Source organism: Diplotaxodon limnothrissa, linkage group LG11, assembly GCF_057381915.1.
Source record: "Diplotaxodon limnothrissa isolate DT_005_m linkage group LG11, D_limnothrissa_male_GT1.1, whole genome shotgun sequence".
In the NCBI taxonomy this organism is placed as follows: Eukaryota; Metazoa; Chordata; class Actinopteri; order Cichliformes; family Cichlidae; genus Diplotaxodon; species Diplotaxodon limnothrissa.
The window spans coordinates 28005274-28243709 of record NC_140606.1 but is presented as its reverse complement, the minus strand read 5'-3'; the positions used below and the strand labels follow the sequence as shown (position 1 = coordinate 28243709).

The following is a 238436-nucleotide window of genomic DNA, read 5'->3' as shown; positions in this document are numbered from 1 at the left end:
GGTGGAGCTCAAATCCTAATAAAAAGATGAAATCCAACCACCAAACTGAAACCTATTTGAAGACTTTCCCTTGGATCTGATTGGCTGTAAGAATCCTTAAGTCTAGTTGCCATAGTTTCTTGCAACAAATAGAACTGAAATGAACTGATTCATATAGATTTCAGCGGTACTGAACTGAAATTGCCTTTTTGTTGTTCTTGTTGTTGTTTATCTTGATACTGGGAGCTTTTCCCAGCACACAGAGGAAAAAAAAAATGGAGCCAGCTGATGAACTATGTTGGCCCCATGTAGTCAAAGTAGCCAGTAGTTCATACACAAATAGACCCTGGGACTCCAGACCACCAGTGTTTCAGTTGCCATTTCCACTATGCTGTGTCATTCTGTGTTCACCATCAGCGCTCAGAAGGCAAAAGGACAGAAAGGGGTCATGGGAAAATACAAAGCATTTAAATGTCGACTCACCATTTTGAGGAAAAGATAGAAGAGGGGGAAAGGAACCTGAATATGTGGCATTGACAGACAGTGCAAGGGTTTGTGGACGTTAGAAGTTGCTGTGCTACTTTTCTGTCTTTTCCTTGAAGTACTCAGTTCGTCCTCTGCCAGCTCCGAGGTTAATGAAGCACACGATGGCCATCGAGCAGCCATGGATACACTCAGCAATACTACGCTCCTCACAAGCGACTGCAAGCTGTTCAGAGGAGAGGAAGGGGAACCCGGAGGAGGGGACGAGAGAGGAGGAGCAGTCACTCACACGAGCATCAATAAATAGGTCCTGTCCAAGCCATGTTGGTTTAGCGGCCTGCTCTACCAACCCTGTTCTCTGTACGCCCATATGTCAGTTGCCACATTTTTGCGTTTCTGTTTGAGTGTGTTTTATGCGTGCCCGAGTGGGGAAAAAACAAAACCATCTCGAGTGTGCTGTTTGTCTGTGTTTGAGAGTGAGAGAGAGACTATTTTAAAAGGTACTAGCAGCCTAAAAAAATACATACATCCACATACTGTACATCTTATAAGTATGAAAACGCAAAAAAGAAAAAAAAAATCAAAACACGACTAAAGCAGCAAGTTATACATACAAACCAAGTGCTTTGGTGGGGAGGTACAGCAGTCCAAAACTCAAACAAATGTACCAGTTGGTTGCTTCAGAATAGCGTTTCCATAGCAACTAGCACCTTATTCACCATGGTTACCCTACCCTGCCAACAGATGGACTCTACTAGGGCATGGCTTACCATAGTAGCTGATAACAATGATGAAGGTGATGTTGATTATAATGATAATAAAGAGGATGATGACGATGGACTGTGAGCTGGCCGTTAGTCGATAAGGACTGACGCCACGCGGCTCGCCCACCGGTACGTGAGGCGTTCAAGTACTCGTGTAAATGTCACAACAGAACAGAATGGAATTCTAATGTATTGAAATCTGACAAGGTGAAATGTGATGTAAGCATTTTTACAAACTTGAAGCTCAGTTTTCTTTGCGGTTGTTTTCCTTTCCTTTCTTTTTTTAATTTTCAGTTTTCTTGAGTTTGCTGTGGTACATAACTGCTTATGTTGAGATGGGAAGACGGGTTTTAAAAGTTTGAAAATTGGGTTGGGTTAAGCTTTATGTAAACCTGGGCTGCACTCTGTGATTCTCTTCAACTCGTTCAACTTTAAGGTAAAGTCATGCTGCATACTATGTTTTTAACAACAACACTGGCGCGTCGCTTTATTTCCTTTAAAAGACGCTCCGGTGACTATATACATGAGTTAGGAGATAATTAGGAGCATTAGTGAACTCGTGAGAACGTTTTTAAATGTAATCTCTGGCTCTGGGGTATAGACTGTAAATAAAAGATGGGCACAGCAACAGTGACATCACATATTGGTTTGTGAAGTCCAGTTTTGAAGCCATTATTTTAGCCTTTTGCCAACACTGCAAGCACAGGAAAGAGGTACAGTTCAGTGGCTTAACAGACAACTACTGGCTACAGCTTCCTGGCAGTCCACATGCCTAATTATGATAACTTTAACCTTTAGAAAAGTTAAACGGATAAGTAAACTAAGCTGAACTTTAGCCTTGAAATTTTAAATAGATGTCTTGTTTAATCAGTAAGGGCCATGACATTTGAAAAATATAGGCTTGTACAAGACATGACTTCTGAGAGGAGTTACAGAGTTGCATCATGGGAATTGTAAGATCAAGTATTTTTGAGTTGAGGATTTTATAGTGTGGACAGAAAGTTGGTATTTGTTATCTGTTTTAGCTGTTCTCGTTTCCATTTTGGCCATGTGCTTTTATCTTAAAGAAATCCCAGATTTATAAAAGGGAAGTACTAAAGTGATAACCTTTTAAAATAAACTATGTCTGTTTGCTATTAATTGTATATAGATAGCATATGTTTCACTGAGGCAGAGATATATTTTGAACCTTTTTAAAGGTGTAATTTTTACCTATTTTGGCCTTTTTGGAGACCTAAATGGGTTAAAATGATCAACATGTCTAGTAAGAAAAACTGAAAAGAATGCAAGTAAGTCTAATGAAATGTCACCCTGACAAGAGATTGTGCCTGTGGAAATAAACAAACAATTAAAAGACCATGTGTGATCCAGCCCCAGGTGTACATATAGCTCATGGTGGGAGGGTGAAGGAGGAAAGGTTTGGGTTCGGGTGTCCAATGGGAGAATTGAAGAGTTTGAAAGGTTAAATCACTCTTCAAGAAGTTGCACTTAAGAACTCAGACACGCGGGCGAGAAAACATGTATGTGTGTTCATGGGTGCGTTCGTGTGTGCAAATTATTGAGAGAGAGCGAGTGAGTGAGCGAGCGACAGACTCTTTGTTTCTGATCTTTCCATGTGTGCGTATGAATGAGAAAATGTGACTGATTGTTGTCTGGCAAAACAATAAAAGCATTTACTAGTGTTGGAAACAACAATTACAATCATGTTTACCTTCGACTGGAATGACTTTAAATGAACTTGAAAATAAACTGTAAACTGAACGAACCATAACAGAGGTTATAACAATGATCATGATAACAAAATAATAAGCTTACAAATGTTACTTTTAACAAGACGTGTGTTCGCCTCTTTATTTGCTTCCCCCTGTTAATCTCCCTCACCCTCCCTGCTCTCTAAGTCTTTGAGGATCTAAAAAAAACAAAATAAGCATGGAGCTAATCCAAGACAACAGATGGAGGGATTGCAGAAAAAAGGTTTTACCTGGTATACTCAGTTCTCTGTAGATAATGTTGTTTGGGAGCTCACAGATGTGATTTTCCATATCAAAGTTGGTGTGGCAAGGCTCTCCCTCTGCAGTAATACCTTTACACACTCCGATTAGGAGAGATAAGCACTTCAATCACCAACCCAACATTTGAATGACAATGGGACAGGGCAGCAGTGTGTACCTGTACGTCTGGACCGGCTGATGGAGGGATAATGCTGCTCCTGATGTCAGAGTGCAGCCAAGCTTAAAGGCTGTGATGTTATGCAACAGGTTTCTGTCATATAGGTAGAGGTAACATATTCACCACTGAGTGACAGGACAGCACAAGGGTTGAGATAAACAGATAGAGTTGGGGTATAGAAGGAGATGGAGATGTGAAATGCAGAGTTAGACATTTAGAAAGATGAGATTATACAGAAAGTCAAAGTGTGGATATTTACAGTCATTTGAAAAGGACACTGCTCAAAGGACTATATGCAGTCCTAAAGCTAAGTATAATCAAATGCACTTAAGTGATGATTAGCAAGTTTTGGCAATTTGCAGGGCTGGAGCATTCAGGGGGTTCTTAACATAATGTCACAGATTAGTAGGCAGAGGACTCACTCGCAGGACTCTGAAGTTTAGAGAGAAGGTGAGGGTTTATTTGCAATGTGACACCAAGTGAGAATATATACATATATGGAACAGATAACACAGGGGCTCCAGGGGGTAGAGCGGGGTCCGAAGGGAAGGTCCAAGACGGGGGTACACACACGCTCTTCTTCCACTTGATCCGTAACTCAAAAATGTCCACACTAAGAAGCTAACGCTCACTCACACACATCCACAGAAATCCAGATGGCAGGGAAGACGGGCAGGGAGTCTAGAAGGCCTGTACACAGAGGAAAAAAAACAAAGTCAGGAGAAAACTCTAGGGGATCAAAGGAACACTTTCATAGGCTAGGCTACACTGACACTTGGTAGTGTGACGATCCAGCGAGGAAGCAGCCTCTCTTGCCATCTTAAGTAGTCTGCCAGGATCAGTGTGAATGAGCCACAGGTGTGTGTTCAGGGTGGGTTCAGAGGCGGGGAACAAAGGTCCAGTTCCGCCCTGGTGGGAGAGGTTAAGACAAAAAATACACACACCACGACCTCTCCAGATCTTGAGAACCATGACACATAATGCCACAATCTTCCCAACAGTGGATGTCCTCTCAAATTTACCACAAGATCAGACTGCAATGTTCAAGAGATGTTTTGTTTAAATTCAAGAGCTACATCTCAGACACAACAAGGCTCAGCCAGCATGTTACCTGATTAAGTTCATGACAGTACAGTTAGAAAAGAACTGAACAGGTGTGGCTTGTTTGGAAGTTTTGCTGTGAGAAAGCCTCTTCTTTCTAAAAGAACATGTCAACACGGCTTTGGTTTTGAAAGCTGTATCTGAACAAACCACAGGACTTCTAAGATGTTTCGCCATAATGACTAGTTTAGAGAAATCCACACACATATCAGCACAAACACATCATACTAACTGTTAAGCACGGGATTGGTGGTGGAGGGCTTGTCGTGCAGGCACAGGACCTGGGCATCTTACAGTCATTAAGTCGACCATGAACCGTACTGTATGCCAAAGTATTCTAGAGTCAAATGTGAGGCCATCTGTCTAACAGCTAAAGCTTGGCTGAAATTGTGTCATGCATTAGGACAATGACCCCAAGCACAGCAGCAAATTCACAACAGAATGGCTGAAAAAGAAAAGAATCAAGATGGTGCAATGGCCTAGTCAAAGTCCAGACTTCAACCCGATTGAAATGCTGTGGCAGGACTCAAAGAGAGGTGTGCATGCAAATTAACTGAAGCAACAATGTAAAGAAAAGACGGACAAAATTCCTACACCATGACATGAGAAACCGATAAACTCATAGAGAAAACAAGTCCTTCAAGTCATTGCTGCTAAAGGTGGTTCTACAAGCTATTGAATCATAGGGTGTTCTTAGTTTTCCACAGGACTTCAGAGACCTGTGGAACTTTTCTAATGACTTTGACATGACTGTACACCAATCCGGTATGACATTATAACCACTGACAGGTAAAGTAAATAACACTGATTATCTTTTCATCATGGCACGTGTTGGTGGGTGGGATGCATCATGGAGCAAGTGAAGATTTTGTCCTTAAAGTTGATGTGTTAGAAGCAGGAAAAATTGGCAAGTGTAAGAATTTAAGTAAGTTTGACAAAATTTAATGGCTGGACAACCGAGTCAGAGCATTTCCCAAACTGCAGCTCTTGTGGGCTGTCCCTCGCCTGCTATGGTCAGTATCTATCACAAGTGAACAATGGTGAAACAGCGTCATCGGCGTCCGACTCATTGATGCAAGGGGGTAAAGGCCGGCCTCTGAGGTCTTATCCAACAGGTGAGCTACTATAGTTAAAACTGCCAGAAACGTTCATGCTGGTTCTCATAGAAAGGTGTTACAATATACAGTGCATCACAGTGTGTTGCTTATGCAGAGCAGTGAGGGTAGCCATGCTAACCCCTGTGCACCACTGAAAGCGCCAACAATGGACATGTGAGCATCATGACTGGACCATGAGGCAATGGAAGAAGGTGGGCTGGTCTGATGAATCACATCTTTTACATGGGTGCGTGTGCATCGCTTACCTGGGGAACACCTGGCACCACAATGCAACATACAGAGAGTGCAGAATTATTAGGCAAGTTGTATTTTTGAGGAATAATTTTATTATTGAACAACAACCATGTTCTCAATGAACCCAAAAAACTCATTAATATCAAAGCTGAATGTTTTTGGAAGTAGTTTTTAGTTTGTATATAGTTTTAGCTATTTTAGGGGGATATCTGTGTGTGCAGGTGACTATTACTGTGCATAATTATTAGGCAACTTAACAAAAAACAAATATATACCCATTCCAATTATTTTTACCAGTGAAACCAATATAACATCTCCACATTCACAAATATACATTTCTGACATTCAAAAACAAAACAAAAACAAATCAGCGACCAATATAGCCACCTTTCTTTGCAAGGACACTCAAAAGCCTGCCATCCATGGATTCTGTCAGTGTTTTGATCTGTTCACCATCAACATTGCGTGCAGCAGCAACCACAGCCTCCCAGACACTGTTCAGAGAGGTGTACTGTTTTCCCTCCTTGTAAATCTCACATTTGATGATGGACCACAGGTTCTCAATGGGGTTCAGATCAGGTGAACAAGGTGGCCATGTCATTAGTTTTTCTTCTTTTATACCCTTTCTTGCCAGCCACGCTGTGGAGTACTTGGACGCGTGTGATGGAGCATTGTCCTGCATGAAAATCATGTTTTTCTTGAAGGATGCAGACTTCTTCCTGTACCACTGCTTGAAGAAGGTGTCTTCCAGAAACTGGCAGTAGGACTGGGAGTTGAGCTTGACTCCATCCTCAACCCGAAAAGGCCCCACAAGCTCATCTTTGATGATACCAGCCCAAACCAGTACTCCACCTCCACCTTGCTGGCGTCTGAGTCGGACTGGAGCTCTCTGCCCTTTACCAATCCAGCCACGGGCCCATCCATCTGGCTCATCAAGACTCACTCTCATTTCATCAGTCCATAAAACCTTAGAAAAACCAGTCTTGAGATATTTCTTGGCCCAGTCTTGACGTTTCAGCTTGTGTGTCTTGTTCAGTGGTGGTCGTCTTTCAGCCTTTCTTACCTTGGCCATGTCTCTGAGTATTGCACACCTTGTGCTTTTGGGCACTCCAGTGATGTTGCAGCTCTGAAATATGGCCAAACTGGTGGCAAGTGGCATCTTGGCAGCTGCACGCTTGACTTTTCTCAGTTCATGGGCAGTTATTTTGCGCCTTGGTTTTTCCACACGCTTCTTGCGACCCTGTTGACTATTTTGAATGAAACGCTTGATTGTTCGATGATCACGCTTCAGAAGCTTTGCAATCTTGAGACTGCTGCATCCCTCTGCAAGATATCTCACTATTTTTGACTTTTCTGAGCCTGTCAAGTCCTTCTTTTGACCCATTTTGCCAAAGGAAAGGACGTTGCCTAATAATTATGCACACCTGATATAGGGTGTTGATGTCATTAGACCACACCCCTTCTCATTACAGAGATGCACATCATCTAATATGCTTAATTGGTAGTAGGCTTTCGAGCCAATACAGCTTGGAGTAAGACAACATGCATGAAGAGGATGATGTGGACAAAATACTCATTTGCCTAATAATTCTGCACTCCCTGTAGGAAAAAGGCAAGACAGGGGAGGCAGTGTGATGCCTTGGCTAGTGATCTAAGAAACCTTGGTTTCTGCCATCCCTGTGGATGTTACTTTGACACACATCATCTACATTGTTGCAGACTACGTACACTCATTCATGGAAACGGTATTGCCTGATGCATGTGGCCTCTTTCAGCAGGATAATGTGCCCTGCCACAAAGCAAAAATAGTTCAGAAATGGTTTGAGGAGCACAACAACGAGTTTAAGGTGTTGACTTGGCCTCCAAATTCCCCATGGGGGTCCCACCTCACAACTTACAGGATTTAAAAGATCTGTTGTTAACATCTTGGTACCAGATACCTTTTAGCTTGGCTGCTATTGCTGGCCAAGATCCACTCTGCAACACAAAACAGAGAGTAGCAACTATGTCTACAAGAACAGGGTTTTATTTCAAATACTTCAGGTGCTGTGAAAACTCTACGGTTATATATAATCCAGTCTGCCTGCTTTCTCTCACATAATTCCAGTCAACAAAAAGCTAAAACAAAAAACCCAAAACAAACAAACAAACAAAAAAAATGAATCTTAAAAAGAAAAACAGGATAGTATGATGATGTAGAGTGTTGGATATTCCAGGCTACCACAGGCACTTTAGGCATTTAGGTAATATAGCTCACACACCACTCTAAGATTTCTGCACTTCCACTGCAAGGCCAGTAGGAGCTGCAGAAGGGCTCAACAATGTTTAGTATAAAAATAATTATCTGAAAGGAAATACAATCAGACACTCCTATGCTACCTGGGCAGATCTGTAACCAAGATAAGAAGAAGCGGTTTGATTGCTTTCTTTATTATCATTGAAATCACAAGAAAACGAGCAGCTGTTCATCCTCCTGATCTAATGTGCTCATCATTTCCATCTGGAAGCAGACACATCATCAGCCTTCTGGGAAAGGATGCAGTCAGTGATTCAGACTTCCAGTAGCATTTGAGAAGTAGGCTTGAGGGATGACTACTATGACTGACACCATTCAACAAATCATTTTCTGCCAGAATGAAGTCTGCTTTTTCAAGGAGCACACAGTTCAGAGTGTGTGATGGTCCTTTGACCCCAGTCTTTATTCACATCAGGCTCTTGTTCTTTGTCATGCTCACGGATGTCAAGTCTTTCTGTTCACATATCTTCATTTTAAAGATGACGCAGCCATATCTCAGTTTTGCACAAAAAAGCAAACGCTCCAAACTTCCAAGTATTAAAAACAGAAAAATATATTGAATTAAACAGCCACTCCTCACGCAAACACAACTGTGACTCTTCTCATACTTCATGCTTGTCATAACGAAGGGAGCGCTTACACATCCATGCTGCAGCACCGAGTTCTGACCACTTGATGATGCTGTTCAGTCGCAGCTTTGGCGAGCAGAAGCACTGCTCCCTAATGCCCCTGACTTGTAATCCTTTACCTCAATACATAAATCCATTACAACCACAATGGACATTGTGTAACTAGAGCTGCTGGATTAATCACACAAATTTATGTCACTGTTATGATATAACCGTTTAATTTTGCACACGTCACAATAGGTGAGTTCATGGGGAAGGCTTTGCTGTGGCTTTGTAAAGGTTAAAATCAATATGACTGCGTCTTAGTACTCGTACTATAACATATTGAGCAGTGAAAAATTATTCAAGGACTGCTCATCCAAGGATTCAGCAAATGACTGTGTAAACTCAAGGTCTTCCAGCCAAAGACTTGAAAGCAGCTTTTCTTTCTGCATTCATTTATCACAATGAGTCAGGCTGAAGAGAGCGAGAGAAAATAACCCCGACTTTCTCTGATTGTGTTTGTTTTATAGAGAAACCAACGTTATGCATGGCCAAGCTTGTAAATATGAAGCTGTTTACGACAGGCTAGTTCTACCCATGTTTTTTGCTCTGCAGTGAAAACCTCTGACACTACAATTAAGCTGAAAAGTCTGTGCTGCATGGCTAACCTCAGGTCTTGTCTTACACTAAAGCTGTTTTCAATTTTAATGCAAATACAAAACACCGGCTCCTGTTTTTAAAACTCTTATCCTTACCTTAGCTAATGTATTCTTAACAAGCACAACACCAAAAAGCTATGAGGGGGTAAAGCAACCACTACACACTCGCCTCATTAGGTAAACCTGTTCATCTGCTCATTAACACAAATATCTAATCAGCCAGTCTCGTGGCAGCAACTCGGTGCATTTAGGCATGTAGACAAGACCGAGAAGAGCTGCTGAAGTTCAGAATGAGAAAGAAAAGTGATTTAAGTGACTTTGAACGTGGTATGGTTGTTCGTGCCAGATGAGCTGGTCTGTGTTTCAGAAACTGCTGATCTACTGGGATTTTCCCACATAACCATATCACAACTATTTAGTTACTAAAATTAAAAAAAAATAAAGAGGAAATAATTAATTTTAGTATTTTTTAGTTTGCTAAAAATTTAGATGCTGCCATGACACTTTTAAAAAGCTCTGTGTTTTTATTTTAATGCTTTTTTAAATTATTGGATCCATCCTGCCCTATATCAACGGTTTGGGCAGATGCTGGTGGTCTAATGGTGTAATAGAGTGGGTGATACTGTTTAGCACCAACTGAGCATCATGTAAACACTGCAGCCTAACTGTGTATTGCTGCTGCTACTTAACATGCACATCCCTTTATGAAGAGAGTGTGTCCATCTTCTGAAGAATACTTCCAGAAGCATCTCAGACGTGTCTCTTGAACATAACAGTAAGCTCACTGAATTCAAATGATCTTCACAGTCACTAGAAGTCAGTCCCATAGAGCACCTTTAGATGCACTGGAACAACAAATTCATATCATGAATGTGCAGCTGACAAATCTGCAGCAACTGTGTCATGCTTTCATGTTAATATGGACCAAAATCTCAGAGCAATGTTTCCAGCACCTTGTTGAATCGGTGCCATTAAGACTTAAGAGAGTTCTGAAGGCAAGAATGGGTCCAACGTGGTACTAGCAAGGTGTACCTAATGAATTGACCAGGCAGTATTTCAAGCTAAAAATGGAAAAATGCCAATAGAGTATTAAAGCTACATAATTACACTGAGCAGTGCAGTGTTTGAACCAGTGTTGGAACAGGGCGCCGAGTAGTCAATCAGAAAATGCAAGGTCCATTCATGTTTACTCACTCAGTTTATTCTTTGTGGCTTTCTGAGCTTAAAAATAACTTTAGTCATTACACTGTTATCAGAACTGTTGGCCATGGTGCTGGAATGTGCTTTTACTTTAAGACGTGGTTTTAGCCAGACCTTCCTTCAACCCACAGAAATGACTAGAGCATATATGAAACAGACGATCCCCCTGTTGAGACACACCAACTTTCCATGTCCCCTAAGGCACGTCTGTGTGCTGATGAGTCCTGTGACTGATGCAGCCACAAGGGAAGCCCTCCTACTCTGCCTTATGGTTCCTGTTCGAATAACCTGACCCTCGCCTTTCTGCCTGCATGTTAATTCAGTATTTAATGTGTTTCAGTCAGGGCTCTGACTGAACATAAGGGTGATTGCGTCAAGATGTACTGGATTACATGTTGTTTGGTGCTGATGCATATGATGTGTCTGTGTATGTGTGTCTATGTGTGTGTGTCTATGTGTGTGTGTGTGTGTGTGTGTGTGTGTGTGTGTGCTTAATGATGCAGCATCTTTCCAGAACCAGCCCAGAAGGTGAAAGCTAGCTGAGTCACTGAATGCGGTGGAACCTGCAGCCAAATTCACAAAGCCGTCTCACCCACCTTTTTAATCATAACGCCTACATGGTGTTTAAACCTGGGTGTGGGTGATCAAGCGATGCACCTCAGGTAAATTCTCCTACATATTAACAAAAATTCAAAAAGTTTTTTCTCGGTTTTTCGTTGTTGTTTGTTTTAAATTTCAGGATAATGACATGTATTTAAGGTCTCAAACCTTCTTACACAGTTTCCATTCTGAATTTTATAGTTTTGATTCTAATGCTAAGCAACTCTTTGACCCATTTGAGAGATGCAGTTTTATCCCTGATTACTGATCATTTAACCTGTCTTATATGACTTGAATTAGTATGATTATTTATTCATTTATTTATTTATTGCAATTTCTGCTTTTCTCTCACACATTAAATCAGCACATTTGTTTGTGAAACACTGCATGTGATTTACATTTCATTTGACCTTTTAACATTGATGGCAGAGTCAGGCTGTCACAAAGCATGAGATCTGAACCCAAACGCAGATAAAAAAAAAAAAACAACTAAAGGAACAAAAGACGAGCCTTTATTTCAGATGATGAAAGGTCTAAGATATAAAGTCCACCGAAAGTATAAAAAAAAAAAATCAAAACTGAGTGAGACATGCAGAAGACATTAAAAGATGCTGAGACCAAGACTGAGACTGAGATAGCACCTTTTATACACATGAGGCCAGTTAGGAGAAGTGAACAGAGCAGGACACGCAAGTGACAATAATCACGGACAATGAGACAGGAGGGAGGAAGTAAAATTGGACACAAGGCACTAGAAACAAAACTATCAAAATAAAACAGGAAGTGAGAACCATGATTGAATGGGGAAACAGACGCATGAATGAACTTAACTGGGCAGCTGACACAAGAACTAAAGATTCCACTAAAGGCTTGTAAGACTGAAGATTTAAATATATCTATATACACAGACCAATAAATAAAACTATGAATCCCAAACAACCTAAGAAAAAAAAGAAGAAGCAGAAACCACAAACACACGTGGGAACATGACACTTGTTAACAGGTAGCCATGTGCTATTTACTTATTGGAGAAACAACAATGAATTCTTCTGAGTAAACAGAAGAAAACTCATATATTATAATGAGTGTAACCCCTGCTGTACAAACACTGGAAAGGACAGCTTGGAGCAGCTCATTAGCACCTCTGTAAACGGCTTATTTTTTGCCAACCTTATAGAAAAACTCTTTTCTTTTTTCTGTCTGTTGTGAAGATTTGGTGAACAGTATGTGTCTGTAAAAACTGTAAACCTTTTCATGTTAACTTTTGTGTCTCTTTGAATCTCTTGCGACAAAAGCTGCCCAATTCTCTGTTCTGCATTTAAAGCGCTAAGTTAATCATCTGATCTCACAAAGCATGATGCTAAAGGAATAACCAGAGGACATGATTTGTGGATTTTGCTTCTAAGTTCTGTTCTAAAATAGGGACATTTAGATGAATGCAACTTTAAGTTTTTCTTAGAAAACTCAGCAGCATACCCAGGATTTTAGCTCAGAGGTGAAAAGACAGCCTTACTTTGTTCATCACTGTGGACGTTTCCATGGATTTCTCATGAAGCAAAAATCTTTTTTTCTCTGAAATACCTAGCAGTTTTGATGTGAATCGTGGAGTAATCCAGTCTCTGGGGACAAACTCACATACACACATTCACTAAAAGCAATTTTGCTTTCATGCTCAAAGAGATTTGCTTTTTCTTGCTTCAACTGCTTAATCACCCTGACTAGGGTATGGATATATGTGTCCAACCATACTTAATGACTTAATGAGATAAGGAATTGTGCGAGTTCTCTTTATCATCCTGTCTTCCTTATCTGTACATTTTCCTTTCTCCCGGTTCCTCATCTCTCGTGTGGGCGCAACATGCGCGGCCCTCCCGTCACATCACACACATGCTCTGCTGTCTCTCTATTTAATCATCCTCCCTCCGAGCGGCTGATCTGATGCTGTCAGTCTCCCCCTGATTTATGCCTTTGGCATTAGTCACCGCCTAACTTGCCCCTTGTCCCCTCCTCACAAGTCCCCCTCTTCTCCAAGTTTAGCACTAATCTTCTGCTTCTAAGACAGCACCTGCACAGCCCCAACAGATGGGATGGTTATATTTACTCTGTCTCTCTGTCTGGCACACACATCAGTACACATGTACTTTAACACTGTGCAAACATTTAAATGCACACTTGAGATGAAAGACTCACCGAGACCGGAGAGTGAAAACATCCTGCTATGATTTGTCAGATCAAGATACTAGAAAAGCATATTGCATATATAAAGTATTTGAAATGTTTCCAAGGTCAGTGCACCATTATGAGAGATAGCAACGTTGCGACGTAGTGTTTGTACTTCTTAGAACAGATTTTACTGTGAGACCATGTCTCAGATAGACTTAATGGAGTTAGGTCTAATTGATTAATCAGAGAAATGGAGTTGTGCGATTTAATCGCCAAGTCCTCTTTTCTTATCCTGTAAGCACCAGATTATCTGAGCCAGGATTTCCGGAGTGATAGTCTTTAGTCTTTATTTTGGAGTGTGTGAAATGCTAATGATGACAACCAATTGTTCTACCTGTTTATATGACGTGTGCAGGCAGGAAGTCACATAATAGTGGCTTACTGTAAATGTGCTACCAGTGTTGGTCAAGTTACTTGAAAAAAGTAATCAGTAACTAATTATTGATTACTTCCCCAAAAAAGTAATCCCGTTACTTTGCTGATTACTTATTTTCAAAAGTAATTAATTACTTAGTTACTTAGTTACTTTTTAAAAACACAATTTACAACCTGAAGAGGTGATAAAGCGATAGATCTTTCAGCCCAATTCTACTTTTTCTACATAATCCATCATACAAAATGTAATCAAATGGAAAAATCTCTTTTTTTTAACTTGTTTTATCAGTTTTAATCTTTTAACTTTATGCATCAAGCAAAAATTATATATGCAACATTCTCTGAGTTGAATAAATTAGTTTAACATTTAAACCTATTTTCTGCACATTCCAGCACATAAAATAAAATATTTTTTGTGTTTACACTCACTCTTTCAAATAGATGCAAGTAAAACACAGCAGAAAATAAATAAAGTCAAAGACTCAGCGGTCCTGTTGCTCTATTTTCACCTATTAAGCAGCACTGCGGTAGGCGGAGGTTTACCCTGGTGCAGGTGTGCCGCGGTCAGTTGAAGAATCCGCGACTTTCTCTGTGAATTTCCCATTACGTCGTTGCGCACTCGGTGCTTGCTTGGAAGTTTAGGGGGTTTTTTTCGCTGTAAAAAGAAGTTTTCTCCCACAATCGATATGTGATCCATTGTTGATCTGCACACAGCTGTTGTCACTAACGGCGCACTCGCTTACGTCACTGTCGTGAGACATTCTCGCAAAAAAATCACGGTTTTAGTAACGCAGTAACGCAGTGTTCCTACGGGAAAGTAACGGTAATCTAATTACCGTTTTTGCAATAGTAATCCCTTACTTTACTCGTTACTCGAAAAAGTAATCAGATTACAGTAACTCGTTACTCTGCGTGCTACCTATGCGTTGTTTTTTTTTCAGTTTTTTAAAATTTTATTTTATTATTTTGAAGCCAGTGATCCAATGCAAGTACTGTAACTCCTTCACCAAATTTGTTTATACTCTAAGGACTTACCCTGGTAGATATACAGCATATATACAGCAACGTTTTTGATGAGAGAAAAAGGCACCAACTAAAAGGCCACACCAATAACAGTAACTGAGGTAGTAGAAGGTGAGTTATTTGACTCTTGGCTCCTTCAGTCCACGCGTCAAAGCATTCCTGGGCAAGATACCGAATCCCAAATTACTCCAGATACATTCATTGTCATGTGAGTGGGTGTGTGCTAATTAGAAAGCGCTTGTCCTCTACCAGAGGCCTTGGAGTTTGAGGGTCCTGCGAAGTATCTTCCTAGGACTGCGCTCTTCTCTGATGTCGTTCCTGGGAACTGCCCGATGCTGGATCCACTCGCCCAGTTTGGAGGTCGCTGTCCTATTTGCTCCATTTTATCACAGGAACCGCTGCTGCCTTTACCCTCCACATCTTCTATTTCCTCGTCAGTGTAGATACTGCGTGTTGAATATTCCATAGGTCCCACATCCTCTTCATGTATCTCCTTCCGCTGGGACTGCTTGTGTAGTAGTAACAGTTACCTTTTAACAGAAACACGGTACTATGGTTTCAAAAAGCATGTCACTCATGAACACACACCTCAAGCTTTTCAAAACAGAAGAAACACTACACAGAGTTCAACTATGAGACACTAACGATAATTTTTAACCTTACAACTGTTTACAACTTGCATAGTTCCCATTTCTGTATAGCTGTATATCTCAGATTTCTGTAAAGTTATTTATTTCATATTCTGTATAGTTTTTCATATTTATATCCTGTCCATATCCTGTACATAGCTTGTACTCACTACAGCCTGTACATACTTATAGTTATAGAATATTCACAACATACTTCATACCGTGTACATTATAACATACCATAATAGACCCATTTCTGTAATATACTCACATATCTATATTATTGCTAATATATATTGTAATATATCTATATCACTAAAGCACTTCTGGATGGATGCAAACTGCATTTCGTTGCCCTGTACCTGTGCATGTGCAATGACAATAAAGTTGAATTCTATTCTATTCTATTCTATTCTATTCTAACAATTAGAGATGGCACGATACCACTTTTTTATGTCCGATACCGATACCGATATCATAAATTTGGATATCTGCCGATACCGATATGAATCCGATATAGTGTTTTTTAATCAACAAAACTGTTTTTTAAAATATCTTGCTGCATTTTGCAAGTCTGCAAGTTCATACTCAAGTTTAAAACAACAACTACACTAAAGCTATTCTGTTATACCTGTATACAAAAAAAATATTTCATAGTTCAGCAATACTGATCAATCTAAAAAACTTAGACCTACACCATCCTCCCTATTCTGGTATTTTAAAGAGTACTTAGCGTAAATATTAAGCAACCTAACTAATAGGGTTCCAACTCCCAGCAACAACAAAAATAAATAAATAAAAAATAGGGAACCACCCCTCACGCGCCACCTCATGATGCTTAATCGACGTAATCAACCTTAATTTGATGCAGTGTGAAAAAAAATGCACAGAAATCAATTATTTTTCAAGAAATATTAAATAGATTCAACATCTTTCTTCAACAAAATTGCAGACTGCACAGATGGTACCTTCCCAAAGGAAAAAGTACTATAGCTTACTAGGGTATATATATTAGACTTAATAGTCACTATATACAGTAATTGACTTCTATTCATTTTACATCAAATTAAAACTTTGTGTGTCAGATAATTATTTATTAAAAGCTAGACATTTTAAATGAGAATAAGAAAGAAAAGTATGTCTTTGTGCCCCCTTTTCCCAGTTAATGCCCTATCGGCCCCCCTGGTTAAACTTTGCTAGATCCGCCCCTGCACAGTTACCAGCGTCAGCTACGTAGAAAAAGATCCTCGAGTAGAAAGTAATATTAAATAAATTCTAACAACAGCTTATCAAGCTTAAACGTGCTGCTGTTGTTCAGCCGCTGGTTTCCTCTTTCTGGTGCAAAGTGGGCCAAAAACAAAGACGGACTCGCGACAGAAAAGCCGATCAGCTGATCATTTAAGCAGTTTCACGATTGAAGTAGCAGCCGGAGAGCGAGAGGCAGTCGCTTGTTAAGCTTAACGCAGGAATGCTTTACAAACATTCAGAGATGGACTTACACACTTGCTTTACTTCTCTCGGGGATAACTTTGTCGGAGATGAAATGCCAGGTTGCTAGCGAAGCTCCAAATGCTATCCAGACCACCGACAGGTCCCGCATGCCACAGCCGCTCTATCACGTGATGCATACTGCTCTGACATGCTAACGTTCTGAGGTGAGTTACGGCGTGTTGCAAGTTTTGTGAGGTGCTTTCGTGATATTTAATGGATCGGATTACATTTTTTATTTTTCTCCGATATCCGATCCAGTCATTTAGGTCAGTATCGGACCGATACCGATACGTAATATCGGATCGGTCCATCTCTACTAACAATACACATGTATAACAAAGAACACGTGACATAGAGACGTGTGGTCTGTGACATATGTGGCAAGCCTGGGCGAATCATTGTCATTGTCTGATTCATGTCGAAATGTCACACATGAGTGAACATGAACAAACTGTTGTACCTGTGGTCAATATCTCTGAAATGATACATATCTTGTCTCTTTTCTGCCAGTTGATTGATTTTTAGCCAAAGTCTAGAGAGCATATGATGTACGGAGCACACTTTAACCTAATTCTGTACAACAACAACACAACACATAAACACAAACCTAAGGCTGCCATCACGGTGGACATATTGTGTTGTTTGTCATGTGAGGTCTTCAGACCAAAAGGATTTATCACACACGGTGACACACGTGCCATCACACCACCTGCAGAAGAGGGTACGGTTGCCGTTCCATTATTCATCCATTTATCCATGTCACATGAAAAGAGAAATATGTTTACTTCACAGCCCAAATGTCAGGTCGGGATGGTGAAAATGATTCTCTGATGCTCATCAGAATAGGAGTATAACAAACACGAAGCTGTTTGCTTAAATGTGGCAATTTCCATCTAGATTTTTCTTAAATTGCATTAAATTAAAAATATTTCTCAATTATACTTTCTCATCTCATGCAGTGTCACAGATTAAACGTGGCCATAAACCTTAAATGCACTTTTTAAATGCCACACCCTCTACTTCTGTAGACTCACAGATACATAGAAATGTGTTTTTTAAAAGGTTTTAATTTCCCCATTGGAAAAGAACGCCTGTGGTCAGCTTGGGGTCATTCGGGTTTAATGGAATACATTTAAGAGGATTCATATCTATTGTTTAGGTTCTGCATGTTCAGACTTTCTTAACTTATTCAGCCAGAAATGTAAAGCCACAAAATTATATGTAATCCAACATAAAGGCTCCATGTGTCTGTGACGCAGATAATTGTGGAGTTGATTGAATGTTATATGTAGTCTGATGGTTTAGTTTAAAAACCGACACTGTTGAACAAGAATAGTTCACAATTTAAAAATCAACCTAAACATACAAAATAAATTGAAACTTCACAAACAGAACCACCTTTAGCAGCAAGAACTTGAAGTAATGAGTTTCTGCGTAACTTTATCAGCCACACATTGTTGTGGAGGAATTTTGGACCGCTCTTCTTTACACCTTTGCTTCAGTTTGTTGCATTCATTCATGAAAAGCTCAAACAAGCACAAATCATCACACCTGCACCACCGTGCTCGGCACTGCTGTGAGGTGTTTGTGTTAATGGTTGTATAGGAGTTGTATTTGGTTTTGGACAGATAGGGTCTTGTGCATTATGGCCAGAAAGCTCCACTTTGGTCTCTACTGTTTGAAGGACCTTGTTTCAAAAGTCTGTTCAGATGCAACCTTGGAAACCGAAGTCGTTATTTTTAGAGAGGAGCGGCTTTCTCCCAACAACCCTTTCCAATAAACATACGTCAGTCTTTTAGTTCAGTCCTTTTCCTAATTGTACTGTTATGAATTTTAAATGTAAACACACATGAAATTTCTGATGATCAATTAACCAAGTATAATATAACGGCTCATTCTTACCCTCTTAAATTCCTTCGGAAGCAGTAAGGATTAAGTTGTTTTTTTTCACGTGACTGTAGTTATTTACTGTCAGTCTTCGTGCTAAGTTAAGCTAAGACCCACCTCTAGTGCATTTTCCACTATGTCTTTTTGACTGTGTGGGTTACTGTTTAATACTCAAACACTCAATTGGGAGTTAAATTATCTCTTTAATTTATGAATGAACAGAAAAAACGATTCTCTTGTGTGTAAGTAATTTATGTGGAAATGAGGAATAAAATGGAAAGCTCTGCTATTATTTGTTGGTTGACTAAGTTGGTCTTTGAAAATCCGTGGCATTCAGCTAGACTGAAGTGCTGCTTAATGGACCATGAGGCATATGGTGTGTCGTCTAGCTGCTGTTTTGTCCCTAGATTTCCACTTAATCTCTTGCCTCATTTTGACTCTAGCTGCTTTTTTTTGTTGTCCCGCATAAAAAGCAGACATCATTTTTTTCTTTACTCTAAGACTACCATCGCCACTGTTATCCACAAGTCCCTCAAATGCCCAACAACTTTGAAGCAAACAGCTGAGCCGTCATGGCACACACACACACACACACACACACACACACACACACAAGCTGATGAGCACGGCTGAAGCTGTGAGCATGCTGCAACTTGCAAAGTAATGCTTGGCCCAAATAGAGGAATTAATGGGGGAAAAAATAACAACTAGTGGGACACTGACAGTGTGCACATGCGTGTGCATGTGTGTATAGAACAATCAGATCTCAATGGTTGTGTAGCCTCGCTACATGCAGTGTATAAGAACTTTTTTGGTTTGTTTTTACTGCATTCAGCTTTCGATGTGAATTTTGGCTCTGATTTGCGGTGGCTGTAGCTCACGTGGCAGAGCAGGTCAGCCACTAATCAGAAGGTCGGTGGTTCGATCCCAGGCTGCCTCCTGGCTGGATGCCAAATATCCTTGGGCAAGATACTAACCCCATGTTTGCCTACTGGTGGTGGCCAGAGGGCCCGCTGGCGCCAGTGTCCGGCAGCCTCGCCTCTGTCAGTGCGCCCCAGGGCAGCTGTGGCTACAATGTAGCTTGCCATCGCCTGTGTGTGAATGGGTGAATGACTGAATGTAGTGTGAAGCGCTTTGGGGTCCTTAGGGACTAGAAAAGCGCTATACAAATGCAGGCCATTTACCATTTTGCTGGAACAAAGTGACATGGCAGAATACAAACCCAAGGCCAACAGTAGGTGTTGATTAAAAAGCCAGTGCAGAAGCTGTGCTCTGTTTTTACCTGCACACTGACGACACCATCACCACTTTCCACTCATTCTAATTCCAAACAGAGAGCACAATGGAGACGCTTACGTTTCATTTTTTCTTGAGGGAGACATCCTTGATATCAGCAAATATCCTAGCTGCATTAATACTCATAATAAAATAAATTCTAAACTGACTCTTCTAGCTGATGGCGAAAAAACAAACACACACTCACAGATGCTGATTAGTAAACATCTCCGAGGCTGTAACCTGCATCCTGGCAATGTAGGTTATGTTCATTTAGTTCCAAGCAGGAAATAAAGAGCGGGAATAAGGATCTTCCAGACTGTCATTACACATGAACACGTGCGCTTCTGCATCGGCGTTTAATTACACGTGCTTTGTTAGCACATGGAAGCACAAAAGAGAACGAGGCAAAGATCCAAAAAAGAAGAAAAAAAAAAAAAAAAAAATGATCCTCTCGTGGCCTTGATGCTCTGAGCAGGCAGTGCAGTGGCCTAAGCTTGTAAAATGAGTGTATCATCCCGTGGCCCCCTGGAACACAAATAACCTCTCTCGTTTAGTCAAGACATGCACTAAACCTCCACTCATCTTCTTATCTCATGTAATTACAAATCAACATTGGCTTAATGTTGCAGGAGCTTCATGTCGAGTTTCTGAAAGCTGTTCTTCTTGTGTCCCAGAATGCCCTTTCATTATATGGGGGTATGTTAGAGGCAGATGAACCCCTCTGATTCTAATTATAGAACATCCTTTTGATTGGGATTCATCTTGAACTGCATCACTCACACTCTGTGCCCTTTGTGCGATCGGGGTCGAGATTTTTGAGGATAAATGCCAGATGAAAAAGCAAGAATTTACAAAATGACGGTTTAATCTTTTTGATTGTTTTTAAAAGATTCACAGACATTGAAATACACTTTCCTTAATGATAAATTCTGACGATGTTTGTGTGAGTAGTTTTTCGTGATGGGATTTCACCAAAGCCTATGGCTCGTAATTTGCAGCGATTTCATAACTGTTGGCTTTTTTGCTGCGCTGTCCTGATCCCCTCTGACCTCTGACCTTTGCATAAATCAGATGCCAGAAATACACCAACTGTTTTGATAATGACTATGAGAATCGGGATATTATAATGACAATTGTATAACGCAGTTATTGTTATTACTGTGATAAATCTTATATGCAACTGACATAACGGGTGTGTTCAGGTCACTGCATTTCATAATATAGACTGAGCCACGTCCTATATTGTCAGCCTTATTTCAAATGTGTGCTCCTGCGGTGAAACGCATTAGAGACATTGTTTTGTACAAACATTATTAATAAACTTCATATGACATTCATGCATTAGCTAACGCATGGCTGTTATCTAATGTACTTCGCCTTTGCAGTCTTCTAACCTTAACCCCTATTTTGTTTTTTTGAATCTGAAAAAGGTCATCCCTTGATGCACAGCCATTTGTGTCTATTTCATTTCACCACAATGGTTTCCCATTAAATCCAACTACTCAGCCTCACTGTAATACTGTTTGCTTTTGCCAGTATTAAACACATACATTCAGCTTTCCATCTGTAACTGCAATTGTCATTTTTCCTGCTAGGATTAGAAAAAAAAGAGCGCAGTCCTGCTGTGATGGGTGCTGCAGATCAAACGATGCATTTCTGCTGATGCTATCTTTCTGTTGTAGGCTTCAGGGGTCTGTTTTCACATTGGCCACAAATTAAATGCTATTGGGGGTTTTGTTTGTTTCTTTTACAGCATCCAAGTGGGGGAATCTGTGAGGCAAAAGCCAATATTCTTCCTGCTTGCGCACACACCATAGAATCAGTGCTCACTGACTGCACTTTCACCATGACAAATCCTAAATAATGCCTATTCCTCTTCCTCAGGTTTGGTCCAGATACGCCACAGGGAAGGATGGCCGCTTAAAGTCTTTAACGCCTATGTCGAAGTCAAAGTGAACTTTATTGTCATCTCTGTATTAGTATAGAGAGGGATGAAACTGCGAAGCTCAGGGTCCACAGTGTACACAGCCTACAAATAAAAACAAGATGCCGTGCTTTAACATAGAGAACACTATGCATATAAAATACAATGTACATATATTATTCATCCATTTGAAGAGAGAACTTAGAATGATGGTTAAATGAACAACATGTCCTGAATGTATGGACGGCACAGTTGAGTTGAAAAAGAAAGTCCAATGCATCTTAACCTCTGCTCCCATAGAAATTCTTTCACCATCTGATGATGTGGACTGTACTAAGGCATGAGGTAATTCTTATCAATATTTACAACTGAGGACAAGATATCTGAGGAAAATCGCTTCCATATCTTTCCAGAAGGTAACAGCTGGAAGGCAGGTATTCACTTTTTATGTTACTTCTGATTTGTAATGTACAGTTATACTTGCCTCATACAGTGCAGCCTTGTAAACTGTACAAAATACACAAAAAGTTCCTGTTTTTATTCATCCCAGCCTTCTCTGGTTGCACAAAGTTTTTATTTCACGTTCAGAAAGTACAAGCTTTTGGATGGTAAGATCTTTGGTTGTCTAGAAGAAAAGTCCAGAAATGAGAAATCATTTAAATCTTAAACACTGTCGAGACCAAATTTAATAACAACAAAAGACCCAAACATAATTAATGTGATTGAGCCTCTGCAGATAGTGAATGTATACACAGAAAATTCACTGAAAGAAAGTTACTCTGCAGCATTGCTAATTTTGCTAATTTACCTGTTTTTGACCTTACCTTTAATTAGCAGTGATTACTCCGCACATTCATGTAAACACAAATGCATTAACTGAATGTATCAGGCTGAAACTAAAAGCCTGATTATTTTTGACATTACGCACCCAAAAATCTGGTAATATATGTTTCCGGCCCCCCTGGGATAGGATCTGAGTGAGGGTGTATATTTATTTATTTTGTTCTGTATCTACTGTTGTTCGTTTAGCCATTGCAGGACTACTTTATACAATCGAATGTAGCAGATCACGTGTTAATGAAGCATCTTTTGTTGATGTGGTGTCAGAGTGGTGTTGATTCAGCTCTATTGTTATTTTTAGCCATTCAAGCTGTGCAACTCCAGCAGGAGAAATGTTTCTCTGTTAATGTATACACCACTTTAGTCTGGAGTGTAATATTTCCCCTCCAATAGGATGGACTGTCTCACTTTTTTTTAATACAGTTGTACAGATTTTCATGCTCTCTTGACTTGCTCTAAAGCACTGCACTGAGACTGGTATTGTTTTTAGAAGCTACAGTGGCGTGTAAAAGTCTTGAGGCACAATTTCTTTGATCTTTTATTGCTTTTTCACTCATTTTCAATCCGTCCACTGACCTATGAATCATTAAAGCATAAAAAGACACTTAACTCACAAGGTGAGTCAATGTCGTTTCTGCACCTCAGATTTACAGTCAATATCTTTTGGACAGTACTTTAGATTGATATGAGATATGAAAATAGTAACCAAAAACGTCTTTACTATATACTATGTATACTTTATACTGTAAAGGATCCTGGAACATTACCGAGGTTTTACAAACATGTGACTTCTAACCATGGTATGTTAATTTTTCTGCCGTTTTGGGGGATGACAATGACATAAGGAGAGAGAAATGGTCTGTTTGACATGACGACCATCTGCAACCATCTAGCAAACACTGGTCTTGAGGGAAAAATACACATTCCCCAAAATGTTGTAAGTGGTTGCTGGAAGCTGATGACAGTCGCCAGGAAAATCTCTGCTAAAGCTCCATTCACACTAGCCCACAGGCCGGTCAGTGACCCCCCCTGGCAAAAACCTGTCACTAGGTAAAAAATGTGTATTGTCCAACCAGTTGTGAATGATCTGGTTACTAGTACATTGCTGCAATTGTAGTTTTAATGGAAGTGACAGATTTCTCTTCAAATACTCGCCTTCTGCTCTCTGAGCTGTAGCAACATGGTGAAAAGTGTGAGGCAAACAAGCAATTTAGTGAACAAGTAATTCAATTAGGAGAGATCACTGGAAGAAAATGAATAGGATTTAATGATGTACAAAATCAGCCATGCTATTTGACAATTTGAATGAAATTAACACAGAGATGGGAAATAGGACAGGACCTCTCAGAGTATAAATGTTGGTGATGACAAAGATGAGATTGAGGCTTGTATGGAGGGACTTGTGTGAGGTGGAGATGTGGAGGAGGTGGGTTGCATTAAGGAGTCTGGAAGGGAGGACGAAAGATGAGCAGTGCAATTTAAAGTGCAAGCATGTAGGCTGATTGACCTAAACAAGGTGGGCAGAAATATGTCTGGACTACAGCAATGATGTATTGAGTTTTAGAGCGTGGGAAAGTGGAAGTGATGCAAAAGAACAGACTGGCAGCCAAACATGAACCTTTTTATTGAACTTGCGAACTAAGCAATGTGCTAGCAACCACTAGTAATCACTAGAAGGTTTTTGGTGGAGCTACTGCCAGAAACTACCAGGAACCAGTGCTAACTGGAGAAATACTCCAGCATCCAGCGGTTGTATCATAATACTATAGTATATATCATAATACCTTTGCCCTTGTGTGTATCGATGTTGTGGACAAAAAAATTAAAAGTTGATTTGACACCTCTTAGGCAGTGTAAGTTCTCGGGTTTCTCTGGTATTTGCATTGGTCTCTACCTAATTTAACATGGATTATACATTGCTACTTGAGAAAGACTGCATTGCCTTTGAAGAGATACTAGTTTACATAAACTCAGAGGCATCAATTTCCTCTCTGGTCTGATTAAAAGTAGCATCACAAACTTTAGTCATTTATTTCAGCAAATGTAAAAAGTAAACTAACACAAGAAGAAGGGGCATTACGTTATCTCCTCATCCATTGGTTAATGAAAAATAGCAACTAAACTTTCATTTATATTACGTTTATTGTATTAAATAATTTCAGGCACAGTTAATCTATCAGTGCATATCCATGGCTCAAAATCGTCTGTATTTTACTGTATAAAATGTTTTTTGCTACAACCATTTAATTAATTTTTAAGGTGAGATATTTATGAATTGATGAAAAAAAAAATCTCCCTGTTTTGTTGTACATCAGGAAGGGTTATCTGGTATCTTCAAAAATAAAGATTTTAAAAACAGGGTCTAACCCTTCTCCTCACTTCAGCTTATTTTTTTGCGATCAAAATGTCATCCTACATGACGGTTTGATAACATCTATTTTGGACTATTACATAAAAAAAACAAGTTATTAATATAGAAAATCTTGCTCTGGTTTTACAAGTGGGGATTTGAGCCTGCACGCTTCCTGTTTTCGCCAAGGCTGAGCATGTTTGTGCAACTCCCATGAAGCTGGTAGACAGAAAAAAAAAAAAAGAAAAAGAAAAACACGCACACATATAGTATGCTACATTACAATCAATCCAAACACCTCATTAACACCAATTCTGCGGGCTGTCCTTGCTTCTTTCGGCATCATCAGCATATTAACACGTGTCTACTGAAGGGTCGTACCAGAGTTTGTGAGCTATAAATACACCCACGCCCTCTAAAGACGTGTTATACAAAACAAGTCCAAAAATACCTCCTGTAGCGGAGAAGAGATTAAATGGGGAAGAGTGATGGACAGAAAAATACATAATGAAGACACGGCCGTGGGAGGGGGGGGGGAGAGATAAGAGGTGGGATTACACGTATCAACAGCAGTAAGTCAGTGGGGCAGGACAGAAGGGGAAGGATGATAGATGATGATGAAAAATAATCTGGGAACATCTGGACATGCTGTCTCGGGGGTGGTTTCTTATACTGACAAATGCTCGCTCATATGCACAACATAGAGATAATAAATAATTTCTACTACATGACCCAAAGAACAGATCTGCTTTTGGTTGGCCTCCCTTCTCCGTCCATGACGACCGTCTCTTTGCCTGCTGCTTTATGTAGAATGTTTTTCCTTCTGTTGCCTCACAACCTGCCTCACTATTTAAGTGTTTTACTACATTTCCCAGAACCACTTTCACCAAACATGCCTGGACATATCCTGCCATTGTTTATATCCTGGAGCAGACCTCAGCAGTGATAGTTAAGGTGTTAGTGGTAGTCGCAGCAGGAGGTCCCCGGTGGGTGAAAGCCAGAGTTTTTGTGTCCATTACTCAAAACACGACATGCCTTTTGGCTGTGTTGCATCACGCTCTACTGAGGCCACTGTCAGTGAAGAATTTGATATTTTGCCTTTCCAGCTCTACAGAGGATTTCTCCCTTTTGGCAGTGTTGAAAGTGCAAGATGGTGAGTGGCCTTGATCTTCAGATCTGACATAAATGAGTAATAAAGCTGCCTTATGTTACTGTGTCTTGTTTTTTTCTATGCAAATCTGCATTGCAGCTTACGTATTATTATTAATATACTTGTAATTTTCCTCTCTCATTTTGGTGTTTTTGTTGGAATAACAAAGGTACTGACCTACGGATGCAGCTGTTAACTGTGGGATCTGTTTTGTTTCTCTTTTATCCTTTTTGCAGCTTTGTAAGAGAAGCACAGCTGTTAATGCAAAAACGATCAAATACAAAAACAACTTCTATTCAGTCTGTTCAGTGAGCCAGCATGCACAAATAGGAGCACCCTGAAAAGGACTCAATGAAACTGAGCCATCATTAATTTTATTTTCCTTTTTCTCTTGAAATAGATATAATGTGAAAAATCTCCTATTGAAATTGTTATTAGCAGTTGTGCTTTTAAACTCAAAGTATAACAAATGTCTAAACATGAAAAGGAATTTTGAACAACAAACATATCAAAGCACAAAAGTCCGTAAAACTTCAGGGACATCAATCTGTCCACTTTGCAAGTATAAACAAATGTGAATCAGTTTCATCCACTTTGGTCCAAATGAAAGTGACACCAGGTGCAGCGGAGAGGCAGCTACAAGACAACCTCCCAGAAAGCAATGGTTTGCAGGTGGTTGCCACAGATCATTGCCCTCTCCTTATCCCGCCTGGCTGATTTTTCTCCAGTTTTGCTTTTCTGAGGAAACTACAGCAAAACCAAACAGAGACTCAGCGATTGTTGGGAGCATACAATTACTGGAATAAAGGGAAGAGTATAGCCTCTGATCTCCCTTGGCCTAGAATACAAAGGTTCCTCATCAGTGCTGGTAGTATGAGATGGTACCTGCAGCTCATTCAGGTTGCACAGGGTATCCAGCTCCTGCAGAATATTAAATCCATACATGTCGTCACATGTATCATTACGCTATTTGGATATGTGCCTCCTGCACACTCTCAAAACTGTGAAAGACCAACTGAACACAGCAGCGGGAGTGGTATCTGAATCTTTGTGCAAGGAGGAACAAAAGGATCCCGGCTAGATCCCTACAGATGACCTCCAGCGATCATGTGCATGTTACTGACTAACGTATCAGACTCCATGGGTTTGGCATAAGGGTCTTTAGAGGAACCTATGCTCACAGCCCAGGACGATGTGATTGTTTTCAGGCAATTTACCAAGAACAACAGAACTGGCATGCCACCACTAGCGCCCAGTTCTCTTCGCACATTAGAGCTGGTTTGCGCTGAACATGTGACAGACGAGTCTGGAGACACGATAGCAAACACTGTGCTGTCTGCAGATGTAAGGAGAGAGGAATGGTCTGTCGGCACCGCTTGCAAAATTGTTGCCATATTGTTGGTGGTCTTGTTGGCTCTCCAGTGCACCTGTTGTCACTTTCATTTGCACCAAAGCAGGTGGATCTGATTCACAGTCATTCATGCTTCCTACAATGATGTGCAGATTGTGTCCCCTTCAGTAGATTGTTGGTGTTAGCAAGAAGACCTGTTGATGAGACAGGGTCAAAAATAGATAGAAACAAATGACTGATTGACTGGTTTTTGCAGCTGCTTCAAGTAGAGCCCATTTTTCATGGTTTTCCTAATGCAAGAGGACAGTATTATTAAAATGTGCCATCCATGCATTATTTAAAATATATGGCGCAGAAGCCGAACTACAAACTTTAGTTTTTCTTTATTGCTTTTTCTCAGCACTTAGGTTTCATCGTTAATGTCAAGCTGAATTGTGTTTCCCATATGGAAAAGAAATAGAAAACATATATATAAGTTTTAAAAGACTTGACGCATATTAGCTGTACTCATGAAAGTGCCCCCATTTGCATTTTCTTCATAACTCAGTCCTTTGTTTTATAATGATAAAGAGGACAATTTCTGTGCTAACAAAAGATCATTTTTCAAAGTAATGTTTAAATAATTCCACACCTAATTCTACTCTATCATTTTAGCACTTACAACCTATAAAAAAATTAGACCTATACTATACAATTTATGGTTTTCTTTTTTCCGTATGAATTAGAAATCACATGAAGCATAAGTGGCTGTTGTCAGAGTGTTGAAGTCTATTTAATAAGAATGTGTAATTTTTGCATGACAGACTTATTCATGTGTAACAATACGTACACATTCACAGACCACTTTATTAGGTATACCTGCCAATGCATGTGTCTTAATGTGTGGACAAAATATTTATTAGGAACATGTTTGAATTTGATGCAATGTGTTCCACCAGCAGCACCCACCGTAGCCTCAAAAACAAACATCTGAGAGATTTATCACATAAAAGTAGAATGAAAAATGTTCATCAGATGTCACAGCTTCACCCAGCAAAGTGGCTAGTTAGTGTACGTATCTTCAGTAAGATTAGGCCTCCCTGTACATGTGTTTGCTAACATCTACTGTGACTGCAGATTTAAATACAATGATTTGTAACCTGACCACGAATTGAGTTAAGGTCAAATAAAAAAAACCTATTTTGAAGCCTGCTCTCTTTCTCAAACCTCTGTTATCCTGCTTCTCTGTGTCTTGTTTGGTCCTGTCTCAGGCCTAACAAACGGCCAGTAAATGAGTTTGTTCAGTTACAGCCTTGAATGCCGGCTCTCCTCACTCTGTTACCCACACCCACATCCCCTGCACACACTAATCTAATTGTTTGTCTTCGGACAAAAAGCAGAATTCTGCTCAAATCCATCGCTTTTGAAACAAACACATTTTTGACAGCCACAGTGGGCTCTGTGATACGAGGAAACTACAGCAGCACCAAACAGAGACCCAGTTATTGTTGGGCGCATAAAACGATTGGAATAAAGGGAAGAGCATAGCCTTTGAGCTCCCTTGACCTAGAATGCAAAGCTGGGCTACACTAGGTCCTGCCATGGCAGACTTAAGCTGTTTCTACAAATCAAGTCCGGACACTGTCGGGAGAATCAGGTCAGGACACTGTCCCATGTAGCACACAGAAGGAGGCTGTCCACATAACATGTGTTCTCACTACTGGAAATACTACAGTGGTTTAGGCCAGGGTGGCGTCTGGGTAGAGAATTATACATTATAGGCCTGCTCTATTCCCACATGTGCTCAAATAGACATTACATGGACTGAAAATGGGAGCAGGACATGTCTGTAAGAAACAAATATTTTCATTTCTTCAATGGTTTAGATGATGACTTAATTGCTGGTTTTGACGTGCCAAGCACAGAACTGAGAACTACATGTGAAAATTACCAAACCTTGGCTTTCTCCATAAATCACAGTCATTATTTTTTATATGATAAAGAAGAGCATTTCTACAAAACACCACATCATTCACTTTGGCCTTGGGCATTATAAAAGAAAGGTACAATAAAATAAGGGAAATTCACACTTCGCTGCAGGACTCTCAGCAGCTGTTGCTTCATAGATTTACTGCACTCCACTGTTTATTCTGCTCAGTCTGCTGTCTCCTGAAACCACATCAAACCTCCATTTACAAAGGCTATGCAAACAGGAACACAAAAGCTACAATTATCAGGTATACTTGAGTGGGAATACTAAACTAGTAACATAGACTGTAACACTTAGCAGGAGGCTTCAAATTTCGATGCCTGGAATAATGCTGACCGCACCATGGCATCACAGAGGAGTGGACACTGTATCGCATTAATGGTTGACTCAGATGAGAAAGCACAGAGCATGTGGTGAGGTAAACAAGAGAAGTGTTTCTGGTGATGTAAATAGTATAGTATCAGTGGCCGGCCTTACCAGCAGGCATGATGTCACCTTTTATAAGGTTTGATAAGACAAAGGTCCAATGGGTGTTTCTTTCCTTCTTTTCTTTTCTTGCTTGTCATCATGCTCGTGCATGCCTCTTTTTTTATGTACTAATGGATGCCTCCACACACTGCTGCAAAAGTGCAACCCGATGCACAAACAGAGACAATGCTAGTCTGATGAAGGGACAATAGTGTCTGTGTAAACCTTGAGAGCATTGCCGTGCCTGTCTCTGTGGGAGTTTGCAGGCACACAACAAGAAAGCTTCCAGAGCTGCGATTACAGTTTACATTGTTCAGGCCAAAACAGTACAACTTTCAAAGTCAATTCTTGAGAAACACAGGTGAACTTTGCGCATACAGTTGTAAGATAAAAGTTTTACTGAGTCGTGATAACACTTGTACAGGTGCACAGGCCCGCTCTCTCTTGGTTTATATCTTCTTTATATGACTTTCTTATCTGCTCTTGAACAAGGTGCACGCACAACTGGATAATAGTACCCGTATAATATTAAGCTTGCTGTGACCCAAAGCACGTACGCTCCAAACATGTGACTCAGCAGGGCAAAGGTAGATATAGCAGGTTAATGTTAGCATCCAACGAGTGTTTCTTCACGTACATGCTCCTTTCTATTAATAACCCAGACTTGCGGGTTGTGTTGGCAGTTTGCATTGGCATATCCCATATACCCCATAATAAAACCCAGCTGTGTCTGCTGTTGCCAAGGTAACCTAGACTAATTGACCAGTAGGAAGCAGGGCCAAATTACAATCTGTGGCCCTTCACTTGCCCTCGTTTCTATTCCTTTGCCCGTCTATGTCCGATAAACTTCTCCAATCCTTTCATTTCTTCACAACTCAGCTTGACAAAAACAAGGAAATGTGTGAGACAGAGCTTACTGTCTGTCTCCCGCGATTCTGTCAATTAAATGTAGCCTGTCTGAATCTGTCTGATCCTCCTGATGCAGTCCGGTCACTGTAATGACTCGTCCTTAATTTGTGGAGACTCTAGCAGACTGGACAATGCATTAAGGACACAAGGATCAGGGCTGAATTTTATTTTATTTTTTAAACTGCCCTAAATACAGATTGTCCACTGACTGTCTTTCTGCTTAATTCTCCGACAGCTTGCAAATGCACAGCCGTCATTTTCTCCGACAGCTGTATTAACACGGTGCCGATGGCACCGGACCAGGATCCTTTAAGCTGCAGTAGGTGTCCGTAATGTTGTTCATAAGTAAGGCTTACCCTACTGTTTGCTGTCTGAAGCTATGGGCGATAAGATGTAGGTCAGGCCAAGCATTCTGCATGAGCACTGTGAAGTTGGAGACAAATTGCACGTGTATACACGTGCATGTGTTGTTTGTTTGTTTGTTTTTCCTCCGTCTGTTCCTAATTGAGTCAGACAGACAACCTGAGTGATGCTGGTCTTATTTAGACTGCTTTATGTCCACGCATTTAGTCATTCACCACAGAAAAGTCAACAGCCCCGACAGTGCCAACAAGCACACTGACGTGATCGAGAAACACCCTGTGGCTCAATCCCAAAACACTTGTGCTCCACCCAAACAGTTTGAAAAACACCACCCAGGCCTCAGAGACCAGTAACTCCAGTGAGGTTGCACTGGGTGTATCACAAGAAACTGTGATTTCACTGACGTTATGTACATTTCAAAGTGACATCATGAAGTTTCTTCTGTTTCTGTCATTTCTGATTAGCGCTTGTGCGATATATGTTCGCTCAGCCCACGTGCACTTTCATCGCTCTCACTGTCAACCCTGGGTCTGACACTGGTTTGTGCAGCTGAGACATAAATGCTGTGAAGTAATTGGCTTTATCTGGCCCCTTCAGACAGCTGAGAAAGCTTTTTAGTCCATTCTTTCAGTTCTCTCGCTTCTTTCTTTCGGGCTCTATTTACTGCTGAAATTGTCTGCACTTGTCATTGCCCATGTCTAATCTGTCATTTCTGTTTTGCTGTTTCTCTTGAGCCCAGTCGACATGTCTCTAACTTCGTAGCGTACTTGGTTATTCCTCTTCTTCCATGGTGTACAGATCTGCGTAGTGACACGGAGCTGTTTCTGTTGCCCTCCAAAATAAATTTGGCTTTATCAGGGCAGGGATCAGGTTACCTCCCTCGCCCTTTCCCACTTTCCTGCTCCGTGTTTTTTTTCCTCCTTCCTCGTCTCGCTTTGCGTGTCTCTTTTTAATATCCCAGTTTCCTTGTATCTCTGAAAACATTTCCTCTCCTACCTAGTTAAGCCGTTTTATTTCTTCTTTAAATGTCTCCCTCACGCTCATTTCCTGTGCTCTCTGGGTCCCTCGTTGAGTGGTGCATAGTAAAATTGATGGAATAATTAAAATCACACACTCTTAATTGGCTTTTTCCCAGCTCTAGTCATAATACCTCTATTTAAAATCACTCCCTTCACAGGGTGCAGGTGACTGTGTGTGTGTGTGTGTGTTTCACTGGAGGCAAAAGTGTGAAATTAAGCTTGCCAGAATGCTGTAAAAGCACAGTGAACTCTGGACACTGTGTATGTGTTTTGTGTGTTGCTGGCGTATGTGTGTGGAGAGCACTCATTAGCCCATGTCCTCTAATGAGAGCCATGGGTGGTTTAACACCTCGGCCCTATAGATGGGGCCTGGCTGTACCAGGCTGAATCCAGGCTGATTGTAATTATAGCAGTCAGTCTGAACATTAACAGCCCTCTCTCTGCTGTGTCCTGCTCTGTAATTAGAAGTGCCAGAGCTGGCCTATTGTATATCTTTCCCATTTCTCTGTCATGCCTCTGCTGAGGCATACAAGACAAACAGCTGGTGGGAATTGAACTGGCAACCCTGCTGGCAGCCATTTGTAGTCAGGGAATTATTTCCAGGGCATTCATGATGGAGTGGAGGCCAGCAAAAAGGTGGTGCAAAACTACAGGGATTGGTTGCATGACCGTGAGAGTTGCACGAGTACGTGAGTGCAGCCCTGAACCACACTGAGCAAACCACAAAGGAGGACTGCAATTAAATTCTTTTTACTGAGAACAGTGAGAAAACAGCAAAGTAAACAGTCAACAACATATAGCTTGTAAAAAAGCATCATTGTGTGATGAAACTACTCCAGTTCTCTGTTTTAAAATATAATTTAAAAAAAAGTCATTAAACATCAAAACATCTAAAATTCCAAAGGCCATTTGCCGTTTGCTTGCTTATCAGCTAACAGACACACCTTGCAGAAGATGACAACCCTGAGAGAAACTGACTTAAAAGCTTTTTTTTGAGCCAGAGGGGTTTGCTGATTAATTGGAAAATTATATCATTCAGCAAACTTATTTTATTAAAATGTAAAGTTTGCTACATTTGACTTCTGTCTGTTTTTAAGCCCCTATAATACAAGGTGCAGGGTTGAAGCCAGCAGCACAAATCGATTGAGAAAGTTGGCATTTCATTGAAATATCTGGCAGTATTGTGTTTCAGATCACATAGTGCTAAGAGTCAAGGAGGGTAACATTTAACAGTTTGCAGTGAACCGACAAAACATGTTACATACAAAGTTGTACTGGTATGAATTCGTTACTATTGTATGTACAAATCACAGATATGATTTACTTTTTATTTTATATGTAACTGACTGGGACACAAGTACTCAGATCTATCAGTATGAACTGCAATACTATTTGATCACATGAGAACATGGGAAAAGTTTGTGCATTCAAACTAATAATTTTACATTTGGTACACCTATTCACCTTTAAATCAGCCTTTCACATGGCATCAACTCAGTGCATTTAAGCATGTAGACATGGCTGAAACAACCTGCTGAACCTCAAACCGAGCAATAGAATGATGAAGAAAAACGACTTTGAACATGCCATGGTTGTTGGTGCCAGATGGACTACTCTGAGTATTTCAGAAACTGCTGATCTAGATCTCGTTTTCTCGCAAAGCCATCTGTAGGGTTTACAAAGACCGACATGATGTCATAGGTCAGAGGACGATGGCCAGACTACTTTGAGCCAATAGGAAGGCAAGAGTAACTCAAATAACCACTTGTTTACAACCAAGGTATGTAGAAGTGGATCTGTGAACACGTAGCATCTCGAATCTTGAAGCAGGTGGATTACAACAGCAGAAGACCACACCGGGTACAACTATTGTCAGTTCAGAACAGGAAACTGAGGATATGGTTCACGCTGGGCCACCAAAATTGAAAAATGTTGCCTCTCTATTTCTGCTGTGACATTCTGATGGTAGAGTCTGAATTTGGCATCAACACCATGAAAGCGTGGATCATCCTGCCTTCTGTCAGTGGCTCAGACTGCTGCTAATGGTGTGAGGGGAATTCTCTTTTGTCTTAGCACATTGGGTCCACTTGTACCAACTAGGCATTGTTTAAATGCCAGATCCTACCTAGGCATTGTTGCTGACCATCAGAGGATGGGTATCCTTTATGGCGGAGGTCTCCAACTCCAGTCCTCGAGAGCTACTGTCTTGCAGCTATTAGATGCATCCCTACTCCAACACAGCTAAATCAAACGGTTGGATTACCTCTTCAGCATGTCATCAAGTTTGGTAAAGACCTGGAAACAAGCCATTCATTTGATTCAGGTGTGTCAGAACAGGACAGTAGCTCTCAAAGACTGGACTTGGAGACCCCTCCTTTATGGGCTATGTGCTCAGAGTACTCATCTTCTCATGGCTGTTTCCAGCAGTGTAACGCACCTTCTCACAAAGCTTAAATAATCTCAAATGTGTTTCCTGACATTATAATGAGCACACCATACTCACATGCCCTCCAGGCATCAGATATCAATTCATTAGAGCAGCTTTGAGATGTGGTGGAACAAGAGAGTCACATCATGGATGTGGAGCTGATAAATCTGCAGTCACTCTTTCTTCCAGCTCTTTGTTGAATCTATGCCACGAAATAGATGATTCTGAAGGAAATACGAAGTCCAACCTGAAACTAGGAAGATTTACCTAAAGAAGCGACCACCGAGTGTATTTCCTTATGTAATGCAGACATAGAAAGTAACATAACTTTAACATACGTGAGTAAAACACCAGTCTTACTTTTTAGGTTCCATCTTTGCACAATAGCTAAAAGAATTAAAAACAGTAAATGAACCCGTAAATAGGAATAACCACTGTAATGAAATACACATGCAAATGATCTAAATGACAGCATACTAGCAGGCACAAGCCTCCAGACATCCACTCTGCTATGATGTTGATAAGTGATATGCTACATTTTTTCTCAACCATAATCATTTCCAAATCTGACATGTTTCTTTGACTGATTTAGGACGATGCACTGACATCCTCCACGATGTGTTCCTATGAAAACACACTGAAGAGTTAGCTGCAGTCACATTCATAATGCACAAATACACACACAGGCATACACACACTTATCCCTGTAATAGGCATAGCCACTGATGTTAACCCACTTACATATAATATCCAATAATGGGATTAGAGATTTATTCTAGTAAGGGAGAGCAGAGGAGCAGAGGAAGGTGGGGTCGCATTTGTACTCAGATGACCTTAAAATCAGTTTTCAGGAATCATCCTCCATTTTTCCATCAGTTCTGTCTCCAGTTGAAGTCAAACCCACAACATGTAAGGTTTTAGTGAGGCCCTACACAGTTTGCAGGCTAACGAATGTGCTTCTGAGTTCATAGCCTTTAATAACGCTTAAGCCTGTTATAACCAGACTTAGTGTGCCTCCTTAGTATACATTATCCTCCTTTCAGACGTGGGTGCAGTAATGTGATTGGTTTTAATCGTGTAAGAGTAACAATACAGTCTCACATACAAGTAATCCCATCCAGTACTGTTCTTTGACTGTCCTTTGGATAACCATCCCTCACCTGCCCTTTGAGTGCATCCCAGCTAATGTGACTTCTGGCTAATGAGTAATTGAAAAAGCCTCCACTGTTGATCATTAGTTAAGGAGGAGAAAGCAGATTTCAAGTGTTTCATTCTTTCAAAACCTAAACTTTTAAGATCTAAATATGAAAGGTGTCCATTCAAAGTGTCCCTCAATATCGTACATACGGGGCTAAATCTACACCCAGATGTAGGAGTCTCTGAGTCAAACGTGTTAAAATCTATTCCAGCATTTTGAAAGGTTTGGCAAGCCAGCTGATCCAGACGGCAGATATCAAAACCAGATAAGGTCACAATGTGTTCTTCTTGCTTTAACACAAAAATCAAAGTTTTGATTTTGTTTGCTGTTGAGTTTCAGCTTTGAAAATCTTTGTCAGAATCATATGAGAAAATGATATGTTTTCTGCAAACTTTATAGCTATGCTTCTCATTAATTTTTGAGGCTGTACTGACTGCGCACCATCCAGTGACTAAGATGTCTTGGTTCTGAGCTTATTCCTTCCCAGCAGTCCTCTAAAAGCCCACATCAGAGGAACATTTTAGTTGGTTGAGTAAAGTCCCTGTTGAAAAGAGTCCTCCAAAAGAACCTCCTTTTTGCTTAAAATGAATAATCTCAAAAACATTCCTAAGATCCCCATGAGCCTCTTCCCCTGCAGGATCAATGTGTCTGCGCGTGTGTCTAACTGCATCATGGTATTTTATTCTATTAGTTCATTTTGGTAGAGGAGACCATCTGTTAGCAGTTAGGAGCTTGGGAGGAGACCACCACCACTACTGATCCTTCCTTCTCTGTCTGTTTTCAACTCTGTCTGTAACCTCCAAGATATGACCCGATCTTCCCTCAGCCCATCACGTACTCTGATCAGAAAATTGGATGCACAACCTGTCCATGCTTATGTAGTTTGGATCATTTCAGTCCTTGCAAATCCATAAATCGCCAACGTGCCTATCTGTGTGTATGGATGACCCTGTACTGATCAGGTTTGGCAGCAGTATAGAAAATCCCTCAGGAACATGTTGTGCATGTATCCGTCTGCCAAGGATAAACCATCAAAACCTCCAAGCATATCTGTCTGTGTGTGTTTGCATGTGCTCTGGTTAAGTTCCTGCACAGTTGTGGGGACTGTTCACTGATCTAATGAGGGCGTTTTTCTTAATAAGGACAATTTGATGAATTCTTATTATAAAGGCTTATTCTGACACACAATCAGAGTAAGCCTTGTGCGAGGGTAACTGTCGACCCTGCTTCACCCTGTCACAATTCACCCCATCTAAAGTTAAGAGACGCTATACGAACTGTCCCCGTTTGATCACTTGTGGCCCTGCTGCAGCTGTAGGTTTGCAGCGGATTACTGCAGTAATACACTGGCAATACCAAGTCCTCACTAAAATAGTAAAGCCAGTGTGTATTCGTGTGACTTTTCTGCCACCCACTTGTGTCATTTAGAAGACCCTGGTTAAGGAGATCACCATGGTGACCACTCTTTGCCCACAGCTGCACACACAAATACACACACACACACAAAAAGGCACATCTCCTGTTTGACTGGAGAACATCAATTATTAATGAACTGTGCTCACTAAATTGATTTTCAGTCCCTCATTAGACAATCTCTTCAAGAATCACATCTGCGCTCTAATTCTGAGCGTTTCCTCTTTGAACTCTCTGTAATTATGTGTATTTGTAAAATATGATTGTGGGGATTTATAAGCTATACAATTACAGAAAGTGCACAAGAAAATGCATACAAAAAGAGAAGCGTAATAATTCTAGGTGTGTGGCTGAACGGAGTGTGGGTGGAAGTTGCTTTCTGTAATTGCATCCACAGGTGTCTTTGTAGTAGCACATTAGCTTTATGCCATGCTTCTTCTCAATAGGAACAAAAAAACCAAAAACAAAAGATGCAGAGATAATGGTTTAGGTAGCGACAGCAATCGATATTGTGCATCTGTGTGCACCAGAGTCTGTGTCGTGTGTGCTTACATTAAGAAGGGAAAATGGACCGGTCCCTGACATGGCAAGTGCTAGACGGCGTGTTCTCGATAGTTAAGCAACTGTGCAATTATGCAACGATCGTGACCATGCCAGTGATAGACAAAGAAAGAACAGAGAGACAGAACAGGAGGCAGAGGGAACAGCGTGACAGGGCTGAACAACTTACTGAGAAAAGGAAAGAAGCACCGCAGAGAGATAGAAAAAAAAATAGATGCGCCGCTCAGAAGTATTAAAAGATAAAGTTAAGTTGTTGGTTGGTACGTTTTGTTGTTTGGCTGAAGTTGGATGGCAGTGGGTGTTTATGGTGCATGCATACTGAGATTTATCCTACTAGTGCAATAAACTATATTTGGCGGGTGGGTCAGGCAAAGTGTGCGTATACATTTTAAGAATGCTAAGGCATCTGTGACACACATATACATGCACTCTGCCCTAGCATCTGTAACATTGTAACCTTAGCAGACTGTGTGCACACGTGTGTGCACAGTGTGTTTGTGTGTGTGTGCACCAGTTGGATCGCAACTTGAGCAGGGTTTTAACTTATTGCCTTCACTAACATGATGATCCTTTGGACCTATCCCTAGACGCATTTAACATAGCATGCATGTCTGTGCCCCCCACAGAATGATATATTGTTTAATCATTAAGCAGCTATATTACTTTATGAACAACTCGCATGGTCAAAAGCAGTGTTGATGCAGGAGCAAAGTAAAACGGGGTCTTTCGGAATTATAGACATCTAAAAGATTTTGGAAGCTTAGCTTGCAGAAATTTGCTCAGGTTATGCCACATGGACATTAGTGAAATCCTGCACTGGTGCTGATAAGGCCTGACTCACAGTCAGCATTCAATCCATCACACTGGTGTTGGCTGAGCTCAAGCTCAAGGCTCTGTGCAAACAGGTCAAGTTTTTATATACCAAATTTGTTAAAACACTTCTTGATGGACCTTGATCTTTCTCACTTTGCATTGTGCATAAGAACATTGACACGTGCAGTGCCTTCTGCAAAATACTCATAAATTCAAAAACTTTCTCATCTAAAATGTAATTGCATTCAACAGGATTTAGACTTTTGTTAATAGGAGCGACACTGGCTGACCTGAAACCATTTCAGGAATAGCTCAGTATTTTACTAGAGCTTGCAGTCTTTAGCTGTCCAGCTTCCAAGTACAAAGTCAGTGTGAAGTTTGATTGCGCAAATACTCTGGTGAATTTGCAGTGGGCGAATGAGTGTCCGGTGCCCCTCCTACAGCACACTCTGTCCAAGTAGCACCCCTGTCCAAACTAATATTTCCAGTAGTGAGAACATGTCTGAAGCTCGGTGTTACATACAAGAAAAAAGCAACTCTGGACAATATTCCAACCTCATTATTATTAGGTGTCTCTGATACCAGAAGCAGAATGAGAGTGCTGAAAGGAACTAGAAGGACAGAGCATGTTTCTCCAATGTTGGTTTCTCTTCATCAGCTCCCTGTTAAATCTAGAAAAATTTGAAACCCTTCTTCTCATATACAAAATCTTGAATAATCAGGCCTTATCTTAACTACTTCATAATACCTCATTATTATAACAGAGCTCCTTGCTTTCAGACTAGAGACCTACTTTTGGTACCTATAGTTTTCCAAAGTCTCTTCTGAGAAAGCAGTTCGCAGATCCCAGTGCATTTGGGAGACAGACACTCCTTCTACTTTTAAGATTGGGCTTGAAACTTTGATTTTTGATAATTGATTGACTGATTATAATTATGGCTTGATCGGGCAACCCTGAACCAACCCTCAGTTCTGCTGCAATAGGCTTAAGCTGCTGGGGGGCTTCCCATGATGCACTGAGTGTTTCTTCTTCACTCACCTGTTTTCACCGCTGTATTATTGACTTCCTTCTTTCCAATATTTTATGGTCTTTACCTTACAATGCAAAGTGCCTTTAGGCGACTTGTTGTGAATGGGACTGTATACAAAATCACAAAAATCTGTTGAACATGGGTTTTTGAAATCTCATGAAGAATTTGCAGACAAGCTAAAGGGGAAATCTAAGAAACAATAAGCTGCTGGATGTGTAGCTTTGTAGAAGCACTGGTAAAGTCTAGTTTTGTTTCCACAAATGTGAAACTTAAATGTGTGACTTTTATGCAGTGCCACTGACATCCATCAAAGCAATTTAGCATTCAGACTGTTTTTTTCGAGGCCTTTTCAAGTTTGTCCCAAAAATGTAAAAAAAAAAAGGACTTTAATACCTCGGTGAAGTCCAGAACTGTTACTATCCCCAACCGTTTGCACTCACTTGATACTGAAATGCAGAATAAATTCCCTGTGAACGCGCTTGGCTGTGGTGTGATCAGCTTCATTGTTTTCTTTCTAAAAGCAGGGCATGAAAGATGCTTATCATCAACAACAGAGCAATCTACCGCCAGAAGAAAAAAATCCTGATACGAGCACATGTGCCCACACAAGTGCCCACACATGCACACATGTACGTAGACACAGGCATGCACGTATGTACACACAATTATGCACATGTGTACCCAACAGCCGTACGTGCCCACACAAACATACACACACCGGCACACAACCACCCACATACACCCTGGAAGAAGCCATTCACACTTCGCCACCATAGAGTACATGTCAGTCCATCTGGGATCATTAACACTATGTTAATGAATACAGGGCTGGGGCCAGAAGCAAGTGAGGAGAGGAGAGAGGAAAAGAGACAGAAACAGACAGAAAGAGACACAGAGAGATAAAGAGGACAGAGGGTGGGAGTATGAATGAGGATAATAGATTTGCTCCAAACCAATGCACAGCTTAAGGTAGTTGAAATTGAAAAAAAAAAACCACACACACACACACACAATGAGATAGGAAAAGAAAATTATTCAAGGAGGCAACGAGCATGAAGAAAACTGGACAACATCAAGACAGGCGGGGAGAAAGAACTGTGAAAAAGGGAGAAAAGTGCATAAAAGATGGGAAGGGAAAAGGGCGATGTTTAAAAGCCACACAGTGTGAAAGACAAGAGAAAGGCAAAGTATCAAGCAGAGTTGCACTCGGTACGTTCTGGCCAGGGGCTGATGAGGGCTCCGTGGAAATAACTGAACAGATGAACAGAAGAAAGGAAAGGAAGGAAAGACAGCAGAGACAACAGATGAGCCGAGAGAACAGGCAGCGAGACAGACAAGGAGATACAGTATAACAAATGATGGCAGAGGCAATGTGAGCTGAGTAGCGTGGTTAAATATTTCACTGGGGCTTATTTGTGCTTTTGTGTGCTGCTGTGTTTGTGTGTGCGTGGGCATGTGTGTGAGAGTCCCTGGGAGACAGAAAGGAGGACAGAGAGGCAGTGAGAGAGCGAACGAGGGAAGTGTGCCTGTTGACTGGGCAAGTTAATGATTCCTGTGGTCTGAATAGTGAGACAGTGTTAGTCCAGGAGGGAGGGAGGAGGCTCATTTACCCCCTACTGACACACAGAAACACACATGTAACATTGTTTCAGTGTGTGTGTGTCCATGGCTTGTTTTGATACCCTGTCAGCTTATGTGCAGCACGTTTGAAACAGCTCAGCATCCATGGCTGTTTTCCAGAGTGGTCCGAGCAGAAACGTGTTGCAAATCCGAGTTGTTTCTGCTGCTAATGTCTCGGTGTGTGATACCACAAGAATTAGTATCCCCCCCTCCCTGCTCCGGGGCTAAATCTAGACACATGGAGATCTGCAAAGCAGAAGCGTGCTTCTCAGTGGGTGAATAGAGGACCACCTGTATGCAGATGAATGGGTTTGAATGAGCACCAGGAGACGTGCCTTTGTGGTGCCAGAGAAGGAGCAGCTTGTCGAAGTGTGCCGCTATGAGCCAGAGGGCCAAGGGTCCGCAGGAGGCCGGGGATAAAGGGACAGAGGGCAGCAGGGTGACGAGCTGTCCATGTGTAGATGAAACAATGGCAAGTGTTAACAAGCCTAAGCTAACGGTAATGATAGAGGTTGGGGGAACAAAAGGCAGCTCTTTGAAATACAATCTGTGATCAACTAGAGTCAATACACAAATTACACAGATTTAGCTCCTTTAAGCCCCTTTATACCCCTTTATTATAGCATAATGTTAATCTTCCATGTGACCTTTTTTCCATTGCTAGCTAAGGCTCTTTTTTGTGAGGAAGGTTAAGCAACATTAATGGTACACTAGCAGCAGAGGCTCGAGGGCAGACGAGCGATGGTGTGATAACATCGGGACAAAAAAGACGACGGACATGTGATCAAAAGGATAACATCTCGCTTCTGCTAATGCACCAACGAGAGAGATAAAACCAGGGATCAGAGAACTTCTACACATCTTTAAACTCCACAATAAAAACCTGTGCCATTGTGTTTGGACAGATGTGTTGATACTCTATTAAACAACAGCTGCTAAGATTGGTCTCCACCATCCCCGTTTTGGTTTTTGTTGCACTCCAGTGCGGCTCACGCCCAGTGTTTCCATGCCTCTTTTAAACTGTAACACCTCTTTGTTGTTCTTTCAAAGTTTCACTCCACCTCATTCCAATTTATCCTTGCCTCCCTGTTAAACACTCCTTCACATTTGTGTGTGTGTGTGTCTCTAAAGAAACCTCTTCAAATCTTTAAACACAGATCCCTGGCCAGCTCTGATCCCCACCTGGGGGCTGACAGGATGAGAGCAGAGAGGAAGGAGTAAAAGAAAGAAGCAAGACTGAAAATTTAATAGACTGATAGAAATCAGATTTTTTTTTCCTTTTTTAAAACATAGCTGCCTCCCACATATTCTTCACTCCTCCAATCAAAACATTTATTCTGTCTGGACCGAAACTTCTCTTGTAGCTCTGACACCATATGTTTTGGTTTTATAGATTTGTTCCTTTACACAGCACTCTGCTGTGTGTTTATCTTCCGTAAAAATGATGATCACATTTTTGATGTGGTTGAAAGAGAGCGAAACTGAAAAAACAGGCATTGCCAGGTACAGGTAGCGCCACTAGCTTCCTGTCTTAATTAAACAGGTTATGCAATTGTAGGATTTCCACAGCGTGCTGAACAACATGTGACAGATACTTTGAGGCCTGGAGATAAGTCCTTGGAATATAAACAAGATGGTTTATGCTCCCTGAAAGGCTTGTATGGCTGTCAGGTCTTCCCCAATTTCCTTTAATCCACTTTTAGAACTGTCAAATTTTCCATCTTCTGAAACACTTTTTCAGTGAGCTGCTTTTTTCTCTCCTTTTCAGACATCTTCTTATTCTCTGCCTTTCTGTCATTCACAGGATCCCCGGTATTCCCTTTCTGTATGTGTGTGTATGTGTGTGTCTGTGTGTGCGTGCGTGCGGGTGCACTATGGGAGGATTAAGTCTCACTCTGAGAATCATGTATTGTTTCTACCGGCAACAACGCTGTCAAACCGGCCGCAGAGAATGCTTACATCTTTGTGTGTGCTTGTACACATGTATATATGATGCACGTGCATGATGGGAGATCCCAGCCGTCTGACTGTTGGCTGCAGCAGCACAAAGGAGGTGCATGTGGGGGTTGTGAAATTCTGAATGTGGGTTTCTGTTTTATTGCAAGCTTGGTTGTGTGTTAGATGAACAGATCATCGGGAGACCCCGAGCATGAGTGCCGGAAGTGTGCTGGCAGTGACAAACAGTTCAACAGTCACTCCTGGTGCTGTGTATGAGAGAGAACTGGAGAGTCCTGTTGTTGGTAGTCTGAAAAGATCATAGACATATTTATCATCCCACAGAAGAAAAATATACACAAAAGACTGTGGAAATGTCTGGGTTTGCATTAGAACAAATTACCAAAAGGGTTGATTTTTGTTCAAACTGACCTCTTGTCCCAGTTTTCTTTTTCAATTCTTCATCGTCTTACTTTACTTTACCCTTATTTTGGGGGGAGGCATTATGGAAAAGCACCCTGAGCTATGATTAACCCCCACCGCCTGCAGGATATACAGTGTGTGTCTGTGTTTGTGATCCAGGACGTGTGTATGCCTGCCCAGCTAAGCCTAGGGACAGTCAGGCATATAAAACACACACACACGCACACACGCGCGCACACACACACACACACACACACACACACGCACTGCCTCCTGCCTTTTCCCTGAAGTCTTGGGCCTCTGAAGCAGCTAACCCAGGCTGCGCTCCATGCCTGCTCGAGGGAAGCCCTCTCCTGCTGAGGCCACAATCCCGTCGACACCCCACGATCTGGACTTTATCCATTCCATCTGTGAGTTTGTTTTCTAAAGTTACCTGTCTAGGACCACAGCTATAAGCAGACACCACAAGATTAGACTTACTGATAAGATTGTAGTAATTCTTTACTATCTGACAAAACATGCCTAGACAGCAATACCCTTAAAGACCCCGTGCATCTTTCTGCAGAACATTCTCAAGCGATCAAAGGACAAGTAGTAAAACAATCAGATCCAAAATGATGTTTAATACACAATATTTAGTTCTTTTGTGTTGAAGCAACCTATGTGCATCTGTATGCTTACAGCTCAGTGAACAAGCTGGTTTACAGTGCATAATAACAAACCAGCAACTACAGACGTCACAAAGAGAAGCAACACTGCCTAAGAGTGACACATAGCAGTGTTACAAAAGAACAACAACTTAAAAAAACAAAACAACAGTTGCTGAAATCTGTATGAATCTCCTTTAAGTCTTGGATTAATTTTTAGTTATAGGAAATAAAAAATTATAGTACTTGTGATCTAGTAGTACTTTAAATGATTATTTCTACAACTACTTGTAAGAAGGAAATTTTGTCTGCTTTTCCCACTAAAGTTTCTGTAGAGCTGGTTACTAGTTATTTCTCCGATTACTGTTTCATATACCGGACAAACGTCTAGTTTAAGCATGATCGCGCGTTAATCCAAATCCATGGTTTTTTTGAAAACAAAATACTTAAAACAAATTAAAACGAGTGCTAAGATAGTATTGCTTATATGATAAGGTAGAGGTAATTATGATCTGCCAACACTTGAAACACCGTACTGTAGCGTTTTCTACCATATTTTCTTAAACAAAGCAAAAACAATTTTTATATTTACTTTCGTTTCTATAAAGTTATCAGTTTACTACGAGTAGGGCCGGGCTGTTGTTTTCGTGAGCAGCTGGAGAGCGCGTCTCCAGTGGGGCGGGGACTTCACTGGTGACACCACGACGGGGCGGAGCTTCTGCAATACAAAATAGAGTTGCGCTTCTGTGATACAGTCAAGACCTACAACAGCGTGTGGTGAGAAGCGTTACTTTGCACTACTTACTACACAGCGCGTAAAATCCTCAGTTGGTTTCCGTGCGCGCATTAACATCTTCCATAAGTGAAGTCCTTTAAACGTCAGTTACCGCTTTAAAGGTGTTCATTGTTCCTTTCGGAGAAGAGAAGCTATGGATGTGGTGTGTCTGCTGTGTTTGGTGCTGACCATCGGTTCTTGGTTTGCCTCCGCGGAAAGACACAGCGTCTACTGGAACAGCTCGAACGCAAAGTAAGTGCTGATCTGTGCTTTGGTGTAGTGTTATAGGGGATGTTCAGTGCAGCATGGGAAGCCAAGTGAGTGGTGTACTGGGTCAATCATACTGTCTGGTGTTTCCCAGTTTGTCCAGAGGGGAATGACGGTAACATCCTACTTTCTTAAGTTTGACACATGTAAAGTCTTATCCTACATACTCGCATCCGCGGACTTGCCATGCTTTCTTCATATGTCAATTAAAGATCTCTGTGACTTTATAGCCGTGGCTTTAGAGTGCTACAGCACCCAGCAGCAGATGGATGTAAAAGCAGAAGACTGTGAGCAAGTGCCTGGACAGATTCGTCACTATATTTAACCGCAACGCATAGACACAGACATACTCTAATAGTAAAAAATAGACCGACGAGTATGAACTTGGCCAGTGCTGTCTGCAGGGTTTGCACCTGTGTGCACTGTGCGTGTCATGGAAAGATGACTCTATTAAGCAATAAAAACGAGTTAATTCCCTAATATATTTACAAAGATACGGCATCAGGCAATTTAAAGAGGTTTTTCATTGGAGAGGAGAGATGGTGAGTCACACAGAGAGGGGCGCATATTGCTGATTAGTTTGTTTTGAGGTCAGAAATGTAATGGTATCCGACCACTCAGCGGGATCGATCGGGCCTGACATATCGCAGCGCGATTTATTGAGCTTTTAGCGTGGAGCGGGTGATCCCGACGTTTGAAAGACGGTATTATTTTAAAACCGAGCTGAAACAGAAGGACGCTCTGCGAGGTTCTGCTGCCGAGATAGGTCGATTAAAATCCACCACAGAGAAGAAACAAGGGCAAAAGCCATTATGGCTTTTTAGTCAGATTAGCTTACATTTCTAATTGCCCTTTAACATTGTTAATAGACGCGGGGCTAAAAAGAGCCCTGCAGCATGGAAAACAATTGTCCCGATAATTGGATAAGAAGTCTAATGGAAAAGTCCTGTCGTCACGAGGACTGTTAGTGTCATAAGTTAGTCCGTGTGTGAGTCAACAGACCAGGTTTGACCCACCTGAGTTATACACCTGAGTCACTACAAACCAGGGAGGGAGTCATGTTCAGGTGGGACAGGAGGTAAAGGTAACTTCACAGAAGGAAACTTGTAACCAGAGTCTTCCAGTCAGTTCAACATAAAGGACAGAAACTGGATCTCGGAGGCTTACTTCAAATAAGAAAGGCTGGAGGGGGAAAGGAGGCAGAGAGAGAGAGAGAGCAAGAGAGATTAGGGTGGTCTAATACAAAGTCAGATCTTATGTCTGCTGTTTTTAATCCAACTCTGCACTATTTTTGCTCCAGAAAGGGAGTTGCATAACTAGAAGAAAAATCACAATATAACACTAATCCTTTCGCTTGCTTATTGTCTGTCTCTAAAACACATTTTCACAGGGAGTGGAACTAAACCCCCATTCCACTTATTTTTATTTTTCTCATATTTTACAGTCTGATTTCTATTAGCCCCTCAGTCCATCATCCCCTCGGCTCTACATCACCATCCCCCAATTCACTCTCACTCCTCCTCCTTCTTCTCTTCGCTCTTCCATCGTCTCGCAGTCCTGTGATTTCCTGCCCGACTAAAAGCCCACCTGCCTACTACTGTCCCCAGTGATCTATCAGTCACCTGTTCAGAGGATTAAGTAGACCCATCAGCGACCTTTGGTGGAAGTGGGCCGTGGATAATTGATGCTAATTGATTCTTGGTAGGATTGTGAGCAGCAGTGATCTGTCTTAGGTGGAGGACAGTGACCAGATGGCAGTAGCCTGCCCACTCATATAGAGATATGAAGAAACCGGTAACACCTTAGGTGTGCGTGTTTGCCTCTTAATACAATCTGTATGTGTACTCATGTGTAAGCGTGACTTAATGATTATTGCTTAATCCTTCACTTCAAGTCTTTTTAGGGACTTGATCCAGTGTTTTTGTTTGTGTATCGTTTTCTTACACGACAGGTGGCGAGGCATGTTTTTCACAGTCTGGTCTGGTCTTGTTTTTACGCTACTTGTCTCTACCTGTGTCAGCTTTATTAGAGTGTGTGTGTGTGTGTGTGTGTGTGTGTGTGTGTGTGTGTGTGTGTGTGTGTGTGTGTGTGTGTGTGTGTGTGTGTGTGTGTGTGTGAGAGAGAGAGAAAGAGGGAGAGATTTAACTTCCTGGCTTTTAACAGGAAGCAATTATGTTTTTGTTGTGAACTGACAGTTCACGGATTGTTTCTGGGTCTTCGGAGTTCACGTGTCTCGGCGTCAGAGCAAAACAGGGAGTGACCGGTTACCGTAAGCAGCCTCACCGAGACGTGATAAATGTGTGACTCGCACTTCCACACACTGGGGGGCATAAGGGGGACGACTTCGCTGTTAATATTAGCCACAGCCAGCATTCCACCCCGCTGTTACTATACTCAACTCTGTCAGCTGTGCATGAGTGTGTGTCTGTGTGTTTCTCTGCCTTGTACCTGTCTGTTCCTCTTCTCCATCTTTCCACTCCTACTCCTCTCTTTTAACAGTTGGGTCTTCTCCCAGACTGGCCGCTAGCCTCAAGCCCTCCTTTTCTCTCTACTTACTGATTCAAGCACATTCGAGATCGCCTCATTTTTAAATCCAAATATGGACGATAGCGACACACTACTCCGCTGCATCCTTTTAATCTTTCATATCTGAGTTGTTTGGCTGCCTTCATCCATCTCCAGTGGCATGGGTTTGTGTCCCATGCCTCTGCTATCTGTGCAAATATCTTTATCAGGAGTTTGGTGTAATGTTATATTCTGTTTATCTCAGCCTGTGTCTGGCTCAGCCTGCCTTCACTGTTATTGATGCAGCCAGGCCTGCCTGTACATGTACACGTTGCCTGCAGTTTTAGGTGAACGGGGTCAATGTACTCCCACCTCCTTTTAAATCCCAACTATTACACACTTCGCCCCCCTCCTCTCATCACCCTTCTCCCTCTCTTTCGCTCTCTGTCGTGTCTGGTTGTTGGGCTGTAATCTCACCAGAATGGGAACACACACATACGCACACACACTAACATCGGGTACAGACAGCTTGTAATCTGACCATCTGACCCAGAACACCCGACACAAAACCATCATCCTGGAATATTCATTCTATGTATATGCCCCTGGGATCCTGTGATGTAACGCTTCTCTGTTTTTGTGTGTGTGTGTGTGTGTGTGTGTGTGTGTGTGTGTGTGTGTGTGTGTGTGTGTGTGTGTGTGTGTGTGTGTGTGTGGATTAGTGGGTAATTGTTAGAATGTATGTAAATTACTTAAAAGCCCCATCGTTATCAGGAGGCTTTGTGCCTATTCCCTGCTGATATAACTGTCCTCTTACCTAATGTGCTTATAAATGTTCTCGCATATCTTCACACATGATAGCACCGAAGCACCTGGGGTGATTTAGTTACCATAGTTTACAACAACAGTATATATTGTTTCTTAGGTTTGTTTTCGGGCTTTTTTTTTGCATCACGTCTGCAGACTCATCTGTTTTACTCTCTGCTCTTCCTCTCTGCTCCTTATCTGTAGTCCAGATTTCCTTCCCCCCTCCCCTTTCTCTACCAGTCCCCCCTCATCCTCACAGACCTTCCTCTGTTTTTGCCCCAGTAGTTTTCCATCAGAGGAGAACGAAGCACCTATCAGCTCCCGTTCTGCTAACATTAGAGAGGCCTGTTTTCGCCCGGTGTTATCGTCCTAAGCATGGGCAAGCACGCGTATGTGTACACTGCTCATTCATAGAATTTCAGACATACCGTGACCAGTGCTGCCCACTTGAAGCTCACTAGCGCCCCCCCTAAGGCTGACTCACCAGCAGATATACTTCAGCTCATGTTCTTGCAGATGGTTTATTTTGCATCAGTTAAAACTTATTTCATTTTTTTTTTAATTAAAAAAAGTTAAATATTTGATGTAAATTCTTAGAAGTTAGTGAACTTGTGCCCTCTCTCCCTCAGCTAAACGGGCCAACAGATTAACTCTACATGACCTCCAGCATATTAAACCAAGCATGATACCATTTGGCCTCTTTCTATTCATCACAGACAGAATAGGAGGCTACCAAAAAGGAGGGGACCGGTGAAAAGAGAAAAAGGAGGCGGGAAAGAGGCCTGGGCGCAGGGTGAGAGAAGGGTGAAAGGGATTTGTGTTGAGAAATTAGCCTGGATGAAGAGCTCTGGTATATTATGTCAGCATTAAGAGACAGGACAAATAGAAGATGGAGGGTGGGGGTGGGGGCTAAATTTGCAAGAATAAAAGAGAGGCAGACGGAGGGAGGAGAGGCCGGACAGTGATGGATGAAGGGAGGGAAGAAGTTTAGAAGTGAATAAGTGAGAAAGGCCATTGTTGACAGTTTTAAAGGCTCTCATCCTGCAAAAGGATTGCTTCATATATGAACACACATTTCTTGAAACTGCTTAAAATGTAATCATTTTATCGACATCAGGTTGTATTTGCACATAGTGGGGAAAGAAATCCCCCGTGGTTTTTGTTTTTATTGTAATACAATGAGATATAGAAAGAAGGGAGTAGATTACACAGGAAGCTGCAGTAATATAGGAAGACTTTTCATTTTATATTAGATTGGCTCTAATGGAGCTGCCCACTAGTGAGCAGCTAAACCCATTAGAACCACTGACAGCTCCTCACGCCCGTGTGAAAGGAGGTGTGAATCTGTCATACCACAGCAAATTAATCGGATATTAAGTGTACACCTCAAAGTAAAAGTGTGTAAGAGTGGGGCTGGAAATTTGATGAGCGCGCCTTGTGAGAACACTGTAAACTATCCGAACTGCAGCCCCCACCCCCCCTCTGCTGTGACATTCCTGTGTGTGTGTGTACACTTACTACTGATTACCTGAGGAGCAAATGGAAGAAGAGGGGGGAGTGGTGCGTGTGTTTGATGTTTCAGACGTGCAGACTCTCTTCGTGACTCTGTTTTTGTGTGTGTGAAACATATATCTTCGGTGCTGACTCGGATGCTAGTGCGGGTGAGAAGTGGCGACCCTGAACTGTAACCTTTTGACCTGGCTGCCAGTTTGCGACTTTCCCCAGACGGACAGTGAAAGACAGACTCCTTGTGTCAGTAGTTTGAGCGAGCCCAGAGCGAGCTCAGGGGGACAAATGGTGGGAAGGGCTGTAGAAGGGAGACAGGAAGGGGGGGGGGGGGGGGGGGAGCCAACAGCAGAGCAAAGACAATTGCAAAACTTCAAAGCTTTAGTGACTAGAAGTGTTGCAAAAGTCACCTGCAGTAAGGAGCAGTAATAACTATTCTGTTTTGTACCTTCACGACACATGCACCGCAATCAGAGTAACTTTGTATTGAGGAATGACCTGCAGAAAAGGAAGACTAGAGCCACCTTCAACCTTTGCTGTTTACCCATACCTCAGTCTCATGCAGGAAAACGCACACACACACAAACACACACACGCACAAGAAGCTCCAACAGACCTTGATAAACAGATGTGCTCATAAGCCCGGGGCATGAGACGCCCTGGATAAGGGGTCTTCAGAGAATCCCTCTCCCTTGAAAACACAGACACACAAAGCAATAGGCGGGAAGAAGAAGATGCAATGTGGAAAGTAGGTTTGCGACAGCTCACACACCTGGCTCTCCGTCTCATAGAGGACATAGTTATCACATTAACGCGACTCTCACTCTCCCGAGAACTGCCAGTCAGAGGCTAGTGTAGACGCGGGGAGATGCTAGAGTGCAGAGCTTTGATGAATGAAGACGTAAAGAGGGTGGTGGAGTTGAAGACGGAGCGAATTCAGTGGGCACGAATAGGTGGAGATTTAAAGAAAAAAAAAAAAGCATTAATTGAAATTAAAATAATACAGAAGTGTGAGAAGGTTTTATTAAACCACCAAAATCAGCCACTGGGACACACATTAGACACGTAAACAGCAGCCAGGGTAGTGAAAGCTCCATAGGGGTTAAGGTAGAAGGGGTTGAAGGGGCCGTGTAGCCTTCAGGCATTCTGTCTTTGGGGAGGGAAAGGGTATAATTACATCCCATTCATTCCTCCTCCCCTCCTTTTCAGGAGAACACATTGGCCCCAGACCCCTAACAGCTTTTAATTAGCCAGACCAATGGTGGCGAGGAGGAGGGGAAGTGAGGAGGTGAAGAGAAGAATAAAAGGAGAGTTTTCTTAAAAGCATGAGCCGTGAATGAAATTAGCAACAAAATCTATCTGTTTTGTTGGCTTTTGTTTGGCCCGTTTTCACATGGAGGTCGGCCAGACCGCTAACAAGGACACACTGTGGGGAAAAAGGTGTATCCTATACAATTTAAAACTACTCGTTACTTCAGAGGGAACCACTAGAGACCTCCAAATGTCTTGTTTTACCCAACCCTGTTATTACTGGTTTGACTGAAGAAAACAGTAGAGAGGAGCAACATGAGAGGCACGGCTTATTTGGCTAATTAGGCTGCTACAGATGTGTCTTTTCATTTCAGTAAAGCACTTGCCCTTGTAGACCCAAGACACACACACAGTCGCAGATAAACACACAAACAAAGGCGTACACACCTGCACAGAAGTGTACACACTTACAAAGGGCCTTTTCAGAGAGAAAGCTCAGGGTAGTGATCAGCTTATTAGCCCTGGAAAACAAGTATAGAGCTGTGCTCAGCTAACAAAGCGTGTTTTGACAGGTAGGTCAGCACTAACCCATACACACACGCACACAATGCACACAAACAGTTACGCACACACAGAGGCAGGAAGAAGGGGTTAGAGGCCCTCATTTTGGAGCCAGGGTGTCTGTGACTTGGTCAGGGGTGTCCTGACGGGAGCCACAACAACGGGAGGGGAAGAAGGGGGAGGGTCTCAGAGGCACCGCGTCTCGCTTTGATGACAGGACACGCACATAAACAGGGGTTGTTTTCTTGTCACTCTCACTCCGCGCAACATGTGAGACGCAAGCGTCCACAAGCAGTTGCTCATAAGCACAGATTGAATTTGCGGATTAGAGCTTTTATCCCTGAGGATGTCATGGAAGTAATGTGCAAATATCAGTCTTTCTTCACCTCCTGGTTGATGGCGAGATTTGTGCACAGGCCAGCTGCACTTCGCACGCATGATGAAACTGAAAGGTTGGAGTTCATTAAAATCTCTTTCCCCTTTGCGCCGATAAATCTGGTCCTAATGGATTAGTAGCTTATTTTTTAACAAATAGTAAGAGTTTTACTACAGTGAAGCTTTTTTTTTTTTTTTTTTTCCCTATATCCTCGCTGAACATCGTCACCACTTAATGTGCAGTGAGACTTTACAGGAAATATACTTATTTTTCTACCGCCTCTCCATACTTCATTAGGACTCCCGGGGCGAAACAAGCATAGGAAGTGAGCACAAAAAGGAGCCGGGGAGGCTTAAAAGAAGCCACAAAACTAAATGAAGGGGTAAAGATGAAAAGGGAAAGAAAAAGAGTGAGATAGTCTGGCTCCCCACCTAGTCTCTCTGTGTCTTTGAGGAAATCAGAGAAAAAGAAGATAGAGATAGAGGCGGCAAATTAGCCAGAAAAGTCACGGCAGGAGCTCCGCCACAGATGGACAAACATTCAGGTGAAGAAATTAATGAGACAGAAACCAGAGAAGAGCTTAAAAACACTTGACAGAAAGACTCAGTGAGCTGTACCGAGAGGAAAGTGGACCGAAAGAGAAAGTGGGAAGAAAAAACTCCCCAAAAGATTGTTGGAGCTGAGCTGTCATGTGTAATTTAGTTTCAAGCAAGTGCATCTCACCCAAAGGGAAGAGAGAGAAAGAGAAGGTGTGCGAGTGTGTGGGATGGTGGGATGGGCTGTGTACGATTCTGGGTGTGTTTTCTCGCCCCAAAACAAATTGAACAAGTCCAGCCTGATCAGCCTCTTTCTAATTCTGTTGCTCAGACAGGTTTGCACAAGCACACAGAAAAACACATCCTCACACGGCATCACCCAGCTTTACCTGTCTGTTTATTTGTGTTATTCATGTCTCTAAGACTCTTTTCAGTTGCCGCACGTGTCTGTGTTTAACTAGTCCTCATCAATATCCAGAACACATCCAGCGTATTATCTGCTCTGCTGGGTGTGTGTCGAAAACAACAGATGAGATCCGCCTCTGTTACTCATTTTGGAAAACTGGGTGAGGACATTTGTCAGTAACCTCGTGTCTCTTTCTGTCTCCCCTGTAGCTTTCAGTGGAATGAGTATACGGTGGAAGTGCGCATCAATGACTATCTGGACATCATCTGCCCTCACTACACCCACGACGAGGTGCCGTCGCATGCAGCTGAGCGTTACGTGCTGTACATGGTGGAGAGAGAGGACTACGAGGTGTGCAAGCCTCACTCCTTCGATCAGCTCCGCTGGGAGTGCTCGCGGCCCTTCGCTCCTCATGCTCCCGAAAAATTCTCGGAGAAGTTTCAACGCTTCACCCCCTTCACCCTGGGAAAGGAGTTCCGTCAGGGAGAGAGCTATTATTATATCTGTAAGTATCTTTAATGATATTTCTGCTCAGTCTTCTGTGGTTAGAGGAAGATTCCTTGTGTTAAACTTTTCCCTCTGTCTCACTTTGTCAGCAAAGCCAATGCATCACCATGGGAAAGACTGTCTGCGGCTGAGAGTGGATGTAGTTGGACATAAAGGCTCTGGAAAGAATCACTATGACAAATCCAAAGCACGTGAAACAGAAAAAATCTTGGAAGGAGAAAAAGTGAATTTCCTTGCTACAGGAGGAGTTCACAACCCCTCTAACCGTCTCCCAGCAGGTGAGCATTCTTTAAAAAATAGATTCCAGACATAGAAAATAATCACAGCGGTGCTGTGACTAAGACCAGCTCAGCTGGGTGTGTTTACCATCCCTGAGTGATGAAATCCTGTCCTAACGGTCCTTCCCATCTCTTCTCTCAGATGACCCTGCTGCGATGGAGCCAAATGTCCAGAGGAGTGTCGGCAACTCTGCAGCACAGCTGATCTCTCGTTCACTTCTTTTTGCCCTGATCCCAGTCTTATTAGCCCTGATGCTACACTAAAGGCAGTGAAAGCTCCACAACAGAGACATTACTAACCCGATGCTGGTCACCGGGACGTGAACGATCAGAGATTCTTTTTATACAGACTTTTTTTATACGAGCATGGACAGTGTGTGTTGTTCAGCGTGCGCTTGATGTGGTTTTTGTGTGTGTGAATGTGGAGCGTGGATCGCTCCAAAATAAAAAAGAGGACCTCAGAGACTTTTTTTTTTTTTTTACTTTATTTTGAGGATTGAAATTCTCACTTATGACCATTTAAGCTGAACATTTTTGTTTTTTCATTATGAACGAAGTCGCAAACAGAACGATCCAAATGCTTTGTTATAAATCGACGGCAGCAAGATTACATTATCCTCACTGTCACGTGTCAACACATTTTCATAGCACTGGTACAGCTGTGCGTTTCATTAGTGAACTCTCTTTTTCTTCCTCTACATGTAGAGAAACTATTGATATTGTGTATTGTTGTCGGCAGCTGCCACAATATGTAGGATAATGTAGGATATTTGCCATGTTGTGTTGCACTCAACTCCTCGTTATAATGCTCCACATTTCTAAAGTTATCTGACATGTTATCAGTGGTAACGCAACCTGAGAAAACAGATGCTCTAACGGTGCAGCAGTGGTTCTCGCCCCGATTTCTGGCTTTTAGTGATGTCTATTGGTGCTCATGCTGATGAAATCTTTTCATGTAACCACGATTAAAAATGTATTCCAAGAACCTAAAGATATGCATATACTAAAAAAAAAAGATGCAGTGATATTTATGTTTTTGTTAAGTCCTCATCTGTCAATTACACGGTTTCATGTGATGTTGTGAACCAATGTTGAGAGCCACTGAACAAAACAAAGACAAACTCAGCATCTTCAGCACTTATTCACTCATTTCTATTGTTTCGACTGTATCATGGTACACTGGCTGATGTTTGCAGATGTTGCCCCACTCGCACTTCCTGAAACCTCAAACTGAAGGTATCTCCCAGAATACATTTTTTTTGTCTTTTTTTTTTTTTGCTTGTGTCATTTTGTAAATGTTTATATGTACATTTGTACATACAGAAAACTATATGAAACTGTTTTAAGATGTGAAAAATCTTTAGTGAAATAAAAATGTGATGTAATCCAAAAAGAAGAAAAAGATCTGTCTGTTTTTTATCATAACTTATTTTGGATCTTGATAACCCACTGAGATCATCGAGATTTGGATGGATGACACAATATTTTGGCAGAGCCATCTATCCTCTGTCCGTCTCCACATTTCCACCCCCATGTCTTTCCCAGCCTCTCGTCTCTGCCCTCTCCTGCTTTCATCTCCTCTGATACAACATACCCGGGCTTAGATTTCAGACTCAAAACCAAACATGGACTAAGAGGGGGACAAAAAAAACACCCAAGAACCCAGAGAGAGGGAGGCCCACAAGCGAACTGACAGCTGGGTGTGAAAGTGTCACTCTCACCTCCTTGCTCATACTCTTTCACTCTTTTTTTGCCCTGTTTTTGCCCTTTCTTTTTCTTCTCTGAACATCGCCTTTTGAGGAAAAGCTGAACATCCGTCCACACAGCTGTATGTTGGAATGAGGAGAAAACTGTCAAAACTCACCGTTCCTTGTAAAACCGCACAACATACACACTCAAAATCAGAACATTAGAACTGAGCTGTTTGCTTTTCCGTGATAACGTCATAGCTTAAATTCAATGCAGATGATCACAGAGTCTCAGGTATCTTGTGCAATGCTGCACCCACAAATGTGTACAGTAGGATAAAGCAGGACATCATTCAACTGTGCCTGATGGGATGGATTAAATATGGTAGTCTCCACCGCTTTGATGTCTCGGTTCAACATTATGTCAGGCATTATGTGAAAAAGTAAATGTATGCTTTATAATACAAAAAATTTTCCTTTAGCTGTGCAAATACCATAAACCAAAAGTGAGCTTTCAGATTAGTTCGAGGACAAGCTTTTACAAACATGGCATAAAACTGTAGAAACATCATTTTAAGGTTTTATTCCAGTGCAGTAAATCTGAGTATCGCAGTAAAGTCAATGAAAATTCTACTAAAATACAATACTTGAAGTTTAAAATTGTGATTTACTACATATGACAAGAAGTTTTTGAAATATAAATCATTTGGGCACTTAATTACATTTACATGTACAACTACTCATTAACACATTTAGGCAAGGTGACATGCTAAAGTTCAAACTGAGCATCAGGTCTGAGTATTTCACAAACTGCTGATCTACTGGGATTTTCCCACATAAGGTTCACAGACAAAGGTCCAAAAATTAAAAAAAAAACAAAAACCCATTGAACAGCAGCACAAGAGGTCAGAGAAGAATGGACAGACAGGAAGGCAACAGTAACACAAATAATCACTTGTTACACCCAATATGCAGAAGAGCATCTCTAATTGCACAACACATCAAGTCTTGAAGCAGATGGGCTACAGCAGCAGAAGACCGCACAGGGTGCCACTCCTGTCAGCTAAGAACAGGAAACTGAGGCTAAACTTTGCACATTCTCACCAGAATAGGATGACAAAAGACTGGAAAAATATTGCCGGGGCCGATGTGTCTCAATTTCTGCTACAACATTTGGGTAGTAGAGTCAGAATGTGGCATAAACAAGACGAAAGCATGGATTAATCCCACCTCGTATCACTGATTCAGGGTGCTGGTGGAGGTGTAATGATGTGAGGGGTATTTCTTGGCATATTTTGGGCTCCCTAGAGCTTTCCAGAGTATCACTGCTGATCACATCCATTCCTTTGGGACCACAGTGTGCCCATCTTCTGATGGCTGCTTCCAGCAGAACAATGCACCATGTTAGAAAGCTGAAATGATCTAACACTGGTTTCTTGACCATGACAGTGAGCTCACTGCATTCAAATGGCCTCCACAGTTAAGCCAATAAACGACCTCTGGGATGTGGTGGAACAGGGCATTCACATCATGGATGTGTTGCCAACAAATATGGAGCATTGTGGGATGCTATCATGCCAAAGTGGAGCAAATTTCCAGGATCTTGTTGAATCTATGCCATGAAGAATTTTGCAGCTCTGAATAGAAAAGAGGCAATTTTTTACCAAAGTGACCAGTGAGTGTATTTTACCATCTTTCTTGTCCAAAACTTTAGCTCTTATTTTATGCTTTATCTAATACAAAAGGTCATTAACTTTCACTTAATAAAGGCAGACACGTAAACAGCTTCACTGGCACAACACTCGAAGGAGTCTGAACAGCTCCGATAAAAAACACTGTCACAAAAAGAAAAGGGATTGCAATTTAATAACAAAAAGATCAACCATAAATCAGAAAAAGAAAATTCTTCTAAATCAATATAGCAATGACCTTCAAGTGAAGAAAAATGTGTGAAAAGACTAAATGTCAAACAGATGCAAAGCTAAAACTAAAAGCTAAAGACTAAAGAAGAAGGGTGAAAATTATACACCAGAGACTGCTGAGAAAGGTCAAGTTTTGAAATGTCTAGAGTGACAAAGCAGCTCGGCTCTGACAGCTGTACACAGGAGGGAGCAGTCAGGTGACGATGGGGGAGTGGGCGAGGCGGGGTGGTTGGGCAAGAAGGGTCAAAGAAAAGTTAATGAGCAAACTTTAGATGATTCGTATTAAATTTACCCCGAGAGACGAACAATAAGTGAAAGTTTTAATGCACAACTTTTAAATATGAATCTTAATTCTTGGATGTAATACCCATGAAATGACACCCAGCACGCTGACTAGTTGAAAAATGATGCATATGAGATAAAATTAATCAAATAACACTGGTGCACCCCAGTGGAGTGCATAATTAATTTTTCAGTTTAAACAGTGAAATCATCTCATTTTGAAAGTATAAAATCCAGCATATTTGCCTGGATCCACACACTGACTGTTCTGTGTGATATCAAGCTACAAGCATGTGATATGGGATTGGAACAATGATGTAATGATGAGACGCTTTTTTTCTCCTCCTTCTTCTTATCATAGGCTAATAGTTGGGTTTTCTTTTTTGACTGTGCTACTGGAATACAGGGTGAAAAACAAATGTGTGATTCACAGAAAGGAGAAACTGGAAAGAAAGACTGATGCATTATGTGAAGCAGTGGAAAAGCTTGCCTTATTTTCCTATTCTGTGCATCAGCCTAGTGTTATACTTCCACAAGGTGAGATATAACAAAAAATGAAAACATCAAATTGCTCCCAGTGTGATCTTTTCATTTGGAGAACCCGTATCTTCAGCGTCCCTTTAATAACTACTGTACGAATGCTTGATGATTTTTCTGGGATGTTGAAAGCTTGTAAAAGTGGGTGCACGATTTGTACTGTTCCAGTTATAATGTTCTGTTTATGGTGTGAAACCTGACATCTAATACAGCTTTTTAAAGAGTCTTGTCATGGTTTCCAGACCCAAAGAGGACAAACATCTAAGATTTCCTAATCTTGAGTTTAATACTGTCTGATAATAATCTTAGTGTCTGTAATAGGCTCAAATATCTTGGACATCTTATTACAGATCAAATGACGGGTATTGATATTGCACAAGAAAAACCCCCACTTATCAAATTTAAGACTTTAATAAACCACAATTATCAGCTGTCGAGACAATTTTCACATTTTAAAGACTTTTTATTTATTTCTTTTTTTGTGCTTATTTTACTTGATCTTTGTTTTTACTTTGTGACTTTGCGGGTCAACATGCTGGAAGCAGCCATCAGAAGATGGGTTCACTGTAGTCATGAAGGGATGGAGATGCTCAGCAATAATACTCACGTAGCTGCGGTGCTTAAACAAAGCTCAGATGTTAGTAAGGGTGTTCTGGCAAAGAAATGTCTCCACACCATTACACCAGCAGCAGCAGCATGAACCAATGATATAAGGCTGGCAGGATCCATGCTTGCAAGCTGTTGACGCCAGATTCTGACCCTATCCTCTGGAAATTGCAGCAGAAATCAAAACTCATCAGAGCAGACAACATTTTCCAATCGTCTGTTGCCCAATTTTGGTGAACCCATGTGAACTGTACTCTCTGTTGTCTGTTCTTAGGTGTGGCACCTGGTGTAGACTTCTGCTGCTGAAGCTTATACGCTTGAAAGTTTGACGTTTGTGTATTTAGAGATTTAGACCTGCTTTTCTGCTCTCCTATCAGCTTCTCCGTAAACCCTACTGATGGTTGTGTGGTCAAATTCTAGCAGATCAGACAAGTCACCTACAAAAGTTTTATGTTCAAAAACTTGAACATCACACTTAAATCATCCGCCCCTCCCATTCTGATGCTCACTTTGAACTTCCGCAGGTCTTGGCCGTGTCTACATGCATACATGCATTCATCCAAAGCCAATTACAGACCCACAGAAGACATCCATCCCATCCATTCGCTTCCGCTTGTCCTTTTCAGGGTCGCGGGGGGCGCTGGAGCCTATCCCAGCTGTCATAGGGCGAGAGGCGGGGTACACCCTGGACAGGTCGCCAGTCTGTCGCAGGGCTAACACACAGGGACAGACAATCATTCGCACTCACATTCATTCGCACATTCACACCTAGTGACAATTTGGATTATCCAATTAACCTATCCCCACAAGCTGCATGTCTTTGGACGGTGGGAGGAAGCCGGAGTACCCGGAGAGAACCCACGCAAACACGGGGAGAACATGCAAACTCCACACAGAAAGACCCCGGCCTGATGGTGGAATTGAACTCAGGACCTTCTTGCTGTGCGGCAACAGTGCTAACCACCGTGCTGCCCCCACAGAAGACATATAAAGTTAAATGCGTGTGTAAAATCGGAGCCTTCCGGGTCGGGAAATACTGAATGTTTTCATGCTCGCTGACTGCTGAAAAGCTTTGAATAAACTGTACGAGTGCCATGAGCTTTCCCACATCCGTGTCCCTCTGGCAGTCACTCGTAAAATTCTTGCAACGTAATTACGTCCAGCGCTACGTTCCTTATCGTTTCAGCACCCTATTGGACCAGCCCTTTGAGCCTATAGCCAATCAGAGGACAGGAACCAGGAGGGCACTGATTGCAAATACGGAAATACAGTGAGAGCATCCGCGTCGTTATATTTACCTTTCATCTCAGGCAGTTTAAGAGTTTGTGATTAAAAGGAGACTGTGCACAAAGCACGTATTTTTCCCCCGCTCTATGGATTTGTTGTCGCTTCTGTCATGGGCCTGCATCGTGTTCACAGTCGGGATGTTCTCGACTGGACTGTAAGTTTAAATGATCGTTAATTGCATGCATCTATGTTTTATCTTACTTCCTGCTCTAACTTTGTAAGGATGGGAGAAAGTACGAAGAAAGCAAGATCCCACTGAGACAGGATGGAGATTTTCTGAACTGCTTGCACTTGGTAGCATCACAACAACTTTATAGTGAAGGAATGCGAGAAAGTACTAACACTGAACATGGAGTTATTGGTTTAAATTGCTATTAGCATCTCCAGCCTATTCTTTTGTTTTTTATTCTTTCTGTGTGTGTGTATGTGCATGCGTGTGTGTGTGTGTTTCTAGGACCGACCTGAAAAAGATGCGAGAATCCAAAAGTACAGACAATATCCAGTTTCTCCCTTTCCTCACCACGTGCCTCAAGTGAGTTTCTCTTTCCGCTTTTGCATAATTCACTGTGATGCATCATCACTAATGTTCCTGTTGTTTCTATAGTAACCTTGGTTGGATGTATTATGGGATTCTGAAGAGAGATCAGACGATTATCCTGGTCAACATCATTGGTGCTCTTCTCCAGATACTTTACATCATCATGTACTTCCGCTACACGAAGCAGAGGGTCAGCATAGTCAGACCTGTCATAAAGCGCTCTCCTTACTTGCAGCTGGATCTTTAATTTATCTGTCTCTGTATTTGTTGGTTTCAGAGGTTAGTGTCCTCCCAGACCCTTACAGCAGGGATTGTACTGATCTGCGGTTGGCTCTACTTCACCATGTTTCTTACTGATGGAGACATTCGTCTCAGCCAGCTGGGACTCACCTGCAGCGTGGTCACCGTCAGCATGTACCTGTCACCGCTCACCGACCTGGTACAATTCACACCACAGACAAACACAACATACAGGCAGCGTGTAGAACGTCGCCTGTGTTTGTTTTCTCTCACTGAACTGAATAATATTTCAGAACATGATCTGGAAATCAGTTACATTTGGATGATAGTACCTAAAAACTCGCCTTAATGAGTTTTATATTGTAAAGGTAAAACTTTTAGTAGTAGAGAGAAAATCCTGCTAACAACAGCAAGGGTGTGGAGGAAGAACTGTCTTTTTAACAGGAAGACATCACACAGCAAGCGAGTCGATTTGCACAATACTGCGAATCGCTTCCTATGTTGATGCAGCTTAAGGGCTCCAGCCCTAATTATAATCTTTATCAAAAAGTGAAGTTTATTTTTATTTTTAGCACATTTAAAAACAACAAAAGTGCTTTACGAATAAAGTAATCAAATTGGATAAAACCGAGTTAATGACACAGTTAAAAAAAGGAAACCCGAATTTAAAAGAAACACATTTAAAAGTACTCAGAACTCATTTTGATTTAAAAGCCAAACAATTTCTTTTTTAAAAAAGGAAAGTTTAATCTTAAAGGTAAAGAGGGTGTCTGTCTCCTCAACCCAAACTGTGAGCTGATTCCACAGAAGAGCATCTTAAAAGCTGAGGAATCTGTCTCCCATTCTACTTTTAAATGCTCCAGGAACCCGGCTGGTTTAGCTCAGTGCATTGAGGCAAGGCGAGGCAAGTTTATTTGTATAGCACAATTCAACAACAAGGTGATCCAAAGTGCTTTACAGAGACATTAGAAACAAAAACAAATAAAAAGCATGATTTAAAATTGATTAAAACAAGCAAACAAACAAACTAACTAATTAACAAACAAACAAACAAACAAAACAGTATATAAAATCAAAAGAGATAAAATCAGAACAGTAGATAAAATCATTAGTTAAAATGTAAGTTTTGAAATTTAAGCTTAAGTGTGGATTTGGTGTTTTATTCAAATGCAGCTGAGAACAGGTAGAGCAGGCAACCCATACGGCTGAGAGCGGTCAGCCTGGGTTCAAGTCCGACCCGCGGCCGCATGTCTCTCCTCTTCTCGCTGTCCTTTCTTCACTGCACTGAAGAAGGCCAAAAAAAGTATTTAAAAAATGCCCCAGGAACCACAAGTAAGCTAGCAGTCTGTGAGGAAGATATGATGAGGCTTGATCATTTAGATGGCATTTTAATTAAACTTTGGATTCAACACGGAGCCGCTGAAAAACATATAACATTTTTCATTTTACTCATAGCAATATTGCAAAGACTAAAGAAAGCAATGTTATTTGTTTAACGTACATGGTATTTGTTTAATGTGCACGGTTGAAGGCAATGTCCTGGTAAGAAATGACTCTAAGATTCCTCACAGTGTTACTACAGGCCAAAGTAAAGCCATCCAGAGCTTAGTGTGAAACCTCAGCGTTTTTCAAATGAAGTAGAATCAGAAAATGACTTGCCAAAAATATTTATAAAAACTAGTGTGCATATGGGGATAATTAATAGCATACCAAACGGATACTATTTTTGTTCAGTTAATGAAGTCAGTTTGCAGTTTGCTGCTTCATTTCCAGTAAATGGTGATGGGCTTAGCTGGTAAATGTTTTTTGGTTTTGTTTTCACTTTTGTTTTGTTTTGGTTTTCCATCCTTTCCAGTTTAGCCTGTCCTATATGTTACTACATAATTCTCATATCCATTAATTAAATTTTTCAGGACATAATAAAAACACTAGATTGGGGGGAAATTAATTTTTGCTAAAAGCCATATGAGAAACTGGGACTGCTGTATAGGGCTGCACCAATAAGCTTATAAAGATATACAATTAGTATTGAGTTCAAATTTTGGACCCCTCAAAAACAGTCCCAGTTTCTGTTGGGAAAATTAATTCCCTTCCTCTGCACTATATAAAGTCAGCCACTGGGGGCAAAAGTCATTTTGTAAAGTAATTGCACGGCACCTGTGAGCTTTCTTAGAACTTACCCAAAGGAGATTCTTGTGATAATGCAAAACCCAGCAGAGTCTGATCAGGTGTTAAACAGTATTTAATCTGCCAGGATCAAAGTCCACGTAACATCTGTTTTCACTGATATGAGAGTCAGTGTCATGTGCTCTGCCTTCTGCACACTCTACCCAGGCAGTACCCTAAATCAAACTGAATATTTACAACAGTGAAGAAGTGTCTCTGTGGTGTCATTATTAACACATTTGGCTAACACGTGAAAGAGCTAAGCCATCAAAGCCTCAGTGGGGGCATCAGTAAGACTTGTATTATGATACAGCATAGCAGATTACGATGAACACCTATCTAAAAACTGGTGCCGTGTCTCCTGATGATACACCCAAGGGGCAGCATTTAAAGGCTAAAGAAGGTTAGTCCCAGGATCGAGCCATGTGGTGTGCCACAGCTATTATAATAATTCTCGTTCAGAGCAACAACAATATCTCTATCCAAACTACTGAAGAACATTTGCACATAAGTCCAGACGTTCCTGTGCTACATGAGAACATCTCAACAATTGGGTGTTACACTAAAAACAGTCATTTGACAGGTGGTTGGATTCAAAAGGACTTTCCTTCAACCAGAGGCATCAGAAAAGTAGATCTTTAATAGTATATATTGTGTGCGCTTTACTGCACACCTCCCCCCTCAACTAAAAGTTAGTAGATGAAAAGTGTCGTAATCAACGAAGTGTTTGATTGGTCGGTCGACCTCCACAGTGAACTCAGAATGATGACACTCGCTCGCACATGGACAGTGTCAGTTTCATGTCTTGTGCCTGCAGTTAATAGATTAGAAATGTCAGGCAGGAAATCTAAAGGGTTGAGAGGGTAAAGAACAGCCCCACGAAGCAAATACTCCTCTACTACGTGCCAACCTCAAACAATGCTAGTGTTAGCGGCGCTAACGGCTGCAGACAGGAAGATACTGCCAGCACCGGAAACGTGCTCGTCATCTCCGAGCATGAAGTAAAGAGAGCCTTCAAGAGAGTGAACACCAGGAAAGCAGCAGGACCAGACGGCATCCCAGGTCGTATCCTAAGAGACTGCGCATACCAGCTAGCTCCTGTGTTCACTGAGATATTAAACATCTCTTTATCTCAGTCGGTGATCCCCACATGCTTCAAAGAGTCCATCATTGTTCCTGTCCCGAAGAAACCCCACCCTGCTTCTCTCAATGACTATCGCCCTGTAGCCCTCACCTCAGTAGTGATGAAGTGCTTTGAACGCCTGGTCAGAGACTTCATCATTTCTTCACTACCAGACACACTGGACCCACTACAGTTCGCTTACCGTCCAAATCGTTCCACAGACGATGCCATCTCTCATCTCCTCCACACATCACTCACTCACTTGGACACTAGAAGGGGGAATTATGTTAAAATGCTCTTCATAGACTACAGCTCTGCATTTAACACCATAATTCCCTCCACACTCACCACCAAGCTGGAGCATCTGGGACTCAGCTCATCTATGTGTCAGTGGATCTCCAACTTCCTAACTGGCAGACCACAGGCAGTAAGGATGGGCGGACATGTCTCAGCCTCCACCACTCTCAGCACTGGAGCCCCCCAGGGGTGTGTTCTGAGCCCCCTGCTGTACTCTTTGTACACATATGACTGTGTGGCCACTACCAGCTCCACCACCATCATCAAGTTTGCTGACGACACCGTCGTGGTGGGCCTGATCTCTGATAACAATGAGACGGCCTACCTGAAGGAGATTAGGAATCTGGAGAACTGGTGCCAGAGGAACAACCTCCTTCTAAACGTCAGTAAGACAAAGGAGCTGATAGTGGACTTCAGCACTAAGCAGGAGAGGAACTACCAGACCCCCGTCATCAACGAGTGCCCAGTGGAGAGAGTGGACAGCTTCAAATACCTCGGAGTTCACATCACGCAGGACCTGTCATGGTCCTGTCACATCAACACCGTGGTGAAAAAGGCCCGACAGCGTCTCTACCACCTCAGACGCTTGAGAGACTTCCAACTGCCCTCCAAGGTGCTCAGGAACTTTTACTCGTGCACCATAGAGAGCATCCTGGCGGGAAACATCTTAACCTGGTTCGGGAACAGCACCATGCAGGACAGACGAGCTCTACAGAGGGTTGTGCGGTCAGCTGAGCGCACCATCCGCTCCGAGCTCCCTGACCTGCACTCAATCTACAGCAGGCGGTGCTGGACCAAGGCCAGGAAGATCGTGAAGGACCTCAGCCATCCCAACAACAGACTGTTCTCTCTGTTGAGGTCAGGAAAGCGATTCCGCTCCCTGAAGACCAACACAGAGAGACTGAGGAGGAGCTTCTTCCCGCAGGCGATACGGTCTCTCAATCACACCACCACACAGTACTGACCCACACATATGGTTCTTACACACACACTGGACTTTCTGGACTTTGGTTTTGCACAACACTGGTCACTATATTCTTCATTTCCGGTTAATACTTGTACAGCTGCTGTTATTGTGTATATATTTATTTATATTTAGATTTCTTCATACATTCTTATATAGTTCTATATTGTGTATTGTGTATTTTGTTGTACAGTTATTTTATTTTCAACTTTAATTTATATATTTATCTTTATCTTATTCTTCCCAGTTAAATTTACCCTTCATTCTAATTTGTGTTGTACAGTTATTTCATTTTTAACCTTAATTTATATTTTATTCCTTCCTAGTTAAATTTACCCTTTTTAATTTTTCATATTTATTTCCTATCTTATTCATAGCCTTTCCTTTTTTGTTTTCTTTAGGTCACGAGCAGTTGTCCAAGCATTTCACTACATATCGTACTGTGTATGACTGTGTACGTGACAAATAAAATTTGAATTTTTTGAATTTGAACAGCATAGTATACTATTTGAAACTTGAAACTCCACTAGTAGCGGACTCCTTGGTGGTTGTTGCTGCTCATTCAGAATCATTATTGCTTTTTCCATTAACAGGCAGCCCACACAGTGCTTGCCCTTGTACAATTCATATATTATAGGCTTGTTAGTGTGGTCATATTTTTCTGTAATGTAGCACAGCATTAATAGTGTTACATTGTTTCTTATTCTTTGAACTCAAATTATTTGTGAGTCACTTCAAACATTTATTTAAAAGATTCTATTGAACCTAACCTTGCAGCAGCGAGTTAAATAATCAGTTGAACTAATGGCTGCTACTAGGAAGATTTTTGTTTGGGTAAACCTTTTTGCAATATAGACTTACTGGACAATTTATTAGGTACCCCTTGCTACTTTTCCCTTTAGAACTGCCTTAATTCTTCATGGTATAGATTCAACAGGGTGCTGGAAATACTCCTCTGAGATCTTTCTCCATATTGACATGTTAGCATCACACAGTTGCTGCAGATTTGTTGGTTTCACATCTGTGATGTACTATTGGTTTGAGATCTGGTGACTGTGAGTACAGTGAACTCATTGTCATCTTTAAGAAAGCAATTTGAGATGATTTAAACTTTGTGGCATGGGGTGTTATACTGCTGGAAGCAGCCATGGGCACACTGTGATCATAAAGGTGGTCAGCAACAATACTCAGGCAGGCTGTGGCGATTAAATCCTTAATTGATTCCAAGGTGGCCAGAGGGTACAAGAAAGTCCCCTACACTGTTATACCCCCACCAGCTTGAACCTTTGACATAAGGTTCGACATGTTTTACATTTAAAGATATTCTTCTGCGTGCCTTGGTTGTAATGGGTGTTTCCTTCTTATCAGCCCAAATCAGTCTGTCCATTCTCCTGACATCAACAAGGCACTCAGAGAAAATATCCAGTCAGCAGGAATTTTCTTTCTCATACCATTCAAGCCTTAGAGATGGTTGTTTGGGAAAATCCAAGAAGATCAGCAGAGTCTGAAATATTCAGACCACCCTGTCTGGCACCAACAACCATGCCATATTCAAAGTCACTTAAATCACCTTTCTTCCCCACTGTGATGCTCAGTTTGAACTTCAGCAGTCATGTTGATAATGTCTGCGTGGGTAAATACACCGAGTTGCTACGATATGATTGGTTGGTTAGATGTTTGCGTTAATAAGCATTTATATAGATGTATCTAATATAGTGGCAGGTGATTGTGTACATGCATTACAGTTCATAGTACCCTCACTGTATTCATGATAACACTGATTGTGTTTAGTATCTACAATAGGAACCTCATATCTTCTCATTTCCTGAACGTGTTCCTCGTTGAACCCACTGCACCGGCAGCAGCTGCTCACTTTAATTCATCTGCTCACATCATCTCAGTCTGCATGTTCAGCTATGCAGTGAAGGGATAAATCCCCTGTTCTCACTCTTTCCTTTTGTCACTGTATTTGATCTTCTGGTTCCGTCTTCTATCCTGTTCGTCTCCTTCCCTCCATCTGCCTCACAGCACCGAATGACCCCCAGTCAGCTTCCTGCCTTTCTTTCCCTCATCTGTCTTCCTGTTATTCCCAGTTTCTGTCTTGTGTGTTCCCTGGCCCTTTGGTTCCATTATGTTTTCTGCTATATATGCATATATAAAATGATGTAGGCACTGCACAAATTACTTAAAATCCAAAGCTGCCTGCTTAAAGATCATTTTTGTTTTTTTAAATTACAGGTTGGGAATGTGGTGAAATTTCTAAGCCAAAATTGAATTAAAAAAAAAACTCCAACAAGCAGCCAGATAATGTATACTTTAAACTAACCCAGAGGACAACTAAATATGTTGTCAAAGTAAAACAAAGCTATAAATGTAAATTTACTGCCTAAGCTCTTAATTTAAAACACTCATAGGTTTCCTTTGCCCTGAGTTATCAACACTTTAGTTAAGTTCTCTTTCGGGTTTCGGTACCTTCAAATAAAATGGAGTACAGTGTGTCATCTGACCACTTTAGAAGTACCCAGTGTTTATATCACTTCCAAATGGCCCCTTTTAAAAGCAGCATGAAGAGTCTGCCAGTCATAAAGTGGCGCAAGACACAATAGTTAAAATGTGGGCAAAGCAGTGCACACTTACTCCTTCCGGCATTGGAAGTGTGTGACAATGTAGCTGTGGGAACGTCTATAGAGAGCACTTCTGAAGAGGCATGCTGGTGTGTTGATATTTGAATAGAGTAATTCTCTCTCTCAGGGGTCATCACTGAAGGCACCTTTCATGTAGCAGTTGGTAATTCGATCCCTTGTAAATATTAAAAACTGTAATAATCCAGCTTTGAAGTGTATGTTAATGGCATCCCTCCTCCTCTCTGCCTTTGCAGGTAGAGATCGTGCGTAGTGGTAACGTGCAGTGCTTGTCCTTCCCTCTGACTGTAGCCACCTTCTTCACTTCAACCTCCTGGGTCTTCTACGGCCTTCAGCTGAGCGACTACTATATTGTGGTAAGACATCATGAATACGCACTTGGATACCTGTAAGCTCAGCTGTCAGTGTTGTGTGAGGATTGAAGCGATAACATGTTTTTTTTTTTCTTCTTCTTCCTTGTTTTGCTTGTTTTCCAGGTTCCAAACACACCGGGTATTTTCACTAGCCTCATCAGATTTTATCTATTTTGGAAATTTGCGTCAGTCAATCAAGGTTCGCCTTCCTACAAACCCGTGCACATATGATGTTGACAGTTGAAAAATTCATCTTCACGGATGGACGGTTGGCAACAAAGCTTTAGAGTTACATGTTGGAACAAACTCAGCGAGTGACTCGACGTGTAAAGTGTTTTGTTTACTTTTTGGGGGGGAAGAATAATGTGGACTTTTACTCAGCTGAGAGTAAATTTCACGATGTCTTTAATATGATTCAACTGTTACTGTTCTGCGGATAGTTGTTAGACATGTTACTACGTGTCTCTCTCTGTGTCTCTCTCTGTGTCTCTAAGTGCCTTCTTTTAGGTAATGTTTGCCATTAAAGATTTATGTGAATTTTTAGAGGTTAAAAACGTATATATTGTACAGTGGTTAGCACTGTTGCCTCACAGCAGAGAGGTGCTGGTTTGGATGCACTGGCAAGCTGGGGCCTTTCTTGTGGAGTTGATCTTTGGGTGCTCTGGCCTGTTTCCTTCCACAGTCCAGAGATGCACTCATTTGTTTAACTGGGGATTCTAAATTGGCGATAGGTGTGAATGTTTAGTGGGATTTATACCTCTGATTTAAATCTACTCCATAACGTCATAATCACAAATTCTTCTTAAACCCTGCACCCTAACCAATGTGCACCTCCCTAGAAATGTAATGTAAAATGTGATGCCAATTATTGAACCAACTGGAAGAGAATGGATAAGCTCAAAACTAAAAGTTTACTGCCAACTAGTGTCTTGGAGGTGAAATTGCAGACTTCTGCGGGCACACTACACAGAAGTACGAATGCTAACAGCAGCGTTAGCCAATTGCTTAGGCTATGCTGTTTTATGTTTTAGACTCTGAAGTATAAATTAAGCTTTTTCCCTGCGATAGACTGGCGACCTCTTCAGGGTGTACCTCATCTCTCACATATGACAGTCTCCAGCTTCCCTGAAAGCCTGAATGGATATATAACAGCACATGCAGTTTGTTACAGTTATATTTAAAAAAAGGGAAAATATTGTAAAGGAAGAAATTTATGTCCATTTTCTGCTGGACAAACAATGTGTTTTATCATTAAATAATGAAAGGTGCCATATCAATAAAAATTTTTTTACCGTAACTGTCACTGTCTGCTGTTTTTTCTCCTTGCTGAGGCTGTACTTGACCCTTTGAAGTAGAGGAATTTGTGCTTTAGTTTGGAGGTTTTGTTTTGGGTTCAGTAACGAGCTTTCATGCATGTGACGAGGTAAGTGTGTATGATTGGAGTGGCAGTGCAGGAGAGACAAAAGCCTGTTTGATGGTGCAGCAGTGCGAATGAGCTTGTTTGTGTGAGCCTGTTGATTTAGTGAGGGCAGCGGTGGGAAAGGCTATGGCAGAGATTCTCATCCTCAGTGTGTGTGTATGTGTGTGTGTGCATGAATGCTACTTGGACCGCTCTTCCTGAGCTCAAAGAGCTTGCCCCTGACAGAGAACACACATGCACAACAACAAGACAGTATTGTGTTGGAAGCTGAGTGTTATGTAGAGGCAAAGAGAAGACTGGAGGTGGGAGATAAATGAGCTATACTTGAAAGAAACGTGGGGGAAATATAAGCAGCAGGTGAAAAAGCAACAAGAAAGGATGTATAAATGAGATGGAGGTAGTAAAGCGTGGGAAAAGAATAAAGGAATTTCACGGATAAATTTAGGTTTGGCTTCTAATAGGTTGTAATTATGTAGCACAGTTCTTTAAGTATTGTTTGCTAGTATTTCATGGAGAGACACAATAAGGACATGTGCATAGAGTGTCTTTACCCCTCCATCAGAGCTCTGATTTCCTTTTTTTAAGTCCAGTTTTGACCTTTATGAATCAATTTGGTCTTTGTATCGTATTGTCTGTCGGATCTCTATCTAGGAATTCAGTTTTTCTTGTTTTCGTTTCCCTAATGCAATCGATACACAACTAAAGATAACAGCACACATTCTCAGACAGTCTCTCCAAAACATTCATGGTGCTGTTATTGATTGTACATGCAAAAGGTGGCAGAATTAGTTTTGTAGAGAATAAGAAAACAGGTTGAAGGTGAAGTTAATAACCTCCCTATTTTCTCACATCTGTACATTTGGCTAAATGCTCAGTAATGTGACTGTTGCAGAAATGACCTGATACATAACGCCCCCTCACTGCTGTGGGACCACTCGCTAAGAAGCTCTTAAATAAATGCTTTATCACGATAAGTAATTTAACCTGTGGTCAGGAACAATTACGTAAATAAAGTAAATACAATTTTATTCAAGATAAAAATAATATTCCAGTGCTTTACAATGAAATGCTAAAATAAAGACAGAAAAAAAGTCTCCTTTCATCCTCAGCCTTGTATTTTGCACAGCCAGCAGGTCCTGATCACATGACCTCAGGGATCTGCTTTGAATGCATTGATGTAAAAGTTCACTGATGTAAACTGATGCTTGTCCATGCTTAGCTCTAGAAGTCAAAAGTGAATCTGGAACCAGGATCTCACAACAGTGTGATTCGAGTGTTCATTACTTTAGGCACAAATCTCTTTAGGAGACAAAAACATTTGACTTATTTGTTTTTATTTATATTAAAATAGCATAATAATCTATGCAAGATTTGTAACTTAGAAACATCTTAGGCCTTTAAAGAAACACATAACGTTCACGTAAACGAGAACGAACATCTTGTAGATTTGGTGGAACTATGCTTTTTTTTTTTTTTTCATTTCATTGCAGTCCACTAAACTTTAAAAAAGTCTTCTTCAATATGTAGCAATTCCATGAATGTCAATACATGTTAAAATATACAACTTTACAGTATTAAAAAAGTCCTTGTTAGATTTTCTCTCACTTTATAACAGCTCTGAGGTGGTGTAACCACATCAAGTGTGCTAGGCCCCACTATCACTAACTATATTTCTTCATCCTGTCTGTGCTGTTCTTGCCTTTAACAGTCTAAAAACAGTTTGAGCGTCAGGTATGCTGAGTAGAATTTTACATTAGCTGTACATTAAACCCGTAATGTTTTAATGACCAAGCTTAGTGGCATTTGTAGCAGCAGCCTAAACGCCAATAATGAGCCCCTAAAATATGAATGTGAATTAATAAATATACATCTACTGGTTGACGACACGTTGACTCTGTCTGTCTTCTGTGTAGGCAATCAAACAACGAACACTTAAAGCTCAACAAATCTTAAAGTCACTCAAATTCATCTTATGCTGTGAAACCTTTCAGATCTACAGTGGTTTCCAGTCCTGTCCAAGGTGGACAAAGAAAACCTTCAACATGCAGAAGGTATATAAAACAGTTTGTGTGTCCAAAACATGCCAAAGGATAAACCAAGTTCATTCACTGGCAATCTTGAGTGTATGATGATGTATAATTGATCTGTTTAAAGCAATCCATTCGTTGCCATCCCTAAAGTCAAGCTGTTAGAGCTTTTTACTTGTGTGGTAAATTATAAAAACATTATTTTAAAGGAAACCTGTGACAGGATACTGCAGACGAGTGACTCAGAGTTGAACAATAAGTCGGAGTTTTGTGAGTAGAAATTAGTCATGAAGGTTGAAAGGGAAAAAGGAGTATCTTGAGAAACAGTAAATGATGAGTCGTGGAGAAGACAAGGCAATACTGGAAGCTGGAATCATGCTTCTGTATAAAACAGATAGACATCAATAAGACGAAGAAAACAATGGTTGGAGTCAGACTGGCCAGACACACCCCTAATTAGAAACCGTGGCTGTGTTGTGAAGGGACAACGTGTTAAGTGCGAGGCAGGAAATCAAAACACAGACCTCACGCTGATGAGTACACGTCTTTGGTCGGCAGCCAAGTAGTAAAATGAGCTCTATCTTGTGTACATGAGCGCGTTTGTGTGTGTGGTGTAGTAGCGTTGATGAGGAGGGGGTGAGGAGCTGAACAATGAGTACGACTCACAAACAGGATCCCTCTGTTTCCTGTCACAGAGACTGTCTCCTTAAACAACACACACAAGCTGACTCTTGTACTTTTGCCCATGTCCTTTTAAACATAGGCGTATACGCATTGTATATACAGCAACTACAGCATGTTGTGTCTTACACAGACACTCCCACAGCCTCTCCTTCGCAAACACCATGTGTGCATTCAGATGTCTATTTTTGTCGTTACGGGCAAATTTTGATCCGTGGGTTTTGTTTCCCCCGTAATTACACACAACAAAGTCTTTGCTAACATGCAGTCAGCAACCAAACAGTGTGCACACTCAGCATATAAACACACACACACACAAGGCATACACACAGCACACTGGGAGGTAGTCAGCAGCTTGTGCACTTTCTGCCATCAGTAAAAGCACACCTGTCCCAGCTGCTGTTTTGAAGGGAAGAAGAGGGAAAAAGGAATGTGCTTCTCTCAGTTTTCCTGTGAGCCCCTCACCCTTCCCAACCATCTCTGTTATCCTCCTCCCTTTACTTGTTTATCCAATTATTCTCATGGTCAGCTGCTGTTCTTCCTTTTCTTCTCAATGCTGGCATCTTTTTTTTCTGTCCTCATCTTCATTGTGTGTTTTCCTCTGTCTTTTGCCTCATTGTTTTTCTTACTCACATCTTTGCATTCTTTTGCAGTTTCCCTCCTGCTTTGCATTACACGCCTCGAAATTGTCTCCGTGGCCCCGTGCTCAGATCATCTGCAGTGAAAGTCAGTTCCATGAATCTGACAGTCAAAGATTTATATAGGTTATATAAGCAGAGCAGAAAGGATAAGACTACAAAGAAAAAAAGATGCTGTTGCATTTTCATGCAACAGATCTCATTGACTGGCAGAAGACAACTATAAAATTCACCCGGTTACCAATTATACTGAAACTGTCAGTTACAGTGTTTTTATTGGTGTGCGTGTATATGCCTGCTTTTCCCTTTCTGTACAGTTGTTGGTATAGGTATTTATGATGAGCCATGTGCAGCAAGTGGTTTTCTGTTCCTAATTTTACCAGCGTCTCCACCTTGACTTTATAATCAGCGTTTTCTCCTCAGAGCCTGGAGGCTGCACAGCTGAAGAACCTAAAATGCCCACATTGTAGGTTGCACACAGAGACCACCTTCCTCCTTCTCTCTCTTTATCTCACACACACACACACACGCACACACGCACACACACACACACACACACACGCACACACATGCACACACAGACTAACATGCCAAATGTGACTCCTAAGCTCTTTCACTGTTTCCAGCAGCTGCTGAAAGACATTTGCTCTGTACCTTGAAGATTAACAGGGAGAACCTCCGATGTGTCTTAAGGGTTTGAGTGTAGTTCGGCGTGTTCTGTCTCCCAGATTGTTTTTCTTCCTCCTTCTTCCTCCTCCTCCTCCTCCTCTCCCTCTTGCTTCTGTCGCCCTTCAAAATTTGAGCCGGGAGTGAAGTGATATGTGACAGCTAGTCATTAAGCTGTCAGAGGAGAGCCCATGGACCAAAACCCTGTCAGCATGGATGAACATACACATTTCACCTTTGATATAAATCATTTGTCAGGTATCCTCTTGTTTTACTGCCAGAACATATCTGAGACTCCCCAGCTGTGCTTGACAGCAGTGGACCCAACAACAGAGGCATTAGATGTCTTAGGCACAACATTTAATTTAAGTCGTTCCTTTGGTGGTTTTATAACTTATTTGCGTGTTTTTATTTCTTTGTAAAACATGACTCATACTGTACACCGGATATGAAGAAACAGGTGAGATTTTCTGAAGAAAAACAAGCCGAGCAGGTGGTATAGAACATTTAATGACTTTTTAAAGAGGTAATGTTTTTTCCGGTCTAAAAATGACACACAGACGTAACTACTTGGAGAACCCGTGGGGCACTGGTCCTGTCTGAGCATGCCATCCCATTCTGGCATCCATCCAGAGTGCAGATGGATCACAGATTTGTGTGTCTGCGTGTGGTTTTGGTTCTGTTTTTGAATGGCAGCTGGAAAGTGGAATTGAATTTGATTACGTGCATGTGGAATTCTGTGCAGGGACACGCAAATGTGTCAAATCTACTGTGCCAGTTGTAATGTTGCCATATTTGGTTAAATTTTTCTGTTTTTTGAGGGGAAAAAAAGTTTCAACCAGTTGGAGCTTGCTGAGGTCCTCTGAGGGAGCTGAGGAAGAGTGTATATCTGCGTGGTTGCACGTACGATGTACGCGTCCACTGCGATGCGCAGAGATGCTGAAAAACGGGAGACACAGCTGTTCAGGGGATTTGGAGCCTGTGCTTTCATTAGCAAACATTTTTGTAGCTTCTTGCACTGTATGCACATTTGAAAGTTTTTCTGCATTTCATTGCATATGAAACTTATTCTGCATGGCAGCATTTTTAACAGTATTCCCAGTAAAACTGTAAACAGAAAATCTCAGGTGTGCATACCAGTTTAAGATTATTCCCTGTTATGAAACAACTATATTTACTTAGCTGATACTTTGTTTCATTATTTTTTTAGTTTGTGATATATCAAATATGTAAAGAAATCAAAATGCCTTTTAACCTGCAAGTGGCCAAGTCTGATCACTTTAAGGTGACCCCTGTCATACACATGTGTTGAGATATTTTTAAATCTAAGAATGTTTCCTACCATAAATTTACTTCTCGGAAAACTCTCCACAGGGCTTTGTTTTTTTTTAAATTTAGCAGGAACTGTAAAGGTGTGGCAAAGACAGCGGAAAGTTGTGTGGCTTCATTTATGACCCGGAAATATCTGAATTGTTTTTATTTTTATTGTGAACACTGTAGGCTTGGATTTCTTTGTAATTTACTGGTATTTTTTCCATAATTAGGCACTGATTTTGACGGTTATATTTTCAGATATTTCAGTGTTTAGACTGTTGTAGATTTACACGGAACATATTTGTCTATATTTTGTTCTGATCAGGATCACGAGATGGGCAAGTTAGGATGAAACCCTGCACAATTATAATGACAAAAAATATCATGGAGTCACTAGTTCATCTATATTTTTAATGTCAAAATGACACTACTTCACTGTAATATATAATTCACTCAAGCCTGCTGTGAGTTTCATCACATTTTGTCTATTATTGTCTATAGTTTTGCTGACACCAAATCTAAATACATATATATACAAAACACTTTTTGTCATTACAAAAATATGGAAACCTGTGATTAATTACATTGAAACATTTTAAAATGTCCTTTATAGATAAAGGAAACAGTCTAGCATAGTAATGTATACTTTATTGATCCCCGTGGTGGAATTGCTCTCTCTGCATTTGACCCATTCACTCAGGCAGCCACTAAGCAGGCGCACCGGGGAGCAGTGTGTAGGGATGGTACCTTGCTCAGGGGTACCTCAGAGTAGCCATTCGGTGGATTCGAAACCGACCTTCCGATCATGGGGTGACCACTCTACCTACTGAGCTATCCCTGCCCCTAGTATGATACACAAACAGGAATTTAATAAGAATTTTAGTCACTAACAATAGCTGGGCTAAGATGAGGGTTAGAATTCCTTGTTATCACTTAAGATTTCTTCTAAAAAGAAATCCAAGTTTTTAAGGTATAGGTGCATACTGCAGATGATTCATGATTACGTACTGATTCCACTGAAGTCACAAATCACAACAAATTTCTGTTGAGACACAGTTACGTGTTTACGTGCAGATACAGAGTTTTGTGATGCTGGGTTTTCTCTGGTAAACACGTTTACGCTAAACTCAGCCGTAGCTAAGAAATGGTGAAGCCACAGGGCAAACAGAGGCCTGCGGTGAGAAAAAACACCAGGAAACAAAAAGCAAGAACGTGTCTGTATAACGCTTCACTGGAAAACAGTGTGCTGTCAATGTGGATTTTTAGATTTGGGCCCTGTGGGAGGTTTTCTTTCTTTTTCTGTTGTGCCCAAAAAGAAGAAAAAGAAAGACGAGATAGATACGAGCAAGATTAATATTCTTCCAGGTCTAACACCATGAACACCACAAAGATTGGTTCAGATGAACCAAACAGAAGCTGAATGCTCCCATTACCTAACATTATCTGACATGTCATCACAGATTTGTGACCAGACATCTTGGCGTTGACACAGTGTGCACCTGTTGTGAACTTTTTTTTTTCCAAACAAAAAAGAGGACAATTGGACAATGCAATGTTGCCCCCTAATGCTGAATATTCCATACTGCAAGCTCCTGAAGTGGAAGAGCTTCAGCTCTGGTTTGATTGCAACAGCTCCCTGCTGATGTCAAAGGACAACGACAAATTCAGAGAAATTTTGAGATTGCGTAAGATGTATCTAAGTCATCTACCTTTCTGGAAAATATCTTTCTTTGATGACTACGCCGTTAAACAACAACCCACTCACCTTGTCCCGTCTAGTGTTAACATGCTATAATGCAAATGTTGAAATCTTTCTGCTGCTTTTAGTGTCAGATTTCCAAAGGTGTGTCTTGGCTGATTATATTTAAACCCTGTGGCACAAAACATCCACTTTATTCATTTAAGCAGCTCTGGCACACTTGCCCTTACACGCAATGGGGCATCACACGCTGAGAGGCGTTTTTTCCATGACATGCAAACAAATAGGGTTTGTTTTGGTAAGCCCTCTGAGACTACTGTTCTGCTGTCTGCAGTCAGTCAAAGTCTTTATTGTGTGCAGCAATTTAACCACTAGTTGTGTTTATGTTAATGTTGGGTATTGTATGAAAACATGTCAGTTGATGATGAAATGCTTTAATTTAAGGGAGTTCGTTTTGGGGGGATTCAAATTTAAAAGACAAAATGTTAAGAAGCACTAAAGAAATTGTCATGCATATCTACTTGTGATTTCTTCAGTACAGAGAAACCTTTGTGTTCACATGTTGTGGTGCTCAAGGGCAGGGAAAAGAGATAATTTACTGATACATATACATATGTAATACTGTGAAAAACTCTTGAGCCACCCTTGATTTCTTCATATTTTGTTGAAGAAATCAAGGGTGGTTTGGGGCAATAGCTCCTCAGGCTGTAGAAAAGTCTTTTAAAGATTTTCTTTGGACATTGGCTGCTTTTCCAATTATTTGCAGTCCAGCCTGTGTACCTGAACAATGTCAGATGATTTATTCTGTTTGTTTGTTTGATCATAAGTTATAGAACTTATGTCTACACACAGCAGACAATATAGAAAGTACCGATTTTAAATTAAGTCTTTGCTACGTAGCTAGTTGCAAAAACACTTCAGTTGTTCCCATTTCTTTAGCTGAATTTCTTTTAAGAAAAGAAAAAGGCAAAGACTCAGTTTTGGCAGGCATAAAATAGTATCTTTGTACCAACAGGGTTAAGTGCGAAGAGATGTTAGCTGAAAACCGTAAATATTTTGTATGCAGTGTGTTTTTTGGACAATTTGGATAAGTATAAGTAAGAAGTGGAAGGCCTAAAAACCATCTAGGTTAGATGAAAAGCATCTGAAAGTCATGTCCTGGGAGATGTATCTGGTCCTTTACTATTTATTGAAGTCTCATCAGAAATGGTTTCAGTGGAAGGGTGGCTGTTAAGAAGCAATTTACAAGGACGGGAAGGAAAGGCTGAGGTGTGCTGTATTACACAAGAACTGAAACAGGTCTGATGGAGTCATGAATCCAAATATGAAATCTTTGGTTCCAGTTGATGTCAGTATGCACGGATGAGGTCAGGGGAGCGGTGTATACGGTACTCGGTAAAACAAAGTGGAGGCTGTGTCATGGTTTTGGCTTCATTTCAGCCAGTGGCTGTTAGAATTACACAACGTCTGTTTTTACTGTATTCTTTCCATGTACATTTGCAGATGTTTCAATAGACTGTTGCACCCATTTCCCATTTTCCAAGAAAAATTAAAATAAACGAGGGATACCTGAAGACTTTTTCACAGTACTATATTTATTGTTTTCTCTTGACTTGATAGAAACATTCCGCCAGCAAGGCAAAGTCTAAATCAGGAGGACTCTGATTTCTGAGATGCTACAGTCTCGAGTCATTCAAGTGCTGTGCTGGAACATATGTACGGGGTATAGACGAGTTATTCAAGACAGGACAGGACAGGATACACACACATACATACCACAGAAAGGGTGAAAGTTACAGCCAGAGCTCCCACACCCACACATACCCACAAAAAAAATCATATCAAAATACAGTCAGAGCCTGTCATTTTGAAAATACTACAGTGTAAACTCTTTGCATTTAAATGATACATAACAGGAAATAAGTAACTTAGCTAATATTGTAGGTTTCAAAAGGTACAGGGAGGAAAAGTGAACTATAAAGTGTACTTCAGTTTGTCTCCTCAGTAATCCACTTCATTTACCTGATCATTAACACTTATGTGTAAATCACTCAAACACCATAAACACAAGACACAAACAAGCCATGAACATTTCCAACTTTTCAAAATGTGACACATTGAAATGTATTCACATGGTTATGTCAACCAGCATAACGAGAACAGTATTCCTTCAGAAGGTTTCTTTGATTTGTGTTATGATCACACACACAAAAAAATGTAGGCAACTGTGAGCATGTTTACGCAGCCAAAAAGCCACACGATTCTTTTGAAATGCAAAACAGTGACTATATAAAACCAAAACTGAAGCTTTTTATTCAACTACGGAAGAAAATTCACATTCTCTAATTTTGTTTTATATTCACATTGCTGGCGCTACATAAAAATTTAAGATAAAAAAAATTAGGCATACAGTACATCTGAGTTATTTTCACAAGGTGACAGTCAGTTATCTGCATATACGCAAGTTATGAATCTTAGTTACACCTGCATGCAGCTTATGCTATCCAATTATTCTGGGAAAAAATTAGCCAAAAGTAAAGGGAGAGCAGATTTTTTTTTTTGCGTTGCACACAGATTATTGAGGAGACCCTGTGAACAAAATTCTGCATAGTCTAAAACCACTTTGGCTACAGTGTCCTTAGTTGTAGCATTCCAAAGTAATTTTTTAATAAGAAAAAAAAAGAGCCAAAAGAGAAATGTGATCAATTCAGGCCAAGTGCAACTGTAAAAGAACATCAGATATTTATATTGATCACACTGAAGGGAAAACTAGAACTGTATTTAGCAGTCACAGTTCAGCCAGAGAGCATTTTCTGCCTGGGATCATTTCACAGACTCATCTCTGAGCTGTTTATTTACTTAGATTCGTTGCTCTTGTTTGGATGGTTACTCTCCGAGGTGGTGGCTCCTCAATGCTCCGGTTGGCCACGAGGTCCTGCAGCTGCAGGGCTCCGCCGCCGATGAAGCAAAATGCCGGACACACCGGAGCGGAGCAATCCACGTGTCCCTCCCATAGGATACGCAAAGAGTGGGCATCGTAGAAGGTGACTCGTCCTTTGTCGCAATCCAGACACACTCCTAGCCGAGGTGGCAAAGGAGCAGTGTGAGGGTGAGACATGCTACTGTGGCTGCTACTGTGGGAGTGCATTGCTCCATGGCTCTGGCTGTCACCCTGGCTCTGAGTTTGACTGTGTCCTTGAGGAAGCAGGATTTTGCCCATGCCCATAGTGAGGAAGCAGAATGGAGGGGAGTCCTGGCCATCTTCAGCCCCACTGTCATGGCCGCTGTCTGGGTCGCAGCTGGGAGGAAGAGGAGGTAAGAGCAAAACTTAGAGTAGACCTGATTCAGTTTCTTCTACTTAAAATGCTGTTTCCAGCAGTGGCCAACAGTAGTAATGTTATTCATGTGTTTACAAGCTATTATGTTGCCCCCAAGTGGTTAGAAATATATTTAATTTACTGGCATGGCTCCTATCCATCTGAATAAGAGGCATGTTACTGAATGGCAAATGAACTGGCTCTTATTTAGTGCTTTTAAAGTTACTTGAGTACATGTCTCATTCACCATTTCATAAAAACAGTCATTTCCATGTCTAAGTTATTTCAGTATGTTGCCCAAGGATACTGTAGCATGCACACTGAGCAGCCAGAGACTGAACCAACAAGTTTCTGATAATAGAAACTAATAGATGGCCGGCTCTACTACCTCAGCCACAACCAGCAAGCAGCTCAAAATATAGGTGACAGGACACTCCTATTTCTATCATGGATCTTAATGTCATGGTAATTTGAGGCTTTTAATGATTTTTCCAGCATTGAATAACTATACATACATGTACATACATGTTTAATGACTTCACATAACAAGAGTTGTGTGCATAAGTTTGAATGGGGAAGACCCAAACTGTCAAACTCAGATGAGAGGATATTGGTTAGCATGTTTGGGAACAACTCAGGAACCACAGAGGCTCGAGTCTGGTATGAACTGGAAACTGCTGGAACAGCAGCATCACTGTCCACGGCAAAAAAATAGTTTTACATCACCATGGAGGGTGCCAACTGAGAAAGACACCCCTGCTCCATAATCAACACCTTTAAACTCAATAGAAATTTGCAGCTGGCCACATTGACAAGCCTCCTGAGGAAAACTGTCAAGCATGGTGGCAGCATCATGCTCTGGGGCTTTTTTGCTAGCAGTGGTACTGGAATAATGCACAAAGTTAATGAGATAATGACGGACAGGGACTACCTCCAAATTCTTCAACTTCACCTCAAATCAACAGCTTTATGGTTTAAATTTGGACACAGCTTTGTGCTCCAACAGCAAAGTAATCCCAAACATACATCTAAACTGGTTGTGGAATTCAAAAAGCAGGCTAATATTAAGCTTTTAGAACGGCCTTCCCAAAGCCCTGACCTCAACACTATGCTTAAAAGCTGGGTACATGCCAGGAAACCAATCAGTTTAAATAAACTCAAACACAACCCTGACAAGGACAAGCAGAAGACGATGTATGTATGGATAGTTGAAAAGGGTAAGGTTTAGTTACCGAGGGCTGGCCATGTCCTGAGGGAGATGGAACCACTCTTGTAGCTTAGCCTCCTGCCCAACTCCTATCTGCAAATGAGAGGAGCAAAAAGAAAGAAGCTTTGGTCACATCCATTGTGAGTCTGCATGTAAAAGATTTTTTAAAAAGCTTCCTTCACAACATGATCGACAACACTTTCTCTTACCTTTACCAGGTAGGAACTAGGCTCTACAGAGCATGCCCAGTAGTGTTTGCCTTGAGTGACAGCCAAGTCTGCCACCAGTAAGTCAGAGGTCAAGTGGCAAGATGTTAGTGTGCGATCGGCAGCCTGCAGAAGGGAGAGGCCTGGCACACTGCGGGCGTAGGTTTGGCCTTTACCCAGTGCCAACCGGTCTGCATGCAAGCCCCAGCGAGAGTCTAGAGAAAAACTCAAGACTGGTAGGAAGGATAAAGAAGGAGAGAGATGACAAGAAAGGAAAGGAATCAGAAAGAAGGAAAGGTTAGATCCTGCAGCTCAGGCATAGAAAATGAAAAAGGGGCTAAGAGGAGCATGAGACAAACACATAAAGAACAAATGAAAAGAAAACTTTGTTTTCAAGATGAATAGTAAGAAACGGCTTTACAACAAAAACATGAAAAACAATAAAGGTAAAGAGTAAAATTTGATTTGTACATATACCTTTTCAAATATGTTTATAATGACAAATACTTTTGAATTTAATATTATTTAGAATAATACCAAAAAGGAACAATGGACAAAATGTACGAACACAAATGATTTTGGAAAGTGCAGAAAAACAGACCTGTGGCATATAAGACAGAAGCAGATTTAGTATGACTGGGATGGCACTGGAATGCAGAGCAAATAAAGGAAGGCTTTTGCAGAAACTAAAACAATGGGAATGGAGGAAATCAAGGGATGGAGAGAAAAGAAACAAAGATTAGTCAATTGGCTGAAAATGAGTACTGGCAATATGAATACTGGGGGGAAAAAACAGCTTTTGTTAATCTTAGAATTTAATTAAAAGAGTGGCGAGATGAAGACTTTTTGTACTGAAACAACTGTGTGTACACATCCTACCAGGTGCCGGTGGAGTGTGGAGGTAAACCTCTTCGCTGTACTCTCCAAAGCCAGCCTTGTTGCACCCTCTCACTCTCAGCACATACACGCTGTCCATCTGCAGTCGAGCGACCACAGCACTAGTACCCTTCACTTCATCGATGCGCAGCCAAGCTGTGGCCGAATTAGGGGATCTGATGCCACCCCACGTGGCCGCAGCTCCTCCTGCTCGCCTCTGGTATTCAACAGAAAAGTGCCATGCTGGAACTGAGTCCTGAGGGAGCCGCCAGCATAAAAAAAGCTGGTCGTAAGCTAACGTCTTCTGAGTGTCAATGACTGGAGCCAGTGGAGCTGTGGAGAAAAATTGCAAAGATACGGAGATTAAACTATTCATTTTTAACTCTTTAACATACCATGTATTGCAGGAACAAAGAAGCTGACAACCCACCTTGTATAAAGTCCAAATTGTTTATGATCTTAATCTCTTTGGATGCATCCAGGTGAAAGTGTCTGAAGGAGGGCTCGGCAGCAAGAGAGAAACACTGGAGATTTTCTATAGCCTTCACCAGCCTGGAGAAATAAGATAATAAAAGGAATTTAAGAAAATTCAAATAAAGGTAACAAATCGAACTGAATGAAAACGGCTGAATCTCTTACCTGTTGTGTGTTATTCTCGCAGCCTGCACAAAGCAGGGTGCATCCGTCTCTTTCAGCAGCTCTTGAGTGTAGGCCATTAGACCGGCCTGCTCCAGCAGGCCTTGCTTCTCAAAGACCTGAGAGGACAGGGCCTCCTCCTTTCTGCTGCGGGATCCCTCCAAGGCCAAGGTCAAAGACCCCTGGCGCTCAGCTACAGCCGCTCCCAGCTCATGGATACAGTGAGTCAAGTGCTGTAGAGCCACTGCACTGTTGGCCTGCAGAAAGAGAGAGGATGCAAAAACAGCTGGAAAAAATGAAGATTGGAGATACTGTTGCTATTCAGGGAAAAATCACGATGCTTTTAGAATGGCATTTACACATTGTGTTGCAATTGTAGTTAAAAGAAAGTGGTCAGTTAAACTGAAGTCCATTCATACTTTACTGAAGCATCACAGTTCCTCTAAATTCGGTGAAATAATTACATTTTTTTGCTGAGAAACTCAGGAGAAAGCTGCAGGTAAGATCTGGACAGTATTGATATCCCAATGACATATTTTCTGCTAAAAATGTAAAATGAACCCCCAAAATACTGCATTTGAAGCCCTAGCAAATACTGTTGCACCTGTACAAAGATCAAAAGCTACTTTAACAAAGCAGAGGAGAAGCACACCTCCATGTGTTTGATGGCAGCCTCCAGTTGAGTGATCTGACTCTGTATTGTCTCCTGGTTTGCCAAAATGAAGTTGACTTCCTTGGTAATCTTGTCCTGGAAAACCAAATAGAAAGCTAACACTGCTATGCTGCAATCACCAGGGCTGTAGCACAGTAAAAACATATTACCACCACCCTCAAAATCACCTTGAGTGCCTGGTAGGCTTGTGCTATAGGCAAAACCTTGTGCCCATGATGGATACGGCGTAGCTTACAAAGTGGACACAGCAGCCTCTGGCAGGTACGGCAGTACCACTGCAGTCTCTCCTGCTCATGCTCTGTGCATGTTAAAACCTATAACACAAAGGTGGGTTAATGTACTGGAAGAGATGCAACTTTGTATCATGTGCGGAGATAAAAACAGAGACCAACCTTTGGCCTAAAGTTGTTGGTAGGTAGAATGTGTTCATGCTGAGCTCGAGGCGTTCCCCACGGGTGGTAGAGCTTGAAACACTCGTTGCAAAAGTTGGACTTGCAGTCAGCGCAGCCCTTGGTAGCCTCCAGAGACTGGGGAGGCTTACAGAAACTGCACGTGATGGCTACGCTGCCCAGACTTACTGTGTGCCTGTACCTAAAGGACAGACATGTGTACATGGAGATAAGGGCAAGGCTGTGATAATTCTGCAGCGGCAAAGAAAGAAAGCAACAAAAAAAATAAATGGGAATAATGAGCTCATCTGACTGTGGCCTGCTTTTTTCAGTAGTTAAGAAGGCAACTCTTCAACTGCCTGACCTGGATACATCACCAGCAGCTGCCTTGTTATTGCATCCTGCACAGTAAAACATGCACCGTCACACTTTCCCGACCAATTGCAGTGATTCTAGGGGAGGAAGCAGCGGCACCCAACAAACTGCTGCGTGTGAAAGTGTCTCTCCCTGTCTCACTGCTTCAGAAGCAGCTCCTCTCACTTTGATCTCCTTTGTTTGAGCTGATAAGGGGTGGGGGAATTAAAAAGCCAGAGGAGTGTTTCAGTCCAAATAAAAATTAACAGTTTAACCAATGCTGCACTGCATTTTTACAGCTGCCCCTGCACTTTGCTCTCAGCCTTGGATCAAGAGTAAAGGAAAAAGATCATTATTGCAACTCCTTCCAGCAAATGATTTCCTGTCTCATTTATAAAGCAGCACTGGCCTCACTCTTCATTCGCTGCCTTTACACATTGCCTGCATGACTGGTTAGAGTGCTTTTCCAAAACTATTACAGCTCTTATAATGCGACATTCCCACTGGATAAAATAAAGCCAGGTGACATGCATGGGGGAGCTAAAAGGTGTCTGCTCTTTCTCTGCCTGACCTGAGGTTGTGATGCTACAGCACTTATATGATATTCATGGGGTTGGTGCATATACATACCTCTCCACAATGCGCTCCAGGGTGAGGTTGCGAAGGCAGTCTGTCAGGCCTTTCTCCCCGAGCTCTATATCCTGCTGACAGGAAGGACAGGGAAACAGCATGGGGGGATGGGTCTCCTTCCGCCGTCGCCCTGGGTATGTCCCACACACTGGGAGAGTGATGCAGGTGTGGGGATAAAAAGGAAAGAAACACAGACACAGAAGAATAAAAAGCAAGGTTTTTAGAGATAGTTTATGAGGAATTTAACAAAGGCGGACTAGTGAGAAAAGGAAGGAAGCAAAACTCTAATTTGCCTCCACATTTGTGCAGATCATCATGAAAAATAAACTTCTCGAGGAAAAACTATTTGCTTACATAGACACCTTGGCGACACACCTGCTCGGCAGATGCTTACTGCCTTTCGTGTCTCCTTGAGGTAAGGACTCTCGGACTCTATCTTCTTGCTCTACACACACTTAAATAAGTCATTAGATGAATCCATAAAGCTCTGGATGTGCGGCAGGATGCTGATGTGTCTGTTAAATCATCTATGACAGTCTGAGAGGACAGTGACATCATGCTACGTCAACATCATCCTTGTTCATTTGAATGCCAAACACACACACACAAACCATTTCCTTTACCTGTTCTAAGGACCCGCTCCAGGCGATCAGGCGTCCTGGGAGCAGGTCTGCGTGTCTGTCGTGGGGATCGGGTGTTGGGTGTGGAGGATGGTGAGTAAGGCTCTGGAGGGAGATCTGGAGGAGGATAGCCTCTTTGTACCAACACCTCAGCTGCACAAAGCAGACACACACTGTGCTGGCAGGGCAGGATGATGGGCTGCTTCACCATCTCATCACACACTGGGCAAAGCAGCTCCTGTTCCATGCTCTTCATGTTGGACTGGAGAGGAGGACGAAAGAGGCTGAAGACTAAATAACAGCTGAATCACTAGAATAAATAAGGAATCGGCTGCTCTATACATTCTGTGTCTTGTGATATAATGTATAGTCAATGTGTAGGAGGCTGGCATTGAATATACAGAGAGCAGAGAAGGCCAACGTGGATGAATAAATAGCTTTCCCCTGAATACTCATCTAGCTTTACCTGTACCCTGTAAAAAAACTTAGATGCACTTTACACAACTCAGAGAAGTACAAAGCAGTGAGATTTTTAAATCTGTAAAATGAAAATGCATTTTTCTGCTCATTCTGTCCACCAGCATCAGTTTTACTGGTTCTGGAGGCCCCTTTCTATTGCTGCAGCTACTTAAACGCAGCATCCCGTTTCTATGACAACGTGCATCTTCCCATCATGTGCATCACGAGTATTTTAACCTACTACTCGCCAACATATTTAATTGGTTTTAATGCTCAAACACTTATTTGATCTACTAGAACTTTTTGTTTACTTAATTAATGCATTTGTAGTCACAGTGGCCCCGTTTTACGTTTCCAGCCACAGTGCTAGAGCATTGCCATTTCTCGTTGATTCAAGATGCAAAAAAATACCTTCCAAAGGAAGAAATGCCACACATTCCTTCATCATCAGCGCACATATGTGCAATATGGAAAAGATCCACAGGTAAATGCACAGGTGGTAAACAGATCGCTTTTAAAAAGAGCACACATGGTTAAAAAATGGCTAATAAAATGAGCGTCACACTTACACTGATGCGAACCAGCGCGTCCATGATAGATGTAAAGGTTTGTAAGTCCGCTTCTGCCATACTCCTTCGATGCAAATGACTCTGCGATACAATAACGGATCGCCTTTTTTTTCGTCTGGAGAAAGGCTGAGCAGGGTTACCGTACCGAGGTATGGCAAGCCCGGGCCTCGACCTGATGTAGCCGTGCTAGAGGTGTGTTTTTTCACACACGCCGATTCAGTGCCGTCTGTCTCAAAGCAACGAGTCCACTCCACGTAGCAATCAGATGGGAGGAGGGGGGGGATTTGTACTGGTTTAGGCTACAGCTGCCACAGTCGCATTGCTCAAAGACCGATTAATACAATTAGAATGGAACTTGGCACTATTATATTCGAGCTAGATTTATTTTATTTTAATGTATGACAAACCTTCAAATAAAAATGTCCGATTACATATTAACATTTATACAATTACAGCATTTTATAGGGTTTTTCACGCATGGCATTGTGGATGTGTGTCTAAAACAGCTTAAAACAATTTGCAGTTCAGTTTTTCGAAATAAACCTCCAGCTCCTTGAACGTGCAGCTCCTCCGTAGTATTTATATGTTGATACATATGCTGGTGGCAGTTTTTCGTTTTGCCATTAGATGGCAATGTTTTGTTTTTTCAAGCACACACACACATACACGAGTTCTTAAATTGTTGTTCCATGTCCGGAACCTTTGTATGTTGCTTTTTCATGCGGTGGGTCAGTAATACTGGATGCACCCGTTCGCTGGTTGTTGTAGCAACCAGAGCATCCGCCTTTCGTGTAATAATCACAGCAAGGGGAAATCGGATGAATTAGTTCGTATTTTATATGGAATACGAGTTAAATGAGTGACATGGGCGAATGTGTTTATGCTGCAGTTATCTTATTTGTACTTTTTGCTATCTTATAGTAGCTACTAGGCGCATTTGAATTGCCGAAAAGCTGCATTTCCCGTCCAGCACTAATACCGTAGTTTTTCTGAATTGTTGTCTAGCTACACTTTATTCAAGCATGTCGTCGGTCAGTAGCCTTGTCCCCGCACGATTTCTCACCATCATAGCTCACCTCGTCATCGTGATCACAATCTTTTGGTCGAGGGTAAGTAAGCAAGCATGGCAAACATTTTTTTGTATTCTGTGATAACTTGTTGTAAATATCCATGAACACAATAAAGGGTGACGATAATCTGCAGATACTGGCACTGAAGCTCGACAGGAAAATTAAAAAACAAACAACAACAACAGAAACTAAAATAAATTTTAAAATGTCAACATGTGAGAGACCTCAGAGTTTACCACTTAAAAAGAAGAAGACATAATTCATTTCTCCCAATGCGCTAAAGAAGAAAGAAATTGCCAAGGTAGAAAGTAATTCAAATTCAGATTCAAATCTGGACTTACAAGATGTACGAAACAAAAAGAAAAATAAATGAATATGAATAATCTTTGTCAGGTGATGAAGTCAGGAAAAATAAATAAATAAAATAGAAATAAATAAATAAAAAACAAGAACTGGAGCAGCTGCATGGCATCAGGAAGCCAAAGATTTTGATGTCCACCAGAAACAATATGATAGAGTCCAAAAGAGAAACTGTGGTACTTATAACTCAAGGACTAGCATGAGGGTGATGTAGGACATGTATGAGGACAGTGAGACATGAGGTGTGTGTGGTAGGTGTGACAGGTTGAAGGTGAGGGTGTGATTACATTAGAGGTCTGCTCTGAGCCCCTTCTTGTATCCAGTGGTGATAAACAGGCTGGCCGATGAGATCAGGTATGAGTCTTCGTGGATTATGATGTATGCAGACAACATTGTGATATGTAGTTAGAGTAAGGATCAGGTGGAGAAGTGGAGCTATGATCCAGGCAGAAGAGGAACACACGTGTGTGAATAAGAGGTGGGCAGATGTAACAGTGATGCTGCAAGGGTGTAGCAGTCGAGGTGGATAAATTTAAATACCTGGGTTTAGGAATGAGTAGATGAGAGACGACTCAGGATTAGAGGTTTGGAGATAAAGTCAGAGAAGCAAGGCTGACAGGGTTTGGACATGTGCAGAGAAGAAATAGTGGATAAATTGGACAAAGGATGTTGAAAATGGAGCGAGTCAGGAGGAAGTTGTCCATCACAACAGAAGCATTGGAGTTGACACTGCTTCTTTTTCCTCATGTCTTAAGAAGTAATTACACCAATTTGTAACTTTTACTTTACAGGAAAATAATGTGAAAGCTTGTTTGCCTTTGGATTTCACACAGGAGCAGTATGACACTGAGGACAGACAGTAAGTAAATATTTTAAACACATTTGACACATTTGTGTACACATCTTCCAATCTATTATATGTATTCTCTTTTTCAGGTTGGTGGTGGCATTATCAGTGACTCTCGGTCTGTTTGCTATAGAGCTGGCTGGTTTCTTTTCAGGAGTGTCCATGTTCAACTGTAGCCAAAGCCTCCTTTGTATCCTTTTCACTCACATTTTACACTCTTATTTATCGTTTGTGTTTTGATTCCAAATGGTTACATTTATTACTTATTATGCATATATATTCCACATCCTCTGTTAGGACTATTTGTGACTGGCTGTCCAAAAACATGCAAATACACCAAATAAATATAAAGCTTGCAGTTGTAACTGAGATGATATGTAACGCCAAGGCAAACAGATAGATGTATGGTAGTAACTGAGTAACAACTGCAATGATGTTAGTGTAAGAAAAGCAATAATTTCAAAAGTGCTTGTGATCAGTTACACTTCCATGACTATCTTTTACCTGGTATAGCAACAGGAGTCCATGCCAGTGCCTCAGTGGCTCTGCTTTTCTTTCTATTTGAGCAGTGGGAGTGTCACATCTACTGGTGGATCCTCGCCATCTGCAGGTTGGTGTATAAGCTTGCTCAATGTTGTTGTATTTTTCCAAAGTTCTTTTCCCTGACTCACGTTTCAACCAGCACTGGCTGCCCACTGCAGCGGATCAGTGTCTTTGTCTTTTTTTGTGTTTGAAAAGTGGGAATGCTGGACTTACTGGGTTATTTTTGCCACCTGCAGGTTGGTTTGTATGCATGTTGATGTGAATATTAGTATTTATGTCTCTAGTTCAAAGTGACATAGCCTCTTTTAAGCATTAGAAGCAGAAGTATAACCTACATTGGTGTCTCTCTGGCTCTTCCTTTAGTGTTCTACCGGCTTTAGTGGAGATTCTTCTGTTCATAGCCGTTTTTGGACTGAAGAAGAAGCCTTTATGAAGGAAAGTCCGGATGTACGATGGTACAAACCGAGATTGGATGTAGACATCTGTCAGTTTGTTAGCAGATATACTGTAGCTACAGAAAAAGAGTGGATACCAGACATATATCAGTACAAAACACCAACAGTAAGGAATGCATAAAACACACTTTTAAAATGTTTTTTAATCTATTTTTATATCATTTGAATAAAGTTGATGCAGCATACGTTTTTACCTTATGTCTATTTTTTGTATGTTGGAACTGGAGTGTTTTGTTTATATAGTGTGTTTGTAGTGTCAGTTACTCTGTAAAAGTAAATAAAGCTTGTAATTATTTTGTTGCTTTGGTTGTGTGTGTGTTCAAATTATTTCTTGTTCTAGTGCATCTACTGCAAAGTGTTTCTTGGTAAATACATTTAAGTTGTAATTTCTGTTGAAATAAATTGAAATTGAGTTAAATTATTTAATGCTAGCATAATTACACACTTGTTCTGAACTGTACCATGAAGTTCTACTTTTAGAAGTCCACAAAACATATAAACATAATGTATATAACGTACGTGTGTGTGTTTGTGTGTATTTAGACGATAGAAATGTAATTGTAATGCAAACACATAATTGTGTTTTATAAATGTTTCGATTTGAACTTTAGTGGAATCAAACAACCATTATTTGGATTTTTATTCTTTTATTGCTTTTTTTTTCACCCGGAGAGCTCATGTGGCTCCTCCCACCGGTCCCACCTGACTTTAGAGCCGGGTAATCTGTTTTTTAGTTCCTAGAGCCGGGGCAGCTAGCTGGCTCGTCGAAGTTAAATTTAATTTACTGGTGCTTCGTCACGGAGACTATAATTAAGTATTACAGTATGGGTATGTATTGCATAATTATCAATAGACACATCGTCAGCACAGACATAATGTGCAGATATCCTCAGTCTCAGTGTGCAGTATGTCTTATAGTCCTGTGTAGCTAATGTTAAATGTAAACCACGCTAACACAGATTTCTTTCTTACAGTCTAGCAATGCCAGCATTACTGTAAAGTACCAGAAAAGTTTTTATGTGCTGAGCATTTAGGAAATTATATTAGAGGGGTGTTTTGGTGCAGATGTGAGTTGATTAGCACAGAGCTAACAGCTATACGTGGGAAACGTTATGCGTGAACACTGACGTGGCGTTAAGTTCCAAGGCGTATGACTGCCCAATTCAAACGAGATATGACATTTAAAACCATCGTTTACTTTCGGTTGCATTACAGTTCTATACTAGATAACTCTTTAGCCTCAGATAGCCTCAGGTTTTGTCCAGATGACAGTTTATCTCTGTTGTTTGTAGCGGTGAACACCGGAACCTCCCTGGTGCTATCCAGTCTGCTCTCTGTGCTGGTATTCGCGGGGATGCAGATGTTCAGTAAGCAGCTGGCATCCACCGAGTGGCTCACCATCCTGGGAGGTTTTCTGGGCTCAGTCCTCTTCATCTGCTCCCTGACTGTATCCTTTAAGTGACATGTAGAGTTGAATTGCTTTGCCAATGTTGTTAATCAGTAAACTGCACAGTTCTTTTGGAAATCGGTATTTATTGAACAACTTTCAGACTTTTATTATATATTCTCCATAAAAATGTATAGATGTCACTGAGGAGAGTCGCACCTTAACTTTGGCTTCAGGCATTTAATAATCTGGAAAATTTGGTTTTCGGAAAGGGATTCCAGGCCAAGATATTCCCTGAGAGTAAGTGATGATGGCCCATGCAGTGGCCTTTTTCTTGTTCACATGGTGTTTAATATTTCTGCTGAGTTAACTGTTAGCTCAGCTTTACCTGAAACATCAGAATTGTTTATACCAAACTCTAGCCTAAATAATAGGTGGAAATCTTGGTTGAGGTAAAGGTCAGAGGTTAGAGAAGCCAGGTAACCCAGATCGCTGGTTTAAGTCCCTGTTCAGGTGAAGTGATCTTCTCTAAGATGTTTGATTTTGTACACAAACCTTGCAAAAAATAATCAAGAAGCAAAAGCCTGACTAAATTAACAATAATAAAGCTAAATTGTTCCTCTCAATATATAGCCGCTGTATGCTGGTTTCTGCAGGCTGAAGACCAGCGGTCACTACAGGAATCAACATCTGCAAAGTAATTTAGTGTAACACAGTTTACATGCAGTTACAGTGGTTTGCTTCTGATTGCCACAGCAAAACCTGTTCAGGGTTTTTGTGCCTGTTAAAATGCTAATTATAAATACTGTTCCAATCAATGTCAGTAACACAGTTATTACAGTAAAAATAAGCTGAAACATTCACCGAAAATGCAACGTCTTCACTAAATGTCTCACTGTCGAGTTCATGTGCAAATATAAGAATCTCCTCAGAAGAAAATGTAAAGTGCTTATTTGATAAGGAGCATTTTTTTAATGTTGTTAGGTAGTCCTAAAATAAATTAAAACATTAAAAAAATCATTTTAATTATATTAAACATCTTGCTGATGTTAAATCTACCACGTCAGGTAAACCAGAACAACAAAACATTTGAGCTAATGGAGAGAATAAAAGTTAGATAAATGTTGACTCAGACAACGAATTTAGGGTGCTGCTGATGATGATGATGATGATGATGATTAGTAGTAGTAGCATTTATAAGCGGCAGCTGGTTTCTGTGTGTGCTTTAGTTAGCCAAGGTAAATAAAACACAGCACTGCTACTAGACTTGAGGTAAGCTCCTGCACTACCTCTGTGCAGGAGGGCTCTAGGCTTCCCACACACACACACACACACACACACACACACACACACACACACACACAAACACACAAACACACAAACAAATCTTTTGACTGGTTAGGCAAGATGCTAGTTTCAATGAGCTGAGTCTACCCTCTGGTCCAGATTTGCGTATCATCATGACAGCCAATGCAAATTTAAAATAACATTCTAACATTATTACCTCGATGCACATCTGTAGGCTCATATTAATGCTCATCACTTATATGATTTACTGTGTCATCTTGCAGTTCTGTTGTGTCTGTGCCTTTCACTGTTTGCCTCTGGCCTGGTACACCGTGTCTGTGTCACTACTTGGTAAGTGACTCCTCTGCAGAACACGTTTACCCAAAGCATCTAGAAAGCACTTCTAAATGTATTTGATTGTTAAAATACTTCTCTTTCTTTTTTCCTGTTCAGCCTCATCTTTTCCCTCTTTGCCCTGTACTACATCAACAAAGTGTCTGCTGCCCTCTACCAAGCAGCTGTTCCTGTAGTAACACCAGCCAAAGCTGGCAGCAAGAGCAAAAGGAAGAACTAAAGAGCCCACTGGATCACAGTTGTATCACACTTCGACCAGTCATTATTCCCCAGGTGCTGGTGGTCATTGCTACACAGCTGAATGCACAGTTTTGTCACAATGATCCTTTGTTATTAGGCTTTTTTTAGGTATATAAAATTTGGTTTGGGGTTATTATTTTAAGTCATCATTTCATTGAGTACAAGCCTGTAGTAGTTAATCTGGTCCTTTGTTTGTGTATTTTTTATTTTATTTTACAGTTCTCTTAAATTTGAATCACAAAGAAATGGTAGATATAAGGCCAAACGTGTTTTACGTTCCATCCCTTTCTAATCAGTGCTCTTTTTAAAAAGGTTGCAAAGAGATTCTTTCCTCCTGTGTATTCAGTTTTCTTCTGTTTTGTTTTTTCAAATCCATTTTTGTAATTAAACTTTCTGAAAGACTTTCAATGTGTTGTGCTTCCTTCTACCTTTGCTCAGTTTGTAATCTGCAGTCTAGCTGTGTGGGGATGTAATAAAATCATGCAGTGGCATATGTGTAAATATTCCTTGTGCAGCCATTCCCATAGTCAAGAGTGCTGCAGCCCACTTATTTTTCTGTTATATACTGAAATATGCATTTAAAGAGGACAGCAGTGGTGTAAAGGTTAGCAAAAGTACTGGTGGCTCTAGTGGTAACACAAGAGTTTAAAGTTTTATTAGTTTTCACTTTTCTCTCAGCTAAATTTGTGTCTGTGTTTCAATTAGTTGCCAGATTGGGTTTGATGATTTTGTTTGAGTTTTCCACTTTTAGGAAACATTTCGTTTTTATTAGCATCAGTAGGAAAGTTAATGGGTTTTTTTTTATGTTTATATCGATGAGATATATGCTAAGAGAGTAATTTTACAAGTTCAGCACAGAGAATTTAAGGACAACACTTCTTCAAGGTATTTGATGCGGACACGGAGAGAGCCTTGACTGAATAAATCATGCATCAGTTTGTCTTCATGCTTCTTCGACCAATGTAGTAACAGTTTTCTTTCAGCTTTGCAAGTAAACAATATTGTTTAAGATTTCATTTTTCTGTTGATCATTTAAAATTTTTCATTCAGTTTTAAGTTTTACTTCAGTTTTCAGTTAACCATAACAGTCTTCAGGCCGTTCACTCCTCATCTCCTTGGAGAACAGGAGAGAGTGAAATCACAGAGGAGCTGTTGAGCAAGTTTTAAAGGAACTGCCAAGTGCAGACTTGCTCAGTCTTAGCAGGTCCCATCATGCATGCGTTATTCTGCTTTGTGCCATCTTTTGTTTTACTTGCATGATGAAACACAAACAGTGTAGATTTTTGTGAGGTAGCATCGTCATGTCAATGCCTTCTAGGTCTTGCAGTAACTGTGGGGAAAAGGGACAGTGTTCCTTTATTTGCTCTCCCTGCCTCTCTGTATCCCTCCTCCCTCCCATCACTTGGGCGTTGCCTAGATGACTATAAAGTGTTGAATAAACTTTCAGTCAGCCCACGTCTAACTCCACTTAAGCTCTGCCACAGTTTCTGCATCCTCGTGATCCGGTAAGGCTATTAAAACTTATTTAAAAAGTTAGAAAGTTGTTTGTTTGTTTTTTCCTTTTTCCATTGAATGTTACGTTGGGTGGGCTGAGGTGCTGTTGGTGCATTACGTAGGGTTTTCCTCCTTTGCTATGCCAGGAATGGGTGTCTCCAAAAACGTTAGGCCTATTTCTCTCTAGTCTATCTTTACTGTGTGTCTGCGGGCCTAGTTTTTTCTTTTTCTGAAACTGAAAAGTTTATAAAGAGAGGGGAGGTAGAACCCATATATGGATTTTGGGTTTGGGGCCAGAAGGTGATTTGTGCCAGAAGAATTTGCTTTGAGTGCCAGTAAAAACCAACACCCACATCCTCTTCAAACAATGTGCTGTAACCTAATGCTTGGCTGCATTTTTCACTCATTTTTCTCCAGTGTGAATGTAACAAGCCAACAGTAAAAGTAAAAAAAAAACCCTGTTATATTTATGTCCATTCCTGCCTTTTGTCCTTTCAGCACTCATTTCTGCAACCATGACTGACTTGGAGAAATCCATGGATTCCATGATAACCGTGTTCAACAAGTATGCCCATGATGGCAAACACGGAAAGGCCTTAACCAAGAAAGAACTAAGAAAACTAATTGAGGCTGAGCTTCCCAACTTTCTGAAAGTAAGGATCTTTCTTGCTATCATACCTGATCTCTATCCTCAGTGTGAATCATTGTCCATATTTAAGTTAAAAATGTTATTGCTCATGCGCTTTGCACCCTGAACTCGTCTCTTGTTACATCTGTTTCAGACCCAGAAGAATGCCAACTCCGTGGACCATATCATGAAGGATCTGGACCAGAACAAAGATGATGTCTTGGACTTTGAAGAATTTATGCCATTCATCGCCGGCCTCACAATGGCCTGTGAAAAATATTGCTCCATGTCTGCTAAAAAGAAGTGAAAGAACTGATGTGCAAATACACTGTAAGAGAAAATAATGCTTGTCTTTTTTTTCTTTCTTTTTTTGTAACAGATAAAGTTGATTGTGTTGCACAACTGTGTGCCGGATTTACAAGTAAAAACTGCTTTTGACAAAATTTCCCCGACTGTGTGTCTGGCTACTTTGTTGTAAATTTTATTCAAAAACATTGGGTATGCTAGAGTTTTAGTTACTATCTGATAGCTGACTTCTGCAACACATTTAAAACTAGAAGCTGGATTTGAAAGTAGTGAGAGTATTCATGAATTAATATCTAATGTGCATCATTTCACTTCTCATCGAAAGTTCAACTGAGGCAGCAGTTTCTACACAGCGTGAGGGGGTAACTGCTTCGATACGGGAACGTGTCAGGATCAGATGTTTGTGCTAAAAAGCCTGAAGTGTGGTGCAGCACACATGCCTGTGAGGCGTGAGCTCATGATTTATTTAGGGTGGGTCAAATAAGTAACATTTTTGGAGATGGTGGAGTTTCGCTCACAGAACTCCTCCAGATGAGATACAAACTGCACTTTTTGAACTTGGTGCAGATCCATCTGGTAAACATTAACTACTTGGCTCATTACAAGTTTGGAATTCCACCTTTAAACTGACTGAACTCCAGTTCAGTAAAAATACAAATATATTGTGCACACAGGCATACACACTAAGTGAACGTTAACATGCTCATTACACTGTGAAGGATCTCTCTTACTGCAAACATATCAGACCACCCTTGGCCTTTGCAGTGTTTTCAGTCTGCCAACTACACACACATCAATATGTTCTGTGTGCTTCACAGTGTAATACAGTAATGCCCTTTTGAGAGTTCATTTTAAAATTATTTTATTTGTTTTGAAGTCCTTAAACAGTCTCGCCCTGCCCTATCTCTCTGGGCTGCTGCACTCGGACTCCCCTTCCCGCTTGTTCACTTGAGCTTACCAGCTGCTCCTGGATGTGCCGAGGACACAGAAAAGGCTGTACATCACTAAATCAACTCTTAAGATCCACCTTTTCTGCTCAGCTTGTGACCCAGGTTGACTTTATTATTCTAATCTTATTCTTATCTTATTGTTTTTACTCAGATTTGCCTTTCTGTTATGCATATTTATTCATGCTTTTAATTTGCTTGTATTTTATTTAATATATATTTAATACTCAAGTTGACTTGATACTGACTGTATGACATGGCCAGCCAACTTTGCTGAAGCCAGCATGTAGTGCATGCAGCACAGAGGTGCAGATTCCCCAAGGACACACAGAGTTCAATTTTCAAGGCACAGGGTTACAGAGTTAAGGTGCACAACAGTTGTTTTTCCCCACACAGGTCAATGTAGCATATGTGAACTTTAAATAATCTTGAGGAGATTGAGGTAAATAAAGTTAACTGAGAAATGTTAACTCCAGTGTATAACTCAGATTTATGCTCGTTCTTTTTTTCAGAAATCATTTGCACATCTTCTTTTTTGTTTGTTTGTTTGTTTGTTTTTTGCAAGGGGTTCTTCTTCTATTCTTGAACTTAAAAAAAAAGACAGATCATGATTTTATATTAAATGAAGCCACCAAGGAATATAAAAAGAAGTCCAACTCTGGATTGTAAGGTGGCGAAAGATTTACCCTCAGGCCCCCCCTCGATTCATAGATGGTCTTTCCCTTTTCACATATCATTATGCAAACGTACTGTTTATAAGATTGGGGAAACCTGCAGTCAAGTTTCGCCACTCTTATAAACAACAGTCAGCCTTCGACTGAAGAAGTCACTTGGATGATTGACGAAATGTTTCTCCCTCTGAAAACGCTGCGTCCATATGAACAGAATCAAACTTTGGGGATTTACTTACCTGGATTCTTCATGCATCAAGAAGAGGATGGATGGGTGAAAAGTTTGGAAATCTGTGAGTAAAAGTGAATTTTAAAAAAACACACACACTAAAATGGTCATGTGATTTGTTGTAATGCTATGATACAAGATGTAACTCTTTCTATATCAAGACATTTTTTGTAGCCACACAGTGTCGAGTCCATGCTTTACTGAACTGAAATGAGTCAGGTGACTGCTGCATCCTGTTTGATTTATTGCTTTTGAAATCTGACACATTTTGGGATAAATAAAAAATGAAACGCACTGGAATTGACTGGTGGAAAGTTTTGATTTGACATATTTTGATTTGACCAGAAGATGGTGCTACAGTGTTTGGAATGAAGACAGGCAGCGATGCAGGCGACAGAGGATGTGCGTGTAACTTTTAGGCCGTGCATGGCTCCATTTAAACAGCAATGTTTAAACCAACCATAATGAATAAATACATTTACATTTAAGAAGTCCTGAAACACTGTGTAGTCTAAACTTCAGGACTGCCAGACAATGAAAAAAGAAGCAAGCCTCGAGGAAAACAGTGTTAAGCGACATCAATTTAATATACAAATTTTGGATTTTATATTTGATTTAATAAGTGTGCTTGGCCGATATATAAAAAAGGTTAATAACAGTGTTTCATGCATTTCATTGATGCATGCACTAAATAATAAATACAGTCACAGCACTGCTGCGTCAGTGTTTTGCTATTGCTTGCTCATCATGTTGGTAAAACAAAATTGGAACAATTTCAAATTCAGTTCTATCCCTACCTGCCGAAACATTCCTGAAAGCCAATTAGAGAGAGCTGGTTCACTCAGTGATTCTTCTCTTGGTTTTTCTATCCCTCTTTCCATCCTCAATTAAGAAGAAGCCCTGTTTTCAGCTCTGAGTTGATGTATTAGGGCAGATGTAGTTGCATTCGGAGGATAGTGGATGTTTGGAAGTACATGGAGTTGAAAAGGAGCACACACAAGAACAGAAAAGGCATGAAAAAGATGAGATAAAACTATTCTTTTGCTCAGATCTGATCACTTTGCCCCATTGAACCCTTAATAACCTCTTTACCTTTGGCTGTAGATGCTGTAAGTGGGAAGAATGACTATATGAAAAAAAGTCTAACCTTTAAAACTCAGGAAGTTACTAGAAGCAAAGATGGATCAGAGTTATACCTGGATTGACCCAAGGAGGTCTGGTACTGCTGCTCTTTGTCAATACAACTGGATTTAACTGACTAGATTAAACTGATGACTGAAAAAAATTGCTTTGAACTGATAGCTATGCACACGCTTTATCAGGTCTCTGTCCATGTTTTTTCATTAATGGAAAATAGACTCTTTCTTATTTAGCACTTTATGCAACATGCCTCATGAGAGCAACCTGGAGTTAATATCTTGCCCAAGGGTATTTGGCATGCAGTCTGGAGCAGCCAGGAATTGAACCACCAACCTTCAATTTGGTGTGAGCAGTGATCACCTGCTCTACCTCTACTTGAGCTACATAAAAGATGAAAAAAATATCTGAGAAGAAAGATGACTATGATCAGTTACAGTGGGGGATGTACAGCATACATCATTAAGAATGATTTTTTTTCACATGTAAACTAAATGAAGTGTTTTCTTGTGTTTTACCTTTACGGTAATCTAAAAGTAAAATATAAACTTGAAGTAGAAAAAAATGACATAAGGCAATAATACACAATTGCTCCTCTTGCTATTGTGTATTGAGGTAAAGCGAAAGACCTGTAACAGTTATATAAGAACTAGTGTTGAAAAAGAGATAAACATGATTCACATAATGCAGCTGCTTAAGGTTTAAACTATCTATTGCAGAAAAAAATGTGATGATTAGAAGGTTGAGTGATGAGCTGTGACACTTTGATGTGCATGTACATTATTTGCTAGTGTTGACACATAACACCATTACTGGATTCACTCAGGGGCGTTTGTGCAAACCAGAATGCAGAGGAACCTGTCCCTCACACCAATTATTTTGAGGAAAACTCTAACACACTTTTTTTTGTTTCAAGCTCCAATTAATTCCAATGTTGTTGCAAGTTCTAGCAAACGTGGCTTGTTGCTTTTCTGGACAGTACACACTCTACTAACAGAAAGCATTTTCACTCCAACCATCAGCTCGTAATGTTACTCACTAACTTAAATAAGTTATTTACATAACTATATAGACTGTTCGCTGTGGCCATTAAAAAAGTGGTCATACGGATCCTGTTTGGTTAACGATCCTTAAAATATTTCTTACTGGCTGTCAGATGCCTTTTATTCAAGACTGGTGTTGCTCTTACAGATGATTAATTGATGGAGTGCTGATGAGATGGCCATGCATCTCGTCTTTGTAGAGGACTTCTGGAGCTCTGCTAGAGAGAGCTTTGTGTTCCTGGTCACCCCAGTGGCAAAGGCTTCTCTCAATCACTAATTCCTTTTGAACAGCAAACTACAGTGCTGTGCAAAACTCTTGATTTTTCAATCATTTTCAGTCCAATACTTGTACCTGAGCATTTTCACACCATTGTTTCCTGTTTGTATGTTTGTTAAGTCCCTTAACATTGACCGTTGAATCATTCAAGCATAAAAAAAACTAACCAGTGTTGTGTCTACACATAACAGAACACAAGAACAAAATCTAAATTATTGGAATCAAGGACAAAAGAAGACATGACAGGCCTAAAAAAAGAGTTCATGAATGTATGAGAAGGTCATGTTCTTAAGAAACGGGAAAAAAATCTTGCAAAGAACTGACACAGGAGCCAAGAAAAATACACCTGGACCATGAGTTGAGACATCTATTGTTCACTGAAGCCTCATCAGAAATGGTCTAAGTAGAGGGGCAGGTGTCAAGGAGCCTTTATTAAAAAAGGGAAACGGGAAAAAAAGACCGAGGTGTGCCAAATTACACAGGCACTGGACTGAAAATCAGCAGCAACAAGTCTTATAGAGTGGTTAATTGAAATTGAAGTTTTTGGTTCAAATTGCCGTCACATATGTATGGAGGAGGTCAGGAGAGAGATGCAACAGTGAGTGTTTACAGCCATATACAAAACACGGTAGAGGCTATGGAACACTCAAAGTGCCAACATCACCATTGTTGAAGCAGTGTGGGATCCTCCTGACAGAGAACACAACAAAAGGCAGCCAAGATCCAAAGAAGAGCTTTGAATGTCCTTTAAGAAGCCTGGAGAAATATTCCTGAAGACTACTTACAGACATTACAAGCTCTGAAGCTCAATAAAATTTCTCCCTTTTTTCTTTGTACACTATAATCCCATGTATGTTTGCAAGTTTCAATAAATTGCTGCACCTAGTTTATATTTTCCTAGCAAAGTATTTTTTAAAATGAGGGGTGGCTCAAACCTTTGCACAATACTTTAAGAGTTCTGCAGGTCAGAATCACTGAGGCCAGTGTGTTTTCTGAAAAAAGCATTAGAAATGATTTAATGCCTTTGCTGTAATCATTTTAACTGCAGGGGTCTATAAAGAGTATCTGCACCTTCTGGCTTGGTTATTGAAAAAAGGTCTGCATCCTATTTCTCTTTTACTCGCTGACATAGTTTCACTTTATCATTTTGGGTCATTAAATGTGGACTGATGTGAAAATGCAGATTTTTTTATATTAAATCTATAAAAAAAAATCACAAAAAAACCAAAACGAAGCAGTCTGAATGTTACACAAAGGGTATTTTATACAGCCACCATTAAAACATTAACTCCCATCACAGTATGGTTAAACAAACATGAAAAAAAGAATTTAAAGTTATGTATATTTAATAAGAAACTTTCAAAAGAAACAGAGTCTTCATGCTCATGGTACGAATTCACCACCGAAAAGGTTCACGGCCTCTGTAGCAGTGAAACCGTAATGCATATGCCTGCCAGCAGAGTGTGGAAAGATAAAGTTTTTTTTGTAATTAACACCACATGATACTTCATCTCCATTCTCTTTTCCTCCCCTGCGACGGGAAACTGATAGTATTCAATAAGTGAAAGTAATATGACCTAAGTGAAGAGAGTGAACTGACCTATAAAGGCGACTTGGCAGGGGGGCAAGAGAGAAGAAGAAAATGCTGCCTTTCTGATGCCTTGGAACAGAGGAGTGGAAAATGAAGAGTGAGTTACATAACGCATGGACTGAGGTGACTTTCATGAGGAACAAACATGTTCAAGCACACAGGGAAGCCGTTCACTCTGACATAAATCTGAGTTTTAACTGCAGCTGCTTTTATTTAGTCTGAATAAGTAGTGAGAGTATTAAAGTAGGACGATCACAGACACCTTTAGTGAGACTGAGCAGTGTGAAGCATTGGTTTTATGGTCACGTCACTGCACTTATTTGCAAAGCTTCCTGAACGTGGTAAAAAAAGAAAAGAAAAAAACTAAATACATGCCTTTGAGCGTAGGCCATTAGCAACCACACACACACACACATGCAGTGTGGAGATTGCACCAACTGACTGTAACTTTCCATTTAGTCTGGCTTTCTATTTTTTTTCCAGAGGGTCAGCTCCAGCCGAGCTGCTTTTTGGTGAAAATATTCCTGCTTTACTCGTTTTAATTTGTGTACCAGATCTGCACATAACACTAATGTAAGGACAACGAGTCCAGCTACTTTTTCTGCACATAAACATTAATGTCCTCCTTATTTTACAGCACTGTGTAGCAGAGACAGATCCGGTACAGCTCTAATGGGTGGAGTCAGGCACATGTCAGGAGCATGAATCACTGCTGGTTTGTGTTTGTGTGGTTGCCTACATGCCATCGTGTATGTTTGTGTGCATGTGTGAGTCATACAGTGTGTGGGTGTACCCTTTAAGAGGAGGCTTTCCCTCTCAGTTTGACAACAGTCTCTCCTAGGACCAAGCTGGTGACACAGACGCGATCTCTCTTCACCTAGGGCTCTAAGGTGAGTAGTGATGGGAAGCGGGGTGTGAGGGGAGCGAGTTTTGAGGAAGGAAATAAAAGGAAATGGTTGCATTCGGTCTAGATACAGAGCGTTATTCTTGAATGATACAATGAAAAAGACAGATTGAAGAAGCACCGTTAAGGTTGATCTAATATGGGAAAAGTATTCGCTACAACTTTAATAAGTAGCTCTGAGGATTTTTTTTAACGGTGACACAGTTGACGTTTCTTCCATTTGTGTGTGCAAACATTAAACTTATACTGCATGCAGTTTTTAATGCCATTCTGTTTTTACGTGTAGGTTCAACCATGGCACGGCTCGACCAGGTCATTCCAAACATTGTGGATATATTTATGCAGTATGCTGATGATGGTGAAGGCAAAAAATGCCAGCTAAACAAAGAAGAGCTCCAGAAAATGTTGGAGGAACAAATTCAAAGCCCCGATCTGAAGGTAAACAACTGAACTTCATTTGTATGAGACATCTATTAATAGAGGAATACAAAGCTTTTCTGTTCATGAGCTTCATTGTGTTAACTGTATGAATGTATTCTACAGGATCAAATTAATGCAGGTGATATTGAGGAAGCCATGCAGTTGCTGGACAAAAACCATGATGGCGAGGTCAACTTCCGTGAATTTTGCCGGTGTATTTGTGTCCTTGCCAAATGCTACTACCAGAAAAAGAGAGGCAGGGGTGGGAAGAGAGGCAAGGGGAAAGATGACAAAGACGAGTGCGATCAAGAAGACTGAGGCAGCTACAAATATTAATGTTCATTTTGTAGCGTTATGTTTAAAAACGTCTGGTGCATGTGATGGATACAGTACATGTATATCTGCAGGCTACTGGGTTTTGACCATTGAGCTTTCTCTGTGTTTAAGTGTGCATAATTTCCAGATTTGTCATCATCATATGTATAAACTTGATTTCAAAAACATTCCATCGCATACTGAAAATAAATAAAACCTATTAAGTCTAAACTGGCCTTATTCATCTATGCATGCAATTACCTCATGTGTTGTGTCTGGGTGTTCAGTGTCATTGCAGGAAAGCATTGGCTCATCACACTTTAAACAGATATCCCTCACTTTGTTCTTCAGTCACATGTCACTGTCAGTCCTCCTACAGAGGATGTCTTATTAATTCAGAGTTAAAGCTTCATCTAATATATAATTTCTATGCTATAAATGAGGGAAATGAAAATGTTTGTCTGTATTCTTCTTTTTTTATGTATTTGTTTCAAAACAGCTGTATTAAACCATGAATGTGTCATGACATCAGACATCGCGAAGAATGATCAGAATTTAAATCCCAAATTTTTACCTTCATCTTGATGAACAAAATTTCTTAGTACTAGTATTTACTATAAACAGAGAAAGTGAAATTGGGGGGGCTATTTTTATGCTATTTCTCAATAGATTAATCCGTAAAGTATTTGACAGAGCTGCATCTCTTTTACCCTGTCATACATTAAGTTAAGTTACAAGTCTGAAAAGCTCTCGTGAGAAAGCTGCACAGTGAAAACAGGTTAAGCAGGACTCCTGTGTTCAAAAGCCTCACCCAATATACAGTGGGGCAAAGAAGTATTTAGTCAGCCACCGATTGTGCAAGTTCCCCCAACTAAAATGATGACAGAGGTCAGTAATTTGCACCAGAGGTACACTTCAACTGTGAGAGACAGAATGTGAAAAAAAAATCCATGAATCCACATGGTAGGATTTGTAAAGAATTTATTGGTAAATCAGGGTGGAAAATAAGTATTTGGTCAATAACAAAAATACAACTCAATACTTTGTAACATAACCTTTGTTGGCAATAACAGAGGTCAAACGTTTACTATAGGTCTTTACCAGGTTTGCACACACAGTAGCTGGTATTTTGGCCCATTCCTCCATGCAGATCTTCTCGAGAGCAGTGATGTTTTGGGGCTGTCGCCGAGCAACACGGACTTTCAACTCCCGCCACAGATTTTCTATGGGGTTGAGGTCTGGAGACTGGCTAGGCCACTCCAGGACTTTCAAATGCTTCTTACGGAGCCACTCCTTTGTTGCCCGGGCGGTGTGTTTTGGATCATTGTCATGTTGGAAGACCCAGCCTCGTTTCATCTTCAAAGTTCTCACTGATGGAAGGAGGTTTTGGCTCAAAATCTCACGATACATGGCCCCATTCATTCTGTCCTTAACACGGATCAGTCGTCCTGTCCCCTTGGCAGAAAAACAGCCCCATAGCATGATGTTTCCACCCCCATGCTTCACAGTAGGTATGGTGTTCTTGGGATGCAACTCAGTATTCTTCTTCCTCCAAACACGACGAGTTGAGTTTATACCAAAAGGTTCTACTTTGGTTTCATCTGACCACATGACATTCTCCCAATCCTCTGCTGTATCATCCATGTGCTCTCTGGCAAACTTCAGACGGGCCTGGACATGCACTGGCTTCAGCAGCGGAACACGTCTGGCACTGCGGGATTTGATTCCCTGCCGTTGTAGTGTGTTACTGATGGTGACCTTTGTTACTTTGGTCCCAGCTCTCTGCAGGTCATTCACCAGGTCCCCCCGTGTGGTTCTGGGATCTTTGCTCACCGTTCCCATGATCATTTTGACCCCATGGGATGAGATCTTGCGTGGAGCCCCAGATCGAGGGAGATTATCAGTGGTCTTGTATGTCTTCCATTTTCTGATGATTGCTCCCACAGTTGATTTTTTCACACCAAGCTGCTTGCCTATTGTAGATTCACTCTTCCCAGTCTGGTGCAGGTCTACAATACTTTTCCTGGTGTCCTTCGAAAGCTCTTTGGTCTTGGCCATGGCGGCGTTTGGAGTCTGACTGTTTGAGGCTGTGGACAGGTGTCTTTTATACAGATGATGAGTTCAAACAGGTGCCATTCATACGGTAACGAGTGGGGGACAGAAAAGCGTCTTACAGAAGATGTTACAGGTCTGTGAGAGCCAGAGATTTTCCTTGTTTGAGGTGACCAAATACTTATTTTCCACCCTAATTTACGAATAAATTCTTTACAAATCCTACCATGTGAATTCATGGATTTTTTTTTCACATTCTGTCTCTCACAGTTGAAGTGTACCTCTGGTGCAAATTACTGACCTCTGTCATCATTTTAAGTGGGGGAACTTGCACAATCGGTGGCTGACTAAATACTTTTTTGCCCCACTGTAACTGACAACAGGAGTGGGATATCAAACGTCCACGGTAAGCAGAAATATTTTAGTCACTGAAATAAAGTTTATTTAATCTATCCATTCCCCCTGTTTGCTGCCAGGTGGAGCAAGTGTACTGCATATGTTTGATAGATACAAGCATCCACCACCACTTTTAGTCATGCAAGCAACATCAAAGTTAAAACATGCATTAATTTCTGGATCAATTTAAGCCTCCAGATATCGAATACTTAACATACCCATGGATTATCCAGTTTACTGTATAAGTGATCCCAGACACCTGACTGTAACTGCTGCATAACTATAAGTTGTGTAAGGAAAAACATCCCTAATTCAAAACATTTCTGAAATAAAATCAGGGTGAGATACAAAGACATAAGCTCTGAGAGTCTGCAATAATTTGTTGAATTTATGTTTCAGAGCAGTGGGGTTGTTTTTTTTTAAACTATTTGCTACGAGGTTGAATAAAACTAAACACAGGTTTCTGAGCAGGGAAAGTTGCGTCCTTAGTGTTTATGTGGACTTTGAGATGTTGGCTCAGATAATCAATAAGTACTCTATTTGCATATACTTGTTTGAAATATAAACTTTGCCTCAAATTATAATTGCCCGCATGCGGTCTTACACATTAAAGCATGGATATCATACTTTTGGTCCAAAGGCATTAAAATGAAAGAGGCAAGCCAGAGAATATAAATGTCATGCTGATTTCGTGTGTGAATGTAATTAATTGGCACAAAACTTGTCTAGAGCAAACCTTAACATCCTGCTATCTATCTATCTATCTAAAGACCCCCCAAGTAGTTTTTAAGTGAAGATTTCATTTATAAAATTAATTACCTCCCCTAAACCCCTGGTAAAATAATGACTTAACTGTTATTAACCACATTTTTTTTTTTTTTTTGGAAAGATGAGCTCAATTTCACTTGCAACACCCAGGCCCGTTTACTGCCAGACCTGTTAAGAATGTCACGGTCCTGGGTCTTATGACCCAGTGTTTTGAGTTTCAGTTCTTTTGATGTTCATAGTGTATGTTTAAGCTTATCAGGTTTCCTAAGTTTATTTGTTATCATGCCTAAGTGTTTCTAGTTCTTATTATTTCCCCCTCGTGTTCCAACTATGTTAAATCTCCCTTGCCCTTCGTGTGTTTCATGTCTGTTGTCTTATGTTGTTATGTCTGCCTCTCATGTTCCTGTTTCATTTTGGAGAGATCTCGTGTTTTTATATTATGGATTATGTTTTGAGTCCTTTGTGGTACTGTTTCGTGTTTCCCTAGATCTCAGTTATGGTTATCTTAGGTTTTGCTCTTTGGCTTCGTCATATGGCTTCCCTGTGTTCCATGTTATGTCCACTGTGATGGTTTTGTACCATATTTCAGGTTCCTATATTCTGTCTCCCCAGTTGCTGTTAAGTTTGCATGTTTAGAATTCAGTCAGTGTGTTTCCTGTTTTACTTTGAAGGTCCATGTCTCATGTGAGTGTTTCTAGTTTTGCTTCCCTTGCCTCGTCCTGCTTTATTACCCTCAGCTGTTCCTCCATGTGTTCCCACTTCCCCTAATCACCTCCTGTGTATTTAAGTCCTCTGTTTTCAGTGTGTGATTGTCAGGTCGTCTGTTGTCCACGCCATGTTTCCCATGCCATGCTTCCAAGTTTCTTGCCTAGGTTTTTCTTATTGCTTGTTTAGATTCCCCAGTTTAGGTTTGTGTTAATTTTGCTTCAGTTTGCCTTGCCCTTTGTTTGTACCTCTTCTACTAGCCTTATTAAACGGCTCGCCTTTTGTTAACATTTCAAGTTCTGTTCCCTGTTCCTTGGCGTCTGCGTTTTGGGTCCTTTTTCAATTCATACAGTCTGCCCTCGCCAGACTGTGACAAAGAAATCACTTAAACATAATCTGCTTGATGAAGCGAAGTAGGCTAAAAGATCTCAAAAAGCAACAAAACATACCATAATCTAAAGAAACTAAAGCACAGATGGGAAACAAACACTGACATTGATCAGTCAGGAAAGGGTTATGAAGCCATTTCTGAGGCTCTGGGACTCCAGTGAATGATGGTGAGATCCATTATCTCCTTGAGAAAACTCGGAACAGTAGCAGACCCTTCGCAGGATCAGTCCATCTCATGAAATAACTCCAAGAGCAGATGAGCGACTTATCCAGAAGGTCACAAAAGAACCGAAGAACTGTAGCCTTCACTCACCTCATTTAAGATCAAAGTTTATGATTCTTTTTTTTTTAATGTATTTCAGTTGTTACAGACAGGACAGACTTGACTGGGGGATAGGAAAGAAAGAGCACTTAAAAAATTCACCTGGATCACCTGTTGAGAGAAGAAAAAAGAGAAAACAAGCAAAAAAGAGAGCAACATAATAAACACAACACCACTGCAATAATCTAGTTAAGTGTAAATAACAGTAAATACTAAATATTGAATGCTATTGTGCAGCACACAAGACCGACAGCACACAATGTGCTTTGAGGTAGCAGCCAAGAAAAGTGTAGTTTGTGTCTGAGAACACCCGTGTGCACACGTGTGTGGATGAGCACGCTTGTATTCAAAAGGTTTCTCCATGTAACGATCTGCTTGAGGGTGTGGGGAGCCATAGCCCCATCCCCCAGGGCATGAAGCAGGCATAGAGGAGATCCAGGCCCCAGACATCCAGAGGCCAGAGTGTGAGAGCTCAAGGAGGACCGTTGGAGGGGCAACTGCTCTCTACCAAAAACTCCTGAAGGTGAATGTCCAGCCATCAATTCAATGCCCTGAAACGCAAGCTCACTTGCATCATACAGCAGGGAAATGATCTGAAAACCACTAGGAGGTCCACCTCTGAATCGCTGAAAAAGATAAAAGGAAGGTTTTGAAGCTACCTAATTAGTCCAAGACCAAAATTAAATCTGAATGAAAAGCGTTGGTATGACCTTAAACTGGCCACTCACGCTTAAAAACCTTCAAATGCGCCTGAAATGAACATTTCCCCAAAGTAAAGTGGGCCAAAATGCCTCCACAGTGACGTAAACATTGTCAGTTATCACAAATCCTTAATTGCAGTCATCATCAGGTTTCACAAAGAGCCTGGTAGGGTGGGTTGGCTTTTTCCCATAATAAATTAAATCATCATTTAAAAATTGCATTTTGTATTTTCTCAGGACATCTTTGCCTAATATTACTATAATTTTTTGATTATATGCAATCACAGCAATATGTACATTAGATTCCCCCTCGATTCTGATATCGGTAATACAGGAAACAAAGGAAAATGTTTTTGACAATAGGTTATGCATGCATGCATAAAGTACTGCCGCTAATATCATCCAAAGTGCTGGTAGAAGCTCATATCCATCCAAGATATAAGGTGCACTTGTTCCACCTGGAAGAAGTAAAGAGTAATATCTGCAGGCAGTCAATACAGCTGGCTGCTGGCAGATTTTTAAATCAATCAGATATACACAGCACACTTGCTCCACCTGGAAGAGAGTAAGGAGAATGCAGTCAAATTATCATATCGGCAGGAATGCCTTCTACAGTATGTCACTCCTCTCTGTTTGAGTCCATTCACACTGCCACGGTTCACTGTAAAATAACTAAACTATGAACTCGCTCACATGCATTCTGGCCTTACACTTCATCTGCTGCCAATTTATATTGAATTTGTGTCTTTTACATCACTGTGGAGGCAACCTTTTTGGAAGTTAAGAGGTTAAGGATCCAGTTATAAGCTTACATATATCTCACTGTTATTTGCTGTTCTATGTAAAGGCATCCAAACACTAACATAATATTTAAAATATAACCACTGGATGCCTCCCTGATTAATGAGCTAAGAAATGACCCCCTGCGTTGCACGTGTTGAAAAGCCAGACCATGTTTCCAAAAGCGATTTTATGCATTACATAAGCTGTTGTACAAATCAGGTTCTTTCATGATTTGTTCTTTGTGTAGAGATAAAACAAGAGAGTAAATGTCACAGCATTTATTTTGATTTGTTAATTGTCACTTCAGACAACGAACATCAGTTATACTCAAACACGGCGTATACATAATGTTATGTTTAATCTCAAGAGTCGTACATTCCTTGTTAAATGAAGGAGAAATAAATAAAAAAGTAAAATGTTGAATAAACGTGTGATTAATCATTGTGCATTAGACCCAAATGTTCCAGTTAAAAGCATAAAATATTTGACAGACCTGGCTTAGCTGTTGTGAAGCACTCTCACTTTCTCATTGTACAGATTGCATATGTACAGCTGAAGTGTTTATCTCACAGAACCATAAATCATAAACTTTGTGAATTCAAACATGATATCAGAATATTGATCCAGCGTGTTAAAATCTGCCTTTCACTATCGTGTCCCAATTAAAGAAAGAAAAGGTTATATTGTTAGACATCAGATTTATATTTTTTTTGTGCCATTCACAGATTTTTGTGATGGCACTGCATTTTGTCTACTTGAGACTCACTGTAGAGCATTTCAGTCATTTCTAGATTGGTTAAAGTGTTTTTGTCTTCAGCAGACTGGGGTATATGCACTGAATCGACCTGCCTCAGCTACACTTGGATGATTTGTTCAAAATGTTAGATTGGTGTGATGGACACATTCTTCTGTGAAGCTGCATTTAAACATTTCTCTAACAGTCTGATTCAGCTCTGCTTCCTTCAGGACACACACTGGAAATCTTTGATACCTTGTGTGATACCTCTTTAAAAAAGAAACACATCTGTCTAGCAGAGGATGATCTGTTCTGTCACTACACTTTACACGCTGTCATACTGAGTCCCTTTAATGTCTTCTGACATGTACTGTGCTTGTCGTTTTACTAAATTTAGTCAGCTATTTCTATTCTGGTACAGTTTGCTTTATAGAGCTATTTTAATACATGAAGCCACTTATTGTATTCAGCTGTTTCACTTTATGTACTATTCATTTATTTTATTCATTTATTTTCACTTTTATTGTAGTATCTAGTTAGTGAGCTCTTCATTGCAGCACATTCAGTTTTTTACAGGTGAAATACACTAATATATCGTAAGACCTGTTTAAACAGTTGGAGGTTGACAGAATTACAACAAATTGTGAATAAATAAACATCTTAGCGAGTAGTGGCCTGGCTGTGATAGAGGAGGATGTGCTGTGGAGTAAGGAGGAGAAAGGAGAATAGAGGATGCAAAAGGGTGCAGGTGATGGATGATGCAGCATATAAACTGGTTCAAAGGAAGGTCAAAGAAACAAGAGCGACAGGACAGAAGCAGTGATTCCCCAAGATGACTTTTTTTATTAATTTATTATTATTAGTTTATTATTACTGTATTTAACCAGGAAAGATCTAATGAGATTTTTTTTAAACGTATTTACAAGGGTAACCTGGATAAAAACAGCACTAAAATACACCACTCGTAAAATGTTATGAATTATAAAACATCAGTGATCTCAAACATATATAAACAAAAGAAAAGTCCAACAACAAGTTCAGCAGTGTAGTCAAAAAGTCCATCAAAACATTTACATGCAAATCTTTGGATATGTAAAATGTGAAGTATTTGTTTAAACTCACTCAGAGAAACAATTCCTTCAAATGGAGCTCATTCTGGTGCTGATTTCATACATAAGGGGAGAAGTACTTGAAGCCTTTTTTCCCCAACTCAGCGTGAATCCTTGGCATCGTCACTAAGAACAGATTTTGTGAATGAATGTAGTAAGATCCCAAACTTTTCTAGATAATATAAGGTGTAAGTAATATACTATTGCATACAGTGGCTTGCAAAAGTATTCGGCCCCTTGAACTTTTACACATTTTGTCACATTACAGCCTCAAACATGAATCAATTTTATTGGAATTCCATGTGAAAGACCAATACAAAGTGGTGTACATGTGAGAAGTGGAACGAAAATCATACATGATTCCAAACATTTTTTACAAATAAATAACTGAAAAGTGGGGTGTGCGTAATTATTCAGCCCCCTCAGTCAATACTTTGTAGAACCACCTTTTGCTGCAATTACAGCTGCCAGTCTTTTGGGGTATGTCTCTACCAGCTTTGCACATAAAGACTGAAATCCTTGCTTATTCTTCTTTGCAAAACAGCTCCAGCTCAGTCAGATTAGATGGGCAGCAGTTTTCAGATCTTGCCACAGATCTGAAAAAGTTGCAGACTATGTTTATATGAAACGTGTGTATACTTACTGCATTTGATGTATTTTAACCATATGTAATACGTTACAGAATGCATCACGTGTAATTGATTGTTGTTGATTTTTCCACCCCTTTTTTCCATCCTAATCTCATGAAACCTAAATAAATTTCTTTAGATCCGTCCCTGTGTAGTGTTTGAAAGGTGCTATATAAATAGACTTGCCTTTTGTAAATATGCCAAAAAAATGTAGACGTTTACAAAAAGGGCTCTTTTTGTTCTACAAAAAGGAAAAAAAAAAACACTGTAACTACAAGGATTGATAGTTTAGACCATGATTTAAGCAGTGACATGTGTTCTCAACATCTCAATCAGGGATTTATCAGTGAAATATTAAACAAAAGCGAACTTAGGAGTGATGAGTTTTCTTGTGGGGTCCGTGTTAAGTCTGGGAATCACATTTTAGGAGACTCAAAGTTACGGTCTGATCTCTTTCTTCACTGATTTAGTTTAGAAATTGCAGACTTCTGTTTGCTCTCGACACAATTATGTGCACTACTCAAGTAACTTAACGGTCAGTCTAAAAAAAAACCGTCTCTGATGGTCGACATGGAACGCCTCCCGCGCATCCTGCTACGGTCTCGCGAATCATCGTAAGATTTCGGCTTTTTCCGGCTTACCTCATTCAGTTAGCTAGCCAAGCTGATTAGCCTGCTACTACAAGCTAATGTTTGTATGATATTTAATGTTGTAGCCGAATCTGATTGGATGATACAGTGAGTGCAGAAAAATGGCGGACGTAGCGGGGCAAGAAATTTGTTCCCCGGTCCCTCCGTCACCTCACCCTTCTTCTCGTAACGGCTCCGGCAGCGGTAACGTTACACCGGGCACCGGCGGCAGCTGCCAGACCGCAACCACCGTTACTTCAGGCCCGCGGCTGGTTCGGATAGTGAAGTCTGACTCCGGCTATGGGTTCAACGTTCGGGGGCAAGTAAGTGAAGGAGGGCAATTACGGAGCATCAACGGAGAACTGTACGCCCCACTGCAGCATGTTAGTGCGGTCCTTCCGGGGGGTGCCGCCGACAGAGCCGGCATTTCGAAAGGGGACCGGATTCTTGAGGTGTAAGTACTGTTTTTTAGCTTCTCTCCAAGCTGCTTATAACGTAAGTGATGAAAATGACCTGTTTCACTTTCCGGACGATCACGCAGTGAGCTCAAGGCAAACGTGACTTTATAGCATCATTCAGTCAAACTGGGAACACTAAGGTGCCAGTGTGTGCATGCACTGTGACACCGGTCCTGCAGAAGAGCCGTTCATCCCAATGAAAGGAGTGTCTGTGTGTGTCAGAGAGAAACGATCCGGGGATCATTAGAAATTCACGTCACACTGAAATCTATTCCTCTCATCCACTGCATGCCAGATATTTCCAACTCACTCCTGTGCACATTCACATCATCCTAAGCAGATGCAGTGTGGGTCATTTATCAATGAAACACTTTGTTTACACAAATCATGAATGGTAAACCAGCTCACATCTTTAACATCAGCATCACTGAATTAGATGTTACTTAGCACTGAGGATTATTGCACCTGGTTGATTTGGCATTGAAGTGTTCAAGTGTGTGTTGAACTGTTGTTGTGTGGAGTAACACACAGCATCAGCATCAGTACTCATGCTTCAGTGTGTCTGTGTGCATGGAATACCATGATGCAGAGAGGGAGGGATGCCTTGAGTTCAGTTCTGATTGGCTTTGTCCTCTCAAAGTCACTTTCTGATTGGCTGGCTTTTGCACACTGCTGTGTCAATGGATGGCCTGCAGTAACCTGGCAGTTTGTTGACCCCATTATTTCTGTGTGCCAGCATGTGGATGTGTGCCTGATCATTTTGTTATCATATACAAGATACCCCTCTGCTAGTATTATTAGCATGGTATATAGTGGTCATGTAAAGCTACAGTACACTTATTAAATTTACTAGCCACATAGTATCCTTCAAGACCAGAGTGTACATAATACATTAAAAAAAAAAACTAAACTTTAACAGTGTGGGACAATAATGAAAACATGACTCAAAATGCAGGATCAGACAATGTAAAACTACTACTTAGAAAAACATGAAGTGAGCTCAGAAATCAAAGATTTAACAGGAACAGAATAAGTCAGACTCAGGTTTAGAATAACAAAGAAAACAAAACAGGAGTCAAGAAGACTAGAATAATAAAAGCCAAACAGCAACCCAAACACAAATATATGCACTACGAATCCTAACCTTGAAAAACCACACAAAAAAAAGAAAACTGGGACCATGGCAGCCTGAGGTTATATGAAGGTTGTAAGGTGGCACATAATGATGCTGAAATTAACCATTAGAAAAAACGGTAAAACCACGTGGTCATCGAAAATCCTCGGTTGGTGACTTAAATATTAGAGTTACTGTTGACTTTCTTTTTTCTCTGACCTCTGCTGTCAACAAAGCATTTCAGTTACTGGATGTCTGTTTTGAGATGCTTCTGCCTGAAATCCTGAAAGAGCTACAGTTTCTGAGTAACTCAAAACAGCCAGTCTGGCGCTAGCAGCCATGCAACATTAGTGACTTGATTTTAACCAGGTCCTCTTCATCGTGCTTAATTAACATGTGATTGGCTGGTTAAACATTTGCTAGTTTAATACAAGTAAGTAGTAAAGTGAGTCTAAGCACTCACATTCACACTGGAGTGGCTGCATACTAGCTGCAGCATGTCGAGTATTTTTATTTATTTGCACTTTTATAAACAGCTCCTCCTCTCAGACTTAAATTCAGTTTGTGTTATTTAGCATAATTATTTCAGCATTCTGTTTTATTATAAAGGTCATATATATTGTTTAAACACTTTTCAAGGTGTCAAATGCATTTTAATTTGGCCTTTAAACTATGTGTGAGGGGTTGAACATTTATACATGAAGTACAGAACACTGCATAGTGCATAAAGTCACCTAATAAATCCTTAAGCTGCAGCAAAAACAAAATGAACACATACTAGTAATTTCAATTATAAAAGCAGAACTAGAAATCTGTCACATGGGAAGGGTGTCTACTGTAAAGTGTTTATCATAGTCAAAAGTGCTGATAGTGGCGGTGCAAAGGCCTCTGTGTCAGGTCCTTATTATATCATCATAAAGCTGCAGGAAGGAAAGAGCTGCCAAAATGCTTGGTCTGCATTTTTTCTTGTAGGACACGTTTGCGCTTTCTCCCACTCCACCTGCAAGATTGTTATATTTGTGTCCTCCATATTAGTCTTTTCTTACTTTTACCTACATAATCATCATTCCCAGCTTTGCTATGTGTGCACTGGCTCAGAATGCCTTCTTTATGTTGAGTACATGTGTGTAGCTATTTTGTTCCACTGTAGGTAAAATAGAGCTTATGTTCATCGGGCTTCAACCCTCCATCTAAATGCCAGCATGGCAAACATAACAGATATGTATTCATTCAGTTGAAGCATTTCCTGCATTTCCTGTCCTGGCTTGTTACCATCTCAGTGGTTGTCTTTAATATAAGTTAGTGAAACATTTGTGGGCTTCTCACAACGTGCTTGTTTATAAAATGTGAATTAGGACACTCAAACCTTTTGCATACTATCACGCTGCCTAAAAGATGTCACCCTGTGGTGATGTGTTTTTTAAGTCAACTAAACCCTAGAATTGGGTTTTATTTTCTGCTCAAAGCTCGAAGTGTATCTTAACAGCATATTAACACACTTTATCCTGTATTTATCACAACATGTGTTTTCACATTAGATGATCAGAGCTCATCTATGTCTACTTAATGTGAGAATTTGCCCCCAAACCACTGACTGTGTTACATTGAGGTTATGCAAATATCATTTACAACACTGCTGGCTTCTGTAGTCTTTGGAAAATGTTCAAATGAAGTTTGGCCTGATTCCTCATTCACTGTAATATTTCCAAGCTGTTGTTTAAGTCCTGGAATGTAAAACACAGAATAATTTATTGAATCTCATTCAGGCCTCGTTCAAATACCACCTTTATCTGCCAGCCTATGCTGGAGCTTGTTTTAAAAGTGTGAGAAATATCCAGTGGTGTCGCTGAGAGCTTTTAGATGAGGCGACATGGTTTTGGAGCAAAGTTAACTACGGGTTAGGCTGCTACAGCTCTGTCATTCACTCCGTTTGACACAACTGCCAAAGTGCACACACCCAGTGTCGCTCACTTTCAGCTGTGCTCATGACATAACCAAAGGTCTAAATTCTGAAAGAGATGATGCAAAAGTTCTACAATGTGCGCACCAGTAACTCTTATTTGAACCCCTTTTTTTTTTTTTTGCTGTTTCCCATTTCATTCAATATTTTTATATTGTTTAGCAGTTCAAATAATTCTTGTTATTTGTGAATCTTATAATTTCATGTGTTAAACTTCTACCCTGAGAGAGAAGAAGCAAAGTACAAGGCACTGATAAATTGTCTGAATATAACAGCCCTGCAGTCATGAAGCACTTAGTCATTTCTCATTGGTGTTAACAGCATGCCGTCTGTGTGTTGATTCAAGTCTCTGGTAATTAAAGGCTGCTGTTTAGATTATTTGATTGCATTAATTTATAATTACATTTTCACTATTGTATTTCCTAATTCAGTGAAAAAAAACTCTGTACTCTTTTATGCTTATGAAAAATAGAAAGTTAACCTTAAGAATATTAAAAAAGAAAATGCTTGCCACTCTAGTATATAAATCTCTTTATTCAACAGCAATGGGGTGAACGTAGAAGGAGCAACACACAAGCAGGTGGTTGATCTGATCCGGGCCGGTGAGCGAGAGCTGGTGCTGGCCGTGCTGTCCGTTCCTCCCCAGGAGGCCGACTGCCTGGATCCCGGAGACGACGGGTCGGCCCAGTCCTGTTACGACTACTCCGACAAGCAGGCAGTGCCCATCTCTGTTCCCAGCTACAAACACACTGAACTCAACCATGAAAAGTTTGTGGTGGGTACACTCGTGCAAAAACACTCGGATGGATAAAAATGTTTTTGTAGTTGGACGCAGCCAGTCACAACTCAAGGCTTATGCGATTGTTACATTCATGAGATGTTTATATTCAGGTCTATGAGCAACCTAATGTTCTGGATATTATAAATACTGTTGACTAAAGATCACCGCCTTTTCATTTTCATTTTTCCACTTTAACTCTTCCAGGTGTATAATGTGTACATGGCAGGCAGACAGCTGTGCTCCAAGCGTTACCGGGAGTTTGTGATTCTACACCAAAACCTGAAGAAGGAGTTTGCTAACTTTACTTTCCCCAAGCTGCCTGGAAAATGGCCTTTTTCCCTTTCAGAGCAACAGCTGGACGCACGACGCAGAGGCCTGGAGGAATATCTAGAGAAAGGTGAGGAAGAGAGGAGGAGAATCAGGCTTTCTTCATAGGGCTAGCACACAAACAGTTCGCCCACTTACAGTTGCCTTCCATATTGTTTGGAACAAAGATACAGCTTTGTAGTTTTGCTTCTGAACGCCACCACGGTTGATTGTAAATCAAACAAACAACACGTGATTATTCAGTTTTCCAAAACATTTGCATGACCTCTTTAAGGATTACACACATTTTTATAAACAGGACACCATTTTCAGAGGCTCAGAGTTTTATGGCCAGGTGGTGAAGTCGCAGATGTCATTGTATAATGACTTTTATTTCACTTACACACACACACAAAAAAAACTGTATCTAATTTAATGTGTGTTTCATCTGCAGTGTGCTCTGTCCGAGTCATTGGAGAAAGTGACATCATGCAAGAGTTCCTGTCTGAATCAGATGAGGTAAAAAAATAAAAATAAACGTGTCTTTTTGCCCGTTCCCCGCCTGTGACTCACTACGCTGTGTCTGTCTTTCTGGCTGTCTTTGCTGTGACCTAGAATTATAACGGTGTGTCGGATGTGGAGTTGAGAATAGCGATGCCAGATAAAACCACACTCACTGTCAGAGTTCGCAAAAATTCAACTACAGACCAGGTCTATCAGGTAAACCCACACAAACACAGTCCTGTCCCCACTATAGCCACAACATTATTTCAGTCTCTCACTCTCATTCTGTGGCAATCTCTCGCGTTCAGGCTGTTGTTATGAAGCTAGAGATGGACAGTGTAACAGCCAGCTACTTTGCTCTGTTTGAGGTCATCAACCACACCTTTGGTGAGTAAGGGCAGGTAACTCAAGCACAGGTTGCATTTTTGCTAAAGCATAGCACAAATGTTGCTGTAGTTGCTATCTGTGATCACTAACAAGTGACAGAAAAGAAAATATCTGTATGCAGCCACCTTTTTTTATAATCATCTAGAAGCAAATACCTTATACATGAATAATCATGCTCATAATATGGTTTGTAAGGGCATTTATAATGATGTCACATTCGTTTGACAAAGCTTAGTGTGTTGTTTGTGCCTAATTTAAAAAATGAAATAAAACTACAGTAGTAGCATTTCTGTTTAATGCACAAAGTTCTCTATGACCTGTGTCTATTACAGCAAGGACAAATGCACCACAACATTAGCAATAACCAGTTATATTTGATGAGAATGAAAGTTTTGTGTGTATCCACTAAAGTTTCAATTTGTTTCTTTCTTGCAAGGAATAAATCAGCAAATTCTATCCCCAGTGATGTGAAGAAAGCCATCCCCGTTTTATTTTTAATCAGCTGAAGAACTGATAATTACAAGTGTATGCACTTGTGCTGTTCTTCCACACCCCTTCCACACCCACACAACACTTTTTTTTCCAAACTCTAGGAAGGAAATTGTTTAGCAGCACGAAGGAATCTTTCACAAGTAAAAAGAAGCATTTGTCTTGCAGTTCTAACATCAGTTACATTTACTTCAGTGTTTACTTTAGAATGTTGTAGTGTAATGTAAAGTTACACTCCTTATGCTGTAGGTGTAGATAACTGTGGCCTGATTTATTCTGTCTCAGAAGGCTCAGAAGCGTCATCTGTTTCTTGAAACGATCCTTAGCTTTGGTTTCACAGTAACATCGCTGTCTTTGGTTTTTGACCTTGCTTTGCCTTTCTTTTTTCCTTATTCGTGTTGCATTGTTTTGTATGGCTTGGTTACTGTCACAACATTGTATCACAAAGCAGAAAGTAACAAGCCTACAACCACATTAGCAGCTCGTGAAACTTTATTAATAAAACCTATTATGAAGAATTGTGTTTGTTTGTTTTTCATGCAAATTATCGTTATTTTATTAAGAACATTTCTAATGGATCGCCAGTCTTTTTCCCCCCCGTAGTGCTTGTATTAAATTTCATGGCCATCATTCTGGCAGTTGCTGAACAAAAGACAGTTGATTTACTGCTGTACAAATGTCTGTCGAACTGACTGACACACTGACAAAGAAACTGACCTTCCTGTGCAGCTAGCCTCACAAAAAATACAGCACAGGTTATGTGACTTTATTGACATATCCAATAAAATGAAATTATATAAACTTAAATGAAACCCTATTGATTTTTGGTTCATAGATGGTATCCATCTTTGTGGAAGAAGTACAGTTAAGTCTTAGGAGGTAGGATTTGTGCTGTTAAATGTTCTACAAATTTCTTTCATGTCTTCTTTCTTCTTTAGTACGTAAGCTTGCCCCCAATGAGTTCCCCCACAAACTGTATGTACAGAACTATACCTCAGCGATCCCAGGAACCTGTCTCACCCTACGCAAGTGGCTCTTCACCACAGAAGAGGAGATTTTGCTTAATGACAACCAGCTCGCTGTCAACTATTTCTTTCACCAGGTGCGTACACACTGTGTATTTGTCTGCTCTGTTTGGTATGCTTAGTGGATTTTGTATTTAATTGTGTCTCCTGTCTGACCTCTTTGCAGGCTGTGGATGATGTGAAGAAAGGCTTCATTAAAGTTGAGCAGAAGTCTTATCAGCTCCAAAAGCTGGCCGAGCAGAAGAAGATGTCCATGGTGAGCCTTTTATATACAGCACGCTACTGTTTGAGAGTAACATGCACATACAGAGACACTGTATTCTCACTATATCTGAGTGTGTCGTCCACTTTGTCACACTGCTTCATTCTTATTTCACTGAGTGATATACCACAGTGTAAAAAGGAAGTAGTCTAAGAGCGAGTGTGTCACAGACACACATTCTTGCCAGCAAAATGTGCTCGCTGAAAGTGAATAAGTGAGTGAGCATCAGTAAATTACCGCCAATTTGAAGAGATTAAAGCTGCTCCAGCAGGTAAATAATCACATCCCGTTTCTAAATCAGTCAGGCTACAGAGAATAACTGCACTCTGCTTTATAGCCTTAAGTGTTTTTTCACAGTTAAAAAATGCACCCTGCATCTAAACTTCATTCAGCTGCAGAGCATCCTCTTGTTTTTCAGTTTGTGAAAAATGTTTAGCTCACATTGCCTCTTCTCCCTCTTTTTTTTCACAGTACCTGAGTTTATTGCGAACTTGCGAAGGCTACAACGAGATCATATTCCCCCACTGTTCCTGCGACTCTCGACGTAAAGGCCACGTGATCACGGCCATCAGTATTCACCACTTCAAGCTGCACGCCTGCACAGAGGAGGGGACGCTTGAGGCAAGGCCTACTCTTTGCTGTGTGTGTGTGTGTGTGCGTGTGTGTGTGTCTGCCTTTTCTATACCTCTTGTGTAACAGGGTGAGTGTACTGAAGCCTTCGTGTTGTTCCAGAATCAGGTGATTGCATTTGACTGGGGGGAGATGCAGAGGTGGGACACGGATGAAGAGGGCATGGCCTTCTGCTTTGAATATGCACGAGGAGAGAAGAAGCCACGCTGGGTCAAGATATTTACTCCTAATGTATGGATCACACACAGATCACTGCATACATATTATGTTTATTTGTTAATACTGCTACAAATGAAATAATTGTAAAGAACTCTAAAAGAAAAAGTTCAGGATGAGGAGAGTTACTGCTATATTTAGAAGGAACAGATCATGGTAAATGCAGATATTTTATTGAGTAGACACCACTTGTATGCCTTTACAGTAAATAAGAGGATGACACAAGCAGCCAGTAATTTTTATTTTTTTTAAAAGTAGTGGCAGTAGTGAGCCTAGTTCACTTACACATTACATCATAGCAAACTTCCCTGTTTGTATGGATAAAATCAGCCAGATACACCTGCTAATTAACCAAAAAAAATGTTTGAAAAGAAGAAGCCCATATTTAATTGGAAATAGTACAAAAACATACCCGAGAAGTTGTACCGAATCTTGAAAAATCATCATTTTAAATTGAATTCCTTTAAAAAAAAGTTAGTACAGATGCTTGTTTACTACTGTGTTACAACACATCTTCTTTCACCAGCTCTTAAAGCCTTTGGGAACCAGTTACTGTTGCTTTATAAAGTGTGCTTATGCTGAGATAAGTTAACCAGTTGGTGGATGTAAGTTAAACTATATTTACAGGCAAGTACAAGAAGGTGGTATCAAAGTTCTTATCAAACTCCTTGTAAAGAAAAGAAAGAGACTCTCATTTCTACTACTCTTTTAGAGCAGCGATGTTAGGCTCATTTTATATGGTGGGTGACATGCAATCACTTTGATCTCAAGTGGGCCGAGCCAGTAAAAATACAGGATAGATGTGTAAAATTAGAGAAAAGGGTATAATGGCTCACTGCACAGACTGTCCTGTAATTATAAAATATAATGGTTTTGTTAGTTTACTGCTAACTAATTAATATTTGAAAAACAGGACCATTTATGTCATTTAATTATTTATCTGTTAATTACTTTAATTCAACATGAAAGCTAATGGGGGTTGGGCAGTTTGTATCAATAGGAAAAGCTGTAAAACGTATTAAATACAGTTAAAAACTTCAAATCTATGCACTCCGTCAAATTTTCTAAAGCTGTTCAGTGAGTCAGATTCTAGTCTTCGCTGGGCTCATTCTGACCCTTGGGCCTTATGTTTGACACCACTGTTTTAGAGAGAACCGTATAAACGCCAGTCTAAATCTGTGCTTCTCTTTGTCATTGTTTAGTTTAACTACATGCATGAGTGCTTTGAGAGAGTCTTCTGTGAGCTGAAATGGAGGAAGGAGGTAATGCCCTTCTGCTTCTTTACAGAATAATCTGCTCTAATACAAGCCATTTACTTCTGTCCTGTACTTACGGAAATAATGCATCTGTGCCTTCAGGTGGAAGAGGAGGCTACAGACAAGGACAATAAGAACTGCAGTAAAGATGGTATGTGTGGCAAGGTAAGGCTTTGCCTGCCTCTGTCCAGTTTGATACCAGTGATAATCCTTTTACTTTCTTGTTTTGGTGTTTTATACAGTTTCTTTTCCTTCTGTGTCTAAGCTTGTGGTTTTTACCCCTGGTTTCTGTTTCTGTAACAGAATATTTTCCAGCTGCTGAGGCACAGAAGGGATGGGGGCACCTAGGAAGGGAGATCGTTACCTCGTAACTACATCGCCATCACCACCTCAGCTCAGTTTTGGCCCCGACCTTCCCCCCCATACCCACCAGAAATCAGCTGTTAACTACTCGGACGTCATTTAAACTCCATCAACTTCAACATGAGAAGCTCCTCCTTACATGCAAACCAACAAGCATCTGCTGATGAACACGTTGAATGAACAGACGCATAAAAAAAACAACAACTACAGACTTGTGTACCAGAACTCTCGAATCCAGCACATCGCGACCATGCATTAAGCAGAGCTCCGTTGAAAAGAAACGAGCTGCCTACAGAATCAAAGTGACGGATTCATGCGAGCCTTCCTCTTATTGGCAGGGACTTGAAGTGGAATGTGACGTGCAAACGATCGGGGTTTTGAACCTTCTTTTAAGAAGTCCTACTTGAAAAAGAGAGCTGAAAAGCTAACAACTTTTACTTTCCTTTCTTTGTCCACCAATAAGTTGTTAGCTGCCCTCAGAAAGGGGACCACAAGATCACATTAATCACTGATTCGGAGGGGTGACCACAGGAAGACATTTAGCTTCTCAGTTTATGGATTAGAGCCTCAGTGTCCTGCGTCTCCATGCGTGTTATTAATATATGCAGAAAACCCCATCAGCTAAGAGAGAAGGGGCAAACCAGAGTCGAGCCCTGATAAAGTAAGTTACAGCTGAACCACGTCACATACATTAATTTCCATGTGTTGCGAACTGCATTTGCATTAATAATGTGACAAATGAGAGAAGGGATGAAGAACGCAGATTTTCTTTATAGGCTGTTTGTTTGTTTTTTTCATATTTGGGTGCATATCAATGCTTAGACATATGTTGCACTTTATCCAGCAGTATTATTGACCTCCAAATGTGCATAGTATAATGTAAAAGGGCAATAGATGGAATTATAATGGAATAAGTACAGGTCTACGTTTATCACTGACTACGGTGCAGTTATATACTGTGTGAGTGTGCAGAATTGTGCATTCAACTCTTAGGTAATCTTTTTAATGAACACACCATGCAAAATGTTTACGGCCATCGTGGAGCAGCGGTGATGCGGAGCTCCGCTCAGACATGTAACATCGTGCTTTACCCAGAAGAGGCAGCAGGGGTCCTTGTCCTCCTGCCGGCTCTTGAGCATGCAGTTATTACTTTTTTTTTCTGAGAGCTCCCACCGGATTTATAATGGGCCCGTAATTCAAATGGCCTTTCTATGCAGCACTATTTATCTGTGTAGCTGGTGCTTTGCTGTTGAATCACTTATTCTCTGCAGATTCGGGTTAAACAGGATGACAGTCTCCGAACAAAAAAGCGATGGCTTTATCCTTCGACCATTTGACAAAATAAGGATTACAGTGCGCAGCCCGTAAAGACATCCTACCAGCCGATGATTCAAAAAGGTAAAGCTCAACACTGTAATGCCATCTCTAAATGAGCCCAGTTCAAGTTCCAATGTAATCAAAACAATTATGCATTGAGCTAGAACCTAATTATTTGATGGTGCAATACAGAGCCTGACAAATAAACAAAAATTACAATTCATTGCGTCATTAAAACCTGGCGCTGCGATGGCTGAAATTAAACATTTATTATTGCTTAGTGCAATTTTGTGATCTCGCATCCTTATTAATGAAATCGTAATGTGTTGCACTTTTTTCATTTTGAAAGTTACCAGTGAGTCGGACAAATATTACATGGTTGTTTCTACACCAGTTGCTTTTACAAGGTGAGAGAAGAGTGGCATGTTCAGTTATTATTATCTTAATAGAGGTATTTTTAAAAATCAATATATTGAAAGCTGAGATTTGTTCTTAGGTTTAAATTAAAGCTTCTTCTGAGTCAACAGCAATTTTATAAAACAATCACATTATAGGTTGTAGAAACAGAATATGATGCCACTGGCTTAATAGCATTAATATTAAAGATATCTACAAGACAGTAGGGAGCTTTAAATTTATATCAGTGAGTCTACCTAAGAGTCCTCGTTATCGTGATAGCGCTGTTCACGGAAGCATTTTGGGGTGATTAATGAGCTTCAGCACACCTTTGTGAGGGTAGAAAGGAGGTTTAATTGAATGTGTTGAGCCTTGAATTGAGAGATTGAATGTGCAGTCTTAAAGGCTGAACACATTTCCCCAGGATTCGTGTCTGCTTACTGAACCATGTCTGACACAGTCGATTGTCTGGCATCGCCTGATCACCCCACCTTCAAGCCCATGGGCTCACCCATCCACCCCCTACACACACGTGCACACACTTTCTCATGCTGACTGAAGTTAGATGTCACGTACAGTTAGATTCGATTTTAAATTCAGCTGATGAGCGTCACACTAAGAAGGGGATGGAGAATGACAACCTACAGAGCCTTTGACATGTCGAAATGTAAAATTTAAGCAAGTGTTTGGTTACATCGCTTACTGTAATAAATTGTAACATATTCTTTTAAATAAACCGATTTATTGATGCAAAGTTGGTTGTTGTTTATTTGCAACTAACGTTGTGTGTTTGGAGCTGAGTCAAGGAGTGCGGAAATCACAAAGTAACAGACAGTCCCCACAGTGGGCAGAGCCAGATTTATCCTATAAAGTTGATTTTACACCTGTACCCGTGTCTTTATTCCACTCTTCCTCTTTTCCTCTTCTCTCCTCACCGGCTTCCTCTTCTTTCCCCAACTCCAGCATCTTATAATGAGATCTGGGAGACAATTACCCAACAGGCAGCGAGATAGCCGTTACATATCGACCTGCATCAAGTGTCTGCACCCAGTAATTACAGTTTTTCTCAAATGCTAAAACACATTTCACAAACGTTACCACCAGGTCCCCCAATGTCCAAACACAACACCCTTCTCTAAAGCTACATAAACACAACCACACCTTCCCACTGCAAAACTCAAACTCCCACACCAAGAGAGCAGCTCGAAGCTGTCAAAACTATAAACACTATACACAGCATTACACACTACAGCAAAACAATTGAAAACACAATGCTCAATTTGTGAGAAGGTTCTTTGGTTCATAACTGCCAATGCATATTTTAGAAACTATACAGTAACGGATCGTCGTAGATCTCTGCAGAGGATTAGGCATTTAGATTTGTGAGTTTCATATGAGTAGTATAAATCTATAGAAAATCCTGCATGTACGTACACTACTGTAACACAACTCAATGCAAAAACAGAATCTAATGCACACAACAGTAATCTTGAAAACATGAACAGGGTGTGAAGTTTTTTTTATTTACGTTATTCACACCACACACACACCACAATCACTGTGCGGCATCATGTCGCTGAGCTGTTGCTCGCATCTCGTCCGTAATGATGGTGCGAGGTTGTCTTGCTCTCCCTCCTGGACCTTCTCCTCTCCCATGTTGGCCTTCTCCTCTTCCTCGTTGGTTGCTCCTCTTCCTCCTCTCATTTGAACTCCTCTTCCTCATTGGCCTGCTCCTCTTCTTCCAGGGCCAGCTCTTCTCCCTCCTCTGCATCAAATTCCTCTTCCCCTGACTCTGCCTTCATCCATTGTGTTTGTTTGGAACCTTCAGCATACTGTGCACTCTGAACTTGCTTTTACATGTGGGTACAGCATTAGCAACAAGTGTCTTCAATTTTGAGTCATTGCGTGTAGTGAATGACGCCAGGTGTGTTCCCTGTGTTCAAAGATTGGTGACTGTGGCAAGCATTTTGCATCACATGGGCTTTCATTTGAGGATATGAGCAGAGTTGTTTTGCAACATGTGTTTTAGCAAGGAAAAATGTGTTTAGATTTATGAGTACAGAGGGTTGTGTTTTGTGAATTGTGTCTTCATGTGACATGTGTTTATGGTACTGGAATATGGTGGCTACATTTAGTAAATGTGTTTAGACTACTGGTCATTTGGGTTACAGGATTGGCTTTTGTGTTTTAACATTTGAGAAAAACTGTAATAGGTATTGATTGCTGCTGGTGAGGTGGTGACTGAAAATTATCTTGGAATGGGTGAATTTTGAAAAGCTAAAAATCTTTGGTCTGAAAATCTGTCCTGAGAGACCTCGTGGAAGTATTCAGACCTGAGTGCTGATTAGTTTCTGAGGAAGACACTTCACAAAAGAATTAAGCTCTATTCTAATAGTAGATCCACTGCTGATGGGAGTGTACACTCATTTTCAGCTTCTGTGCATTTATTGCATGTGAAATTAGTTGTCATTTTGATATAAAAACATAAAAAGACCCAAGCGCTTCTCTCTTCATCTTCCCTCCAAGGAATTGCGTCTCCCTGCTTGCAACACACCACAACCGTGTTGTGAAGCTTCTTTTGATTGCTTGAAAATGCTTTTTGCACAGCTGGAGCAGTGCCAAGTGTTGTTCTCTGTTATAGAGAGCTTTTTAACGGCCTCCAGCATGAAAGATTACAGGCTGGCCTAAAATAAAAAGGTGAGCTGTTTCTGAAGGTTTGATCACCTTTTGTAAAATATTCACCAGCAGGCCTGAAAAACTTACTTTTAATGGGTAAGCATTTGTATCTCACAACCCTGATACATCCCACCCACATAATATGATGGCTCTGATGACTGGTGACATATAATGGAAAGAGTCACTTAGGTATTTAGCTAAATTGCTTAGTTTCAGTGATAATTTAAGTTCAGTTTTTTAAGTCCAAATTTCAGTGAACTAAATGAAGTCTTAAAATTGGAGGATGATACGGCTGGTAGTATTTCAGAATCTGCAGATCTAGTGAAATTTTCACACACAACCAACTCTAGGGTTTACAGGGAATGGTCTGAAAAAAAGAAAATATCCAGTGAAAATGCCTCGTTGATACCAGAGGTCAGAGGAAAAGAGCCAGACTGCTTTGAGCTGATAGGAAGGCAACAGTAACTAAAATAACGTCTTGCTGCAACCAAGGTGTTCAGAAGAGCACCTCTGAGGGCAGCACATGAAGTAGATGAGCTACAGCAGCACTCATTTGGATTTTACGGTCAGAAGTTGGTGTAAATACCATGAAATCGTGAATCCATCCTACTTTGTATCCACAGTTCTGGGTGCTGCCTGTGGTGTAATGATGTGTAATGATATTTTATGACCATCTTCTTATGGCAGCTTCCAGCTGGTTCACACACAATGTCACAAACAGCAGAATATGATGCCACTGGCTTAATAGCATTAATATTAAAGATATCTACAAGACAGTAGGGAGCTTTAAATTTACATCAGTGAGTCTACCTAAGAGTCCTCGTTATCGTGATAGCGCTGTTCACGGAAGCATTTTGGGGTGATTAATGAGCTTCAGCACACCTTTGTGAGGGTAGAAAGGAGGTTTAAATTGAATGTGTTGAGCCTTGAATTGAGAGATTGAATGTGCAGTCTTAAAGGCTGAACACATTTCCCCAGGATTCGTGTCTGCTTACTGAACCATGTCTGACACAGTCGATTGTCTGGCATCGCCTGATCACCCCACCTTCAAGCCCATGGGCTCACCCATCCACCCCCTACACACACGTGCACACACTTTCTCATGCTGACTGAAGTTAGATGTCACGTACAGTTAGATTCGATTTTAAATTCAGCTGATGAGCGTCACACTAAGAAGGGGATGGAGAATGACAACCTACAGAGCCTTTGACATGTCGAAATGTAAAATTTAAGCAAGTGTTTGGTTACATCGCTTACTGTAATAAATTGTAACATATTCTTTTAAATAAACCGATTTATTGATGCAAAGTTGGTTGTTGTTTATTTGCAACTAACGTTGTGTGTTTGGAGCTGAGTCAAGGAGTGCGGAAATCACAAAGTAACAGACAGTCCCCACAGTGGGCAGAGCCAGATTTATCCTATAAAGTTGATTTTACACCTGTACCCGTGTCTTTATTCCACTCTTCCTCTTTTCCTCTTCTCTCCTCACCGGCTTCCTCTTCTTTCCCCAACTCCAGCATCTTATAATGAGATCTGGGAGACAATTACCCAACAGGCAGCGAGATAGCCGTTACATATCGACCTGCATCAAGTGTCTGCACCCAGTAATTAATAGGTATTGATTGCTGCTGGTGAGGTGGTGACTGAAAATTATCTTGGAATGGGTGAATTTTGAAAAGCTAAAAATCTTTGGTCTGAAAATCTGTCCTGAGAGACCTCGTGGAAGTATTCAGACCTGAGTGCTGATTAGTTTCTGAGGAAGACACTTCACAAAAGAATTAAGCTCTATTCTAATAGTAGATCCACTGCTGATGGGAGTGTACACTCATTTTCAGCTTCTGTGCATTTATTGCATGTGAAATTAGTTGTCATTTTGATATAAAAACATAAAAAGACCCAAGCGCTTCTCTCTTCATCTTCCCTCCAAGGAATTGCGTCTCCCTGCTTGCAACACACCACAACCGTGTTGTGAAGCTTCTTTTGATTGCTTGAAAATGCTTTTTGCACAGCTGGAGCAGTGCCAAGTGTTGTTCTCTGTTATAGAGAGCTTTTTAACGGCCTCCAGCATGAAAGATTACAGGCTGGCCTAAAATAAAAAGGTGAGCTGTTTCTGAAGGTTTGATCACCTTTTGTAAAATATTCACCAGCAGGCCTGAAAAACTTACTTTTAATGGGTAAGCATTTGTATCTCACAACCCTGATACATCCCACCCACATAATATGATGGCTCTGATGACTGGTGACATATAATGGAAAGAGTCACTTAGGTATTTAGCTAAATTGCTTAGTTTCAGTGATAATTTAAGTTCAGTTTTTTAAGTCCAAATTTCAGTGAACTAAATGAAGTCTTAAAATTGGAGGATGATACGGCTGGTAGTATTTCAGAATCTGCAGATCTAGTGAAATTTTCACACACAACCAACTCTAGGGTTTACAGGGAATGGTCTGAAAAAAAGAAAATATCCAGTGAAAATGCCTCGTTGATACCAGAGGTCAGAGGAAAAGAGCCAGACTGCTTTGAGCTGATAGGAAGGCAACAGTAACTAAAATAACGTCTTGCTGCAACCAAGGTGTTCAGAAGAGCACCTCTGAGGGCAGCACATGAAGTAGATGAGCTACAGCAGCACTCATTTGGATTTTACGGTCAGAAGTTGGTGTAAATACCATGAAATCGTGAATCCATCCTACTTTGTATCCACAGTTCTGGGTGCTGCCTGTGGTGTAATGATGTGTAATGATATTTTATGACCATCTTCTTATGGCAGCTTCCAGCCGGTTCACACACAATGTCACAAAGCTCAGATCATCTCGTGTTTGTTGAACATGACATTGAGTTCACTGTCTCCACAGTTACCAACACCATCTAATAGAGCACCTTCTGATGTGTTGATTCACATCATGCATGTGCAGCTGACAAATCTGCAGCAACTGTGTGATGCTGTCACATCGATATGGACCAAAGTCTCTGAGGAGTGTTTCCAGCACCTTGTTAATTCTATGCCGCTAAGAATTAATGCAGCTCTGAAGGTAAAAGAGGTCCAACCCAGTAAAGGCAAGCTGTACGTAATGAAGTGGCCACTAAATGTACATTCTGAATTATAGATAAATTTTGATATATAAAATTCAACACTTTAGAGTTAAAATATTAATAGATAAGTGTTGTTACAGTGGCTAAGTGATCACCCTTACTGTCTCGGTTGTCTAAGTCTGTGTGTGTGTGTGCATATTGCATATTCTCGCTGCACTGGTGGGTTTCTTCAGTTTACATCTAAGTAAGGAGTGAGCTTCTGTGGAAAACCTATTATGGGCTGGCAACCTGACAGCTCCTGCTTGTCATGCTGACTGTGGCAAAAGCTGATTGGCAAGTGAGTGAACTATAAAAACAAGTTTCAGCTTATTTGAGTTCAGCAGCTTTTTCACATTTTGATCAATTAAACTTTATTAAAATACAAGACAAAATGGTATTTCAGCGATTACGCCATCCTTTTAGATTGTCTCCCTGCCTTATTTTTCCCACATAAGCAAAAAAATTGCAAAGCAAGAGCACTGCACAAGCAGCCGTAAGTGAACAGTTTGTGTGGAAGCGATCTGAAGCAACAGAAAGAGACAGCTTCAGGACCATGAGTGGTTACTGCATTAGGTCTGCAGCAGAGCCCTTACTTTACCACTCGATGTGTGCGTGGGTTTGTGTTTGCGCTGCTCTTGGTATCCGTGGATGTGTGTGTGTGTGTGTGCGCGCAGGTACGTGCGACAGCTGCAGCCACAGATTGCAGTGGCCCCTTGATAGACACGACGCGTCTTCTGCATCCCGCTGCATTGTGCTCGTCTGTTTGGATGACTCAGTGTGCATCTCCTCCCAATAAACAGATCTGCATGAGCTGTCGACACAAAGCAGGTGGAGGAAAGAGCCAGTGAAGGAGGAGAGTATCTCAGATTTATTACCTGCGCTGTAGTGCATCTCTCAGCAGCCCAGTTTTACAGACAAAAGGAGTTCAGTAGGCCGTTGAAATACACAGAGATTTCTCCAATAGTGAACTAGCCTACAGCACATAGAGGACAAGTCAAATTAATAGCCTCGGGGTAAAGGTGCGAGTCCGGCTGTGCCAAGACACCAATTTGCCAAATTCAATCCTCATAATGTGCTTGCATTATTTCCCAGTCAATCATTTTAAACGAGAATTTTTGCCAAGATCATCACATAAATCCCAGTGAGGACATCCTCTTCCAGTTCTGAATAAACATCAAGTCACCCATAAATGCTAGACACAGTACAGTTCAGCAGCAGTATAGAGGAGAGGGAGGAGGAGGAGGGAACGTTTGTTCTTCACGTTCTTCCTTCCCCTGTCTCATTAACGAGCAATCAGTTAAAAAACTTTATTGGTCTCTTGCCGCTTTCTCAGCACATTTTTTTGCTCCCTCCTCTGTTTCTCTCAACCAAGTCATGAGACCACCTTGTTCTATTCGTCGTCTCTTTCATTCTGCATCCTTTCTGTCGGTGTCTCTCTGCAAAGCCCTCCCTTCCTGCGACGCCCTCTCTTTTTTCCTTTTGCCCTCTCTATTGCTGTGCTTCATTACCTCTATCTTCCCTTTTCCTCTTTGGCTGTTCCCCTTCTCCTTCACTCCCCCTGTCCTCTGTTCCTACGTCGCTTTGAAAACTTGGACTGGGAGGAGGCGAACGAGGGAAAAGACTGAAAATTTGATGCATGTGTAGAGAATACAAAAGACAAGATTGTTTATTTCTACTGCCATTACTTACAGCTCAGTCTGTCACAGCCCTGGTAATAAAGTGTCCAACATCATACATTACATTAAAAATCACAATCACAGGGACTGCATTTTTCTGCATACACAACAGCGCGAGCGTGGCAATCATGAACAAAATAAGGAGTTTTGAAACATTTCTTTTCAGTGCAGTAAGCTCTCATAGATAATCAAAAAGCATCCTCCTTAACGATAAACAGAGGGCATGTTTGAAACATCACGTCGATGCAGTGTGTAAGTTTACAGAAACTAAAATGCAATAGACAGAAAATATTCCCTTGATGGTATGCGAGAGGTGTTTTTTAGCACTTCACTACCAACTCAAGCAAACACAGTTGCTAAAGAAGATGCAGAAGTTCATCCGTAGTGCCTCTGATTCATCACATTTTTTGCAGGCATAGACATCCTTCTAAAAGAAAACCTTGAAAGAAAATGAATTCAATTGAAACCCATACACCACCTTGATACTGTTAACAAAATATGGGCACTGCAGATTTAAGAAATAACAGTTTTCACTAATACTCAGTACACAAAGCTAGGCTTGATGTAACCCTGAACTTTTAAACTCTTACATAAGTTCTGCTTTAAAACCTCTATGTCTAGTTTCTCTTGACTGGGCAGCTGTAATCCTATTTTACAAATTTAATAAAGTCAGGCTGTGGGATAACTATCTTTAAGGCGTCTATTTCACAAAAAGCATTTATTTCTAGACTAAATATATGTTAGTTAGTCCACAAACCATCATTAAATAATGAAACAAAGCACTGTAACAGTGTTGGAGGCATGATGAGGTCTACAGTATACAGGATAAAGGACGAAACTGACGTGTCACGGTCCATGAAATACTCGCTGTTTACTTCCGACTGCCTTAGAGAGCAATTGTGCTTCCAGCACGTCCTTATCTGTGTCATCTCTTAACACCTCCTTGGTCTATCAAATGTCTTTTTTTGCCTCTTAGAGGAAGTCTTTCGAGAGTGCTATTCCAAAGTTGGGTGCAGCCATAAGGATAGCGATGGTACAGATAATGTTGAAAACACTGAATCCAACCAGGCACAACCGGTCGATGACCGCCGCGGCAAACTGCCACTGCTCTGCCAAGCTCAACTGACGGTCCTGCTCACGAACACGTTCAACTAAGAACTGCACCTCTGCCAGAAGAGCCTGCAGCTGGTTGTCCACTGCCACAGATCGAATCATCCCACTGTGGGCATGCAACACAGCTGATCTCCCAGTCCCAGCCTCTAAGCCGCAGACTCCAGAAGCTGTGGTTAATTGGTCAGGGTCCAGGCACACTGGAAGTTCCTGTGTGGGGCTCACAAACTTAGAAGATTGGTGTTGGTGATGAAGTGGTATATCGCGGACTGGTCCCCCTCCTGCTCCTGCTCCCTCTCCTTCTCCTAGTTCACTGTTACCCCTACCATGACTGGTGGTTCTGTTTCTCTGGATCGGTTCCAGCTCTGCTGTGGTGTGGAAGGTCTGGAATCCCATGTAAGGCAGATGCCCATTAGGCTGGGGTTGTGGGTTGGGACTGGGATCTCTGTGAATGGGATTAGGGAGGATGATAGCCTGAGAGTTTGGACGGTGAGGCAGTGAGTGTGGCAAAGGGAGGTTGAGCTGTGCCAGGCTGGCCTGCAAGGAGTTCAGGCCCTGTGGGAGGACGGAGGGCGCTGGTGTGGGGATGGTGGTGGTGGTGGTGGTTGGAGAGGACAGGGTCTTGCTTTGGGAGTCTGCCTGACTGTTGGAAAGAGTAGGCACCACTCCCTCACCTGGACGCTTCATTCGCAGAAACCAAGGAACCCACTGCAGCAGAACTAAATTCACCTGAAAGATACGGACACAGATACAAATCGAATGAAAGAACAGGGAGTCACACACATAAACACACTTCAGATAAATATGTATTGCATTGTGTATAATATCTCACTCACTGTCACAACTTACCCAGCGTGGCATGTGTCCACTGTCGGGGTTATGGTGATGGAACTGGAGGACGATGACTGTGGCTACCACTGACATCCCAACTATCACCATGGTGCTGGCGAAATACTGACCTGAAACACATGTGAGACTTTGCTACTAATCTGTTGGCTATAAACGGGATTATCATCCTGCAAAATCTCCAACACTGACATGCAAATTCACATGCAGTCGAAAAAAAACCCCTGACCTATCAGTGGTACAGAATCTGAAGTGGCGGGCATAATCTCTGCAACCATCAGCATGAAGACAGTCAGAGAAAGCAGAACTGTGATGCCTGGAGGCCAACACAAGACACCGGGGAGTCGTGGGTTGCAAAAAAAGAAAAGAAAAAAGAAAAAGCCCTTAAGAGAAGAAAATACATGAGTAAACTTAGTAGAACTGTATATTTGGTATGCTGTACTTGACTTCTCGCCATAATCATCTGGATTACTGACACTCCCAGGAAAACTTATTCGATTTTACTGTTTTTCATCTTCCCTCTCATCTTTTCTGCCTTTGTCTTTCCTCCCTACCACGACATCCCTCCTGACACTGTACAAAGGCTCTGACTGAAGGTTTTCCAATATTGTTAACAGAGAAAGACTGCTGGAAAAACACTGGAGTGAAATAAGCCATTGCCTTCTCAAGAGGAGTGAGGAATAATATGCAGCTAGAGAACATATTTTATCTTAGAAGCAGATTCACCTCTTGTTTTTCATTATCTCCCTTGCTTATTGTCAGACTGTGCCTTGTCCCTGCTCCCCTGGTCACTTATTATTCCTCACCCAGACTGATTTTCTCCCCAGAGTTGGCAGGCAGCAGGAAGACCAGCAGGGTCATGGAGGAGAGGAGCACACAGGGGATGAGGAGGTTGAGAGCGTAGAACAGGGTCCTTCTGCGTAACGTCACCACAAAAGTAACGTCGGGGTAAGGCTCTACACAGCATTCATAGAAAACCTCATTACGACCTCCTGGGACCTCTGAGAAAAATTAGGAAGCATAGAGATATAGGAACTGCGTAAGCGATGAGAAAGCAGGGAAGCAAAAAATAAAGAATATCAGAAAATCAATATAACTAATGAAATGTATTTTGGTGCATCCACTGAATATTTGTGATTGTATGTGGGGAAAGCTGCATGTATATCCAATACTGTGCAACAGTCTCGAGTCATTTCTTTATATTTTGCTTCCGAGAAGACAGACTTGCTTGAATTCTTTTTTAAAAATCGACATGAGCAATAGTTCTCTCCTCTCTCTGAAGGTCTTTCACATTTTTTTGTTTGTTAAGCCACTTAACACAGACCTGGGAATCATTCAAGTGTAAAAAATGTGCCTATCTCAAGGGATGAACCAGTGTTGTGTGTACACTTAACAGCAGACAAGTTAGCTAAGAACTATTTTAAATTGTATTACTTTATTAGACACTAGCGGCCTATTGCAAAAAACATTGAATTTGTTCAAATTTCTTTATTTCAATCTAGGAAACATGCCAAAGATAACACAGTTTGACAGGCATAAAATAGTGTTTTTACACCCACAAGGTGATTCCCAAAGTACTATTAGCTGAAAACTTGGCATATCTGGGCAAGGTGGGCAATGTGTCCTTAATAAATTTGAGGAAACTGGACAAGTGGAGGACAAAAAAAGAAGTGGGAGGTCTAAAAAACAATCCACCAGAGATGAACGGTATCTGAAAGTCATGTCCTTAAAAAACAGTAAAAAAAAAAAAAAATGCAGCAAAGACCACCTGACACAGTGCCTGAGATGTATCTGGCCATTCCATTGATGCATCTACTGTCATCAGAAAGCCTCAGTGGAAGCGAGGCTGTCAAGAATCCATTCTTAAGGAAGGGAGACAAGGAGAAAAAGGCCGAGGTATGCCAAACTACTCAAGAACTGGACTGAAAATCAGTTCAACAGGATGGAAGGATGACTTCAAATTTGAAGTTCAAATCATTGTCAAGGTCAGGAGAGAGGTACAACAGTAAGTTTCGACAGCCATCCTTTAAACACAGCCGAGGCTCTGTCATGGTTTGTGGCTGCATTTCAGCTAGTGGTGGTGTTAAAACTGATGGAAATATGAATGCAGAAAAGTACTATCAGAATTTGATCCATAATGCAACTCATCTAGAAAGCATCTGATAGGCAGCAACCGCAGTTTTCAGCATCAAAATGATCCAAAACACACTGTCAATACAGTAAAAGGATACCTGGATAGAAAAACACACATAGGAACACTATCAGTCATGGATTGACCTCCCCAGAGATTGGACCTCAACATTATTGAAGCAGCGTGTGATCATAAAAGGCAGTAATCATCCAAAGAAGAGCTTTGAATCTCCTTCAAGAAGCTTTGAGAATTACTCCTGGAGACTCTTAAAGAAAGAGTTCCGGCCATGCTGATGAATAAGGGTTGACTTTGAAGCTCATTAGAATTGCACAAGCTGTGGTTTTTGCCATACATACTATATTCTGGGTGGGTTTTTTACACAGGTTTAGTAAATTACTGCACATATAATTAATATTATCCTATCAAAGTATTAAAAAATAATGAGTACAAGACTTTTGCACAATACTGTAAATCAGAACTATAAGAAGAATCTGGCACAGGACCAGCATTATAAAAACAGAGCCCTTAAGAGACTGTAGAAACCAAGGACTGATGCTATAAAAATTATGATTCCGTGTTGCATGGGATATTTTATAAGGATGTAAACGTGTATGGAAATATACAGTGGGGCAAAAAAGTATTTAGTCAGCCACCGATTGTGCAAGTTCCTCCACCTAAAATGATGACAGAGGTCAGTAATTTGCACCAGAGGTACACTTCAACTGTGAGAGACAGAATGTGAAAAAAAAATCCATGAATTCACATGGTAGGATTTGTAAAGAATTTATTTGTAAATTACGGTGGAAAATAAGTATTTGGTCACCTCAAACAAGGAAAATCTCTGGCTCTCACAGACCTGTAACGTCTTCTGTAAGACGCTTTTCTGTCCCCCACTCGTTACCTGTATGAATGGCACCTGTTTGAACTCATCATCTGTATAATAGACACCTGTCCACAGCCTCAAACAGTCAGACTCCAAACTCCGCCATGGCCAAGACCAAAGAGCTCTCGAAGGACACCAGGAAAAGTATTGTAGACCTGCACCAGACTGGGAAGAGTGAATCTACAATAGGCAAGCAGCTTGGTGTGAAAAAATCAACTGTGGGAGCAATCATCAGAAAATGGAAGACATACAAGACCACTGATAATCTCCCACGATCTGGGGCTCCACGCAAGATCTCATCCCATGGGGTCAAAATGATCATGAGAACGGTGAGCAAAGATCCCAGAACCACACGGGGGGACCTGGTGAATGACCTGCAGAGAGCTGGGACCAAAGTAACAAAGGTCACCATCAGTAACACACTACAACGGCAGGGAATCAAATCCCGCAGTGCCAGACGTGTTCCGCTGCTGAAGCCAGTGCATGTCCAGGCCCGTCTGAAGTTTGCCAGAGAGCACATGGATGATACAGCAGAGGATTGGGAGAATGTCATGTGGTCAGATGAAACCAAAGTAGAACTTTTTGGTATAAACTCAACTCGTCGTGTTTGGAGGAAGAAGAATACTGAGTTGCATCCCAAGAACACCATACCTACTGTGAAGCATGGGGGTGGAAACATCATGCTATGGGGCTGTTTTTCTGCCAAGGGGACAGGACGACTGATCCGTGTTAAGGACAGAATGAATGGGGCCATGTATCGTGAGATTTTGAGCCAAAACCTCCTTCCATCAGTGAGAACTTTGAAGATGAAACGAGGCTGGGTCTTCCAAAATGACAATGATCCAAAACACACCGCCCGGGCAACAAAGGAGTGGCTCCGTAAGAAGCATTTGAAAGTCCTGGAGTGGCCTAGCCAGTCTCCAGACCTCAACCCCATAGAAAATCTGTGGCGGGAGTTGAAAGTCCGTGTTGCTCGGCGACAGCCCCAAAACATCACTGCTCTCGAGAAGATCTGCATGGAGGAATGGGCCAAAATACCAGCTACTGTGTGTGCAAACCTGGTAAAGACCTATAGTAAACGTTTGACCTCTGTTATTGCCAACAAAGGTTATGTTACAAAGTATTGAGTTGTATTTTTGTTATTGACCAAATACTTATTTTCCACCCTGATTTACGAATAAATTCTTTACAAATCCTACCATGTGGATTCATGGATTTTTTTTTCACATTCTGTCTCTCACAGTTGAAGTGTACCTCTGGTGCAAATTACTGACCTCTGTCATCATTTTAGGTGGGGGAACTTGCACAATCGGTGGCTGACTAAATACTTTTTTGCCCCCCTGTAAAACATCATAGCAAAAAGCATTCATGTTCTTCAGGTTCTATGGCAACAAATCAGACATGCACTCATATATAATATGTATTCATTAAGTGAGTCTTTACAATTGCAATACTGTATGGTGTTAATGTAAGCACAGTTACTAAGCAACACAGTCTGTCATCCATGCTTTTGACAGCGGATCCTACCCAGTAGGTCCCACTCGCCATTGGCCATGTATCCTGATACATCTGCCTCCTTCATCTGGATGTCCAGCAGCCAACCATCAAATGTCCATGAGCCAAACTTCAGCTCACAGCGCTGGATGTCAAATGGAAACCATCTCACATCGACATTACATGTGCTGATAAAAATTCCTTGAAATGCATAAATAACAAGAAAAAGCAAGTAAATACTGGATAATAAAATGAATGTTGCTCAGTGGTGCAGCCATGTGGAATTAAAGGAAGACGAAGTTATTTAATGAAACGCTGCAGCATTAATAATAGTGCAATTATGCAGAATGATTAAAGGTCTAAATGGTTTGAAGGAAAATATAAACCTCTGCTAAAACGTACCTGGAGGCAAATACTCACAGAAACCACTGGAGTTGACCAGCACATAGGTCTTAAAAGTCGCATCAAACTTATCATGAGCGCTGAAGGACAATAGCACAGTGACCAGTCAGCAATTACCAGCAGCACTGGTTGCACACACCCGTATTTGTACGTCACATACCTGTTATACAGCAATATGTCAGGCGTCCAGACCTGGTCGGGGGTAAAACGAAGGTTCTTTACTCCAGGATATTCTGACTGGTTCCACTGCAGGTAGTGGTCGTACCACTGCTGGGAGACACAATTACAACTCCATGAATGGAAAATGATATTTAAAAAATACTCTCCACAAATACATAAAAAAAACTGAAGGAAGACACACCCATTATGATTTCTATATCGTAGTAGATATACAAGCAGCTTATCCTTCACAGCAGTAATGTCAAACTCGTTTTAGGTCATAGGCCACATACAGCCCAAATTGATCTTAAGTGGGCCGGGTGAGTGAAACTCCCTTTTTTGTCAGTGCAACGAGTCCATGAGATATCTTGATATAGGAAAAAGAAGTGTGATTTCCACAGTACATCTCAGTTTTTCTGCATGATAAAAATGCTGCTGTAGTAAATGAAAGGAAGCTGCCAACAAGATTTTGGGGGCTTGTGAGAAAATGTGTAATGAAAATGTTCCCATAGCTCATTTATTTATTTATTTCACAGTGGCCCCAGTTTAAAAAATGAAATTTTGTTTTATAGTAGATATTTTAAAAAGAAGAGGAACTTTATGCGGTACTTTATTATTTTGGTGTAGTATAAATTGCCTTTCTTAAAAATCCTGAACTCACACCTTCTTTAACATTTTCTAAATCCACCCTGTGGGTCGGACTGGAATCATGCCGGGCCAATTCTGGCCCACTGGCCTTATGTTTAGCACCCCTACTTTACGGTATGTCTCTCCTCTTTTACAGTTACAGTTCTGACAAGTTTCTCCCTGGTGAAGAGGGAATTCCTTATCTCAGCAGAAGATGGTAAAGTTGTCTGAGGCAAAACTTTGATATGGGTTATAAAAAATAACGCTGACATGAGACAAACAGCTTAGTCGTTTGGCCCAGATTCAGCCAATTCTCAAGATACTCATAATAAGGTCATGTTTGGGGTTGAAGGAAGAAGCTGTTCCCTGCTGAGCAGCATATAAACTAAAACCCAACTTGCATCTAGGTTGATACTGTGCATCTGCAATGGCTTTGGGTAGACACAGATCAATATTACATTAATGTTATCCATTATACTCACCATCTGCAGCCAGGCGTTTGTGGTGAGCAGCTGGTTCTTTTCATCCTTACATGGCAGAAAGAAAATGAGAGAATAAATGATTTCGTGTTTGAAAGAATGAGCTCACATGTTGCACAATGGTCTTAAAACAATGTACACTGACTTTATATTTAAATGATTTCTGGCTTTTGTAATTGTGTCCCACGTCCGTGCTTTCTTATGCTTTTCTAATGTATGTGATGTAAAATGTCCACAATCCTCTTTATGGGTAAAAATGTCCTTTTAAAATCTTTCATACGGGATAGAAAATCATGTGGATATCTACCAAAGTAGAGATTTTTATATTATGCAAGTCATTAATAACTTTCCTCTTTTTGTGACTGTCCCTGCACTGAAGTTAATCAAGAACATGCTGTCAGGGGAAACAGAATAAGTGTCTGAAATTAAATTTACATAAATGAAAGACTGAGGATTCGTGCCCCGATCTCAAAAGCAATGAAGCTTTTGATTATAAAAGGGAAAAAAATGCATTATGGAAAATGAGGAAAATGTGACTTTATTTCTTGTCTGATTGTAATGCATGCATGTTTCATGCCAAACGTACCACATCCATGACCTGCATTAGTGTAAAAGAGAACTGAACAGTGAGACTGTGGGAGTCGTTGGCCACCGGTCTCTCCATGGGGTTGTAGTCCCGCAGCAGCTCTTTGAGCAGAAAGCGTTGGTAAGGACCCTGCATTGATACTGAACATGGGAGGGGAAGGGAGTGTAAGGGAGGGGAGAAGGACGGAGAGAAAATTTAAAGAGAGATAAATAAAGACATAAGAGCACAAGGTAAAAGTCAGACACAAAAAGAAAGCTGTGTCAAAGAAGGCAGGGAGCAAACATTTTAGAAAAACGGTGCGATTACAATGATAGAGTTTAGAGTAGAGTGCTGTAGAAATTATATAGGTGGCTAGAAGCGAAGAAGAGGCACACTAACAGAGGAGCAGATGACAAGCTCAAATTGAGGTGAAATGGAGCGCAAAGCTATACGAGAGAGGATGTAAGACAATAACATAGGCAACAAAGAGAAACGGGTGGGAGAGCACAGAGAAAGAAGCCTATCTAATCACTTACATCGCTGATTGATCGCCAGCATACTGTCAGAGTTTTCTACTGCTGTAAAAATGTCAGCTTTATTCCATGCGGAAAATACTGAGGCCATTAAACACTGAGACACCCTGGACAGACACACACAGCAACTTTGTCTGTTCACCCTATAACTCCGAGAGGGCTTCAAATCACTCCTGATTTGGATCACTGGTGGATACAGGAGGCACACTGAGTAACTTATAAACAGTTACTATATGCTTAAAATGGAAAAGCACATGAAAAGTGCTATAGTAATTGGTGTGAGATTAATGCACTCAAATTTACACTAACTAAAACATACGATCTATCTATCTATCTATCTATCTATCTATCTATCTATCTATCTATCTATCTATCTATCTATCTATCTATCTATCTATCTATCTATCTATCTATCTATCTATCTATCTATCTATCTATCTATCTCAGCATCTAAAAAATCTAAGCCTCAGCCAAACCTATGGGATCTGCAGTGGAGATGATTACATCGTGGTGTTGCAGGCTCATCATAAAAATAAATCCATTTTTCTGTACGGCTGTGCACAAGTGGCCACTCTCTTTGTCTAAATCAGCTGCTTTGTCCCCAGTTACTATGATCCGCTACCTTTACATGCAACAGCACATGCAGAACAGGAAACACACACTTGTTCGAGCACAGTCTCGCTCAAAGCGCAGTGAAAGTCACTCACCCCGGAGCAGAGTCGCAAGTATCAACAGCCACAGAGCCACAGTTTGCTTCATTCTGCATTCCTCTGTATCGGCAGAGAAAGAGTGGTAAAAGGAGAAATAGAGGGAGAAGGTGAAGATGAAGGAAGATTAAACATGTAAAGTGAGGAAAAATGGGGATGTGAAGAGAAAGAGAGGCTGTAGAAAACAAGTGGAGAGAGCTCAACACCAGCAGCAGCAGAGCAGGGAAAGGAGGAGAAAGGGTGAGGAAGAGAGAGACTGAGAGAGTGGGTGAGAAATGCAGCGAAATGACTGCTCCTCTAAAGACGGAGAAGCTGTTTGTTGGAGTCGGTCAGGTTTAGAGACATGGGGATGCCCTGACCTGTGCTAAAACTCATCATCCATGCATCCCTTCTCAATATACCCTGCAGACTTTATGATATGCGGTTATCTGTGACTACATGTCAGTCATCCTCCATCATTTTTATGATGGATTCATTCAGTTTTTCTGGATTGGTGGACATAAAGAGCAGCTTTATTTTTGGAGGAGATATAATACGCAGAGCTGTCTGGGTGATGGTATTTTTAGTAGCTATTGTCCAGCTGTCTTTAACAGTTATTAAATCAGTTAAAATCACAGGAAATATTATATATATATGTGTGTATGTGTTTTAGGGTTTTTTCACTTTCTAATTTATACCAGGAAGCAATATTTAAAATCTGTCTTGCTTTTGAGCTAGTCTGATCTGACACTAGCGTATTCACAGAGTAGTGGTGACACCCAATGGCTATGTCAGTAAAATGCAATATGCACATTAACACACTGAGCAAATTTCGATAGATTGTTTATTCTTATCAAGTGCAAATGCTGTTAAAAAGCATCTCCCAGATTTCTTTACGGCTTGTTAAGGACATTGTAAACAATTTAAAATCATTTTTGAAAGCAAATAAACAATTATAAGGCAGAGATCAATATTAGCTGTAAAAGACACTGCTACAGTAACAGTGAGAACAAAGGGGGAAATACATAGAAATACTGTTTATAAATGCAGCCACGTACTGTTGTTAGCCTGCAAAAAAGTCTAAACCTTGTGTGTCAATTAATAAATCACTTCCACCAAAATGGGGAAAAAAAAATCCACCTTGTTAAACAAAGGTGGTCAAAACATTTTGTTGCTTTGTCAGAACAGCAGTGGACTTCAGACGTGCGTTCATCATCATCTTCTTCCAAAAGTGTTTTGCAGTGTGACAGGTGGAGAACCGTCACCTATCACCAGGTGATTTCTCTTTATTTACAGATCGCATTATCTGTGGTGTTTGGCAAGGTTTGAAATTCAGTCTGATTTTGCTTCTACTTGATAATATTTTGAAAACTCACCAAGATACCTGTGGCACACAGATATATGCCTCATGATAACTACCTCGGGATAGTCTCAGTAATGTTAAACATTGAAAAATGTTCGGTGACTCAATACCACAAAATCAGAATTCCTATTATTCACTAAACATCACTGAGCCTGTTTCCAAAAACCCCACTGGTATTCAGGTATTATTTTCTATCCAGCCCTTAGCTTTACCCCTCACATTAAAATGACTGGACTATTGTAACTCCATCCTCTCTGTCTGCTCGCTAATGGAAAACTACTGTCTCACTTCCAACTGGTTGTGAATTCAGCAGCTCAGCTTCTTACTGGTTTTAGCAGACAGAATCACATCACCCCTCTCTTGGCTTGCCTCCACTGGCTTTCTGAACATTTTACAATAGATTTTAAGATTTTACTCATCCCTTGTTAAAACTTGTCTGAGTCTGGGTCCTGACTGTAGCTCTATGTCTGTTCACAGCTTTTCCATCAGGGGCCCTCAGCTTTGTAATAGCCTGCCTGAAGAGATCTGAGCCCTGTCCAAAGAGCCAACTAAAATAAATACCCCAAATATCTTTCTGTTTTCTGGATTCACTTAGTCTAACACAGCGGTCCCCAACCTTTTTTGTTTTGCGCCACGGACCGGTTTATGCCCGACAATATTTTCATGGACCGGCCTTTAAGTTGTCGCGGATAAATACAACAAAATAAAACTAGTACCGGTACCGAAAAAAAGAAAACGCGTGAAAAGACCAAGGAAAACCTAGTAAACGATAAAAACGATAACAAAATAACCCTGAAAACCGATAAAAACCCTGAAAACTATATATTTCACACCTGAACCTCAACTCTCGCGGCCCGGTACCAAACGACTCACGGTCCGGTACCGGTCCGAGGCCCGGGGGTTGGGGACCGCTGGTTTAACACAAAGCTGGCTATCAAGTTGTTGAATTAACCCAGGTTTTCCTTTTTTAAGTTCTCAGGAAAGGAATGGTGTTGGCACCATCTGACCGATTATATATACATCCAGTGGCAGCAGGGTGGCTGATTTTGAAAAGGAAACTGAAACTATGCTATGGGAAAAATATGGTGAGATTAAGCAGCTGCTGCAGAAAAAGTAAGACTGGAAATGAGCAAATAAATTAAAATATTGAGCCTATTTCAAGCCAGGAAAGAACAGATTTATCAATATCACATCTCTGTTATTAAAAGAAGGGAGAATCTCATGGGTTACAGCCACATTTTTGATTCATTAATATATAAAATACAGTCTTCGTTTTTATTCTTTCAGCTGCAGCCTCAGTTAAATAATGCTTTGAAAGTAAAGGATAAATGTAAAAACAGAATCCAAACATCATCATCATCATCGTTTATTTGTATAGCACTTTACGAACACACCAGGCAGACCAAAGTGCTGAACAACACAGATCAAAACAACAACCAAATTAAAAATACCATAAAATCATTACATACAATAAAATAAATAAGAAGGTGTCAGTTTCCTACAGAGTTAAAAGCCAGGGAATAAAAATAGGTTTTCAATCTGGACTTAAAGACCTGCACTGATGACGCTTGTCTAATTTGGAGGGGAAGGTTATTCCAGAGCATCAGCGTTGTCTACATGCAAATTCGATATAGCACGTAGTTGCTCTGTTTTCAAATCACATACTCAAACTTACAAAGCAATAAAATTAAAAAACTGCAGACATTAAAAAAAAGGAAAGTTGTGTCTACAAATATATCATCAACAGGGAAACACAAAGTATGAGATGCTATTAAAAACTTTAGATCTTCTTTCTGTCTGGATCTTCCAGGAGTGCTGACAATGTTTTCCAGAAAATTGATTGGTCAGTAGATGGTGATTTCATACTTGCTGATCTGTAGTCTGGAATTTTGCAGTAAGTTACCATGGTGATATATCAATCCTTTCTAATAAAGAAAAAACAGGCTTAACCCTACAGTTACCTGGATAAGATGAAAACCTGCTTCGTAGGACAGGCCTATACAATCCTGGTCACTCCCACTGAAAACTGAGCATCTTCAAGTCTTCCTCCTGTCTTTTTGTTAGTACTACTGTGTCCAAACCATACATCATAGCAGGTCTCACTACTATCTTGTAAACCTTCCCTTTCAGTCATGCTGCTATCCTTCATTCACAAATTATCCCACACAGTTGTCTCCATCCACTCCTGCCTCTCCTTCGCTTCTTTTGTGCACAGCCTATAGCTTTGGCAGTGCTACATATTTAACTCATCCACCTCCTTGCACCTCCCTCTCATTCACATGTATGTATTCTTTCTTAGTTCCTCAGATTTTCATTCTTCTACTCCTCAGAGCATACCATCAGCTCTGCAGGTTCTCTTACAGCCACTCCCTAATCTCATCATGGATCACAATGTCATCTGCAAACATCACAGTCCACAGAGACTCCTGCATGACCTCATCTGCCAGTCTGTCCATCACCACTGCAAACAAAAATGGGCTTGGAGCAGATACCTGATGTAATCCCACCCCCATCTGGCCACACACCTCACCACTGTCCCATGTCCTCATACATGCCCTTCACCACTGTCACATACTTTTCTGCCACTCCTCACTTCTTTACAGTGCTACAGTTCCTCTTGTCCCCCTATCATATTCTTTGTTTAAATCCACAAAGACACAGTTAAGCGCTGTCTCACCTTCTCTATACTCTCTATAAGCAAATGTAGTGTCTTCCTCACAAATTGAATTATGTTGCACCTAGGTTTTATGTACTATTATTGTATTCTAACATATGTTTAACAATGCTCACACACGACTCACACTCGTAGACTCAGCTTTGAGATAATCTATTATGAATATTATGTGTTGTCATCACAGAAAGAATGAAATGCCTTTCCAGTGTATTGTAGGCCTACAATGCTTATTCTAATGTCTGTGATACGTTTTTGTGATGAAGACCTATGTTCACATACAGCTTTTATAGAATGATGAATTAAAAGTACAACTAAGTTCTAGGTTATACCTACTTTCAGTTTTCAGTTATATTGTTTTTGGTACGTTTTGACTGTTTTCTACAGTCATTGGTTAGTCAATGGTTTGAACAATATTGAAACTTTAGCAAGGTTCTACGTCATTTGCTTGCGACGTATAATCGTCAGTCGCAGCCTTTGCGTCACTATTCCCCGCATCAGTTCTTTGATTGTTTCTTTCACCGCATTAAAACATCACACACCAGCAACCACGCACTACCAGGAAACACGGCGAAGTGAGGTAACTGCTAAAGGCTATGGCTTGTCCTGAAGTCATTTTGTAGACTTTGTGTGAGGCGTTTATCGCTGTTTGACTGTAGCAGATAACGAGCCTGCTGCGATGCAGGCGACAGTTAGAAATGGTGCAGTGCCAGTGCGGAGCTAGCAGGCTAACCTCAGTTAGCCGGAGGAGGAACGATGCTCAGTTAGCTTCTATCAACTGGTCATTTCATCCCCTGATACTGTCTTTTCACCGATTTATTAATTAATAATAGTGAGAGCTGTTGTGTCTGGAACAAAAATATGAATATCAAGTTGGTCTAACCTGTAGCTCCTAACGTTTAAGCCTCGTGTTTCTCTAATTATTAACCTTGTCTTGTTTGTCAGACCTCCAGTTTTAAAGTAACTGAATTTAATGCTAACCTTCATGAAAGTGATAAGAGAGACAGATAATATTCGTTTGCTTTGATTAACAAAAAAGTTTGTAAGTTTCCGTTTTATTTTTATAAACCCCCCTTTTACGCTGTGCAGCTGTTTTCCACATTAACTGTTTGGATTCAAGCATTTTCTTTTGTAGATAAAGCTACAACAGCACATTGGCAATATGATTTATTATTTAAAAAATATTTCAGGCAATTTAAAATCAGGTGGAGCCCGGAGTCTTGATTTAGTATGCCATCTAAATTCATAGCAAAATTTTGACGCTTTGGGACAATATTTGAGTCTTCCAAAATGTATTACATTCCTTTCACCCGCTTCTTTCGTTTTCCTTGTTTTATTTTTAAAGCGAGAAATTGATCCGAGCGAGTGTTGTCTCCTACAGCAAGCACCGAGGAGACTATGCCCTGGTCTGTTGTGGAGCAGCAAGGACGTCGCTATAGCTTTTTTAAATTTTTTTTTTTTTTTTTTTTTTAAATCTGACCTCTTCGAACAGAGATGAGGAAGCTTAACCTTTAAACAGTTCCGGTGTGCCTCGTGGTCACGTGACTGGCGACAGAAACCTAAGTTTTCTTCAGAAATGAAATCGAAACTTAACCCTTTTAGTGGAGGACAGTTTCCTTTTTATTACAGTAACAACCCCGCGGATTTTCCCTTCATCATCGCCGTGTAACAGTGTACTAACGCATCTTGCAGCAGGCTTTATAAGCGCGCAAACCTCTCCGGTGTTCATCTTTGTGCTGCGATTAGGACCTGATCACCCAAAACCGGAAGACCCTGCATTTTGGACAACACCTTCAGCACTACATAGATTTGTGATTATTTTTTTTCACCCATTCTACCACGGGTTCCGTCTTTATTCTTACATTAATCTGTAACGTTTATTTTATTGTTATAATTATTATTATTACCTTATTTACATGGGATCGAGTCTTGGATTAGTCGCCTTTAGGAATCTGCAAAAGTAAGGGCGCTTTTTACTACTTCTATTTACTTTTTCAGCGCTGCCACTTTCATTTGAACTACTGTAGGTGAGAACTGTTAAAGTCAGTGTGTTATAATGCCTCTGATGATGCTGTAAGACTCCACGGGCCCTTTCCTGCTTGTAAATATAGCATATTGCGTGCACATGTGGAGGTGTGTGCGCTAAATCTAGAGACTTCATTTCTGACATATTCAGGAAACAGAGGGCACAAAGCTTAGTGATGATAGAAGAGGGTGACTCTCAATGTCAGGAGGTGTTTTGTCTTTAATGGGTTTTTTGGTTTGTTTTTTGTATTAAATAGTGTTCTCAATCAGTTGTCAGATGCACAGTCTTGTCTACATCTCTGTCTAGGCTAACAACAAAGGAGAGTGTAGTGAACGCAGATTCTGAAAAACACAGTTGTTATTTTGGCTGTCAAATGTTGCCTTGCATCAGGGTCAAGATGAGTCAGCTTCAGTACTGTTTGGCCCCTCTGCTGCCGGCCCTGTCGGCCCTTATTACAGCGATGAACCAACACTATGGTGTTCTCTGTTAATGCACTATGTTCGGTCCGCTCAGCTCTCAGCGACATGCCGTTGATGCTGACTGTGCCAGAGGGGATGAAACCTGACTCAGTATTGGGTGTCTCCTTGTTGTCATTCTGCCTGATATAGACATTATTGAGTGTTGTCAGATATGACACTTGAGGAGGAATCAATGTTTGTTTCTCCCATAGAAGGATTTTAAAGTTCTGGGACAGTGTAGGTCAAAATTTCTGTTTCAGATTGCAAATTTTTTTTTAATGTTTTATTTTCATGCATGCTAGAAGAATTACTCTAGCTAGCTCTGTGAAAAATAACATTATAACCAGAATTGCTAGCTAACTGCTGCAGGTTTTTTTCCCTGTCTGCAGTTTGTTACTGATGACTTTTTAGCCCATGTCCCTCTGTGCCCTTGTCTGTTCTCCTTGTTTGCATCAGTCTCACTTTCCCTCTCTGCTTCGGCTTCAGATCCAGCGATAATTTCTAAGGCCAGAAATAATACAGAATAGTTGCAACAAGGTCTGCATTATTTATCAGCTTCCTTTTTAACCGGGGTTTGGTTTCAGTGTGACTGGAAGAGATAGTATGTCACCCTGCAGTATCCTTGTAGACTGAATAGTTATGATAATCTGATGATATATGCAGCACTCCCAGCTTGTCGTCTCCACATTTCCTCCAACCTTCCATATTGACCACATTTTGAGTAATCCTCTGTGTTGTTTGCTGCTGTATTTTAAGAAAGCAGTGGCATAGACAGTTGCTTAAAACCCTGCTCTTGGAGTTGTTATAGATTTAATAATGTGACTTATCCAAGGACACTTGAGCAGGTTGGAGGGTTGCCAGCACAGTCTGAACTTGTGGTACTGGCTGGAATGACAGTTTTTTTCTTAACCTCCCGACTGCTCCTTAATTTTTAAAAGTTTTCTTCTTTTTTTTTTTTTTCTTCAACAGTTGAGTTATCTTGCTGTTATTTGTCTCAATTTATTGGTATTCTCCTAACTTTGCCCTTTGTTTTTATTTCAGGGTCTCTCAGCATGCAACTGGCCTGCCCTGACTCTTGATCAGGGTATTCTGTTTGCGCTAGAGGACATACACTAATACAGAAGCTGCACAGCCGGCAGCATCGGCCCCCTTCACGCTCAACCCCTGCGCTATGAGCAGAGGTAGAGGAGGGCCTTCCAAAGAACATTACTACAGGCATCCACAACCCCGCGTGCAGGAAAGGGATAACTTCTATAGACCTGGCCCAGGTGTATTCTATCCCAGAGCTGGGCCACAGCAGATCCCACATCCAAGTTACTACGACGGTCCTACCCACCCTGAAGCACACATACAGCCCTCATCTCCCCTAATCCCTTCTACCCCCCCTACACCAAGCCACATTAAAGTGGTCCCAAACTCTGTCACCCATAATAGCTTGTACAGCCCGAATCACGGTGCAGGTCCAAGCCCTAATTCCTTTTATGACAAACAAAGAGAATTCCTGACAGGGCGGATCTCTGAGGCTCCACAGTTTAGAGCCACTGTGAGTGGAGGAGGAGGAGGAGGAGGATTTGTACCCAACAGGTCACATAGTACTTTATACCAGCCTCAGTCAGGATACTGTAGACATCCAAACAGCAGCCCTAGTGGTAGAGGGGCTAGCCAAGACCGGAGACCATACCGACCTGGTGCAGGAGCTTCAAGAGGTAACCTAGCACCTCGACATTTGAATCAAAACCAGTTCCAAGGTAAAAACCATAACCAACACTCCAGTAGACAATGGCGCACCCAAACAGATTCACTCTGTGACCAGTTTCAGGGTTTGTTGCTCAAAGACAGGCCCAACAGAGGAGGAGAAAGGTTTGACAAACATTCTTCATCCACCAGCACAGGAAATTTAAGTTTTTGTAAACCTAACATCACTCTCACAACTCAAATACAGGGCGAGGTACATGAGGCTTTGGCTGCGTTGAAGCCAAGTGAAAGTATTTCTGCTAAAGTGTTAGCCAGAAAACTGCATCTTCCCAAAAAGGTAGTCAACAAGGCTCTGTACTCTTTGGAACACTTACAGAAAGCTTCCAAGCAAGGATTAACCCCTCCTGAGTGGACACTATACAGAGAACCTCTCAGAGTCGAGGAAGACCAAAGCACAAAGTATCACGTACAAAATCAACCTCCATATTCGTTAGCCAGTTCAGAACCCCCACAAAAACCTGAAGAAAAGGTTGAAACAGAAACCGAAGAGGAAGTCCAGGCCAAAGAAGAGGACTCTGACACAGAATCAAGTTCTTCATATTCCTCCTCTTTAGAGTTTTCTGACTCTGAAGATTCCCAGTCATCAGCAAAAGGTCAACACCACAAGAAGCAACATCCCAGCACTTCCAGCTCTCCTGATCAGGACATTAAAGGTGCTGTGATGGCAGAACAGAAGGAACAGATTTTTAAATACCTTCTTCAATCAAGGGAGGCAACAGCTCTTAACATAGCGAAAAATATTGGACTCAAGACTGCTAAGCAGGTCAATTCTACTCTGTACGCCCTAGAAAAGCAAGGTGAAGTCGTTAGGAATGTTGAAGTCAACCCTCCAACATGGGAGCTCTCCACCCACCGCCGAGAGAGAATGGAGAGGAGTCTCAAAGCTGCACAGAGCAACCCGGCTGTCCTGGTTAAAATGGAAGTAGAAGAGGAGGAAGTGAGTGCCATCTTTTCCCCATCACCGCTACCACCATTACCAGGCCTTGAGGTACTTACGGGGGGTTGGATACCAGACCAAATTCTTAGTGAAGCGGTAGGTATAGTTAGAGTTTTTGCTTTATACATTTTGATTTGTTTAATTATAAATGGCTTTGGGTTTTCACTCAGCTGCAGGAGAAGAAGTGAGGCAGAGTAGTTCAGGGGGCAGTGACCAATACACCTGCCTTGATTTTGCCAATCAGCCAGCTGTGACCAGATGGCATAAACCAGCCACCCTTCTTATTTCCCCTAAAATTTTATTTAGTTATTTATTTTGTGCATCTGTGTCACACCAGAGATTCAAGCAGAGGAGGCAAAGCAACAGGCGTTTAATCAGATTTGAAATCTTTGCCTCAGAGCCTCTTTCCAAAACAAGATTGGTTCAGTTTGATGTTGGACTCAACTTGTGTTTTTATTCTACCTGAATCCCTGCTGTATTTTATGATCTCAGATTTAGGGCCAAGTTTAATTAAATTCACAGCATGGCGCACTGTGACAAGCCATACTCTTTTCTAATCACACACAAAGAAACAGTGAAGAGCACAAAGTTTGATCATCTAACTGGAACAAATTGTGAAGAAAAAGGACAAGTTGTGTAAAGAGTCCGCCTTCTAGCGTTGCTTGTCTTTTCCAGCTACGCCTCTTTTATACACTGAAGGTAAAAACCTGTGCATCCTCCATTAGAGCTCTTCTGGCAAGCCTCTTCTTTCCTCTGTCCTCCAGTTGGGTTTTGGGAATTGTGACACCCTTCAGCATAGTGTACTGAGATTGATTTCCAGGTCACCGTCGAGAGGACAGAGAAGACGAGAAGGAACAAATTAGTGAAATAAGAAAAGCCTTAGGACTCCACAGCTGGGTTGTGGGCTGAGCCAGACTTTTTCTCCGAGTTATTGTTTGGAGTCCAGTGTGATTCACCCTGCCAGGCAGGCTCCACCTGAGTGCACAGGGTTTTGATTTATTCTGCATTTGTCCGTGCAAAGTGACAATAAAAGTGTGTTTGCAGCTCAGCATGGTCCCTGGCTTTGCCTGCACTAAGGTGAATCCATCTGTAGTGTAGGTCTGCTACATATAGAACAATACAAAGATTCCTTGAAATGTGGCGGCTAAATGAAAATCAAACCATAACTTAAAAATAATAAATTTGAAACTCTTTCAGCTAAATAGGTCAAGCTCAATGGATAACAAATTCTAGGTATTAAAGATATTTCCCCAGTAAAACACAGCATGCATTCTGAAAAGATTAAAATAGTAGCTTGACATTTTGAGACATAAGCTTATTCACTCATTTCCCCGTTTCCAGCCTTTATACTAAGCCAAATCAACCATCTGTGGATTTATCCAACAAACATAAAAGCAGTGTCAATCTTTCTTTCTAATTCTCTTCCAAATGTTGAACTATTGCTCTGAGAGACACTTTGCTGAAAATGTGAACTTTTTATTAATCGCATTTAGATAAGACTTGAAGATCTACCCTGCCTATATTAACCCTTTTACCTCAATTTTCCCTTTCCATCTCGTTCCTCCTTTTAGCCCCTTTCCTCTGCCTCATGTAAAAGCGAAAACGCCAATGAAGGACAGTGGTCCACTGATGACATCCCTGAATTCCTCAATGCTATTCGCAGAGAGACGGATGCTGAAAAAAAGGCATCCGAGAAAACCAATGCCATGGGGACTGTAGCTGTCTCAGTGGCTGCCCCGCCTCCCCAGAATCTGTGGGCTAAGTTACAGGAGGTAAGGTTGAAGAACCCTGTGAGCGGTCTCATGGAGTATGCCCAGTATCTGGGCCAGAACTGCGAGTTCCTGCTGCTGGACCAGTCAGGACCCTCCCACGATCCTAGGTTAGTGAAATGATCCACATACACCAGGCTTTGTAAATGCTATTATGGCACTTACTGGTTTGTTACGGCTAATCACTGACTCAGGTTTTAGTGCCACAATAATTACTTTACCAAGTTTAACTCATAAAATATCGCAATTAATAGTGACAGTCCTGCTGTGTTACGAGGATTTTCACGAGCTCATTAATTCAGTTAGGTTCAGTTTTGTTTATATGGCTCGAAATCACAACAACAGTCACAACAAGGTGCTTTATATTGTAAGTTAGTGTCTCTTCAGTAATACAGAGAAAACCCCAACAATAAAATGTGCCTTTTGAGCGAGCACTTGGCGACAGTGGGAAGGATAAACTCCCTTTTAACAGGAGGAAACCTCAAGAGCATAACCACGCTTAGGGAGGGGGAGTCATCAGCTGCAACCCCTTGGGGGTGATGGGAGGAAGACAGAACAAAAGACATGCTGTGGAAGAGAGCCCGAAATTAGTAATAACTAGTGATTAAATGCAGGGAGGTTTATAAACATGTAGTGAGTAAAAAAAGAAGAATGAACAAAAAAAACCACTCAGTGCATCATGGGAAACCCCAAGAAGCCTAGGCCTATTGCAGTCCCACTAAGGAAGGATTCAGGGTCACCTGATCCAGCCCAAACTATATGCTTTATCAAAAAGGAAATGAAATGAGAAATATGCTCTCTTTCTTCCGTTTTCTTTTGTACGGAAATTGTTCTACACCGATAAGACTTAACCGATACAGAGGGTAAATCCTATCATTTTTTCATTATGTGATAGTTTTGTTTTTACACCTACACAGATCTGTGTGTTCAGAGTCTATAAGAAATAGATCTGCCGAAGTGAAATCGAACTAAAAATGTAAATTACTTTGCTTGTTAGTCAACGTAGGAATCTTGGTAAATTTTTCTTGAATTAATCATATTTGCAGATACTTGTGTCACATCTGTATTTGCTTTTTTGCGTCTGTTAGATTTCGTATGCAGGTGATGCTCAACGGGAGGCTGTTTCCTGTCGCGGAAGCTTCTAGTAAGAAAGTTGCAAAAAAGGATGCTGCTGCAGCCACACTGCGAATCCTTGTCAAAGAGATGCAAGGGGGGACGTGCACCGCCGATGAGGAAAATACTGGCAATGTGGACCAGGTGATGGAGCTACCTCCAGACACCAGCGTAAGTTCTTTTGTAATCTGTGAAAATACGACCCCTTATGCATTTTAAGAAATGAAATCACATTTAGTCACAGCATGCTTTAACTAATTGCCTGTGACTGGTCAGACTTTCGTCAATTGAGAGTGTTGAATTTATTCACCAGGGCATGAACTGTAAACAGAAGTCTAATTACCTGTGCTGGCTAAAACTGTGTCCATAGCCGTTATCTAATGTTGGAGACCAATTAAAAACTGTGTCTGAGAAGTGCCGTAAATTATAGTTGGCATTTTTGTTTACTCTCTCCACAAGGGGCCTGCTGAAAGCACAGGGGGGATTTTGGGGTCTGGCGGTGTGGAAGGGACGGCAGAGGGACCTCGCCAACCCCTGTCCCGCTCTCTGCCTGGTGGCAAGAATCCGGTGTCTGTCCTTATGGAGTACAGCCAGCGCAGTGGGAAGCCCATCGAGTTCATCAACACTGGACAGGCGGGTCCACCGCATGATCCAAGGTACTGACTCATTCACTTCCCTTTGAATCTGTTTGGATGTTCTTCTCCACACTGCATGCTCATAGGTTGAGTTTCTCTCTGTGGTCATACTTTTCTGCCTCAGAGCAGCAGCTGTTCAATATCTCTCAGTACTGTAGTCATCTGACAAAGGCACAAAAACGTCTTTGTTCAGTTGATGGCCGAGTCAGACAAACAGTATAAACTTGTGTTTTCTTGCCATCACTTTCCAGAAAACACGATCACTACTCTTGATCATGATCTTAGTACAGGCTCCAGTTTCATTGTGATCATGGTGCATCTGTTCAGGCTTTGTAAATGTGGAGTTATGAATCTGATCTCAGTTATAATCCTTTCGTTTCCCTTTCTCTGTTCTGGGCTCAGGTTCATGTACAGGGTGAAGGTGGGAGAGAGCTTGTTTGCAGAGGCCTCAGCTCCAAACAAGAAGGCAGCTCGCCAGCTGGCAGCAGAGGAGGCTGTCAAAGAATTAATGGCTGATGGGAAACTGCAGCTCAACAAGGTGTTTAATGAGTAACCAAGAATAGATGGGGATTGCATATTCCTAAAATTAAAGGGATAATTGATTTCTTGGGCATAAAGAAATTATTTTTGTCACATCTGTCACAAAGCTCTTTTCTTTACTGTTCACATCTTTCTTTTGCATCACCGCCTCACCCATCTGTCTTCTCCAGCCTCAGTTGCCCCTGGGTCCTTCCAGTGGCAGTGACGAGAGTTTTTCTGGGGCAACATGCCCCAGTTTACCTCCACTTACTGCAGATGAGTTGCGAGCAGCCCACGAGGCAGGGGTCGGGGACCTCATCAACCACCTGAACAACAATGCAGTGTCGGGTCTTCTGGAGTATGCCAGAGCCCGTGGCTTTGCTGCCGAGATCCGCCTTGTGGGCCAGTCTGGACCGCCACATGACCCTAAGTATGTTAGACCATGATGCAACCAAACCCACAGACCAGGAGTTCTACTACTGTCTGGGCTGCCACATACTTGTAAAAGGAATATTTTATGTAGATTTTCGAATAATTTAAACATTTCTTTTTTTGCCTCGCTTTCCAGGATCTTTGGTGTGTTGCAATAGCAACTCATGCTATGAGGGAATTATTAGAATAGATATTTGTGTTTATTTCTTTGTTAAAACAGCTGGGGTTTCCATGCAATCACGGGAGGGGGGGGACCAAGAAAAATCCTCTGCTTATCTTACTTTTTGCCCATCTTCTCAGGTTCACCTACCAGGCCAAGCTCGGCGGACGCTGGTTCCCTCCCGTCTGTGCGTCCAACAAGAAGCAGGGAAAGCAGGAAGCAGCTGATGCTGCACTGCGCGTTCTGATTGGAGAAGCTGAGAGAGCAGCCCGCACTGGGGAGCTTACACCAGCTGAGGTACTGACTATTCAATGAATTCACGCATTTCATCTTAAAAGTTAAAAGTGCAGCAGCTTTAAAAGAGCTTTCCGTGGCTCAGCGTGGGATTACAGGTGAACATAATGGAATGAAAGAGTAGAGCATAGCAACAGGTTCTGCTTAGCTTGATTACTTGTGCTGAAAGATTAAGCTCAAAGTAATCTACAGTAAATGCTTGAAGGATAATCAACTAACCACTTCACTTGCTCTCCTGAGAAAATAATATCAGAAAATGTCTTCATGTACATTTAAAATGTATAACCTCGTTCAAGACAAAAGCAGTCTAAGGTAAAGTGCTTCACAATAAAGAACACAACACAAATGTGTAAGGAAGTGACACGTCTGTATAGACAGCATACTAAAACATGCAGTTTGTTATATTCTCCTGTTTTAGTTTCACATTTTTGTCCAATTCATATTCAGAGAATCCTGAATGTTGAATAATAATGTCTTAAATAATGCTTCCTGTCTTTCTTTCATTTGCATGTTTTTGTACTCCCCTCTGCTAGTTACCAGTGAGCGGCAGCACACTGCATGATCAGATAGCAATGTTGAGTCACCAGCGCTTCAACGCTCTGACCACACGGATCCAGCACTGCCTTCTGGGACGCAAGATTCTGGCCACGATCATCATGAGGAGGGGGGAGGGCCTGGGGACTGTTGTCAGCCTTGGAACTGGTACATCCATTACCTTTAGCGTATAACATATGAAATGACCAAAGTAGTAAAAAATTTTAATTGTGGAGCACTGTGGGGGTGGATGGGGGGGATTGCCCCTGCATTTTTCCACGATGTTTAGTTTTGTGGATTTCTGCGCTTAGAGGTATGTACTGTCACAAAGCTGAAGCAACTAGGTCACCGCTGAACCGAGAGGCGCCGCATTGTCGTGTTTTTTTGACATTGAATTTGTCTTTTTTTCCTCTCCCTCTCTCTCATTCTTGTTGTCAGGAAATCGCTGTGTTAAAGGGGAGGAGCTGAGCCTTAAAGGAGAGACTGTTAATGACTGCCATGCAGAAATCATCTCCAGAAGAGGATTTATTCGGTAGAAATTGATATCTTGCTTCTTTATCAGTGTTTCTCCTACACTTCTAAAAATACCCCCCTCTCCCTGAAACGGCGTCTGTGGGACATTATAAGTCTAGCTCACCTTCTCCTTTCCTCTCAGGTTTCTGTACAGTGAGCTGCTCAAGCACTATGAAGGTGCAGACGATAGTATATTTGAACCGGCGGAGAATAACAAACTACGGATCAAATCTGACATCACCTTTCACCTCTACATTAGGTGGGAGTATGAGATGTTTTCTTTCTCTTTCTTCACTCCCCCCAAGCCTTCACTTTCACACATCAGTGTTTCCTGTTTAGCTCTGTGAGGTCTCATCTCCTAAACTGCAGGTTGCTTGGCTGTGCATCATAGCAATACCTTATCTCTCTCCTTTTTCTCTCATCCTTAGTACGGCACCGTGTGGGGACGGTGCTCTGTTTGATAAGTCATGCAGTGAGGCGGGGGATGAAGCTCAAGGCCACCAGCCTCTATTTGAGAATGCTAAGCAGGGCAAGCTTCGCACTAAAGTGGAGAATGGTGAGGCACGATACTGAAGGAGAAATTGGCTTTTATGTACATGATCTGTCATGAAATGTAGATGAAAGCAAATGATACCACATCCCGGTTTGTAAGCAAGAGTGTGCTGTTGGTCTTTGCCAGGTGAGGGCACCATCCCTGTGGAGTCAAGTGCCATTGTACCCACCTGGGATGGCATCCAGCACGGTGAAAGGCTGAGGACAATGAGCTGCAGTGATAAGATCCTGCGCTGGAATGTGATAGGCCTACAGGGGGCACTGCTTACCCATTTCCTGGATCCCATCTACCTGAAGTCCATCACACTTGGTAAAATATAAAGATTTCTTTGTGCAGATAAGAGTCAGTGAAAAATGGTGGACTCCCATTGCATTGGTTCTGGACTTGGATACCAGTTTTACAGCATGTCTTTGCGTCTCTTATCCAACAGGCTATTTGTACAGCCACGGTCACCTGACACGCGCCGTTTGCTGTCGGTTGGCCAGAGACGGCGAGGCTTTCACGCAAAGTCTCCCCGCTTCCTTCAAGCTGAACCACCCTGAGGTAACCGCACAGGTTTTTGGCAAGGTCACACTTGGAACATTAATCATGAACATTAAGTTTATTCTCACTAAATCCATCAAGCTGCCAACAATCCTATTTGTGCCTGCACAGCTTTCTTTTTTTTTATTGCTCATATTATTTTAAATTTGGCTCATCCATCAATTAACAAAAAGCCAGCAGGTTGCTGTTGTAACACCAAGAGAAAAGGAAGAAATATTGCAGCTGCCACACTTTCAGTTTTTTCTTTTTTTGAGCCTTTTTTTTTCTTAACATTTTCTTGGTTTGTCATTTAGTTTGACACTAATCAACACAGTGTGACGCCTCTGACACATCAGTGATGCACGTGTTACTCATCTAATTAAAGAACTGCTAATTTACAAAATGTGCTCTCTCTCCCCATCCCTTCTCCCACACCACCTGGTTGGACTTGTAGGTCGGCAGGGTGAGTGTGTATGACTCCACACGTCACACAGGCAAGACCAAGGAGTCCAGTGTGAACTGGAGCTTTCCAGACCAGCACAGTGTTGAAGTGCTTGACGGGACCAAAGGAAAAGTAGATGGGTATGTAGCATGTAGGGACTGACATGTATTATCTTTACTGAATTTTTGTTTTCTTTTTTATTATTAATAGTAAGAATTGTGAGTTGAGTCTAAATCTACAATTGACATTACATTCAACAGCTTCAAGACTTATTGTATTATCCTTTTTGATCTTTATTTTCTTTAGTATAGATTATGTTTGTACATATAGCTGTTGGAGGCAAAATGCAAGTAGTTGCAACAACCAACTCATTGCCTAGTGGTTTAGGATGTTGCATACTCAACCTCTGGGTGATCAGTTTACTCACAAGGTGTTTGTACAGGTTGTATGATGGGAGGAAGCATGTCACAGTCTTGGACTGACTGCAGTCAGTCTCAGACAAACTAGTGAAAGCATGCAAATTATTGCTGTCTAACTGATCCAACACACTGCATCAATTGGAGTCAGACTGCGTTGAGTCAGCTTCTCTGCAAAGCATCACTTTGCAACTGTTCAGGTTACATTCCAGTGTAAAAGCAATCAGAGCACCTGTGTCATTTTACAGTTGAATGGTCGTCCTACAGCAACTACGTCACTATTTGTGGAAGAATTTCTGGATTTCTGTTCCATGTGTAAGATTTGCACTCTGCGTATAAGTAGATAATGTCAATTATCAGTACATAGAAACAACAGATTTGCAGTTTTTGCTGATTTATTACAGTTAATCATCATGGTATTACAAACAGAGTTCATGCAGTTGCCAACTTGACCACATTCAGTCACAGACTGATAGCAGACTGACTCAATCTTCCTTAACCACAGTCACTTGAAGACAGCAGATGATGGCGAGGAGTCGCAGACCTGGTCCCTGTCATTAAAGAAACCGTTTTAAATGGCCTGTATTTGTATATGCAAGAGGAGTCCAACATTGTTGCACATGGTTGCAGTAATGTTGGTCACGCTGAGGTGTACAGCCACTGCTTTTCCTAGTGTGACTTTTGCATAACAAGGAAAAAGAAGTCAGACATTCTGATTTTAAATTGGATCACTTAATAGCTCCCAAAATGCTTTGTTGCTATCTTGAGCTGTTGTTCAGTGTGGGCCACATAAAGCTTTGAAAAGAAGTGTCTTGATGCATGCTCAATAATTCAGATAAAGGAATCCAACCAAGTTAATTCGGTTCATGTGGACCTACATTTTCAGTAGCAGAAATGTTTTATCGCTCATCCAGGTAACCACTACAGTCTCAGGAAATGTCTGGTGAGACTTCTTCAGCCTCACTGGACATTTGTGACATCGCTCATCCAAGTGACAGGAAGTCACTTGGATGAGCGATGAAACGTTTCTCCCACTGAAAACGTTGCATCCAGATGAACTGAATTAACTTTAGGGGATTTGAATGGATGCTGACACCCACTCTGGGGGAAACACTGAAGCAGGTTGTGATAATTCAGTTTCAGTTTGTGGAGTTTTTTCCCCTTATTTATCTTTATAACGTCTTCCCACACCCTTCTATACCACATTAGTAATAAAAACTCTTTACAAAACACCATAAACTGAAAGCTGTTTGCAGATTTTTTGCTTCATTGAATTTTAATTAAGCGAGTCAAAACAGAGCAGCAGGGAGCGAAGTAAGCTAAATAAGAAACACTGCATGATCTGAGGAAACACTTTGTCATGCCAGCCTGCCAGACAAACCATAATGCTTTTCCTGTCACACTTGTTTTGCATTTTTTTTAAACACTTTGCTAATGTCTTTTTTGTCCAGGACCAAACTGGCCGTATCCCGCGTGTCCAAGTCCAATCTATTCCATCTTTTCCGCTCCCTGTGCCAGCGAAGCGGTCGCACTGACCTCCTCTCCCTGCCCTCCTACGCTCAGGCAAAGATGTCTGCTGTGTCCTTCCAGCAAGCCAAGCAACAGTTTTTCCAAGCTCTCAGCGCCCACGGCTACGGAGCCTGGATCGGAAAACCCCTGGAAGAAAAGAGCTTCGAGGCTGGGGAGGGAAACGGGAACAATGGGGCACCTGTGGGAAACAGCAACAATGTAGGAGCAGTGGAGGCGTAGAACTGTTGTGTCGAGTGCTTCATAAAATAATACCACTGGGTGCAGGGAGAAAAGCTCAAAGTGCAAACGGGTTAAAGACAAAAGGATAATCAAACAATGTGACGACGCTAGTGCCCCAAACTATGGAAAGACTAAAGAGAGAGTGAAAGAAAGGGACACAAGAAGTGAGTGGAATAGGTCAAGGAGGGCAAACCCTAAAGGATGAGTGAGTCCACAGCTGACAAGACAGAGCTCCGCGGGGTGTACAGAATATTGTAGACACTACATGCAAAAGAATTAGTCTGAAGTCAGTAAACCAACATGGCAGGCACTGCTCGGAAGCTCAGACAGCTTCAGTTTTTCTTTGTCACCGTTTGGCATTTGTGGTTCTTGCTTTCCTATTGTACTACTCGATGTTCCCGTTGCAAATGTCTGCACCCAAATCACTTGTTTTCTCTGCAGAGGAGAGAAACTGCTTATTGGAATTCAGCCTGGTGTGACCAGTGCCATGTAGCAGTGTTTGTAATTGTGATTAATTTACTTTGCAGTGGGAATCTTCTATAATGAAGTATCCCCCCCCCCCGGTTCATTATGCTTTTATTGTGTTTAATGTGTTTTTTAGGACGAAGAGAAATAATGGGACACCCTCAGCGGGAACTTTTGGGTTGGATTTTTGAAACTGCATTGATTTAATTTTGATGTCAAAAGGAAAATTACAAGAATGTACATAAGCAAATCATTAATGTTCATTGTTCAACATTTCAGTCTTTAATTCCTGTACATGCTTTAAAGTCTTCAGTCAGACTTATTTTTAGTTAAACATGCTGATCGTACGTCTGCTGGCTGTTGTTGCAGTTTTTTGTCTTTTTTCCTTGCGTTTTGAGTATTTCTCTTCCTCCTGAGCTCCTGACCCTCTTCTGTCAAAGTGTTCATCAGTAGCTGGGTGTGTTTTTAAATCCTGGGAAGCCTCACGTGTCCTGCCTGTGGGGAAAGCCACCTTATATTTTTGAAAATATAAATCTAAATACACAAACTTTTGAAGCTCTGGTAAACTGGGTAGTTTTAGTTTTGAAAACTGGGGCTTAAGTTTTGTCTTTGATTTGAGTGTATGATGCTATATGTATATGTGTGTATATATACATACATATACATACGTGTGTGTGTGTGTGTGTGTGTGTGTGTGTGTGTGTGTGTGTGTGTGTGTGTGTGTGTATACATATGTACACACACACACACACACACACACACACACGTATACACATACATGTATACATATATATGTATATGTGTATATGTGTATGAACACAAAGATGTACGGTGGGTTCCAAAAGTTTAAGCCTGGTTACAGAAGCTTTTATTTTAATGTGTGGCTGTTTTGTTTTGGGTTTTTATGTTTGTTTGTTTTTTGAAAATTTGAAATACACTTTTAGAAAGATGAGCAGTTTTAAGATTTGAACGAGCTGCTGTTTCCATTAAACAGACCTCGGGTTTTGGGAAGAATTTGGACGCGTCGCCTCATGTCAGAGATGTAATGTGACGCAGGATATCTCTCTCAGATGTTTGTGCTTAGTGTCTGATAACTACGGAGGTAAAGCTATGCAAGTCAGCTCTCTGATCCTTCAAACGGTTTGGGGTAGCTTTGATGCATGTATAGAGCCATTGTTTTACTGGAAAATAAATCTCTTTTTTTGTCATTGGTTTTGAAGTTGCCTCTGTAAAAACAAGAGCAGCACCTCCAGTGAATTCTTGTCTTCAGCAGCGAGTTATGCAGCTGTGTATACTTTTTTTTTTAAACTCTTGGTAAATTCTGATCTATATTCGCTGCACTGAGCTCTACATGTATGTGAATCACTTAGCTCAAAAACTCAGACTTGTGGGCCCTCACTATGATAAAATGGGCTTTTTGGTTTAACGGTGTATAGCCGGTGTGTCTGTGTGTGTATGTATATGTGCAGGATTAATGTATATAAATCATTCTCAGTTGCTTTTCTATATTTTTCCTGATATTTTAATTAACTGACAGTGAAATTTATTCTTTTTTTTTTTTAACAATGACTTTAACAAAAGTTAAAAATAATAAAAAAAGTAGCAGTCTGTCATATTTTCATATTTTTCATCTTCTTTCTTTGTGGGAGGCCTTGAAAGGCCTGGGGTTTGAAGTGTCTGAATGATACAAGGGCATTTAAAATTTGCAGCTCAGAGCTGCTGTTGAAGTGTTTTATGAGTGCTAAAAAAATTACTTGCAATGCCCTTATTGCTCACTCTTCATCTGTGACTAAGCTGTGGATTACACCTATGCAGAAACAATGAGTGGAGAAGAGAATTTCGAGTGTGAGGACGATGGTAATTTCTACAGCAGGGACTCCTTCCCTCAGGGTGGTGTTTTGATCCAATCTGCCTTCTGATAGCTGCAAAGCCTATTGCAGTGCTCCAAAGGATCAGCAGATGGAAACGTGTGCACACCTTAAGCCTGCGGGTCTGTTTTTGAATGCATGCATCAGGGAAAGCCTACATGAAACCAGCCATGGGTGACCTGATATTCATGGTGGATGCAAGACAGATCTCTGGGTAGATATGATTTGTGACTTGCAGAGTTTTGATCTGTAGATTAGCTCATTGCATTCAGCGATACGCCAGCATTAACTGTGTCATTTTCAAAGCTAGAGATGCGCTTATTTTCACTCATATTTTGTAACAGTACTTATCTTTTGTGACCAACTGCATTAGACTCGCACTGAGTAGAGAAATAGTGTACCCTGGATTCAACTTGATTGTCAAAAAATTAACTTGGATATTAGAATATTGGGGAGAAATTGCATGAGATTTTAGTTATGTGTAAATCATAAAAGCAGATTTCCTGGTACTTCACGCTGTTTTAGCAGTGTCATAATAGGATGCAATAACACAGCGAACATTTAAGCAAGCCGTTTAGAGCTGTCGCTCTCTGCAGCATCTCACTGGGAGAAAACAGTGAGTGGCAGCGATATCACGAGCCAATCAGTGCAGTATTTTTATTACATTTTATTAGATGTGGGTGCACACAAGTTGAATCACGAACACCCTAAGAAAAATGCTTTTTAAAAGTCATTTAAAGGCATGCCCCCGCTGATTTATGTGTACACACAATCATACTTAACTACAGTTTGGAGCTAAGAAATAAGAGAGATTTCTCTGGTGTTGTATTCAAAACCTGCACATAAGCATGTTTTTGCTGTTCTCGGTGGTCGGTGTGCTATAGAAAAGGCCTGTTTCACTTGGGATCTCGACCCATCGAGTTGGATTCCTACTGTCTCTCAAAGCAAGTGTTTGGATGGTGGGAGGGCAGGACTAATGATAGGGGGAGAGGAGTAAAGCACGGGTGGAGGAAAGGATAGACGAGTGGAATGAGGCTGCATGAAGTGAAATATTAGTCAGGACCGAGGGGCTTAAACAAGCCAATCGATGCTCTCCAATAGAAATAAATGAGAGAGGGTAGGGAGAGAATACATGGAGGCTGAGAGGGGAGAGGAGTGGCTTAAAAGCTAAGCTAAAAAAGCACAAGATCGTGGTCATCCGAAGCGTGACCGGGTGGAGTGTCAGATCATTGAGGCACCAGGGAGGAAAAGAGAGAGCCTGAAAAGTATCACGGTGCTGTGAGGGTAATGGATGGTGTTTTGAGTTAATGGCAGTTGTACTGCAATGCTTCTTCTGATGCCTGACATGGTTAATGTGCCTAAAACTTGCAGTGTTAGTGCTGCAGTGGTGTAGTCAGTGCAGGAGCATGTATGCATGTAGAGCATTGTTTGCAGTGCTATTGATCACTTTGAAGTGGTTCTCAGAGAACTTATACTTAAAGACTAGTACTGCATTAAAACATAATGACAAGCTGAACCACTGGAAATGTATTTTGCCACAGGCTGAACCATGAGTAATGCCACAAAGTGTCATTATTAGAATGGTCTGGTAGCTTTTGTATTGACTAAATCTATGAAACATATCTAATGCTTTATTGATAATGCAGATGTAGTAGTTGAGGTTGAATGCTTAAAAACCTGTACATGGTATTTTAGTTGTGACCTAGGATTGGGAGAGGTAAATAGATTTTGTTCTGCTACTGCAACCAGTAAAGCAGAAATACAATAAAAGCCCATTTATGAAATGAAAAATGAGGGGCATGCCCCCGATTTGGAAATTATTAGTATGTACATAAAAAAAATCTGTCCTCAAGACATATCAGGAGGACAACAACCAATGGGAAGACCTGGGAGTAGGGGGTGGTGAGTCTATTCCTGTAATATAATAAAATGAAAACTGTGGATTGTAAGAAGCAATGCAAAAATTGAAGACTGTATAGCCTTTCTATGGCTCTGGGAAATCTTAGCCTGGTTTTGTGGTCTAAAGTTCTGGATCAAGTAGTTTTTTCCCTTTTTGTTACTTCAGATCGGCCAACTATGAACCTTTTTTCCAGTTCATTTGTGAGCGCTACAGTATATTGCTAATTAGAGACATATTTTATAGCCTAATTTATCAGGTTATCCAGCCATAAAAGGGTGAAAAGCAGAAAGATGAACTTGCTAATAGGGAAGAAGCTTAAGAAAACCGTTTAAGAGCCTGAATAGTTAAAACTGTATCTAACTATCTATGTACTTCTATCTACTGTTTAAGCCATAACGAATACATAGAACCAGTTATTTGTATTTTACTTATTTCATATTAACATTACACACTGGCCTTTGAGGTGTTGATTCTTTAGCAGTTTGCTCATTTGACTCTATGTTACCAGTGATTTTTTTTTTTTTTTTAGATCGAGTGACATTGTAATTTGGACTCTGCCGTACCTTAAATCAAGGAAAATGGATTTTATTGTGCAATGGTACTGTTGTGACCAAAATAAATCCGCGTCGCTCAGCTGAGAGACAGTAGACAGCTGACTCAGGAATATTGCGGTCACCTCAGAGACATACGATCACCAGCGCTGCATGGATTTTACTGTCATCGTGACGCTTTAAAGCTGGGCTTCGCCTCTGAACTCCCTGTAATACTTTAAAATGTTAGAATGAGGTCATCTGCACACACTTGCAGGCATACTTAGTGAGCTGTCTCTTCAATCCAGGGTGGCACGTAGCACACAGCATACCACGGCATTCCTTTTCTCGGAGGCCTGGAGGGAGCCCTTGACCTCCTGCTGCCTATACATAAAAGATATCTAAATTTGACACCACCTCTCTGATCTGTGAAGAAAGAGAAAAGGCCACATATCTCTCACACCCCCTACATCACAAAAACCATGACCATCGTTACTATCAGTGGGGAAAATGAGTAGCCATTAAAGTAGGCATAAAGAAACTTCCTATGGAGGGGGAAGAAACTTAGAATGAGGTAATTCCTCCTTTTCCTCCTGTTTCTCTTCTCATGATACTAAGTGTTTCTGTCTATTTTCTATGCATTAATCTCCCCAAAAGACCATTTCTGCATGAGAAAGCCTGGTCTCACAAAATTTCCATAACAAGCATGACTCCAGATACAGCTCCCATATTTTCATGGACTCAACTAGGCTCCTTAATGGCTGCTTCAGCTAGTTGGAGAAAAAAAAAACACAGATTAGGGGACAGGAATGTCATTTTCTTCAGGCTTGCGGGTTTAAGGCACAAACCATGAAGCGCAACATCCCAACCAGGTACATTCACTTATTATCACTCACCATTTTCGACACCAAGTAAGAATAAAAAATCCCTAAAGATATCAGCAACAATTCTTTAGTCAGTACAGCTTGACAATGACGTCAATGAGACAGTAAAGTCATTTATTTTTGGAAAAAACACTGAATATGGGGACAATAATTATGCTGTGAAATGAATTCTATCCATCAACCCAGATGAAGAACGTCTAGCTCGAGTCTTTGCCACAAAATAACTTTGTTGGGGTCTGTTAGAAGCAGCTGTAGGCAACAAGAGCTGGAGAAGCAAGAAACAGCACATCAAAACACTCCTTTACACATCCAAGACATCTTGAAAGCGTATTGAATTTCATTCAGCAGAGAGGATACCAAGCCAGAAATTGTTTTAGAGGAGCTGAGCAGCATGGACTATAAAATCTGGAAGAGAGACGTTCAATAAAGGAGTTACCGCCTCCAGCCACGAGCTGGGTTGACAGTGCACCCTGGAATATGAGCTTACCAGCTTCTCCGACCCTGTGATAGATTTCTAAATCGAAAGCCAAAACTAATTACTAATTACCTTACTTGTGGTATCCCTGACTTCGAACCTTAAAGCCATGCATGACTATGAAAGGGGGGAAATGGTCCTTGAACTTGAAAGTGTCAGGAAAAGTGTGAATAAGTGAAAATCCAGCAGTGACACTAGTCTGCTGACTGCTGGGTTTTTTTCCTTCTTTTTTTTAGTCAGCAGACAGCTGACACAAACACTCATCCAGTGCATCAGCATCACCACAGCACACACTTTGGTTTCATGCTGACACTGTGAAACTGTAGTTACCCCCTGAACTCTTCAAACATCGACTGTTACTAACAGGACAGCTGCACACACTTGTGAGCGGTGCACTTAACCAACCGGCTCTTCAGTCAGGGGGTGATGATGCCCTTTTCTATATACATTTTAGAAAAGATGGAGTGGTGACTAATATTTTGCTTGGCGTATGATACAGTTTCTGACAGACGCAGATTCTGATAAAGCTGCGCAAATATGCTGTGTTTACATATGTTTGTGTGTCAGAATGTGTGTCAGTCCTTTCATTAAAAGGGCACAGTTGTTTGGAGGCAAGATGTTCAGCTCTGATTGCCCGCCTCTTGGAACAGGAGAGCGCGGACGCATTACCCGCGGCTTTCAAGCTCCACCATTCACTCCCCCTCTCTTTACGCCTCTCCCTCCCTGTATCTTTTACCCCCTGCAGTCTCCCATTCTCTGGATTTGATTAGTCTGTCTCAGGCAGCAGGTTCAGGGAGCTGTTTGCTCTGCAGAAATCCATCTGCATACATCCATCGTTTCTAGGCTGCGGGTTAGACTACACAGCTTCTAGGGCTCTATAGTGCAATCTGAGCCATTAGGATACAGTGGAGTCGGTGTAGGGCAACGATTAGAGCATGTCTGATAGAGTGAGGCCAGCCCAGTGGTCTATTAAGAAGAGTCATGCAGCTATGCAATGCACTTACTCATCACTTCCCTGACATCTATCATAAATGCAGTCAACAACAGGTTCATTATTTGGACAGAGAGAAAAATCGGCTTCTCCATTTCCTGTCATTCAGTGGCTTTGTAGTTTGGCCAGAGTGGGTTTATCTTTCAGAAAAGGAAATGTTTGCAGAACATTTCCTTTGTTCCATTTTTTTCTTAGCTTTACTTGTGTATTTTGCAACGCCAAGTCCAAAAAGCTGTCACACTGCGTGTAAAAAAAAAAAAAAAACACACAAAAAACCCAGAAGGCAACGATTTTCAAATCTCATAAACCCATATTTTATTAACAAAAGAAGATAGGAAATGTGTCAAGTGTTTAATCTGAGATTTTACTATATCTTAGCTCATTTTGAATGTGACGGCAGCAATACATCTCAAAAAATTTGCGACAGGGCCATGTTTACCACTATGTAGCATCCCCTCTTCTCCAAACAACATCAGTAAACATCTGGGAACTGAGGACACCAGGTGCTGGATTTTTTGGAAGAGGAATTTAGGATTCTCAGCAATTTTTGTTGTGTGTTTTTTTTGTTTGTTTGTTTCATGACATGCCAAACGTTTTAAATTGGTGTATGCAGTGTGCAGTTTATTACTGATTTGCTGGGATGAGCGCTATGATCCAAGCTCCCAGTTCCATAGGCACTAATGCACCCCCATACCAGCAATATGCAGCCTTTTGAACTGAGTGCTGCTGGATGGTCCCTCTTCTCTTTAGTTCAGAGGACACCGCATTCATATTTTCTAAAAGGAATCTAAAATTTTAATTTTCTGACCACACGACAGCTTTCCACTTTGCCTCCGTCCATTTTAAATGAGCTTGGGACCAGACGAGTGTTTGTGGTTCACGTTCACGCGGCTTCTTGTTTCGTTGACAGAGCTTTGATGTGCATTTGTGGCTGGTACAGCGAACTGTGTTCTCACTCAGTGGTTTCTAGTCATCAAAATTAAAAATGATATAATGTTTTTTCATTAACGATTAAAGTATCTCGGTTCAAACATTTGATATGTTTTCTTTGGGTTTGTGAGATTTTCACATCATTGCATTCTGTTTCTATTTACATGTTACACAATTTATACCTCCTCCTTCATTCCCTCCTTCCTTTCCTACTTGCACTCCACAACATTTCTTTAAAATGTTTTAGCAGGTCTGCTCTGTTTTTGTGTGACAGCGGAAAAACTCATTACACACAAATATCTGTAAATATTTAAAAATATGATGAGTTGTAATTCATTAAACTGCCCATTGGTGTATGAACTCCTTGAATTGCTTTCTTCCCCTAGCTATGCCATTAAAATGATGGCTATACATCGATGCAAGCACAAGACTGATTCAGTCATAAAAAATGCATATTATAGAGGCATTTGGTATAATGATTTTTTATGCAGTAAATACACTTTTCTGTTTATATATATTTAATATCTTTATATGGTTTCTCAAGCAAAACCTTTTACAGCAGAACTTTTACTTGTGATTGAAGTTTTCAGTGTGCTACTTTTGATTAAAGAGGGAAAATTCAGATATAATAAATGTGTGTTTCTTATCACCAATGAAAATTTAATGTCTAAGCAATAAAGCCCACCTTTCAAAATGCAGAACTGTCGCAGTCCTTATCTTTGCCCTGCTTTTGTTTTTATTCTTCCACTCCTTCCTTTACCCTATCCACCCACTAGCTCTCCAGCGCCTTCCTTCTGTTCCCAGTCACCTGACACACACCCACGTCACTTATTCCCAATTTCTCAATCAGCCATGTTGTATTTATACCTGCCATCTTGCTATTGTTTTCTGCCAGATTCTCTCACACGCTCATGCTGTGTTCTCAATTCCTAATTCTTTTCTCTTGCCTGCCAAATTGCCTGTAAATCTGTACTTTGCATTTTGAATTAAACCAGCTGGACAAGTGAGCATTTATTTCTTCCGGCTTAGTCACAGAAATGTTAACAGAAAGTGAAGGTAGCACCTCTTAATACAATCTGTGACTTGGGATATAGTTTCCAAATATTTGCTATATAATTCTTTAAGTTTCAGATGTAATTTTTAAGTACCTAAAAATACCAGGAGGTACAGCAGAACAAGGGGGTAGAACTGCAGTGTCGAAGGAAAGGAGGCACAAGTTTTCAACATGCATGGTTAAACTGAATGTTAAAATTATGGATTCTCCTTTCCTTTAAATCGGTTATGTTCTCTTGTGTTTGTGTCCTCTTTCCTTCTTTTCTCTCCTTTCTCTTTCTCAGCTGATTGCACAGCCCCAGACTGGAAAAAGCTTGTGACCAGACCGTGCAGCTCTCCAGCTTCCTCAGATCATTGGGGGGTTTTTCATAAGTATTTAGTTTTTTATTTCCTTTCAGGATTGAGCCTGAAAGGTAGTCAGTTTTTTGTGGCTTTATTTGATAATCCAGTTTTGTTATTTCATTAGTTTAGGAGGGAATTTTCTGGGTCCTACAGCCCATTGTGTGTCCTCTTTATATGTTGCTGTCACTGAGATGAGTTGAGCCTTTATGTTTGTGGCTATAAGTCTGTCAACTGTTACTCCCTTGTTCTACTACACCAGTAAATAGTAACGGCCCTAAATTTATTAACAGTAAATGTTGGGACGTTGGTTTTTGGCCGTAGTGAGACGTGCACCCAAATTAGCACACATACTTTGTTTGTGTTATTGTTTCCTCAGGGGACGGGCACCAAAACCCTTTTGTACCATGCGGTAAACATGTAAAAACTGGGCGTTTTAACATGGTGACTTTCAGATTTAGCCTCATTTGAGGATCTGCAGTTTTTACCACTTTGTATTGGCTTCATTTTCTTTTCATATCTAGAGGTTCCTGCTTCAGTGATCAGCAGCATATGGAAATCCTGGTAATGTTTGTAACCTTTAGATAAATACTGTGCATTATGTATTAGACTCACTGAATCAGAGTGCTTACATTAACAATCTCCCCATTCATACAGTTTTTTATCTAAATAGTCTCTACGTATCAATTGTGCTGAGAGTTAAATGAGAAGACCACTTCCACTCACATGTCTGTAGTAAACATGAATGTACGTTACCCCATCTGGTGAAAAAAACCACTTCCCACAACCCTAATGGTTCACTGTGTCACATCTTGTTCAAGATGGCCTCAGCTATATGTGCCTCCCCGTTCACTTCCTGTAATGACTACACTGCAGGAAGCTACAAGGCTACACCTGCCCAAGAAATAGTTCTAGTGGCGGTCACATAAAACCACAACGTGCAATACATTTCAGCTTTTTATGCAGTACTGGTAAGCTGATTTTGCTTCTTTAAGCAAGGCCAGCCTCACTATTTCCCCTGTTTCCAGTCTTTGTGCCATGCAAGCACAAGCAATTTCATATTTACTGGAGAGACATGAGAGTGGTATCGATCTTCTCACTCTCATCTAGCTATCCCTTCTAAGTACAGGACTTGAATGGAGTACTTCTTCCACCCCTCTTGTTGTTGAAAGGGAGACTTAACAGCCAGAAGATGTAAAGGGAACAGCAAACCAGTGTTTTCTGAATGAATGGACCTGTATATTTCAGCAACAGGAAATAAAATGTGTAAAACAAATATGAGTAGGTTTGTGAGAAATATGAAAGGAGGAAATGCATGTGTGATTGCTGCTTTGTGTGTGTGTGGAGGGGCAGAGGGTCAGCTGTCCTTTCAGTTAGAATCTAATCAGCCCCTCTCTCTTTTCACTCATGAGCTTCCTCGTCCAAATTCTCACATTTCCTCCACATCGCTTTCTCCTCCGTCCGATTGCACATTACTCCCATCTTCCATTTCCTCTTCCACCCACCTGCTTGTTGTGTCATTTAGAAGTTTTATGTGATTTATACAGTATCATTTCCTGTAGTCGGGCTTTTATGTGGCTTTAAACTCAGAGGGAGACCAGGAAGAAAGATGGATTGGCAGAGTGAGAACTCATCTGTACGCTACAGCGTTGGCATAGCAACTGTCAACCCACTTTATTATTTCTCTTTGTATTCTATTATTCACTTTCTCTTTTACATATTTCTCACACCATACATATGACACATGCTGCAGGGCAAGACTGTGGACTAACCTTTTCATTCAAAGGGCCCATCATTTCTCTTTCTCGTGACTCCCCACTCTCCATCTTTTCCTCCTGCCCCCTAACCGCTGCGCACAATATTAAGACTTGTGAAGGGTATACATTGTGGCCAGCCACTCTTCCCATTTCCTCTCAGTTCTAATCTCCCTCCGGGCCTCTGACACTCCTTTTTCCATTTACCAAGCTTCACTGTGTTGTGTTGCGTTTGTCAGACTCCCCCTCTTTCTCTTTCTCTTTTTTGTTTTCCAACTTTCTCGTCTGTGTTCTGCTGACCAAACACCTGTTTGAAAAAATCATGCCAGAACATTCAGGTTCAGGTGGGATTAATGCTGTTTTACATAATGTACTTAAGGGTTTTATTTCAGCAGATGAGATGAAACAACACATAAGAGAGAAACAGACCGACTTTGCCGGTTAACGCTCCTTCACAATCAGCCTTCGCACCGTCTATTGTGTCATTTTAATCGCCTATTTCTAAATATAATACGGTTGTTTGAAAAAAAAAATAGATCTGTTAAATTTTGAGGAATTGTAAAAATGTTCTCGTCAAGAACAATTTTTATGCAACATGACATCTGAAGGAATAGTTCAAATAGTTGCTATAAAGGATGGAGCTGGAACTGAAAAGCGTTTGATGAAAGACATAAAAGACGTGAATTATATTAAAAAAGATTTGTCGAAATTTTTAATAGAAACATTTTTGCAGCTTTGCATTCCTCATTTGAAACTTGAAGCTTAATCATAAAACTCGCTTTCTACACTAAAACCCACATATCCTTTTTTTCCCCTTGTTGATCTAACTAACTCTCACTCTTAGGCTGCAGCAACCCCATAAATAATCAAATAGATATTATTTGTAGAGGAGCATGCAACAAACCCTTACAAATAATGTGTTGAACCAGCCACTTTCCAACCGTTACCCACAGAAAAAGACACTGGTACAAGTCATGGCAATGAAAATCATGAATAAAATATCACATTTAGAGCATTCAGTCTGGACAAGATATACAAATACAGAGGCGTACCGAGAGAAGATTCAAACTTAGATGTATAAGGTCACCATCATTTTCTGTATCACTGAAGGACTACGGTCTTTCTTTCACAGTGAGCGCACAGTGAGCGAGGTGTTGGTGTATTGCTGCTGCTGTATAAATACTTGGACTCATCCTTCACATGCTATGATTTGCTTTATTGATGTCTGTCATGTTGCATAATGGCAGGATAGGCTGACCTGTCATAAGGAAACGGTCTAATCCACTCCCACACAGTTCTGTGTCTGCTCTCATCAGATTATACCGTACCCAGAAAGCCACAGCCTAATGTTAAACCGATTAGGCCAGGTAGAATAGTCTAATTATATAAGATTATATAAGATTATACCTGAGGATATACACTCATACACAAGGTATATATACACAAGGTGTGTCCTAGGATGCTAAAGGCGTGTGCTGCTGAACTTGGGGAGCCGCTACAACGAGTCTTCAACCTCAGTCTGCGACTGGGGAGAGTGCCCGCCCTATGGAAGACATCCTGCATCGTCCCGGTCCCCAAAAAGAACCGGCCCAATGAGCTGAATGACTTCCGACCGGTGGCACTGACGTCACATCTTATGAAGACTCTAGAGCGGCTCTTCCTCAACCTCCTCCGACCACAGGTACAACATGCCCAGGACCCACTACAGTTTGCATACAAGGCGGGTGTCGGAGTGGAGGATGCCATCCTGTACCTCCTACACAGAGCCCACTCACACCTGGATGGGGGAAAAGGCACGGTCAGGATCCTGTTTCTTGACTTTTCCAGTGCCTTTAATACCATCCGGCCCTGTATGCTTCAAGAAAAACTGAACAGGATGGAGGTGGACCCCTGCCTGGTGGCTTGGATCTCCGACTACCTCACCGACAGACCACAGTACGTCAGGCTGAAGGACATCACGTCTGACACTGTGGTCAGCAGCACAGGAGCACCACAGGGAACTGTGCTGTCCCCTCTTCTCTTCACCCTGTACACCTCTGACTTCTGCTACAACTCTGAATTATGCCACATTCAGAAGTTTGCAGACGACACAGCCATCATGGGGTGTATCTGGGATGATCAGGAAGAGGAGTACAGAAGTCTGGTGAGGAACTTTGTCGCATGGAGTCACACAAACCACCTGCAACTCAACACCTCAAAGACTAAGGAACTGGTTGTGGACTTCGGGAGGTCTAGAGCAGGTCCACTGCCGGTTCAGATAGAGGGGGAGGAGGTGGAGGTGGTCAACAAGTACAAGTACCTCGGGCTGTGGGTGGACAATAAACTGGACTGGTCATGCAACACAGAGCACCTGTATAAAAAAGCCCAAAGCCGACTGTACTTCCTCAGGAGGCTGAGGTCTTTTAACATCTGCAGGAAGCTCCTGAGGATGTTTTACCAGTCGGTGGTTGCTGGAGTACTTTTCTATGCTGTGGTGTGCTGGGGGAGCAGCACAGCAAAGAAGGACTCATCCAGGCTGGAGAAACTGATCAGGAAGGCTAGCTCTGTGGTCGGCATGAAGCTGGACACTCTGGTGACAGTGGCAGAGAAAAGGACATTAAAGAAACTGATGGACATTATGGACAATGCTGGGCATCCTCTGCACACGGCCATTAACAACCAGAAGAGTCTGTTCAGTGACAGGTTGCTTCTCCCAAAGACAAGAACTAACAGACTTAAAAACTCCTTTGTCCCACACGCCATCAGACTGTTTAACTCCTCTCTGGAGGGGAGAGGGAGGGGAAACAGGAGGACAAAGGAGGGAACAACTAAGCTGTAGTGCCTCTTCACCTCACTGTGCAATACCTTTTGTGCAATACTTTTGTAAATAGTCAACGGTGCAATAGACTCAATACTTGAAATGTGCAATTCACTTGTATTTTTATTTTTATTCCTATTTATTCTATTTATCCCCTTCGTATATTTTATTTATATTGTCTCTGTATTTATATATATGTGTGTGTGTGTATAACTCTGTAACTTCTGTCGGTGCTGTGCTTTTTTGGAAATCGAATTTCCCAGAGGAACCCACCCGAGGGATTAATAAAGTTCTATCTTATCTTATCTTATCTTACTTGGCTGAATTGGGATTATAACCTGATAAGTCTATAGGAATCAAATCAGAGAATCCCAGTGGAAAATCTAGTATAAGTAGTCTCTTATATATTGCAGATCTTATAGATTTCTAAAATTATTTTCCTGTAGAATAACTTTAATATGTCAGTGATGTCATGTAACAATCTAAAACCCATTGCCCAGCAGGAATATCATTGCAATAACACAAGTAGTGATACTCGTGTTATACTTAACCCTGGTCAATATGTGGCTATCATCCATGACTATGCATGGTACCTTGCAAGAGGATACATTTGAGAAAAAATATATCCATCTAGATTTCTTGAAGATGAAACATTTTCCTGGTGCTTTATAAAAGAAAAGTGCTGGATGCCAAGACTGCAGATCATCACAGCTTTACGGAGTCTGACAATAGAAGCGGCACAGCAGCACAAAATGAGAGGACAACAACTTAACGAGAGGACTACAGGAGGAGAATTCAAAAGATTCTCAACCAGACCACAAATTTCTGCGTGTTAAAAAAAAATCTGCATTAAAAATATTTTGACACAGAAGGAATCACAACTTGTTTTGACCATCCCACGTGGTTACACAAACTACACTTTTTCAAGTTTTCTTCTGATATATCCTCATGATCCTGACACTCAAAGTTTGTCAGAGAAAAAAGATGCTCTGGGAAAAAAATAAAACCAGGTTTTGGCTTTAGATTGTAACACTTGGAGTTGGAGTAAGAGTGATTTGGTCACAGTTTTTAACAGAACCTAAATGTGTTTTTCAGCTCTACAATTTTCATGTGGCTCTCCTCCGCACTTAAGAAGTTATGACGCATCATAATGCTGGAAAAAATAAGGCTCACAGAAAGTGCCAAATTTCAACTTACCTCTAATGTGTGCACTTTTGGGACTGTAACTTGGAAAATATTCACAGTAAGAAGTTATATCTAAGGAAACTATTCTCTCACAGTTGTCACAAAATATACATACAGTACTGTGCAAAAGTCTTGAGCAACCCTTCATTCTTCGTATCTTGCTTTCAAGGCACCAGAACCTCACATTTTTTTAAGTGGTCTCGATCAATAGTTCTCTTTGGACATTGGCTACTTTTTCATTTTTTCCAGTCCCATCCTTATAGCCGAACATTTTTTGTTTGTTTGTTTGAAAAAAATCACCTAGTTCAAGGGATGAAGCAGTGTTGCGTCTACACAGACAACACACAACTTAGCCAACATTTTTCCCAAAGGGCTGTGGGCTGAAAAGTTGTCCTATTTTAGCTTGATGTGCAGTGTGTCCTTATAATTCTGAGCAAAGTGGCAGCCTTTAAAAAGCTATCTACACCAGATGAAAAGTACCTGAAAGTCGTTTCCTTAAGCAATAATAAAAAATCCCTCAAAGATCTGACACAGGACCAGAGAGATCCAGCTCTCCCTTCAGTCGATGCATCTACCATTCACTGAAGCCTCATCAGAGATGGTCTAAATGGAAGGGTGGCTGTCAAGAAGCCGTTCTTACAGAAGGGCAACAGGGGAAAGGCTGAGGTATGGCAAATTACAGGAACTTCAATCAACAGGATGGAGTGCTGAATTCAAATGCAACATTTTTGGTTTACATTATTGTCAATATGTCCAGAGGAGGTCAGGAGAGAGGTACACCAGTGTGTGTTCAGCCATCTGTTCATCACAGTGGAGGCTCTGTTGTGGTTCGAGGCTGCATTTTAGCCAGTGGTGTTGGAGATCTTGTTGAAACTGTTGGAATTATGAATGCAGAAAAGTACCATCAGATTTTGATCCACCATGCAGTGCCACCTGGAAAGCACCTGATTGGCAGCAGCTTCATTCTGCAGCATGAGAATGATCCCAAACACACTGCCAGTGCAGTAAAAGCCCAGATAGAAAAACACACAAAGGAGAACTCTTAATCTTACCTCAACATCATTGAGGCAATGTGAGATCATCTTGACAGAGAAGAGAAGAAAACTCAGCCAATATGAAAGAAAAAAGCGAGCGTTGACTGTCCTTCAAGAAGCCTGGAGAACTGTTTTGGAGACTACTTAAAGACAACTACAAGAAAGTTTCCCTAAGAGAGTTCAGGCTGTGCTAATGAATAAAGGTGGTCATACTAAACCCATTTCAACCTCATTAGAATTGAAAAACGATATTTTTACCTTATATAGTGTATTTCCATGTAAGTCTCTGAACCCCTCTGAAAGGTGGCTCAAGACCAGAGATGGGCAGTAACGCGTTACTTGTAACTTTTTTCAAGTAACGAGTAAAGTAAGGGATTACTATTGCAAAAACGGTAATTAGATTACCGTTACTGTCCCGTAGGAACGCTGCGTTACTGCGTTACTAAAACCGTGATTTTTTTTGCGAGAATGTCTCATGACAGTGACGTAAGCGAGTGCTACGTTCGTGGCAACAGCTGTGTGCAGATCAACAATGGATAATATATCGAGTACGGGAGAGAGTATGAGCGTGCAGCGTTTAAAGCGTGGAAGTACTGACCTTACTTTGAGTTTGATTCCATAAAAAGTGACAAAAACATTAGTGTCCGTTGTGCATGAGAAGAAAACTTCTTTTTGCAGCGAAAATAAACCCCTAAACTTCCAAGCAAGCGCTGAGTGCGCTATGAGGTAATGGGAAATTCACAGAGAAACTCGCGGATTCTTCCACTGACCGCTGCGGCACACCTGCACCAGGGTAAACCTCCGCCTCCCCTACTCCTGCTTTACAGGTGAAAATAGAGCAAAAGGACCGCTAGTCTTTGATTTTATTTATTTTCTGCTGTGTTTTACTTGCATCTATTTGAAAGACTGAGTGTAAACACATAAAAAAAATTATTTTATGTGCTGGAATGTGCAGAAAATAGGTTTAAATGTTAAACAAATTTCTTCCAATCTGAGAATGTTGCATATAATTAAATTTTTGCTTGATGCATAAAGTTATAAGGTTAAAACTAATAAAACAAGTTTTAAAAATAGACTTTTCCATTTGATTACATTTTGCATTATGGATTATGCAGAAAAAGTAGAATTAGGCTGAAAGATCTATCACTTTATCACCTATTCAGGTTGTAAATCGTGTTTTTAAAAAGTAACTAAGTAACTAAGTAATTAATTACTTTTGAAAATAAGTAATCAGCAAAGTAACGGGATTACTTTTTTGGGGAAGTAATCAGTAATTAGTTACTGATTACTTTTTTCAAGTAACTTGACCAACACTGCTCAAGGTTCAAGGTTCAAGGGTTCAAGGTTCTTTATTTGTCACATGCATAGTTATACAAGTATAACACACAGTGAAATGTAGCCTGACACGCTCCTCGACATGTGCAAAAAAATTGGGGGGGGGGGGGGGGGGGGGGGGGGGGGTGTAGAGGAAAAACATTATATATATATATATATATATATATATATATAGTATATACATTGGGTGAATGTGCAGTAGTAGCAGCAAGCAGGAGAATTCTGTACATTAATATGAATAGACATCTGACTATTTTACAGGATAGACAATATAAACATATTTAAAATTAAAGGAATTGAAATGTACATTGTGCCTTGGTTTAGTGTCTGGAAGAGTCCTGACTCAGTCAATTATAGATGATGTGAGCGGGCGGGTGTGTGTGTTTAGGGCACGGATGGCTTGGGGATAGAAGCTCCTCTTGAGTCTCTCTGTCCTTGCCCGGAAGACAAGGACAAGACAAGGACAACATACCAGCCAATGGTCTCAGATTAAATGTATCGGCATTATCTAAACTGGTTTTCTGAAAGTAATTCGTTTCACCTTATAATCAATCAAAATTTGATGAAATGATTTCAAACATATATTGCATAAGCGATGTTGCAGGATTGCTTTTATAGACCCGCATTAACATCTATATTTGTCTTAGGCATGTGTCTCCCCTCCACTTCAGTTTTGACTTACACGTGTGTTTGTTCTGGAAATGTTTCTCTGCGTGTTTTTCTGACGTGGAGTTGGCGGTCCCAGCATCCTTCAGTGCCGTGTTCCAACAGGTGCCATAAAGAAAAAAAAACAACAACAAATGGCTCATATAGTCTTTATTACAGAGGCAGCAGCTACGAATGCCACACGGATCACTGGTTTTAATAATAACCCCGAAATAACCCGGTACAATAAATCTAGACAACCGTTTGGTGGCCACATCTTAAAAATCCTGCCACCTGTTATTTCGCCTTTCCGACTCCGTCCAATGGGAGTGAGCGGCAGGTCTGGAGGCGGAGAAAAGAGGGAGAGAAGTTGGAGGAGAGAGTGAGAGACAGAGTCGGAGAGACGGAGAGCCGTAGATTGAGTGTTTGTCGGTGGAGTCACATATTAAATCGCAGACTTTACAGCTCATCTGGGGACTCTTACTTCACATCCACGCCGTCGTCTTTCCCCCCCACCACCTCCTGTTTCATGCTGCTTACGTGCAGCCACAGGTTGACCGATTTATCCGAGTCACCATGGATTATTCCGCTTCATCCACTGCCGATTGCCACTGACAGGATCAAAATGGGAACGATCAATACATCACCGATGACTGGGAGAGAGACAAACTGATCTTATCAGGTGAGCGGAAGACGGAGCCATCATCAGCGGGGAAGCGACGCGCATTTTCGAGAGATAAGACCTGTGGAGGACCTATATGAAGGGAGACGAAGCGGAAAGATGATGGGATGGCCGTGACAACATGAAAAAGAAAAAGTGCTGTGGTCTGCTTTCATCCAGTCCGTGATTCGACACAACTAACCTGGGGGAAAAGGGACCGAGGCAGAAGAGGTCGGAGGTAGGTATATGGGAAACAGTCAAGGAGGAGATGGGTGGTCGTGAAGGTGTCTGGTTATATCATACTGAAAGTAGGCTGTTGTTTTGGATCAATCAGAGGATACTAAAACGCAAGCCAACTTATGGTTAACTGAGGCTTTCGCACTTCTGTGTGTGAATGTGAGAGTGAATGAATAGTGGCATTGTAAAGCGCTTTGGGTGCCTTGAAAAGCGCTATATAAATCCAATCCATTATTATTATTATTATTATTATCCTTTAGTCTCTGAGGCTGATCTCATTTTCATAGTGTAAAGCCAGAGGATTTGCACCATCCTCCTGGCTAACAACACAGATGACATTTATGGAATAGATTGCTGGAAGCACTGTGGGATGTGAGAGAACAAGAAGACACTGGGAAACCGAGAGGGGAAGCGCTGAGAGAGGCTGACTGGGCAACTGACTCAAATGTGACTCAAGGAATAACATATTCCCCAATTATGACCACTTGTCTTCACTCTGTGTTCCCTCTTTGTCACACATCCTCAGCTTTTGGAGTTCAGTCTTCTCCCTCATTTGTTTTAACCATCCATCACAATGTTTTCCTGCTCCTTCCTTTGTTTTTTCTGTATGTCCTTCATTACCACATTACGATAAGGAACCTGTATTCTCTATCGTTTTCTCCGCGGGCCACTTTATATTTCCTCTCTTTTCTCTTCCTAGACAGGTGTGCGGCCACAGCTGTGATCATGGAGCCTCCCCCTTCTCTGAGCTTGGCTCTGCTAGGAGGGAGCGAGGATGAGGACCAGCGATTCCTCCTTCCCCTGGGCAGTATATCCCATCCGTCCACTGCTGGCGCCCAGCCAGGATCAAACCACTCCAACCACATGGGAGGATCAAGCCTCGACCGTCTAAACGGCAGCACCTCATCCCCCTCGCCCGCCACGCCCAACTTGCCCCCAGCATCTCTCCCGAAGTTACCACTTTCCTCCGCTGGAGCTCAGCCTTTGCCTCCACCCATCCCCAATGCCCTGCACCCCACCAGCACCCCACTCTCTTCCTGTCTGGGCTCACAGCACAGCCTGAGTGGGGACAACTCCCCAGTCTACAATGCCCTTTTTTACTCGTCCCATTCGCCATCCATGGAGCGGGAGAGGGACAGAGAGCGTGACAGGGACAGGGAGAGGGGGTGCAAACACAGACAGGCCAGCCCTCTGGTTCACCGTAGGGACAGTAACCCCTTCACGGAGATTGCCATGAGTTCCTGTAAGTACACAGGTGGCGTCATGAAGCCCCTGAGCCGCCTCAGCGCATCCCGGAGAAACCTAATCGAGTCAGACAGCAGCAGCGAAACCAAAGAGGGCGCCGTTTCAGCTGTTGCTGGCGCAACTGCTGCTGGGGGGCATGACCGGCAGCGAGAAGCCCCCCCTACCTGTTCGGTGACCCAGTCCTCCACCAACCAACCCCCAATTCAGAGCCCGCCAGAGATTGTGATTTCATCCAAAGAAGATTCCCCGTACCTCAGAGGAGGTTATGACATCACCGACTCCACATCCAACCAGATGTCCATCTACCACCAGAACCACGCACTAGTGGAGAGCAGGCGTTCGCAGTCAGGGAGGGGCAGCAGGCAGGGAGGAGTTGGGGCAGTGGGTACCGGGGCCAGGGGCAGCACCTCCAAGGCTCCCAAACGAAAGAACCAAAACATTGGGTATAAACTGGGGCACCGCAGGGCGCTGTTCGAGAAGAGGAAGCGGCTGAGCGACTACGCCCTGATCTTTGGAATGTTTGGCATCGTAGTCATGGTGATTGAGACAGAGCTGTCGTGGGGCGTGTACACGAAGGTGAGGGACACAAATGAGTGACACTTAAAAAGACACACCAATAAAAAGATCACTTGTGCTTAGTGCTGGGGCTGGGCCATGTGTTGAAATGTTCTAACCATCAATAAAATTAATTATTTCCTGAGTTGAAATCTTAAGGAGGCAGACCACAAAATTAGAAACATAAACTGACAGCTCTCCCTCAGAAAATACTGCCCAGAAGTCATCTAGTCGCTGATAACTGAGCGCAGTCGTTGTCTTTTGGGAAACCAAGCTGCACTCCAGCCATGTCTTAGAAAATAAGCCTGATGATGACATAGCACAGTGAAGAGGGTTACCTCAGCTCACACTTGAAAATTAATACAAGAAAGCATGCGTTAGAAACTTGGAGTGTGGACAAGCCTGTGAATTTATCAGGCAGAGGGGTCTAGAGAAAGACATTATGAAGTTCCCCTGTGGGAATTGTAGGAGCCAGTGTCTTTAGCTAAGGACTGATACTCACAATATCTTTGCCTCTGCTGCTTTAGTTTTGGCTGTTGTTTTGTTTTAATTTGTCTGTCATCAATCCCCCCAGGCTTTTAGAGGTATGACACAAAATTACCACAGTGTCACGTTAATGTAGCTACATTGCATATGCGTAACAATTATGAAACCAGGCTGTCGTTTCCCAAAAAGTTGATTCTGTTCATCTGGACGTGGCGTTTTCAGTGGGAGAAACCTTTTGTCACTCATCCAAGTGACTTCTTCAGTCTGAGCTGACTGCAGGTTTCCCCAACCTTATAAACAGTGCATTTGCATAATGACTGACGGCTGTCATGTATGTCATGGTTATATCTCTGGTGCTTATCTAGAATCTCCTGGGTTAACTTTGTCTTATTTGGGCTTTTTTGCCTTTTGCTTTTTTTATTTTTTTATTTTACAAGCAGCCCATAAACACTGACAGGAAATGTAGGGGATAAAGAAAGAAAGAAGATTACATGTCCCAAAGGTCATCAGGCAGATTTGAACATTAGGTAGTACGATTACTGACCCTCCAAGTCACTAGGACACCCCATTTTTTACCCGGTTTAGGCGGTGCAGATGAACCTTTTAGTCACTGAATTCATGATTGCAACAACTATTGCAATGACCAAGCTTGACAGTTACTGCTTTTGGGTGATGTAATGCAAGGATGCTAAGGACATGGAGGGGGCAGATTATCAGAAGGAGGCCAGGATCTCATTTGTTTGTGTAATGGGGGGTGTAATAAGCTGAATAGGCCCCTGGCTGCTGTTCTCTGTTTATTTTGTGTGTGCGCGTGTGTGTCAGGAAGCCTCGGACCATGTTGTGCTCACCTTGCTGTGAGACACTTTTGTCCTCATTCTAGCCTCCCTTTTCTGGTCAGAGATATGACACAGGCTTTGCTTTCTTTAGTTCATAAGGTGGAAACATGACTTCTGCTTATGCAGCTTGTCATACATGGATCGCCAATGATGTGAAATAATCTGTGAGATCAGCTGAGTGCACAGATTAACAGGTAGCTTGTTAGAATAGCCCAACTGGGTGTGTTTCCCCATCTTTCTCACCCTCCACCTGTGTTTCTGTTTGCAGTCTGCGATCTCCGGACTCCCTGCTGTGTCTTTTCTTCTACTTTACAAAAATCACTGCTTTAGAGGTCCTTTTTTTTATTAATGAAAGTGCACGGTCTCTAATTCCCTTTCAATCCCTCCTCTTCTCTTTTATTCTCTTCTGTCTGCCTTTTCTTTCTTTTTTTCCCTGAAGGAGATGGCAGAGACTTATGCCCTCTTTTTCTGCCTGGGCCTTTTCTATTTCAACTCCACGCCTGTCTCTTTGTCCTGTTTTCTTCATTCCTTTCTTTCTTTCTTTTTTTTTTTCCTCCTTCACTATCTCTCTCCCTCTGCTCCGCTGCTCTTCCAGTGGGCGTCAAACTGGGGGAGTGTGATCGGAAGAGAGAAGCGGCTGGGTGAGAATGAAAGTCTGTGGAAGGAGAGAAAAAAAGGAAAAAGGCGATAATGAAAAGCCTGATTTAGGTTCTTAAGCTACAATCAATTTAGCCCTCATCTCAAACAGGCTGCGTTATCTATCAATACGAATCAATGGACTGAGTGATTTCGAGCAGGGTAATCAAAGTGTTTGTCAGCACTCTCACCATATTAATTAATTTCTGATCATCAGGGCATATTGGGGGGAAAACAAATCGTATATGAAATGTAGCAAAACATCGCGGTCTGTCTTCAGCATCTTGCATTTCTAAAGAGAGAATCCAGAGAGTTAAGTGTGCATCAAAATTCATCTTAAATGGAGACTGTAAAATTTTCTGTCTTCTTTATGGCTGCGTATTTGGTTTGACTCCAACAGACACTGGAGTCCCATCAGACAGCTAAAACCCTCACTTAGATAATTGAGGTGGATAGAAGCCTGCTGGCTATTGTGGAAAAAAAATGGATTGAGATCCCGAGGATGAAAGAACAATCGGGCTGGGAAGATGAATGGGTGGAAGGAGGAGAGGTTCGCGTGCTGCTTTAAACGAGTCTAGGGGGCGAGGTTTGAGTGATTTCTTCCATTGATTATTGATAATCACACCCACGCACATGCACCGTGCACCTCCGCATACACATGCTGTGCAAACTGCTTTATTGAAAATGGATGCTGCCTTTCAGAGAAGCCATCCTTGAGAGCTCGTGTTGAAATACGATCGGTTAAGATCATTCGTCATAGATTGAAAATATATAATGCACATGTATAAATATAGCCTCTTAATGGCTCCTTTAGGTCTCCCTTCTTTGACAATGGCTACAAAGCAAATGTCACTGTATACTGATCAGTCTGTGTAGCTCTACCTAAGCTTCTGCACTTTTTTTCTGAAGGTCCAGCTGCTCTAGCTTTTCTCCCAAAAATAGAGATGAAGAATAAGAATGGAACCAAACAGAGTTGGCTGGATTGTGTGGAGCGTGCATGTTTCTGTGTGTTGGAAGGGTAAATGGAGAGAGGTTAACTGAGGAGGACACAGTGTTTCGTGACTGTGGGTATTGTGAGTAAGCTATATTCCTGTGCAGAAACAGCACAAACCCTATCAGCACACTCTTATTTGCCACATCTAAGACTTTTCCATTCATTGCTGTGCAGCCTCTATCTTCAGTTATCAGCCTTTGCAATTTAAGTTAAGTTCAAGTCCATGATGAAGGCCACTTCTGTAGGACAAAGTTTGATTGCAGATAAAAATTATTATCTTGTACAGCCTTCAGCGCTCTAAGGCACAGCTGTAAATTCCTGCATTGTAAATATTCAGGCACGGTTGTTGAGCCTAGATAGATTATGTAGAGAGAATATTAAATGATGAAATAATTCATGAATGTGAAATAATTAAATTTTTGGCTCATGGTGACTTTTTGCCCAAAAGGCTTCAAAGAAAAAACCTGAGCCTTTAATTTGTTGTCATGCATTTTTAACTCTGCATGTTCTGTGACCTCTCCTCATGATCAGTGTCACTGCCACACACCCAGGATCGTGACATGTCAAAATGTTAACAGCAGTGTGAGGACAGCCTTCTATATGCTTCTATTATTATTTTGATGAGGAACAGGGGGTCCTGGTCTGACACGTGTCTCTGTCTGAGAATAACTGGGGCCCTTGGACACTTGGGACCTTAGCATGTGGGCTGTCACAGTCAGATCAATAGATCTTTCACAGAGGCTCACATAGCTCCTCGGGGCCAAGCTCCAAGCCACATTTCAGGCTTGCAACGCTGCTATTCTGAGGCGATGCCCTGCAGTTGTTGACTTCACCTGTCACACTATCAATGCGTGCATTTGGCATGTGTGAGGGTATCAAGTGTGAGTATGTACCCTCTGTCTGCTTCTCAACACAAGCATCAGCAATGCTGCCTCCTATTTCCCCTTTGCTTCCTCGATTCCTTCCTTCCTTTCACTGTCAGAGAAAGTCCCTCCGTTGGCGAGTCTTAAATATGCCTCCATCCCCCCACGAGAGTCATTGCCTTCTCAGCAGCCTTAAAACCTCTTCCTCAGTCCCTCCGCAGCACCACCATCCCTCCCGTTCTGCCCTCGCTCTGCTATCTCTGACATTTACTGGTAGACCTTTCTGCACATTTTCTCTGTTGGTCCACTTACAGTGGCTGCACGCTGCTTTAGAGACAGTACATGAGGTCGATCAGGGAATTAAACTCCCACCATATTCTCTAAAGAAGCTATCAGCCATCTCTGCATTTTTGTGCAACTGCACCTACTCTCCTTCTCAACCTTCTCCCTTTTCCTTCAGTCCATTACACACTGCCTTCATCTTCTAGATCATAGACTTCTAAGCGACTGTAGATCCCAGAGGTCCTACAACTAACAGGTACAAATATGCTTGTTTGAGCATAACAAGGCTAAGCAACCTCTGGCTGTATGTGGAAGTGCTGGTACTTACATGGTTATGTTAAAACTTGTGTGCTCTGATGGTAAACATTCACGTCACAGGGTCTCCTCTGTGTACACACACACATATGGAGTGTGTGTCTTTATGTATTTAGCTCTGTCACGTTAGTACCCATGGATGCACCTGCTAATGTGTGTGTGTCCACATCTCCCTTTGTCTGGATTTAATTGAGTGTGTATGGCCGTAATGGTGTATGCCGATGTGCATTCGAGTGTATGCGTATGGTGCGTGTGTGTGTGTTTATCCTGGAAGGGTGACATCGCTTCTGTCTATTGCCTGTTTCCCTGGAGACTGATTGCAAGAAGGCATCACTCTGACAGGGAGAGACCCCCAAGGCTAAGGCATTACATCACACGCAGACACATGTGCACACACGCACATACTCATTACAACCGCGTGGTAAGTGACACGTATTTTCTCTCATGTCTGTGTCAATAAGGTTGAGGTAGGGGCAATTGGGGGAAACCCTCTAGATACTACCTGTCTGTATTTGTGTGTGTGTCTCCCTGCTAATTGAACTAAAGAAGCTCAAAAAGCTCATTATCCCTGCATGTTGTCCACAGAGCCAGTGATCAATATACGCTAATCACACACTTATGCACAGCTGGCTAAGAAAGAAAGGAAAAAGAAGAAACACAAGCATATGTAAGTTGTATTTCCAACAAAGGAGCACCAAAGAGCCAATCATCAGCTTCAAAACAGCCAAACCAGGAATCATGTCAGTCAGTCTGGGCCCTGTTAACATACGCAGGATATCTTTCTGTTATCTGGCTTCACTTACACTAACATTGGCAATCAGGCTAAGCGGTCACACTAGTGACAGTGCTTATTGACTCAATTATCAACCTAGCTTCGAGCACGTTCACATGAAAGAGTGCCATTAGTAGCATCTGACCAATCACAAACATGGATGCGTGAACTGGCAGCAGAGCGCCTGGTTTTACAAAAGATAAAAATATAATAATACAAAAATCTGAAGACGTTAAACACACAGTGCAGATTGAAACCGTCGCGGTAGTTGAAGGCAAATCAGCATGAGCATGAGTGTCTGCAGCAGGAGAAGCACTGAACTGTAGACGAGACTTAAATAGTGCTGTATGCACGTGCGAGTGTTTTAACTGCTTTAGTCGGTAATGAATGCTCAGTCATTAGGGCACAGGACAATCTGTGTTATTCCACCAAAGTAATATTGAGATGTGCATGAGATAGTTTTAGTGTGTATTTTTTCTGCTGCAGCCCTGGTGCAGTTTAAGGCTCTGAGAGTAGCCGAAAGACTAAATATAAAAACAAATTCAGTGTAGGAAAATACAATTGTTTCATCTAAGAATCTTCGAATTCTTATTGAATTTTATCAGAGAAACAAAGACTTTAGACACTGTTAAAAAACTGCAGACCCTCATGTTATCCTTCCACAGAGTCCAAGAATGGTGACATTACTTTGTAGGTGGTGATTTTATACCTCTTGATTTATAATCTTGAACATCGTTGTATTTTTACTCAGTTGTATATAGTATTTGTATTTGTATTCTATTTTTATCTTATTGTATATTTATTTTATTTTATTCTACTGTATATAGTATTTTATTTTATTCTATTCTGTACAGTTGTGTACTGTATTTATTCTTATTGTATTCTAATTTTTGCCTCATAACTTTTGCACTGTCCACTTCCTGCTGTGACAAAACAAATTTCCCACGTGTGGGACTAATAAAGGTTATCTTATCTTATAACCCGCTCCAGAACAGGTCATATCAGCAGCAGAAGTTACCATGACGATGTCCCCCAGTAGCAACTGAACCACTTTTTTAATACTGAAAACCCCGAGTTACATTTTGAAGTTACCTGGATAAGCCCAAATCATGCTTCCCAGTTTTTGCAGAGATGGACGCACAGTTCATTTTCACAACTGTTTAAAAAAAGTCCTTAATTTAAATTGGTGTATTAAACCAAATGTGTGCACATTTTGGAAGTTTGCTTACTTCTGTAAGCTTGAAGACTCAATGGACTGTTTTTACTTAGAAAACCTTAATTTAGCCATGCTGAGTTCATTATTTAACTGTTTAGGCTTTGATTATGGTGGATGTGCAGTGCGGTTTCTAGTATCCATGTGGCTAAAAACAGTGTATTAAATAACCTCTATAACTAAGTCTTCTGCAGCCATTAATGAAGTTCAGTCATTGTTGTTGGTGGGATGGGCCAGAGGCATCGAATAATGTTAGCACCGTGGATTGAGCCATAAATTTAGCTGTAATCTTGTGTATAGTAAAAGTAGAACATGCAGGGAGTTTTTTAACACCTTATTTTGAGACTATTTACCAAACTTTTTTTTATCTGCTTTGTCTGTTTTCATCACATTTGAATGGTGTTTTATGTCCCAGTGGCCATTGAAGTAAAAGTCATGCCTCTCCCTGTTTTATTACGCAGTTATACAGGCTTATTGACCTAAAACAGTCAGATGCACAAGATATGGTCTATATGAACCATATCAGCCACTTTTGTGTGGGACGGTGAAGTGTTAGGTTAACATTCACCCATTTTTTATCAACGCTGTTATCTCTGAGGTCAAAATGCTTCTATGTTTATGTTCCAGTTTCCTAAACTGTGCTTGTCCAGGATGAGGGTAAAGCGCAGCCTAACCCGAAACAGGTCACAGGTGACTCTATGAATGTTAAGAGGTTAAGTGCGACACAGAAAATTTCCCTTCAGCTTGCATATATGATTTGTGGTAGGGAGCTGCATGCTGTTTCCATAGATGAGCACCGCTAAAGCACAGGTGTTACTAAGAGCATTTGCAATGATTGCACTTTTCTCAGGTCTCACTATAAGCGATGGCAGTGTGTTATTGAGCCTACAGTAAAAGTACTATTAAAACTAAAGCAGCCAAATGAAATTCAGCCATTTATCACTTTTTTTTAAATGAATTACACCTGTGTTTGCACATTGCTCGTTGCCTGGAAACCCCACTGTGACAAAAATCCAGTTGGTGTTATTCATCACGAAATCACTTGATGAGCATGTAACTCAATAAACAATTAATCCTTACATTTCTGTTTATGAGCAGATTAAACCTTAAATGCATTGCTTTTCTCTAACCAGCAATCCAGCACCAATACGAGGCAGGTTAAGCCACGTATCAATATCATTCTGCTTGCAAACATAATTTAAAATAACAATACCAAATAAAGTTGAAGTCTGTTTTGATCATTTGTTTCTACAGGCAGCCTACTCCGTCATATGCTGTTGTAACAAAATCCTTTTGGAAGCAAGTTTCACCAATCAGCACCTGTCTTATTAACGCAGCTGGGAAGTTACTTCGTCTTAAAAAGATTCAGACCAAATCGAGATGAATCAGAAGAGGCGTTGCCAACACATTACAATCGACTTTTATTTCAAGTTAAACTGAACAAAAACTAGCAAACAATCCCGAATATGTCCTCAAATGAATTCAATTAAAGTGAAACTTTTCATTTTTAGATTTTGTTGTACTACACACACTTCGACACACTTAATGTTTACAGTACGCCAAGAAAAACTACGACTTTGCAACATGTAGACATTCCTGCTACCACACAGAAACTGATCCTCGACTATTAGCTGGGGTCAGTGAATTAACATGATTGGTTCATTTGTTTCCTGATAAAGGTGATTGGCTCTTTGGAGGGAGTGGTAGCATCATTGTATTCAGCACTCTTTGAGTGGCATGTCTCTCTCATATAAGGTCTGTAACACTGTATGGACTGGGATCTACAATCCAAAATTAGTCAGCACAGATTTACTTTTTATTGGAGAAAAAAATGGAAAAATGAACAAAGCTTTTTGTCATTTATGAAATTTCTACTACAGGACATTAATGAAAAAAAAACACTTTGAAGAAAACAAGGAAGCTGAGAGCTTAATTGAATTACATGATTTAATTAGACAGGGTGTAATATTGTCTCATGGTATATATATTTAAGGATTCAACAAATCGTAGGTAAGGAAAGAAAGCCGTCAGGACACGCCCAGAAATTTCCCTGCACATAATCCGCCTGTGAAACCGCAGCTTGTCATTAATTAGTGAGTGCTAGAGGTGCCGGCAGGTGGGAGCTTTTTGAACTTTGGACAGACCATTACAGTCGTTTCCCCCACTGCTTCCAGCCTTCACGCTAAGCTGCTCTCTCAGCAAGATAGCAAACATTTTCCAAGTGGCAGAAAGTTAACTTGTTCCAGAAACATCACAGTTTCAAAGCTTTTTAACTTTTTTAATTAAGGCACAAGTCCTGCTTGTTGTAAGGAATCATGTGATGTAAAGTTCATCATCGACCCATGTCTGCAAATATGTGCACAGGCTCTAGAAGTCGAAAGGAGCGCGCATGCACAGAGTACAGACTGTAGCGCGTGTGCAGTACGTGCGTGCCGTCAAGCCTGCATCCCACCAATTTCGCATCTGCACTGACATTAAAGTGAAGCTGCTTTTGTCTATAAAGACTTTAATGCTGGCGCATTCATTTATAATGCAAACACTTGAATCAAAAGGTGGCACTAAAAACTAATAGACCCATGCCAGCCTGTTAGAGTTTAAAAAAATCATGACTGTAAAAAAGCTGAAATGAACAGAAGGCGCGCCAGTAGGCGCATATATCTCCTTTTTGCAGTTAAGTTATTCACTATACAGGTGGAATAAGTGAAGTGCAAACAGGCAAACAAAATGCTTTTGACAGTGTAATGAGACAACTGTCAAAAAATCCCAACGACCAACAGAGTGCTGGGTGTAAACGAAGAAAGCGAGAAGGGAGACCGTAGAGAGAGAGAGAGAAGGGGGACGTAATCTCCCATCACATTGCAATTCACTAGTGTGACTGTGTTTAAACAGATATGGTGCTGAAAGCCAAGAGTGAAACCAGCATTTTTCTCATTAGCACAACAATGTTGGCTTCCTTTGCACCTAGTTTGCTTCAGTGGGTACAAATGAGATGTTAGCAGCAGTGGAGAAGGAGACCGAGACAAGACAAGCAAGCACAAGCAAATAAAGACAGAAAGACAACAGCTTCGGGTAAGCTGATAGAGGAAATCAGTGCGAGGCAAAGCTAGATATTTTCCCAGTGTTGTGCGCTGGCTCATAAATGCACTGACATGAGTGACAAATGTGAATACATCCATACAGCATGTGCATTTTAGTGTATTATATGAACGGCGGAAGGGGAACCCAGCCTCAGATTCATTCTCAGATTGCTCTAATTACAGTCAACAGAGGAGCACGTCAGTGTGTATTAACCAACTAGACTCTGTGCGTGCTTCTGTGTGTTTGTTTGACATTGAATTAATACCATTAAGGCCACGAAGCATAGACAGAGACCCTAAATAAACACAATAACACACTAACACACTCTATTTTCCAGCAGGCTGAGTTGCAATATATATTCATGAACCCAAAATGCAATGTGGATTCTGTCTAATAACACCACGGAGGAAAGACTGAGTAATATGTGTCTAAACTCAGAGTGCAGACCCGGATTAAAGAGTGGTGATTAATGCTCAACAGTCTCCCACTTTACCCCCAACCTACCGCCTAAGTCTTAAGGTGGCTCAGGTCTTTCCTGGCGGAGGACATAAGGCTGTTGCGCTCGGTGTGTGACCTTGCTGGTCCCGCCAATGTGCTTTGAGTTTCTTATTTTTTCTTTTGATATGCGTGTGTCTATTCAATTGTGCATTTCAAAACACAGACCTTGAGCTGATGTGGACAAATGAGTCGGATTGGCAAGCTTTATTTTAAAGAATTAGAAAATGAATCAAGCTGACCGGTTTGTTTGAGTTTCTGAGCTTTTGCTTTTATGTGCTGATTTTTTTTTTTTTTTTTGCCTTTGAAACGGAGCATTTGCAATGAATGAAAATGTAATGAATTCCTTAAACCCATCCAGTGTACTGCTATGAAACAAATGCAATTTCTGATAAAAGGTCATACACTTAAAACTTGTTTAACTGGTGACGGATGAAAAGGAAGCGTGAAAGCAGTGTAGTTTGATCTGAAGCTTATGAAGTTTTTATAGGTTTAGTAAGTCTGTGGATCTGCATTTAATACTGTTAGCAAATGTACACTGAAATCTTTCTTTCTCACATTCATCCACTGATTCATTCCTGTATTTACGTTATATTAACACAACCAGATACGTCATTATCAGTATAGATGTATTCTCCAATGGACGACCAGACTCTCCGGAGAGCAGTCTGGTCTGGTCTGCACTTTCCCCTTTGAATCTCTTTGTGTAGATCAGATGTGTGTAGCCCAGTGTATTCTGACCAAATGTACAAATGTGTTGTGTACCTGTGTGCAAACATGCGTATGATAGCACACGTAAGTGTTGCTGCTCTCGCAGTGTGAAAGGTGAGGGGGTTAGAGAAGCCAAATAAGTGCTATGAGTCGTATTGATTGGAAGATACTGGGCGTTGATTATAAGCCCTGTGAAACCAGACAAGGGGTTAACGCTCGACTGCAGAAAGATATTGATAGGCGAAAAGCAACCATTCAACTTCTGTTCTTTGAAACTGGCTTTTGTTTTGTCTTTGCTGAGAAATTGCAACAACAGTGCTGATGCTATTTTAGCAAAGGAGTGAGAGAGGAGTGAGTGAGTGGGACATCTGTGAAACCAGCCTAGTGACTGAGTCTGGACATTCAAGTTTTTTTTAAGACTGTTGTTTTAGGTGAAGCAGACTGAACTGAGTGGAAATAAAATCAGTGTAAAATCAAACACACAGCTAATATAAAACATTTTTCAAGGATCAGGATTTGGGCTTAGTTACAGAAGAGGTTCTTTCACTTGGTTCCAGTGAACCAAACTCTTAATGCTTCAGCATAACAAGACATTTTGGACAATTTCATGCTCTTAACTTTGTGGGAGCAGTTTGGTGATGGCTGTTCTTGCTGTTCCAACATGACTGTGCACCAGTGCACAAACCAAGGTCCATGGACATGGATGAGATGTTTTTCTTATTTTTTGTTTTGTATGTATGCATGCACACCTGTTCAACTGCTCATTAACATAAATATCAGCCAATCATGTGGCTGCAGCTAAATGCATTTAAGCATGTAGACATGTACTCATAAAAGACAGGCTGAGGTTTAAACTGAACATCGTGGGGAAGAAAAGAAATTGATGTGACTTTGAGTGGCACGATTGTTTTTATCACACAGTATTTGAAAAACTGCTGATCTTTTGGGATTTTCCTACATACATCTGTAGGGTTTACAGAGAATGGTTTGAAAAAGAAAACAGCCAGTTAGCAGCAGTTTGGACAATAGAAGAAAAACATAGCCTGGTCTGATGAGTTTTGATTTCTGCTTTGACATTTGGATGGTAGGGTCATTCGATTGTCACAAACAGCATAACTGTATGGATCCATCCTGCCTTGCATCAGTGGCTCAGGCTGCTGGTATTGCTGCTGACCATGTCCATCCCTTTATGACCACAGTGTACCCATCTTCAGAGGGCTCCTTCCAGGAGGATAATGCACCATGTCAAAAAGCGCAAATCATTAGAAATACCGGTTTCTGGAACACAGAAAGGAGTTCAATGCACTCAAATGAACTCCACAGTGAACAGATTTCAATCCAATAGAGCCCCTTTGGGATGTGGTAGAACAGGAGATCCACATTGTGAATGTGCATGTGTGATGTTATCATTGTAATATGGAGCAAAATGTGTTTCCAGCACCTTGCTGGGTCTATGCCGTGAAGAATTAAGGCAGTTCTGAAGGCAAAAGAGGTCCAACCCAGTATGAAGTGGGTCTGAGTGTATATATAAACTCACCGGCCACTTCATTAGTAAGATTTGCTGTGGAAATTCTCCCCGTTTCTGATGCTAACTTTGAATTAACACGTTGAAGTGCTTAAACACTTTTTTGACTGCACTGTGCTAAGTGTTGTGGAGGGGAATTATGGTGTGGGGCTGTTTTTCAGGGTTTGGGCTTAGTGTATGAAGAGTTCCTTTCACTTAGTTCCAGTAATACAAACTCTTAATACGTCAGCATACCAAGACATTTTGGACAATTTCATGCTCCTAACATTGCAGGAATTTGGGGATGACCCCTTCTTGTTCCAACATGATTGAGCACCAGTGCACTAAGCAAGGTCCATGAAGACATGGGTGAGCGACTTTGGTGTGGAAGAACCTCATTGGCCTGCATAGTCCTAACCTCAACCTGATAAAACACCTTTGGGATGAAGTAGAGCGGAAACTGTGAACCCATCAGTGTCTGACCTCACAGTAGAATGGTCAAAAATTCCTACAAACACACCCATAAACCTTGTGGAAACTCTTTCCAGAAGAGTTTAAGCTGTTGTAGCTTCAAAGGGTAGGCCGACATCATATTACACCGTATGGCTTAAGAGTGGCATGTCACGCACGTGAAGACAAACAAGCGACAAACATCCATTGTTTCAGACAATAGATGAACCAAGAGACGGCACCACAGCCCAGCATCAGATTAATACGTATTACTTTGAACTGTGAATCATGCTGCCAAACATAAAAACATACAGAGTTGGAAATAGTCATAGCTCCCCTCTTAATCAGAGGGGAGCTATAACCTTGTTCATGCAAAAGTTCACCTTGTTCATGCAAAAGTTCACCTTGTTCATGCAAAACTAAATTTTGATGGCATCTCTTGTTGTAGCAGGTACCAAACTAGTTTTGTGACTGAAAAGCATGTTTAGTTTTCAAAATATCCCATGCCTATGGATGCACTCTGCACTATTAAAAATCACAATAGCAGTAGCACATACTCACACAGCCTTGTACGTGTTATAACTACCCCTTACTTTTTATGAAGATCAACATCCATAGTTAGTTTAAATGTTAAATAATTTTCTTCCTATTCAACCATTAAACATTTCAGTCTCAAAAAACTGCATCCAAATATGCATATCGCTCACTATAATAATATAAGCAGTATAAGTAATAATATAAGTATAATAATATAAGGCTATGTAATAATATAAGGCTAATTGTGTGTGCATGTGTGTGCGTGCCAGTCTGTGTGTGCTTTAGCAGAGGTCAGTGCGAGGTCGTTCCTGCATGCTACGTATTGCTAGTCAAGATGACTGTTCGTGGCAGGTCAGAATGACCCTCAGGCCACGGAGAAATGTCCCGGCGCTCCCGAGGGGCTGTTAGCGTGTGTTGTCGTCCGTCATTGTACTCTGAATATTAAACCAACCGTCATGGCAAAGTCAATCTGTGCATATTACATTTGTGCTCTAATGTCGTGTCTCCAATGATAAGTGTTTCAATTTTCTCTCTACAGAGCTCCATGTACTCTCTGGCCCTGAAGTGTCTGATCAGCCTGTCCACTGTCATCCTGCTGGGGCTCATCATTGCTTACCACGCGCGGGAGGTTCAGGTAAAACATATGTGCATGTGTTGTGTCTCGCTTTACTGATCCAGACAAAAAGATGAAGTTAAAATTAAAAAAAATCACACACACATAGCAGACTGTAATACAACAAGTTGCTATTAAATCTCTGGGTAGGCAATATCTCTTTTGCACTACTGGACAAAGAAAATCCATGATAACCTTTCTGCATATTGTGATTCAAATTAAGAGGGAACCAGACGTCTGCACCTCCCCTGGGCTTTGCTTCCGGGCTTTAGAAAATTTAGCTCATAATGCCAGCCTTTGGTCAACAAAGGGAGTCTGACAAATGAAGGTTTGTACCCCTTAAACCTGCACTTTTTTCTACTGGCCGGCCGGGGGCAACCCCTCAGGTCACAAAAAGAAGCCTGATTTTTATTGCAACATACAACAAAACAAAACTCCTTTCTTTATTTACAGCCTCAGTAAACACGTTCTAATGAGTGGCGTCAAGTCTTATTTTGTAATTTATGGTCCAATTTAGAGTAAAGTAGTCAGTCTGGAGCATCCTCAGTTCTCACTCAGATATGTCTTTTACATACAGTCTGAGGTCTCTTCAGGACAGACGGAGTGACTTGTGTAAGATGTTATAAAAACCTAAGAAATCCAAGGATGGAAATAAGATGTGATGCAGTGGGTTAGGCAGAGAGCTGTCAGTTTGGAGACCAGGGGTTGAATCCTCTGTGACGCCAATAGCATATGATGAGCCCATGCACGGGTGTCTAGTTTAAAGTTCAGGCATTTTTTTTTCTTTTTCTAAATTTCTACATTTTAGAATCTGGGAAGTTCCTGAAACGGCAGCTATGTTTATTGTGTTTCTCTTTAGGAGTGTTTTCTTGTGAGCCTCATCTGTGCTCTGTCCAAATTGTACACATTATGTTATCATCCCTTAGCCCTCTGAGACAGAGGGACCCAGATGTGTGTCGAATCCAGCCAATTAATGGCATTAATGACAGTCTTTGTGGGATCAACAAAACAGTCTTTGCGTGAAGTACATACACACTGAATGTTAAATACATATTCAGCCAATTACAGCCCTGTCATTCAATAGCTGCACAAAAAGCACAAATAAATATGCAAACACTCACACACGAGTCACACAAACACAGCCTTACAACCCCTTGTAAGTTTGAAATGATCAATCAGAAAGGCTTTCATGCTTCATGATATCTGTTTTGCTGTTTTGTCATTTTACTAATACAATGGTAGCAAAGTCATTTAGCCGGGGATTTCATCCGAAGCCATTTGCAATCGATGTGCATTGACTATTTATGGGAGCCTTGCGGGAATCAGACCCAATGAATACCCCCACACCAGCTATTACACCCACCAACGAAACCACGGAGCCACACTCATCCATCTAACGATGTGCTGGTTTAATGCTGTGATTTTTTTTATTACATCACAGCTTGGCTGTTGCTGGAAATGTCTATTAAAGTTCTGCTCTGAGGTTCAGGCTCTCCGTTCGCAGATCGATAACTGCTCGGTGATTTTTTATTCACTGTCGTACACAGGCACTGATAGGCTGGTAATTAGTCTTGGACAGTATTAAGAAGCCAGAACAGTGCGCGGAAGTGGTGCGAGTGAATAAACGTAGATGCGGTTTAGCGTTCATTGATAAAAGACCCTTCGTTTCTGCTCACAAATGTGTTGTCTCATTCACATACAGAGTCAGTCATCCACCCACACATGCTGTGGCTTCCACACGTGACAGGAATGTTAATACTGACAGAAGAACAGGAGATTGAGAGCGGCTACTGTCAGGCCAACAGAGAGAGATAAAAGGGTGTTCTGTTAATCTACTTCAGGAATAATTCCTTTTGATTAAATGAAGTTAGGAGTTTGGGGAAAATACCTTCAAGGTATACTTGGGTGGGAATGCCAGATGGATGGGGGTGGTAATGTTGGGGTTTACCTACAATCACTTTTCATGGGTGAATTAGAATGGTGATCATTTACACACATTATGTAAGCTGACAGACGTTTATATATTTGTTCTTTCTTCCTTTGGATGTTGTTTCTAATACTAACAGTGGTAACACTGTACTTACAAGAATTGCTAAGCCTAGAGACCTGGTTGCCGAGTTCCTGTCAACCAGTAGTTGCTGAAGGTTGCTGGGAATCACGATGAAATTGGTTGCTAGGACCCAGCCACCTGTAATACAGCCTCCCCCAATCCCCGTTGCTAAGTGAAACTGGTCGCAAAGATGTGTATATGGTGGTGTACTGTAAACCTGCATGCAATTGCTTTGGTTGCTAGGAGACTGATGCAGTTGCCCATAGTTTGTATGGAAGATATCAACTTGTCTGCAAATGATTCGCTAACAGTAGTTAGCACACTTTCTGTGCAAACACTTGCAAACTACACATTTTACTAATTGTGAAACTGATGCAAACTGGAAACAGAGAAAGTAAAAGTAAAAGCTGCCCCTTTTCAAACATGTTGGTTTCAGCAGTAAGGCACAATTTTTAATTTGAAGATGAATTGTCTTTGTATCCAGTAAGTAAATGGCTTCTGCATTAGCCTTATGCCATATGGGTGACTTACAAGTGAGCTAAACCAGCGCTATCAGATTTCTTACGTTTCAGTATTGCTAGCTGGTTAGTTGGCAAGTGTTTGCAGCGTCAACGTCTTCCATGCAAACTACAGCCGATAATGGCAGTCTACCTTAAACCAAAGCAAATGCAAGGAGGTTTTTAATGCAGCATCATCTTCACAATCAATTTCTCCCAGCAACAGCGAGCAACCTCTAGCAACCGCACACCAACTAGGGGTAATACATATTTTTGTGATCAGATTTTCTAAAACATTCCATTAAGAGTCAAACCAAAGTTGAGGAAACCTGAAATAATCGTAACTTTTCCTCAAATGTTTGACCAGAAACGCTGCATATAGAAACACAACTAAAGCATAGTTAAACTTTAAATAAACAAATGTCGACGTGAAAGCCTTAAATTCCAGGTTTTTCTGGTCTAGAAGTAATAATACTTCCTGGAACAGAGCCTTTCTCAGCATTATATCATGTAGAGCTCATGACGTGTCTGCCTGCTCCTGGTGCCTCGCGAACTAGAGCAGCCACAAAAAATTAAGGATGATTAAATATTGATTGTGTGTATCTCCTGTTTAGAAATGTTACAATGACTGATGCTGACTACCGTTTTGAACCTTAGGGTGTGTTTTGTCTTTCCACTTCTCCATCGACTCAGTCACTCATCCTGCGTTTGCTACAAAGTGAACTTATAGAGAACAAGTGCTGACAGCTGCTGCTACATTATTTACACTCCACTTGATGTAATGCTGCCACATAACTATACAGCAGATATTTATAATTATATCAGTCACATAAACAAACTATAGAACGGCACGTGTACTTGAGGCCTCAAAGCGCAGCTGTTTTTCGAAAAGTACATGTTGGAATTGACATATTTCTTCACAACACAAAAGAAAAATTTATAACACAAACCTCTCTACAGGTAAACTTTATTTACAAAGTGAACTGTTTCAACCTACACAAACACAGTGGAGACTGCACCTGTACCAATATATAATAATCTTATAAATGATAAAATTATAAAAATAAAAGTGAATTGAGTACTCATTCAGAGCACTCACATGCAATAAAATAACACTTTTTATTTTAGTTCCATAGTTATAACCTGTGTGCAAATATATCTTTAGCTACTTAACTCATTTTAATAATCATTTTTGAAATCCTGATGCCCAGAAAGAGACGAACCACTGCAAAGGTTGAGACGGCTGAGAAGTGTTGTGCTTACCAGGCACTGATGACCAGTAACAAAATCTTTATTTCACTGCTGCTTTTGTTGCATCTAAGCAGAGGCAGATAGACCTAAAAAAAACAGCTCGCTCATTATATACTAGCAAACAACTCAAATACAGTCCTGTAATTTGGTATTGTGGCCGTCAATTCATTTTTTAATGTGTTTTAAAACCACAACTGGCCAGTTTGTACTACAGCTGGGGAATTATCAGCTAATCCGATCACTGGCTTACTTGCCTATTTAGCAAGGTGTACTATAATTCACTACAATGCTAAATGCGATGTTGATCTTTTTTTCTAGAAAAATAGGCTTAGATGTGTGTACCTGCTTGAGATACTGAGCAGCTCTCTCTTCAGTGTGCTTTTCGTTAATGTAGAAAATGAGGCCCTTGATTATGGGTGACTTGGATAAAAGTTTCTTTGTACACTCATCACAAATGGTGAAGTTAGCTTCAGAGGGCAAAACGGCTTTTATATGAGACTGTAAACAAGTTTATTTCCACTGTTAAACTGAACATTTTCACAGTAGATGAGTCAGTGCCATTGAATGGATCTTTTTCCCATAAATTTGTGATTTTTTTTTTTCTGTAAACTTGCAGGACTTTTCTAAGATGTAAAACTTTTCAAGTGTTCTCTCATAAATTTTTAGTTCTTTCTTGTAAATTTGCATGGGTTTTATTTGTGGGGTTTACTCCTAAATATGTCTTTGTTTTGTTTTTTCAAAACAAAATGTAATTAAAACAGGAATTAGAATATAAAGTGTGTCATTAGAGTGAGAGGTAGCAGTTTATTTTCTTGTAGTTTTTTTTGTATGCATACAAATGTGCTTAAATGTTGAGATGCATCCACTAAATGCATGCTAGTTATGCTGGCTGCTCAAGGCTGCCTGTTTGCTTAGATGCATGTCAACATAAAGTGTGCCTGTGTGCCTCTGCCTTTTATTGTTGGATGGTTCAAACACACACACACACACACGAGAAGTAATGCTGTGCAAAATGAAAGGTATTGTTCAATAAAGATCTCATTTTCAGATTATGACACACTCTGCCGGTGCATTTTGTCCAGCATGTAACAGGATATTACAAGTACACACACGTACACACACACACACACACACACACACACACACACACACACACACACACACACACACACAGACTCATTCATGCACACAATAACCAGCAACATTAAAACTGCCAAAACAGCTGCAGCCCATCAGAGGACTGGCACAGGACCACTCAGGGTGTACTGTGATATCTGGCACTGGGATGTTGGCAGCACATCCTTTGGGTCCTGTGGGTTGCAGGGTGGGGCATTCATTGATCGGGCTTGGTCCTGCTCATCTCCCAGACTGGAGCTACTGGACAACACCTCGGGCTCTTCTTTAGTAATTTTTGGGGTGTGGTGAGGTGTATTTAGAAACCACCGAGTGTGCGCTTGTGCTAATGTTTACGTACACTTCAAAGTAACATCCAGATGAATGCCACCATCCAAGGAACATAACAAAGTGATAAGTGTCATTCATCAGTGGTTTACTGTTATGGCTGATCAGTGTTCAGAGTAGCTGCAGAGTCACTTGAGAGCAGGAAACTGTTTTGGGTTTAACTGGTGGTTATTATTCCACATTCATCCCCCTCACTTTCTTTTACTGCTCTCTGTTCATTTGTTCCTGTGTAAGTCTTTATTCTGCATTTCTGTTTACCACCATTAAGATGTTTCTCTTTGCCTTTCTTTCTTCCTTCCTCCTGCTTTTCCGTCATTATCACATTAGATCTATCTCCCTCCTTCTCTACTGAGCCTCAATCCAATTTTGTTGTTAAGTTACATATCCTCCTTCTCCCAGACAGCTCTCCTCCCTTGTTACACAGCATTCAGCTTCTCACCTATTCACCCTTCTCCTGCTGTACTTTAACACTCATCCACATTTATCTTCTTCTTTTATCTTGCCCCCTTTTCACAGTGTGTTTCGCTGCATCTTTCCTCCCTGCCTTCCTCTTTTGGAAGTTTCTCTCGTCTTCCTCCTCTTTCTGTCTTGTCTAATCTGTCAGGGGACAGCCCAAAGTAATTGTGCTCAGCATGAAACAAGGAAAAACAATCCATCTTGACTGCAGTGCAGCTCATCGGTAATCATCACAGATTACAAATATTTCCCCTTATTCGCAGCCATCAAAGGGGAAAAAAAATAGCTCTGACAGTAATAATCTTGTTGGCGAAAAGTGATAATTAATAAAATGAAGCAAGGCCACATTGTCAGCCAAATATAATGGGTGGTTTAATAGAGACCAGGATCACCTCAGTACTTGAGTCTGTTTTGATTAAGTGGTGATTTTTGTTATAAATATCCTCTACTTCGAAATACAGCTCTGCGGAGCTCAAACTGATTGTGACGACTGTATATATAATTTTAGACCATAATCATTTGTCGGTAGCACTTTATAATGTCACACTATTAAGCATTAGTAAGCTATTAGCAAGCACCTCATATCATTACTCCTCCTTAGTATTATTATTAGTAACTTTTGATATGTTTATCCATCTTTTACTGTTGCACCCTGTACACCTATAACTGCTAGTAATAATATAACTGTAAATACTAAGGAGGACTGATGCTAAATAAATGATGAAATAAGCACTTGCTTATACCTTAATAGGGCTAATAGTTAGACAATAAATAAAAGCGCTACCAATTTGTCTTTTTTTGTTTTTTTTGCTTGTACATTGCTTTAAACCTCAGAAAACCTTCGCCAAAGTCTTATTACTTAATCATGGGCATACTCTATGGTTGCAACCACTGCATACTGTAATTCTAATCATGTGACATTTGCTTCCAAAAATTGGTAATTTCACTAAAATCTGTTAGTGATTTGTTTGAAAAAATGATCTGTTCATTGAGATTGGTTAATTCTCTCCAACAACAAAAAGAGGAGTTTATTGTCACAACAAACTCAAAGTTACAGTCAAAAAATTACAGCTACGTGAAAAAAGAAAGGCCATATGCAGTCCTGCTGCTGCAGTGGTCCAGCCAAAGTTCAGGCCTTAACCCAACCGAAATGCTGTGGCGTGACCTTAAAAGTGCTGCGCATAAACAAATGCCTCCAAACTTCAATGAACTGAAGCAATATTGTAAAGAAGAGTGGGCCAAAACTCCTCCACAACAATGTGAGAGACCGATAGAGTCGTACAGAAAATGATTACATCAAGTTATTTTGCTAAAGGTGGTTCTACAAGCTACTGATTTATGAGGTGCGCTCAGTTTTCACAGCGCTGCACAGAATCCTGCGAAAACTTTCTTTTTTGCATGAATGTATATTGAAACTGGGGGGAAATGAGTAACAGTAACTCAGGAGGCTCAGATTTACACTGGGAGTAACCAGAACGGACAAGATTAGAAATGGGTATGTCAGTGCTCAGGTCGAGTTTGATGGGATAGTTAGAGAGCCGAGGCTGAGATGGACACGTGTAGAGGAGGGGCAGTGGATATACTGGAAAAAGAATGCTGAAGATGGAGTTTTCAGGCAGGAGGAAAAGATGAAGACAACAGAGGAGGTTTATGGATGTAGTGAGGGAGGGCACACAGAGGGTGGTGTGACGGAGAATGTAGGGATGGAGATGGAGAAGGAGGCAGATGAGCTGCTGTGTCGGCCCCTAAAGGGAGTAACAGGAAGAAGAAGACTGAATGACTTAAGTTGCCTGCTTAGCTAATTGATTCGTTATTTCAGTGTTTCGTTCAGCTGGAGCACTGGTTGGCATCTGGGTGCCGGCAGAAATAAAATAGGGGTAAGTAGGAGTTCAAGATTCAGTGTTAAGTGAAGCAGAAGTGTTTGTGTGTGTGCGTGTTGTCACTTTTGGCTTCACAGTGAAAAGTGACAGTGAAAAGAGACAAGGAGCTGACATGAGAAATGTTTGATTTGTCAGAACATTTTGTGCTCTGTCAGCTGAGCTCCGCTGACATTCCTGGGTTTGCTTCTTTTATTTTTAATTCAGCAAACTGGAATGCTACAATACCGTCCCCCTCCAAAAAAGACAAATACAAACTTTCACAAGATGCTCCTGTTGTAACTTTGATTTTCATTACTTCACTGTATGTTTAGATGCAGTCATTGGAGTACAAATTGGCCTGTTCACCAAAACTGCCAAACTGCTAAAATACCCAAATGTTCCAATAACGTTCCAGAATTATTTCCCAGATTGCTGTTGGTTTTCACAAAAACCTTCTGTCTTATGTTTTCTCGGTTGTTATTGCACACTTTATTGAGCTTGTGCACCTCAGAAATCCCCTTTTAAACCTTTAAAAATAAACAAAGAAGCATCTTAGTCTTCTTTGAATTATTAATTTTAGAAGATTTCTAAAGCTAATTCGTGAATTGTTTTTGCAGCACAGATGGGTTTGAGACCTTCAGTATTAGAGCGTGCGAACTGTATTTGAATGTCTACATTCTGTTTTATTTATTTAAAATTCCTGACAGATGCTGGTTTAATCTTTAACATTAGTAAATTATATTAAGCTTTTACTAATTATAGACTTATAGAAGAAACTGCCTTCATTGATAAAATAATACGGGATAAATAAGGCTGTGTTTTTACCCTATATTTTTTTTTTATCCACGATGCTGCATTAATCTGAGTCCTTATGTCACAAAAACCTACAAATTGCTGAAATGTTGATATGATCCTCGAAAAACGTGCAAATCTGTACAGTTTTCTCCTTATTTTCCTCAGTGAGGAATAATAAAGTCTCTTCTTGTTCTGATAATGTCTCTGCAAAAATCTACACTTCTCAAGTGCTCTTTCAGGTGCTCATTGGTACCTCTTGCCTGATATTTCCAACTCCACTGTATGATTTGCATCAGAGCACAAGAATCAGAATCAGAATCAGAATACTTTATTCATCCCGAGGGAAATTAGGGGTTACAGCAGGCAGCACGCTAATGGCGCATGCGCACTCACAAAGGAACCTTCTGACCAACTTTACACAAACATCACATTGGGCAGACATGTCAGATAAACCAGGGCTAAGCCAACGCCGATCAGCATGAACCCTGTTATCATGGTTCCGAATAGGTAGATATCTTCAGCGTCCTCGATCGACAGTCCCGCCAGGCACACGGTCCTCCAGTTCTGCCACCCGTCCATCGTGTAACCGGCAGGGAAAGTCCCTCCAGGGCACTCAGGCTCTCCCGAGCCCCGACTTCTCGTTGAGAAAAGGGTGTCAATAGCACTCAGAGACCAGTTGATCAAATCCATAATTCTCTTTTAGGTTTAGAGAACGACAGGACTGCAAGTGGCCATCAGACCCTGCTGCATGGGGCTTGTTGAAGAAGTGATGACATTTTACCAGAGAGCCGTCTGGAACAAATACTTTGAGCATCTAATGGAGCAGTTTATTCCTTCCAGTTCCAGTTCAGATGCCTGCTGGGTAGTATTGCATTAACAGCTGTGATGCGTGTTTTTTGTTGTTTGTTTTCCTTTTTGGGGTCTTTTTTGTCTTTGTAGTAGTTTTAAGACTTCTTTAGAGGGTTAGTGCACAGATTTAGCTTCTCCTGCATTTGTCAGAAAAGCATGAAACTGTCCACAGGTCATTTTTGCAAATTGTGTTATGGCCTATAGTTACATTTTAATGTTAAGTGACCTTCAGTGGATGAGGGAAAAGTGCATGTTAAATGTGTGCTGGGTACTCTGCAAGTTACCACCCTGGAAATGTTTTTCTCCATTTGAACCTACATCGTGATGCCTAAATCTGGTCAAAAGTCAAATGTGTGCATACTTTTCTTTTTGTATTTTGAGCAACACTTACTGTACATGTGTGCTTCAATTACGGGGAGGAGGAACATATAAGATTGTTTAGTTCAAATAAACAATCATATATGTTGTTGTATTTCTGTCATTTTGGTTCCAAATGAATCTGTGTGAGGTCTGTTTATTTGCCTGAATTGATGTGATCCCAGTCAGTGGCTACATAAGCATGTGCTATCATAACCAGCGTTGCTGTCATTACTCCAAGAAAAGTGATGTATTACACATTACTTGTTACTTTTATAAAAATGAATGCAGTACATGACTTAATCCCTCACCAGAGAAAGTAAATTGTTAGTCAATTTGTTACGTTACTTCCTCATTACTCTTTAACAGGAATTCAAATGCATTTTCACACAACCACCACAGGAATCCCAATCCTAATCAGGACACACGGTCTGTCTTTAAGTGCATCCATCTGAACACAAAGCAGTTGAAAACCAACCCAAAAAGACTGAATATGATTTGCACTGTGATTCTACTTTAGAAGCACGAATAGATAGAAATGAGGTCTACAAAGCTGCAATCTGACAGCTCATCACTGCCTTTGTTACCCATTGAAGATCAAGCTCTGGCTGCTGGCCTGGGGGTCAGTATACACTCAGATTTAACATGGTTCTTCACCACTTTATGTCAGCATGCTGCCCGTGCAGATGTTTGCAAAGAGCCAAAGCGGTGTTGTTTCTGTCCAGTTTGCACTTTACCATCGCGCACTTGTCTTTACTTGCAATAAAACTAAAAGGGTTCATATATCCACCCGTCACGCAGATAACTGAGGATCTTTTATAACAAAAGTAACAACATAATTCTGACTTTAATGTGTTTACTGAATTTAGTACGGTAACTCGTTAAATTACTGCATTACTGAAAAATGCAAAGGTATTATGGTGACTTCTTACAGCCGACACTGTTCATAATATCGACTCGTATATTGACTCGTATTAGTCGCCAGTTTCTGAAGACTGTGTGTTGTCAAAAGTTCCAAGTTGCTTCCGAGTTCACAGTTTATGTTTGGGAACTTGATATTGTTAAAAAGTAAGCAGGCATAAGGATGAATGATAAATTCAGCAAAATTGGGTAGTATTCAAATTAATTCCTGGGCTTCAAGGAGAATTTTAAGTGGCAGTCGACACCTTCCTGTGCACCCCTGCCTCTTGCACTTGCTTAAAGGTCCACATTCTGTTTTAAAACACCTGCTCTATTTGGCTAATGAGTAGAAAGATTTTGTTACCTACTGATCGCGGAGAAATATTGTCACTATTTGAACCAACTCAATTACCAGAGCACTCTCCACTGAGCGAATGCCCATCAAAGGAAAACTTTTACTTTCCAGTTCTGACACTCTCCATCTTCTCTTTCTTTATCTGTTCACGTAGGTCCCTTCTTCCCTTTTGCCTTCGTAGAGTTTCCAGAGTTTCTCCAGTTGTTCTAACATCTGCTTTTTGGCAGTTGCTGTTATTTTCCAACTTGATTTTGTGACCAGTGGTAGTTGCAGAACTTAGAAGTGGGGGTTAGAGAGAATCAATCTAGGTGCTGATGTTGTCGTTATTTTATAATAACAATCAACATTGTGCAGTCATGTGCTGGAAGTAATATTTGACAGGATAGTGTACAGATAATGTGCATTATCATGTCAGTTATTATCCTGTGAGTACAGGATTAGAAAAGAGCATATCAGAGGGACAGCTCAGGCTGGAGCTTGGAGACAAAAGGCTGAGCTGGTTTGGACATGGACAGGAAGGATCGTGGATGTATTGGACAAAGGGTGTTAAAGATGGAGCTGCGAGGCAGGAGGAAAAGAGGAAACTCTCAGAGGAGGTGAAAAGGGGTTGGTGTGACAGAGGAGGATGCTTGGAATAGGTGAGATGGAGGCAGATGATCCGCTGTGGTGACACCCACAGGAAGCAGCCAAAAGAAGAATCATTTCGTCATTTTCTTGCACGCATAACAGAAAGCTCCGTTTATTGTGCTTGCTATCTGAAACACCTGTCTGATTACTGAAGAGTGAAGTGTATCAAAAACGCAAAACAACCAGGGTTTGGCCTCTTTGGCCTTCAGCATGAAAATCAACACTGTCCAATAATCTAACCATAGTTAATTTGTCATCCTTGACAATACGTTTCTTTAATGAATGATTTCTATTTTTGATGATTGAGGTTGAACTTGCTTTTGTTTAACTGTAACCAGATAAAGTCAGTAAACAGACTATAGAAGATTTTTATCCCAGTGTTGTGGTTATTGAGCGTCAGCATCACCACACACCTTTAGTATAAATTTAATAGATGCATGAGTATGGATAGAAATAATGGAGCATTACTGGAGATTTATGTACAGTAGCATTAGTCTAGCCAGTGATGAATTTTTAAAACCAAAGTTTGCAAGCATCCTTTGGCTGATTCGAAAGATAATGATAGATGATTTCAAAGGCTAAATGTTTGCTTAGAAAAAGAATATTTCAGAAAGTTTCACCTTATCTCAGCTGTGTTTGATGTGGCGTCCAGAGACTTCCATGTATTTGAAGTTCTGTTATGTGATTCACTCTGATAACTCACGAGTCGCCTCTGTTCTTCACAAACACACACACATGCACACGCACACACATGCATCATTTTTTTAGCTCATAAACTTGAAAGAAATCCAGACGTGAAAGGCAAAAATTGAATTGTTGTTGAAATTAATCAAATAGAAACGCTAAGAGAGTGTGTGAGAAAGGGATGTTTCTCCAGTCCATTAGTGCACTTTAAGCATTACAGAGCTGTACTATTCAGTTACTTTTGGAGAATTTTAGAAGCAGTCCATTGATCAAGAAGACACGAGCTTGGCACTCACAGCTACTCAAATGCAGGCAGGATGGCATTAGGGTAATAAAGTGAGCAGCAGCCCTCCAAAAAGGCTGTGTCCTGTTATTTAAAGTGAAGTGCAGCCATAAGATGTCTAATAGTGGGACGGTTATTTTATGATGTCTTGCTCTCATTTTTGGCACAATGTACATTTGCCCTTGAAACTACAACCAAGAGGTAAACTACAGCATCCACTTTAGACTCGTAACGCGCAGGAAGCATTTTGACCATTTACTTCTAGGAATTGTTAATTTATCACATGGGATTTGAAGCCTCTGGCCATTGCTCACATCTCAGTTTGTCTTTCGTGTATTCGCGCTGAGGAAATTCCTGGTCTCCAGACAACGCTGCTGGAAACCTCTCCTCACTCTCTCCCACTTACTGTTTTTAGACTGGTGGCAAACGAGGCAGCATCACACATGCACACATACCTTTCCTCATCTCTCGCACTTTCCAACACTTCCTTTTCACTTTGGTGAACCCTCTCCCCTTCGTTTCCTCTTTCATAGAAACAGCCACAGGGGTGTTCCCTCAGAGCTGCAATCACAGTCAGGGAAAGTGTGTTATCCTCTCTGAATATTCACGTATATCAGGGTGTGTGAATCTATTTTCTGCCTGTTCTAGGGATTTCCATGCTGTAGGACCCAGACATCCCCCCAGAGCTGTGACTGTGTGTAAGAGTATGTGTGCATGCTTTTTAGTGTACGCTCTATCATCATCTCCTTCAGTGAGTAGGACTGTCTCTGCCCCAGACTGGGGTTTAGTCTTTTTTCACTCCCATGGGAAATGGAGACTTGAGGCTGATTTGCATGCAACTGTCTCTTTTTTCAGTCTTTGCTGCACTTTATAGGATCGTCTGGATGTGTGCATGTGCACGCGTATGCGTGCTTGTGTGCATGCGAGTGTGCAAAATTGTCCTTGCTTGCTCGCTTGGTAGGGTCTGACCAGTGCTGCATCTGGTTCCGTGATGAGAGACATCTGCAATCGGGGACTTAACCCGATTAGAGAGGTACGATGGCCTGGGGGGAGCAAGAAATGGTTGAGGCATGGTTGGATGGCTGAGAAGAAAAGATGGAGAGGTCACAAACTGACCAGCGGGCTACAGACGTAGCAGCTGGAGCAGGGAGTGCTTTAGGTGGAGAGTGTCCTGTCAGACCTCACACCTTCACCTGTGGAGTGCTGTCATTTTTGCACATTTCTCCTTTTCCTTTTTATCCCCGTTGTCTTTTGCTGTCAGGCTTATTTTTTTCCTCTTCCTTTAACCTCCTTCTGTCCTGTCTGCTTTCCATTATATTCTTTGCCCCTTGCCCTCAGCCTGTAATGGCACAGACTTTAAATTTATCTATTTTCTCTTCATCCTCATCATTGTTACCAGGCGCTTTATGGTTTTTTTTCACTCTCTTCCTGTCTTTTTTGTCTCCTGATGGCTGTGCACACATGCATACACTTTTCCCACACTCTCTTCCCTCATCCTTTCCCTCTGTCTTGGTCATGTGGGGGCAGTGGCACTCACTCATTCCAATTGACAGATTACTTTCCTAATGGAATTTAATTATTTATCCCTTCCTCATGGCGATTTAGCCAGGAAAAGACCGACAGCAGCAGCAGCAGTGTGCGGGAGGACAGGGCAGAAGGGGAAGGCGAGGAGGGGGGGAGAGAAAGAGAGGAAGGGAGAGGTGCTCATTTCCTCCTGTGGCAAGAAACTGGATCACCTCCGTTTTGATTTGGAGAAATGTCATTCAGCGAGAAAGGGAACAGGAGTGAGGGATGGTGAAAGAAAAATGGAGGCAGAAAGACGCCAAGAAACACAAATTCATACAGAGGGAGAAAAGAATGAATGACAGGTGGCTTGTGGGCAAAACGTGTGAGTATGAATGAATATACATACATTTTACTGCATGGATAACACTCATGTGAACACGGAAAACCTGTTTTTATCACACAGGAGTTCATGACTTACACCGGATACTTATTCTAAACTTAAACACAACTATGATTACACAACTCCCAAACATGAGCCATAAACATTAAGTCTATTGCTCTAAATGGCTGGTGAGTCCCAATAATGTGACACTGTGAACAGATTTTTGTCACCTAAATCTGAGGGGTCACTCACACCCAAAACCATTGCGGGGAAGGTGGGTGCTAGACAACCTGTCTGTGCTTTCATCTCTGTACCTCTTCACTCGCTGTCGTACACACCTCAGTCTCTTTTCTTGTGTCTCCTTTTTCCGTCTTCTTGCCGCGTCTCTCCCTTCCATCTTTTTGGCTCTCTCTCTCTCCCTCTCTCTCTCTCTCTCTCTCTCTCTCTCTCTCTCTCTCACACACACTGGGGATCCTAATTAAGCTTGGCTGCTCTTTGATGTTGTCGCCTTGGCAACAGTCACCATGACGAGGCTGGGTCTGCACACTCTCTCACCAACTCGCCCAGCCATACACAGATACACACAAGTACAGTGCACGCACACACACACACGCACATGCAAATACGCGCACGCACACATAGGCTGTGTGAGACCATTAAAGAGTACAGCCAGCGTTTGACCCTTGGTGCAAATGATAGCTTGCAAAATGGCTCAGGTGTGTGCGCAGGCTACATATGTGTGTATCTGTACACATGTAGTCAGCATGTGTGCATACATGTAATAGAAGTAGAACAACATGCAACCGACCGTGCTAGACGAAGGTGATGATTAATGTGGAGGTGCATGCATGTAGGTGGTTGAGAAAGCTTCAGTTCGGCTTCATCACGACGGTGACCAGGTGGCTGTGACACACATACAGCTGTCATGGCCGCTTGCTCTTTCATTTGACCTCTTGTTGTATTTTGAATTTTGTTTTCCTAAATAAATGTTGGTGTGGGCTAAAAGCCCTTGAGATGAATCATGTGGTAAAGAGCAATTGTTAGCACTGGCTGTTTCTCCAGGCAGTACATCAATTGGTAAACTCAGCTGACTTCCAGCGGGGGAGTTCCTCATTTCTCTCCCCATGCCCCGACCTTTCTCTTTAGTCTCTGCTTTCTGGTTCTCTCTCGCTCCTTAACCTTTTCTCCCCCCAGCAGTAATCTCTTTACAAATTTTACAATTGAGTCCTAGCATTTTGTTTTGAGAGGTGAAAAATGTATGCCAGTGCACTGCAAAATTCCAACTTATCCCAAATGCAGAGCTTCAAAAATGGTGCTTTCTTAAAAAAAAATATTATTTTGCGTTAACAAAAATAATCCTCAAATAAGTCAAAAGTGTCTAAAGAACAAAGAGATTTTTTGCAGTGCCCTTTCTGACCTGATATTTCCTCATTCCTATCTTTATCTCTTCATTTCCTCTGCACTTCATCCATCTCTTTCCTCCTCCGCCTTCTCCTCTCATCAACCCCACCACCTCCTCCTCCCTAACCACTAGCTCTTGTCAGCACCGTCTGGAGGACGGCCCCCGTAATGAAACCTGCTCTTACCACTTCCTTATAACGATGGCTTTGGTGACAATATCAAGTGTAACCACAGCAATTACAAACCCGAACGTCAACGTACGAGGAGGGAAAACCACAATTAAAGTGGCCTTCTTTATTAAACTTAAACTTTCTGGCCCACTTACACAGCTGAAAAATGTTCACACCCTACAACACAATTTTTCTAATTTTTTTTTACCAATAGTTAACAATAAAAAAAAGGATCTAAGTTTAATTTTAATGAAAAAAGTCCGCTCCGTACCATCTGCAGACTCTTGTTTATTTATTTTCCCTGCAAAAAATAAACAAATAAATCACATTCATTCAACTTAGTTTCGCTCCATATTTTTCCCCTGGTCGTCCGAGCCCCATCTGCAGTGGCTCAGTGTCCCACCAGTTTCAGAGTCATCGCTGGCATGTGCCCATGAGACCGGCTGAAATCACAGCATACTGCCCTTGTTTTTTAAATATTGTCTCTCTGATCATTAGAAACCTGTTTAGCTTAAGAGCCACTGCTCCAGATGAATCAGCATCTTTGGTTTAATTTTAGCAAGAGAAGAGTTTCAGGTTATATGAAAATGAGCCAAAGCACTGTGTGGGGACTGAATAGATTACTGATTAAATGGATGGTGTTTTCCATCTCAGGGAAGACATTTATTCTGAATTGCAGGTGCGTTCTTTAATCATCAGATTAGTCAGCTGTACTGATGAGAAAAGGACCGTGCCAACAGAGCATCACGATGAAAAGTTTTCTCAGCGACACATTAAAAGAAGCGTAACTCCTTTCCCCAACTGACTATCCACATGTCCTTCCTGTCCCCGCAGCTGTTTGTCATCGACAACGGAGCAGACGACTGGCGAATCGCCATGACGATGGAGAGGGTTCTGCTAATCGCCCTGGAGCTGCTCGTTTCTGCTGTGCATCCGGTGCCTGGGGACTTTAAGTTTCAGTGGCGGGCACGGCTGGCCTTCTCGTACGCGCCTTCGCAGGCCGAGGCTGACCTGGACATGGTGCTGAGCGTGCCCATGTTCCTGCGCCTCTACCTCATTGCCAGAGTCATGCTTCTGCACAGCAAACTGTTCACCGACGCTTCCTCCAGGAGTATAGGTGCCCTCAATAAGGTCAGGAGAGTTTTAATCTTGTAGATGTTTCTCTGAGCGGTATGCCTTCAAAAGTGTGGATGTGAAAGGTTTTGCTGGAAACAGGTGATGGAGTTGTAAAGGTATTAAGGTCAAGAGTTCTCTCCTCTGAATTAAGCCTGTGTCTATGTTGTGCCTTTTATCCTTGGCCTCTTTTGCTCTAACTATCTGAAGTTCTTCCTGCCCCTTCTGTCCTTCTAGTCCAGCTGTTTCTTTTCATCTACCGCTTCAAATCCCCTTCCTGTCCTTTTGTTGTCACTGTGCTGAGAGACTTAGATCTAAGCTGTGGTGGATCTTTCATAATACAATATGAGATGAGAGTGTGAAATGGAAACAAGTTATTGCATACAGCTCAAATGGGCCATGAAGAGAAAGAACTAGAATGAAATTGCAGTATGAGTGCAGAAATATGTTGAAGTCGTGCAACAAATGGCTGATGCCAGATTTGTAATGACTTTATACGACAAACATTGCTGTAAGATCAGGAAGTAGAGATGTTGCATGTTGCAAACGTGCAAACTAGATGGAGGAGAGCAAGTGCAGCGGGAGAGATATAGAGGAGATTTTTTTAGACGAGTAATTTAGCAGGTGGCGCGTGTATCGGCGACGGCTCTCTTCTGACCCTCAGGCAGCATCAACGTGGAGGGAAGGTGAAGCTGCCACTGAAGTGCAGCTGTAAATGACAACTCATTTATCAGCTGCTTTAGCCTTCCAGGGCTCAAGCATCAAATGATCCATCTGCCAGAAGTTGATTGTCTGCCTCTTATTGATGAATGAGCCAGAGATAAAAAAAGTACACTGACACAGGCCAGTTACTCAAAGACACCGTATAACCTGACCCGAGTCAGAGGGCAAGCCCTGATCTCGACTCCAATTATAGTGGAGATTCTCTGAGTGCTGCTATCAAAAGCTACTCAGAGGACTAATTAGTAAAACATCAAGTCCGCTTGGGAAACAGTGTGCAGGATAAGGATTCAGAGCAGCACAAGATTAACTCCTGGGGAAAAAAAGTGAAGCAATGTGTGTATGTGTGTGTCTCTAAATGTCTTTTAGGTCCATTTTAACACGCGGTTTGTAATGAAAACCCTTATGACGATCTGCCCTGGGACGGTGCTGCTGGTCTTCAGCATCTCTCTGTGGATCATTGCTGCCTGGACCGTACGAGTGTGTGAGAGGTTAGCACTAAAGCTGGTCCGTTTGCGATTGTGATTTGGTGTTTATTGCGTGTACATGAGCGTACATGAGTGTGAGTGTTGGACTGTGATCAGATGAGGAATTCAACTCAGAAATTAAATTCAACTGGCAGAATCTATAATCTGAGACGTCTGTGCAACATAATCCCTCTTTAGACTTCAGTTTATGAGGCTTTCTCAGCAGTTGTTCAGGCAATGGATTTGTTACTTCATTTGTCTGCTTGTCAGACTAAAAATAAAAATTAAAAATCAATATAATAGTGTCTGAAGAAAACATTCATTAACATTAATGACCCTCCAATAAGGCATTTCTAAGCAATAAACAATCTGATATTGTTACGGGACACTCGAACATAGTTTGTCAGACACTAAGGACCTAATTAAGGACTTAATAGTTGATCATTTGTCAAGAGTAAAAAAGAGATAGCAATAACAGTACAATATAGCTCTCCTCACCACAGTGTAATGAAACATTACATGAGCAAACACGGTGCCAAATCCTCATAGAGATTCATACATTTACACGAGAATAACTAACCCACGGGTATGTTTAAGCACCCACATCAAAAATGTGTATTAAAATTCCCGAAGACATTCTGAGCTCAAATGTCCTGACCTTGGAAATATCACGTTGAATAAGCTTACTGACTTTTATTATGACAGAGATGTGACTGATGTCGCTTTTAAGTCTTTCTTTTTGATTTAAAACCATAGCTGCGGCTGGTAGATCACCAACTGACATGTTATATCGCATTTTTTTGATTTAATGTAAAAATGTACACAAAATTGTGGTTTTACAGATGCAATGACTCTGAAAAGTGGACAGAGCTGGGGTTTTTGTTTTTTACTGGTTTTTATGATTAGATAAGCAAGTCAAACAGTTCCTGTAATTTAATACACCAGTTGCAGATGTTTTACACATGTATAGTTGTTAACAAAGATATTAATTAACACCTAAAAGTATGCTTATAGCAGCTCAGTACAGTGTGTTACAGCTTTATTTTCATTCTTTCCTATTTCACATCTCACAATATGTGTTTTTCATGCCATATAAGTATATATATATATATATATATATATATATATATATATATATATATATATATATATATATATATATATGACATGAAAAAAACATTAAGAGAAATCCATATCATACTCAATACAGCAGCAAACACATGGCAGTACAGACTGGTGATTTATCGACCGCTGTTGCATCCAGCAGACAGACGCTCAGAAATGAAACGGCTTGCAAACATATCTGTTTCTCTGTTGTTATTAAAGAGCACTAAATCCAGTTGTTCGGTTACATTTAAGAGATTGATAATTAAATTTTGCAGATTATTTAATGCTTGTAATGTGCCATCAAGTGCAAAGCAAAAGGAGATGTATTCAAATGTTTTTGGAGATAAATCAAGGAAATGTAGGAAAATGTCAGCTGGTTAATAGGCTTGATTAAATGCATCACTGCCCGGCTGCTGGGGAGTCCTCGGTTGGTCCGTATCCAACTGGCAGAAACTGGCATTTTGCTTCTTTCCAAATCAAATTAATGAAGAAAAAAAAAAAAAAAACTAAATGGCTTCGAACGGCGTCCAAAGATGTGACTTTTAAGTCTTAGATAATAGAGAGACTTCAGAGCAAATATATCTGTTGCTAGCAAGCAAGGTTACATCTTATTATATTTCTGCTGAATAGTTTATTGAAAGAAAAACTTTGTTTCAGATCTGCACCAGGTTTGGTTGCTATGGTAACAGTGTTGCGCGTAGGGCAAGAACGATGGAGGCAAAAGATGCAGTTATGTGTTATGCGTCAGACAAAATTGCTGGAAACATTTTTTTCGGTTAGACGCCCACATTCGCAGACAGGACCAGTGGGACAGTTATTGTTTGTTTGTTTTTATTCATTATTATTATTTAGATGTTTTACTATTGACTGACTTTATCCTCTAACAATAAACATGTTTGTTTTTTTTTAGGTATCATGATGCCCAGGATGTGACCAGTAACTTCCTGGGAGCCATGTGGCTTATCTCTATTACTTTCTTGTCTATTGGCTATGGAGACATGGTTCCTCATACTTACTGTGGCAAAGGAGTCTGTCTGCTCACGGGCATCATGGTCAGTACATTTCCTCTCCGTCCCCTCTCTCTGCTCTCCCAGTAGTGCTGTCCTCCCCTCGTTCAAAGGTCAGCAGATTAGAGCGCATGCTGTCATTTGCAAGAGAAATTCTCCCATTTGTGTCATTTGGGCAATCCTCTCTGAATTAGCCTGCATCTGTGCTTCTGTGTGTTTTGGGTGTGTAGGCGTGCAAACAAGAGCATGTTAGTGGTTTGTGTGTGTGTGTGTTTTTTTATGTGTGTGTGTGTGTGTTTCTATGCGTGTTATTCCCTTGTCTGTCCTCATTGCATAATGAAGGTCCTACCTTTCAGTGTGCCATGTCCTCCCACTCTCATTTTTTTCCTCTGTCGGTCTTTCATTTTTTTTCTTTACCACTTTCCTCCTCTCTTGTGCTATCTCTCTTTTTTGTGTTTCTCCTTCTATCTTTTTTCTCACTGTCCATCTCCCCTTCCCTGAGGCCATGTGTTTATTTCTATCTACCATCCATCTGTCAATGTTTAAGCTGCCGACTGATCCTCTATTTGCTTCACTTCACAGGTGTTCTTTCCTCCTTCGAACATTTCTTTCACTCTGTTTCTTTCACATCTTTGTCACTATTACTTTAACACTTCTCTGAATGAGTCGAGGCAATTTGCGTCTTTTGAAATGCAAGAAAATTAGATTTTTTTAAAATAACTCTATAACTAAATATTGCATGTTCTCAAATTAAATGTGATAAGTATGTTAACCTGTGCAGATAAGGTCAGGAAAGGAAAAATAGGGTTTAAAAATAATAATATGATTTTCTGGGAATACATTTCCCAAAGGACACAATGGTCCTCATACTTGTTGCCAGAGGAGAATACGATGACTGATAGGAGACTTTATTCAGATTAAAAGCTGGACTTCACTGTTCAGTGGTCCCTCAGCTTATTTGGGGGAATTACTGTAATTAACAGAATAGATATTCATTTTCCAAATTGGCTTTTGCCCATTATTATTGCCAAGTTCCAATTTATCACTGTGTTTCTTAGAAATCCTCAAGTAGAGGACATGAGAAAGATTGTATTAGACACTGGAAAGGTTGGTTGTCATGAACTGTAAATAATAATGTAATATGCTGTTTGTCTTCATTCATTCGTGAAAATAGAAGACATCATTACATATAAGATTTTTCCTTGTACTTATAAAAGCAGTGTGTTCATATGAAAGAAGACAATTTAAACAAAACCAGTCCTTAGATGAATCAGGGTATAAGGTAAAACTTGATTATATGATCACAAATATAACCTCAGTATATGACATTGACAAGATTGACATGAGTGGGTGTCATGTGAGTACAGTCATGTGAAAAAAGAAAGTTTCCATGGGAATTAGGACAGGGTGGAGGGTAGCTGCTAATCAAATGCATCTGATTACTTGATTATCAGCACGTCCGGTCACCACTATAAAGCACATATTTTTTCCAGTTTGTTGGTCTGGAGCATTCAGCTGTGTGTTAAGACAGTGCCACAATCTTCCCAGGAGTGGACATCCCAGCAAATGCGCTCCAAGGTCAGATTATGCAATGTTCTAGGGAAACAGCAAAAACCCAAGAGCTACAGCTAAGTTTATACAGACCTCGGATAACGTGTTAAATGTTAAAGTTCATGACAGTACAATTGGAAAAAGACTGAACAAGTATGGCTTGTTTGGAAGGCTTTACTGCAGAAAGCCTCTTCTCTCAAAATAGAACATGGTAACACAGCTTAGGGTCGCAAGTTGTTTTTGAATAAACCACAAAACTTCTAAAAATGTCATTTGGACAGACAAGATGAGGCGATAGCTCATTAGGTAGAGCGTTTGCCCCACGATCGGAAGGTTCATTTGGTCAGGGGGGAACCATTGTTGGCCATTAACTCCTCTGTATACCAAAGTATTACTAGAAAGCTAAAGCTTAGTCCATGCAACAACAACAATGCCCCAAATACAGCAGCAAATCTACAACAAAATAAGTGAAAAAGAAATGAATCAAGGCGTTACAATCTGTTACCCAGTCAAAGTCCAAGTGTCCTTAAGCTTGCTGTTTATAAATTAATGCAATGTTGTAAAGCGGACAAAAATGCTCCACAATGATGTAAGAGATTAATTGTCATAAAGGAAATTATTATTTTAAGTTAATACTGCTAAAGGTGACTGTAGTGTGATATCACATCACCTTTTGCTTGCTTTTATACATACACAAAATGCAAACGTTGCAGCCATTTTTGTGTCAAGGTGCCTCCAAAAGCGTGCTAAGAAGAATGTTATATTTGAAACCACAAACTAAGTCAGTGACAGCAACTCCATATGACACAGCTAAACAAGCTTCAACCAAACAAGTTTCAGATATCCCAGACGAGCCCCCAAATTAGTTGAAAACAACTAGGAGTCCACGGACACGTAACACACTGTATTAATACATTAATACAGTGTGTAATAATATATATATATCAACCATCTTTGCAAAAAACACAAGTGCAAAAGTGGTCGATGTCAGATAGAAACCTGGGCAAATGGGCCCAAACATGAGCCAGCCCCCATAGTCTGAAGGACCAGGCACATCCCAATGTCTCCACCGTCAGGCAGTTGTCCACATGAGCAGACTGGGACCTCCAAGACAGTTGGAGGTGTTACACAAATAAAACAGCTGCATAAAGTGTGCAAATGCTTAGTTTGAAATATTTTAAGAGCCTTCTTTTCGTTATAGTAGTCATAAGACCACCAGGAAAAAGGATTAGAAATGTGAAATCTCTCCACTTTCTTTGAACACCTACAGCCTTTTTTTTGCCAATGCCATTTATAACAGTATTGAAGGCAGTTGAGAAGTGCCTTGAGATGTAATTTAATGACTGCTAGACGTTGGTTTGAAGAAGAAAAAAATCAAGGGAACAACTTAAAATAACTCTCACAATCCAAACTACATTTTTTCTTTTCTTTTGCATCTTCTGTAGTATGTACTTTGGTCTTTGAAGTTATCTGTTAGATTGAAAAAGTTAATTCAAATGGATTTCTTATCTCCATAAGAGCCCAAAACCTGCATGTGTATTCTTTCATCCTCACTTTGTCCACTCTCTCTGTTTCTGCCGGCTCACTGTATAGCCCATTAAATGTGTGAATAAAAACACACTTACACACACATACCCCCATTTTCTGGATGAATCATCTAGTCTGTGTTTGAGAAAGAGTACTACTTTTACCGTAACACGCACACAAAAACAGACACAAAATGGGGTGCATACAAATGGTCCCAAGCCCACTGCTACAGACTCCACATCCTCCACACAACACTGACACAGAACTTGACATACACTCTGAGTACAGCTCCCACACACTCGCTCCTCTCCTGTCACACACAAACACACTCTCATCACACTCTTCACAGTGGTCAAAGTGCTTTATTTTTGTTGATCATCAGAGATGAAGTGAGGCTGCAGGTGGAAAGAGAAAGTTAAAGCATAACTATACGAGAAAGAGACCAGGTGTAGCAATGTTATGGAATTACAGGGATTGGTGGGTCGGAGGGGAGCGCAGGGCTGACAGGTTAAGGCAGAAAACTTTTATTTATTTATTTCATTTTGTTGTTGTTATTTGTTTTGGGGTTTGTTTGTTTTTTGACTGTCTAAAACTACTGCATAAGGAGAAATTCTCACTGTTGTTACTATGACAACACATGAAGGCCAACGGTGTTGGAATATACCACTGCCCTGAGGCTACCTGGGGGTGTGCCAGGTGTTAGTGTGTATTTGTGTGTGGTTGTGTGTTGTTGTGAGTGGGTGGATAGCAAGATGGAGGTTAGGTACACTATACCACAAATGTTGTGTACAGCATATGTGATACAGCACTTCATGTTGTACACAGGTCGTGTGTACAACATGAAGTGATTATTAAGTGTTTATTAAACTGCACTGAGAAGTAGGGCTTGGTCTATAAACAAATAAATGAATGGCAGTATAGTAAGACACAGCTGTAGTTATATGACATTTTATTATTCAAGGATTGGTTGTTGGAGAGCACTACTGTATGCATGAATAAAAATTGAATGTGCGTATGCTTTACCTATTTTTACTGTGAAATAATACAGTGGATTCCAAAAGCCTATGTTTACATGCAAGGTTTTTGTGGTGCAAAACCTTGGCATTCGATCCAATTGTAAAACAAACTGAAATCATATAGTGGGGAAATAATAATATTTTCTAATAATAACCTCTTTTCATATATATATATATATATATATATATATATATATATATATATATATATATATATATACATTCAAATTAAAGGTAATCTACAAAGGAAGCAATTTGCAGTAAGGTGCTGACCAGATATCAACTGAAGTCAATGAGATTAAGTGACGTCAAGTGAGAACGTGTGTGTCCCGAGTTGAACTTTTCTCAGCTTCTCAGTCAAGGTGACTGACTGAAGCAGCTATCAATGAGAGCAAAGGATACTGTCGATTAACATTTGACAGACTGGAAAAATACATTAGAAGGTTACCTAGGCAACTGGAGCCTAGAATCGCCACTTATGAACAACTGTCTGCAACAAATTTATGTACAACACGCTAATAACTGCTTGTATGGATGGGTTCTTTTTGGGTAGGAGTCTGAAAGTAGGGCACATCATGACTTGACAATAATTGGCAATATATTTGGCACAACTTAAGTTGCAAAGGTGCTTCAAATCTGTTAGATTACAAAGGCATCTCCTGTGCGCACCCCTCATCAGCTCATCTGGGCAGATATTTAATTGGATATTGGTTCGGGCTCTGCCATTGTACAGGGAGTGCAGAATTATTAGGCAAGTTGTATTTTTGAGGAATTATTTTATTATTGAACAACAACCATGTTCTCAATGAACCCAAAAAACTCATTAATATCAAAGCTGAATGCTTTTGGAAGTAGTTTTTAGTTTGTTTTTAGTTTGAGCTATTTTAGGGGGATATCTGTGTGTGCAGGTGACTATTACTGTGCATAATTATTAGGCAACTTAACAAAAAACAAATATATACCCATTTCAATTATTTATTTTTACCAGTGAAACCAATATAACATCTCCACATTCACAAATATACATTTCTGACATTCAAAAACAAAACAAAAACAAATCAGCGACCAATATAGTCACCTTTCTTTGCAAGGACACTCAAAAGCCTGCCATCCATGGATTCTGTCAGTGTTTTGATCTGTTCACCATCAACATTGCGTGCAGCAGCAACCACAGCCTCCCAGACACTGTTCAGAGAGGTGTACTGTTTTCCCTCCTTGTAAATCTCACATTTGATGATGGACCACAGGTTCTCAATGGGGTTCAGATCAGGTGAACAAGGAGGCCATGTCATTAGTTTTTCTTCTTTTATACCCTTTCTTGCCAGCCACGCTGTGGAGTACTTGGACACGTGTGATGGAGCATTGTCCTGCATGAAAATCATGTTTTTCTTGAAGGATGCAGACTTCTTCCTGTACCACTGCTTGAAGAAGGTGTCTTCCAGAAACTGGCAGTAGGACTGGGAGTTGAGCTTGACTCCATCCTCAACCCGAAAAGGCCCCACAAGCTCATCTTTGATGATACCAGCCCAAACCAGTACTCCACCTCCAACTTGCTGGCGTCTGAGTCGGACTGGAGCTCTCTGCCCTTTACCAATCCAGCCACGGGCCCATCCATCTGGCCCATCAAGACTCACTCTCATTTCATCAGTCCATAAAACCTTAGAAAAACCAGTCTTGAGATATTTCTTGGCCCAGTCTTGACGTTTCAGCTTGTGTGTTTTGTTCAGTGGTGGTCGTCTTTCAGCCTTTCTTACCTTGGCCATGTCTCTGAGTATTGCACACCCTGTTGACTATTTTGAATGAAACGCTTGATTGTTCGATGATCACGCTTCAGAAGCTTTGCAATTTTGAGACTGCTGCATCCCTCTGCAAGATATCTCACTATTTTTGACTTTTCTGAGCATGTCAAGTCCTTCTTTTGACCCATTTTGCCAAAGGAAAGGAAGTTGCCTAATAATTATGCACACCTGATATAGGGTGTTGATGTCATTAGACCACACCCCTTCTCATTACAGAGATGCACATCACCTAATATGCTTAATTGGTAGTAGGCTTTCGAGCCTATACAGCTTGGAGTAGGACAACATGCATGAAGAGGATGATGTGGACAAAATACTCATTTGCCTAATAATTCTGCACTCCCTGTATAACCATAATCTTCTAGTGAAGCCATTCTTTTGTTGATTTGGATGTATGCTTTGGAATGTTGGTTAGCCACACAAGCCGTATTATTTTATGGATACGTGCATTAAAAATGCTTTAACCCACAAGCAGTTCAGCTAAATCAGATTAGCAGTGGCAAAGCTTAGCACATAGCTTACGCTAGAGCCGTCTGTATTGGCAACCGTCTGTCAGTCAAAGCTTTTGTTCCTTGAGTCCAGTCTTCAGATTAATCTGTGACTCAAACAGGTGGAGGTGCGTTTAAAACATTTCCACTAGAGATCAAGAAATTATGTTTTGTAGAAGATTTACAATTTCTTTCAAGAACATCCACACTGGTTACAGGAAACTGCAGTGCCTATAAGAATCATTGTGCTGCAGAAACAATTCGAGAGACAATCAGAAGAAGGCAGGCTTTCAGAAATGGCTCTTTACAGAGATTGCCTGTTTTCAGTAGACGATATCAGGGGGGCTACATCAAGAGCCAATATGAGATAAATAAGGCATTTTTGAACTGTAAATCAAGAAAAGAGACCTTAAAAATATATATGGTGCTGGAAAAATAAATCATAAAAATAATATTCATTTATTGTGATTGCATGATGTATAGTATAAATTCAGGAGCAAGAGGTCTCCTTTAAAATGTCCTACATTACAGTGGGCTATATTTCCAATATTTTTAACATGTAGATTCATCCTAAATGTAGGCGTTACATTTAAGTTTTACCATATGACTGTGCATAATTATTTTTATTTCCTACAGCTTAACTGCAGTCATACTGCAGTTGTGGATGGCTTGCAGGTTAAACAGATGCAGACAAGCTATCATTTTTAACCTTTTTGTGGCTTTTCTGTTCTAAGTGCTTGCATTTTGAACACTAATTGAGCATATTAAATGTTTGGTTTTTTTTTCAACCGTATTTTTTCCTCCCTCTGCATGTTCCCACTGACTGGTTTTGGAAACAATTTTCCACTGCTGTTTGCATTCACTTTTTACCTGGACCGCGTGGGTGTTACACAAAGGCACAGATGGGTGATTCCCCCTTTTCTGAGTGGGTAGACAGCTGTGCTGTACTGAAGAAAACAAGGGGAACACCCTGGTAAATGGAAGAAATCACAGCAGCATAGCCGTCATCAGTCGTGTCACTGCATGGACATTTCACTGGGAGCGCTGCTGGAAGCAAATAGATGCAGATGCATGTGCAAACAAATTGACACATACACACATATACAGCCACTTTGTCAACGCATGCTTCCACATACACACACACAAAGGCTGCCCCGACAAACCAATCAGTGCCCCGCTGTTTCTGACCAAGGAGGTCATTTGTGAACACGTGCACACTGCGCTGCATTTTGTGCTGTTTGTTATCTGAGGGCTCTGTTCCCTAAAGCGCAGACATGTACAAATGCTCTAAGGGGTTTCCATTGGCTCTCATCATATTTTATTCATAGTTTTTGAATAAACACAAATAGAGTGGATGAGTGTATAGATGTGGGCACTAAGGCCTGTTTGTGCGTTACATTTCACTGAACCCAGCCAAGGTTATTTTTGGCAAACCTGTCTTGTCGTTCAGGAGTGTGCATGATGAAGTCCCGGCTATTTCCTGCACGCTTCAAAATGTTGCATGCGCCCTCGCTGTTGCTCTAAGTCACTATGTTTCTCTCCTTATATCTCTTTATTCTGTCACTCCTATCCTCTGCCAACTGTGAGCTTCGCACACTTACAAGAAGGAAGGAAGACACTCATACATTTTCATTAAACACTCTTAATCTTAATTCATTACTTATCAGGAGATATGTGACCTCATTAACATTGCCTTCTTCTCCATCTTTCTCTCCTCCTATTCCGTGCACACACCCTCGCCTCATATATTCATCCGCCCATGTTTCTTCCCTTCCCCATTTATATTTACTCATTGCTCTTCACTTTCTTTATCTTTTCTTCCCCTCTCTCTTCTTTTTTCCCTCTCGGTGCCTGCCCCTTCAGAGGAACCTGTGAGCACTCAACAGCCCCATTGAATACAGTGTCTAATCTAAAAGTTAATTAAGTCTGTCTTCTTCCCTGTGTTCCTGCTCCTCTTCTCCTCTCAAGCATGTCTTTTTTGGTTGAGAGACTGCTGTCATTCTCTCCCAAATGAATTTGCCGTGAGTCCCACGTGGGTTGAGCTGGGATACAGACAAACTAGTGCTGTTTTACACTTTTACACATCCTGCAGGCCTCAAGCCACCAGTGACAGGAGAAGACTGACACCACGTAATTCGGATTGACAACATCCAATTAAATTAAATTAGTTGGTGTCAAACGGTGATATTTTTTTTTCTGATTTTATCTTTAAGGGGCACAATTTCAGCGTCCTATAGAGGCGATATAGAAGGCATCTCACACCAGATGGATTGGAGGTGAAAATAGATTTGGCTTGCCTCTCAACATGAGGAAATGTGGATCTGGAACAGAGCTATTCCTCCTAATCCTCTCCTCTCTCCCATTCACTTCTCCTTCTGTCATCTTCATATTTGTCCTTGCTCCCTTCAATCATCTGAACTAATTCCCTGTCCAAAAACCACAGATTTACCAATTCCACCTCTGTACTGGCTGACTCTGTCCTCCTCCCTCCCTCCCCTCTTGTCTCTCATAGGGTGCGGGCTGTACGGCTCTGGTGGTTGCCGTGGTAGCCAGGAAGTTGGAGCTGACCAAGGCCGAGAAACATGTACACAACTTCATGATGGACACGCAACTCACCAAGAGGGTGTGTAGGCATGCTCGATGTCAGTGAGTGCGTGCGTGTGAATGAGTGTGTCGTCTGTAGCAGCAATAAAGCAAAAGCACAGAGTGTAAAGAGCACTCGTTCTCCCTGCAGCTGTCATTTGTAAAAGTGCGGTTTTTATGTGCAGTGCAAGTGATTTTACACTGTAGAATTTCTTTGGCGTCGAGAGCCCGGCTAAAAGGATTGTTCTTTCACTGCTACTGCGTCACCCTCCCCAACTAGCACATTACACCCTGTATTGTTGTGACAGAGTGCCATGTTATTTGAGTAAGCGAAGGCAATAAAAGGTCATCTCTGTCTCACTCTCTCTATTCCGCTCCCTCACTTACCGCCGCTCTCTTTTTCTTTCCATCGCCGATCTTTTCCCTCCCACACCTCCCCTCTCCTCTGACATTTGTCTCTCTTACAGTAAATCCTTTTCTCTCTCTCTGTGTCACATTTGCTTCTCTCCTTCCTCCACTGCTTTCTCCTTCTTCTGTTGCCCCCTCCCAGCCTCCGTTCCCCACACCCCATCTCTCCCAACTCCCTCCCTCCCTCCTCTGGTCCTTTTCAATTTTTCATACAGTTGAAAGACTCAAGTTTTAAAAATAGCTCCCATATCAAATATGTAGGGTGCATGATGGCAGCAGGGTTATCTGGGTGACTGAACGGAGTGGAGTGATCAATAATTTGAGCGTGGATAAGATATCGACAAAGAAACCAAATAGACTCTGTGTGTCAGTTGTAGCCAGGCTCTCTCTTCATGTTCCTGCAGTCTTTGGCCAGGTCTGTTTTCACAAGATGTTTACCATCCTTAACCATGTGCTCCACAGGTGTTTGCAAGGGCGGCGATATTTTGCAAACTGAATCTGATATGAACAGTTTATTATTGAAAATAAGATTTAACTACCTACCTTTGTTATTATACAACATATTCATTTTGCATCATTTAGTTGTCTGCTTCTGAAACAATGTTTGGCTGCCATGAGCATTTCAAAATTCACAACGAGAAAATGACAGAGAATGCTGTTACACACTTGCTTTGTCTTAAATTATCTAAAGTTCATTTAGATATTGTATGTGGTGTCACACCTGGGAAATATCACATTTCAGTGTATTTTTTTTCTTCCATATTCAAGCTTTAATGTCTATGAAGCTATTTTCCCAGTTTAGACTGTTTTAAAGATTATTGTGTGCTTTGTATATGAGAAGCTGTAAAAAAAAAAATCAGTCTCCACCCTGTAAAATTGTGGTTTTCTACAGTCCTCCAAAACTGTTGTCAGAGACCAGAGTTTCAAATATTTTAGGGACTTTCAAGCATTCTTCAATATTTTGTTAACTTGAAATTCACTCCTGAGAGCAGGAGTACCAGATATTAACCCTGAAAAATATAAAGGACCAAGTTCAAGCAGTTTTTCTAGATAATGGAAATTTAAAATGGCCCTTAAAAAAACAATGCTGGAAAAACATAAAAAAACACCCCTACCTGAAATGTTACATAATATCTGCTGAAAAACAGATTTTTACCTTGGATTTTTTTTCAAGCAAACCAATTTTTGTCAGTTGTGAAGTTTTTGGTTTGTTTTCTGTTTTTTTGTTTTTGCTTTCATAAATTGTAAAATTTGCTATAGAGACCAAAGATTCCAAGCTAAATATATCTCTGCTTTAAAGCCAGGCATTTTAACTCATGAGTCTTTGGAGATAGACTTGCTTTTGCAGCTAATCCCAATTGAGCATCCAAAGATTTGCAGTTTTTTGACCACAATGCTGTCATTTTTCAAATCAGGTGGTTTTCATTTTAGTTTAATAAGGTCTCAGTCACACTGGTCTAGAAATCAGACAGCAGCTCCCCTAAAATCTGTTGTCACTAGGGTAAAATCTGTATTCCCTGACCAGTTTCCAACATTTTCACTAAGTGTAAGCAGTTGTATACAGAATGGTAAACCCAAAATCTTGTGATCTTGTGATTGCTTTGGTTGCCAGCATGTTGTAATGGTTGCCCGTTGTTTTCATGGAAGGCACAAATTTGTCCACAGTCTGTCGCTAACTACTCGCCGATGGGTGGTGACATTGTTTGAAGTGCAAAGCAAACCCAAAACAGGGAGCGTAAAAACTGTACAGGCCTTACTGCAGCAGTCAAAACGTTTTAAAAGGCACAAGTTTTACTCTCTGTTTATGGTTTATGTTGCATTTTTTTTCCCTAACGTGGCATATCGTTTTTGAGTGTCTGCAGACAAGTTACCATTTTCCATGTAAATAGCAAGTGATCATGGAAACCTGCTAGTGACCAAAGCAATCGTAAAAGGGTTTTCGATGCAACACCATATACCTCTTTGCAACCAATTTCTCTTAGCAACAGAAGCAACTTGCAAATTCTCTAGTAATTCCTCTAGTAACCCATGATTACCACGGGATTACTGACTGGTCTCATGGCCTGTGTGAATAGAGGGCTTAGCAATTCACAGCGACTGCCACCAACCTCCAGCAATCACGCCCAAACAGTTGGGTATATATCTTTTTTCCTAGCGACCAGTGTGATTGGGGCTTAATTATCAAATTAATAGCTATTTAAATTTTGCAGCAGTACTCAGTGCTTTGAGCTAACGTTAGCAGTTTTGCTAAGTGTTTTACCACCTTGCCTGTAGAAACTTGGTTTTGTTTTAATGTTCAAAAGTTTCTTTGTTAGTACAGTGAATGTGAGTTTTTGGGCCTGCTGACAGCCTGGTGAAACGGTGTAGCCTGATCATATTAGCATGATCAGTTTAGCATTTAGCTCAAAGTACAGCTTCACCGCGCTGCTAGCTGGCCTAAAGATTCTTGTTTCAGCAGGTTACCTTAATTTGCATTCATACTCCTCATTGAAATGCAAATTCATCTTCACCTCTTCAAGTGGCAGACAGTGTACATATCAATCATTTTTCCATTAGTTTTTTAGCCTTTTCAGCTTTTCTGCTAAACTCGATGCAGATCAGGTTATGTGGAGGCTGTGTGGTTTGTGTAGCTGGTAATTGTGACCGTAAATGTGCTAAATACTATAATCAAATGAATTTTTATCGTTTATTCAGCTAACCTACAATTTTTTCACAATCCCCTGGTAATTACAAAAGTACCTGCTGCGGTACATGTGTACCTTAAGTTTTAAAGGTTGAGGAAAGTCACATCAAATCCCAAATTTTTAACTGGTAGCTAAAAAAGTATTGTATTTTTTGTCACACTGATCAACTTTATTAGCCCCTCAAGCAAAAAGATTATATTCATATTTTAAAGCAAATGCCATCATCATTAAGGGTAATTCATGATCTTAATAAACCCGCTCATCAAGTAACGGAGGCCTCCTAGAGCAATATGCAGCATGCTGCTTGGTGACATTTCCCTTCAAAGGGTCTACGGTTTATGCTGCGGTAATTGTCTCCTGCCCTCTATCACTGAGAGACCAATGATTGAAGCTGTTGTGTGCACATTGATTTACATAGCCGGGGCCATTCTTTGCCACATCTTTGTACCAAGAGAATACAATCAGTCAAAGCTTTATAATAAATAATGCAACAATAGCTTCAACATCTTGCCATCATCATATGTGCGCACACACACAAACAGACAGGAAAGCACACAGTCTGTCTTTCTAACTCACTGCAATGCTGTCTACTTCCCTTTGAAGGATTAACAAGAATGTCAATTAAATGCCAGAGAGACGCTCTTAGCTGATCTGAACGAGGTGTTGTGCAATCTAATGTAATTTTGTAATGTTGTCTAAAGAATAGGGTGTGGTTCATCAATAGCATGAAAATCTGAGCCCAAAAATCTCGCTGTAACTTTTCCTTATGATTTTGACACTTTTTGACAATTTTTTGAATCCTTTCTATTTTCATGATTGATGAATACTTGCTGCTTTCATCCTCGATCAGTTTTTTATGCAGAGCAATGTCAAGACTGAAGTTGATATTTTGAACCCCTGTGCAGTGCACATTGCGTGTGGAGGGCCTAATAACCTTATCGGGGAGAATGATTTCCTTCCAAAGACTGATGCACCGAGTTAATTTTCATGCAGTGCTCAGTGAAGTCTCTCCATCTGATAGGATTAATGCAAATGTTAATTAAATAGCAGTTAATCTAGTCCTTAAGTTGACTATGTGTGTGAGGTGTGATTTGTTGTTGTTTGATGCCAGGACTGTTTTTTCTTCTCGATTCTTGGTTTGTTGCTGCTGTTTTTTGTGGCTGTGTACTGAAGCACTGGTTGATTCAGAGCACTGCTGGAAGCCCATTTGGTCAAAATTTCACCCTCAACTTTCAGAGAGCTCACTCAACACCAAGAAAAGCAGGACATGCTTGCTCAGGCGCTAAGTCAGTGGGCTAACATCTCCTTCCTTTTGATGGCGCTACGATGTCAAATTCCAGTGTTAAATTCCTTTTATTGAAGCAGTAAGCCAGTTGACTGTGTGACTGTGGCTGACACCGTCTGTATCTGAGGTCATTACTTTTTTTTCAGGCTTTTAAACTCTCGTTCCAAGTTAGAAGCTGGAAAAAAAATCTTTCTAGAAATTTGCACTCGGGATGCATATTCTGCTTTCACACTGGACCACTACTTAATTCAGGGCACTTTTACGAGTCCCTCCGGCACATTTCAGAGCTTCGGCCTGTCTGAATATTCAGAGTGCACTCTGGACTCTGGCCAAGGAGGAGGTGCCGCAGTGCCTTCCAATGTTTACACCAGTAGCCAAATGGGAGCAATCTAACCCCCGAAGATTTCCACTAAGCTAGCTTCCACTCCACATAATAAAAATAACTTTTAGCAGCCTTTTCATTTATAAGCATATCGTTATTCATTGTTATTATAGTCATATTGTGATGGTGACAATTCATTCAATGCTCCACGAGTGCATTTACATATCTCATTGATGTTTTTTTTCAGTTTTTGCCAGTTGAACTTGCACATGAGCTTCCTTCTAATGTAGAAAATGTGTTAGCCCCCTAATAAGATCCAGTGATTATTTTAACTGTAATTTAATGTTCTGTGATTTTATTGATTTGTTTCACCTTTAACTTGAGCCTAAGGGCATCACTCTCCTTTGCTTTGGATGCTGAAATAGTGATTATTGTCCTTGTGTGTGGCCATGTTTGTGTCTGCCTAAGTGTCTCCTTGTCCCCTTGTCAGTGTGTCTGTGAAGGGAAGGTCAGAGCAGGTAAGGCCACGTGTCACAGTGGCACATGGATGAGTTTGTTGCCAAGGCAATTCGTCTGTTTGTTTTCTGATCACTGGAAAAACACCATTGTGTGTCCAGCATCTCAGAGCCTAATTACATGCACAGGTCATTAACCCTATAAGTGCTAGGCTTTTATTTAAATGTCCAATTGAGTAAAAATCTCCAGTTCTACTCTACAGCTATAAAACTGTAGGGCCAAAATTAATACATTTAGAATTAATTTTGATATATAATGTTTCTGCATCTGTGAGACTTGAAAATATCCAGCAAAAAAAATTATTATCTCTCAAAACTATAAATTACTAACATGACATGATAGTTTTACGCAGTTGCTGCACATTTGTCGACTGCACATTCATTATGTGAATCTCCGATTCCACCACATCCCAAATATGCTCTGTTGGATTGAGATCTGGTGACTATGGATGCCATTTGAGTACAGTGGATTCAATGTCAAGTCAAAGAAACCAGTTTGAGATGAATGAAGCTTTGACATTCTGAAAGCAGCAATCAGAAGAAGGGTACTCTATGATCATGAAAGGGTGGACATGGTCAGCAGCATTAGCTGGGCAGACTGTGGTGTTTAAATGATGTTCAACTGCTACTAAAGGGCATAAATTGTGCCAAGAAAATATCCCCACAACATTACACCACTACTTCCAGTCTGAATCACTGACTGAAGCCAGGATGGATCCATGCTTTTATGTCGTTTACACCAAATTAAAACCTTACCATCTGAATGTCACAGCAGAAAGCAAGACTCATTAAACCAGGGAATATTTTTCATATCTTATGTCCAATTTTGGTGAGCCTGTGTGGGAATTTTAGCATCAGTTTCCTGTTTCTACCTGACAGAAGTGACACCGGTGTGATCGTTTGCTGCCCAGAGATGCTCTTCTGCATACCCTGGTTGTGTTTTCTTTTTTAACTCATTTTTACCTTCCTATCTGCTGAAAGCAGTCTGACCTCAGACATCACCAAGACTTTTTCAACTAGAGAACTACTGCTCGCTGGATATTTTCTCTTTTGCATGCCACTCTTTGTAAACTTTAGGGATGGTTGTGTAGTAAAATCAGAGTAGATTAGCAGCAAATCTGGCACCAAGAACTGTGCTAATTTTAAAATCACTTAAATTCCCTTTCTTCTCCATTCTGATGCTTGAACTTCAGCAGGTCAACTTGACCATGTCTACATGCCTGAGTATATTAAGCTGCTGCCGTGTGATTAGATATTCCCGTTAATGATAGGTTCACAAACAGCTGAACAGGTGTACCTAATAAAATAGCCAGCGAGGTTTTGTAAGTCAGTGACACTAATGGTGTTGAACCTGGTCTAAAAATTCTCAACAATTCTACATCCATTTTAGTCTCAGCAGCAATAAGAAGCTGATTTCATTTTAAGTGAAAGTGCCACACTTGGCAACCTTTGAAAATGGCAGTGGTTGTGTCTTTATAATCCTGGTATGTGGACCTCCAGGGTGAAAAAGGTTGAGTCTTTCTTGGTTTAGCAATTTAGCTTTACCTCTGATCTTGTTTCCAACTGATGAGAAAAAAAAAAGTCTATTTCTCTTCTTCCCTTCTTTTCCCAGTTTTGGTATTTCAGTTAATGTTTATTTAGTAAATGGAAACGTTCTGTTTTTAATGTATTATAAACTGGGATTACATATATATATATAGTAATTTCAGTAAAATGTTTCTATTTCTGCTGATTAATTTATATTCTGCAACATGTCATCAACTGCCTAGCATGCTGAGAAGTGGGAGCCCCATGCGTTAACAGACTTTGCGTGTACCTGCCATAAGGTGTGCCACACAGGGGAGCAGCCAGAACAGATCTTTGACCCAAACCAGCCAGATGGCCCTAACATGGTTGCCCGAGTACAAGCCATATGGTCCAGGAATGGCTGCCGCTGCTGTCATTTGGTTTCTCGTGGCGTATTCTTAGCGGTTCATGTTGAGTCTGTTAGCTTTGTTAATGGAGTAGCTGTCTTTGCATCGATATCGACATTGATTCACAGGAGGAGAGAGACAATTAAATACAGTGTGCCGGTGGTGGTGGGGTCTTTGCAAAAAATACACAGTTGGGTTTCATTTTTTGTTTCCAGGATTTAAATGATGCTTTATAATCATCTGCACAAAAAAGAAAGAAAAAAAATGTCCAGCAGCGGTAGACTCCCTCTGCACTGCTGGACCTGTGCTTGAAAACTGTGGAAAAACTTCCGCAGCCTGCCATTCAGTCAGACACAAGATGCCATCAATCATCATCTTTCACTCACCCTGCAGCCATTAATCATGTGATAAACAAGATCTGGCATTTCAGTCTACCAAAGGGCCCACAGCTTTAAACAGTACTGAATGTGCTCTTTAGTGCCTGTAAAACAAAAAGAGAGAGAGAGAGCAATAATGAACTCTATTTATTCCAACATAATCTAAGTAAGTTAATACTAATTAATCTTACATGTATCCTTCAGCAGCATATCTAATGTAATGTAGTTTAGATGTAGTGTCTCAAAAAGCGCTGCTATAAACATGTTGTATATAAACAACATTAGCGCCCCCGGCCTATTAAACAGCATGTCAGGGTTGTGATGGCTCTTTAAGATCTTTGCAGGTCTGTCACTGCCTGTGTTTGCCACACGGTTGGGAGGTCTGTAATCCCATTGATGCATACTGGAAGGTGATGCTTGCACATTCAAATTATGTCATTCCATGAATTTTAACATAAATGTGTTTTATTTTGTAGGGTTACTGTAAGTTTTGTTCTTGTGTGTTTTTTTTTTAAATTAAGCAGAATAAAGGTTTTGGGTTTTTTTTATCTTTACTGTCTTTACAAATGGTGGATAACGTGTCGAATTTGCTGAATCACGGGGGCCTTATATATTATCTATAGTTCGCTCGATGAGCTCTATTTGATTTGACTTCCTCTGTGTTATTGAAAACACATCTGCAAGGCCCACGGCCTCCTACTCTCTTCATCTGTAGCCAATAGTGTGTGCGTGTGTCTGCATGTGTGTATGTGTAGGCGTGTATGTGAGTGAGCAGTCCTTGACTGCAGTGGATGGGTGCTGATTAGCCAAGCTGCCGGGGTCTTTTGTGCTCCTCAGACGGGGGTATAATTGTTCTTTGTTCAATGCTCAGCATCTCTTTGAAGTCTCTCATTCAATTTATGTCCTTACAGATTCTCTCTCCCTTCTCTATGGTGTCCACCCTCGCTTTTTTCGATGGGTGTCAGACCCCTGTGTTGTAATTACATAGCAACCTATAAAATACATGAAACATACAGGAACAAGTATGGAGCCGCGAGAAAGTAGAAGAATCCCGATATTTATCTATAGAAAATGACCAGAAACTGACATTTCAAACAGGCATTTTATTAAATCAAAGAAATCTCCCATTCTGCTGGTCCAAACAAATGAAGTGAATAAAAATAACCGTCTTGGAGTGGCTCGCCACAACTGAGCATCATTACATAGGCTAATGTTCCTCCTCTGTAGAGATGGGGAATGCCTTTGACAGCTAGTTTGAGTGCAGTGACTGTGCAGCGATTGTTGCTTTCAGTTGTTGTCATAATTAAACAGAAGATCACTGGTTTTAATACACTGCGATGGTGCTGCGCTGAATTACTTCAGCCAGCCAAGATAATGCAGCCCCATTTGAATAAGTCTAAGATATAATGTGGCATGTAGACAAACCAAGAGAAGAGAGAAGTGTGTGTGAGGGGGAGACTCCTGTTGGTTCTCATTGCCAATCTCCCTAAGGAGAGAGCTGTTTATGCACACATGAAAAGCATTGGCAGGCAAGCCGGTATGTGTAGAGAGAGAGGGAGCATGAGAGAGAGACAGAGAGAATGAGGGCAGCCTCTAAGAAGAGAATGATGGTTTAGTGTTTTTTTTTTCTTCTTTGCATAGATAATAGCAAAACCAGGGGAAAAAAGAGAAAGACGAGAGGGCTGGGCAAACCTGTTGCCAGTTTCAGTTGCCAAGGACCACCTGTTGCTAACAATAAGTGTGTATATGTGTGCTTATTCTTTTTTTGGGAGCAGATAAAGAATGCAGCTGCTAACGTACTAAGAGAGACTTGGCTCATCTACAAACACACCAAGCTGATGAAGAAGATCGACCATTCGAGAGTCCGCAAACACCAGCGGAAGTTCCTCCAGGCTATACATCAGTGAGACCGCACCTCACACACAACTACATACACTCGCGCACGCAAGCACACCCGTGCACACGAGCACATGCGCATGACGGCGCTGCTGAGCTGATGAAGCCTTTGAAATCAGCTGTACTTTCTATCCACCCACAGGTTGAATCAACGCTGATCATCAGATAAAATGCATTAATCCCCGCACACACAAACACACACACACACACACGCATGATGTGATTCATCATCTACGAAAGGGCAGGTTCAATCCAGGCAAATACACTTGTGGGAATGGATAATCATGTGCATTGTGTGCTGTTAGAGACACTCCGATCACCCTGTCATCTCTCCCAAAAAGTGATGCTGCTGTTACAAGTGCTCAGAGTGTAATTCACACACATAAAGAAAAAGATTTTTTGTATATCCTCCGTCCAGCATCTAAATGAAGGATCTCGTAAATGTTTCCTGATCCTTTGATCTTTAACGGTTCAACTTCAGGACAATTCAAAAGCCAGAGTCAAGAGACGTAAGGCTGTGTTAAATCTAACATTCAAAGGCTAATCCTTATTCATGTGGACTGTGGACTGGCTGTGTCAACACAGCAACCGGGCTGACTCGATGGGAATAGGGGTACATTCTGTGGTTAAAATCTGTTAGCATAACAGGAGACGGGCTCAGCTGGGGGTGCAGTCTCATAAAGTCAGCCTCACAGGGTTTGTTTTATGAAAACACAGGTTAGTTCACCAATTATTGTATAGTGCTTTGAGAGTCCAATAGGCTTTTAATTGGACTAAAGTACAATGATTTTTTTTTATCAGATTTTTTGGTTTATTTCCCTCTAGGTCTTGTGCCCCAAAAGTTTTCCTTAATAATAATTATCTTTTAACTTTTAATGTTTCTTTTCCTGCATTCATTATATATATACAAATATATGTATTCTCTACTTCATGACAAGATTACTATGTTTCAGTCCACACTGTGCGCTTGCTGTTATTGTACATTCAAATCAAGGGACACACTGCAGGTAGAAATGAAGCTCAACTTGGCAAGGTGACCGCTCCAGAGTGGTGTTGTCTGAACCCTGAGGGATTAACTCTCTGGTCCAACCACAGCATATTTACCGGGTTTCCACCCTGTATGTGTGTTTTATGTGTGCATCTGTTTGCAGATTACGCAGCGTGAAAATGGAGCAGAGGAAACTCAGCGATCAGGCCAACACACTAGTGGATCTCTCAAAGGTGAGGCACACATCAGTGCTCTTCATTTTTGCATACAGGTTAGTCGCTCATACCTGACATGCTTTTGCTCCCCCCAAAAATTTTGCACAGCATTTCTCCGTTTCCATGCTGATCTGCCTGTTTCTGTGGCTTTGCGTCTCCTAGCAACCAGAAGAAGTGTTAAAACAGGGATGACTGAGTGAGAGAGTGAGGAGGAAACGAGAGGAGGGAGGGGAGTGCTCGTGTTTTTTCTGTTACTGTGTGGGTGTTTGAGTGAGAATGTAAGCGCACGTGTGTGTGTGTGTGTGTGTGTGTGTGTGTGTGTGTGTGTGTGTGTGTGTGTTCTTTCAGAGGAGCGTAAGTGTAAACATTTGCAGGGACAGGGGCAGGGCTGATGGGATTTAAAATACCCTCGTGAAGACAAAGACACTAGTTAAAATCGCATACAAAATATGTATGTATATGTATTGGCATATGTAATACACACAAAGTTAAAACAGCAGAAAAACATCACAATTAAAAAGTTTATTATTCATTTGGCATTGCATTGGTAGTTCTAGACAGACAGTCACTGCTCCAGATTTGTTAGTGGTTGCCCTGAATGGCCAGTTTTAAAGCTTTCTTACTAAGGTGGTTAAGCCGTGCTGAAGTGCTTCATTTACAACTGTGGGATTTCTTTGTATTGTCAGCAGGCTGTCAGTTGTGGAAACACTGAGGCATATTATTAAAATTTCACCTATTTTTACACCTCAGGCTGTTCATTTTTCATTAAAGTTTTTCAGAATGTACTTTTTATGCTAAAAGACGGGGAAAATGTTTCAAGCTGTTTTCTTTTTTTTACCTTTATGCAGTGGTTTTACTCATCCAGCACACTTCAGATCAAACTGGGCCGCATGTGACCCAGCTAAAATGAATTTGACATCCCTGCTCTACTTAGTGTCTCTCCTTATTCAATACCAACGTATTTTGTTTTTTTTAAAACAAGCTTTCATAGAGCGACTGTGTTATCTTCCTGTTTTTACGTGTTTGCAGTCTGTCTCCCTTCTTCAAAGTACGCCGTGTGCACTGACTCATCTCCCACTCTCCACTCTCTCCTTTCATAGATGCAGAGTGTCATGTATGAGCTCATGTCCGAGCTCAACGACCGCAGCGAGGACTTGGAGCGTCAGATGCTGTCCCTGGAGCAGCGGGTGGAGCAGCTCACGGCGGGCTTCAACGCCTTGCCCGCTCACCTGTCTGCAACCCTCAGCGCCCAGCATGCTGCCCTGGTTCACCTGCTCCGGGAGAGGGATGCAAGGGATGGTAGAGGAGGAGGAGGAGGTGCTGTGGTTCCACTGTCCCCTGCTGCTTCTTTAACCACTGCGCCAGCTTCAGTTTCTCCAGTCCAGGTCACAGCTCCTGCACCACCTTCAGCTCCGGTTTCTACTTTGGCGTTGGAGTCCCCTCTGTCGCCCCCACCCCTGAGCCCAGAGGGGAGCTTGGAGGCTAGCTCCAACCCCAACACGTGCACCTCTAGCTGCTGAGGACAGCTTTTTTTTTCTTTTCTTTTTTTTTCTTGGACCAGGAGAGGACAAATATGAGGAAAAATAGGGAGGAAGGACGAGGGCTGCGCTAGTCCTCACACTTCAGACTAAAGGAGAGAAATGGGAGATGAGAGAAATGTCTGGTGATCCTCGGAAACTAACGCTCCAAGAGGGAGGGAGGAAGACTATGAGGAGAAATAATGGGATTAAGATGGAGGGCCTGTATGAGTGATGAGACATGTTAGGGACTTTGGGGCGCTTTACTTGATGAGGGAAGGAGAAGAAAAATGGGGATAAAATGGAGACTCTAAAAGGTGTGAGGGGGAGGAAGGATGCCAAGAGGGTGAGAAATTGAGGTAGAGAGAATGAGGAGGACGAAAGAGAGAGGAGGAGAAATAACGAAGAATAATTATATGAACTCCTAAATGGAATCCACTCCAATTACTGAAGAATGCCTTTTATTATCTCTATCTCTCTCTCTTCTACGTCTCTCTTTCTCCCTCTCTTTCCTTCCCCCTTCCCAATCCCTCACTCCCGTCATCAGGAATTAATGACCATGACTTTTTATCCTTATGATGTATTTTCTATCTGAATGCTAATTGTGTATTAACGAGCATCCCTTTAACAAAAGGTTCGATCAATACGACCACGATTTAAAAAAATGAAAAATAAAAAAATAAATAACTAGTGGCATGCACCACACACACACACACACACACATACACACACAAATCATGTCATCCACGCAATACGAGCTAACACAGCACAAACACAAATATACAGACTCTCACAAAGGCCCTATTTACGCTCACACATAGAAAATAATGCACTAGCCCACAAGATGATACTAAAAGCCAATACTGCCAAGCACATGATGCACTGTCAATCTCCATAGAGCACTGCCAAGCGATGCAGACACACTGTAAAAAATGTTCATCTTAACAATTTATCTTTTGTGGGTGTGAGCTGATGCAGTAGTTTAGACTTACGATGCATAGTTGTGACATTTTAACTACTCAGCCGGGAGAATTGTAACCGTTCAGTGAACTACACAAATTATAGATCAAGCTGAAACAAGCTGATACAGAGGGACGTGAGTCATCATAATGTCTGTTTGTGATGATGAAGACAGTAGCTGATGGTAAAATAACCTAACACAACTACTACAGGACTTTATTACTGCATTTACAGAATTACAGATTGAAACGAACTGATGTTTAAAGTGTACTTTGCTGTGCTGAAATGAGACTGTGGTCTTGTTTCATTTCTGTGGACGTTTCGTATGACAGCAGCAGAAGGTGGACAATTAATAGTTGTATTAAGTGCATTAATACTGGGGCGGCTATTAGAAGAAAAATTAGCTTATTATACACATATTTTTTGTACTAGCATTTAAAAATGGTTGATTGATTTCTGAAGATACCCGTTAAAACAAACGCTGCAGAACTCTAAAGTTGGCTCTTTGCACAGTCTTGATGCTCCACATTTAGTGCGAGTACTCGTTTAATGCCACTAAATTTGGGTGTTTTGACCCAAAGATCTACAGCAGATGCGGTTAGGTCCACAACTTGTTGTCTTTTTGTCTCTCCATGCCACCACAGTGGCTTAGAAATAAAACTAAAAACTAACTTTAAAAAAATGCATTAACTGTTTAAGAATTATCCACA

The 238436-nt window shown here is 41.1% G+C and overlaps 11 protein-coding genes across 13 annotated transcripts; 9 read left to right on the top strand and 2 right to left on the bottom strand.

Annotated features, from left to right (window-relative positions):
- Positions 1-45306: 45306 nt before the first annotated feature.
- Positions 45307-55548, top strand: efna1b (ephrin-A1b). The gene is made up of 4 exons (XM_085365628.1): positions 45307-45559; positions 53732-54027; positions 54119-54307; positions 54450-55548. Exons 1-4 carry the CDS (start codon positions 45462-45464, stop codon positions 54569-54571), a joined length of 705 nt encoding a protein of 234 aa, XP_085221754.1. The 5' UTR covers positions 45307-45461; the 3' UTR covers positions 54572-55548.
- A 5121-nt stretch (positions 55549-60669) lies between these two features.
- Positions 60670-69231, top strand: slc50a1 (solute carrier family 50 member 1). The gene is made up of 6 exons (XM_085365627.1): positions 60670-60783; positions 61084-61161; positions 61234-61357; positions 61445-61606; positions 68836-68955; positions 69076-69231. The coding sequence occupies exons 1-6, from the start codon at positions 60716-60718 to the stop codon at positions 69181-69183; spliced, it is 660 nt and encodes a 219-aa protein (XP_085221753.1). The 5' UTR covers positions 60670-60715; the 3' UTR covers positions 69184-69231.
- An 11017-nt stretch (positions 69232-80248) lies between these two features.
- On the bottom strand, positions 80249-87393 carry trim46a (tripartite motif containing 46a). Its single transcript, XM_085365625.1, has 12 exons — positions 87334-87393; positions 86309-86567; positions 85686-85833; positions 84705-84903; positions 84480-84626; positions 84292-84387; positions 83643-83896; positions 83434-83555; positions 83007-83336; positions 82131-82360; positions 81947-82014; positions 80249-80696 (listed from the first exon to the last, which is right to left on the bottom strand). Exons 1-12 carry the CDS (start codon positions 87391-87393, stop codon positions 80249-80251), a joined length of 2361 nt encoding a protein of 786 aa, XP_085221751.1.
- A 962-nt stretch (positions 87394-88355) lies between these two features.
- On the top strand, positions 88356-90586 carry LOC146623024 (transmembrane protein 107-like). 2 transcript variants are annotated; one of them, XM_085365624.1, is made up of 5 exons: positions 88356-88442; positions 89555-89622; positions 89700-89800; positions 90293-90389; positions 90517-90586. In XM_085365624.1, exons 1-5 carry the CDS (start codon positions 88356-88358, stop codon positions 90584-90586), a joined length of 423 nt encoding a protein of 140 aa, XP_085221750.1. The 2 variants fall into 2 exon arrangements, with proteins under 2 accessions (XP_085221750.1, XP_085221749.1); XM_085365623.1 differs by lacking the exon at positions 90293-90389 and adding an exon at positions 90124-90220.
- Positions 90587-91337: 751 nt separating this feature from the next.
- Positions 91338-93921, top strand: krtcap2 (keratinocyte associated protein 2). The gene is made up of 5 exons (XM_085365622.1): positions 91338-91436; positions 91901-92055; positions 92232-92295; positions 93567-93633; positions 93736-93921. The coding sequence occupies exons 1-5, from the start codon at positions 91433-91435 to the stop codon at positions 93854-93856; spliced, it is 411 nt and encodes a 136-aa protein (XP_085221748.1). The 5' UTR covers positions 91338-91432; the 3' UTR covers positions 93857-93921.
- Positions 93922-95312: 1391 nt separating this feature from the next.
- On the top strand, positions 95313-96431 carry s100a10b (S100 calcium binding protein A10b). Its single transcript, XM_085365621.1, has 3 exons — positions 95313-95381; positions 95869-96023; positions 96153-96431. Exons 2-3 carry the CDS (start codon positions 95886-95888, stop codon positions 96303-96305), a joined length of 291 nt encoding a protein of 96 aa, XP_085221747.1. The 5' UTR covers positions 95313-95381; positions 95869-95885; the 3' UTR covers positions 96306-96431.
- Positions 96432-103027: 6596 nt separating this feature from the next.
- Positions 103028-104029, top strand: s100w (S100 calcium binding protein W). The gene is made up of 3 exons (XM_085365620.1): positions 103028-103089; positions 103390-103541; positions 103647-104029. Exons 2-3 carry the CDS (start codon positions 103398-103400, stop codon positions 103839-103841), a joined length of 339 nt encoding a protein of 112 aa, XP_085221746.1. The 5' UTR covers positions 103028-103089; positions 103390-103397; the 3' UTR covers positions 103842-104029.
- A 9061-nt stretch (positions 104030-113090) lies between these two features.
- snx27b (sorting nexin 27b) lies at positions 113091-123227 on the top strand. 2 transcript variants are annotated; one of them, XM_085365618.1, is made up of 13 exons: positions 113091-113512; positions 117134-117365; positions 117576-117768; positions 118132-118196; positions 118293-118397; positions 118490-118568; positions 119996-120159; positions 120249-120338; positions 120816-120965; positions 121077-121205; positions 122393-122452; positions 122549-122597; positions 122750-123227. In XM_085365618.1, exons 1-13 carry the CDS (start codon positions 113181-113183, stop codon positions 122815-122817), a joined length of 1716 nt encoding a protein of 571 aa, XP_085221744.1. In that variant the 5' UTR covers positions 113091-113180; the 3' UTR covers positions 122818-123227. The 2 variants fall into 2 exon arrangements, with proteins under 2 accessions (XP_085221744.1, XP_085221745.1); XM_085365619.1 differs by having other exon boundaries at positions 122549-122611.
- A 9686-nt stretch (positions 123228-132913) lies between these two features.
- On the bottom strand, positions 132914-141956 carry LOC146623019 (neuronal acetylcholine receptor subunit alpha-7-like). Its single transcript, XM_085366524.1, has 10 exons — positions 141878-141956; positions 140659-140798; positions 140076-140120; positions 138968-139077; positions 138808-138887; positions 138439-138606; positions 134704-134898; positions 134127-134213; positions 133901-134010; positions 132914-133780 (listed from the first exon to the last, which is right to left on the bottom strand). Exons 1-10 carry the CDS (start codon positions 141927-141929, stop codon positions 132914-132916), a joined length of 1854 nt encoding a protein of 617 aa, XP_085222650.1. The 5' UTR covers positions 141930-141956.
- Positions 141957-147441: 5485 nt separating this feature from the next.
- On the top strand, positions 147442-161273 carry adar (adenosine deaminase RNA specific). The gene is made up of 16 exons (XM_085366523.1): positions 147442-147850; positions 149416-151162; positions 152638-152945; positions 153924-154119; positions 154408-154604; positions 154986-155121; positions 155294-155532; positions 155835-155991; positions 156522-156690; positions 156961-157054; positions 157178-157294; positions 157464-157591; positions 157715-157897; positions 158019-158131; positions 158565-158692; positions 160420-161273. The coding sequence occupies exons 2-16, from the start codon at positions 149546-149548 to the stop codon at positions 160715-160717; spliced, it is 4080 nt and encodes a 1359-aa protein (XP_085222649.1). The 5' UTR covers positions 147442-147850; positions 149416-149545; the 3' UTR covers positions 160718-161273.
- A 19244-nt stretch (positions 161274-180517) lies between these two features.
- Positions 180518-236769, top strand: kcnn3 (potassium intermediate/small conductance calcium-activated channel, subfamily N, member 3). The gene is made up of 9 exons (XM_085365616.1): positions 180518-181621; positions 195311-195406; positions 212103-212399; positions 213471-213592; positions 215586-215727; positions 224576-224686; positions 233926-234053; positions 235198-235267; positions 236350-236769. Exons 1-9 carry the CDS (start codon positions 180527-180529, stop codon positions 236767-236769), a joined length of 2481 nt encoding a protein of 826 aa, XP_085221742.1. The 5' UTR covers positions 180518-180526.
- Positions 236770-238436: the final 1667 nt, after the last annotated feature.

Excerpts from the sequence above, each read along its gene's own strand:
- LOC146623024 (XM_085365624.1), top strand. The coding sequence starts at position 88,356 with ATGTCGTCGGTCAGTAGCCTTGTCCCCGCACGATTTCTCACCATCATA. Across the intron at positions 89,623-89,699 it reads TATGACACTGAGGACAGACA|GTTGGTGGTGGCATTATCAG; the intron begins GTAAGTAAATAT and ends TCTCTTTTTCAG. Across the intron at positions 90,390-90,516 it reads GTTATTTTTGCCACCTGCAG|TGTTCTACCGGCTTTAGTGG; the intron begins GTTGGTTTGTAT and ends CTCTTCCTTTAG.
- trim46a (XM_085365625.1), bottom strand. The coding sequence starts at position 87,393 with ATGGCAGAAGCGGACTTACAAACCTTTACATCTATCATGGACGCGCTG. Across the intron at positions 85,834-86,308 it reads GGAGCGGGTCCTTAGAACAG|TGTGTGGGACATACCCAGGG; the intron begins GTAAAGGAAATG and ends TCACTCTCCCAG. Across the intron at positions 82,361-83,006 it reads CCACACTCCACCGGCACCTG|TCTTGAGTTTTTCTCTAGAC; the intron begins GTAGGATGTGTA and ends CCTTCCTACCAG.
- snx27b (XM_085365618.1), top strand. The coding sequence starts at position 113,181 with ATGGCGGACGTAGCGGGGCAAGAAATTTGTTCCCCGGTCCCTCCGTCA. Across the intron at positions 118,569-119,995 it reads GGTCATCAACCACACCTTTG|TACGTAAGCTTGCCCCCAAT; the intron begins GTGAGTAAGGGC and ends TTTCTTCTTTAG. Across the intron at positions 121,206-122,392 it reads TCAAGATATTTACTCCTAAT|TTTAACTACATGCATGAGTG; the intron begins GTATGGATCACA and ends GTCATTGTTTAG.
- adar (XM_085366523.1), top strand. The coding sequence starts at position 149,546 with ATGAGCAGAGGTAGAGGAGGGCCTTCCAAAGAACATTACTACAGGCAT. Across the intron at positions 151,163-152,637 it reads ACCAAATTCTTAGTGAAGCG|CCCCTTTCCTCTGCCTCATG; the intron begins GTAGGTATAGTT and ends TCCTCCTTTTAG. Across the intron at positions 155,533-155,834 it reads GGACCGCCACATGACCCTAA|GTTCACCTACCAGGCCAAGC; the intron begins GTATGTTAGACC and ends CCATCTTCTCAG.
- krtcap2 (XM_085365622.1), top strand. Across the intron at positions 92,056-92,231 it reads TCTTCATCTGCTCCCTGACT|GCATTTAATAATCTGGAAAA; the intron begins GTATCCTTTAAG and ends CTTTGGCTTCAG. Across the intron at positions 93,634-93,735 it reads CGTGTCTGTGTCACTACTTG|CCTCATCTTTTCCCTCTTTG; the intron begins GTAAGTGACTCC and ends TTTCCTGTTCAG.
- slc50a1 (XM_085365627.1), top strand. The coding sequence starts at position 60,716 with ATGGATTTGTTGTCGCTTCTGTCATGGGCCTGCATCGTGTTCACAGTC. Across the intron at positions 60,784-61,083 it reads GGGATGTTCTCGACTGGACT|GACCGACCTGAAAAAGATGC; the intron begins GTAAGTTTAAAT and ends GTGTGTTTCTAG. Across the intron at positions 61,358-61,444 it reads TCCGCTACACGAAGCAGAGG|AGGTTAGTGTCCTCCCAGAC; the intron begins GTCAGCATAGTC and ends TGTTGGTTTCAG.
- kcnn3 (XM_085365616.1), top strand. The coding sequence starts at position 180,527 with ATGGAGCCTCCCCCTTCTCTGAGCTTGGCTCTGCTAGGAGGGAGCGAG. Across the intron at positions 195,407-212,102 it reads ACCACGCGCGGGAGGTTCAG|CTGTTTGTCATCGACAACGG; the intron begins GTAAAACATATG and ends CTGTCCCCGCAG. Across the intron at positions 224,687-233,925 it reads ACACGCAACTCACCAAGAGG|ATAAAGAATGCAGCTGCTAA; the intron begins GTGTGTAGGCAT and ends TTTTGGGAGCAG.
- s100w (XM_085365620.1), top strand. The coding sequence starts at position 103,398 with ATGGCACGGCTCGACCAGGTCATTCCAAACATTGTGGATATATTTATG. Across the intron at positions 103,542-103,646 it reads TTCAAAGCCCCGATCTGAAG|GATCAAATTAATGCAGGTGA; the intron begins GTAAACAACTGA and ends TGTATTCTACAG.
- s100a10b (XM_085365621.1), top strand. The coding sequence starts at position 95,886 with ATGACTGACTTGGAGAAATCCATGGATTCCATGATAACCGTGTTCAAC. Across the intron at positions 96,024-96,152 it reads AGCTTCCCAACTTTCTGAAA|ACCCAGAAGAATGCCAACTC; the intron begins GTAAGGATCTTT and ends CATCTGTTTCAG.
- LOC146623019 (XM_085366524.1), bottom strand. The coding sequence starts at position 141,929 with ATGAAGCAAACTGTGGCTCTGTGGCTGTTGATACTTGCGACTCTGCTC. Across the intron at positions 138,888-138,967 it reads GACATATTGCTGTATAACAG|CGCTCATGATAAGTTTGATG; the intron begins GTATGTGACGTA and ends ATTGTCCTTCAG. Across the intron at positions 138,607-138,807 it reads CTGTGAGTATTTGCCTCCAG|GAATTTTTATCAGCACATGT; the intron begins GTACGTTTTAGC and ends ATGCATTTCAAG.
- efna1b (XM_085365628.1), top strand. The coding sequence starts at position 45,462 with ATGGATGTGGTGTGTCTGCTGTGTTTGGTGCTGACCATCGGTTCTTGG. Across the intron at positions 45,560-53,731 it reads TGGAACAGCTCGAACGCAAA|CTTTCAGTGGAATGAGTATA; the intron begins GTAAGTGCTGAT and ends TCTCCCCTGTAG. Across the intron at positions 54,028-54,118 it reads AGAGAGCTATTATTATATCT|CAAAGCCAATGCATCACCAT; the intron begins GTAAGTATCTTT and ends TCACTTTGTCAG.